Below are 288,358 nucleotides of genomic sequence, written 5' to 3'. Positions count from 1 at the left end.
GTGATTGGCCAAGCATGCGGGGTCACAGTGCATGCTTGGCCAATCATGAGCCAGCAATGCACTGCGATGGCGTAGTGCATTGTGGGCCGTTCGTAACTCACGAATTTGGTGCGAACGGTCCACAAAGTTCTGAATTCGCCAAACAGACGAACGGCCGATGTTCGAGTTAGCTCATCCCTAATGGTAAGCATTGCCAACTGCCTGAAAGAGCCCTAACTGCGCAGCCATATAAAAGCGATGTACAGCACAATAATAGCATAGTAGTAAAATACACGGCAATAGCTTAGACTATGCAATCATTTGTCAGCCAAATCTTTATTGGCCACGCCTTACACCCCAGAAAAATAGATTTAGGGCTTGTGTAGAGGGTGCAGATTTGGTGAGTTTGAATCGCATGTTAAATCCAGGCTAGCGGTAGGATTTCAATCTTTTCTTCAAGCTAAACCCAAATACTTTAGTGGCACAGGGCAATTCATTTTTCTTAGTGTACATTATAAGATTATAAAAGACCTGGGACACCTTTGGGTGCCCCAAGGAGAGCAGTAATGCAGCGCATGTAGCGTGCTGCAGCGAACAGTGGGTGTGGCCAAACTACTCTTGCTGTCATCATCGCCCCGCCACCCAGCAATGCCTGAATCTGTCCTCCAAAGCCCACTGCTCCCAGGCGGCAACAAATTTGTGTGTCTTGGTTACTTGAGGAGCCAGAGTCCGGTCTGAATAATGTGTCCAGGTTTCAGACAGACTGAAACCCAGACATATAAGGCTGCTTTCACACGTAGGCAGTTTTCAGGTGTTTCAGCGCCACTAATAGCTTATAATGCCTGAAAACCACCTCCCCATTCATTTTAGTGTGACTTTTCACACTGGGGGCGGTGCGCTTGTAGGATGTTCTGAAAAGTCCTGCCATCAGCATCCTTGGGGCGGTTTGGGAGCGGTATATACACCGCCCTCAAAACGCCCTGTCCATTGAAATGAATGGGTAGCGGGGATGAAGCGCCTGCAAAGTGCTTCAGCAGTGCTGCAACACAGACGCTTTTCACCCTTTGTTCGGCCGCAAGCAAAGGTTAAAAGCGCCCCCCGTGGCCGAAAAGCTCCCCGCTAGCGGGCGAAAAATACGGCTAAAACTAGCAGCACTTTACTGCTAACGCAGAGCAGCTACAGCGTGAAAGTAGCCTAAATCAAAACCCGGACTGAATCCTGGACAATTGGCAACCCCAGCCAGCAGATTCCCATTTACCTCAATGGCTGTGCCGATAACAGCATTTGGTCGGCTTTGCATTTCTTTTCTATAGATGTAGCAGGTGTGTTTGTATTGAAGGCAAAGCAGCGTTCTGCATTCAACAGCGTGCAAAATGATCAATCAACCAATTAGATCAGAGCTGCATTCAAAAAGCAAAAGACAGCACTTGACAGCAACGCTGGACTACACAAGTTGTTTGAGGGATAATTGTGGTCATTCATACAAGGGCCCGTTTTCATTAGAACGCACAGGGGTTGATTTACTAAAACCGGAGAGTGCAAAACCTGGTGCAGCTGTGCATAGAAACCAATCAGCTTCCAGGTTTTAGATTACATTCACACTGAGGCTGGGTTCACACTGCTGCGGGGGGGAGATCCGGATGTGATTCGCACCGCACTGCAGTGCAAATCGCATCCGATCTCCGTAGCGATGCGAGTTCAGCCATACAGATAGTATGGCTGAATTCACATCGCTCCGCACTGCGATATGCGGACGGATCTGGGGGTGTCATTAAGATTTCATTGACACTCCCAGCAGTCCGCATAGGGCAGTGTGAACTGCCGGTGGGAGTCATGCGATGCGGGAAAACGCCGCGGATTCGTGGCGTTCCCGCATCGCTATAGTGTGAGCCTAGCCTGAGTGCGGGTTTGAAATCAGCTCAACTCGCACGATTTCAAATACGCAGTTCATTGCGAGTTCAGGGGCAATGATAGACATCTATGCAGGTTCATTCACAGATGTCTATTGAAATCGCCCCCCCCCCCCCGAAGTTGCCAAAAGAAGTGCAGGAACTACTTTTAAAAATCGGTGCGGCACCCCAAAGTCGGCGTTGCACCGATTGGGACAATGCCATTTAGGCTGCGATTTGGCATGCCATATTGCGCTGATGTGAACGAGGGTTTATTGTCAAAGCTTAAGTGAACAAGCTGAAGTTTGAAGCCGATTGGCTGCCATGCACAGCTGCATCAGATTTTACACTCTCCAATTTTAGTAAATCTCTCCCCACTGTGGCACAACATTGTACATTGTGGGGGAGTTTTGTACATCGTGGGGGAGTGTTTTGGTACAATTGAAAATGAATAAAACTGCAATGCATGCATGGCGTGCTACCCCGCATGGCCAAGTTGAAAGAGCATGTTTATATGAGCCAGCTGGCTGAAAGACAAAGCCTGCAGAGGGTTAATTATTAGGTCTGTTGTCAAAGCCCAACTCCCACAAACCAACAGATCATGGGGGTAATTGGCATCATTCCTACTGTGACATCACCCCCAACAAGAACAAACCTAGCAGTGGAAGTGGATGCTAACTCTGCTTTTCATAGCCTAAGCACGCCCTGTCTAGTGTAGATGGAAACCCTAAAACAGCCCATAGATGGGTCGATTTTGTGGTGGAAGGAAAGAAAATCACTTGATTTCCCAGTCAACGCAGTCACATACACTCAACGGACACTTTATTAGGTACACCTTGCTAATAGCGGGTTGGACCCCCTTTTGCCTTCATTTTTCATGACATAGATACATCAAGGTGTTGGAAACATTCCTCAGAGATTTTGCTCTATAGTGACATGATGGCATCATTCAGTTGCTGCAGATTTGTTGGCTACACATCCATGATGTCATTCCCCCATTCCACCACATCCCAAAGGTGCTCTATTGGATGAGATGTGGTGAGTGTGGAGGCCATTGGATGAGATGTGGTGAGTGTGGAGGCCATTGGATGAGATCTGGTGAGTGTGGAGGCCATTGGATGAGATGTGGTGAGTGTGGAGGCCATTGGAGGACAGGGACCTCATTGTCCAGTGCTGAGATGATTGGAGCTTTGTGACATGGGGCATTATCCTGCTGGAAGGATCCATCAGAAGATGGGGACACTGTAGTCATAAAGGGATGGACATGGTCAGCAACAATACTCAGGTAGCCCATGGTATATAAACGATGCTCAATTGGTACTAAGGGGTCCCAAAGTGTGCCAAGAAAATCTCCCCCCACACCATTTCACCACCACCAGCCTGAACCGGTGATCCAAGGCAGGATGGATCCCATGCTTTCATGTTGTTTATGCCAAATTCTGACCTGACCATCTGAATGTTGCAGCTGAAATCGAGACTTGTCAGACCAGCCAACGTTTTTCCAATCATCTATTGTCCAAAAATGGTTATCCTCTGCCAATTGTAGCCTCAGTTTCCTGTTCTTAGCTGACAGGAGTGGCACCCAGTGTGGTCTTCTGCTGTCGTAGCCCATCTGCTTCAAGGTTCGATGTGTTGTGCGTTCAGAGATGGTATTCTGCATACCTTGGGTGTAACGAATGGGTATTTGAGTTACTGTTGCCTTTTTATCATCCTGAACCAGTCTGCCCATTCTCCTCTGACCTCAACAAGGCGTTTTCGGACCATTCTCTGTAAACCCGCGGAGGAGAACCAATGTCAGAATACAATCGCACAGTAGGGAGGATTCCCCCCACATCGAATGTGTGGATGAAACTAGTTAGTTTTAGTAAAAAAAAAAAAAAAAGATCAATGTATGGCCAGCCAAGTTGTGCTGCCTTTAAAGGAAGGACAGAAATCAATGCATTTTACAGACCTCCATTGTTGTTCATGGACTTTATAGACCTTTTCATGGAGGTGCAATTTTTACGGACTGTCCATACAATTCTGGGCAGTCAGTCAGCCAGGTGCCACCATTCTTCTCATTGTCAGTGAAGATTTACAGGGCACAATCATTTTCCTTTGTCATGATAAAGTGGTGCAAAGATGTGTAATAAAAAGGTAATACCCCTATTTAGGCCTTTTCTAAAGAGAAGTATATATGCTGTATACTGCAAGGCACAATGGGGCCTTTTTAGGCCACATGCACACAGAGCATTTGCCCATCTCTCCTAGATGCTTGCACTCCTGGCAGCAGGGTTTTAGCAGAAAAAAACGATTGTAAACAGGTAACGCGTTTAGGCGCATCAAGTGCTTGGGTGTTCATGTATTTCATTGGCCACATTAAGCCCTTGTACACACTGTTGGAGATTCCGACAACCAAATCCGTCGGAGTTACTCCGACGGATTAATTCCGGACCAAGTCCGGAAGTGATGTTGCATACACACGGTCGGACTAAGTTGTCGGAAAATCCGATTGTACATAAAGTGATGACGTTATTTTGTTACAACGGGATTACGTTCAGGCTAGTAGCCAATAGCTTTGGTCTAGGAATTTGATCTGAGCATGCGTGGCACTTTGTCCGTCGGAGTAGGCTACACATGATCGGAGTATGTCCGATCGGAGCATTTTGTCGGAAAATATTTCCGGCAAGTTGGAAAAGTTGGTCCGACGGATATTCCGCCGGAAACAGTCTGATGCAGACCACACACAGTCGGATAATCTGACAAAACACTCCGATAGGAAACATTCCGACGGAATCTCTGACCGTGTGTACAAGGGCTAATAGTTTATGCTGTACCATTGAATTGAATTAACCCAGAAATTTGTGCTAGTAGGGATGATTGGAAGGTATGTCAGGGGAATCGTTCACAGACAGTGAAACTAGGAGCCTTCACCTCTGAATCTCGCACAATCTCTTATGGAGTCCCTCAAGGATCAACCTTGTCACCTGTGCTCTTGAACATCTACATCTGTCCACTCTTCAAAATCTTCAGCAAATCGGATTTATACTTCCACTTATACGTCGACGATACTCAACTCTACTTCTGCATCACCGGACAAAACGACCAATCGCAGGAACTAGAAAAATGCCTCACATTGATAGATGACTGGATGATCACAAGCTCCCTCAAACTCAATGGATCGAAAACAGAGCTTCTTCTCCTCAACGCAAACTGAAATACAAACTAAGACCCCATGGATTCCACCCACCATCCTTGGACAGACCATCTCCCCAGGTACCAAAGTCAAAAGTCTCTGAGTCATCTTCGACTCAGAGATGTCTATGGATGCACAAATAGGATCAGTAGTAAGCGGATCCCACCATCTTCTCCGCCTGCTACGTAGACTCATCCCCTTCATTCCAGAAAAGTTGAAAGCAATAGTGGTTGGAACAATCATCAATTCGTGACTCGACTACGCAAATTCCCTCTACATAGGACTACCTAAATTCTAGATTGCATGCTTACAAGTCATCCAAAACATGGCAGCAAGACTAGTCACGGGACAAAAATCCTGGGAACCCATCTACCCATCCATGAGGACCCTACATTGGCTAACCGTAAAGGATAGATCACAGACCCTCTGCCTCACCCACAAATGCACACAAGAAAACGCTCCTCAATACCTATGTGAGAAAATAAAACACTACACACCCAATCGCAACCTCCGATCTACTAACCAAAACCGCCTCTTCATCCCCAAGTCCCGCTACAAATCAAAGGGAGAACGAAGATTCGCAGTCCAAGGACCACGGCTATGGAACGCTCTACCCACGAACATCCGCATGGAAGAAAACCATCGGGCCTTCAGAAATTAAGTCAAGGCACACCTATTCTAAGCCCTTGTACACACGGTCGGACATTTCGACAACCAAATCCGTCGGATTTTGTCCGTCGGATCTTGTCCGAAACTGTTGCATACACACGGTCAGACAAAGTTGTCGAAAAATCCGATCTTTCAGAACGTGATGACGTAATTTTGTTACGATGGGACTACGTTCAGGCTAGTAGCCAATAGCTTTGATGTAGGAATTTGATCTGAGCATGCGTGGCACTTTGTCCTGGCTGCTAAGTTTGAGAGACTTATCCAGACATCTTACTGGTTGCTAGGTCTGTGTGAGAGACCTACTCAGATATTCAAGATCTGCTGAAAGAAAGTTGTTTGTCCTTTAATTCAAGGAGTCTGTAAGTGATCTGCTAAAAAGGGTATCTGAAACCTCCCCTCAACCCCTATCAAGTTATAATTAAAGCATTGAAAAATACCTAAAGTGACTGGCGCCCACATTTGTTCTAACTTCCCATTATAGCCATGGACTCAGCCCTGGGGTGAATGTTATGCTCCATACACACAGTCGGACATTCCGACCACAAAATCCGTCTGATCCGATGGATTTTGACCGAAACTTGTCTTGCATACACACAGTCGCACAAAGTTGACGGACAAGCCGATCGTTCAGTACGAGGTGACGTACCAAATGTACGACGGGACTACGTAGAGGCCAGTAGCCAATAGCTTTCGTCTCTGAGCATGCGTGGCACTTTGGCCGTCGGAATTCTCTACACATGATCAGAAAAAGTCAGATTGGATTTTGTTGTCGGCAAATTTTAGATCCAGCTCTCAAACTTTTTCCGTCGGAAATTCCGACAGAAAAAGTCAGATGGAGCCCACACACGATCGGATTTTCCAACAACATAATCCGATCGGACTTTTTCCGCCGGAATTTCCGACCCTGTGTATGGGGCATAAGTCCACTCCCTGTATCTGGAGGTACCCACTTTGCTCCCAGTATCCCCAGGGCGGTGCTACACAGTATAATATAGAAAAGTAGTATGAAAACAATACAATATACAACAGATCTACAAGAGTACAAAGCAAAGCAATGAAATAAACACAGGAAAATTCTGTAAGGCGCCACTCTATGCATAGCGTGGACGAACATTCTGGCTCACTCCGCCCCCGCGTGTCACCCATAGGGCAGCTTATTCACTTGAATGGGCCGCTCCTTTTTGGGCGTCAAACTTCACAAGTTTTTTAAAGGCACATTTTGCCGCAACTGCCGCATTATTCTGTCGCATGAAGCAAAATAGCACAGCGTCTGGGGTGCCATGTAGAATGAATGGCACCCGAACGTGCGTCGTGTGTTTTGCAGCGATTCCAAATCGCAAAGTGTGAATGGGGCCTAACAGTACACAGAAACAGCAGGATAACAGTACAATAGAGTACAAAGCAAAGCAATGAAATAAACACAGGAAAATTCTGCAAGGCGCCGATCACTCTATGCATAGCGTGGATGAACATTCTGGCTCACTCCGCCCCCGCGTGTCGCCCATAGGGCAGCTTATTCACTTGAATGGGCCACTCCTTTTTGGGCATCAAGCTTCACGAGTTTTTTTAAAGGCACATTTTGCCGCAACTGCCGCATTATTCTGTCGCATGAAGCAAAATAGCACAGCGTCTGGGGTGCCAAGTAGAATGAATGGCACCCGAACGTGCGTCGTGTGTTTTGCAGCGATTCCAAATCGCAAAGTGTGAATGGGGCCTAACAGTACACAGACACAGCAGGATAACAGTACAATAGAGTACAAAGCAAAGCAATGAAATAAACACAGGAAAATTCTGCAAGGCGCCGATCACTCTATGCATAGCGTGGATGAACATTCTGGCTCACTCCGCCCCCGCGTGTCGCCCATAGGGCAGCTTATTCACTTGAATGGGCCACTCCTTTTTGGGCATCAAGCTTCACGAGTTTTTTTAAAGGCACATTTTGCCGCAACTGCCGCATTATTCTGTCGCATGAAGCAAAATAGCACAGCGTCTGGGGTGCCAAGTAGAATGAATGGCACCCGAACGTGCGTCGTGTGTTTTGCAGCGATTCCAAATCGCAAAGTGTGAATGGGGCCTAACAGTACACAGACACAGCAGGATAACAGTACAATAGAGTACAAAGCAAAGCAATGAAATAAACACAGGAAAATTCTGTAAGGCGCCGATCACTCTATGCATAGCGTGGACGAACATTCTGGCTCACTCCGCCCCCGCGTGTCGCCCATAGGGCAGCTTATTCACTTGAATGGGCCGCTCCTTTTTGGGCGTCAAGCTTCACAAGTTTTTTTAAAGGCACATTTTGCCGCAACTGCCACCATTATTCTGTCGCGTGACGCAAAATAGCACAGCGTCTGGGATGCCATGTAGAATGAATGGCACCCGAACGTGCGTCGTGTGTTTTGCAGCGATTCCAAATCGCTAAGTGTGAATGGGGCCTAACAGTACACGGAAACAGCAGGCTAACAGTACAATAGACAGCAATAATATAATAGCATTACAATACAGAAGAAATGCTCTACAAGAGTAGAAAACACGGGGAACGTGATACCATATAAATGTACAACAGATTTACGGCACGACAATACAGCAATACAGCAATAGCGTGATAGCAGCACAAAAAACAACAAAGGTCTACAAGCGTACAATACACAACAATGCCAGGATAACAATGTAGTATGCAACAAGGGGTTTACAATAGTACAATACACAACAGCTGCACGATGTCGGTATAATATACAGCAATGCAATAGTAGAAAGAGGAGTAAGAGATACGGTACAGAAATAGTATGAAATCCCAAAAAAAGAGCCAAATACAAAGTTGAAATACTTACATAGGAGAAGTCTTTCCATCCAGTCTCAGGATTATCACAGCACTGCCAGACAACAGAGCCAGGTCGGTGCCCTGATTTTTTTTCATCACTGCAGTTAAACAATAAACATTGGCCTGACCTCGGCCTGTGATCGGACAGGGATGAGCCGATCCCTCTGGTGACACTGTTCTAGGTTTACAGCACACCTGATTGGCTCAGAGTGGTCCTCCCTCTCCCAGTCTGAGCATAATTGCATAGCTCCCAACTGTCCCTTTTTTGGAGCAATGTCCCTCAGTCCTCCTCATTTGTTCCTCATTTTGGTCTGATCTATATACCTGTGTATAAAATGCACTTTTTATCTATCAAAAAGTGTTTTCCAGAGCTAAACTTTTCATCCAAAATCTAAATAGCTGCATTTGTAATTTTTTAAAGCCAATATAAAGGAATAGTATTAGTGGATTTAATTAACCTTTTTTTTGGGTTAATTCTTCTTTAAGTGGGTGTTGCAGGAGGCGTGTCCTATGCCTGCATATGTTTTCTAATACCCTGTTTCCCCGAAAATAAGACCTAGCATGATTGTCGGTGATGGCAGCAATATAAGGCCTACCCCCCCAATAAGCCCTAGCCTGTTTCCCCCGAAAATAAGCCCTACCCTGAAAATAAGATCTACAAGGACTTTAACTAGGGCTTATTTGGGGGGTAGAGCTTATGGCAGCCATTACCCACAATCACGCTAAGTCTTATTTTCGGGGGAAACAGCGTAGGTGTCCCTCATTTCCATCTCAAAATGTTGGGAGGTATGCAATTGCCTGAGGCCAAGTCTATCGGTCACTTACACTAGTGAGATTTCATTTAATTACAATACATTTTTTTTTTTTAATGAACACATAACTGCTTTAACCACTTCAGCTCCAGAAGATCTACCCCCCCCCCCCATGACCAGGCCATATTTTGCGATACGGCACTGCGTTATTTTAACCGCCAATTGCGCGGTCGTGCCACACTGTACTCAAATAAAATCTATGAACAAATAAATGTAAAATAAATATACAAATAACTAAAAATCATCATAAATAAGTAAAATACATGAATAATATGTAATAATGCCTGTAATAAATAACAATTAACCTCTAACCTTAAAAAATATGAAATACATTATTATGATTTTTATTATTAATAATAATCATAAAAAAATAACCAATAATCCAATAAAAAAAGGTAAAAAATAAAATTTATCCAATAAAAAAAGGTAAAAAATAAAATTTCTTCATCAGTTTAGGCCTATATGTATTCTGCTACATATTTTTTGTAAAACAAAAAAAAAAAATCCCAATAAGCGTATATTGATTGGTTTGCGCAAAAGTTATAAAGTCTACAAACTTTGGGATATATTTATGGAATTATTTATTTTTTACTAGTAATGGTGGCAATCAGCGACTTGTAGCTAGACTGCAATATTTCTCCGGACAAACCGGACCCTCACACATTTGACACTTTTTTTGGGGACCAGTGACACTAATACCGTGATCAGGGCTAAAAATATGCACTAATAACACTGGCTGGGAAGGGGTTAACATCAGGGGCTATCAAAGGGTTAAATGCGTGCCTAACCAGTGTTTTACTGTAGTGGGGGAGGGGCTTTTACTAGTGGAAAGCATAGATCCATGTCCCTGCTTTACAGGAACACAGGATCCATGCCTTCTTCACTGACAGAACAGCAATCTGCCTTGTTTACATAGGCAGATTGCCTTTCTGCTTGTGTACTGGATGATCAGCGGGTGCTGGTGAACATCGAGTCTGCGGGGCCTGCTGATCAGCCCACTGTGTAGAATCATAGTGGAAGCAAGCCGGCGGCGGCACACACTTGCGCCCAGTGGCGCCGCTAGGTGGTGGCTATTGGGGCTTTAGCCCCGAATCTGGGGCCCATAGCCCTGAGTCTTTTACCACAGGGGTCCCTGCCTAACCAGCAGGTCGTGGCCTCTCTGCAGCAGGGCTGCCAGTGCAGCGAGCGAACAGGGCTGCATAAGAGAACTGGGCTGGCGGATGAGAGAAGCGACATTATCTCTCTCCACCCGCCATCACTTAACCGCTCTTCCACCCTCAGAGCCGGGCCTCTTCAATGTCGGAGGTGCAGCTGGGAGCAGTGAGATGACATCATCTCTCCCTGCCCGCCCCGCATCACCACACTCCTGCCCTCACTCAGAACCGACAACTGCACCTGCCTCTGTGCTAAATGGATCAGTGCTGCCAGCCTGCCACCAATGCAGTGACAATGCACATTTGGTGGCACTGGCTGGCATGGCAAGTGACAATCTGCAAATAGTGGCAGGTGATGTGGCAAGCGATCATCCACATCTGGTGGCAGGTGACAATTAGGGTTGCCACCTGCCCAGGATTCACCTGGACAGTTCGGGTTTGGAATCATGTGTCCGGTTTTCAGACTGTCTGAAACCCGGACACATCATTCAGACTGATCTATGACTTCCCAGCAGGCTTGTTGGTTGCATTTCTCTAAGCTGAGATTGTCTGTTACACTCTCTTTCATGCTGCTCAAAGCCAGCACTAATGCCGCGTACACACGAGCGGACTTTTCAACATCCAAAGTCCGAAGGACTGAGTCCGTCAGACTATCCGATCGTGTGTGGGCTGCAACGGACTCTTGACTCACCAAAGTCCGAAGGACTTTAGAATATGGAACATGCTTCAAATTTTCCCGACGGAACTCCGCCGGACCCGGTCCCCTTCGAAAAATCCGCTCGTGTGTATGCTACTCCGACGGACTAAAACCGACGCTAGGGCAGCTATTGGCTACTGGCTATGAACTTCCTTATTCGAGTCGGGTCGTACGTCATCACGTTCGAATCCGTCGGAGTTTAGTGTGATCGTGTGTGGCCAAGTCCGTTCGGCCGAAAAGTCTGTCAGAACTCCGTCGGAATTCCAGCAGAACTCTGACGGAACTCCTTTGGAAGTCTGTCGGACATAAGTCCTCTCGTGTGTACGGGGCTTAACAATTCCCCCCGACACACACAGACAGATGGCAGAGGAGATAGGGCTCGATCTGCACCTCTTCGTCCTGCCCCAACACCCCACTGTGTCTGCCCACACTCCAATCCCTGGCACTGTGCCTCAGAAAAAAAAAGTGGGGGCTGGAAATTTGAAGTATAGCAGCCTCAAATACATCTGGATAAGAGGTGCTGACTGCTAAGGGATGAGTGAGCTCCCAATCCATCCCTGTCTATGACTAATGTCTCCCCCTCCCCCTTCTTTCTCCTGCCTCTGAGTGAGTATACAAAGGTAAATCTGGGTTCTCAGAGCACCCCTTAGATCAGACTTACTCTTTACACCAGAGGCCACCATGTTCTCCTTTACATCAGAGTTCTCAGTGTTCTCCCTCCTTCAATCAGGGTTCCCAGTGTTCTCCCTTACATCAGAGTCTGCATAGTCCCCCCCTTACAGTGAAAGGGAATTCTGCGAGTTCAGATGTAAAAGTGGAACTCTGTGGACTCTGATGTAAAGGGGGACTCTTGTTATTATTGTTATTTATTAGCAAAATATATGTATAGTTTATAAATATATATATATATATATATATATATATATATATATTGCTGTGCACCTCTAAAGTGTTCGGGTTTGACTTGAAGAAAAGGTGGCAACCCTAGTGACAATCCACATCTGGTGGCAAGCGGCGTGGCAGGTGACAATCCACATCCGGTGGCAGGCGGCGTGGCAGGTGACAATCCACATACGGTGGCAGGCGGCGTGGCAGGTGACAATCCACATCCGGTGGCAGGCGGCGTGGCAGGTGACAATCCACATCTGGTGGCAGGCGGCATGGCAGGTGACAATCCACATCCGGTGGCAGCCTGCGTGGCGGGTGATAATCCACATCTGGTGGCAGCGGCATGGCAGGTGACAATCCACATCCAGTGGCAGGTGACAATCCACATCTGGTGGCAGGCGACATGACAATCCGCATCTGGTGGCAGGCAATGTGGCAGGTGACAATCCGCAAATCGTGGCAGGCGACAGTGGCAAGTGACAATCCACACCTGGTGGCAGACGAAGGTGGCAAGTGACCACTTATTCAACCTTACTAACTATGCAACCAGCTGCATCTGGTGGCAGGGAATGTGGCAGCTGGCACGCCCAGGGCCCCCACTGATTCTGCATTATGGTGAGTATAACCACTTCATTATATATTACAATATAACAATAAAAATAATGCTCTTAATCACCCTGACATCATATCAACCACGGTGCCGTGATGGTTGAAGCGCCAACATCAGCCATTGCCCCGTGACAAATTGCTTGCTACCCGCATGCACCCCAAAGCTCAAACACACACACCTTTCTCTGCAGCCTCAGCTACATGGGACAGTGAATGAATGGGAAGTGGTCTGTGCTGAGCACTTCCTGTTCATCCACAAGCTGAAGCATAGTAAACAGCATTCTATGCTTCATTCATAAGTGAACCCAGTGAGTGTGTGTGTTCACTGTGATCATTTAGAAAAGAAAGGGGCTGGTAAATGACATATTGACTAGCCCTTTACACCGCTCTCCATCCTGAAACCTCCCCCACAGCTGGGGGGAGAGGAGGGAGTGAGGGGTGAAACACGGTTGGGGGGGGGGGCTGATGGAGCGCAGGCAGTAGGCAGTAGGGCTGTGGCGTTTTTTTTATTAGCCAATAGAGAAAAAGTATCTGTTGCATCATTTGTTGCTAGGCATTTCAGCTTTTTTAGCTTTTCTATTAGCTTTTATTTCCTCTTTCATTATTATTCATTTATTATAATGTTTTTTTTCCGTTAGGGTAAGGGGTTCGAGTTCAATGGAGGTTAGGATTAGGAGTTGGGGCTTAGGGTTATTTATTACCATTTTATTTATTTATTATATTTTATTATCATACAAATAAAAACAAATGAATAAATATAAAATAAATACACAAATAAAAAAAATCATAAATAAAAAAAAGTATTCAATAAATTCATAGTAAGTACCTTACCCCCACAGGCAGTAGGCAGTAGGGCTTTGGCGTTTTTTTTATTAGCCAATAGAGAAAAAGTATCTGTTTCATCATTTGTTGCTAGGCATTTCAGCTTTTTTAGCTTTTCTATTAGCTTTTTTTTTTCCTCTTTCATTATTATTCATTTATTATAATGTTTTTTTTTTTCCATTAGGGTAAGGGGTTCGAGTTCAGTGTAGGTTAGGATTAGGAGTTGGGGCTTAGGGTTATTTATTACCATTTTATTTATTTATTAAATTTTATTATCATACAAATAAAAATAAATGAATATAAAATAAATACACAAATAAAAAAAATCATAAATAAAAAAAAGTATTCAATAAATTCATAGTAAGTACCTTACCCCTTAAACAAATAAAATAATAAATAACTAAACACCCTAACGCAAAATAAATTATTATTATTAATAATGCATTTTTTCTTTTCGAGTCTGGGTGTTTGTTATTTTATTATGATTATTATTATTAATAATAATCATAACAATGTATTTTATATTTTTCAGGTTAGAGGTTAATTGTTATTTATTACATATTATTCATGTATTTTACTTATCTATCATGATTTTTAGATATTTGTGTATTTATTCTACATGTATTTGTTCATAGATTACTTTTTTATTTTTAACTTTTTTCATTTGAGCATTAAATTGCGCAGAAACGCGCAAAAAATGCGCGTTTCCATTCATGTCTATGGGAAAGCGGCAAAAAACACCAAAATCTGCTTGATCCGAGCGACAAAAAAAGCTCCAGAACTTGTTGAGCTTCAGGCGTTTGGCTTCAGGCGATATGGAGTGGAGATGTGAACCGTCTCCATAGAGGATCATTGATTTTTTTTTTTTTTTCCTCCTCCGGCGTTTTTGAGCTTCAAGCTGATAATCGCTCAGGTGTTAATGGGAAGTGTTACTAAATCTACAACAGTAGAATCAGTCTGTAGATGCAGTAAAGCAAGAGGAGAATCCCCAACGCGAGAAAAAAATACTCATAGTGTAATATTTATTTATAAATCACAATTAAAAAAATATAAAAACACAAATATGATCTACATGAACAGATTGCTTGAGCATAGGTAGGATAAGTAATAAAAACTTACACCAGATACCATAAAATGGGGAATGGCGGCTGGACCTCGGGTGTAGAACTGTTGATTCACGCAGTCCATATAACTGCAATGAAAACAGGGCTGATAAAAAACTTACATCATTTATAATTAGTATTTATAATAAATACTACACTATGAGTATTTTTTCTCTGGCGTTGGTGATTCTCCTGATTTTGGTTGGATGAGAGTGAGTATAATTTGTTAAACACACAAGTGTTTTTTTTTTTTTTTACCACTACTATTCCTTTATATTGGCTTTTGATATGTAAAAATGCAGCAATTTAGAAATTGGATGAAAAGTTTAGCACTGGGAAACACTATTTGAAAGATAAAAAGTGCATTTTATATACATCTATATAGATCAGACCAAAATGAGGGACAAATGAGGAGGAATGAGGGACAGAGGGAACTTATTCCAAATCAGGGACTGTCCCTCGAAATCCGGGACAGTTGGGAGCGATGGCGCTGCAGCCAGACTCAGTGGGGGGAGATTTCTGCAACATATTTGGCAAGTACAGAATCACAGTATATATATATATATATATATATATATATATATATATATATATATATATATATATATATATACATATATATGTAGTAGTATAATATAATATATAGTATATATATATTTTTATATATATTTTTATTTATATATAAAATAAAATTGATATATATATATATATATATATATATATATATATATATATATATATATATATATATAAAATATATATATACATACATATGTAGTAGTATAATATAATATATAGTATATATATATTTTTATATATATAAAATTTATATACAGTGGTGTGAAAAAGTGTTTGCCCCCTTCCTCATTTCCTGTTCCTTTGCATGTTTGTCACACTTAAGTGTTTTTCGGAACATCAAACCAATTTAAACAATAGTCAAGGACAACACAAGTAAACACAAAATGCAATTTGTAAATTAAGGTGTTTATTATTAAAGGTGAAAAAAAATCCAAACCATCATGGCCCTGTGTGAAAAAGTGATTGCCTCCCTTGTTAAAACATACTATAACTGTGGTTGTCCACACCTGAGTTCAATTTCTCTAGCCACACCCAGGCCTGATTATTGCCACACCTGTTCACAATCAAGGCATCACTTAAATAGGAGCTGCTTGACACAGTAAGGTCCACCAGAAGATCCTTAAAAGCTACACATCATGCCGAGACCCAAAGAAATTCAGGAACAATTGAGAAAGAAAGTAATTGAGATCTATCAGTCTGGAAAGGGTTATAAAGCCATTTCCAAAGCTTTGGGAATCCAGCGAACCACAGTGAGAGCCATTATCCACAAATGGCGAAGACATGGAACAGTGGTGAACCTTCCCAGGAGTGGCCGGCCGCCCAAAATTACCCCAAGAGCGCAGCGACGACTCATCCAAGAGGTCACAAAAGACCCCACAACAACTTTCAAGGAACTGCAGGCCTCACTTGCCTCAGTTAAGGTCAGCGTTCATGCCTCCACCATCAGGAAAAGACTGGGCAAAAATGGCCTGCATGGCAGAGTTCCAAGGAGAAAACCACTGCTGAGCAAAAAGAACATCAAAGCTCGTCTCAATTTCTCCACAACACATCTTGATGATCCCCAAGACTTTTGGGACAACATTCTGTGGACCGATGAGACAAAAGTGGAACTCTTTGGAAGGTGTGTGTCCAAGTATATCTGGCGTAGAAGGAACACTGCATTTCATAAAAAGAACATTATACCAACAGTAAAATATGGTGGTGGTAGTGTGATGGTCTGGGGCTGTTTTGCTGTTTCAGGACCTGGAAGACTTGCCGTGATAAAAGGAACTATGAATTCTGCTGTCTACCAAGAGATCCTGAAGGAGGATGTCCGACCATCTGTTCGTGTACTCAAGCTGAAACCAACTTGGGTTCTGCAGCAGGACAATGATCCTAAACACACCAGCAAGTCCACCACCGAATGGCTGAAGAAAAACAAAATGAAGACTTTGGAGTGGCCTAGCCAAAGTCCTGACCTGAATCCTATTGAGATGTTGTGGTATGACCTTAAAAAGGCAGTTCATGCTCGAAAACCATCTAATGTAACTGAATTAGGACAATTCTGCAAAGATGAGTGGGCCAAAATTCCTCCAGGACGCTGTAAAAGCCTCATTGCACGTTATCGCAAACGCTTGGTTGCAGTTGTTGCTGCTAAGGGTGGCCCAACCAGTTATTAGGTTTAGGGGGCAATCACTTTTTCACACAGGGCCATGATGGTTTGGATTTTTTTTTCACCTTTAATAATAAAGACCTTCATTTACAAATTGCATTTTGTGTTTACTTGTGTTGTCCTTGACTATTGTTTAATTTGGTTTGATGTTCCGAAACACTTAAGTGTGACAAACATGCAAAGGAACAGGAAATGAGGAAGGGGGCAAACACTTTTTCACACCACTGTATATATATATATATATATATATATATTTATATATATAATATATATACATATATATGTAGTAGTATAATATAATATATAGTATATATATATATTTTTATATATATACAATTTATATATATATATATATATATATATATATATATATATATATATATATATATATATATATATATATATATATATATATATATATATATATATATATATGTGTGCAAAGTGGTTGGAGGGAAGCTTCAGAATGGCATAGATGTTTTTATTACAAATGATGTTCCTCTATAAAATGGATTTTCTAGATTGTAAGCTCTAACGAGCAGGGCCCTCTGATCCCGCCTGTACTGATTTGTTTTGTAAGTGTACTGTCTGCCCTCATATTGTAAAGCGCTGCGCAAACTGTTGGCGCTATATAAATCCTGAATAATAATAATATTGCCTATGGATAGCCTAGGAGCAGTCATGTCATTTAATCTAGAGCGCATGTGGACTACAAAGAAAAAAAAAAAAAACTCTTTTCAGTTTACGTTGATGACCTCTAAATGCATTGGACAGACTATTGAAAAAAAAAAAAAAACTTTAATAATATGGCGAAGCTGACAAACGTCTCCCTCCTGATGTGTAATGACAGATCAAACCACAGACTATATTTATGTTGGTGTTTGGCAAGTAACAATGGTTTAGACAGAAGAGAACACATGTCCCCCCCCTCCCCCCTCCTCCTCCCCCCCTCCTCCTCCTCCTCCTCTCCCCATTGACAAATGAGGGTCATATCTGAAAAGCTGCCAGACCTGCAGATTAAACTGTGTGGATTTTCCCCCTGCCCTAATCTCAGGGTGGTGAATGCAGATAAGCTTTATTACCCCTGGGGCTTCCCAAGCCATTGTCCTGGCCTTTTATGGTCTTCTCTTGTGGGCCCAGGTGTCTTGTCCTTGATAGCTCGCTGCGTTGCGGGGCTTTTTTGTATCCAGCCATTGTCCGCCGCGCGTTGAGACGCAAGCCTGGGCGGACACTAGAAAGACAAAAAAAAAAAAAAAGCCTACGTACTTTCCCCTTTAACAGGGACCGTATATAAAACAGCCTGCGATAAAACCATATGAGTCATATGAAGCGGCACATAAATCTGGTATGAATTAGTCAACGATCCAGGCGGCGGGGTAGCGCAGCTCACCCGGGGTCACGTAGAAGATGACGTTGGTACAATTGTATACAGACGCGAGAAATTTAGAATGCCAAAATTTTGTTTTATTCGGAAAACAATATGATGCATTTAAGAGGGTTTTTTGTACCCTATAGAGGAGTGCAAGAAGATAGGTAGAATTCAGGGCTATGGTTGCTGTTTGTTTTTGAAAAAAAACATAAATTCTCTATAAACATTGCAGATTTGGTTCTGAAAAGCTAGAAAGTGCGCTGAATTTGATGAAAAAAAATGACCCATCATTCATCAATCTGTACATGCTGCACTCCCGCCAAACGACAGATTCCCAGCTGCGGTAATTTGAAATTTATCACCAGAAATCCCAGATGACATCATAGACAAAATTTGATCATTTGATCAGCAGTGGGAGTGCCGTATGTACCACCTACCCGAATTCAGTCACCGCCGACTTTATGGTGTTTCATAAAATGATCGCCCATCGATCTGTGCATGCTGCACTCCCGCCACCAAATAATAGAATCCCAGCTGCGGTAATTTAAATTTACCACCAGAAATACCAGGTGACATCACAGGCAAAATTTGATCAGTTGATTCGCAATTCACCATTGACTTCAAAGGTGTTGGATTTGGTGCTGTTGCATAAAATGACCCATCACCCATCGATCTGTACACGCTGCTCTCTCGCCATCAAACGACAGATTCCCAGCTGCAGTAATTTAAATTTTCCACCAGAAATCCCATGTGACATCATAGACAAAATTTGATCAGTTGATCAGAAATGGGGGTGCCGCATGTACCACCCACCCGAATTCAGTCACTATTGGCTTCTATGGCCACGGTGTAGGATTTGCTGTGGTTTCATAAAATGATCACCCATCAATCTGTACATGGTGCACGCCCACCACCAAATAACAGATTCCCAGGTGCGGTAATTAAAATTTACCACCAGAAATCACAGGCGACATCAGACAATATTTGATCAGCAGTGGGAGTGCCACATGTACCACCCACCCGAATTCAGTCACCATTGACTTCTTTGGTGTTGTTTCATAAAATGATCACCCATCGATCTGCACATGTGGCACTCCCGCCACCAAATAACAGATTCCCAGCTGTGGTAATTTGAAATTTACCACCAGAAAACCCAGACAACATCAGACAAAATTTAATCAATCAGTTGATCAACAGTGGGAGTGCCGCATGTACCACCCACCCGAATTCAGTCACCGCTGACTTGTATGGTGTTTCATAAAATGATCACCCATCGATCTGTACATGCTGCACTCCCGCCACCAAATAACAGATTGCCAGATGCGGTCATTAATATTTACCACTAGAAATACCAGGTGACATCAGACAAAATGTAATCAATCAGTTGATCAACAGTGGGAGTGCCGCATGTACCACCCACCCGAATTCAGTCACCATTGACTTCTATGGTGTTGTTTCATAAAATTATCACCCACTGATCTGTACATGCTACACTTCCGCCACCAAATAACAGATTCCCAGTTCCCAGTTGCTGTAATTTAAATTTATCACCAGAAATACCAGGTGACATCAGACAAAATTTGATCAATCAGTTGATCAGCAGTGGGAGTGCCACATGTACCACCCACCCAAATTCAGTCACCGTTGACTTCTATGGCTGATCAATCAGTTGATCAGCAGTTCACCATTGACAGAGGTGTTGGATTTGGTGTTGCATAAAATGACCCATGACGCTGCTTTCCCACCACCAAAATGACTGATTCCTAGCTACAGTCATTTCAGTTTTACCACTTGAAATCCTAGATGAAGTTAGACAAAATTTGATCAATACACCCAGGGTTCCAGGTTGTAAATTACTGCTGCAGCCTGGAATCTGTCATTTAGCAGTGGAAGTGTTTCATGTACCGCCAACCCAAATTCAGTCACCATTGACTTCAGTGGTGTTTGGATTTGGCGTTTCATAAAATGATCACCCATCGATCTGTACATACTGCCCTCCCGCCACCAAATGACTGATTCCCAGCTGTGGTCATTTAAATTTTACCACCAGAAATCCCAGATGATGTCAGATAACATTTGATCAATGATGTCACCCAGGATTCCCAGCAGAAAATGTAACTGCTGCAGCTTGAAATCTGTCATTTAGCAGTGGGAGTGCAGCGTGTACCACTCACCTGAATTCGGTCATCATTGACCTCAATGGTGTTTGGATTTGGTGTTGTTGCAAAGAAATGACCCATTGATCTGTACACGCTGCACTCCCGCCACCAAATGACAGCTTCTAAGCTGTGGTAGTTCACATTTACTGCCAGTTGATCAATGACTGATTTCCAGCTGTGGTCATATACATTTTACCACCAGAAATCCCTGATGTCAGATAAAGTTTGTTCAACAATGTCACCCAGGATTCCCAGAGGTAATTTTAACTGCTGCAGCCTGGAATCTGTCATTTAGCAGTGGGAGTGCCATGTGTACCACCCACCTGAAGCCAATCATCATTGACTTCTAGACATGTGCATTTGTTTTCGTCCGAATGCATTTTCGTCCGAATTTCAGGTATTTTCGTTATCGTTTTAACAAATGATACCGAACGCGCAGAATACGAAAACCGAAAAATCCGACATTAACCAATGCTTCATTTTTGTTTTCGTTGCACCAGTTTGATATAGATAGGAGATTCGACATGACGCTAACAATAGTGATCTGTGTCCATCAAACCTGTGGTCGAATGTGCCTAACCTTAGCTCTATTAGTCCAAGATTATTCTACATGGAGAGAAAAGATTCGACATAGAGAGAAAAGATTCGACATAGAGAGAAAAGATTCGACATTATAGAGACAATAGCAAAAAAAGTCGAATGTGCCTAACCTAACTCTATTAGTCCAAGATTATTCGACATAGAGAGAAAAGATTTGACATAGAGAGAAAAGATTCGACATTATAGAGACAATAGCAAAAAAAGGTTGAATGTGCCTAACCTAACTCTATTAGTCCAAGATTATCCGACATAGAGAGAAAAGATTCGACAAAGAGAAAAGATTTGATATAGAGAGAAAATATTCGACATTATAGAGACAATAGCAAAAAAAGGTTGCATGTGCCTAACCTAACTCTATTAGTCCAAGATTATCCGACATAGAGAGAAAAGATTCGACATAGAGAGAAAAGATTCGACAGAGAGAAAAGATTTGACATAGAGAGAAAAGATTCGACAGAGAGAAAAGATTTGACATAGAGAGAAAAGATTCGACATAGAGAGAAAAGATTCGACATAGAGAGAAAAGATTCGACAGAGAGAAAAGATTTGACATAGAGAGAAAAGATTCGACATAGAGAGAAAAGATTCGACAGAGAGAAAAGATTTGACATAGAGAGAAAAGATTCGACATAGAGAGAAAAGATTTGAGATAGAGAGAAAAGATTCGACATTATAGAGACAATAGCAAAAAAAGGTCGAATGTGCCTAACCTAACTCTATTAGTCCAAGATTATTCGACATAGAGAGAAAAGATTCGACACATAGAGAAAAGATTTGACATAGAGAGAAAAGATTCGACATTATAGAGACAATAGTAAAAAAAAGGTCGAATGTGCCTAACCTAACTCTATTAGTCCAAGATTATCCGACATAGAGAGAAAAGATTCGACAGACAGAAAAGATTTGACATAGAGAGAAAAGATTTGACATAGAGAGAAAAGATTTGACATAGAGAGAAAAGATTCAACATTATAGAGACAATAGCAAAAAAGGTCAAATGTGCCTAACCTAACTCTATTAGTCCAAGACTATTCGACATAGAGAAAAGATTCGAGATCGAGAGAAAAGATTTGACATAGAGAGAAAAGATTCAACATTATAGAGACAATAGCAAAAAAAGGTTGAATGTGCCTAACCTAACTCTATTAGTCCAAGATTATTCGACATAGAGAGAAAAGATTCGACATATAGAGAAAAGATTTGACATAGAGAGAAAAGATTCGACATTATAGAGACAATAGCAAAAAAAGGTTGAATGTGCCTAACCTAACTCTATTAGTCCAAGATTATCCGACATAGAGAGACAAGATTCGACAGACAGAAAAGATTTGACATAGAGAGAAAAGATTTGACATAGAGAGAAAAGATTCAACATTATAGAGACAATAGCAAAAAAGGTCAAATGTGCCTAACCTAACTCTATTAGTCCAAGACTATTCGACATAGAGAGAAAAGATTCGAGATCGAGAGAAAAGATTTGACATAGAGAGAAAAGATTCAACATTATAGAGACAATAGCAAAAAAAGGTTGAATGTGCCTAACCTAACTCTATTAGTCCAAGATTATTCGACATAGAGAGAAAAGATTCGACATATAGAGAAAAGATTTGACATAGAGAGAAAAGATTCGACATTATAGAGACAATAGCAAAAAAAGGTTGAATGTGCCTAACCTAACTCTATTAGTCCAAGATTATTCGACATAGAGAGAAAAGATTCCACTGAGAAAAAAGAGTTGACATAGAGAGAAAAGATTTGACATAGAGAGAAAAGATTCGACATTATAGAGACAATAGCAAAAAAAGGTCGAATGTGCCTAACCTAACTCTATTAGTCCAAGATTATTCGACATAGAGAGAAAAGATTCGACATGAAGATCTGACGAAGCAGTTGCCGCGAGTGGACATTTATTGTCAAATGCTCCGCCCATAGGCTATAGAAGAATTCTAATGTTGTTTGACTAGTAATAATATTTAATAAACATAATTATTACTAGTGTCATACAACATTAGAATTCTACTATAGCTTGTAGGCAGAACATTCGACCGGAAATGTACGATCGCGGCGTCGTACAGTTTCACTGCTCCGTCGAATCTTCTTTGAACATTCGACAGACACCATAAATAAGCCTTCAATGACAGATTCGACTTTAATTATTTCGGATTTTTGGACAAATGCATTTTTTAACTAAACAAAATAAATAAAAACAAATTTCGGGAGTAACGAAATAAATTTATTTTTCAGATGAAAACGAAATTTTCGAAACAAAATATTTCAGTGGTGTTTGGATTTGGTGTTGTTGGAAAGAAATGATCCATCGCCCATCGTTCTGTACACGCTGCACTCCCACCACTAAATGACAGATTCCATGCTTTGGTAGTTCAAATTTACTGCCAGGAATCAACAGGAGATGTCAGACAGAATTTGATCAATGATGTCACTCAGGATTCCCAGCAAAAAATGGAACTGCTGCAGCCTGGAATCTGTCATTTAGCAGTGGGGGTGCTGCATGTTCCGCCCACCCAAATTCTGTCACCATTGACTTCAATGGTGTTTGGATTTGGTGTTATTGCAAAAAAAAAAAAGATGGCGCTGTTCAATCAGTCCCTCCCACCACCCCAACGTATTACATCGGGGAAATACTAACTGACCCCCCCAAACTGGCAAAGGGAGTCAGGGTTCTTTCCCCAACAACTGATAAGAGCTGATACTACACTTGATCTTAGCCAAAGGGCCAAGAAGATTGAGCATAATATATTACTACAGACGAAAAAAAATCAAACATATGTTACTACATCCCAAATATCTACAGTATGTATTGATTCATATCTCTGTAAACTAAATCATAATAAAAGTATCAAAACATCATATACAAAACAAATAATCAATAATAATAAAAATAAAAATAAATAATAATCATAATAAAAATAAAATAATAATAATAATAATAATAAAATAATAATAAAAATAAAATAAAAAATAAAAATAAATAATAATAATAGTCAAGTTCTTGGGTATAAAAAAATATGTAACAATTTATCCTTGAGAGCTGTGTGACCCTTTATCCTCGCAGTCTGTCTATATAAAGTCTTTTCTACTGATCATATAATGAATTCCAAAGTAGCAACAGCCAGTATAGCACTTTCTGCCATTTTTTTCCATTATAGGCACTCTCTGGCTGTGTATTTGCATATGCTAATAAATCATTGTAACTCACGGTGGGACTTCCAAGTGGGTATCCTCTGGAGCAGACGTACTCATCCTTTTTTAACATGGAGAAACCCTTGAAAATTACTTTGAGGTCTCAGGGAACCCCGGCTAATAATTATTCTACCTACAGCTGGTGGGACACTAGTGTGAGCAGTTGTAGATCTAAGAATAAATAAAGAAGAAGAGATGTGGCGTACATAGTATATTGGACATCCAGGATTGCTCCATATGTCAAAGTTAAAATGATCAGAAAAGAAATGCAGTCCATGAAAATTGTAGTACTTAGCAGTGGTGGTCAGTGGAATACTGTCCCCTTACTGTGGTGGTCCATAAAGTACTCCATCACATAGTAGGTCAATGGGAAGAATGTCCCTTTACATTGGTGGTTAATAGGAAAAATGCTCCTTACCTTGGTGGTCAGTGGAAAGAATGTTCCTTACCTTGGTGATCAGTGAAGGTTCCTTACCTTGGTGGTCAGTGGGAAGAATGTTCCTTACCATGGTGGTCAGTGGGAAGAATGTTCCTTACCTTGGTGGTCAGTGGGAAGAATGTTCCTTACCTGGGTGGTTAGTGGAAAGAATGTTCCTTACCTTGGTGATCAGTGAAGGTTCCTTACCTTGGTGGTCAGTGGGAAGAATATTCCTTACCATGGTGGTCAGTGGGAAGAATGTTCCTTACCATGGTGGTCAGTGGGAAGAATGTTCCTTACCTTGGTGGTAAGTGGGAAGAATGTTCCTTACCTTGGTGGTCAGTGGGAAGAATGTTCCTTACCTGGGTGTTTAGTGGGAAGAATGTTCCTTACCTTGGTGATCAGTGAAGGTTCCTTACCTTGGTGGTCAGTGGGAAGAATGTTCCTTACCATGGTGGTCAGTGGGAAGAATGTTCCTTACCTTGGTGGTCAGTGGGAAGAATGTTCCTTACCTGGGTGGTTAGTGGGAAGAATGTTCCTTACCTTGGTGATCAGTGAAGGTTCCTTACCTTGGTGGTCAGTGGGAAGAATATTCCTTACCATGGTGGTCAGTGGGAAGAATGTTCCTTACCATGGTGGTCAGTGGGAAGAATGTTTCTTACCTTGGTGGTCAGTGGGAAGAATGTTCCTTACCTTGGTGGTCAGTGGGAAGAATGTTCCTTAGCTGGGTGTTTAGTGGGAAGAATGTTCCTTACCTTGGTGATCAGTGAAGGTTCCTTACCTTGGTGGTCAGTGGGAAGAATTTTCCTTACCATGGTGGTCAGTGGGAAGAATGCTCCTTACATTAGTGGTCATTGGGAAGAGTGTTCCTTACCATGGTGGTCAGTGGGAAGAATGTTCCTTACCTTGGTGGTCAGTGGGAAGAATGTTCCTTACCTGGGTGTTTAGTGGGAAGAATGTTCCTTACCTTGGTGATCAGTGAAGGTTCCTTACCTTAGTGGTCAGTGGGAAGAATGCTCCTTACCTTGGTGGTCAGTGGGAAGAATGCCCCTTACATTAGCGGTCATTGGGAAGAATGCTTCTTACATTGGTGATCAGTGGAAAGAATGCGCCTTACATTTTTCTTTTAACATGAAGTTTATTCTTTTTGAATAAAACAAAAACAAGAAAAGAGTGGTACATTTTCGACAATCCAGATAGATAACATGAACAATTAAAAACAATTAAAAACCTAAAACAGTGTCCGTAGACAGGTCAGTAAATCAAGCTTTACAGATTGAGTATACTGCACAGAAGGCACATCAGAAAAGGGGGGTTAGTCCAATATAGGTGAGTAGAGCTATGGATAGGGACCCAGACAGGATGGGACCTGATCAAATAGAGCCATTAATGGGGGCCCATGCATTTTGAAAACCAGTCAGTGTCTACATTGAAGTCAAGTCAGGAAGGGGGGGGGCGCCCCTAGAATTCGCATTTTAGCCAGTCCCATGCTAAACCCTACTATAGATCTAGCTGCCTCTCCCGAATCCACGCCACCCATAGCCTATCAAATTTTTGGGGGTAGTTGCGTCCCAGATAGGTCAGCTTATATAGTGGTACGGCCACATCGTAGGGCCACATCCACCAGGGTTCTCTATTGCTGTACTGGAGGGGAGAAGTCATTCCATGTTAGGAGGACCGCTTTCCTAGCATAGAAGGCTGTGTAAAATACAGTTTTTAGATATTGACTTCTCTAGTGTGCCAACAATACCCAGTATCAGTGGTATCGGGTCGCATGGGACACACAGTTTGCCTATAGAACTGATGTCATTAACCATGCCTTCCCAGAAGATTTGGAGTTGCTGACAGTACCATATAACATGGATGAAGAATCCCATCTCCAAGGTGCATTTAGGGCAGAACGAACTCCTGGCAGGGTACACCCTGGCTAGTTGCTCCGGGGAGTAGTATGCTCGGTGTATAAACTTAATCTGGGTGACCCTATCTCTCGCAGAGATCATGAGGGGAACGCATTGCTGGATACCCTCCTCCCAATCATCATCAGTGAGCGCAGGTATATCCGCCTGCCATTTTGGGTTTAAGGTCCTCTGCCAGACCCAACATGAGCTCAATACCATTGGCCTCCAACATAATAGAGTGGGGGAAATGGGTCCGGTAGGTAGAGCTGCACGATTCTGGCTCAAATGAGAATGATGATTTTTTTAATTAATGAGAAGATTTCTCTCACGATTCTCGTGGCGTATCATCTTTCACATTAAAACCCCAAAAATTGTGCTAACCTTACTGGTTCGTTTTTTTTTATTTTATTTATTGAAGTGTATTTTTTCCCCAAAAATTGCATTTGAAAAGACTGCTGGGCAAATGCAGTGTGGCATAAAATATTGCAGAAATTGCCATTTTATTCCCTAGGATCTCTGATTTTATATAAATATATATATATATATATATATATATATATATATATATATATATATATATATACAGTGGTGTGAAAAAGTGTTTGCCCCCTTCCTCATTTCCTGTTCCTTTGCATGTTTGTCACACTTAAGTGTTTCGGAACATCAAACCAATTTAAACAATAGTCAAGGACAACACAAGTAAACACAAAATGCAATTTGTAAATGAAGGTGTTTATTATTAAAGGTGAAAAAAAATCCAAACCATCATGGCCCTGTGTGAAAAAGTGATTGCCCCCCTTGTTAAAACATACTATAACTGTGGTTGTCCACACCTGAGTTCAATTTCTCTAGCCACACCCAGGCCTGATTATTGCCACACCTGTTCACAATCAAGGCATCACTTAAATAGGAGCTGCTTGACACAGTAAGGTCCACCAGAAGATCCTTAAAAGCTACACATCATGCCGAGACCCAAAGAAATTCAGGAACAATTGAGAAAGAAAGTAATTGAGATCTATCAGTCTGGAAAGGGTTATAAAGCCATTTCCAAAGCTTTGGGAATCTAGCGAACCACAGTGAGAGCCATTATCCACATATGGCGAAGACATGGAACAGTGGTGAACCTTCCCAGGAGTGGCCGACCGCCCAAAATTACCCCAAGAGCGCAGCGACGACTCATCCAAGAGGTCACAAAAGACCCCACAACAACGTCCAAGGAACTGCAGGCCTCACTTGCCTCAGTTAAGGTCAGCGTTCATGCCTCCACCATCAGGAAAAGACTGGGCAAAAATGGCCTGCATGGCAGAGTTCCAAGGAGAAAACCACTGCTGAGCAAAAAGAACATCAAAGCTTGTCTCAATTTCTCCACAACACATCTTGATGATCCCCAAGACTTTTGGGACAACATTCTGTGGACCGATGAGACAAAAGTGGAACTCTTTGGAAGGTGTGTGTCCAAGTATATCTGGCGTAGAAGGAACACTACATTTCATAAAAAGAACATTATACCAACAGTAAAATATGGTGGTGGTAGTGTGATGGTCTGGGGCTGTTTTGCTGCTTCAGGACCTGGAAGACTTGCCGTGATAAAAGGAACTATGAATTCTGTTGTCTACCAAGAGATCCTGAAGGAGAATGTCCGACCATCTGTTCGTGTACTCAAGCTGAAACGAACTTGGGTTCTGCAGCAGGACAATGATCCTAAACACACCAGCAAGTCCACCACCGAATGGCTGAAGAAAAACAAAATGAAGACTTTGGAGTGGCCTAGCCAAAGTCCTGACCTGAATCCTATTGAGATGTTCTGGTATGACCTTAAAAAGGCCGTTCATGCTCGAAAACCCTCTAATGTAACTGAATTAGGACAATTCTGCAAAGATGAGTGGGCCAAAATTCCTCCAGGACGCTGTAAAAGCCTCATTGCACGTTATCGCAAACGCTTGGTTGCAGTTGTTGCTGCTAAGGGTGGCCCAACCAGTTATTAGGTTTATGGAGCAATCACTTTTTCACACAGGGCCATGATGGTTTGGATTTTTTTTCACCTTTAATAATAAACACCTTCATTTACAAATTGCATTTTGTGTTTACTTGTGTTGTCCTTGACTATTGTTTAAATTGGTTTGATGTTCCGAAACACTTAAGTGTGACAAACATGCAAAGGAACAGGAAATGAGGGGGCAAACACTTTTTCACACCACTGTATATGTATATATATATATATATAAATTATATAAATTTTGGGGGTTTCAAGTCATTTTCTAGCAAAAAATATTGATTTTAACTTAAGAAAGAAGTGTCAGAAAAAGATTTAGACTTTAAGTGGTTAAACTTCCTGCATTTACACTTGAAAGTTTGGCAGACTGCCCAGATTATTTGTCTACACACAAGTTCTATCCCTTTGATCTAAGAAGTAAGTGTTGGTTACAATGTTTCAAGTTCTACACTTGGCAGATTGCCCAGGACGCTTTCTTTTGACAGTTGAGTGAGCAGATAATCTCTCCACTTGTTTATATGAAAGAATCGCCTACTCTCAGTGGAAGAGATCGTCGGGGGGGGGGGGGGGGTGAATCGAGATAGCATTTTTTTAAACGATTAATCGTGCAGCTCTACCGGTAGGCATGGCGGAGCTGAAGGTACCTAAAGAACATATGGTTAGGCACTCTGAGCTCTCTTTTTAGAGCATCAAACGTGCACATCCCATCCGAAGAGACAATATCTGCCTGCGTTTTGATACCATATCGGACTCATATCACAGGGTGTGGGATGGACCGAAAAATGTAGCAGTCTCGGGTTCCCCCATAGTGGAGTGTGTGGGGACCAGCTCTTGGGTTTCTCCACTTTGGCCCCTATCATATCCCAGACCTGAAGCGTAACACGCATTGATGGGGTAATGTTTGGGTTGGATCTGGGACCCCTTTCTATTAAGTTCCTGAGTTCCGGTTAGAATCCAAGCAATGCCGCCTCTAACGTAGCTGCGGGATTGGCCGGCTCCTTGGACAGCCACCATCTGACTGTCACAAGGAACGCTGCCCAGTAATATTTGATAAAACAGGGCAATGCCAGTCTTCCTAGAGTAACTGGCAGTTGCAGAGTAGTTCTTGCTATTCTGAGGGTGCCATCATTCCACACAAAGGAGATAAGCAGAAAAAAACGTGTGCGGGATGGGAACCGGGGTTTGTTTGAAAAGATAAACAAATTTAGGTAGCACATACATTTTAATCAGATATGGATAACCTCATTCAATCTCCTAGCTAGGATCTTAGTAAGAATCTTAGCGTCAGCATTTAGCAAGGAGATAGGGTGGTAGGAAGTACACAGCTCGGGGTCTTTACCCGGTTTCGGTATAACCACTATGACCGCTTCAGCCATAGAAGTCGGGAGGGTCCCTTCTTTTAAAGTCTTAACTATCATCTCATGCAGTTTAGGTGTCAGCTGCTCTCCATGTTGTTTGTAGAATTCCAGAGGAATGCCATCCACTCCTGGGGTCTTCCCTGCCTGCAGGTCACCTAAGACTTGTTGAACCTCTTCCACAGTTATGGTGTTGTCAAGGCATTCACGAGCTGTGGTGGTGAGAGTGGGAAAGGTGACCTGGTCGAGGAAGGAGTTCAGTTCCTCCCCAGAGTAGTCTACCTTGGAGGAGTATAGGCCGTTATAGTAGGAAGCAAATCGGGCATTGATGGCCAACCATAGAGATGCCATTGGCATCACGTATTCGGGCAATTGAGGAGATTGGTTGCTGCTCTTTAGCCAACCAGGCCAAGAGCCGTCCATTTTTTTCCTCCTGTTCAAAGATGCGCTGCGATTGTGCCATTTGTTTTTTTAGCTTTTGTCACCCAGAGAAGCATCAATGTGGCTTGCATATCAAGATAGGTGATCAGGGTTTCAGGATAAAACATACTGGGATTCCAGAGTTTGTGATTTAGCCTCAGCCTCTGCAATGGTGATAGCTGCATTCCTCCTAGCTCAGGAGATGGCGGACTGGTAGCATCCCCTGGTATAGGGCTTAAATGCATCTCAGGTACTGTCTATGGAAATAGTTCCTGCATTTGTCAACCAGAATTTGTTTATGTATGTGGAGATTTCAGCCTCTATTATGGGATCTGAGATCCAGCAGCGAGATAGTCGCCACAGTCTCTCCGATGGGGGTGTCTTGGTTTGGAAACTACACAGCATAGGAGCATGATCTGATATACCCCTCAGGAGTATATCTACCTTATGGACCTGGGAGAGCAAAGTTATTACAAACCCAATCTTTAGGCCAAGCCAGGACAGGGCTAGACCGCCAGAGAAGACCACAGCGACAAACACAGTTTAACATAAAAACAATAACCACAAAAAACCACAGCCCCCCTCCTCTTTCCCTGCACGTCCGTTGGGGAACTCGGCATGCCCAATCCCATAACCAGAGTTTAACACAACCTGAGCACTTTAGGCAATTCTCCAGTGTGGGCAAGGAGAAAAGATAGCGACCATGGGGTGCTAAGGCAAGGCTATTCAGTCAGTTCAAACCTTAGGCAGCCGTCCCTAAACCTGAATGTCAGTAACATAAACCTGAAAATTGCCGAGATTGATTCAGTCTCACTTAGCACAGGCTAAGAGCACATGCTTGGTAAGTAATATAACAACTTATAACCAGAACCAGCACCAGCGTGTCTCCCAAAAGAGAGCCTCACCGTAAAACTCCTGCCTCCCCTGATTGGATGGAGTCCTCTTGTTGCAATATCCTAAGGCAGATCTCACAGGGCCCAATGAGGCCAATGATCTGAAGCAGCAGCCCCCTTTAGTCAAAGAAAAAACTGTCAGTGTTTAGAGGAGCATTGCCATGTGATCCAGGGTGTGGGGGCAGTCCTTGATCCTGTAACATTAGGCCCGGTAAAAGAGGGGATACTTACACACCATCTCCCATAGAGGGCAGACGGGCAATCCCCGGGAATGGGGCCAGCATCCGTAGGTCCTTAAAAAGGGGGAGAGCTGCCAGGGAGCAGTGCAATGTTTCTTCCACGGGGGAGCTGCAACAGCAAGAGGAGTCGGGACCACAGCTAGCAGCAGAACAGGGGCCCATAGTCACAGGCTTGGAAGAGTCCCCTGCAAGGGAATCAGGCAGGGAGCAGCTGCCACGGGGATGGTGGGAGGCAGGGTGGTAGTCTGCAAGTCACATTAGCATTGTTGAACATCCCATGGCAGAAAACTGCCGCTATAGATGACCAGGGAAGGGGACTAGCTGGTAAACATGGGGAGAACAAAGTAGAAGCAAATAAAACACAGTTACCGGGCTCTGGGAAGGGTATCCAGCCATTGAGAAGCTTTGTCCGGAGATGTAAAGAAGCGGGTAGATTTACCATCCACCACTCTGTGGTGAGCAGGGAACAGCATGCTGTACTTCAGGCCTTTGGTGCGGAGCTGAGCCTTAATGTGATCGAAGGTTCTGCGGAGCCTTTGGGTGTTAATCGAATAATCTGGGAAAAGCATTATCTTTGCATTTTCATAGCGGAGTTCAGCCACCTTCCTAGCCTCCCAGAGCTCCAGATCCTGAAAGTTCAGTAGGCAGAAGATAAAGGTGTGTGGGGGTGCTTCCGGCTGTCCCTGTATGGGGGGCATCCTGTGGGCCCTCTCTACCGCATAATGTGGGGAGAACACTGCTCCAGGGAGGAGAGTGCAAAGCATGTGTTCTGTGAAGGCCACAAGCTCATGGTCCTCAGCTCTCTCAGGAAGCCCACCACCCTCAGGTTGTTCTGCCTGCTCCTATTTTCGATGTCCTCTGCCTCAGACTCGAGTGCCTTCACATGTACCTGTAGGGTATGTAGAGAGGCGTGGTGATCCCTAATGGAGTCCTCAATTGAAAAGATTATGTAGCCAGAATATGTGGAACTGATTATGAGTTTATAAACCCCTGGGTGGATAACTTGGCTGGGTAGACAGAAAATTTTCATAGTAGTGACCCAGTCCCTCGAGAAGGAGATAACGATGAATTTCACATGTGGAGACAAGAAGCCCTCCCATGGCATTCCAGTGATCACCAATGGGGCACGGAATACATGAGAAAAAGGGGGGAGAACTGGTTAAAATACGCCCTTTATTGATGTCAGAGAAATGGTAAGAAAAAACCCCCTCTAAAAACATAAATAGAGAGGATACTGATAGAAAACATAAGGATGAGGCATTGTAGAAAAAAGGGGGGTGAGGGGTTTTGGGAATTTACATGAGGCAATGAATGGGTAGATTCAACCACCTCCATCCCTATTGCTTTGACAACATCAATAAAAGGAAAGGGTTAGGACTTTAAATGAAGCACAGCTAAGAAATAAAAATTGTAAAATCACATTATGAAGGATTCCAAAAGAATATGCATTGATTAAAGGAATGACATGATAAAATACAGATAAAGAACACCTTAACAATTTATTATGCATGGTAATAACATAATTCACAACCAATCTAGGGATAATAGATACATTGGTATATGGTAATATAATTGTAAGGGTTCATGGTCAACATAATTCTGTTAATAATCATAATAGAAAACCGTAAAAATTCATATTTATAATGTGGAATCTCAAAATCGCATGATTGTGCGGTGTAGCATAAGGCAGGGCTCTACGCTTTTCGTGGAGTTTTATTCACTCATCAGGACACAAATTCCAAATTCAGAGATCTATAATAGAGAGGAATGCAAAATGAACAGATGCTGGACATAAGAATGAAGGTAAGCTACATTGTGCGGCGTAGGCCCCTCTCCCCTCCTATGGTGTTGGGGTGGTGGGCGGGTGCCTGTTGCACATTGGCACCGCGTCCAGTGCATCGGACGTGCGGCATCATCTGACGCAACACGCCAGTGTTTCCATCAGCGTTGTATATGTGGGAGGGTCAGGGACACTGCTTACCATATGACGTCAGAAATCCAGATGGTGGCACCGCCCCTTGCCTTCCCCCTCCTCTTTATAATGCAGTGTGGCATTGGTGGCACAGCGCTGCCAGCTGTGACCATCGGGACCACACATGGGTGGAGTCCACATCCCTCTTCACCCCCTAGATTCTCACAGATTAGCCTCAGTAGATGCTTGGAAGTTTTAAGGTAATAATTTTTGATTTATAGCATTCACACCTACTGAGTCATTTATTTCCGCCACTTAGACCCCCGCCCTGGTTGGATATGTGAGTCACCCTAATTTGTATATCACTCCACCCAGATTGGACAGTACTTGCCCAAAGCCAGCTCCATACACTAATATAGTCATATGCTTTTTTACAGCACACCCACTGGAATTGGCACACACCTCTATCAACAGGAGTTCCCTACATCACCCACAGTCCTCATATTATCTCCTTGGCCACCTACCTGGCCGCGCCTGTGTGGCCTCAGCTCCCGTGGGATGTTTGTTCCTCTATAGTGCCCCCAGCTGTTAACAACATCTTACTTACTTACTTATTATATATCCAATTTCGTGTAGGTATGAACGTTTGGTAATACCTTATCTTACCGTCGTTCTTTCTTTCCTTATGTCCAGCATCTGTTCATTTTGCATTCCTCTCTCTATTATAGATCTCTGCATTTGTAACTGCTCCTGATGAGTGGATAAAACTCTATGAAACGCGTAGAGCCCTGCCTTATGCTACACCATACAATCATGGGATTTTGAGATTCCACATTATAAATGCTATGAATTTTTACGATTTTCTATTATGATTAGTAACAGAATTATGTTCACTGTGAACCCTTAAAATTATATTACCATATACCAATGTATCTATTATCCCTAGATTGGTTGTGAATTATGTTATTACCATGCATAATAAATTGTTAAGGTGTTCTTTAGCTGTATTTTATCATGTCATTCCTTGCAATGTATATTCTTTTGGAATCCTTCATCGTGTGATTTTACAATTTTTATTTTTTAGGCGTGCTTCATTTATAGTCCCAACTCTTTCCTTTTATTAATGATGTCATAAGGATGAGGCAGATAAAAATAGACCAGATCCAACTGCCCCTCCCCTCCCATTCAGCCCTCCACCATACACAAACAATATACCCTGTCCAGAGAAAGAGCAGGGAATTGCTCTGATGGTGGAGCACTTTCTTGAACAGGGAATTTTAAAAGAGACAGTCTCACCCTTCAACACACCTATAAATACAGTTAAAAAGCCGGATGGCAGTTATAGGTTTGTGCAGAACCTAAGGGCCATAAACAACTTAGTTTTACCCATCGCACCCATAGTGCCTGATGTGCCATCACTTCTCACATCCATTCCACCCGATGCTGAATATTTCTCTGTGATTGATTTAACAAACCCATTTTTTTTCCGTCCCCGTGGATGAGGAGACACAGCCAATACTTGCATTGTATTTTGTTTTAGAAATCGCCAGATGACATGGTGTAGAATGCCTCAGGGTTATGTGGACTCCCCTGTAGTATACTCAGTGGTCCTCTAGGCAACCTTGCAGTCCTGGACTCCCCACCATGGTTCTGTCCTACTCCAATATGTTGACAATTTATTGTTGCAAGTCCAAGCCAGGTTGCATGCAAAGAGGATGGTTTAGATCTGTTACAGATAAAAGATAATGGTCACAAGGTTTCTAGGAAAAAGTTACAATGGTGTCAGGAAACTGTTGAATACCTTGGTTTTGTGCTTTCTAAAGGAGAGAGGAAAATCAGTCACAAGAGAGCTGTGGCTCTCGTGGGTCTTCCCTGCCCACTTACTAAGAAAGATATGCTATCTTTTCTTGATATGATTGATTACTGCTGCCAATGGATACCTGTTCCTACTATGATAACCTCCTGAGACAAGCCACAAATATCGACATGGCAGATTGTGTAAAATAGAATGATGAAATGTGTAATGCTTTTGTGTATCTTAAAACGGCAATGGTCACAGCTCCTGGTCTTGGATTATCTGAATATGGCAAGATGTTTCACTTATTTGCCAGGGACAACTGTAAAACCATGGTGGGAGTCCTAGCACAGGAGCATGGGGGCAAACTCCACCCTATTGCATTTTTTTCAAGGGTTGTGCCTATGCCAGTACAGGGCATGCCGGCGTGTCTCCAAGCTTTAGCATCCTATGCGATGGTTGTGGAGATGGCTACTTCATTCACCTTGGTTCATGTAACCACACTGCATACTACGCACAATGTGTCCATCCTGTTAAAAAAACATCCATACTCAACACATGTCGACTCAAAGGTTGAGCGGCTATGAGGTGATCTTGTTGTCCAACCCAAAACGTGAGATAAAATATACATCGCCCACCTCTGGCCCCACTCCTATCCTGAATGCCTTACTAGGCTTGAAGGGGGAGGAAGATGAGGTAGTGCCTCAACATAAGTGCATGGACCTCTTACACCAAGACACATCTTCCAGGTCTGACATGTGTTCAACCGCTCCTTTATGCACAAAATGTATTTGTAGACGGCTCTTGTTCAAGGCCAAATAATAACACATCATGGGGGGTTGTCTGTATTTCAACTATCTGATATAATACTAGAAGCAAACCCAGTTCCCTTTCAGTCAGCTCAAGTGGCAGAACAGATCACACTCACAACAGCCTGTCAGCTCTTTGAGGGCCAAGACATGAACATATACACTGATTCCAAATATGCATTCGGAGTCTCATACGATTTCGGAGTCATTTAGCAAAGAAGGGGTTACATAGCGGCCGATGGTAAATCTATTAGAAGCAATACAACTTCCAAAATCAATAGCCATCTTCCATTGCAAAGCACACACAGGAAAATAGGATGACATTGCTAAGGGAAACGCACTGGCAGATAGAATAGAAAAAGAAGCAGCTAACAGGCAAGAGGACAAAATATAAATGCCCTTCCTAGCTTCAGAAATGCTCCAGAAATGCACCTTCTAGACCAAACCTTATCTGACCTCCAGGTCCATTCCACCCCACACCATTCACTCACCTTCAGATTGATTTTACACACATGCCCAAACTAGGCAAGGGACAAGAATATTTACTTGTGGTAGTAGATATGTTCTCACGATGGACAGAAGTGTTCGTCATCACAAAGAAAGATGCACAAACAGTCAGAATCCTTACACAGGAAATAATCCCAAAATGGGGCTGTCCACTTCAAATTAAGTCAGGCAATGGTCCTGCCTTCATAGACAAAGTGTGTCAAGATTTAGTGAAAACATTGAAGATTGACTGGAAGTTTCACATCCCATACCACCCCCAGAGTTCAGGGATAGTAGAAAGAATGAATAGGACCAGTGGTGGCTGGTGTTTTTTTAATTTGGGGGGGTGGCATTGGCAGCATCCCCCCAACCTGGGGCAGGCGGCGGAGCGGCAATGACAGCAACCCCCCCCGCCGTGTCACTTACCTGATCATGGTTGTGATCTCCTCCTTCGCCCGGAGGTACAGGGATCATGGCCATAGGTGGGGGCAGTGGGAGGTGCAGGGAGTGGCGGCTCCGGTGTATGCTCTTCCTCACAGCTTACTGTGGGTCCGGGCTGTGATCTCCTCTCCTACTTCTCCCGGAGGTGTGGGGAGCGGTAGGCTCCATTGTCCGCTGCCCCATCTCCTACAGCGTACTGTTCCTCTTCCACCTAAGCGCAAGGCATCCAACAGGATCGCCTGACACTTGGGTCTGTCAGGAAAACAGTTCTCACGACCTGCCACCTGATTGGCGGGCAGGAACTTTAGTGTGAAAATAGCGAAAATTTATTTGCTATATTCACACAACAGGGTGGGATCAGGACGCAGTGCTCTGCTCCCTGAGCCCACCCTTTTTCAAAGCCCATTAGAGCCTCTGGCTCTAATCACATGCTTCAAAAATCCACTCCCCCCCATTGGAATCCATGCACCCGGCATCCTGATATGTATATCAGGGGCCCAGACACATGGATGGGAGGGCGGTGCGTGCGCCCTCTATGGATGGGCCGGCACTGAATAGGACACTCAAAGATAAAATCAGGAAAGCCACAGGGGGAACTTTCAATGGATGGAAAAAGGTACTTCCTGCAGTCCTTAAAGAGATAAGAATGGATCCCTCTAAAAACCACGGGATACTCTCCGTTTGAGGTCTTGATGGGCAGACCCCATGGGCCAGACAGCCACTTATGTTAGAAAGAGGGGATCTTGACCTTATACAGGAGGAATATGTTAAGAAATTGATTGAAACTTTGGATAGAGTTGAAAAACGTGTCACTCGCACCTCTGCTTTTTCTTCATAGGAACCTACTCACCCTTTTCAGGTGGGAGACATCGTAGTGGTCCAGCAACTGAATCGTGCCAAGAAGCAAGAGTACCCATTTGAGCCCCTGACTACAGTGAACGTGGTTACCCAAACAGCCATTCTGGTAGAGGGACAACAGGCTTGGATCCATGCTAGTCATGTGAAGAAGGTGAACCAAACACCTAAGAAGCAAGATAAAGCACAAAGAGGTGAAGCAGCTGATACAAATCCTCGAACAGTGAGTGAAGCAGGTGGTCAAGACTGAAAAATATGAAAAATATGACCTCGCTTATTTCCCCACAGACTTCTGGGAAGGCCTTGGGCCTCCTGTTCTTGATGACTTTGATGGTGTTCTTACCAACATGGATCATAACTCACTGTATTTGTCATCCTGATGACTTGGGGGCCCTTAGAGGCATATGTGGCCTACCCAATAACACCACTAATAATACACTTATTAGACATAGAAGGCATGTGTATTCGGATTATGAGGGAACTGAAACTGATAGTTTCACAGAAAAAATAAATTGTTACTTAAATAGAGATATAGCTATGCCCAGAAATCAGGATATGAAAAATGTTGGATATGTAGTAAACTACATCCTAGCACAGCACGTATCCCTCTTATGGCTGTACGCTTGAATATCACCCCCTTCCTGAATGGAACACCTCCCATTACACTCACTAAAGTACCAATATCATTAAGAAACAACACCATCACCTTTCCAGCCATGGGCAGAAATCACTTCCCTGATTGGTGTTTTAGGTTGGGAAATTCACTGCAGGGTGGAGAGGTATGTAGCCATACTAAAATTAACTTCTCCATGGCCCCAGACTTCACCACACCTTTTACCACCACGGACTGTAATTTAAATGATAACCTATACACCCTTATGAGCAATACTAATGCTGACACTAAGATGGGAAAGTTGCTTTCACCTAGCTTTCATCTAGTAGCTCTTGCAAGTCTCTCTATTGATACACAACAAATCCTCAGTACTCCGCTGCTAGCCTTGGCAAAACAGTACATACATCTGTTGTGGGAAAACATGTCACCTATGGATTCCCATGGACCCTCAGGGATGGTGTTACCTTGCATCACTGATTACAATAATGGGTATATTGGGGGACAATAAGGGACACCTACTGAAGGCTAGCATACACTCCAGGTACCCTCTCGAGCACCGCCTGGGCAAGGTTCCCCTCAGGGACAGGATGGGGAATTGATATGATCAAAAGGCTGAACAACTACTCTAAAATATTAGACAAGATATTAGACAAGATTTATGATGACATTTCAAAACTAAACCTAGAGACAAGGGCTATCAGAAACAGTTAGGCCGCGTACACACGGGCGGACTGTTTGCCCAACTAAGTTCGTCAAACAATCCGACAAACAGTCCGCTCAAAATTTGCATGAACGGACTTGACCACACACGATGAACGAACAGTCCGCTGAAAGCGTGCGCGATGACGTGAACGGCACGTACGACGGGACGAGAAATTCGACGTCCAATACACTGCAATGCAACCTTCGCCGTGTAAATCCTTTCTGAGCATGCGCGAAACTTAGTATGTCGAACTAGCCTACACACGAGCGGACTGTCCGCTGAAACCAAGTTTGGACGGACTGTCTTACGGAAATTCCGAAAAACTTTGTTCGTCAGACTGTCCACTGAAACAGTCCGCTGAAGCCCACACACGAGCGGACTGTCCGCTGAAACACTGTTCAGCGGACTAAGTTGGGCGAACAGTCCGCCCGTGTGTACGCGGCCTTAGAATTCCATGATCTAGCAATAGAAAGTATGAGTGCTGCACTCACTGGGCTGTGCGAAATAACTGAGTACTACGAATGTTGCACTTGGATACCAGTGTAGAGGTACCCGATTATTATGAAATCATTGCACAGCACAGAAAAGAGGTAGACAAATTACAAATCGAAGCAAGGGATCTAGCTAAGACATGGAGCCCTTTTAACAACATTGGAGGGTTTGGCCTCAGTGGGATATTTTCATGGTTGAAAGACATTGCTATGATTATTTTAATGATCTTGCTTTTTTATCTTGTTCATGTATGCTTGTTTCAAACTTGTTATGTGCTTAATTTCCTGGGCTACTCTAACCCCTGACCCAGCTGCTGCTAATAAAACTTACCACAGCTTATTTTGTTGACTCCATTTTGTAACTCTTGCCATTTTATGTGAAGTTTCTTATTGTGTAAGTTTAAGTCTGTGTAAGAATGTTTGCACAACACCCCTGAATATAACTGAACTGAATATAAGCCACATTCATGCTCAATAAAGACAGACATCTTTTGAATTCATATCTGTTTCACTTGTTTCATTGGGTGTCTCACGGTACCAGGGGTCACGGTGGTCTGCTGAAGTTAACCAGGGCAGTTGTCCAGAACCAGAATTCCTTTCAATCTCCCTTGCTCATATGTACAAATCAGGTGCTCGTAGATCAAAATTTTAATGGTGCCTCCTCTCCACATTCAACTTGCTCAAAATTCTTCCCTTATTTAAATATTGGACATCAGACTAGTTGTCCCAGAGTTATATCAACACACAAAAGGTGAGTAGGCGAACCCCTCATATAGATTGTGAGGGCCCCCCCCACCCCCCCCATCTCAAACTGAAAATCCATGTGGCCTCTGTTGTAGGGAGGATCCCTTTGGGCCCATACTTATCTGCTGGACTATCCAAGAGGTGGATGGACTCAGACTGGTGTCTTTATTCAAACTTACTATGTAACTAGTCTGATGTCCAATATTTAAATAAGTTAAGAAATTTGAGCAAGTTGAGTGTGGAGAGGAGGCACGCGTTTTGCCCCTCCCACTGGGTGTCTTCAGAAACAAGGGGGAGGGAGGGGCGAAACGGGTCAAGCAAGGACGTTCTATTACATAGATTCCGGCTGGTGGAACCAGGCCTGTAATTAATATTGGTCGGACACTCACCAAACATTTTCTTAGGCCCTCTCAAATCCGCTTATCAACTACTTGCGGGCAATGCCAGCTCAAGGGGAAGCTGCCTTATGCCCCACAACAATAAGTGGGCCCGAGGCAGCTGTCCCTTTTGCCCTGTGTTAAAGACGGCACTGAGGGTAACGCACATCAAGGCGGCAGCCATAGTCGGACACACATGCTCTGTCTTATTGCTACATTGTAAGTGTAATTTTGTATATATTTTTATTACAATAAACAGTATAACACTATGGAGATTTCCTTGTGATTGTATGGCATGGCAATAACACAATGACCCGAGCAAGGACATGAAGGAGTGATGGAGAGATATATTGTGAATCAGTCCTGTTACATCGGAATACTTGGGACTAACTGTTAAATGCCTGGCTCCAGTGATTGCTGGTGAGTAGGGACACAGGAGTGGAGCACAATACCGTGGAGCACTTTGAAGAACCTCATGCACTCTCTTTTTTCACTTTACATTTTTTTTATTTTTTTATTTCTTCAACAACAAGAGCGTATGCTCATGACAGTAAACGATACACTAGCATAGTTCCTTATTAGCATACGTTAAATACGTTCATCCAAAGGTAATTAACAAAGGTATAAAGGTAACAAGATGATATCAAGTTTAAAATATCAGGTCTCGCTTACCCCAATTGAGTTCAAACTGTAAGCGGCGATCAGTTAATAAGCTGTTACATTCAATAAGAAAGAGATAATTTACTCCTAAACTTTAATTTGTATTTTAGGGTAATTCTTATTTTACAAGTTATAGTTCTTTAGATAATTAGAAGCTCTTGGGTGGGATCTCATGCACTCTTGCACTTTAACCACTTCAATACTGTGCCTATTCTGGCACTCCTCTCCTACATGTAAAAATCATATTTTTTTTTGCTAGAAAATTACTCAGAACCCTCTAAACATTATATATGTTTTTTTTATTTAGCAGAGACCCTAGGTAATAAAATGGCGGTCATTGGAACTTTTCATGTCACACGGTACGTGCGGAACAATTTTTCAAACGCATAAAAAAAAAAAAAAATGAATGAATTAAATAACAAAACACTAAAGTCAGCCAAATGTTTTTGTATAATGTGAAAGATGATGTTACGCTGAGTAAACAGATGCATGTCACACTTTACTTTGACGCCAAACTACAGTACTTAAAAATCTCCATAGGCGACACTTTAAACATTTTTACAGGTTACCTGTTTAGAGTTACAGAGGAGGTCTTGGACTAGAATTATTGCTCTCTCTCTAGTGTTTGCAGCGATAACTCACATGTGTGGTTTGAATGCAGTTTACATAAGTGGGCGCGGCGTATGCATGCGTTCACTTCTGCGTGCAAAAATGCGGGGATGTGGCACTTTAATTAATTTTTTTATTGTTTTTTTTATTTACATTTTTTTTATTTTTACACTTTCCCTTTAAATGTTTTTTTTTTTTTGGATCACTTTAAAGCTGGGTTCACACCACAGCGATGCGGGAACGCCGCGAATCCGCGGCGTTTTCCCGCATCGCATGACTCCCGCCGGCAGTTCACACTGCCCTATGCGAACGGCTGGGAGTGTCAATGAAATGTTAATGACACCCCCAGATCCGTCCGCATATCGCAGTGCGATCTGCAGACTCGCACAGGAATCGGATCGCATGGTGTGAACACCCATGCGATCCGATTCTGTTGCGGACCAAAAAAAGGGTCCCGTGCGAGTTTGCTGCAGGAGCGATGCGAATTCAGCCATACTATCTGTATGGCTGAACTCGCATCGCTACGGAGATCGGATGTGATTTGCACTGCAGTGCGGTGCGAATCACATCCGGATCTCCCCCCGCAGCAGTGTGAACCCAGCCTTATTCTTATTACGAGAAATGTAAACATCTCCTGTAGTTTGAATAGGGCATGATTGGTCCTCTTTACAGGCAGGAAAGACTAAGATAAAAAAAAAATGATCTTGCCCTTTCCAGCCGAGTACACGGCAGTGTCATAACGTCACACCCAGGCCTCCGAATGTCATAGAGACTGCTAAGAACTATCTGGGATGTCCCCTCCTGCTGACTGTAAAAACAATCAAGCAGCTGAACGGCCACTATGATTGTTCTTACATTGCAGGGAATCACCGGCAGAAAAGCATCATATCTGAATCTGTAGCTGCACCCGTCATTCAGATATCTCCACTCCACTCCACAAGTCCAGGACGTCATATGACGGCCTTCGGCGGGAGGTGGGTAAAGAGTTTTTCTGCCCTTGCTACTTCTGCACTTTGAAGATTGCATTTTACATGGACTACTTTTGCAATTATTCTGATTGCCGACCGCTTCCTGCAGTGGCGTAACTAGAACCTCCAGGGCCCCGATGCAAGAAACCATGGAGGGCCCCCCTGACCTCCAGCCAGGGCTCTTCCCACTGATCCCAGGGGTAGCAGGACCTGGATAGCAGGGGGAACAAATCCCCTCCATTTTCCTCCTGCAGTCACTTAATGCCCATCAGAGAGACAGGAGGAGAAGCAGACTTTTAGTGGCCACAGTAGAAAAATTGAGGGGATTTGTTCCTCTAAATGCCCCCTGCCCCCATCCAGGTGTTCATGGGCAATTGTGACCCCTGTAGTTACGCCCCTGGGATGAGTGGCAGTGGTGGTAGTGGGATTATTGACAGCAGTGGTGGTTGAGGAGGGATAGGATCAGTGGCATCCGTGGTGGGGGATGGGATGAGTGGCAGAGGTGGGGAGGATGGAATCAGTGGCAGCGGTGGTGGTTTGGTGGGGATGGGATCAGTAGTAGCGGTGGTGGTGGGGGAATGGGATGAGTGTCAGTGGTGAGGGGGGGTGGGATCAGTGGCAAAGGGTTGTGGTTGGGGGGTGGGATCAGTGATAGGGGGGTTGAATGGGATGAATGGCAGATGTGGAGGTGGAAATGAGATCAGTGGAAAGGGTGATGGTTGGGGGGGTGGAGGGGGATGGAATGGGATGAGTGGCAGTGGTGGTGGGAGGATGGGATCTGTGGTGAGGGTGGTCGTTGGGGGGGTGGGATGGGATGAGTGGTGGGGAGGTGAATGGTATCAGTGGCAAGGATGGTGGTTGCAGGATGGGATCAGTGGCAGCAGCGGTCATGGTGGGGTGGATCAGTGACAGTAGTGGTCATCATGGGGTGGATCAGTGGTTGTGGTGGTTTGGGGGGTATTAGTGGTGGTGGTGGGGGGGACGGGGAATCAGTGGCAGTTGTGGTGGTGTGTGGGGGTATCATTGGCAGTTGTGGTGGTGTGTGGGGGTATCAGTGGCAGTTGTGGTGGTGTGGGGGGTATCGGTGGCAGTTGTGGTGGTGTGTGGGGGTATCAGTGGTGGTGTGGGGGGGTATCGTGGCAGTGGTGTGTGGGGGTATCAGTGGCAGTAGTGGTGTGGAGGGGGTATCGGTGGCAGTAGTGGTGTGGAGGGGTATCGGTGGCAGTAGTGGTGTGGAGGGGTATCGGTGGCAGTAGTGGTGTGGAGGGGGTATCGGTGGCAGTAGTGGTGTGGAGGGGGTATCGGTGGCAGTAGTGGTGTGGAGGGGGTATCGGTGGCAGTAGTGGTGTGGAGGGGGTATCGGTGGCAGTAGTGGTGTGGAGGGGGTATCAGTGGCAGTGTTGTTATTAAGTGATGGTGCCACTCACTTGCAGATCACTTCGTTCCTCCTCCTTGCTCGGTCTTGCTTGGGCGAGCAGAGAGGCTGGGCAGAGCCTGTGAGTGAAGGTGTGGCCGGAGAAGAGAAGATGGGTGGAGACTGTGAGTGTAGGTGTGGCCGGAGAAGAGAAGATGGGCGGGGACTGTGAGTGAAGGTGTGGCCGGAGAAGAGAAGATGGGCGGAGACTGTGAGTGAAGGTGTGGCCGGAGAAGAGAAGATGGGCGAAGCGGACGGGGACTGTCCCCGTGGTGCTGGAGCAGAGGATGGGAGGGGAGGATGGGCGGAGCAGCTGGAAAGGGTGGGCGGAGCAGCTGGAAAGGGTGGGCGGAGCTTACCGGGACTCCGTGTAAATTACTATCTCCCGGGCGGCAGCGGGCCCCCCCACAGTGGCGGAACTCAAGGGCCCAGTCGCAAATGCGACTGGTGCGACCGTGATAATTCCGCCACTGGCTTCCTGTACATATATGTCGGCATTTTAAAGATGGATATCTCGGTAGCGGCAGCAGCTGCTGCCACAACCAAGGTATCCATCTCTTCAAGAGCCAGTCGTGTTTACGATAATGGTGGTCTCTGCGGCAGATTCGCCGCAAAATCACTGTTATCGGTGGCGGGAGGGGAGCCACCCCCCCTCCCGTCACTCTCCTGCACCCTCCGCCGCTTACCGGATCAGTCGGCACCGGCGATCGGGACCTGTCCGTGGCCGGGTATGGAAATGAGTGAGGAGAAGATGGCCCCCACCTGTCTCCATATCATAGCAGGGCGGAAGCGACGTCATAACGTCACTTCCGCCCATACGTCTTAAAGGACCATTTTTTCAAATGACAACATTTTTTCGTGTTTTTTCTTTTATTGCATTTAAGTCCAAATATGAGATGTGAGGACTTTTTGACCCCAGATCTCATATTTAAGAAGTCCTGTCATGCTTTTTTCTATTACAAGGAATGTTTACTTATAATAGGAATAAAAGTGACCCAATTTTATTTTCTTTTTCTTTTTTTTTTAAAAACAGTGAAAAAATAAATAAGATCAAGTAAAATTAATAAGAATTTATTTTTTATTTTTTAAAAAGCACCCCGTCCCGACTAGCTCTCGCGCAGAAGTGAATGCATACGTGAGTAGCGCCAGCATATGAAAACGGTGGTCAAACCACACATGTGAGGTATCGCCGCAGTCATTAGAGTGAGAGAAATAATTCTAGCCCTAGACCTCCTCTGTAACTCAAAACATGTAACCTGTAGAATTTTTTAAATGTCGCCTATGGAGATTTTTAAGGGTAAAAGTTTGACGCGATTCTACGAGTGGGCGTAATTTTGAAGTGTGACATGTTGTGTATCAATTTACTCGGTGTAACATTATCTTTCACAATGAAAAAGAAATTGGGTTAACTTTACTGTTGTCTTATTTTTAATATTCAAAAAAGTGTTTTTTTTCCCTAATAAAAGTGCGCTTGTAAGACCGCTGCCCAAATACAGTGTGAAAAAAAGTATTGCAATGGCGGCCATTTTATTCTCTAGGGTGTTAGAAAAAAAAAAACTATTTATAATGTTTGGGGGTTCTAAGTAATTTTCTAGCAAAAAAAAAACTGTTTTAAACTTGTAAACACCAAAATCTCAAAACGAGGCTGGTCCTTACGTGGTTAATGCATGTATAAGAGTATTTAAAGGGACAGCATTATAAAAAAAACAAAAAACGTCTATACCTACTATAACGTTTATTTCGCCTATATTGCAGAAAGCCCCAACATTCTCACTAGGAAAGTTTCTTTGGGAGTTATTAGTGATCTTTGATTTTGGTTGGTGTTGAGTTTAATTTTTTACACAGCATATCACATTATTTAGTAAAACAAGGTGTTTCATAGAATATATTAGCGCAGATATCACACTAAGCCCCCGTACACATAATAATAATAATAATAATCCGACTGTGTGTGGTCTTCATCGGAATGTTTCCGTCGGAATATCCGTCGGACCAAATTTTCCAACTTGTTGGAAATATTTTCCGACCAACTGGTTCGATCGGACATACTCCGATCATGTGTAGAGAATTCCGATCGGACAAAGTGCCACGCATGCTCAGATCAAATTCCTACATCAAAGCTATTGGCTACTAGCCTGAACGTAGTCCCATCGTAACGAAATAACGTCATCACATTCTGAAAGATTGGATTTTCCGACAACTTTGCCCGACCGTGTGTATGCAACAGTTTCGGACACAATCCGACGGATAAAATCAGACGGATTTGGTTGGCAGAATGTCCGAACGTGTGTACGGGGGCTAAGACAAAAATCCTTGCACTGGCCCTGATGCTGATAGACATGTGTATCCGGGTAAATTACTGAACACAAATTTAAAAAAAAAAATCGTTTTGCCACACTGTGCTTAAAGAGGAGTTTCCCTAAAAAAAAATAAAAAATAAAAATAAAAGTCAGCAGCTACAAATACTGCAGCTGCTGACTTTTAATAATCAGACACTTACCTGTCCCAGGGTCCAGCGATGCGGGGGAACGAAGCCCCGCTCGTCCCCCTCTCCTGTCGGCGGCGCCGGCATTACAACTGTGAAGCCACTGCGCATGCACGAGCAGCGCCGCGCGCCGTGATTGGCCGCGCAGTCACCTGGGACCTGTCACGCGACAGGAGGGAGGGGGCGGAGCTGAGCCCTTCCTGCGCCGAGGGGAAGTCATGTCAGCAGCCCAGGAACTGAAGGAGGCAGACTACGAGGGACCCCCTAGCAACAGGCATTTAGAGGTGAGTTAAAAAAAAAAATCCAAATGTTTTTTTTTATTTTTTTTATTTTATTTTTTAGGAATTTTAAGCTTTTTTTTTTTTTTTTTGGTGTGTGGAACACCACTTTAACGCTGTAATACTGATCATTATTGTGTGCATGGTTCTATAGGCAACAATGTATCTCATTTCAGATCAGTAAAAAAAAAAAAGCATTTTTTTATTTCATTACTACAAGCATAGAACTCCTGGATTGCAGAGACCTCTAGTGGCTGAAACATAGAACTACATCGATCAAAGCACTCAAAACAAAAAACACATGAAATATTGATATTGTCCAGGAAACAAAAACTTTGGAATGAAAGCTGTCAGTGTAGCCGTAGAACCTTTAATTGTTCAGTGGATGTTATTTTGTTTCACAATGACATCTATGATTTTTCAAGTTTAGTTAAAGTGGACTAAGCAAGAGTTTTTTTTTTTTTTTTTGACAATAAGCTTACTTAAAGCGGGAGTCCGTCGGGACTCCACGTTTTTTTTTATTTTTAAAAAGCCAGCAGCTACAAATACTGCAGCTGCTGACTTTTAAAATAGTGACACTTACCTGTCCAGCGCGCCCGCGATGTCGGCACCCGAAGCCGATCGCTAGGTCATCTGACGGGTCCTGCCGCCGCCATCTTGGGTATGGGAATCAGGAAATGGAGCCTTTCGGCTTCATTTCCCGGTTCCCTACTGCGCATGCGCAAGCCGCGCTGCGCAATAAGGACGGTCCCCGCTGCCTCTGGGATCTGTGTGTTTTCCCAGCAGGCAGCGGGGCACTCGCGGAAAGGGGCGGGCACTTGCGGAAAGCGGCGTAATCTACGCCCCTTTCCGCAGAGAGCTATCCCGGAAGTGGGTGCAGTTACCTGGATTATCCAGGTAACTGCACCCCCCTCCCCCCTGAAAGATGCCAATTGTGGCTCCGGAGGGGGGGAGGGTTCCGATGAGCGGAAGGTCCATTTTAGGGTGGACCTCCGCTTTAAAGCAGAGGTTCACCATATTTTTGCACTTTGGCCCCAGACATTGCTTACCGCTATGCCATCAATGTTTGGGAATTTTTTTTTCCCAGCCAATGTTTAACCACTTAGGGACCGGAAGGATTTGCCCCCCTTAACCGCTTGCCGACCGGCTCCTGTACTTATACCATTGGCAGAATGGCACGGCTGGGCAAAGTAACGTACCTGTACGTCACTTTGAATTTCCCACCTGCCGCGAGCTCCGTGACCGTGCCCCGTGGACTCGATATCCGCCTGGTTGCCCGCGATCGTGTCACGGAGCTGAAGAACGGGGAGATGCCGATGTAAACACAGCATCTCCCCGTTCTGAAAAAATTGCAGGACACCGATCGCCTGCTCCCTGTCATCGGGAGCAGCAATCAGTGTCGTGTCACTGCTAGCCCATCCCCCAGACAGTTAGAATCACTCCCCAGGACACACTTAACGCCTCCCCCGTCCCCTAGTGGTTAACCCCTTCACTACCAGTGACATTTTTACAGTAATCAATGCAATTTTATAGCACTGATCGCTGTATTGATGCCAATGGTTCCAAAAATGTGTCAAAAGTGTCCAAACGTGTCCGCTATAATGTCGCAGTCACGATAAAAATCGTCGATCGCCGCGATTACTAGTAAAAAAGAAAATATCAATAAAAATGCCATAAATCTTTCCCCTATTTTGTAGACGCTATAACTTTTGTGCAAACCAATCAATTACCAAAAATATGTTGAAGAACACGTATCAGCCTAAACTGAGGGAAAAAACAGTTTTTATATATTTTTGGGGGATATTTATTATAGCAAAAAGTAAAAAATAATGCTTTTTTTTTTTAAAAACCGTTGCTCTTTTTTGTTTATAGCGAAAAAAATATAAACCACAGAGGTGATCAAATACCACCAAAAGAAAACTCTATTTGTGGGGAACAAAAGGACATAGATTGTATTTGGGCACAGCGCCATTGTCAGTTGAAGAGACGCAGTGCCGTATCGCAAAAAAAATAAATGGCATGGTCATTAAGGGGGAAAATCTTCCGGGGCTGAAGCGGTTAAATTAAAAAACGCAGAGGGTTTAATAATACCATGCTCCATTTGCACTTGTGCGACTTGTCATGTAACTTTGGACACATAAGGGGCAGATTTACTAAAACTGGAGCACTCAGAATCTTGTGCAGCTGTGCATGGCAGCCAATCAGCTTCTAACTTCAGCTTGTTCAATTAAGCTTTGACAATAAGCCCCCGTTCACATCGAGGGTGGGTTAGAAGTCGTGCGAGTTCAGCTGAACTGGATGGACTGGACGGACTTGTGACTTTTTTCAACATAACTATGTAACTATGATGTCAAACCTACATTTCAGTGCGAGTTTGGGAGGGGGGAGGGGGGGTTCATGCACAAATGTCTATTGAAATCGCCCCACAAAGTCGCCAAAAGTCGCTTTTGTGAATTTTGTGCCGTTGCGGGCAATAGGCTCCGATTTGGTATGCGATTTGACATGTCAAATCGGCCCAATGTGAAGGGTGGGGGGGGGGGGGGCTTAAACTTGGAAGCTGATTGGTTTCTATGCACAGCTGCACCAGATTTTGCATGCTTCCGTTTTAGTAAATAACCCTCATAAAGTCGCATGACAAGTCGCAGCCCATGTATTTTAATGGAAGCTGTTCAAATCTATGCGACTTAAAGTCACAGCCACTTTAAAAAGGCCCCTGCACTAATTTGGGGCGGCACAGTGGTGCAGTGGGTAGCACTTTCACCTACAAGTTAGGCCCCTTTCACACTGGCTCGGTGCGGGCGTCGGCGGTAAAGCGGCACTATTTTAAGCGCCGCTTTGCTGTCATTTTAGTGGCGGTATTCGCCCGCTAGCGGGGCGGTTTTAACCCCCGCTAGCGGACGGAAAAGGGTTAAAGCTGCCCGCAAAGCGCCTCTGCAGCGGTATAGCCGCGCTGCCCCATTGATTTCAATGGGTAGGAGCGGTTTAGGAGTGGTGAATACACCGCTCCTTCACCGCTCCAAAGATGCTGCTAGCAGGAGTTTTTTTTTACCGTCCTGCCAGCGCACCGCTCCAGAGTGAAAGGAGCCAATTTTTTCAGGCGCCTGAAAAACGCCTCAGTGTGAAAGGGGCCTGAAAAGGGTCGCTGGTTCAAATCCCAAACACTACCTGCCTGGAGTTTGCATGTTCTCCCTGTGCCTGCGTGGGTTTCCTCCGGGTACTCCGGTTTCCTCCCACACTCCGGCATGTTATCCTATGTGTCCATGCACACATAGGCTGCTATCAACTAACTCACACAACTACATACACATACTAGGGGCAATTTGGACAGGATCCAATTAACCTACCAGCATACAATTATCCTACCATGCTGGTAGGTTAATTGGATCCTGTCCAAATTGCCCCTACTGTGTGTATGTAGGAATGTGAGTTGGGGACTTTAGAGTGTAAGCTCTTTGAAGGCAGGGACTGATGTGAACGTACAATATATAAGTAAAGCGTTTCGTAAATTGATGGCGCTATATAAGTACCTAAAATAAATAAAATTATTTGATGTGCCATAAACTGCAATGTAAATTCTCAAAGGTCGCATCTTAACCACTTCAGCTTCGGAAGGTTTACCCCCCCCTGCGTTACTTTAATGCCCCATACTCGGACATTCCGACAACAAAATCCGTCAAATTGTTTCCGACGGATGTTGGCCCAAACTTTTCTTGCATACACACGGTCGCACAAAGTTGTCGGAAAATCCGATCGTTCAGAATCGCGGTGACATAGAACATGTACAAACAGGAATATAAAGAGGCCAGTAGCCAATAGCTTTCGTCTCTTAGCCCTTGTACACACGTTGGGACATTCCGACGGAAAATGTCCGATCGGACCGCGTTGTCGGATAATCCGACCGTGTGTGCGCTCCATCGGACTGTTTCCGTCGGAATATCCGACCAACAAAGTTTTAGGGCTGGGCTATAAAATTTTCCGACAACATGATCCGATCGGACATACTCAGATCATGTGTAGAGAATTCCGATCGGACAAAGTGCCACGCATGCTCAGATCAAATTCCTACACCAAAGCTATTGGCTACTAGCCTGAACGTAGTCCCATCCTAACGAAATAACGTCACCACGTTCTGAACGATCTGATTTTCCAACAACTTTGTCCGACCGTGTGTATGCAACAGTTTCGGACAAAATCCGTCGGACAAAATCCAACGGATTTGGTTGTCAGAATGTCCGACCGTGTGTACAAGGGCTTAGTCTATTCTGAGCATGCGTGGCACTTTGTCCGTCGGAATTGTCTACACACGATCAGAATTTGAACGATCGGATTTTGTTGTCGGAAAATTTTAGATCCTGCTCTCAAACTTTGTGCATCGGAAAGTCTCACGGAAAAAAGTCAGATGGAGCCCACACGCGATCTGATTTTCAGACAACATCATCCCATCGCACATTTTCAAACGCATGTATGGGGCATAACTGTCAATTGTGCATTTGTGCGAGGCTGTACCCAAATAAAATGTATGTCTCTCCCCCTCCCCCCCACAAATAGAGCTTTCTTTTGGTGGTATTTGATCACCTTTTTGCGCTATAAAAGAAAAAGATCGTAATTTTTGGAAAAAAAAAATATTTTTTACTTTTTGCTATAATAAATATCCAAAAAATAAAATCTAATAAAACTAATTTCTTCATCATTAAAGAGTAAAGAAATTGGGACTTTATAGGTGCAAATCAATTGAAAAAATATAAAATATAGCATATAAAAAATTATTTTATTTTGAGGAGCAAAATAAGAATTCATACATTAAAAAAGGGGGAAGGCAGGAGATACAGCGATAGCAAGTGCATCAATTACAGCTTTGGCAACACCGCAATAAATGATGGACTTCCCAACATGTTTCGTCCATATATCGGGCTTCCTCAGTTGATGCTGGTCACTTGCAAGGTACAGTGCCTTCTATATCTCCTAGGAAAGGGGGGGGCCCAAGAACTGCCGGGATGACTGGATATTTTAACTGCATCAAGGAAAGCATGCGCTAAAGGTAACCATAGACGGTAAAAAAAGACCAAAAAGGCAAGCTCAGCAGCTGGCTTGATACCAAGGGCCACACATCTCCAGATATTATAATCACTTTAGGGGTATCTGGATGAAAAAAATAATAAAAAAATATTGGTCCCCCGGTTCCCGCATCAGTTTAGGACAATATATTTGGTAAAAAAAACAAAAACGCTTAAACACTGAAAAACACTAAAAAACATTACTGTAAAAATGTTGAAAAGTGTTGAAAAACTCATTGCAAAGCCACTGGCATTTTTATAACATTAATAATAATAATAATAATAATAATACAATCCAGTGCGTATGAGGTCAGTATATTCATTGGTTTCTGCAAAAGGTATAGCACAGTGATGGCGAACCTTGGCACCCCAGATGTTTTGGAACTACATTTCCCATGATGCTCCACTACACCGCAGAGTGCCAGAGCATCATGGGAAATGTAGTTCCAAAACATCTGGGGTGCCAAGGTTCGCCATCACTGGTATAGCATCTAGAAACAATGGGGTTTTTATTTATTTATTTTTACTAGTAATGGCAGCGATCAACGACTTATAGCAGGACTGTAATATTGCAGCGGACAATCTGACACTTTGTGGGAACCAGTGACACTAATACAGAGATCAGTGCTAAAAATATGCACTGTCATGGTACCAATGACACTGGTTGGGAAGCGGTTAACATCAGGGGCGATCAAAGGGATAGGGCGTGCCTATCCTGTGTTTAATGTGCTTTGGAAGGGGCTTTTACTAGAGGAAGGCATGGATCCATGTCTCTGCTTTGCAGGAACACAGGATCTATGCCTTCCCTACTTACAGAGCGACAATCTCCATTGTTTACATAGGAAGACTGCCGCTCTGCCTCTGTGCTGGATGATCGGCGGGTGCCAGTGGACATGGAGTCCACGGAAATCACAGACTCGGAGGTGTCGGATTACATACTAGCCCCGTCCATTAAGGGCACATGGGTGCTGCCCCCCTATCCGTGCATCCAGCCCCTTTCAGGACACCAGCGAATGGTTTCCAATGCGCATACCTCCCAACTTTTTGAGATGGGAATGAGGGACACCTATCAGCAAAAGCATGCAGGCATAGGACACACTCCTTGCCACTCCCCCTTAAAGGAGAATTGTACAAAAAACAAGATTGGTTAAAGTGGTTATAAACCCTTACAATCCACTTTGACCTACAGGTAAACCTAGATTAAGGCTTACCTGTAGGTCCAAGCAATATCTCCTAAACCTACACAGTTTAGGAGATATTTACTAAAAGACAGTGACAGCTGTCTACGGTGCATGCGCAGGCACACTATTGCCATTAGCTGCATGCCACTGCTAACGGCGATATCCCGTTAGTGGCGGCTCCTGTGCGCATGCGCGGGAGTGGCATCATCGCTGCTCCGGCGCTGTGAGCAGCAATACCCAGAAGAAGATGGATGCTCTGGACTACAGGGGACAGCGGTGACATCGCTGGCTCCTATGTCAGGTGTCATGAAGCCGGCAGTTTTGACACTGGTCTCCGAGTGGCTGAAAGGACAGGTGATCCTATTGGATGCCTAGGGAGGGAGGAGCTGAAAGTCTCCATGGAGGAGAGAACACGGAGCCGCTGCACCACGTTGCCTGCCCCGATAGGGTAAGTGCCGGACTGACTGGAAAACAGCAGGGGGGTGGGTGTCGTTCAGTGGGGGGTGGGTGGTTATTTGCTGCCGCCTCCACCCCCCCCCCCCCAAAATAAAAAATAAAAAGCCGCCACTGCGTACTAGATACCTGATCCGGCACAGCAGTGCCACCTTGCCACCGTATAAGTAATGCGGGCGACAAGCAGTTAAAGTTATCATGGCTCCCAACTGTCCCTGATTTGGAGCAATGTCCCTCTGTCCCTCATTCCTCCTCATTTGTCCCTCATTTTGGTCTGGTCTATATATTATATATAAAATGCACTTTTATTTATCTTTTAAAAAGTGTTTCCCAGTGCTAATCCAAATTCTAAATCGCTGCATTTGTAAATACCAAAAGCCAACATAAAGGAATAGTAGTAGTAAAATGCACTTGTGGGTTTGACCAATCATTTTTTTTTTATACAATTCTCCTTTAAGGAGGGCGTGGCAGGGGGTGTGTCCTATGCCTGCATGCTTTTGCTAATAGGTGTCCCTCATTCCCATTTCAGAAAGTTTGGAGGTGTGATGTTATCAATGCTGCAGTTGTGCAGGAAAAAGTCGCATCCAAGTCGCAATGTAAAAATCGCATTGCTTTGGAGTCGCACACGTGTGAATGGAGCCTGAAGGTGAACTCCCTGCACTGTTGCTCCTCCCTGTCTCAGCATTGATCCTGCATAGTGTACAGACTCTGCTGACAGCTCTCCCGCTGCCTGTTCTTGATGTAGACATACCTTATATCAGGGTCATTTTCACTATTGTCCTAACTGATATTGCTAGGTGCCCTGAAGAGAAGTCGCAGGGGTGGCCCCATAAATTGTAGTGATCCCCCCCCCCTATGCAAAATCATATACTACCAACATTTTGAGATGGGAATGAGGGACACCTACTAGCAAACGTATGTAGGCATAGGACACGCCTCCTGCCACACCCCCTTAAAGGAGAATTAGCCCAAAAAAAAAAAAAGGTTAATTAATTCTACAAGTGCTTTTTTTACCACTACTATTCCTTTATATTGGTTTGGAATTTATAAATGCAGCAATTTAGAAATCGGATGAAAGGTTTAGCGCTGGGAAACACTTTTTGAAAGATAAAAAGTGCATTTTATATACAACTATATGTATCAGACCAACATGAGGGACAAATGAGGAGGAAAGAGGGACAGAGGGACATTGCTCCAAATCAAGGACATTCCCTTGAAATCAGGGACATTTGGGAGCTGTGTATACCACACTCTATCATTACAATAGAGCAGCAGTGCTGCCATGGAAGCTGTCGCTGTAAGGGAGGGAGGGACTTGGCCTGAACTTTGCTCTGCACACAGGAACTGGGGAAAGGAAAAGTAGAATCCTCTTCATTCCTCCAGAAGTGTTCAGAGCATGCAGGCTGCAATGGCATCAGATCCCGGGCCCTCCAGATCCAAGCAGCAGGTCATCAGGATCACCTACCTGCTCTCAGCCCTGGACATCTCCTGCCTGTTCATGCAATTTGCAGTCACGCCGGTAAGTATCCCAGACAATTATGAAATACATTGTAGCAAAGGTCAGTGTGCTGACCGCCTCCATCTATAGCGTGACAACCTTAGTTATTACTTTGCTGCCAAGTAAAATTCTTTCCAGGAACATTTCTGTGATGCCGCTGTAATGCAAATATTACTCACAATGCTGTCTTGGAGGACCACAAAGCACTAAGCCCATAGCTCCCAACTGTCCCTGATTTGGAGCAATGTCCCTCTGTCCCTCTTTCCTCCTCATTTGTCCCTCATGTTGGTCTTATCCATATATTTGTATATAAAATGCACTTTTTATCTATCAAAAAGTGTTTTCCGTTGCTAAACCTTTCATCTGATTTCTAAATTGCTGCATTTGTATATTCCAAACGCCAATATAAAGGAATAGTAAAAAGCACTTGTGGGTTTAACCAATCTTGTTTTTTTGTACAATTCTCCTTTAAGGGGGCATGGCAAGAGGTGTGTCCCCTCCCTGCATGCTTTTGCAAATAGGTGTCCCTCATTCCCATCTCAAAAAGTTGGGAGGGTATGTAAGCCCCACTGACCTCGGCGCGATTTGACAGGTCAAATTGCATGCCAATTTGGAGCCTATTGCCGGTGTTCTGGCAGATAGTGTCCTGCCATAATATAGCGTCTGCCCCGTACTGCGCGAATGCGCAGAAGAAGCTTCGGAAAATCTCCGAAGCTGAACGGTGCCTGCGCCGTGAGTGGAGGTGGTAGCCCCGCCATCCAAGCGGACATAGGGTTCGGAAAATTAGAGGGCCCCTCGCGGGCGAGCTTCGCTCCCCACGCTTCGGGCTCGGCCTCGCTGCGCTCGGCTCTTTTTTATTCCTGCTCTATGTCCACTTGGATGGTGGGGATAGAAACTGGACTCACGGCGCAGGCGCCGTTCATCCTCGGCAATTTTCGGAATCTGTGTCGCTGTGTACTGCGCATGCGCAGTACACAGCGGACACTATCGGATGGGGGACCTTATATGATAGGACACCGGCAATAGGAGCGTCCCAATCGGCAACTTTACTGCGCCCCCCCCCCCCCCCCGATTTTCAAAAGTAGTTCCTGCACTACTTTTGGCGACTTCAGGGAGCGATTTTAATAGACATCTGTCCGTGAACCCGCACCAATGTCTTTTCAAGTCACCCTCGAAGTCGGACCTAAGGCCGGATTCACACCTATGGCATTTTTTGTGCTTTTTTTTGCAGATTTGCACTACAGAACGTGTTCCATAGGAAACCATGTTAAATGGACTGTAGTGCAAATCTGCAAAATGCACTAAAACTGCCATAGGTGTGAATCCAGCCTTAATGCGGCTTTGTAATCTTGCGAGTTCATCTGACCAAAACTGTGTTCCATGTCAACGAGGGCTGAGGCTTGGTTCACACCTCTGGCATGTGGCTGCATGAATCGCAGCGCTACGATTCCAGCAGCCCAACCACCTGCAGTGGGCCGCGCTTTGAGAAAGGTGCTTGCACCTTTTTGCTGCTGGAAACGCGGACATGGCTGAAACGCACATATGTGGACCCGGGAGAAAATGCCCAGAAATATAACAGCTGAAGTCACATGCTTTGGTATCTGCTGCCATAACCCCGGTATTCTACGTCAAAGTACCGACGTACAGAAATGGCAGTTTGCGGTAAGTGGTTGAAAACCTCAGATATGAAATATGAACAAAGCATATTCCTCTATAGTGTGTACTTGTCTTAATCCAGAGCAATAGGTGTCATTTCTGTCTGCTGCTTCATTCCTCTGCTATCAGCATGGGTCACTTCTGACGTTTTCCTGACGAAACATGGTGACCAGGGGTGGGATCTCCAGCTGATTAACATCCCCAGCTCTGTTCCTGTTTGCTGTGTAAAGGGGTGTGTCCCTGCCCTCCAATCAGCTCTTAGAGCTCTCCTCACTGAGCGCTACAGAGTGTAACTTCAGCCCTCCGTCACCTTTTTCCTGAACCTTTATAAATTCAGCACAGCCTGCCTCTGGCCCACACCCTCTCCCAATTACAGCCTGTCTCCTGAACACACCCCTTGCCCAAGCAAAGCTTGCAACTTGCCTTAGGCTGAACAGACTTTGGAACAGGTGTCAAACTGGTTTGTTGTGGAACTAGGCATGTGCAATTCGTTTAGTTCTGAATACATTTTTTTAACAAATTTTGACAAATTTTTTAATTTCTGAATTTCTCAAATTACAAAATTTTAGATTTTCTGAAAAAAACCCCAGAATAAAACGAAAACGAAATAATTTTTTGTTAGTGCACATGTCTATGCGGAACTACAAATCCCATGAGGCAATGGAAGGCTAATGTCCTGTCAGAAAGCTGCTACCCATCAGAATAGGTAACGGAAGTGACGTTTCGGCACGGTAGGGTTGCCACCTGTCCAGGATTCACCTGGACAGTTCGGTTTTGGAATCCTGTGTCCGGGTTTCAGTCTGCCTGAAACCCGGCACATTATTTAGACTGGGCTGTGGCTCCCCAAGTAGCTTAGATAGTAACACAAAAATCTGTTGCCATTCGGGATCTGCTCTCTGAGGGTAGGTTTGGCATCACTGGGGGGGGCATGATGTTAGTAAGAGCAGTTTGGCCACACCCACTGTTTGCCGCAGCGCACTGCATTACCACTTTCCTTGGGGGGCACCCAAAGGTGTCCCAGGTCTTTTATAATCCTATAGTGTATACTACGAAAAAAATGTGCCCTGTGCCGCTAAAGTGTTCAGGTTTGGCTTGAAGAAAAGGTGGCAACCCTACGGCACGGCCATCTTGGTACACCCGCACTCGTCCGCAGTAAGCCGACAGTCAGAAGGGGGCAAGCGGACATCTTTTTACCCTCACTGAAGTCTGGCATTTCACACTTATTTTTACCAGTAAACAGCTTATATAGTCAAATACAGTATTTGGAGGTCCGTGTGACTGTTTTGATGTTGAATTTCAAAAGCATCGTCAAGCATGCTGATCTCACATATTTGCTAATCTGACAGAACACCGCTGATTTTATAATTCAACATCAAAACAGTCACATGGACTTCCAAATACTGTATTTGACTATATAAGCTCCGTTTACTGGTAAAACTTATGCCGCGTACACACGACCGGTTTTTCCGTCGTAATAAGCTCTGAAGGTTTTTCCGACGGAGTTCCGACAGAGTTCCGCCGAAACGGCCTTGCCTACACACGATCACACCAAAGTCAGATCGTCTAGAACGTGGTGACGTACAACACGTACGACGGGACTAGAAAAAGGAAGTTCAATAGCCAGTAGCCAATAGCTGCCATCTCGTATTTGATTCAGAGCATGCGTCGTTTTTTGGTCCATAGAGAACAGCATACAGAAGATCGGTTTTCCCGATAGGAATTGATTCCGTCGGAAAGATTTAAAACATGTTCTATTTCTAGGTCCCTCAGAGTTTTCGTAAAAAAAAAGAGGCCCACACACGATCGGAATATCCAATGAAAATATTCCATCTGACTTTTTCTGCCGGAAAGTCCGACCATGTGTACGCGGCATTAGTGTGAAATGCAAGACTTCAGTGGGTGTAAAAAGATGTCCGCATGTCACCTTCTGACTGTAGGCTTACTTCGGACAAGTTTGGGTGTACCAAGATGGTCGCGAGAAAATGTCACTTCTGTTGCATTTTCTGATGGGTAGCTGCTTTCTGATAGAACACTGGCTCCCACAGGCAGAGGCATGATGGGACTTGTAGTTTTGCAACAGCTGGAGGCCCGCCAGTTTGACACCCCTGGACTATGGAATACAGGCATTCTGTATGCCTGCACAGTGTCCTGTAACCCCGCCCTCACCATAAGGGAGAAGATATGTATGACATTTTTAAACCATGTAAAAAAAAAAGTAAGAAAGTTCATTTCTAATACTAAGCAAAATCAGTAATTTTGCTTGCATGGTTATAATTGTATTCGAAAGTGTCTATATCATTGTATGTTCTTAATTACTGTAATTTCTGGTGAGGGAATGCGGTGGGATTACTGACTGAAGACCAGGGACATTATTCCTACTAGGAATTTCTTAGGAATAAGGCTTTAAAACACCAAGGCCTGGAAACCGGAGACTGTTGGCAAATATGCATGTTGTTGCAGTTACTTTACTATGGCTAATTGCAGGTTGGCTGCCTGAAAAATATCACTTATATTCCCCCCAGCATGCTAAAAAAAAGTCATACAGCTTGGATATGGCCAACAGCAGTATTTAATAATGACTCACCAAATCATGTATTTAATAATGACTCACCAAATCATGTATTTAGTAATGACTCACCAAATCATGTATTTAGTAATTATAAGGGAATACTTATTAAGGTTGCCAAAAGATATACGGTACTAGGTTAAAGGTCTAAGATAATATGCTTAGGCGTGCATTTCACTAAGTTCAGAATTAAGATGCAAGATGTTGACATATTAGGATGCATCTGTCTGCGGTAAGAGGTACAAAGCTAAGATAGGACTGGTTACGCAAGAATATGGTCAGTCAGCAGATGTTGAAATGACGAAATAACTATCAGAAGACTGTATTTCACCTTTGACTTAGATAATGTCATGAGTTTAAGAAAAATGTCGATGTATGTATGAATTACCTGATTGGTTAAACCACAGGGCTGTCCTTCTGCTCAAACTAAATAAAACTGTTGTGTGTGCTTCAATAGGCACATTCATTATTCACGTACAATAGTGTGTATGTGTAATGTTTTGTCCACCGGTGAAAGGGACCTCCGCCCTTCAATCCTAGCCTAGGCTACCAGGGGTTACTTACAGAAGACGAGCAACCTAACAGTAATGACTCACCAAATCATGTATTTAGTAATGACTCACCAAATCATGTATTTAGTAATGACTCACCAAATCATGTATTTAGTAATGACTCACCAAATCATGTATTTAGTAATGACTCACCAAATCATGTACCACCACACTACAACTTCCATAATTTTATCTCCATCACCCGTGCCTTCCTTCCAACTAACCATCTCTCTTTGATGGCTCATATTTCAGTATCTGGCGAAGAACCTGGGCTTGGACACTGTAGGTTTCGGCTATCTACAGACATTTTTTGGAATCCTTCAGCTCGTGGGAGGTCCGATTTTTGGCAGGTGAGATTTTTTTAAATTCAATCTATTCGGCGTAGAAAACATGGACACCATGGATCTACTTTTAGATTTGTATGTCTATTTTCTCCAAATCGTATAGAAAGGTTACTTCTTTGGTGGGAAAATCCAGTCAATAAGTCTCTGCTTCCTGATGCCACGGCCAGACTTTTCGACAGCAAAAGTCAGACGGAACGAATCCGTTGGAAGAATCCATTGTGTTGTGGGCTCCATCGGACCTTTGCTGTCCAAAAATCTGACAGACTTTAGAAATAGAACATGTTTCAAAATTTTCCACCGGAACTCCGCTGGACCCAGTTCCTATAGAGAAATCCGCTCGTGTGTATGATAGTTCCGACGGATGAAAACCGACGCTAGGGCAGCTATTGGCTACTGGCTATGAACTTCCTTATTCTAGTCCGGTCGTACGTCATCACGTTCCAATCCGTCAGACTTTGGTGTGATTGTGTGTGGCCAAGTCCGTTCATTCGGAAAGTCAGTCGTGTGTACGCGGCATAAGTATATCTAAACGCTGTTGTTCATATTATACCCACGCATTATGGTGGAATCCAATTGAACGATCAGATGTTTGGCAAAGATTTAGCCACCAATCCAAATCGCACACAGACAGGGTCCTTAGTGCTAACGGAACCCAATACCACAGTTTTGAAAGGCAAGAGTCTTACCTATAAGCCCCCACGCTGCTGCTTTGGCAGTGTATGAATGTGCCTGTGAAGGTTCCCATTTCATTCTATAGGTAAATGTGCCCCAAACAGGGTACCGGTTGGGTTTTTCTGGGGTGCTGTGAACATGGGATGCGGTTTGCCTTAGATTGGCATCATGCGCTACCATGGTATGGGCGGCCACCAACACCAGAACAAGTAATGAAGTGCTAGGACCAGGACCAGGATGCACAGTTTCCTGTCCGCTTGATGGAAACTCCTAAGGCCTTGTACACACGATCGGAGATTCCGACAACCAAATCCGTCGGATTTTGTCCGAAACTGTTGCATACACACGGTCGGACAAAGTTGTCGGAAAATCCGATCATTCAGAACGTGATGACGTTATTTCGTTACAACGGGACTATCTTCAGGCTAGTAGCCAATAGCTTTGATGTAGGAATTTGATCTGAGCATGCGTGGCACTTTGTCCGATCGGAATTCTCTACACATGATCGGAGTATGTCCAATTGGAGCATTTTGTCGGAAAATATTTCCGGCAAGTTGGAAAATTTGGTCCGACGGATATTCCGACGGAAACAGTCCGATGGAGACCACACACAGTCGGAATATCCGACAAAACGCTTCGATCAGACACATTCCGTCGGAATCTCCGATCGTGTGTACAAGGGCTTAGACTGATCCAGGACAGGTGGAAAGCAAGGCCACCACCAGCATTTGGGAGAGGATGGAGCGCACCTCCATCCAGACCTGCTCTGCCTTCCACCATGCTGCTGGAGTAAGGTAGGGCTTTGATGGATAGGGGAACTCTGATGGGAGCAGTGGGGCATTTGACATGATACCAGGATTTTGGACCTCCTGTCCGTTTTCATCCGCTCCACCAGACGGGTGGAAAATACGGTCTCCGTCTGTCTGGATTCAGCGGATCGGATGTCACCGCTGACCTCCGTCGCTCCATAGAGGTACATGGAGAATACGTTCAGGTCCTCCTAAAAAACTGACAGGTGGATCTGGACGGTCCGCATGTGTGAAAGGGGCCTAACAAAAAAAAGTAAAACAATTTATAAATGAATAATAATAAATAAGTAAAAGCCAATGAAAAAAGCTTAAAAAAAAAAAAGATGAAACAGATGATATTTTTCTTTATTGGATAATTATAAAATGCCAAATCTCAAAAACGCTGCACACAAACGCTTAAAAAATGCGCAAACAACCACTCAAAAACATGACACTAATTCCGCGTACACACGTCCGGACATTCCGGCAGACTAGGTCCAGCGGTCTTCCCGATGGACTTTCGGCGGAGTTCCGAAGGACTTTCCGAACGAACGGACTTGGCCACGCACAATCACACCAAAGACCGACGGATTGGACCGTGGTGACGTACGACCGGACTAGAATAAGGGAGTTCATAGCCAGTAGCCAATAGCTGCCCTAGCGTCGGTTTTCATCCATTGGACTAGCATACACACAAACGGATTTCTCGATAGGCGGCGTTCCGGCGGAAAAATTTGAAACTTGTTCTATTTCTAAAGTCCGTCAGATTTTTAGACATCGAAGGTCCGATGGAGCCCACACACGATCGAAATTGTCCGACGGATTCGTTCCGTCGGACCTTTGCTGGCGAAAAGTCCGTTCGTGTGACCGCGGCATCAGGTGTGAATCCAGCCTGACTTTTCCAAACAGAAGGCAGCAAAATATCAGATTTTCATTGCTAAATACTCCGTAATGGCAGCACTAAATCTCCCCCTTCAGATGGAATCTCCCTTCAATTTTGCTTGACTGACAAGTGTTGGGATTTCCAGCACAGTCAGCATCTGCAGAGTTTATAATCTTCTATCCTTCAAGGTATTTGCTAATCATTGCTTTATCTCCAGAGTTGATACCAAGCGAGGTGAATGAACTGAAGAAGCTGGGCTGTAATATAAAGTGTCACCGGCCGCTGGAGTATTGTGGCTTCCCTGGTTCTTCTCCCCCCCCCCCCCCCCCCCCCCATCCACTTACCAACATACTGATGACATTTACATTTTTGTTTTATTAAATATTTTATTGTAGACCCTGCGATCTCATCTCTGGGTCTCCTTGCTTCTCAATGCAAAAATCATGATCTGCCTGCATTGCATAGAAAAGCACAGAGTCCAAGTGATCACATCACTGGGTCTAAAACAAGGAATGTCCTGAAAAATGATTTTTCTTTTTTTTTTTTTCTTTTTTTTTTACCTTTAGTGTGTTGATGAGGGGGGGAAGGGAGAAACCAGGTATGGCAAATTATAAGCAGCTTACATTTCAGCTTTAAAACTGGACCAACCAGAACAACCAGAAAAGCTGCTGTATTTTGGATTAATTTGCTTTTTCAGATATAAGCAATGGCGGCTGGTGGAATATATTTTTTTTTTTTTGGGGGGGGGGGGGGGGCATGTACCCACAGCCACCCCCGCGGTCGGCCGGTCAGTCGATCCACCTGCTGTGCTCTGTGCCCACCCTTTTTTAAAGCCAATTAGAGCCTCAGGCTCTAATTACGTGCTTCTAAAAAAAAAAAAAAAAAATGGAATCCATGCGTCCGGCACCCTTCATGTAGATTAGGGGCTGGGTGCATGATTTGGGGGGCGGCGCCCCTGCGTCCCATATGGACGGGCCACCACTGGATATAAGAAATATTATTATTATACAGGATTTATATAGCACCAACAGTTTACGCAGCACTTTACAATGTAGAGGGGAGGGGGGGCAGCACAATTACAATACAGTTCAATACAGAAGGGACAGGAGGGCCCGGCTCACAGAGCTTACATTCTAAAGGGAGGGGGGTGGTAAAAAAATGAAATATATATTTATGTAAATATAAATATAAAACTAGAATAAGTAAAGTGCTGCTGGGAATATGAAAAGGGAAGGTAGGCATTCCATGACTGTCCCAGGCCCGTAATTTGTAAGCTGCCTATAGTTTCACTAGCAAACAGGAACACCAAGGCACTTTACATCTAATGCCCCATACACACGGTTGGACGCACCGACAACAAAATCCGTCAGATTTTTTCCGACAGATTTTGGCCCAAACTTGTCTTGCATACACACGGTCGCAACAAAGTTGTCGGAAAATCCGATCGTTCAGAACACGGCGACGTACAACACGTACGACGGGTCTATAAAAAGGCCAGTAGCCAATAGCTTTCGTCTCTTAGTCTATTCTGAGCATGCGTGGCACTTTGTCCGTTGGAATTGTCTACACACGATCGGAATTTAAACAGATCAGATTTTGTTGTCGGAAAATTTTAGATCCTGCTTTGTGCGTCGGAAAATCCGATGGAAAAGTCAGATGGAGCCCACACACGATCGGATTTTCCGATAACACGATCCGATCGCACATTTTCCGTCGGAAAGTCCGACCGTGTGTACAGGGCATAAGACCCCATTCACACCTAAGCGATTATCAGCTTGAAGCTCAAAAACGCTGGAGGAGAAAAAAAAATCAATTATTCTCTATGGAGACGGTTCACATCTCCACTCCGAGTCGCCTGAAGCCAAACAAGTTCTGCAGCTTTGTTTGTTTCGCTCAAATCGGGCAGATTTGGGCGTTTTTTGGCACGTTTTGTATTCTCATAGAAATGAACGGAAATGTGTGTTTTGCGCATTTCTGCGTGCGTTTTTGCACGATTTTCTGCTCAAATGGAAAAAAAAGTCAAAAATAAAATAGGAATAATATATCAATAAATAAATGTAAAACAAATACACAACTACAAATCATCATAAATAAGTAAAATAAATGAATATGTAATAATACATTAATAAATAATAATTCTTATTTGTAATGGTCTGCGCTACTATTAGTGAAATAAAATTAAAATTAAAATAGTGGAAATGCAACAAAAACAGTGTTCACAACTACTCCAATAAATATCAATTAAAGTTACAGTGATCTTGCGCATAACCTAACAATCCATCATGTATAAAATCAATCAAAAATTATTAAATTATTACAATAATGTGAGATAACTTGCAATAAATGTTCATAAAAACAAATGGTGACTCAATTCAGTTGAATATGTGAAATAAAGTCCATAGGTGAAAATAATCCAGTAGTTCAAGATAGTGAAGATGAAGTATACATAAACTATCAATAAACATGAGAGCAGCAGCAAACGTGCCAAATAGACACAAACATTCGGCGTTTCACGCCACCTCGCACGTTATTTACAGTCCGGTCCTCAGGGGCCCCCCGAGGAAGTCACGTGACGTAATGCGTAGGGCGTGGCTGGAGTATACCACAGATCGGGGGTGACATGCGAGGTGGTGTGAAACGCTGAATGTTCGTCTCTGTAGACTTTATTGCACATATTCAACTGAATTGAGTCACCATTTGTTTTTAAGAACATTTATTGCAAGTTATCTCACATTATTGTGCAGCATAGTGGTGGCACAGTGGTGTAGTGGTTAGCACTTTCACCTAGCAACAATAGGGTTGCTGGTTCAAATCCCAACCATGACACTATCTGCCTGGAGTTTGCATGTTCTCCCTGTGCCTGCGTGGGTTTCCTCCGGGTACTCCGGTTTCTTCCCACACTCTAAAGACATGCTGGTAGGTTAATTAGACACTGTCCAAAAAAATTGGCCATAATATGTGTATGTGTATGTCAATGTTGTAAGTGTGTCGGGACCCTACAGGTTAAAGGACCGCATAAAAAAAAAAAGCTGCAGATGGACACCAGTGGTAAGAAAGCACCCTGAGGCGATTCAGTTCACATAGGTAGCGCTATACAATTCATTGTAATAATTTTATACATGATGGATTGTCAGGTTATGCGCAAGATCACTGTAACTTTAATAAATAATAATTAACTTTTAAAAAATATTAAATACATTATCATTATTAATAATAATTATATATATTTTTGTGTTAGGGTATTATTTTATTTTTTAAGAGGTAAGGGTTAATTATTTCTTTATTCTTATTTAGTATTCATTTATTGAATTTTTTACATTTATTTGTGTATTTATTTTACACATACTTATTCATTTATTATTATTCGTATAATAATAATAATAATAATAATAAAATAAGATAAAAAATAAATAAATAAAATAATAATAAATAACCCTGATCCAAACTCCTAATCCTAACCCTAACCTAAACTAAACTCGAATCCCTTCTGGAAAAAAACAGTATAATAAATGCATAATAATAAAAGAAGAAATAAAAGCTAATGGAAAAGCTAAAAAAGCTGAAATACCTAGCAACAAGTGATGCAACAGATAATAGTTTTCTCTATTGGCTAATAAAAAAAACACCCAAAAACGCACAAAAAACGCAGAAAAAACGTTCTATAACGCTACGCTCAGGTGTGAATGCAGCCTTAGGGTAGATTAAAGTCGGCCGTACACAGTGTGCGTATTCCTTTCCTGCAACCGCTGATCGGCTAGGAGGAAGACAGGACAGAGCTCTATCAATGTAAACAATGCAGAGCTCCGTCCTGTCCAGTGATGTAAGTGACTCAGTTAAAATAAACGGAGTTACCTAACGCAGTTACTTTAGAGGGTAACGAGTAATCTAACTGATTACTCTTCCCCTCATGGTAACGCCATTCCCATTACTTGGGCGGCGTTACCGCAATTACATCTACCGCCGGACTTTTGAAATGAACGGACTTGCCCACACACGGAGTAAAGTCCGTTCATTTTGAACGTGACTCCAGGTAGACGGGACTAGCGAAGGAAGTCAGTGTCGCCGCCTCCATCGGTGAGATTGACACCTCGCAAGCTCCGTCGCCTGGTATGGATTTAAAGGGGAACCCCTACGCCCAAAAAAACGTCTTGGGGTTCCCCCCAAAGTCCATAGCAGACCATTATCCCTTAGCCTTAGTCCTGCCCCCACCCCAAAGCACCTTGTTCCCATGTTGATGAGGACAAGGGCCTCTTCCCGACAACCCTGGCCATTGGTTGTTGGGGTCTGCGTGCGGGGGGCTTATTAGAATCCGGGAGCCCCCTTTAATAAGGGGGCCCCCAGATTCCGGCCCCCTACCCTATGCGAATGAGTATGGGGTGCTATCTTCTGCTCTTTTACTAGCGGAGGAGCCCGGCTTTCTCCTTCGTCGCCGTCCGGGGGTCTTCACGGCTGGAGAGGGTGAAGAAGAAGAAAGAAGAAGGAAAGAAGAAGAAGAACGGGGCAAGGCCCCCAAAGTCGGGCCTGGTACGGTTCGGGGGGGGGGGGGGGGGGGGCGCTCGCTCGTCCGGACCCCCTTTCCTGACCGGCCGGGATGAGTGCTCGGATAAAGGTCTGCTATGGATTTTGGGGGGACCCCCACGCCGTTTTTTTGGCATAGGGGTTCCCCTTTAAATCCATACAAGGTGACGAGGCTCGCGAGGTGTCAATCTTCCTTCGCTAGTCCTGTCTATAGAATATTAAAAAAAGTCCCAGTTACTTTGCTGAGTAACTAATTACTTTTCCAATGTAGTACCCGAGTTACTAAAGCAATTACTTTTTGGGAGAAGTCATTTGTAACTTAACTAATTACTTTTTTAAAGTAAGATGACCAACACTGGTCCTGACAGGGGGGGATGTGCTGCACATCCCTCAGGCCGGCCTTACACGGTTCGAATCTCGGCCGGTTCAGCTGATCGCCACCATTACTAGTATACAAAAAAAAATCCAGTATATATATACCAAAGTTTGTAGACGTTATAACGTTTGTGGAAACCAATCAATATATACGCTTATTGGGATTTTTTTTTTTTTTTACCAAAAATATGCAGCAGAATACATATTGGCCTACATTTCTGTTCTAATGTGATTTTTACATTTTTTTGATTGGATATGTTTTATAGCAGACAGTAACATTTTTTATTTTTTTACACAATTTTCTGTTTTTTTTTTTTCGTTTATAGGGCAAAAAATAAAAAATAAACGCAGAGGTGATCAAATACCACCAGAAGAAAGCTCTATTTGTGGGGGAAAAAATGACATAAATTTCATTTGTGTACAGCGTTGCGTGACATGAGCACGCAATCTAGATAATCAGGGGTTCAGTGTACAGGAGACAGGCGCTCTTTTCTTACTGAAGGCCGAGCTTTCGGTGTAAACAGTCGGCGGTGGATTGTCTTCTCAGGCGGTGACGTTTTATGAGGCCAGTCACCTCTGCATTACATGTCATGTGACCTGTGTCATTGATCTCATCCGCTTCCAAGATAGGACGTCTGTAAATCATTCCCACATTCCCAATCTTCTGTATTCTCTGTGTACTTGTCATAGAGGGAAGCTGAGGACGGGCGCATTATGTCATTAACAAACACCTACAGGGGATGTAGAGGAGTACAACGCGGGAAGGGCGCTTTTGTAGGGGTCTCAGCCAAACAATGATACCGGTATCTGAATGTTGCCAGGTTATCCAGGTCCGACTGTTGCCAGGTTACCAGTGTCTGTCTATTGCCAAGTTACCAGCGACTGGCTGTTGCCAGGTTACAGCGTCTGACTGTTACCAGTTTACCAACATCTGGCGGTTGCCAGGTTACCAGCGTCTGACTTTTGCCAGGTTACCAGTGTCTGACTGTTGGCAAGACTACCAGTGTCTGACTGTTGGCAGGTTACCAGGGTCTGACTGTTGGCAGGTTACCGGGGTCTGACTGTTGGCAGGTTACAAGGGTCTGACTGTTGCCAAGGTACCAGTGTCTGACTGTTGGCAGGCTACCAGGGTCTGACTGTTGGCAGGCTACCAGGGTCTGACTGTTGGCAGGCTACCAGTGTCTGACTGTTGGCAAGGTACCAGTGTCTGATTGTTGGCAAGGTGGCAGTGTCTGACAGTTGGCAAGACTACCAGTGTCTGACTGTTGGCAGATTACCATGGTCTGACTGTTGGCAAGGTACCAGTGTCTGACTGTTGGCAAGGTACCAGTGTCTGACTGTTGCCAGGCTACCAGGGCCTGACTGTTGGCAAGGTACCAGTGTTTGACTGTTGGCAAGGTACCAGTGTCTGATTGTTGGCAAGGTATCAGTGTCTGATTGTTGCCAGGCTACCAGTGTGTGACTGTTCTCAAGGTACCAGTGTGTGACTGTTGTCAAGGTACCAGTGTGTGACTGTTGGCAAGACTACCAGTGTCTGACTGTTGGCAGATTACCAGGGTCTGACTGTTGCCAAGGTACCAGTGCCTGACTGTTGGCAAGGTACCAGTGTCTGACTGTTGCCAGGCTACCAGTGTCTGACTGTTGGCAAGGTACCAGTGTCTGACTGTTGGCAAGGTACCAGTGTCTGATTGTTGGCAAGGTACCAGTGTCTGATTGTTGCCAGGCTACCAGTGTGTGACTGTTGTCAAGGTACCAGTGTGTGACTGTTGTCAAGGTACCAGTGTGTGACTGTTGTCAAGGTACCAGTGTGTGACTGTTGGCAAGACTACCAGTGTCTGACTGTTGGCAGGTTACCAGGGTCTGACTGTTGGCAGGTTACCAGTGTCTGGCTGTTGCCAGACTACCAGTGTCTGACTGTTGGCAGGTTACCAGTGTCTGACTGTTGGCAGGTTACCAGTGTCTGACTGTTGGCAGGTTACCAGTGTCTGACTGTTGCCAGACTACCAGTGTCTGACTGTTGGCAGGTTACCAGGGTCAGACTGTTGCCAAGGTACCAGGGTCTGACTGTTGCCAAAGTACCAGTGTCTGGCTGTTGGCAGGTTACCACGGTCTGTTTGTTGCCAGGTTACCAGTGTCTGATTGTTGCCAGATTACCAGTCATGACACGCCTGCATGTTTCATTTCTCTTGCAGGTTTTCGGATCAATATGGTGCCCGTGCGGCTCTCACACTCTCCTTCCTGTCTGCATCCGTCTATTACCTGATCCTGGCATTCACCACCAGCATACCCTTCCTGTTTCTGTCTCGCCTGCCCTCCGTTTTCATGCACGGCTTGCCAGGTATTGTATACAGCAGCCTTACTGATTATTCACTTCTATGGGTTGTAATAGAGTAATAATTGTCATTTATGAATTCAGACTCATTTAAAGGAAAACTCTACTCTGTAGCCATTGTATTGATACGTCTGTCTAGTACCGGGTAGAATTTACTATGTCAGGTGTTTATAGCAGATTTTAGGAACATGTAACATACAGAGTGCAGGGATCAGGAGTATGTAATGTACACAGTGTAGATGTCCGGGGTAGGTACCAAACAGAGTGCAGGAGTTAGAGGTGGGTAACTTACATAGTTCAGGCGTCAGGAGTATGTAATGTAGATAGTGCAGGGGTCAGGCATATGTAATGTATACTGTTCAAGGAATCAGGAGTATGTACTGTAGATAGTGCAGGGGTCAGGCGTATGTAATGTATATAGTTCAGGGATCAGGCATTAGCAATGTACATAGTTCAGGGGTCAGGTGTATGTAATGTACATAGTTCAGGGGTCAGGCATATGTAATGTATATAGTTCAGGGGTCAGGTGTATATAATGTACATAGTTCAGGGGTCAGGCGTATGTAATGTATATAGTTCAGGGGTCAGGTGTATATAATATACATAGTTCAGGGGTCAGGCGTATGTAATGTATATAGTTCGGGGGTCAGGTGTATATAATGTACATAGTTCAGGGGTCAGGCGTATGTAATGTACACAGTTCAAGGAATCAGCAGTATGTAATGTACATAGTTCAGGGGTCAGGCATATGTAATGTACATAGTTCAGGGGTCAGGCGTATGTAATGTATATAGTTCACGGATCAGGCATATGCAATGTACATAGTTTAGGGCTCAGGCGTATGTAATGTACATAGTTCAGGGGTCAGGAGTATGTAAAGTAGATAGTTCAAGGAATCAGGAGTATGTAATGTACATATTTCAGGGGTCAGGCGTATGTAATGTATATAGTTCACGGATCAGGCATATGCAATGTACATAGTTTAGGGCTCAGGCGTATGTAATGTACATAGTTCAGGGGTCAGGAGTATGTAAAGTAGATAGTTCAAGGAATCAGGAGTATGTAATGTACATAGTTCAGGGGTCAGGCATATGTAATGTACATAGTTCAGGGGTCAGGCGTATGTAATGTATATAGTTCACGGATCAGGCATATGCAATGTACATAGTTTAGGGCTCAGGCGTATGTAATGTACATAGTTCAGGGGTCAGGAGTATGTAAAGTAGATAGTTCAAGGAATCAGGAGTATGTAATGTACATATTTCAGGGGTCAGGGGTATGTAATGTATATAGTTCAGGGATCGGGCATATGCAATGTACATAGTTCAGGGGTCAGGCGTATGTAATGTATATAGTTCAGGGATCGGGCATATGCAATGTACATAGTTCAGGGGTCAGGTGTATATAATGTACATAGTTCAGGGGTCAGGAGTATGCAATGTACATAGTTCAGGGGTCAGGAGTATGCAATGTACATAGTTCAGGGGTCAGGAGTATGTAATGTACATAGTTCAGGGGTCAGGAGTATGTAATGTACATAGTTCAGGGGTCAGTAGTATGTAATGTACATAGTTCAGGGGTCAGGCGTATGTAATGTACACAGTTCAAGGAATCAGGAGTATGTAATGTACATAGTTCAGGGGTCAGGCGTATGTAATGTACATAGTTCAGGGGTCAGGAGTATGTAATGTACATAGTTCTGGGGTCATCCGTATGTAATGTATATAGTTCAGGGATCAGGCATATGCAATGTAGATAGATCAGGGGTCAGGAGTATGTAATGTACATAATTCAGGGGTCAGGTAGATGTAATGTACATAATTCAGGGGTCAGGAGTATGTAATGTACATAATTCAGGGGTCAGGTTTTATGTAATGTATGCTGCTGGCCGCTGGGCCATTTAGAAAGGGCAGGGTGCTTCGTGAGTGTGCAGTAGGGAACCGGCTGTGAAGCCAGAAGGCACAAATGGAAGCGGCAACACCCCAGAGCAGAACTGAAAATCAGCTGCGGTGCCGATATCGCTGGACTCCAGGACAGGTAAGTGTCCCAATATTAAAAGTCAGCAGCTGCAGCATGTGTAGCGAACGTGTATGCCAACTCCGCTTTAATTTCTGATTGATCTGCAGTTGCCATGGCATTGCACATGTGATCAGTTTTGACATACAACCATTTGATGACTTTACAGTTTGGATGGGAGTATAAAGCTGCTGAAAGCTCCTTGGACACAATTGTTTTGGGAAACCGTTAAATCGATGGGTTTAGTTCCTCTTTGAAGTGTTAGCAAACCCAGGAGCCGACATTTCCACTGTATCTGGTCTCCCACACTACACAGAAATGCAATTATATAAGTAAATATAAACTGCTAAATACCTTTTCTCATCAGCAATATATAGCAGTCCTGTGACTTCTATCAGTGTCTGGTTAAAGCTTGTGGGAGGAGTTTTCATTCTCCTCTGACTGTCCTATGAGGCTGCAAGACCCCTGACCCTCTGGACAGTGCTGATCACATGCACTCTCTCCCAAAAAAAAGAAAAAACAAATCTAGCAATACACACCCAACTGAGCATGTGCAGAGTTCCCCCAAGGCTCTGTCATATCAGGAGATGGATTGGGGACTGTGGAAGAAGGGGTGGATCAGAGAAGACAGGATCAAACAGAATTTTTACACAATATGGAGGATTAACCCCATAGGTTCTACAGTGAGTATAACAAGCGTGCTTTACTTCATATACAGACTGATTTTACTTTTTGGGTTTAGTACGAATAGCAAGAAATCAGATTTCAGTTTGCTGTCCGTTCAGCTTAAGCCCTCGTTCACATTGTAGCAACTTGTCATGCGATTTGACCGGTCAAATCGCATGACAAGCACACTATTGTTGGGAATGGCCCCAGTTCAAATCGATGTCGACGCCAACTTTGTGGTGCCGCATCGATTTTAAAAAAAGTAGCCCCTGCCCTAATTTTGGCGATTTCGGGTGCGACTTACATAGACATCTGTGCATGAAGCCGCACAGATGTCTTCAAAGTCGCACCTGCAGTTGCACTGAAATACGGCTTTGAATTTGTGCGATTTTTTAAATGAAGTCACGCAATTTCAAAGCCGCATTCAGTGTGAACAAGGGCTGACTTTTGGTTTTAGTGAACTCGTTTGGACATTTTTTAAGTTTCAGAACTTTGGAAAACATCGTGCAATATCAAAACACCCCACTAGATGGAGACATTACACCAACGTTGAGCCTGCTTGCTGATTGAGGGATTGAGCTGTGTGTTTGCAGAGCGGAATCATAATCACTTTTGTAAATAGAACACTAAACCAGCACAGCTTCCTATGTGCACTTCATAGTGGAGTACATAGAGGACAATGTATCCAGTTCGATTAAAAAAAATAAAATAAAAAATAGGGTCAGGTCTACAAAGAACTAAGTGTAGTTACAGATAACTTGCTAACTATTTTAAGAAGGGATGTGAAGGATCGTTCATCCTCCACCATGGGCCTCACTGACAAATCGGATGCGACTTTTACATTAGGCAACGTGTATTTGTAGCTGACATGCTAACTAAGAAATAAAGTGTTTTGCATGTATATTATTTGATACATAATGGTGCCAAACATGTTCATTCTCAGTACATACTGCAACATTGTATCAAATTCAATACTAGTTTAAAAACTACAGTGGAACCCTGGATTCCGAGCATAAGATGTTCCAGAAGAATGCTTGAAATCCAAAGCAGATATATAAAAAGGAGGTTCCCTATAGGAGTCAATGAAAACTCAGATCATTCTTTCCACAGTGACTGCTATTGTATGCAGTACTGCATGTGGCCAGAGGTGGGGGGGCGCCGGAAACACTCGTAGAGGCTCGGGAACGGAGTGTTTCTGAGTGTCACCGGTGCCCCCGCACCTCTGGCCAAATGCGGTACTGCACACCCCAGAGGCTTGAATCTGGCTTGTCTTCCGAGACAACGCTCGCAAACCGAGTCAGGATTTAAAAAAAATAATAGCTTGTATTGCGAAACACTCGTAAACCACGTTACTCGCAATGCGAGGTATTAATGTAATACTTTATCCCCCCCCCAGCGCCCAACCTGTGGCCCCGGGGACTGCATTTGGCATTTTTTGGGTGGCCCTCTGGGCCCCTGCAGAGACTAATCTGGGTTTTCCTATTGCCCTGTTATAGGAGTGATTTCTAGCAGTCTCATGTAATGTGTCCCAAGTCTGACTGTCTCTTGAAGAAGGTTACCAGTGTCCAGCAACTCCTCCTATATCATGTTCACAGTGTCCTGTATCATGCCCACACTCTCTGACCATCTCTTATATAATGTCTGCAGTCTCAGACCATCTCTTGTATCATGTCTGCAGTCTCTGACCATCTCCTGTATCATGTCTGCAGTCTCTGACCATCTCTTGTATGGTGCCAACAGTTTCTAACCATCTCTATTGTCATGCTCCCAGTCTTTGGCCATCTCTTGTGTCATGGCTGCAGTCTCTGACCATCTCTTGTATCATGTCTGCAGTCTCTGACCATCTCTTGTATCATGTCTGCAGTCTCTGACCATCTCTTGTGTCATGTCTGCAGTCTCTGACCATCTCCTGTATCATGTCTGCAGTCTCTGACCATCTCTTGTATGGTGCCAACAGTTTCTAACCATCTCTATTGTCATGCTCCCAGTCTTTGGCCATCTCTTGTGTCATGGCTGCAGTCTCTGACCATCTCGTGTATCATGTCTGCAGTCTCTGACCATCTCTTGTATCATGTCTGCAGTCTCTGACCATCTCCTGTATCATGTCTGCAGTCTCTGACCATCTCTTGTATGGTGCCAACAGTTTCTAACCATCTCTATTGTCATGCTCCCAGTCTTTGGCCATCTCTTGTGTCATGGCTGCAGTCTCTGACCATCTCTTGTATCATGTCTGCAGTCTCTGACCATCTCTTGTATCATGTCTGCAGTCTCTGACCATCTCTTGTATCATGTCTGCAGTCTCTGACCATCTCTTGTGTCATGTCTGCAGTCTCTGACCATCTCTTGTGTCATGGCTACAGTCTCTGACCATCTCTTTTATCATGTCTGCAGTCTCTGACCATCTTTTGTATCATGTCTGCAGTCTCTGACCATCTCCTGTATCATGAGCACAGTCTTTGTTTATATCCCTTTGATTCCTCCTGTATTGAATTGTATTATAAGTGTACTGTCTGCCCTCATGTTGTAAAGCGCTGTGCAAACTGTTGGCGTCTATATAAGTACTGAATAATAATAATAACATCCTGCTGTCTTTGACACAGAATATTTACTGAATTGTATGTGCTGCCCTAACAAAATACAATGTAAATGGAAGCACCACACCAATGCTAAGAGGTCCGGGTACAACTTTAGTCCAATAAAAGTCAGGGGGACAATACAAAAAGTGTCCAATGCATTTCGGGGATCCAATAGTGCCCCCTTCACCATGGCTTGATTGACAACAATGTGAATGAACTAGAAGTGAACTGGACCTTTAAAATGGTTGTAAACCCACTTTTTTGGACTTCTTCCTATAAGTAAGCCTTATTCTAGGCTTACCTATAGGTAGTGGAAATATCTCCTAAACGTGCACCGTTTAGGAGATATTTCACTTGTAGTCCGCCGAAAATTCCAATGGCGCATGTGCAGGGAAGAAACAAAACTAAGTGCTGTTTCTTCCCTAGCCTGTGCCGTTAATCGCGTCTCCCATGCGCATGCACGGGAGTGACGTCACACAGCTCTGGCGAATCACAAACCCGAAGTCTGCGGACCGGAAGGAAGAGGGGCCAGGAGATGGACGCTGCCTACACAGGGGCGACATCGCTGGATTATTTTTGCAGGTAAGTGCCACATAATGGGCTAGTATGCGATGCATACTAGACCATTATAATTTTCATTTGCAGGCTTTGCAGCGAGCAAAAGGGGAAGTAAAACCCATCAGGGTTTACTTCCTCTTTAATGGTATTTCTTCCAGTGTGATTACATGCACAGGCCTCGTCAGCAGCTGGTCAGCTGGTTTCTTTTCACATGGCTGTCAATCAAACCCTGATGAAGGGGGCGCTCTTGAACCCCTGAAATGCGTTTGCTACTTCTTGGATCGCCCCCCCTCACTTATTTTTTTTTTTATAAAATTGTAGCTGGTCCTTTTAGCAGCGGTCTGAAGCTTCAATTTGTACCACTCCCTTCAGCTGCCACATTAAGTTAAGCTCTTGGCACCAGCACCTCCCGGGCCTTTAAGAGGTTTCAGATGCCAGGAGGAGGGGCGGGGTTTATGATCATGTGATCACGGTGATTGGCTGTCACGGCGGTCACATGATCGGAAAGCTCCTGTTCCCTGCTTGCTGGAATTTCTGGAAACTGTCCCGGGAGCGCGCAGCGCACGTGCTGTCAGCACAGTTGTATTTGCACCTATTCACGCAAATATGTGGCCGCTTGGCGTCAAAACCCACCCGCTGAGAGGCCCCATATTTGCGTGCGGCCGGCGTCAAGGGGTTAAGGTGGACGTTAAGTGGATTTCTGCTTTTCTCTTTGTCACCTTTGCTGTGACCAGTAAATTCCCCTTTTGTGTCACTCTAGATAGGATATCACAGATAGTTCGGATTCAGTATGGTTGACTTTCTTTTTTCTGAATGTGAAAAGAAGAGTCGCAGGGATCTAATGTGGGTCCAGTAAATCTTTGGAGCACATGACTGAAGGCCACAAAAAAATAAAAATAAAAGCCGACATGTTTCAGGGACTCAATACTCCCTTTCATCAGGGCCCAGATGCTGACCCTAATTATAGAGAATACTGGACAACAATGTGAAGTGAAAGGGTTAAAGGGTGCTCATTTGGGTCACAGGTCACCATTTAATCCTTCTACGTTACAATCATTTTTTCAACTTTCCATCTATTAAATCTTCTGCCCTTGTTGTTGTTTTAACTTTGGATAGTAAAACTTTTTTTTTCTGCCAGTAAATCCCTTATACAGCCCACTTCCTGTTTCTTGTCTGGTCATTAGTCTAGGATTATGACATCATGCACAGCTCTCTCTCTCTCTCTCTCTCTCTCTCACTAACTCTTATGAGCATTTGCCGACGATCGCCATTTTATTCCCGAGGGTCTCTGCTAAAAAAATGTATATATAAAATACCAGAAAAGACCTGGTCTTCAAGTGGTTAAAGCCCACGCTCTTTGTGTTATGTGGGCGGCAAGAGAGTTTGCCAGGAAATGAGGGGGAATGAGCCATAAGGGGGCCAACGAGAGCTGCAGAGCTGGAGGTGTGTCTGTGTAAATCCAGGAAGTGAACAGGTAGCAGCTTCAGTTGCCCACAGTTAAAATGGCTGCAGCCAGACTCAGTGGAGGGAGATTTCTGCAGGGACTGTCCCTGATTTGGAGCAATGTCCCTCTGTCCCTCATTCCTCCTCATTTGTCCCTCATTTTGATCTGATCTATATAGTTGTATATAAAATGCACTTTTTATCTTTCGAAAAGTGTTTCCCCAGTGCTAAACATTTCATCCAAATTCTAAATTGCTGCATTTGTACATTTTAAAAGCCAATATAAAGGCATAGTAGTGGTTGTGGATTTAATTAACCTTTTCTTTTGGTTAATTCTCCTTTAAGGGGGTGTGGCAGGGGGCGTGTCCTATGCCTACACACACGTTTGCTAGTAGGTGTCCCTCATTCCCATCTCAAAATGTTGGGAGTATGTATTTGGCAAGTTCAGAATCGCAGTGTATATAAAATAATATGAAAAATGGTTGGAGGGAAGCTTCAGAATGGCAAAGATGTTTTTATTACAAATGATGTGAGCAGACTGCAGTTCCTCTTTAAGTAAATATAAACTGCTGAATACCTTTTCTCATCAGCAGTATATAGCGGTCTTGCGACTTCTATTGGTGTCTGGTTAAAGCTTATAGGAGGAGTTTTCATTCTCCTCTGACTGTTCTATCAGGCTGCATGACCCCTGACCCTCTGTCTGGACAGTGCTGATTGGCCCTGTGCTGATCACATGCACCCTCCGCAAAAAAAAAAGACAAAAAAACTCTAGCAATACACACCAAACTGAGCATGTGCAGAGTGCCCCCAAGGCTCTGTATTATCAGGAGATGGATTGGGGACCGTGGAAGAAGGGGAGGAACAGAGAAACAGCCTTTTTACACAATGCAGAGGATTAACCCCTTAGGTTCCACGATGAGTATAACAAGCATGCTTTACTGCATATACAGACTTTATTTTACTGTTGTGGGTTTAGTAACACTTTGCGGCGCTAATCACATTTTTAACATTGCAGTAACCCATAGCAAGAAATCCGATTTCAGTTTGCTGTCCGTTCAGTTTAAGCCCTCGTTCACATTGGAGCAACTTGTCGTGCGATTTGACTGGTCAAATCGCATGACAAGTCGCACCTTATGGTCGGCAATGCCCCCCATTCAGATCAATGTGGCGCCGACATTGTGGTGCCTTCGGGTGCGACTTACATTGACATCTGTGCATGAAGCCACACAGATGTCGTCAAAGTCGCACTGATATGCGGCTTCGAAATCATGGCGATTTTCAGATGAAGTCGCGCAATTTCAACGTTGAAACGCGATGGCGCGTTCGATAAAGATTTACTGAACTCCCATTATATCTATGGCACACCCATCGTTACACTTCTCCGTCAGACACAAACCTGCCTCTAAAAATTTGATGTCAGTTCTGATCCCTCCTGTTTTGGGTTCAGCACTCCACCGACACCTAACTCCATTCTCCGAATATAATAAAGTTGTTTTTTTTTTTTTTTTTGCTCTCTCTCTCTCAGGAGCTCAGATGATCATCACTGACCTGACGACGGCCGAGGAACGCGCTGGTGCGCTGGGAAAACTCGGGCTCTGCTTTGGAGTAGGGATTATCATTGGATCCTCGCTGGGAGGATACATAGCCACCACATTCGGGTGAGTAAACTTGTCTCATGTGCAAAAAATAAAAACCACTACTGTTTTAAACATAAATATATGATAGCTTTGTAAAGATGAAAGGTCCTCTTTATGGAGATATCAGGGGTCTATTAGACCCCTAATGTCTCCCCTGCCCTCCAAAGCTGCTAATCAAGCACAGATTGTGCTTGGTTAGCTGCTTCCCTGGCTGTAACAGCCAGGGAATTGACAGCTCTGAAATCATTGTTGCCTGTGGCTTCTTTTCCTCCCTGGCTTTCCTCCTCTTCTCTAAGTCCTAATTTCCACAGGAGTACCGATCAGTACAGCATGCGAAGATGTCCATCCACGTGGGAGGCACAGATGGTCCATGTGGCCCACTGCACAGACCTGCGTGAATGTCCAGGCACATCGGAGTGGATTAGATCATACCTCCCATTTTTTTTTAAATGGGAATGAGGGACACCGATCAGCAAAAGTATGCAGGCATAGGACACACCCCCTTGTCACGCCCCCTTAAAGGAGAATTGTCCAAAAAATAACAAGATTGGATAAACCCACAAGTGCTTTTTTTTTTACCATTACTATTCCTTTATATTGGCTTTTGGAATTTACAAATGCAGCAATTTAGAAATCAGATGAAAGGTTTAGTGCTGGAAAATACTTTTTGATAGATAAAAAAGTGCATTTTATATACATCAATACAGATCAAACAAAAATGAGGGACAAATGAGGAGGAATGATGGACAGAGGGACATTGCTCCAAATCAGGGACAGTCCCCCAAAATCAGGGACAGTCCCTCCAAATCAGGGACAGTCCCTCCAAATCAGGGACAGTTGGGATCTATGGGTTAGATGCTTTCAAGCACCTCCCTCTTTATTGCAGCACTCCGGGCCCCTCAGTTGTTTCTTCTGGAATTGTGCCTCAGCCCCAGGAAGACACACATGTACTGCACCACATCAATGGAGGGGGAGGGGGGAGTTGTCTGCAAAAAAATCATGAATGATCCTATAATGAGAGCTTCTGCTGGGATGGGAGGGGGAGGACTATAGAGATGATACAAGGCAGACACCACTGTTATGACTTCTTTCAGGAAACATTGAGAAAAACCACCATACCCAGCTGACTTCTTGTCATCTGTCCACCATTTATATTAATGGGGGAAAGCTGCAATTATATAAAATACAAAAAACTAAATTTTTCATAGATTAAAAAGTAAAAAAAAAAAAAAATCCCATAAAACTATTCAGATAAATTTTGCAGCAATACATCAGCTGCTCGATCTGATTAAAATGATTGATAAATGCATACAAAGCATTTGTGAACAGTCATAGATGACATCTAATAATTATAGTCCTCAAAGTTCTACTTATTCCTTATCCAGTATATATATATATATATATATATATATATATATATATATATATATATATCTTGTTTCCCTGAAAATAAGACCTAGCGTGATTGTCGGTGATGGCTGCAATATAAGCCCTACCCCCCAAATAAGCCCTACCCTGTTTCCCCGAAAATAAGCCCTACCCTGAAAATAAGACCTACACGGACTTTAACTAGGGTTTATTTGGGGGGTAGGGCTTATATTGCAGCCATCACCGACAATTAGGGATGAGCTCGGTGTTCGACTCGAACATCGGCCGTTCGTCTGTTTGGCGAATTCAGAACTTTGTGGACCGTTCCCACCAAATTCGTGTGGCACGAACGGCCCACAATGCACTGCGCCATCGCAGTGCATTGCTGGCTCATGGTTGGCCAAGCATGCACTGTGACCCCGCATGCTTGGCCAATCACAGCGCCGACAGCGAGGAGGGGTTTAGTACACGCCCCACACTATATAAAGCCGCCAGCGCGGCGGCCTTGTGTAGTGTGATGGCATGCAGGGAAAGAGCAAGATAGGCAGGGACAGTGTTTTCTTTTCTCAGGCATCTGCAGGAGTTAGTGGGTGTTGTGTGCCTCCAGCACAGTATACACCTGTATCTACCCTTTATTGCTGGTGTTCTCTAATACAGGCATCTGCAGGAGTTAAAGTGGGTGTTGTGTGCCTCCAGCGCAGTATACACCTGAAGTTACCCTTTATTGCTGGTGTTGTCTGTTGCATATCTTGCATATTAGCCTTTAAAATTAGCACTTTTGATTTCGAAAGTTCGAGTCTCATAGACTTAAATAGGGTTCTAAAGTTCGTACGAATTTTCGGTCCGTTCGAAGGTTCTGGTGTGAACCGAACCGGGGGGTGGGTTCGGCTCATCCCTACCGACAATCACGCTAGGTCTTATTTTCGGGGAAACAGGGTATATATATATATATACATTACAGTAAAACCTTGGTTTGAGAGTAACTTGGTTTGAGAGCGTTTTGCAAGACTAGCAACATTTTTCTATAAATTTTGACTTGATCTACAAGCGATGTCTTGATATACAAGTAGCTTCATGTCACAACTGAATATAAAAGAGAAGAGAGGCGCCTCTAATGCCCTGTACACACGGTCGGAAATTCAGACGGAAAAGGTCCGATCGGATTATGTTGTCGGAAAATCAGATCGTGTGTGGGCTCTATCTGACTTTTTCTGTCGGAAATTCCGACGGGAAAAAATTGAGAGCAGGATCTAAAATTTTCCACCAAAAAATCGGAATCAGATCGTTTGTAGAGAATTCCGACGGACAAAGTGCCACGCATGCTCAGATCAAATTACGAGACCAAAGCTATTGGCTACTGGCCTCAACGTAGTCCCATCATACTCAACGAACGTCACTACATTCCCGAACGATCGGATTTTCCGACAACTTTGTCCGACCGTGTGTATGCAAGACAGGTTTCAGACAAAATCCGACGGATTTTGTGGTCAGAATTTGGGACCGTGTGTACAGGGCTTCAGTGTAGCAATATGGTTCCATTTAATGAATGTACAACATTTAGCAACATATTGCTACACTTATGCCACGTACACAAGACCGGACTTTCCGGCAGACTAGGTCCAACAGAATTAGTCCGTCGGACAATCCGATCGTGTGTGGGCTAATCCGATCGTTTTTCATTTAAAAAAATCCGACAGACCTAGAAATAGAACATGTTTCAAATCTGTCCGACTAACTCAATTCCTATTGGGAAAACCGTTCGTCTGTGTGCCGGTCCGACGGACCAAATACAATGCAAGGGCAGCTATTGGCTACTGGCTATTGAACTTCCTTTTTTACTCCCGTCTTACGTCATCACGTTTAAAATGAGCGGACTTAGTCCGTTCGTGTGTGGCCAAGTCCGTTCGTTCAGAAAGTCCTTCGGAACTCTGCCGAAAGTCCGTCGGGAAGACCGTCGGACCTAGTCTGCCGGAAAATCCGGCCCTGTGTACGCGGCATTAGGTGTCCGTTTATGAAGCAGTGAAAAAAATATCACTGCTTCATTCTCCGGCATTCATAGAGGAGATCAAATACCAAGAAAGCTCTATTTGTGGGGAAAAAAAGGACATTGATTTTATTTGGGTACAACGTCGCACGACCGCACAATTGTCAGTAAAAGTAACGCAGTGCCGTAATGTAAAAAATGGCCTGGTCATTAAGAGGGGGGTAAACCTTCCAAAGGTCAAGTGGTTAACAGTCCCTCTAGATCAGTGATTCTCAACCCTGTCCTCAAGTACCTCCAACAGGACATGTTTTGGGAATTTCTCTTAGATAAAATAGCTGCCCAAAATACCAATCCATTGACTCTGATTTAAAACCCCTGTGCAAGATAAAGGAAAACCTGCAAACATGGCCTGTTGGGGGGACTTGAGGAATGAGGTTGAGAACCGCTGCTCTAAAGCCCCCATACACACTATTAGATCTTCTGCAGATTTTTGTCTTCAGATTTACCAAAAATATATATGAGGTCAAACCTTAATGCAAAATCGCACATTCCGACAACCAAACCGTGGATTTTTTTTTTTCGAAGGATGTTGGCTCAAACTTGTCTTGCATACACACAATCACACAAATGTTGTTGGAAATTGCGTACATCAAGAACGAGGTGACGTACAACACGTACGACGAGCCAAGAAAAATTAAGTTCAGTAGCCAGTGCGGCTCTTCTGCTTGATTCCGAGCATGCGTGGAACATGGTGCATCGGAATTGTGTACACACGCTCAGAATTTCCGGCAACGGATTTTGTTGTCGAAAATTTGAGAACCAGATCTCAAATTTTGTGTGATGTAAATTCCGACAACAAATGTTCGATGGAGCCTACTAGACATGTGCATTCTTTTTTGTCCGAATGCATTTTCGTCCGAATTTCGGGGTATTTTCGTTATCGTTTTGACAAACGATAGCGAATGTGCAGAATCCGAAAACCCAAAAGATCCGACATAAACAAATGCTTTATTTTTGTTTTCGTTGCAACAGTTCGATATAGATAGGAGATTCGACATGACGCTGACAATAGCGATCTGTATCCATCAAACCTGTGGTCGAATGTGCCTAACCTTTGCTCTATTAGTCCAAGATTCTTCTACATAGAGAGAAAAGATTTGACATTATAGAGACAATAGCAAAAAAGGTCGAATGTGCCTAACCTAACTCTATTAGTCTAAGATTATTCGACATAGAGAGAAAAGATTCAACATAGAGAGAAAAGATTCGACATTATAGAGACAATAGCAAAAAAAGGTCGAATGTGCCTAACCTAACTCTATTAGTCCAAGATTATTCGACATAGAGAGAAAAGATTCGACATTATAGAGACAATAGCAAAAAAGGTCGAATGTGCCTAACCTAACTCTATTAGTCCAAGATTATTCGACATAGAGAGAAAAGATTCAACATAGAGAGAAAAGATTCGACATTATAGAGACAATAGCAAAAAAAGGTCGAATGTGCCTAACCTAACTCTATTAGTCTAAGATTATTCGACATAGAGAGAAAAGATTCGACATTATAGAGACAATAGCAAAAAAGGTCGAATGTGCCTAACCTAACTCTATTAGTCCAAGATTATTCGACATAGAGAGAAAAGATTCAACATAGAGAGAAAAGATTCGACATTATAGAGACAATAGCAAAAAAAGGTCGAATGTGCCTAACCTAACTCTATTAGTCCAAGATTATTCGACATAGAGAGAAAAGATTCAACATAGAGAGAAAAGATTCGACATTATAGAGACAATAGCAAAAAAGGTCAAATGTGCCTAACCTAACTCTATTAGTCCAAGATTATTCGACATAGAGAGAAAAGATTCAACATAGAGAGAAAAGATTCGACATTATAGAGACAATAGCAAAAAAAGGTCGAATGTGCCTAACCTAACTCTATTAGTCTAAGATTATTCGACATAGAGAGAAAAGATTCAACATAGAGAGAAAAGATTCGACATTATAGAGACAATAGCAAAAAAAGGTAGAATGTGCCTAACCTAACTCTATTAGTCCAAGATTATTCGACATAGAGAGAAAAGATTCGACATTATAGAGACAATAGGAAAAAAAGGTTGAATGTGCCTAACCTAACTCTATTAGTCCAAGATTATTCGACATAGAGAGAAAAGATTCAACATAGAGAGAAAAGATTCGACATTATAGAGACAATAGCAAAAAAAGGTTGAATGAGCCTAACCTAACTCTATTAGTCTAAGATTATTCGACATAGAGAGAAAAGATTCGACATAGAGAGAGAAGATTCGACATAGAGAGAAAAGATTCGACATTATAGAGACAATAGGAAAAAAAGGTTGAATGTGCCTAACCTAACTCTATTAGTCCAAGATTATTCGACATAGAGAGAAAAGATTCAACATAGAGAGAAAAGATTCGACATTATAGAGACAATAGCAAAAAAAGGTTGAATGAGCCTAACCTAACTCTATTAGTCTAAGATTATTCGACATAGAGAGAAAAGATTCGACATAGAGAGAGAAGATTCGACATAGAGAGAAAAGATTCGACATTATAGAGACAATAGCAAAAAAGGTTGAATGTGCCTAACCTAACTCTATTAGTCCAAGATTATTCAACATAGAGAGAAAAGATTCAACATGAAGATCCGACGAAGCAGTCGCCGCGAGTGGACATTTATGATCAAATGCTCCACCCATAGGCTATAGAAGAATTCTAATGTTAGTTGACTAGTAATAATAATTAATATAATTATTACTAGTGTCATACAACATTAGAATTCTACTATAGCTTGTAGGCGGAACATTCGACCGGAAATGTACGATCGCGGCGTCATACAGTTTTGCTGCTCCGTCAAATCTTCTTAGAACATTTGACAGACACCATAAGCCTTCAATGACAGATTCAACCTTTATTTTTTCAGATTTTCGGATGAATGCATTTTTTAACTAAACAAAATAAATAAAAACGAATTTTGGGAGTAACCAAATTGATTTTTCTGACAAAAACTAAACTCCGAAACGAAATATTTCAGCGCACACATGTCTAGAGCCTACACACAGTCGGAATTTCAGACAACAAGCTCCCATCCAACATTTGTTGTCGATAATTCTGACCGTGTGTAGGGGGCATAAAGCCTTGTACACGCGGTCGGAGAATCTGTCGGAATGCGTCTTATCGGACCGTGTCGTCAGATAATCCGACTGTGTGTGGTATGCATCGGACTGATTCCGTCCGAATCTCCATCCGACCCAATTTTCCAACATGTTGGAAATATTTCCCGACCAACTGGGCCGGTCGGACCTAATCCGATCATGTGTATAGCAGATCAAATTCCTACATCAAAGCTATTGGCTACTAGCCTGAATGTAGTCCCATCGTAACAAAATTACGTCATCACGTTCTGAAAGATCTGATTTTTCGCCAACTTGGCCCGACCGTGTGTATGCAACAGTTTCGGACACAATCCGTCAGACTAAATCCGACGGACAAAATCCGACGGATTTGGTTGGCAAAATCTCCGACCGTGTGTACAGGGGCAAAGAGTTTCAATGTGTATGCAATCAGGCAGGCCCTTGCACTACATGGTTTTGGCAAATCTGAAGACAAAATTCTGCTGAAAATCTAATAGTGTGTATGGGGGGGTCTAAGGGACCCCTTTCCACCTCCGGGCCCCATAGTAGCTCCATGGTCTGCTGTGGTATGGCTGCTGTCACTGATACAAATGGAATGTCATTCGGTAACAAGGAGTGTGAAATGACTTCATTACTCACATAGACGGCAGATGAGAAAATCTGATAAACGTTTGTCTCTTTGGAGACAGAACACCCGAGTGACACAACGACGTCCCGCTCACCCTATCGGTGAATCAGAAGGGAAGTTTTGTCTTCACGCCTCTATCACATCTTTTCCTCCTGGAGATTTGATCTGTTTACTGCGCTCTCCTGGAGACAAACATTGCACACATTTCTGGCATATTTCAGTGTCAGGGAACTCTGCAGTCAGCTTGAAGTTTCTTCTAATTGAGAAAATCACCCAGATCTTTAACCTGACCTAGAACCAGAAATATCGGTGATGTTATGTACATGCACTGTTACACTTTCAGGTATTTACTACCTCCCACAGAGATCACAGTTCTCCCCCTGGCGATGTCTTCATCTGCTTCTCTCTCCAAAACTCCAGAGCCATCTTTATTCAGGCATCATCCAGGCTCATCATCCACTTCCGTGACTGAGATGCCGGCTCAGCGTTAACACAATCATGTAAATCCTGGTGTTTGTGTAGTTCTTGGCTATGTTCACAAATGTTTGACTTAAATCAGCCCCTGCTGCGCCCTCTCACCATATGACTTGCTACAAGTTACAATGTTGCAGTATAATAACTGGGGGATGGGACTGAGGAAATGCATCCACCCATCCAGGAGGAAGAAGGTTTACAACCACTTTAACCACTTGCCGCCCACCCACCCACCGCTGGGCCGTACGACTCTCGTTCTGGGTGGACGTCATATGACGGCCTCCCAGAACGACCGCTTTCATGTGCCTCCGGGGCGTGCAGCGCAGCGATCGCAGCCGCACCGTGTTGCTAGGACGCGGCACAACCCCCATCTGTGTAAAAAGCCATGGCTCTTTAACCATGTGATTGGCTTGTCCAATCACAGCCGGTCACATGTAAACACGGAGATGCCGGTAATCGGCGCTCCTCGCCTCACACTGACAGAGTGTGTGGAGAGGAGAGCCGATCAGTGGAATCTCCTCAAAGAGGACATCTAGGTATGTAATCAGGGCACTGATCATCAGAGCCCTGATTATAATTAAGTGCCAGCAATGCCACTGCCAGTAAACATTGCCCACAATTGGCACTAAACTGTGCCCACAAGTGCCAGCAATCAGTGCCCACAAGTGCCAGCAATCAGTGGCCATCAGTGATGCCAGTCAGTGCTGCCCATCGATGCTCATCACTGCTTCCCATCAATGCCCATCAGTGCCGTCTAGCCGTGCCACCTATCCATGCCCACCAGTGCCGCCTATCTGTTCCCAGTGCCACCTATCAGTGCTCATCAGTGCCACCTATCAGTACCCATAAGTGCTGCATATTTGTGCTTCCTCATTAGTGCCACCTCATCAGTGCCCATCAGTGCAGCCTATCAGTGCTCATCAGTGCCACCTATCAGTGCCCATAAGTGCGGCATATTCGTGCCTCCTCATTAGTGCCACCTCATCAGTGCCCATCAGTGCCACCTATTAGTGCTCATCAGTGCCGCCTATCAGTGCCCATAAGTGCGGCATATTCGTGCCTCCTCATTAGTGCCACCTTATCACTGCCGCCTATCAGTGCTCATCAGTGCCACCTATCAGTGCCCATAAGTGCGGCATATTCGTGCCTCCTCATTAGTGCCACCTCATCAGTGCCCATCAGTGCAGCCTATCAGTGCCCATCAGTGAAGGAGAAAAATTACTTATTTACATAATTTACTGACAGAAACTAAGAAAAACATTTTTTTTTTCAAATGTTGTTTTTGGAAAAAATAAAAAACCCAGCAGTGATTAAATACCACCAAAAGAAAGCTCTATTTGTGTGAATAAAGTTATCAAAAATGTCACATGGTTACAGTGTTGCACGACCGCGCAATTGTCATTCAAATTGTGACAACGCTGAAAGCTGAAAAATGGCCTGGGCAGGAAGGGGGTGTAAGTGCCCAGTACTGAAAGGGGGGTTAAAGTCCACCTAAAGGTCTCGTGTTAAGGGGGTTTACTGGACCCTTTGCTGTAATCACCTGAACGCCATAGGTTGGGGAGGTGCCCACCTTTGGCCACACCATGTATTTCAGACCCGTATTCTGCGGTTCCCTTGTATCTGTCCTATGACTTTATAAACAGTCCGGCTCTGCAGGCCGCTTCTTGTTTTGATACTTTATTTAGAGTCAACAGACCCGCATTGTCGATGGTGTTTTTAATTCACGAGTGGCCATGAGAGAAGTTATTATTCGGAGGCCCACAGGCTCACATTTTCTTGCTCCGAGGACAGAAAGCATATTGGTTGATGTCATTGAGGAAGAATGTAACACGGGCCGTCTACCCACACTGCGCCATTCTGTATTATACACTGAAATCTGGAAACTAGTGACCAAATGATCCTTGTTTATCACTTGATCACTGCCACTTAAAGAGTACCTGTCACTTTGTAGGTTGGGTTCGCAGCTACAGTGAGGGGGGGAAAAAAGTATTCGATCCCCCTGCTGATTTTGTACATTTGACCACTGACCAAGAAATGATCAGTCTATAACTTTCATGGTCAGAGACAGATAAACAACAAAAATATCCAGAAAAACGCATTTCAAAAAAGTTATATATTGATTTGCATTTTAATGAGTGAAATAAATATTTGATCCCCTATCAATCAGCAAGATTTCTGCCTCCCAGGTGTCTTCTATACAGGAGCCCTCTCTTAAAGGGAGTGCTCCTAATCTAAGCTTGTTACCTGTATAAAAGACACCTGTCCTTCAAAGCAATCAGATTTCAATCTCTCCACCATGGCCAAGACCAAAGAGCTGTCCAAGGATGTCGGGGACAAGATTGTAGACCTACACAAGGCTGGAATGGGCTACAAGACCATCGCCAAGCAGCTTGGTGAGAGGGTGACAACGTTTGGCGCGATTATTCGCAAATGGAAGAAACACAAAACAACGGTTAATCTCTCTCGGTCTGGGGCTCCATGCAAGATCTCACCTTGTGGAGTTTCAATGATCATGAGAACGGTGAGGAATCAGCCAAGGACTACATGCGAAAAATCTTGTCAATGATCTCAAGACAGCTGGGACCATAGTCACCAAGAAAACAATTGGTAACACACTACGCTGTGAAGGACTGAAATCCTGCAGCGCCCGCAAGGTCCCCCTGCTCAAGAAATCACATGTACAGCCCGTCTGAAGTTTGCTAATGAACATCTGAATGATTCAGAGGAAAACTGGGGGAAAGTGTTGTGGTCAGATGAGACCAAAATCGAGATCTTTGCCCTCAACTCAACTCGCCGTGTTTGGAGGAGGAGGAATGTTGCCTATGACCCCAAGAACACCATCCCCACCATCAAACATGGAGGTGGAAACATGTTTTCAGGGGGGTTTTTTCTGCTAAGGGGACAAGACAACTTCACTGCATCAAAGGGACAAAGGACGGGCGAGAAGCTCCTTCCCTCAGCCAGAGCATTGAAAATGAGTGGTGGATGGGTATTCCAGCATGACAATGACCCAAAACACACGGCCAAGGCAACCAAGGAGTGGCTCAAAAAGAAGCACATTAAGGTCCTGGAGTGTTTTCCTACTCTCTTCTCTCTACAGCAAGCAACTAAGTCTCAGCATCAGCAGGCAGCTGCCCCTCCGTTCGCACATAGTGTCAGAGGCGTAGCAGCGGCAGAGGACTGTGTCTGTGTCCCAACTGCCGAATGAATGGAAGCAAACAAACATTCATTGATGGGTGCTGGTAGGCTGCATTGATGAGCGCTGGTGAGGTAGGCTGCATTTGATGGGCACTGGTAGGCTGAATTTGATGGGCACTGTTGATGCTGCATTTGATGGGCGCTGGTGAGGTAGGATGCATTTGATTGGCGCTGTTGAGACTGCATTTGATGGGCGCTGGGGAGGCTGCATTTGATGGGTGCTGGGGAGGCTGCATTTAATGGGCGCTGGTGAGGCTGCATTTCATGGGCGCTGGTGAGGCTGCATTTCATGGGCGCTGGTGAAGATGCATTTGATGGGCGCTGGTGAGGTAGGATACATTTGATGGCCGCTGTTTAGGCTGCATTTGATGGTTGCTGGTGGGCTGCATTTGATGGGCGTGGGTGAGGCTGCATTTGATGGGCGCGGGTGAGGCTGCGTTGATGGGCGTGGGTGAGGCTGCATTGATGGGCGCTGGTGAGGCTGCATTTCATGGGCGCTGGTGAGGCTGCGTTTCATGGGCGCTGGTGAAGATGCATTTGATGGGCGCTGGTGAGGTAAGATGCATTTGATGGCGGTTGTTGAGGCTGCATTTGATGGGTGCTGGTGGGCTGCATTTGATGGGCGTTGGTGAGGTAAGATGCATTTGATTGGCGCTGTTGAGGTAGCATTTGATGGCTGCTGGGGAGGCTGCATTTGATGGGTGCTGGGGAGGCTGCATTTAATGGGCGCTGGTGAGGCTGCATTTGATGGGCGCTGGTGAAGATGCATTGATGGGCGCTTGTGAGGCTGCATTTTTGGGCGTTGGTGAAGCAGGCTGCATTTGATGGGCGCTGGTGAGGTAGGATGCATTTGATGGGCACTGGTGAGGCTGCATTTGATTGGCGCTGGTGAGGTAGGATGCATTTGATGGGCGCTGTAGAGGCTTCATTTGATGGGCACCGGTGAGGCTGCATTTGATGGGCGCTGGTAAGGTAGGATGCATTTGATGGGCGCTGTTGAGGCTTCATTTGATGGGCGCTGGTAAGGCTGCATTGATGAGCATTGGTGAGGCAGGCTGCATTTGATGGGCACTGTTGAGGCTGCATTTGATGGGCGCTTCATTAAAATGGTGGGGTTTACATGGGCAGGGAAAAGGGGGTGATGTCAGAGGTGGAGCCAACGGGGGGGGGGGGGGGTGGAAAAATTGGGTTTTGCCTAGGGTGTCAAAAATCCTTGCACCAGCCCTGTTTGCCAGACATTTGCAATTACAGTGAAGAGCTGCACAGGTACCATAATTTACACAATTGTGTCATTTCTGAGTCAGCATCTCAGGAAGTAGATGGCAACCATGGATGATGCCTAAATAAAGAAGGTGTTGTGCTTCTAAAAGTAAAAGCACATTAAGATACGGTCGGGGGGGGGGGGGTTACTGTTATCTCTATAAGTAATGAATATCTGGCAGTATTACACTGACACATTACTCAGCATGAACATATATGTCTGATAGATCCACTTTAATATTAAATGTTCAGATTCTTTTAGATATAAACATCCTGATCTGGCCATATGGTGGAAAGTAAGGGACAGATTGTGTATCAGAGCTGTGGGCATGCTGGGACTTGTGGATCTCTGACAGCTGGAGCTTTCTGGTTTGCCTGTGGCCAGTCTATAGTATATTGTTTGGCCCAGTAAAACAAATGTATAGTGACAGCTGTTCCATAAAGCTGTGGAATTTCCCTATACATAATGGGGGCGTTTATAGAACAGAGACGTTTTCTGTGGGGCTGATGCGGGTCTGACCCGGGAATTGCCGCATGAGGGTCTCTTTGTTCTCCGAGTGGTTTCCTTTCATGCGGCTTGTGTTTTGATGTGCAACGTAGGAGGCATACTGTATATCAAGATATATCGACGACAGGCGCAGCGATGTGATTGGCTGAGCCAGGACCCTTCCATCCTGAGCAGAATCCAGACTCCAGGCTGATATGAAAGATTCAAATTAATGCAGCTCTGTGATCATTAATGCATAATTTTATTTATATATACTATGTGTGTGTGTATATATAATCTCCCAAAAGTAAGTACACCCCTCACATTTTTGTAAATATTTTATTCTATCTTTTCATGTGACAACACTGAAGAAATGACACTTGTCTACAATGTAAAGTAGTGAGTGTACAGCTTGTATAACAGTGTAAATTTGCTGTCCCCTCAAAATAACTTAACACACAGCCATTACTGTCTAAACCGCTGGCAACAAAAGTGAGTACACCCCTAAGTGAAAATGTCCAAATTGGGTCCAAAGCGTCAATATTTTGTGTGGCCACCATTATTTTCCAGCACTGCCTTAACCCTCTTGGGCATGGAGTTCACCAGAGCTTCACAGGTTGCCACTGCAGTCCTCTTCCCCTCCTCCATGATGACATCACAGAGCTGGTGGATGTTAGAGACCTTGAGCTCCTCCACCTTCCATTTGAGGATGCCCCACAGATGGTCAATAGGGTTTAGGTCTGGAGACATGCTTGGCCAGTCCATCACTTTTACTTTTAGGAAGCAGCAACACTGGGAACCAATCAGTTCTGCTTTAGAGCAAGAAAGTATGCTGATCAGAGGAGAAAGCAGAGTGATGGAGAGTTGAGCTCATCACCATTCTGCTGTTTCTCCTCCTTCCCTGCTTTAATGGTTTAGTCCAGTGGTGGCCAACTTGAAAATTCTAGGAGGCCTCAAGTTGGGTCGACAAAAGCTAAATTTTTCAAAATTTGGTTCTGTTATATTTTTCATGCTCACTGAAGAGAATGTTGAAGTAAAATAATCCAGATTGTTGGTGACAATGACAGTAATGGTAACTCCCAGAATTTATGTCAGTGGCTGCATTAATGACACCCACTATTGGTGTCAGAAACTACAATAATTACTACCAGGATTGGTGTCAGTGGCTGCAATCATTACCCCCCAGCATTGATGTCAGTGACTGCAATAATGACCCCCAGTATTGGTATAACTGACTGAAATAATAACCCCCAGCATTGGTGTCACTGACTACAATAATAACCCCCAGCATTGATGTCAGTGACTGCAGTAATAACCCCCAGTATTGGTATCACTGACTACAATAATAACCCCAGCATTGGTGTCAGCAACCACAATAATAACCCCCAGCATTGGTGTCAGTAACAACAATAATAACCCTCAGCATTAGTGTCAGTAGGCACAATAATAACCCCCTGCATTGGTGTCAGTAACCACAATAATAACCCCCAGCATTAGTGTCAGTAGCCACAATAATAACCCCCAGCTTTGGTGTCAGTAACCACAATAATAACCCCAGCATTGGTGTCAGTAACCACAATAATAACCACCAGCATTGGTGTCAGTAACAACAATAATAACCCCCAGCATTGGTGTCAGTAGCCACAATAATAACCCCCAGCATTGGTGTCAGTAACCAAAATAACCCCCAGCTTTGATATCAGTTGCTGCAATAATACCACCCAGCATTGTTGTCAGTAACCACAATAATCCCCAGCTTTGATATCAGGTGCTGCAATAATACCACCCAGCATTGGTATCAGTCGCTGAAATAATACCACCCAGCATTGGTATCAGTGGCTGAAATAATATCACCCAACATTGGTATCAGTGGCTGCAATAATACCACCCAGCATTGTTGTCAGTGCTCAAAGGAATGACCCCCAGCATTGATGTGAGTGACTGCAATGATAACCCTCAGCACTAGTGTCAGTGGTCACAATAATGACCCCCAACATTGGTGCCAGTGGATGCAACATGAATCCCCAGCTATGGTATCACTGGCTGCAGTAATAAGCCCTAGCTTTAGGGTTGCCATCTGTCCAGGATTCACCCAGAAAGTCCAGGTATTAAATCCTGTGCCCGGGTTTCACTCTGCCTGAATCCGAGACATATTATTCAGACTGGGCTATGACTCCCCAAGTAACCGAGATATTCACACACAAATCTGTTGCCATCTGGAGCTGCGGGCAGCTGTTTTGTGACATGTTCGACATCACTGGGGGGCGGTGATATCAACAAGAGCAAGTGGTCATCAACCCTGTCCTCAGGGTCCACTAACAGGCCAGGTTTGCAAGATAACTGAAATATATCACAGGTGATATAATTTGCTGCTCAGTGATTGCAGTATTCTAGTCTGAATTTCCCCAAAGTAATACATAAATCCTGGCCTGTTAGTGGGCCCTGAGGACAGGGTTGATGACCACTGCTATAGTGTATACTATACTACAAAAAAAATTAATGGCTACTAACCTCCAGCATTGGTATCAGTGGCCACAATAATGACCCCCAGCATTAGTGCCAGTGGATGTAGTAATAACCCCCAGCATTGATGTCAATGACTGCAATAATAACCCCCAGTATTGGTATCACTGAATTAAATAATAACCCCCAGCATTGGTGTCAGAAACCACAATAATAACCCCCAGCATTGGTGTCAGTAAAACAATGATAACCCCCCCCAGCATCCACAATAATAACCCAATTGGAAACCATAACTGCAGTAATAGGTCTCAGCATTGGTATCAGCGACTGAAGTAATAACCTCCAGCATTGGTATCAGTGGCCACAATAATAACTCCCAGCATTGGTGTCAGTAATAACAATAATAACCCCCAGCATTGGTGTCAGTAGCCACAATAATAACCCCTAGCATTGGAAACCATAACTGCAGTAATAGGTCTCAGCATTGGTGTCAGTGACTACAGTAATATCCCCCAGCATTGATGTCAGTGGACACAATAATGACCCCCATCATTAGTGCCAGTGGATGTAGTAATATCCCCCAGCATTGATGTCAGTGACTGCAATAATAACCCACAAAATTAGTGCCACTGACCTCAGTAAAACCTCCACATTGGTGGTCAGTGGCCACAATAATAGTCCCCAACATTAGTGTGAATGGCCTCCGTAATCACCCCCATCATTGGTGTAATTGACTGCAGTGATAATCCCCTACACTGGAGTCAGTGTCCTCCGTAATAACTCTACGTTTGAGGTCAGTGACAATGCTGCTAAACCTCACCTCACCCCACCCCACATTCGTGGTCAATGCTTGGGTTCCAGGGGTTGAGCTTGTATTGGCTGAGCGTTGAGTCCCAGGGGTTTAACTTGTATGGGCTGAGCGTTGGGTTCCTGGGGTTGAGCTTGTATGGGCTGAGCGTTGGGTTCCAGGGGTTGAGCTTGTATGGGCTGAGTGTTGGGTTCCAGGGGTTTAGCTTGTATGGGCTGAGCGTTGGGTTCCAGGGGTTTAGCTTGTATGGCTGAGCGTTGAGTTCCAGGGGTTTAACTTGTATGGGCTGATTGTTGGGTTCCAGTGGTTTAGCTTGTATGGGCTGAGTGTTGGGTTCCAGGGGTTTAACTTGTATGGGCTGAGCGTTGGGTTCCAGGGGTTCAGCTTGAATGGGCTGAGCGTTGAGTTCCAGGGGTTTAACTTGTATGTGCTGAGTGTTGGGTTCCAGGGGTTTAGCTTGTATGGGCTGAGCGTTGGGTTCCAGGGGTTCAGCTTGAATGGGCTGAGCGTTGGGTTCCAGGGGTTCAGCTTGAATGGGCTGAGCGTTGGGTTCCAGTGGTTTAGCTTGTATGGGCTGAGCATTGGGTTCCAGGGGATTAGCTTGTATGGGCTGAGCGTTGGGTTCCAGGGGTTTAACTTGTATGGGCTGAGCGTTGGGTTCCAGGGGTTCAGCTTGAATGGGCTGAGCGTATGGTTCCAGTGGTTTAGCTTGTATGGGCTGAGCATTGGGTTCCAGGGGATTAGCTTGTATGGGCTGAGCGTTGGGTTCCAGGGGTTTAGCTTGTATGGGCTGAGTGTTGGGTTCCAGGGGTTTACCTTGTATCCACACAGTAGGGTTTCTATGGATCCTCAAATTACTTAAAGCGGGGTTCCACCCTAAAGTGGAACTTCCGCTGATCGGAACCCTTCCCCCCTCCGGTGTCACAATTGGCACCTTTCAGGGGGGAGGGGGGTGGAGATACCTGTCAAAGACAGGTATTTACACCCACTTCCGGGCATAGACTCCCGTGGGAGTCTATGCCTCTTCCTGTCCTGCCGCGCTGTCTGCTGGGACACACACGGGTCCCAGAGACAGCGCGGACAATTCCCATTGCGCTGCGCGACTCGCGCATGCGCAGTAGGGAACCGGGAAGTGAAGCCGATTCGCTTCACTTTCTGATTCCCTCACCTAGAATGGTGGTGGCAGCAGCCGAGAGCCGAGCGATCTATCGGCCTCGGCTGCCGGCATCGCTGGACCCCGGGACAGGTGAGTGTCCATTTATTAAAAGTCAGCAGCTGTAGTATTTATAGCTGCTGGCTTTTAATATTTTTTTCCCCAGTACAGTCCCGCTTTAATTTTCCATCCTGTAATGTAACTTTTTATAATTTTATAACTACGGTGTGCTTGAAATTATTTGTTCTCTTCCTTATCATGACATTGAAATTCAACCAACAACCCTGTGACTACCTACCATAGAAATGTAGTGAGTTACTTATATTGTATCATGCATTGCATAAATGATGACAGCATTTGTGCATTACATAATTATGGAAACTATTGAATTATCAATGGTGTTACACCACCTTTCCAGACTTTTCTGGGTCAAATATCCAGAGAGGGTGGCAAACGAATCCATTTTAAAAATAGTATTTTTTAATTTAGTTGTACAACCCAAATTCCCAAAAATTTGGGACGCTGTGTAAAATCTACATAAAAACAAAATCCAATGATTTTGCAAATCTCATAAACCAGGGCTTGACACATTTCCTTTGAATCTAGGAGCCAGCTAAAACATTTAGGAACCAGTTTTTTTTTGTTTTTTTAACTAGAAAGCTAGAATATGTAACATGTTCTCAAAGGTGAATTTATCCATTAAACTTTTCGCTGTCGCTGTCATTTTTGTGTTTCTTGCACACGTTTAAAAAACTTTAGGCCTGAAGATTACATAAAATCCCCAAAACATATATTTTCTGAAAGCAGACACCCTAGAGAATAAAATAGTGGTAGTTCCAATTTATTATGTCACACAATATTACCGCAAAAGTCTAAAACACAAAATTTCAGTAAAAAAACACATTAGAGTTAGCCAACATTCGGGTCCCAGATCCAGGGACACTGTTAACAGTCTGTGTTTCGTGTGCCCACTTTCAGGGTAGGCAGGCCTGTACTGGCCATCGGGACTACCGGGAGTTTCCCGGTGGGCCGATTGGCTCAGTGGGCCGGTTGTCAGTGTAACGCTGGCTGGCTTCGCTCCTGCACCCGGCGGCGGCGGCACACAAGCACCATCATCGTGAAGCTGGAACTCATTTGTAATTCCCCCTAACATTACGAACTCCTTGTCCCGGCGCCGTGACGTCACTCACGGCCAGGGAGGGGGAAGCGGCCTGGGGATATAGGAGGAGCGTAGCGAGCGGCTGCTCAAACTCAGCTGCCTGCAAGACTGCAACCAAGAGGAGCCAGCGCCGCTGAGGAGGAGGAGGAGGAGGAACCTGAAAATTCCTTGCAGCAAGTCCAGACAGCAAAACAGACAGGGACAAAGTCGACAGTGTGATTCAAGTAACCAGTAAAAACACTAAATAAGCTAATCAGATGCTATATGGGATGCAGGCTGCATGATTAATAACAAGCTGAGTCTTTTATTGTCAGTGTCTGATTTCTGTAATATGCAGCATGGGGGGGGGGGGGGGGGGTAAATGTACTGCCACTGGTCATGGTAACTGATAAATAATTTAATGCCACTGATCACAGTAACTGATTATTAAGCAGTTACTGTGACCAGTGGCATTAAATTAGTCATCAGTTACCATGACCAGTGGCATTAAATTAATAATTGACCAGCGGCATTAAATTATTAATCAGTTAGCGTGACCAGTGGCATTAATATTAATTTAATGCCACTGGTCATGGTAACTGATGAATAATTTAATGCCACTGGCCACGGTAACTGATGAATAATTGAATGCAACTGGCCACGGTAACTGATGAATAATTGAATGCCACTGGCCATGGTAACTGATGAATGATTGAATGCAACTGGCCACGGTAACTGATGAATGATTGAATGCCACTGGCCATGGTAACTAATGAATGATTGAATGCAACTGGCCACGGTAACTGGTGAATAATTGAATGCCACTGGCCACGGTAACTGATGAATAATTGAATGCCACTGGCCACGGTAACTGATGAATAATTTAATGGCACTGGCCATGGTAACAGATGAATAATTGAATGCCACTGGCCACGGTAACTGATTAATAATTTAATGCCACTGGTCACGGTAACTGATGAATAATTAAATGCCACTGGCCACGGTAACGGATTAATAATTTAATGCCACTGGTCACAGTTACTGATAAATGAATTTGCTAGTGCCACTGTTGTTCATGGTCACTGATGAATGAATTTATGGCCACTGGTAGTCATGGTCACTGATGAGTTAATGTACTCTCTCTGCTGGTCATGATCACTGATGATGAATGAATGTATTGCCACTGGTCACTGATGCATTAATGACTAACCACTGGTATAACTGTTTTCCTTATTTATGACACCTGCCATTGAACGGAGTGTAACTTACACATTTAATGCTAAAGGCGTCTGTTATGTTGTAAAGCATATTTTTCTCTAAATAATACAAAAAAAGCTGTTTATACTTACAGTGAAATGATTTTACTTATTTTATTTTATTTTTTTGCACCATTGCGTATAGTTTATATACTGTTTTGTGTGTGTTTGCAAAATGAAAGTGGGCCGGTCTGGATGAAGTCCAGGGCCAAATTTTTGTCCCAGTCCATCCCTGAGGGTAGGCATGCCCATACCACACCCACTTTATGGGTTCTCCCACCCCGACCCTGCCTCTAAATATGCAGGGGCTTCTCCCTTGTGGTCATGATACCAGCAATCAACGAATGCCCTTTTGAGTTAATGTGCATATGCATCAACTTAAATGAGGTTCATGCTGTGATCCCGGGACGTTGCCTGGGACACAACAGGATCAAGATGTGGGACTGTCCCAGAAAATTTGGGACAGTTGCCATCTATGTGTGATGATGTAATAGCAAAGTCTGTGTTTCGTGTGTTCACTTTCTGGACAGGCATGCCCATACCACTCCCACTTTATGGGTTGTTCCGCACAGACCCTGCCTCTAAATATGCAGGGACCACTTACTTGCCATGATACCTGCAATTAATGCCCTTTTGAGTTACAGTTCATGTGCAGCAACTTATATAGGGTTGATGCTGTGATCCCGGGACGCTGCCTGGGACACAACATTGGCAGGACAAAGGGCCAAGATGTGGGACTGTCCCAGAAAATTCGGGACAGTTGGCATCTATGTGTAATTATGTAATAGGAAGGTCTGTGTTTTGTGTGCCCCCTTTACAGACAGGCATGCCCATACCACACCCACTTAATGGGTTGTCTCACTCCAACCCTGCCCCTGAATATGCAGGGATCCCTCACTTGTGGCCATGATACCTGAAATGAATGCCCTTTTTGTGTTACTGTGCATGTTACTGTGCATGTACAGTAACCAAATTTAGGTTCCTGCTGTGATGCTGGGACATTGCCTGGGACACAGCATTGGCAAGACAGAGGGTCAAGATGTCAGACTGTCCAAAAATAATCGGGACATTTGGCATCTATGTGTAACGATGTAACAGGAAGGTGAAGGGGGTGAACAGGGGACTTTAGGGGTGAACACTGGCAGGACAGAGGGTCAAGATGTAGGACTGTCCCAGAAAATTCAGGACAGTTGGCAACTATATGTAATGATGTCATAGGAAGGTCTGTGCTTTGTGTGCCCACTTTCCAGGCAGGCACACCCACTTTATGGGTTGTCCCGTTCAGACCCTACCTCTGAATATGCAGGGACAGCTCACTTGTGGCCATTATTTCTGCAATTAATGCCCTTTTGAGTAACTGTGCATGTGCAATAACCTAAATTAGGTTCATGCTGTGATCCTGGGGCGTTGCCTTGGACACAACATTGACAGGAAAGAGGGTCAAGATGTGGGACTGTCCCAGAAAATTTGGGACAGTTGGCATCTATGTGTGATGATTTAATAGGAAGGTCTGTTTTTTATATGCCCACTTTCCTGGTAGGCATACCCATAGAACGCCACCCCTGCTCCTAAGTATGCAAGGACTGCTTACGCGTAGCCATGATACCTGCAATTAATGCCCAAGGACTGCTTACGCGTGGCCATTATACCTGCAATTAATGCCCAAGGACTGCTTACGCGTGGCCATGATACCTGCAATTAATGCCCAAGGACTGCTTACGCGTGGCCATGATACCTGCAATTAATGCCCAAGGACTGCTTACGCGTGGCCATGATACCTGCAATTAATGCACAAGGACTGCTTACGCGTGGCTATGATACCTGCAATTATTGCCCAAGGACTGCTTACGCGTAGCCATGATACCTGCAATTAATGCCCAAGGACTGCTTACGCGTAGCCATGATACCTGCAATTAATGCCCAAGGACTGCTTACGCGTGGCCATGATACCGGCAATTAATGCCCTTTTGAGTTACTGTGCATGTGCATCCTTTTCTCCATAATATACTGTTTTCGCTGTCTAGGATTATGAAAGGTTTGCTAGCAAATAGATAATGCTTACAATTTTAATAAAACAAAAATTCAATAAAATATTAATTAAAAATATAAAAAAAAAATGTGTCCAGCCAATACAAATTTGGACAATTTTGGCCCTAAGCCCTTGTACACACGGTCGGATATTCCAACGGAAAATGTCCGATCGGACCGTGTTGTCGGATAATCCAACCGTGTGTGGGCTCCATCGGACTGTTTCCGTCTGAATATCCGAAGGACCAAGTTTTCCAGCTTGGCTATAAAATTTTCCGACATGATCCGATCGGATCTTGTCCGATCATGTGTAGAGAATTTCGATCGGACAAAGTGCCACGCATGCTCAGATCAAATTCCTACACCAAAGCTATTGGCTTCTAGCCTGAACGTAGTCCCGTCGTAACGAAATAACGTCACTACATTCTGAACGATCGGATTTTCCGAAACAACTTTGTCCGACCGTGTGTATGCAACAGTTTCGGACAAAATCCGTCGGACAAAATCTGACGGACAAAATCCGACGGATTTGGTTGTCGGAATGTCCGACCGTGTGTACAAGGGTTTACACATTCTCTGTATCCATAGAATGAGTCAACATAGGTAATATATTCTTCAAATGTAATTATTGTTTTATTTCAATAAAATATTCCTTTAAACTTTTTTTTCTTCCAGCCAATACAATTTTGGATAGTTGTGGCCCTGACATCTTCTCTGTTCCCATAGAATAAGTCCACATTCCCTTTTAAAATGTCTACATAAATTTTGCAAAGGCAGCAGGTGCCCCCCATGAAACTCTCACTTTAGTCCTTGTCACAAATATGGATGAGTCTTCCTGCTTTTTCGGGACATTTTACACAAATATTCTTTCGAATCTGTCAGGTTTTGAGATTTTGCAGGCCCCCCGATGCCTTTTGTCTCCTTTACAGTAAATGTCTAATTTGGTCAGGAAGCCAAGCGCCGGACACACAGAGTGTCCTTTCTGACATCACTAATCACGTCTGTGCAAGATGGCGGCCACAATGGCTCCTTTGTTCCCATAGTGGGGTGAGGCTCATGTCACTGCCGCAGTATGTATGAAAGGGGAGGAGGGGGGGAGCTGCTGGTTCAGAGATGGGGGAAGTCCTCCATCGGATTCAATGCTTCTGCCCTGCGGACCGGCAATAATTACAGCTCTGAAAAGGGATAACTTCCTCCCCGAATAGAGTATGGCCTGAGGCCCTGAGGTCCACGAGGTCCAGGGGACGTGGAGGCTGTATAATAGATTTCCTGGTCTGGGGCTTTATAGGAACACAAAATGTTTTCTGATGTTCCCGAAGTTCCCGTGACCCTGCTTGGAGGGTCGCAAAAATGTATTATTATTTTTTTTTTAAGGACAAATGAACTAAAATTTAGGGACCGTCAACTGTACTAGGCTCATGTATGAATATATATACAAGGCAACACAAGGGGCTCCTACCCCCATGTAAGTAGTCAACCAAAGAAGTTGCAGTAGCACCTACTTTCTTTAACCCCCTTTACAACAGTGCGACAGCAGGGCAGGTGAGCCTTAACACCAGAGGAACCTTCAGGGCCCCGGCGTAAGAAACCATGAAGGGCCCCACTGACTGCTGGGGTCCTTTCCATCAGTCCCAGTGCCCTTTCTATCGGTCCTGGGGCCCTTCCCTCTGGTCTCAGGGCCCTTCCCTCCAAGCCCGGGGCCCTTTACCATAGCTCCCAACAGTGGTGGCCCGCCCATAGGGGGCGCCCGGGCGCCGCCCCCCCTCTCCCTAGGTGTAAAAAAAAAAAAAAGTTAAAAAAAAAAAAAAAAAAAACGGGCCCTTTAAGACATTTAAAAAAAAAAAAAAAATGTCATTTAACAATTTAACACAGTGTACTGTCGCGCCGGTCACAGTGCACTATGAGAAGCGCCACGTCCATGCAATCACAAGATTGCATCCATGGCGCTTCATTTGCGGGTTAAAAACCCGCCTTGCGGCGCACTGCAGAACGCCGACTAGCTTCCGCCGTGATTCTACGGGCGGGAGCATTGTCATTCTTAGACAGGCAGTCACTTCCGGCTTTCGGCTGCTTCACGAAACCCGGAAGTGACGTAGGCAGCTCCGTTCCTTAGCCCGAGCGGAGCTGCCAGACAGTGAGAGGTGAGTCACCGCATAAAGGCATTCTAGCTTCTACTTTGTGGAGAATGTTCATGCATTTAGCTGAATGAATGCAAAAAGCTTTCACAGCCAGAAAGGTTTCCCCAGGCCAGGCGACTTTTGCCGTGGCCAATCAGAGAATGAGCTCTGAAGGGGGAACTCCACGCCAAATTTCAGAAAAACGCCCCTTATGTAATCTGAAAAAAAAATTGACGTGGGTTCCCCCTCCAAAAGCATACCAGGCCCTTAGGTCTGGTATGGATTCCAAGGGGAACCCCCTACGCCGAAAAAACGGTGTGGGGGTCCCCCCCAGATTCACACCAGACCCTTATCCGAGCACGCTACCCGGCCGGCCAGGAAAGGGGGTGGGGACGAGCGGGCGGCCCCCCCCTCCTGAGCCGTACCAGGCCGTGTGCCCTCAACATGGGGGGGTGCCTTGGGGGAGGGGGGCGTGCGGCCCCCCCACCCCAAAGCACCTTGTCCCCATGTTGATGAGGACAAGGGCCTCTTCCTGACAACCCTGGCCATTGGTTGTCGGGGTCTGCGGGCGGGGGGCTTATCGGAATCCGGGAGCCCCTTTAATAAGGGGGCCCCGGATACCGGCCCCCCACCCTATGTGAATGAGTATGGGGTACAATGTACCCCTACCCATTCACCTGTGGAAAAAAAGTACAAAAAAAAAACACAACACAGGGTTAAAATATTTTATTGCACAGCTCCGGGGGTCTTCCATCTTCGGGGGTCTTCTCGCCAGACTGTGACATCAACCCATGTGACCAACCCATGTGACATCAACCCATGTGACACCGCCCCATTGTCCCTATATAAGTGGCAGCGCAGCGCGTCCCTGGCATTCCGGCCAGGGAGATCGTCGAGGCAACATCTCCTGGAGAAGAAGGAGAAGAAGAAGATGAAGAAGAACGGGCGGCGGCGGCGGCGGCAGAAGACTGGGCCACCGCCTGTAAAAGAGCTATAAGAAGGCGCGGTGGCCCGGCAGAAGAACCGAAGAGGGGGACAAGACCCCCGAAGTCGGAAGAAGAGGCCGGCGGCGAGGAAGAAAGCCGGGCTCCTCCGCTAGCAAAAGAGCTACAAGAAGATAGCGGAGGAGTCCGGCGAGAAGACCCCCGAAGACGGAAGACCCCCGGAGCTGTGCAATAAAATATTTTAACCCTGTGTTGTGTTTTTTTTTGTACTTTTTTTCCACAGGTGAATGGGTAGGGGTACATTGTACCCCATACTCATTCACATAGGGTGGGGGCCGGTATCTGGGGCCCCCTTATTAAAGGGGGCTCCCGGATTCCGATAAGCCCCCCGCCCGCAGACCCCGACAACCAACGGCCAGGGTTGTCGGGAAGAGGCCCTTGTTCTCATCAGCATGGGGACAAGGTGCTTTGGGGTGGGGGGGCCGCACGCCCCCCCTCCCCCAAGGCACCCCCCCATGTTGAGGGCACGCGGCCTGGTACGGCTCAGGAGGGGGGGGGCGCCCGCTCGTCCCCACCCCCTTTCCTGGCCGGCCGGGTAGCGTGCTCGGATAAGGGTCTGGTGTGGATCTGGGGGGGACCCCCACGCCGTTTTTTCGGCGTAGGGGGTTCCCCTTGGAATCCATACCAGACCTAAGGGCCTGGTATGCTCTGGAGGGGGAACCCACGTCAATTTTTTTTCAGATTACATAAGGGGCGTGTTTTATGAGAAGTGGGAGGGGCCAAAATGATGGGCGGGGTCATGATGGGCGGGGTCATGATGGGCGGGGTCTGGCCCCCCCCATCCAAAAACTTCACCAGCCGCCACTGGCTCCCAACTGTCCCTGATTTCGAGGGACTGTCCCAAATTTGGAGCAATGTCCCTCATTCCTCCTCATTTGTCCCTCATTTTGGTCTGATCCATATATTTGTATGGAAAAATTCACTTTTTATCTTTCAAAAAATGTTTCCCAGCGCTAAACCTTTCATCTGATTTTTTTTGACCACTTGCCGACTGCTGTCGGCAAATATATGTCGGCAGAATGGCACGGCTGGGCAAAGTAACCCGTACCCGTACATTACTTTGAATTTCCCGCCGTGCGCCTGCCGCAAGCTCCGTGGCAGTGCCCGCGGGACCCGCGGACTCGATCACTGCGGGGATACCCGCGATCGTGTCACGGAGCTGAAGAATGGGGAGATGCCGATGTAAACACAGCATCTCCCCGTTCTGCCTAGTGACAGGACACCGATCGTCTGCTCCCTGTCATCAGGAGCAGCGATCAGTGTCACGTCACACACAGCCCATCCCCCAGACAGTTAGAAACACTTCCCTAGGACACACTTAACCCTTCCCCACCCCCTAGTGGTTAACCCCTTCACTACCAGTGAAATTTTTACAGTAATCAATGCAATTTTATAGCATTGTTCACTGTATTAATGCCAATGGTCCCAAAAATGTGTCAAAGTTGGCCTTTGTGTCCGCCATAATGTCGCTGTCACGATAAAAATGGCTGATCACCGTCATTACTAGTAAAAAAAATTTTTTTATAAAAATGCCATAAAACTATCCCTTATTTTGTAGACGCTATAACTTTTGCGCAAACCAATCAATAAACGCTTATTGTGATTTTTTTTTTACTAAAACTATGTAGAAGAATACGTATCGGCCTAAACTGAGGAAAACATATTTTTTTTATATATTTTTGGGGGATATTTATTATAGTAAAAAATAATACGTTTTTTTTTTCAAAATTGTCGCTCTTTTTTTGTTTATAGCGCAAAAAATAAAAAAACGCAGAGGTGACCAAATAGCACCAAAAGAAAGCTCTATTTGTGGGGGAAAAAAGACATAAATTTTGTTTGGGAGCCACATTGCACGACCACGCAATTGTCAGTCAAAGCGATGCAGTGTCAAATCGCAAAAAAGTGCTTGGGTCAGGAAAGGGGTAAATCCTTCTGGGGCTGAAGTGGTTAATTGCTGCATTTGTACATTTTAAAAGCCAATATAAAGGAACAGTAGTGGGAAAAAAAAGTCTATGTGGATTTAAATAACCTTTTTTTTTTGGTTAATTCTCCTTTAAGGGGGTGTGGCAAGGGGGGCGTGTCCTAAGTCTACATACGTTTGTTAGTAGGTGTCCCTCATTCCCATCTCAAAATGTTGGGAGGTATGCTTAAAGAGGAAGTAAACCCTGATGAGTTTACTTCCTCTTTCATTCCCTGCAAAGGCAAAGCATAATGGACTACCATGCATCGCATAGTAGCCCATTATGTGTCACTTACCTGACACAGGAGCCAGCGAAGTCGCCGCTGTCCCCTGTAGTCCGCCGCATCCATCTTGCTGGTGGCGTCTCGCAGCTCCGCCGCTGTCATTCGGCGGAGCCGCGATGACATCACTCCCACGCATGCACACGGGAGCCGACACGCGCGGCAGATCCATTGTTGGAAATGCCGCGTTTAGTGCGCCTGCGCGTCGCTGTCTACGGCGCATGCCTGTCTTCAGGCAAATATCTCCTAAACCGTATAGGTTTAGGAGATATTTCTTGGACCTACAGGTAAGCCTTAATCTAGGCTTACCTGTAGGTCAAAGTGGTTTGTAAGGGTTTACAACCACTTTAACTCTTAGTTCACATTGCTGGGACTTACTATGTGACAAAGTCACATGACAAGTCAAAACGCATTCATTTCAATGGATTCCGGTTTACTTTATGCGTGTAATGTTGCAACAGCCAAAAAAAAAAAGTTTTACTGCGCTACTTTTCTGCGACTTTGGTGCGATTTAAGTGCCATAAACTGCAATGCTAAAACAAAAGTCGCAAGCAAGTCACATGGCTTTGGGGTTGAAGCCGTGCAAAGCGAACCTTAGACCCCTTTCACACTGAGGCGCTTTGCAGGCGCTATAGCATTAAAAATAGCACCTAAAAATCGCCCTGAAACAGACGCTCTATTCACTCCAGAGGGCTTTCACACTGGAGCGGTGCGCTGGCAGGGTGTAAGAAAAAAGTCCTTACAGTCTCGCAACAGGACCATTTCACATGTTCTGCAGCAGCCCCCTTTCTGCCATATTGTCCCCCCCCTCCCCCACAGTGGCAGGATGCCAGGGTCCAGTTGCAATTGCGACCTTTGTAACGCTGGTAGTTCCACGACTGCCTCCGCATTTATGTGCAGCTGTCTTTTTCTGGGGCGCACTCCATTAACGCCCCCAGAACTGTGACCAGGGCTACATTTTTACATTGAGGCCGCGTACACACGGGCGGACTGTACGTCCAACTTTGTCCGCTGAACAGTGTTTCAGCGGACAGTCCGCTCGTGTGTGGGCTTCAGCGGACAGTTTCAGCGGACAGTCTGACGAACAAAGTTTTTCGGAATTTCCGTAAGACTGTCCGCTGAAACTTGGTTTGAGCGAACAGTCCGCTCGTGTGTAGGCTTGTTCGGCAAACTAAGTCTCGCGCATACTCAGAAAGAATTTACACGGCGAAGGTTGCATTGCAGTGTATCGGACGCCGAATCTCTCGTCCCGTCGTACGTGCCGTTCACGTCATCGCGCAAGTTTTCAGTGGACTGTTCGTTCGTCGTGTGTGGTCAAGTCCGCTCATGCAAATTTTGAACGGACTGTTTGTTAAACTGTTTGACGAACCTAGTTGGGCGGACAGTCCGCCCGTGTGTACGCGGCCTAAGGCTTCATTTACACTGCTGCTGGTAAACGGATGTTTAGGAGCAGTTGAGCATTTTTTTTTAGCTGCTTCTGAACGCTGCAGTCACTGTTAGGGCTCCTTCACACTAGTGTTGGTCTTGTGTGATCAGATCGCTCTTCAGAGAGAATTTGACAGGTGGTATGGAAGCCTTGTATTGCCTCCTCACACTGCTTTGAGCCCCACACCAGTGCGCTGCAACCGCTGCGGGGCTCTTGCAGAGCAACCCCTTTTCACTTGAAGGCAGTGCCGGGACAAGGTCATCCAGCGCCCAGGGCAAAGATGCCAGACTTCGCCCCCCTTTCCCTTAGGGTTAGGGTGCCCCCTACCCCTGCAATAGACCATTGCGCCAGGGGCAGCCGTCCCTCCTGCTCACCTCTTGTCCCGGCCCTGCTTGAAGGGGTAACGTTTAGGGAAGCTATGCCCGCCAAAGGCGATGGGGTATAATTCCCGGCTTGGCATGTGTACACCCCTGCAGTTGGAGGGGGTGATTTGGGGTTGTGGTAAAAGCGGGGGGGCTCAACTGTGGGATTTTACCGCCCCCAATGGCTAGTGTGAACAAGCCCTTAGTCTACAGGCACCAAATAGTTGTCTTGCTGGATTTTTTGAGAAAAGTGGGTAATGCCGTGTACACACGACCGGACTTTCCTGCAGAACAGGTCCGACGGTCATCCCGACGGGGTTCCGACAGACTTTCGATGGAGTTACAACAGACTTCCAACCGAACGGACTTGCCCACACATGAACAAAACCAAAGACCGTGATGACGTACGATGGGACTAGAAAAGGAAGTTCAATAGCCAGCAGCCAATAGCTGCCCTAGCGTCGTATTTGGTCCGTCGGACCGGCACACAGACGAACGGTTTTCCCAAAAGGAATTGATCGGTCCAAATCTGGACCGATCAATTTCTGGTCCGTCTGACAGATTTGAAACATGTTCTATTTCTAGGTCGGTCTGTGGGACCTTTTCTGCCGGAAAGTTCGGTCGTGTGTACGTGGCATAGGGGTTGGGAGACCGGCAGAGAGAAGTACTTGGAGAGCCGTTCTATGTGGATGGTACTGGAAGAAGAAAAAAAGCACAATCCAAGTTGCTCAGTCGGGTTCATATCCTGTGCAAACAAGTGCTGTGTGTTTGCATAGAGAACTGCTGGGAATCGGATGTTGGACTGGATGCACCTTGCCAAGCAATGACTGTGTGCTACAGCGTCATAGGTCACATTTGTCACTTAGGCTTGTTTAAAGCAAAACACCATCTAAAAATACCAATATAAAAATGATTAGCCTTTGAAAAGATAACATAATAAACAAACACAGTGGCGGCCCGCCCATAGGGGGCGCCCGGGCGCCGCCCCCCCTCCCCCTAGGTGTAAAAAAAAAAATGTACCCCTACCCATTCACCTGTGAAAAAAAGTACAAAAAAAACACAACACAGGGTTAAAATATTTTATTGCACAGCTCCGGGGGTCTTCCGTCTTCTGGGGTATTCTCGCCAGACTCCTCCGCTATCTTCTTGTAGCTCTTTTGCTAGCGGAGGAGTCCGGCTTTCTTCCTCGCCGCCGGCCTCTTCTTCCGACTTCGGGGGTCTTGTCCCCCTCTTCGGTTCTTCTGCCGGGCCACCGCGCCTTCTTATAGCTCTTTTACAGGCAGTGGCCCGGTCTTCTGTCTCCGCCGCCGCCCGTTCTTCTTCTTCTTCTTCTCCAGGAGATGTTGACTCGACGATCTCTCCGGCCGCAATGCCAGGGACTCGCTGCGCTGCCACTTATATAGGGACAATGGGGCGGTGTCACATGGGTTGATGTCACATGGGTTGGTCACATGGGTTGATGTTTTTCCAGATTACATAAGGGGCGTGGTTTATGAGAAGTGGGAGGGGCCAAAATGATGGGCGGGGTCTGGCGCCCCCCCATCCAAAAACTTCACCAGCCGCCACTGAACAAACAATATCGACAGAGAAAGCAGAGTTTTCCCCCCCCCAAAAGAGCTTCTGATCCTCAAAGCCAGCATCATTCTACTCCGCTTCCTCTGAGCCCAGGCCATCCTGAACCCACCCCTAGCCTGCGACTGGACAGTGAAAAGAGAAGCAGCACCGTAATTAGCTCTCATGCTGCTTGTCAGAACATGTACTGATTGGCGGCTTGTGCTGCTTCTTCCTCCCAGACTACAGCCCTGCTGTACAGGGATAGCAATAGGCTAATACCAGCTACTTACACTGCATGCATTTAAAAAAAAAAATGCATTCAATTATACATTAATGATTACAGAGCTGCATTCATTTGTCTTTTATACCTCCTAAGAGTTCATCTTTTGAGCGTTTATTGAGAAAGGTGTCTGCAGCAATGCGCACGTAGTTGGCTCGAGGGATCCTTGCTTGGTATCGTGTTGTGCACCATTGTATTAATGGTACAGATGACGTTTGATGTATTAGCTCTCATCATAAAAATTCTTTAACCACTTCAGCCCCGGAAGGATTTACCCCCTTCCTGACCAGAGCACTTTTTTTGCGATTCGGCACTGCATCGTTTTAGCTGACAATTGCGCGGTCGTGCGACGTGCCTCCCAAACAAAATTGACGTCCTTTTTTCCCCACAAATAGAGCTTTCTTTTGGTGGTATTTGATCACCTCTGCGGTTTTTATTTTTTGCGCTATAAACAAAAAAAGAGCGACAATTTTGAAAAAAAAAACACATTATTTTTTACATTTTTCTATAATAAATATCCCCCAAAAATACATAAAAAAAACGTTTTTTTCCTCAGTTTAGGCCGATACGTATTCTTCTTACATATTTTTGGTTAAAAAAAAAAACGCAATAAGCTATTGTTGATTGGTTTGCGCAAAAGTTATAGCATTTACAAAATAGGGGATCGTTTTATGGCATCTATATTAATAATTATTACATTTTTAAAAGGTGGCGAACAGCAATTTTTATCGTAACTGCGACATTATGGCGGACACTTCAGACATTTTTGATACATTTTTGGGATCAATATACATCAATCAGTGCTATACAAATGTACTGATTCCTGTGTAAATGATACGGGCAGTGAAGGGGTTAACCACTAGGTGGCAGTGTAGGAGTTAAGTGAGCCCTGGGGAGTGTTTCTAACTGTTGGGGGGGGGGGGGGCGTGGCTGTGTGTGACACATCACTGATATCTGCTCCTGATCACAGGGAGCAGAGATCAGTGACACTGTCACTAGGCAGAACGGGGAGATGCTTGTTTACTTTAGCATCTCCCCGGTCTTCCTCCCCGTGAGGCGATCGCGGGTATCTCCGCAGCGGTCGAGTCCGCGGGACCCGTGACCTGACTTAGGGAGCTTGCAGCACACGCCCGCTGGCCAACTCTTAACGGGCAACAAACAGGTACGTGATTCTGCCTGTACGAGCCCTTCTGCCAACATATATCAGCGTGAGGTGGTCGGCAAGCAGTTAAAGCGGTTGTATACCCTTATTTGTTATTTTTACCTACATGTAAGCCTATAATAAGGCCTATAATAAGGCTTACCTGTAGGTAAAATGAATATCTCCTAAACCTGTACTTTGCATGCAGCCGCTGACATCAGCGGCACTGTGAAGGCCCGGCTGAAGGTCCGGCAGATCCTGCTGGACCATGCCGGGAAGAAGTCTCCCACGCGCATGCATAATCGCGTCGACAACAACCCCCCTCCTCCTCCTCCATGAGTATCAGGAAGTCAACAGCCAGCTCTCCTGGGTGCAGGTCCTCTCCTCCCTGGCCCCCTGCCCTGTCCACCTGCTGGTTACATCTGTGCAGGTCACAGGTGTGAGGTGTTCAGCGCTCATACCCCAAGTGCACTAGGGTTCCTCCTAACCTGGCTTACAGTATATGTGGGTACTGACTCACCCATGACATCACTGCAGGAAGGCTCTAACTAAAAGGGTCCTAGCACCTGATTACACTGTCTGATGTAACTGGACACTTTTCTGGCATAGAGCCACCTAGTGGCAAGCTAGCTAACTGCATCTGCCTACACAATGTTTTTTCCAAACATGCTGAAAAAGGGGGGGGTGTTCCCTTTAACAGATATGCAGTGGTGCTATTGTATGACTGCCAGATAGTCTTGGTACAAAATCCCTAATGGGTCTTTCAAGCTGAATTAGACAATATTTTTTCCTTCTGTCTAGTAAGATAATATGCAGTGCTGGGACAAGGTCACCCAGAGCCCAGGGCAAACATCCCAAACAGCTCCTCAAGTAGTATGAGAATTATGTGTCAGTAAAAATCCTCCCCCCCAAAAAAAAAAAGAATTACCACTAATCTGCATGATTACCTACTAAGCATGAATTCCCCCTAATTCCAACACAAATCAGCCTCCCTGCTTAAATCCCCTCTCCCAGCACAAATCTGTACCCCTTCCATCCCCCAAATCCCCCCCACCAAAAATGCCCCCCTCCTAAAAAATCACCCCTCCTAGCACAAATCCTCCACCCCATTCCCCCATTTCGTACAAATGGCCTCCAATCATCCATGCTCCACCCCCTCCCCCAAAAAAATTCTCCACCTAGCACAAGTCCTCTTCTCCCATCCCCCTCCCAACACAAATCCCCCTGAATCACCACTCTTAGAACCCCTTCCGCCCATATTTCTCCTCCTAGAACAATTATTTATCCCTTCTGCCCCCCCCCAAATTCGTCCTCCCCACACAAATCCCCTCCCCCTTAATTTCCTCGCAGTGCCCCCCCCCAGCTCACATGACATCACAGTGCCCAGGGGCACCCGTCCCTCCTGCCCACCCCTTGTCCCGGCCCTGATGATATGCATATATTGGATGATATAATTGATGGAACTGTATTGACTTTTTTCTGTAGTTTTGTATGGGAAAAACAGTTTTAAGAAGTGGCAAACAAGAGAAGTATTTTCGGAAATATATAATTTTTTGGTGAAATTGATACCTTAAAAAGTCCTGAAAAAAATCCTCTTATTTGGTTTGATCTCTTGAGAAACACAAAGAGGAGGCAAATGAAACAACTGGTGTGTGAATGACCCCCAAGCCTCATTTAGTTGTATGTTGGGTGACCTTTGAAACCATCTACTGCCGGTAATGTGTGAACGTGTGGCATATATTAGAGACCAATTACCACTAATTATGTTTTGTCTCCATACTGATGTGCGTCTCTTTGTATTTGTAGACTGTATACGCCCTCCTTCATCGCCCTGCCTGCCAGTCTCGTTTGCTGTGTAATCGTCTTAATTTACATACCGGTACAAACCAAAAAATCGCAAGGCAAGCCCCTCGCTGAACAAAGTAAGGCTTTGTCATTACACGTTAATCGCTCCAGGCCTGACTGTATCATTGCGGGAATTTACACCCTCACCAACTGCCAATTTCCCTTCCAGGTAAACCCAAGTCTACCAGTGTCTTCAGCGTCGGGGAACTGCTCAGGCTCATGAACTATCCTGGAGTCATGCCAGTGTTCATAGTGAAGGTTCTCTCTGCTTTCCCGATTGGTAATAATTAGGAACAAAAAAATTAAAAATACACCTCATTATCGTTATAGAAAAACAGCGCCAGGCTTAAAGCGTAAGGTCCCAGTCATACTTTACGTTTCCTGAACGCGAGGCAAAATGCACAGGAAAGGAATGCGTCATGCTTGCAGTGGCATTATTTACTAATGGCACCCCAAACGCAGTTAGCAGACATGTTTTGTTGCCCGGCAAAATGCGTATTGAAAAAAAGTCCTCCACACCCGAAAAGGTGCACAGGGATTTTTTTTTCTCTGAGAATAGGTGCAGGAACTCCCCTCTCTCAAGTCACCCCTTGTCTCTGCCCTCTACCCACCTCTGTGCTACCCACCTCTGAGCACCTTCCCTTCTCTCCGCCCCCTACCCACCTCCAAGCACCATCCCTTGGCTACACCCATACCCACCTCCAAGCACCGTCCCTTGACTCCGGCTCTACCCACCTCCAAGCACTGTCCCTTGTTTCCACCCCATACCCACCTCCAAGCACTGTTCCTTGACGCCACCTCTATCCAACTCCAAGCACTGTCCCTTGGTTCCACTCCATGCCCACCTCCAAGTATTGTCCCTTGACTCTACCCCATACCCACCTCCAAGCACCGTCCCTTGACTCTACCCCATACCCACCTCCAAGCACCATCCCTTGACTCCACCTCTACCCATCTCCAAGTACTGTCCTTTGGTTCCAACCCATACCCACCTCCAGGCACCATCCCTTGTCTCTGCCCCCTACCCACCTCCAAGTACCATCCCTTGTTTCCACCCCATACCCACCTCCAAGCACCGTCCATTTTCTCTGCCCCTTACCCACCTCTAAGCACCATCCCTTGTTTCCACCCCATACCCACCTCCAAGCACTGTCCCTTGGTTCCACCCTATACCCACCTCCGAGCACTGTCCCTTGACTCTGCCTCTACCCACTTCCCAGCACCGTTCCTTGTTTACACCCCATACCCACCTCCAAGCACCGTCCCTTGTCTCTGCCCCCTACCCACCTCCAAGCACCGTCCCTTGTTTCCACCACATACCCACCTCCAAGTACTGTCCCTTGACTCCGCCTCTACTCACTTTCAAGCACAGTCCCTTGTTTCCACCCCATACCCACCTCCAAGCACCGTCCCTGGACTCCGCCTCTACCCACCTCCAAGCACTGTTCCTTGGTTCCACACCATACCCACCTCCAAGCACCGTCCCCTGACTCCACCTCTACCCACCTCCAAGCACTGTCCCTTGGTTCCACACCATACCCACCTCCAAGCACCATCCCCTGACTCCATCTCTACCCACCTCCAAGAACGATCCCTTGTTTCCACCCCATACCCACCTCCAAGCACCGCCCCTTGATTCCGCCTCTACCCACCTCCAAGCACTGTCCCTTGGTTCCACCTCATACCTACCTCCCAGTACCACCTCTTTTAGAGAAAACAAAACCAATTGTTTTGTGGTGCTAAGTAATCTGTATGGAATTTGGTAATTGTAATAGGTAAAGCAGTAAAAATTGATCCCATGCAGCCAGCAACAATAGCCCCCCAAGCAAAAATGGACACTCCCAACAATAATGGACCCCCCAGCAACAATAGACCGCTTGCAACAAAGTACTGCCTCACAAACAACAGACCACCCCAGGAACAATAGACCACACCAGCAACAATAGATCTCCCAGCAGCCAGCATTAATAGACCCCTCCTCAACAGTAGATCACTCCCAGCAAAAATTGACAGCCAGCAACAATAGACCCCTCCCTCAACAATAAATCCCCCCCCCCCCAGAAGCAATAGATCCCCATAGCATCCAGCAAAAATTGATCTCCCAGCAGCCAGCATTACTAGACCCTCCAGTAGCCAGCAACAATAGACCCCTCCTCAAAAATGGACCACTCCTAGCAACAATTGACCACCAGCAACATAAGACCCCTTCCAGGTATAATAGACCTCTTCCTTAAAATTACCCCAGCAACAATAGATCCTCCAGCAGCCGGCATTAATAAACCCCTCAGCAGCCAGAAACAATAGACCCCCCCCCTCAAAATTAGATCCCTCCCAGCATGACCCACAAGCAACATAAGATGAGGGGGTCTATTGTTGCTAGTGGGTCAATTGTTGCTGGGAGGGCCGCAACAATAGACCCCTCCGCAATAATAGATCCCCTGGCAGCTGGCATCTTTAGACCCTTCAGCACACCCCACAATCCCCTGCCACCGGCAGCCCCTCAGCTTATATAAGTGATCAAATACCACCAAAAGTAAGCTCTATTTGTAGGGGAAAAAAGGACATGTACATCTTATATGGGTACAGCGTCACACGGCCGTGCAATTGTCAGTTAAAGCAACGCAGTGCCTTATCGCAAAAATGGCCTAGTCATGAAGGGGGGTAAATCTTTTGAAGGTCAAGTGGTTTAAGAGAACTGGTGCTTGGTAATTGACTTCTCGGGTACCCAGCACTGTCCTGTGGGGGAGGGGAGGCATACCTTTGTGTAAGCTCGACATCATGACTGAAGTGCTCTATTGTCTGTTTGTACTTGAAATAGAGACCTCCATTTATTGTACTTTGTGTGTCTGCAGGTGTCTTCATGCTCATGTTTCCTATCATTTCCGTTGACTTCTTTGGTCTTAATGCGGCGACGGCTGGATATTTAATGTCCTATTTTGGCATTATGCAGCTGGTAAGTAAATACACTGCGATATGTGTAAATTGCTACTTCCTACCCATACAGGATGCAGGTTTTCAGGCTGTCACTCACTATAAATGATCACCCTCTCCCCCTGGTGTATGCATTTTACTTGTGCTGGGAATACAGCATATGAGAGTTTATCAGCTAAAACTCCCTATCAATCATGACATTCTCTCCCACAGACTGAGAATGAGGCAAAGGTGGTATTTTCTATGGCTATGCCTGCCAGGAGTGTAATGGGTATCTCAGATCATTCGAGATTTCAAAAACTGTATTACGTTCGCAGGTTAGACAGACTATCCTTTTTTTTTTTTTACTGTATATACTGTGTGTAGCCAGGTGCTGGGCTTCAGTAATATGGAGAAGGAGGCCTTGACTGTTATTGTTCTCTCTCTCTACTGAAATACTGACGTTATGCTGCACCATTCTCTTCCAGACAGCAGGGGGAGAGCTAAAGCCAAGCCACCCCATAGACTTCTATCCAGAGTGCTGAGAATCCTGGGAGTTGTAGTTTGGGGTGGCAGCCATATATTGCGACAAATAGACACCTAACACTACATATCCCAATAGGCACTGTGCAGTAGGAGGTGGGGATAGATGATTTTTATTAAACTGCCTGGGAAAGTTCTTCCTCTTGGCACAGAGGGAGTTCAAGAGAGAGAGAGAGTACATCTGTCTGGATGTTCATCTGCCAGCTGGAGACCGTACAAGTGAAGATCTGAGCCTGAGACTGGGAGTAAGGACACCTAGGGGCAGCGCCGCACCCCCCACATCACAGCACCTGCCGCGCTGCCATAGGGAGACTGAAGTGTCCATTCACCCTCTGCTGATCACTGGAGGCCTTGAGGGAGAATCCCTTCTACAGCGAGAGGTCATCACACACATTTTATTTTGGACAGCGATGAGATGGGTCAGAGCCTCTGTTGGCTTTTCATTGCCATCTATCAGCAGAGGAAGCAACTATGAGAACTTTTTCTGACTTAGGCCCCTTTTACACTGGGGCATTTTTCAGGCGCTACAGCACCAAAAATAACGCCTGTATAGCGCCTAAAAAAATATGACCCCTTTCACTCCAGTGTCAAAGCCGGAGGGCTTTCACGCTTGAGCGGTGCGCTGGCAGGACGGTGAAAAAAGTCCTGCTAGCCGCATCTTTGAAGCGGTGAAGGAGCGGTGTATTCACCGCTCCTAAACCGCTCCTACCCATTGAATTCAATGGGGCAGCGCGGCTATACCGCCGGCAATGCGCCGCTGCAGCGGTGCTTTGTGGGCGGTTTTAACCCTTTTTCGGCCGCTAGCAGGGCTTAAAACCTCCCCACTAGCGGCCGGCCGCATACCGCCGCTAAAACAACGATAAAGCGGCGCTAAAAATATCGCCGCTTTACCGCTGACGCCGCTCCCGCCCCAGTGTGAAAAGGGCCTTATGTGTAGCACTTACCCCCGAAGGAGCTGCTAGTATTTGATTGGGCCTGCACTCTGCTATTACACCCCTATTAACTTGGCTCAATCCCTTTGACACAGCTGTGGTGCAGTGTTGGTGTGAAGCCAACAACAGAGGATGACCCCACAATGTACAATACAACAATAGTGTACCTTTACCTGGGTATCTGTTGCTCCACCTGTAGGAAGAAGAACAACACTGCACACCAATTGTAATTAACTAGAAAGTGTTTTTACTGAAACTGGTATAAAACAATAATTGCAATAACTACACCTTCACACAAACGTAATGTGACAGTACAGTGGGTATTCACAACAATTTTAACATGTAAAGAATTCTTAGATAACCCCTGCACACGCGTCTCCAAGTGGGACCAATGCTCCGAGTGACAATGCCTTAACTCCGGGCACCTTTCCCCTTCCAGCACGCTGTAATACACACAGAAATGCAAAGCTATCAGCACCGTACAATACAATTGCTAGGGAGCTCCCCCTGCTTTATGATGCAGTCCATTCCTATAGTAACTAAATGCAAGGCCTTGCAATAAAAGATGAAGTCTTTGCTCTTTTGTCTTCTGCTAGCTATTGTGTTGAAGTAATTGTAATCCACAGGGTTTAACCAACAAGAGTAATGTAGAATGAATATTGAAACTGTTCTTGTGATGTAGCACACTTATAACTACCTCCGGTGTAGTTGTCTCCAAATCACATAGTGTCAATTCTCAGTGAAGTGTAGGCTTGAGGCCTGCTTTAACTCAGTCTAAGGCCTGATTCACACCTATGGCATTTTTAGGGCTTTTTTGCATTTTGCAGATTTGACTACAGAACATGTTCCATAGGAAACCATGTTAAATAGACTGTAGTGCAAATCTGCAAAATGCCAAAAGCACAAAAAATGCATAGGTGTGAATCGGGCCTAATAGTGTGAAACCTCCTCTGGGGGACTACAGGTCCCAGCAAGGCTGCGGTGTGAGTCTAAGTGTGCAAAAGTGCGTTAAGAGTTATGGGCGGCAGCCCTCTCACCCAACCAGGCCTTGAAGAATATGAGACCTCCACTCTGATTGTCTCAGCCTGTTTGCTGCGGCTGCGCCGTCACGCTGTTCCGTTTTGCAAGGTCACCAGGAGCTCTCAGTTACCTCCATCAGGGTGCCTCTGGATCCTTCCCGATCCGACCACACTGCTGCTCTAGTACACTGTGGTGTGAAGTCCTCCTCTGGCTTCAAAATGTTGCTCTGCACCGAGCAGGCCGCAGGGCGGTGGGACACACACACACACACAAACACACACACCCACAGCTCCTTGCAGGCAGGCCATGCGTCCAGAAGAGAAAGAAAATGGCCGCGCGGGGTCTTTTATATCCTACCCAGCATGCAATTCAGTACTGAGTGTTCATGGGTAGGTCACTTGGCATTGTGGGTAGGTAGGTCACTTGTATAATGTAAACAAACAGTCACTTCCTTTCTCCATGTTCTTGAAAAGGAAAATAAATGAAGTCTATTCCACATTTAGGCCACTAGATGCTGCCAAATACTAATTTATAACACTGCCATAGATTAACATTAAATAATATTAACAGGCAAGAATACCAGCGCTACATATGGAATGAAAGAGGCAATGGTGGTCTCTCATCAACTGCCATCTATACTATTAGGTGATCAGTCTGCCTTGACAAGCCTTAGGCTACTGCCTAGGTTGCCTTGTGAATGATTTGACTCTGCTAGGTCATATGATCACAAGGCCACTGCCACATCAGAAATTAGGCTTTTGCCTTGGTTTCTTTGTGGATGATCTGGCTTTTATAGGTCATGTGACCATTCAACCACCACCACGCCAGCTTTTAGGCTCCTGCCTATATTGCCTTGTAAATGGTTTCTGCTTGGTTATGTGATCACTCAGTCATTGCCACACTTGGCCTTAGGCTCCTGCCTTGGTTTCTTTGTGGATGATCTAGCACTTTTTAGGTTATGTGATCACTCAGCCCCTGCCACACCAGGCCCTAGGCTCCTGGTTAGGTTGCCTTGTGGATGATCCTGCTCTGCTAAATCAAGAGATTATTCAACCACTGCAAATCCAGGCCCTAAAGGCAAGGTTCATCTATAAATTATTAGTCTTCACTTCTGTAAAGCTGGGAGTATGCCATGCCATCATCTCTTTCCTAGGTTGCCTTGTGAATAATGGAGCTCTGCTAGGTCACTTATTCACTTAACCTCTGTCACGCCAGGTCATAGGCTACTGCCTAGGTTGCCTTGTGAATAATCCAACTCTGCTAGGTCATGTGATGACTCAGCTATGACAAAGGTTGAAAAAAATGTGAGCTTACTTATAGATGCAGGCAATGGTGAACTTAGATTTTAGGCTCCTACTAGAGCAAGAGAATCAAGATTTTTTTGCTTAGAATAAAGAGATCACGATTCCCGTGGCGTAAAATCTTTCACATCATACAAAAAAAATGAGCTAATTTTACTGGTTATTTTTTTTTAAATTATTAATTAAAGTAATTTTTTCAAAAACAATTGCATATGAAAGACCGCTGAGCAAATACAGTGTGACATAAAATATTGCAACATCCACCATTTTATTCTCTAGGGTGTCTACTAAAAATATATATATATATATATAATATTTGGGGATTCTAAGTAATTTTCTAGCAAAAAGGAAAAAAAATGATTTTAACTTGAAACCAACAAATGCCAGAAAAAGGTTTAATGTTTAAGTGGTTAAACTTTTTTCACTTACATACAAAGTCTATTCCATTGACAAATTGTTACAATGTTTATACTTAAAGAGGAGCTGCACCTTTAAAAAAAATATTAAAAGCCAGCAGCTACAAATATTGCAGCTGCTGACTTTTAATAAATTGACACTTACCTGTCCCAGGGTCCAGAGATGTCGGCAGCAGATGACGAGCAATCGCTTGTCTCTCTGCTGCCACTGCCGCCATCCTCTGTCAGGGAATCGGCAAGTGAAGCATTGCGGCTTCACTGCCCGGTTCCCTACTGCGCATGCGCGAGTCGCGCCGCGCGTCTCTACTGGTCCCCGCTGTGTCCTGGGAACTGTGTGTTTCCCAGAACACAATGGGGGGCGGGGCATCTGCGGCGGGCTGCGGCGAGCTTGTCCCGGAAGTGGGTGCAGATACCTGGATTATCCAGGTATCTGCACCCCCCTCCCCCCTGAAAGGTGCCGATTGTGGCACCGGAGGGGGGGAGGGATCAGATGAGCGGAACTTCCAATTCAGGGTGGAGGTCCGCTTTAAGTTCAACTGGCAGACTACCCAGTTTTTCTCTTCCTTTCTTTTGAAGGCTGTGGCTTCAGAAGAGCAGAGAGAATTCTTTGCATAGAAAGAATTGTGAAAACAAGATCGCGAAAACGATTCTTAACGATTCTTCTGCAGCTCTAGTTCCTACCTAGGCTTCTTGTAGATATTCTGGCTTTGTTTGATCATGGGATCAACCATTGCCATGCCATTGGCTCCTACCTACAGTAGGTTGCCTTGTGAATGATTGGGCTCGATCATGTGTTCGCTCAGCTAATGCTAGGCCAACGTGTGATCACTCAACCACTGCCATGCCATCAGTAATATCCTAGATTGCCTTGTGAATGATCGGGCCCGGCTAGGTCATGTGATCACTCAACTATGACATGCGTTGAACAAAATGGGAGCATCCCTATAAATGGAGGACATGGTGAACATAGCCTTTAAGCTCCTGCCTGGGCTTGTGGATGATCTGGCTTTGCTAGGTCATGCGATTAGTCAACCACTGCAATGCCATGCCCTAAACTTTTTCCTAGGCTTCCTTGTGGATGAACTGGCTTTGCTAGGTCATGGAACTATTCAACCACTGCCATGTCATGCCCTAAGCTCTTGCCTAGGCTTCTTGGGGATGATCCGGCTTTGCTAGGTCATGGGATTAGTCAACCACTGCCATGCCATGCCCTAAACTCTCGCCTAGGCTTCCTTGTGGATGAATTGGCTTTCTTGCCATTGGCTCCTGCCTAGGTTGCCTTTTGAATGATGGGGCTCTGCTAGGTAATGCAACCACTCAACTATGACATGGATTGAAAAAAATTTGTGTGCCTGTAAATGCAGGAAAAGCTACACTAAGCCCTTGTACACACGGTCGGAGATTCCGACGGAATGTGTCCTATCGGACCGTTTTGTCAGATAATGCGACTGTGTGTGGTCTCTATCGGACTGTTTCCGTCGGAGTATCCGACGGACCAAGTTTTCCAACTTGTCCGTAAAATTTTCTGACAAAATGCTCCGATCGGACATACTACGATCATGTGTAGCCTACTCTGACGGACAAAGTGCCACACATGCTCAGATCAAATTCCTAGACCAAAGCTATTGGCTAGCCTGAACGTAGTCCCGTTGTAACAAAATAACGTCTTTACGTTATGTACAATCGGATTTTCCGACAACTTTGTCCGACCGTGTGTATGCAACAGTTTCGGACAAAATCCGTCGGACAAAATCCAACGGATTTGGTTGTCAGAATGTCCGACCGTGTCTACAAGGGCTTAACCTTTTAAAGGGATTGTAAAGTCAAATTTTTTATTTTTTTAAAATAACAAACATGTTATATTTACCTCCACTGTGCCACTCATTTTGCACAGAGTGGCCCCGAACCTGCTCTTCTGGGGTCCCTCGGCGGCTGTCTCAGCTTCTTCCCACAGGTGCTTCTCACGTTCATGCGAGCTCCCTCGCATTGGTGAGAAGCACCTGCGGGCGCGCTCCCGTGATACAGCCGGCGGCTATAGCCGCTCGCTGCATCACAAGGCCCCGCCCCCGGCGCGCTGCGTCATTGGATGTGATTGACAGCAGCGCGAGCCAATGGCTGCGCTGCTTTCAATCCATCCACTCCAGCCAATCAGCGGCCAGGCTGAGCGGCGAAGAGGACGGCGGGGGCGAGCGCGGGATTTTCGAGGGGTCAGGTAAGTAAAACGGGGGGACTGGGAGCGCCGGCAGTGTCAGATGTTTTTTCACCTTAATGCATAGAATGCATTAAGGTGAAAAAACATTTACCTTTACAACCCCTTTAAGCTTCCGCTTAGGCTTCTGGCTTTGCTAGGTCATGGGATCACTCAACCACTGCCATGCCCTAAGCTCTTGCCTAGGCTTCCTTGTGGATGATCTGGCTTTGCTAGGTCATGGGATCACTCAACCACTGTCATGCCCTAAGCTCTTTCCTTGGCTTCCTTGTGGATGATTTGGCTTTTCTAGGTCATGGGATCACTCAACCACTGTCATGCCCTAAGCTCTTTCCTTGGCTTCCTTGTGGATGATTTGGCTTTTCTAGGTCATGGGATCACTCAACCACTGTCATGCCCTAAGCTCTTGCCTAGGCTTCCTTGTGGATGATCTGGCTTTGCTAGGTCATGGGATCACTCAACCACTGCCATGCCCTAAGCTCTTGCCTTGGCTTCCTTGTGGATGATCTGGCTTTTCTAGGTCATGGGATCACTCAACCACTGCCATGCCCTAAGCTCTTGCCTTGGCTTCCTTGTGGATGATCTGGCTTTTCTAGGTCATGGTATCACTCAACCACTGCCATGCCCTAAGCTCTTGCCTTGGCTTCCTTGTGGATGATCTGGCTTTTCTAGGTCATGGGATCACTCAACCACTGCCATGCCCTACGCTCTTGCCTAGGCTTCCTTGTGGATGATCTGGCTTTGCTAAGTCATGGGATCACTCAACCACTGCCATGCCCTACGCTCTTGCCTTGGCTTCCTTGTGGATGATTTGGCTTTGCTAAGTCATGGGATCACTCAACCACTGCCATGCCCTACGCTCTTGCCTAGGCTTCCTTGTGGATGATCTGGCTTTGCTAAGTCATGGGATCACTCAACCACTGCCATGCCCTACGCTCTTGCCTTGGCTTCCTTGTGGATGATCTGGCTTTGCTAGGTCATGGGATCACTCATTCACTGCCATGCCATCAGCTATTTCCTAGGTTGTCTTGTGAATGATCAGGCTCTGCTAGGTCATGTGATCACTCAACTACAACATGAAATTAATAAAATGTGAGGGTCCTTGTAAATGCAGGAAATTTCTTTAACTTTGCTTCTGGAAACCAGCAAACTGTCCCTGTATAGCCTAACATTTGCTTTAGGCCTGAGTCACGGCACGCCGGTCTATTTTTATCTGTTTGATCTTTCCCTTTCTGTTTGTGTCATTACCGCAAAAATATTAAATAGGACATTTTTTGAAAAGGCCGTGTTTACTTTAAACCGTCCCGTGTTTGGACATACAACACTGGAGCCTGTAAATAGCGGAAGTGTACACACGCCATGTTTTCTCACACAACGCAAACAGATGGACCGCCGATAACATTTCAGATGGAGTTTTAATGGTAAATAAAAGATCAGAGAAGGTTCTAATCTTCATAACACGCTGGGACCATAAACATCCTGGCTGCCGGAACTCCATGATGTCTCCGGGGCGCAGCGACATAGAAAACAGAGAGCACATTCTCTGATTCCGATACCAACAAAAATTGCAAAATTGTTTGAAAGGTTAAAGCTAAAGTTGACTCTGCTTAAATGTTTCCTTCCTTGATTTATTTTAGCTTCTCGTCAACATGCTAATGACATTTTTAAATTCCAAACCTTAATTTAGACCAATCAAGTCAATTGGTATAACAGAGTAGGAGCTTCAGTGTGGTCTACCAGGGTATCATCCCATAAATATAGTAGAACAGAAAGTGGTAAAAGGCGTGGGGACGTTAGATTCACTTGAGACAATAAATACAAATTTTATTTCAATTTTACATGTTAAAATAGCAAACCGTCAATCAAAATACACATAGAGTATGTACAAAGGCGATTACAGTCAGTGTCACGTTCCTGTTATAAATCTTTGATGTACGTCTACGTGTTTCGTGGGTACTCCCGCTTCTTTAGGACCAACAGGACCTATTTAAAGCCGAACTTTACCCATAACAACTTAATAAAATAATCATGTTCTTGAGCAAGGAACATACATTACATACAATAATAATAATTATGCCCCTGATGACGTCAGATGCGATGAAACGCGTAGGGAGGAGCCGATCATTGGCCATTTTGGTGATCCCATGCCTGTCTACATGCTTGTTTTGAACGTCGGATATGTGAGTGCAACTGTGAAAATGTATTAAAGCACTTCAATTTATATAGAAAACCTTTTAGGGAAGCCAATAAGGGGCACCATGCATTATTTTAGACCCAGTTATGTCATCCCTGGGTGTTTGTGCTTCTCTCTGAAATTCAGGCATGATCTGTATTGACAGTAGGCAGAAATAGATTCCTTCCTGGTGTGTCCCCCTTCCAGTCAGCTTTGCAGGACATCAGGGTTGCAGCTCTACTCGGATTCAGGCCCTCAGGTCGACCACCTTAGGCCACATTGGCAGCCGCCCCCTCCCTCCGGGACCCCACTCTCCAGCTGAAGACCCCGAGCTAGGGTTACCACCTGCCCAGGATTCACCCAGACAGTTCCGGTTTGGAATCATGGTGCCGCATACCTCCTAACTTTTTGAGATGGGAATGAGGGACACCTATCAGCGAAAGTATGTAGGCAGAGGACCAGGGCAGGACTTACCATTGGGCTTGACTGGGCTCAAGCCCATGGGCCCCACCAAATAAGGGGCCCCGCAGAGATACATAGCCGAGTGTACTCGGCTCGGCTCCGCTCACAGTCACGCCCAGTCCCGCCCTATGATACACATAACACAGGGACTGGGCGTGAACGTGAGCCAAGCCGAGTACACTCGGATACTCTCTGCTCCACTCGGGGACTGCGACAGGGCCCCAGAGCCGCCAAGAGGACCCTAGAGCCGCCAAGAGGACCCGAGAGCCACCGATATGTGCCATTTTTAAACTTCAAGACTGCAATGACAAGGCTACAAATGACACTGGGGCAAGGCTGCAAATGACAAGGCTACACTGACAAGGCTGCAATGGCACTGGACAAGGCTGCAGATGGATGGGCAAGGCTGCTGATGGACACTGACAAGGCTGCATTGATGGGCATTTAAATGTAAGTTTTTTTCCTTAAACTTCCCTCCTAAAAGTTTTTTTCCTTAAAATCCCATCCTAAACTTCGGGTACGTGTTATACGCCGATAAATCCGATAATGTATAGAAGGTAGGGCCCGAAAGTGACTCAAGCCCAGGGGCCTCCACCACCCTAAGTCCTGCCCTGAAGAGGACACACCCCCTGCCACGCCCTCATAAAGGAGAATTGTACACAAAAAACAAGAATGGTTAAACCCACAAGTGCTTTTTTTTACCACTACTGTTCCTTTATATTGAATTTTGGAATTTATAAATGCAGCAATTTAGAAATCAGATGAAAGTTTTAGCACTAGGAAACACTTTTTGATGGATAAAAAGTGCATTTTATATACATCTATATAGATCAGACCAAAATGAGGGACAAATGAGGAGGAAAGAGGGACAGAGGGACATTGCACCAAATCAGGGTCAGTCCCTCGAAATGCGGGACAGTTGGGAGCTATACGTCCGGGTTTCAGACTGTCTGAAACTCAGACACATTATTCACCCTGGACTATGACTTCCCAGCAATGTTGCTGGGAGAGAGGGATCAATCTGCACCTCTTCCTCCCGCCCCTACCCCTCTGTGTCTGCCCACATGCCAATCCCTGGCGCTATGCCTCATAAAAGGAAAGTGGGGGCCGGAAACTTGAAGACCAGCAGCCACAGATACATGGATTCAGATGTAAAGTGGGACTCTGTAGACTCTGATTTAAAGGGGAACTCTTGTGATTAACTTCATATGATTAGAAATGTTATTTAATCACAAAGTATATCTATAGTTTATACTATAAAAAAAAAGAAGAAAAGGTGGCAACCCTACCCCAAGCACATGTGCCCTTTGCATATATGAGGTCACCCAGCATGCGTTAAGGCACTTTCCTCTGCCAATGGCCAGGGCTATAACTACGTCTATGCTCTCACTTGTCGGGTTTCCTCCCACCGTCCAATATGGTAGGCAGAGAGTATCTAAATTTAGCTGGCAGCCTTCCTGGTAAGCAGAAAGACCCAAAAACTATACTGTTTTCTAGCACCTACCTACATCATTTTGGGATTTTAGGTGCTTAGTGATGTCTTTGTTCTTTTTTTTTTAACCCCGGATTGACATTTGACTGATGTGTAGACTCCCTTCTGGTTTATTATTTTTTCCCCTGTATCCATGTAGGTATAGCGGACATTTGTCTATATTACACAGGGGGTCCTTGTTAGTGGCCCCTGATCTTCTCAGGATGGAATATTTTATGGCAGCTGTGAAAGGAGAGTCTTTGTTTTGGGTGAATGGGCCCCCGGCATGTACACAGAGATCTGGGTGTTTTTTATTTCACGCAAAGCTCATTTCCTTCCTCTTTTGTTTGCAATTGACAAAACGCATTCCTGACAAGCTGATATTTTTCTTTGTTCGTGCTTCAAAGACTACAAAGTTCAAATGAATAAAGCAAACAATGACCTTCTCTTATTTGCTGCTTTTTCATCTATTAAATATACCATTGACACATACCATTACAAATACCTGTTGATCCTGCCAGAAATCATGTTGTCCTGTGCACGCTGATGGTCTCAGGCATTGTTGTCAGCAGCGGCGGCTGCCCCCTCTCACCTAGCCATCCCCTATATGCAATGGATAGATTCATGCATAGCATGAATCTATCTATGGCCGCCGCGGTCACCCCCTATTCACGCGTCCGGCCCCTTTGAGGGTGAATGTATCATTGTGTCTTCCCACATGTAGTGTGTTGTCTTCCATTGTATGAAATATATTAGAGGGGTCTCTATATACATCACATATGTGAGCTGTGTAGGCCTGTATCTGTCTCTGATTGTCTCTTCTACACACAAGTATGACATGAGCTGCCGGGGAGCCGATACTCTCCAGGTCTGTGCTGTGAAGAAAACAGCTGAATTTCCTTCTCTTCACTGAGAAATGCAACATTCATTGCTAACAGCTATCTATCTATCTATCTATGTATCTATCTATCTATGTATCTATCTATCTATCTGTCGTTCTGTATTTTTCCATTCTTCCTTTCGTACCTCCATTCCTTCCCCCTTCTCTCTTCTTTTCTTTCTTCTATCCATCCTTTCTTTCTTCCTTTCTTGTTTCCCTCCTTTCCTCTTTCCCTCCTTCCTTTCACTAATTTCTTCCTTTTTTACCTCCTTTCCTCTCCCTTCCCCCTTCCATTTTTCCTGTTATCCTTCCTTCTGTCCGTCCCTCCTTTCCTCTATTTTTCTTCTGTCCTTCCTTCCCTCTTTCCTTTCATCCTTCTAGCCTTCCTTCTTTCCGTACTATCTTCTATCCTCCCTTCATTCCTATCCTCCTTTCCTCTATTCTTCCTTCTTTTCTGTCTTGCTTTCCTTATCCTTCTGCCCAACATTCCATTCTGCTTCCTTTTCTCCCTCTATCTATCCTCCTTGATTTCTTCTAGCCATCCTTACTTTCTTGCTTCCCTCCTTTCCTCTTTCCTCCTTACCTACCTTCCTTCTCCCCCTTTTACCTTCCTACCTCTCATTCATTTCCTTTTTACCTCCTTTCCTATTTCCTTCCTATCCCTCTTTTGGTCTGTCCTTTTTTACTGTCCTTTGTTCCTTCTTTCCCTTCTTCCTGTAGATAGATCGGTGTATATGAGGGAGGTGGTTGGTGTAGATAGATCAGTGTATATGATGGAGGTAGGTGGTGTAGATAGATCGGAGTATATGATGGAGGTAGGTGGTGTAGATAGATCAGTGTATATGATGGAGGTAGGTGGTGTAGATAGATCGGTGTATATGAGGGAGGTAGGTGGTGTAGATAGATCAGTGTATATGATGGAGGTAGGTGGTGTAGATAGATCGGTGTATATGAGGGAGGTAGGTGGTGTAGATAGATCGGTGTATATGAGGGAGGTAGGTGGTGTAGATAGATCAGTGTATATGATGGAGGTAGGTGGTGCAGATAGATCAGTGTATATTATGGAGGTAGGTGGTGCAGATAGATCCGTGTATATGATGGAGGTAGGTGGTGCAGATAGATCGGTGTATATGAGGGAGGTAGGTGGTGTAGATAGATCAGTGTATATGAGGGAGGTAGCTGGTGCAGATAGATCAGTGTATATGATGGAGGTAAGTGGTGCAGATAGATGTGTGACTTGTAGTTCTACAACAGCTGGAAGGCTTCAGGTTGAGCCCCCATGCTCAGTGACGCTCAGTGATGCTCGGCACTCACACCTACAATCCCCTTAGAACTAAATGGACTCCTCCAGAGTGGGATGACCGGTGACCGGGGGGGGGGGGGTCTGTCAGGTGAACTGCGGGGCGTGTGACCTGGTGAAGGAATTTAGGAAGCAGAAATGCGGTCAGGAATGCGGTCCTGCATTGTGTGCTCTTTGCTCACCACGCTGGCTTTGTACGGCCACGGGGCTTCCTCCCGGGCCCATGTGACACAGGAGTGGCCTATTGTTGGTTCACATGGGTGGCATTACACACAGCGGCTCCTGGTATAGCGCACTTTTATTGTGCGTCTGTACATGTCACCCAGGCGGGGTTCCCTCGCTCCCATTGTCTGACGATTCTTCTCTCTGCAGTGAATGGCTCGGCCTTGTTCTCACACTTCAGACTGTGAGAAAAGTCTAACATTTCACGGCATGGAAGACGGGCAACCCGATATCTCGCTCCGGGTCCCATGTGTGGTGGGGAAGCAGATATCGCAAATCCGGATTTACTTACACCTGGAATCTGCTAAAGACCGCGATCGGTTTTCACTCGCTCTTTTATGTGGCAATTTCATTTAATAATCCCCTCAACTGGGTTTAGATTGAAGTTCAGAATTTTTAGACTCTAATGCCGCGTACAGACGGCCGGACTTTTCAACAGCAAAGGTCCGACGGATTTGTTCAGTCGGACCTTTGCTGTTGAAAAGTCCGGCCGTCTGTACGCGGCATTAGAGTCTAAAAATTCTGAACTTCAATCTAAACCCAGTTGAGGGGATTATTAAATGAAATTCGATCCTGCGTGGGCTTCATCGGACCTTTGCTTCCCGAAAAATCAGATGGACTTTAGAATTAGAACATGTTTCAAATCTTTCTGACAGACTCAACTCCAGTTGAAAAATCCGTTTGTCTGTATGCTAGTCCAACGGACGAAAACCACTTCCTTCTTCTAGTCCAGACTGAACCCAGACACACAATCGCTCGCCCCTATCTATCATCTGTCTGTATATTGTGCCTGACAATCTTTTTTTTCTATTTTTTGAGCCAGCCTTTCTTCTTTTACCTTTTTTATGTTTTTCCTCCTTTTCTTCTTTCCTTCTCTCCCATACGCTACCCTTTTCCTTTCCTTTCTTTCCTTCTTTCCCTTCTCCTTCCTTTCTTTCCTTATTTTTCTTATCCATCCTTTCTTCCTCCCCCTTATCCTTCTATCTTTCCTCCCTTCTTTTTTTCTTTAACTTTTCTTTCCCTCAATCCTCTTTTCCTACCACCTTTCCCTCCCTCCTTCCTTTACTTCTTTCCTTTCTTTCTTCTTTATTTCTGTCCTTCCTGCTCTGCCTCCTCCTTTATTTTCTTCCTGCTTTCCCTCCTTCCTTCTCACCTATACTCTACCCTTCCTTCCTCTCCAACTATACTTCCTTCCTTCTTTTCTTCTTTTTTTTTTACTTCCTTTCTTCCTTCCATCCTTTCCTTATCCTTCTATCCTTCCTTCCTCCCTTTTGTCCAACTTCCCTTAATCCTTATTTCTTTTCACCCCTCCCTTCCTCCTTCCTCCACACTAACCTTCCTCTTTCTCTCTTTCTTTCTTTCTTCCTTCCTTCTTTACTTCCTTCCTTCCTTCCCTGCCTCCTTTCCCCTACCCTTTTAATTATTTTCCAATAAATTCCCTTCCCTCAACCCTTCCTTCCTTCTTTCCCTTCTTCCTTCATTTTTTCCTTTGTTCCTTTGTTCCTTCTTCCTTCCTTCCTTCCTTCCTTCCTTGCCTCTTTTACCCTATCATCTTATCCTTCCTTCCTTCTTTTCCTCTAAATTTCCTTCCCTCAGTCTATCCTTCTGCCCTCATTTCCCTTCTTCCTTGCTAACCTACATTCCTTCCTTCTTCCTTTCTCTCCCTCTTTTTTTCCTTCATTCTTTACTTCCTTCTTTCCTTCCTTGTCTCGTTTCCCCCAGCCTTCCTTCATTCCTTACTACTTTACCTCTAGCTTTCGTTCCCTCCTTTAATTCCTCTTTTCTTTTTCTTTGTTTTTCTTTTCTTCCTTCTTTCCTCCCTTTGTTTCTTCCTTTCGTTCTTCCTTTCCTCAACCCTTCCTTCTTTCTTCTTTTCCCTTCTTTCTTCCTTTTTTTCTTCCTTCTTTTGTTTCTTCCTTCCATTCTTCCTTTCCTCAGCCCTTCCTTCCTTCCTTCTTCTCTTCCCTTATTTCTTTCCTTCCTTCCTTTCCCCCAGCCTTCCTTCATTCCTTACTACTTTACCTCTAACTTTTGTTCCCTCCGTTTAATTCGTCCCTCCTTTTCTTTGTTTTTCTTTTCTTCCTTCATTTCTTCCTTCCATTCTTCCTTTCCTCAGCCCTTCCTTCCTTCTTCCTTTCCCTTCTTTGTTCCTTCTTTTCTTCCTTCTTTTATTTTCTTCCTTTCCTTTCTTTTCTTTTTTTTTCTTTCCTTCCTTCTTTTCTTCCTTCTTTTCTTTTCTTCCTTCTTTCCTTCCTTTTGTTTCTTCCTTCCATTCTTCCTTTGCTCATTCCTTCCTTCTTCTTCTTTTCACCCACCAGCCATTACCAGTCTTGTAGTGATCCTAGGGCCATGGATGGAGCTGACCATAGAGTGAAGCAGGGAAGCAGATGTGTCAGATGGCTGTTCCCCCTGCGAAGAGATATTATACCTCATACCTCATTATACCTTTTTTCAGGGGGCGTTATATGGATTTTTCTTTTTTTTTTTTTTTTTTTTTTTCTTTTCTTACTTTTGCAGTGACAGAGTATCTTTAAGTTTTCACACCTGTGAAAAAAAAACATTTTACAATGTGGTGAATATCAAAGGTCATGATATTTTAGGGTTTGTTGTAAGATCATCAGTCTTAAAGTGTTACAGTTTGTTGTACATGAGATGAGGTTTATAGACTATGTGTTAAATACTATATTTTATCACAAGATGTCTGGCAGAATAAACAGGTATTCGTTTGCATTTATTGAACAGATCTATCAAAACACTTTTGCAGCTGAATCCCGAGAACAAAAACGAAACTTCAATCTGGGATATAAATCCACCTTGTGTGCTACATATGTTTACAAACCCAGATATTAACTTGTAAAATTAGCATTGACATCATCACTGTGCTGTACACAGCCTGTGCAGAGAGCAGAGCTGTGGGAGGGGCCCAACAGGCTCCACCCACTTCAGGCTTCCTGCAGAAAATGACAGGAGGGGGGCGGAGACCAGACCAGTCATCCTGCACAAGGAGAGAGAGCAGCAGTGAGCGGTCTTTATTATAGAGGGAAAGTCTCACACTGGATTACTGCACAGATCTGGAAGAAATACACAAAGCTCACCGAGATTCAAGAAGAATACACGTGAAGAATGGATTGAGACCATATTTGCGAACATACCAGAAAACACACAGGACTCCTGTGCATTTCACAGCGGAGCTGCTCCGGAGATGTGTGAACCGACTCCATAGAGAGCCGCTCACAATCCCCTGACATGAGAATTGGATGCGGGGAAATCCACCTCCAATTCGCAATAGTGTGAACCCGGCCTCACTGTTTTTAGCTGATTTAATCTGAAAGTTAAGTTGGGCATTAAAAAAAATCGCTCTGGTTTACGAATAATTTACTGTTCAGAAAATAAGAAATGATCTTTTATGTGTTCCCGTTCATCCATAATGTAAAATGACTTTATTTTGTAGGTTGTCCAGGGATTTATGGTTGGACGGTTAACAAGCTGGTTTTCCGATGAGACTCTACTGATCCTAAGCATGGCGGTTTCTATGGGGGTCGGACTGGGTCTGGTAAGAATGTGTTACTTTGCCTTTTACACATCTATAGCCTAAAAGATTTGAAAAGGAAGCTTAAAAGTATTCACTTCTACAAAAAGAAAAAGGTGTACTGACACCATACACCCTCCCAACCCACCGGGCCCTTCTGTACTTACTTCCGGGGATCAGTGACCCCCAGAGGTCTCAGAATTGATTGCAAGGTCTCCAATAAAGACCAGGATCACTATTGCTGCTGGTGGGGTAGTTATTATAATATTGCACAAGCCATAAAATAATAATACGATAACCTAAAGATAAAAAACACAGAAGGCTTGTGTGGAATTCAGCGCTAAAAACGTGATAGTTTCAACAGTGCTGTACAAACACTCTTATATCTTATTGTTAATATAAAAGAGGGACATCAATGGATGCAAATAAACGTTATAAAAAAAACAGAGAATGTATCACAAAAAAAGTCTCTGGTGTGAATGCTGCAGTGGGTAGTGCGGCTGTTTCAATCACGGGCTGGAGACCCAGAAACTGTGAGAGATAAAGGCATAAAAAACATAAAAGATCTAGCACTAGAATTATTGCTCTCGCTCTAAGGTTAGTAGATAAACCTCACACCTTAGAGGGAGAGCAATAATTCTAGTGCTAGACTTATGTAACTCTACACTAGTGACCTGTAAAAAATGTAAAGCATCGCCAATGGAGATTTGTTGTTTGTTGCCATTCCACGTGCATGTGCAATTTTAACCACTTCAGCCCCGGAAGAATTTACCCCCTTCCTGACCAGAGCACTTTTTGCGATTCGTTACTGCGTCACTTTAACTGACAATTACGCGGTCATGCGATGTGGCTCCCAAACAAAATTGACGTCCTTTTTTTCCCACAAATTCCCACGTCCTTTTGGCGGTATTTGATCACCTCTGTGGTTTTAATTTTTTTCGCTATAAACAAAAAAATAGCGACAATTTTGAAAAAAAAAAAAAAGCGCTTTTTTTTTTTACTTTTTGCTATAATAAATATCCCCAAAAATATATATAAAAAAAACATTTAGCGTTTATTGATTGGTTTGCGCAAAAGTTATAGCGTCCAAAAAATAGGGGATAGTTTTATGGCATTTTTATTGATAGTTTTTTTTTACTACTAATGTCGGTGATCAGCGAATTTTTATTGTGACTGCGACATTATGGCGGACACATCGGACAATTTTGACACATTTTTGGGAGCATTTGCATTAATACAGCGATCAATGCTAAAAAATTGCATTGATTACTGTAAAAATGTGTCTGGCAGTGAATGGGGTTAATCACTAGGTGGCACTGTAGGGGTTAAGTGTGTCCTAGGGAGTGAGTCTAACTGTGGGGGAGGGGGAGGGGCTGTGTGTGACACATCACTGATCACCACTCCCAATTACAGGGAGCGGTGATCAGAGACAGTGTCATTAGGCAGAATGGGGAGATGCTTGTTTACATTAGCATCTCCCCGTTCTTCCTCATCGTGAGACGATCGCGGGTATGCCCAGGGACATCGAGTCCGCAGAACCCGCGGTCGTGGTCATGGAGTTCCCAGCAGGCGCGCGCCCCCCGCAAGCCGCCTCTTAAAGGGCAATGTACAGGTACGTTAATCTGCGTGTACGTGCCCTTTTGCCACAGTATATCTGCGTGAGGCGGTCGGGAAGTGGTTAAAGTGTGGCATGTTAGGTATTTATGTGTGACCCCGTATTTAATTTTTTAAGCAAAAATTGGGTTATATTTAGTATTTTATTTTTTATTTTTTTGCATTTAAACTCATTAAAATTTATTTTTTCCAAAAAAACTGCTGCGCAAATACTGTGTGACTGTCAGAAACCATGAAATCAGGCCGATACAGAATTACAGCTAAATTATTATTATTATTGATTTATATAGCGCCAACAGTTTACGCAGCGCTTTACAATAAAATAGGGGAGACAACACAATTACAGTACAATACAAAAGGTACAGGAGGGCCCGGCTCGTAGAGCTTACATTCTAAAGGGAGGGGGTGGTGGTACAAAAGGTAATAGCTGCAGAGAATGATTTGATGGGGGCGCACTTCACACTTGTTTAATAATAAATTACAAATTTTAATTTTAATTTTATTTTATTAATTTTATTTTATTAATTTTATTTTTTAATAATAAATAACAAATCACACTTGTTTAATAATAAAAGTAAAAAGAACAAACATAAATAATCACAAGTGTCCGCGCTTAGGAGAGTGAACTGCAGCCTCCCTATATAACTACACCAAAGTGAAGCAAAAAAAAAAAATGTGTATATGAATCAACAAAGGGATGATGGCACTGTTCTTAAAAAATAATAAGTGCACTATACACTAAAAAAAATATATGTATCCTATCCACACCTCTAAATAGAAATGCGTATATGAAAAATATCACTGTAAATAAAGTGCAAATTGCATAAAAATAATAATAATAATATTATAAGATAATATATCTGATGCACTTTATTATTTTTATGCAATTTGCACTTTTATAGTGATATTTTCCATATACGCATTTCTATTTATTAATTTTTTTTTTAATTCTTTTTATTGAGGTTTACATTTTAGACAAAAACAAAAACAGAAAAAAAAAATAAAAAAATAAAAAAGAAACCACAAAAGAAGGACCGCGCAGGGTCCAGTCATTCCTGACTAACATTGATAACTCCTAACTACCACCCAGAAGACCCCTCCCCCCACCCCACCCTCCCCAAACCCCCTCCCATATTGTCACAGCTCACAGTGGATCACAGAGACCCAAGTCAATAACAGAATGTCCCCATTAAGTACCTTCTTATATTGCCATTCGCAGATATGTCTTCAGCCGTTATAGGGCTTACCCCTCACATAATTACAACCCAAATTCTCCCCCTTCCATACACCATACCATGTCCAGTTGTATCATAGGGGTCATTGTACATACCATAAATCAGTATCATCATCCCCAGGAGATCAACACCCCACAGTGTCGTCAGCTTCATACCATACCCTCCATACTCTATTACACATTTCTATTTAGAGGTGTGGATAGGATACATATTTTTTTTAGTGTATAGTGCACTTATTATTTTTTAAGAACAGCGCCATCATCCCTTTGTTGATTCATATACACATAGTCAAAACATAGCCAAAGTTCAGTAACCGGAACGGATAGTCAGCCAAGCCAGAAGTCAGGGATCAATGTAGTGGAACAGCAAGCAGGATCTGGAGCCAAAAGGGATGTCAGCAAAGCAAGTCTTGAACAGGATCGCAGGATGTTGACAAAGGCGAAGGCAGAGATCCTCTGGACTGGACGGCTTAAGTAGGCAGGACTGACGAGCAGGATATCATCAACAGCTAAGTAACTGTGGAGAGATAGGAGCTGATAATTAGCCGACAGCTGAGCGGCCAGCTCAGAGAAGGAAGGGCTGGGCCCAGCACTGACAGTGACATATAAAATTGCAATGACCACCATTTAATTCTCTAGGGCAGTGGTCTCCAAATTGCATCCCTTTGCATGCCTTTATCTGGCCCTTGAGGCATTATTCGTGCCATTGGCATTAACAATTGTGCATAATTGACACTAGCAATGGGGCACTATTCCTCCCACTGACCCCAACTATTTCTCCCTTTAATGCCCTGTACACAAGATAGGATTTTCCGATGGAAAATGTGTGATAGGACCTTGTTGTTGGAAATTCCAACCGTGTGTTGGCTCCATCACACATTTTCCATAGGGATTTCCGTCACACAAAATTGGAGATCTGGTTCTCAAATTTTCCGACAACAAAATTCGTTGTCGGAAATTCCGATCGTGTGTACACAATTCCAACGCACAAAGTGCCACACATGCTAAGAATCAAGCAGAAGAGCAGCACTGGCTATTGAAATTAATTTTTCTCGGCTCGTCGTACTGTGTTGTACGTCACCGCGTTCTTGCCGTTCGGAATTTCCGACCAACTTTGTGTGACCGTGTGTATGCAAGTCAAGTTTGAGCCAACATGTGTTCGAAAAAAAAATCCAGCGGATTTCGTTGTCAGAAAATCCTATTGTGTGTACAGGACATTATACTGAAGATCGGGCATTGTTAACCCTGATAAAAGGGGAGTGCTGAGCCCCCGAAACTTGTTGGCTGTTAAAAAAATTTTTTTTATATAAGGTCTATACAAGCTGTTGTAGCGCTAACCACCCTTTAAAAACTATTATATTATTACAGCTTAAAGAGGAAGTAAAGGCTAAAAAAAAAAAAAACACACCCTGCAAGGCAAAGGCATAATGAGCTAGTATGCATAGCATACTAGCTCATTATGAATAACTTACCTGAGAACAAAGTCCCCGAAGCGGTCCATGCGCCGTAGACAGCGGTGGCTGTCTTCGGGTAAATATCTCCTAAACCATGTAGGTTTAGGAGATATTTCTTGGACCTACAGGTAAGCCTTAATCTAGGCCAGTGTTTCTCAATTCCAGTCCTCATGGCCCACTAACAGGTCATGTTTTCAGGATTTCCCTCAGATGAAACAGCTGTGGTAATTACTAAGGCAGTGAAACTGATCAAATCACCTGTGCAAAATAATGGAAAGCCTGAAAACATGACCTGTTAGTGGGCCATGAGGACTGGAATTGAGAAACACTGATCTAGGCTTACCTGTAGGTCAAAGTCGATTGTAAGGGTTTACAACCACTTTAAGGCCATTGACCATGTAGCCGGCATGGGGCTTCAAGGTTTCCAATGGCAGCCTTGAGTCTAAGCCCTTGTACACACGGTTGGACATTCCGACGGAAAATGTCCGATCGGACCGTGTTGCCGGATAATCCGACTGTGTGTGGGCTCCATCGGACTGTTTCCATCGGAATATATAACCGACAAAGTTTTAGAGCTGGGCTATAAAATTTTTCGACAACATGATCTGATCGGACTTTGTCCGATCGTTTGTAGAGAATTCCGATCGGACAAAGTGCCACGCATGCTCAGATCAAATTCCTAGACCAAAGCTATTGGCTACTAGCCTGAACGTCGTAACGAAAAAACTTCATCACGTTCAGAACGATCGGATTTTCCAACAACTTTGTCCAACCGTGTGTATGCAGCACCAGTAACGGACAAAATCCGTCGGAAAAAATCCGACGGATTTTGTCGTCGGAATGTCCGACCGTGTGTACAAGGGCTAACAGCCAGAAAAGGAATTGCCAACTTCCGTCTGTGGCATGGGTGCTCAATCTGCGGCCCTCTAGTTGTTGCAGAACTACAAGTCCCATCATGCCTCTGTCTTTGGGATTCATGCTTGTAACTGTCAGTGGCTTGCAATGCCTCATGGGACCTGTAGTTCTGCAAAAGCTGGAGGGCCACAGGTTGACCACCGATGTCTATGGGTACCCAAATGCAACTTTGGCACGCTAATGTTTTTTTTTTTTCTAGCTCTGCGCCGATTAACTCATCGCCGTCTGTCGTGAAGACAGGGCTTGTTTATTTGTACAGGTTGTAAAGGTTACTAATAATACCACAATACCCGTCGCAATAAATAGCACTCTCCTGCAGCAAGTCTACAAAGGCGCTCCGAAACAACATCCTGTATTGTTGCTGTAAGGCCAGAAGGAGGAATCCCATTGATGTCAAAAGCTTTGGCGTTCAAATAGCGGAACTGCCATAACAAGCCGCCTGTCCTAAAGAGATCCGTAGTTTGTGCTGCAGACTGAACAAATAAAGTTTTTCTTTTTTCCATTCTCCCATGCTTTTATCTCAGTAAGTGTCTTGTACCAATAAGGCTGTGTACACAGCGTATTATAAACCTGCAACAACTACAACGTGTAGTAACAAATTCGTTATTTCTGGCCAAGAATAATTGTACTTACAAATATTGGGTAAGGAGAAGCAATCCCTGTGTAAACAGAAGACGGAGCTGCCATGTTGTTTTAGTGAGCAAACGTTGTTATTTTAGGAGCATCCTTTTAAGTGCCTTTTGTTGATTAGAATAAGTGAAAAATGAAAAGCTGAACTTTAATCTGATTGTATTTTTCCTTCCTTGGTTCCTCCCTCCCCGCCGGTGGTATAGCGTGGGCAGGGCCACGGGGGCGGTTTCCCCAGGCACAACATTCTTAGGGGTGCAAAAAAAAAGCTGACGCTGACTCGGGGGAGCCAGTGTCGGGCATCTAGAGCCCAGGGCGAACATGCCAAACTGACCCCTCCCCCCCTCAACGATGTATGAGCATGATGTGTCAGCAAAAATCTCCCCACAAACACACTGAGCATTAATCTGCCTGCTTACCCCCTAAGCATAAAATGCCCCCTATGCCCAGTACCAATTTGATCCCCTGCTGAAATCTCCCCTCTCAGCACAAATCTTGAACAAGTTGAACCTCCACTTTCCGATGGACTAGGACCGGCGGTCTTCCCGACGGACTTTCGGCATAGTTACATAGTAGGTGAGGTTGAAAAAAGACACAAATCCATCAAGTCCAACCTACGTGTGTGATTATATGTCAGTGCTACATTTTATATCCCTGTATGTTGCGGTCATTCAGGTGCTTATCTAATAGTTTCTTGAAACTATCGTTTCCCTCCGCTGAGACCACCGCCTGTTGAAGGGAATTCCACATCTTTGCCTCTGTTAAGCCGCGTACACACGAGAGGATTGTCTGGCCAACTAAGTCCGTCAGACAATCCGACAGACAGTCCGTCCTACTTTTGAATGAACGGACTTGACCACACACGATGAACAGACAGTCCGTTGAAAGCTTACGTGATGACGTGTACATCACGTACGACGGGACTAGAAATACGACGTCCAATACACTGCAATGCAACCTTCGGCCGTGTAAATCCTTTCTGAGCATGTGCCATACTTAGTCCGTTCAACTAGCCTACTCACGAGCGGACTGTCTGCTGAAACCAAAGTTGGACGGACAATATTACGGAAATTCCGAAAGACTTAGTCCGCCAGACTGTCCGCTGAAAAAGTCCGCTGAAGCCCACACACGAGCGGACTGTCCGCTGAAACACGTTTCAGCGGACTAAGTTGGACGGACAATCCTCTCGTGTGTACGCGGCCTTACAGTAAAGAACCCTCTACATAGTTTAAGGTTAAACCTCTTTCCGACAGACTTTACTAATGAACGGACTTGGCCACACACAATCACACCAAAGTCTGACGGATTTGAACGTGATGACGTACGACTGGACCAGAATAAGGAAGTTCATAGCCAGTAGCCAATAGCTGCCCTAGCATCGGTTTTTGTCCGTCGGACTAGCATACAAACGAGCGGAATTCTAGGAACTGGGTCCGGGGAAAAAATTTGAAACATGTTCTATTTCTAAAGTCCGTCAGATTTTTGGACAGCAAAGGTCCGATCGAGCCCACACGATCGAATTGTCCGACAGATTAGTTCTGTTGGACCTTTGCTGTCAAAAAGTCCGGTCGTGTGTACGCGGCATGACAGGTTTTCTTCTAAGATTGCCCTGTATTTGGCTCCATCCATCTTCCCATCAACTCTGACCAGCTTCCCTGTCCCTGCTGAAGAAAAACATCCCCACATCATGATGCTGCCACCACCATGTTTCACGGTGGGGATGGTGTGTTCAGGGTGATGAGCTGTGTTAGTTTTCCTCCACACATAGAGTTTTGCTTTTAGGCCAAGAAGTTCAATTTTGGTCTCATCTGATCAGAACACCTTCTTCCACGTGTTTGTTGTGTCCCCCTCATGGCTTCTCGCAAACGGGACTTCTTATGACTTTCTTTCATCAATGTCTTTCTTCTTGCCACTCTCCCATAAAGGTCAGATTTGTGGAGAGACGACTAAGGCCGCGTACACACGCGCGGACTGTTCGCCCAACCTTGTCCGCTGAACAGTGTTTGGGCGGACAGTCCGCTCGTGTGTGGGGCTTCAGCGGACAGTTTCAGCGGACAGTTGGACGAACAAGGTCTTACGGAAATTCCGAAAAACTGTCCGCTGAAACAAGGTTTCAGTGGACTGTTCGCTCGTGTGTAGGCTTGTTCGGCCAACTAAGTCTCGCGCATGCTCAGAAAGGATTTTCACGCCGAAAGCTATAATGCAGTGTATAGGACGTCGTATTTTTCGTCCCGTCGTACGTGCCGTTCACGTCATCGCGCACGGTTTCAGCAAACTGTTCGTCCGTCGTGTGTGGCCATGTCCGTCCATGCTAAGTTTGAGCGGACTGTTTGCCGAAACTGTTGGACGGACAAAGTTGGGTGAACAGTCCGCGCGTGTGTACGCGGCCTTATAGTTGTCCTGTGGACAGATTCTCCCACCTGAGCTGTAGACTCTGCAGCTCCTCCAGAGTTACCATGGACCTCTTGGCTGCTTCTCTGATGAATGCTCTCCTTGCCCGGCCGGTCAGTTTAGGTGGACGGTCATGTCTTGGTAGGTTTGCAGTTGTGCCATACTCTTTCCATTTTCGGATGATGGATTGAACAGAGCTCCGTGAGATGCTCAAAGCTTGGGATATTTTTATGTACCTAATGCCATGTACACATGACCGGACTTTGACAGCAAAGGTCTGACGGAACAAATCTGTCGGACAATTTGATCGTGTGTGGGCTTCATTGGACCTTTTCTGTCGAAAAATCTGACTTTAGAAATAGAACATGTTTCAAATCTTTCCGCCGGAATCAGTTTCTATCGATAAAACTGCTCGTCTATATGCAGGTCCGATGGACCAACAGCGATGCGAGGGCAGCTAATGGCTACTGGCTATTGAACTTCCTTTTTCCAATCCAGTCTAACGTCATTGCGTTAAACGATCGGACTTTGGTGTGATTGTGTGTAGGCAAGTCGGTTTCAGCGGAAACTCCGTCGGAACTCCATCAAAAAGTCAGTTGAAAAGTCCATCAGCGTTCATTCCAATGGAAAGTCCGGTCGTGTGTATGCGGCATAACCCTACTATACAATATACATATTACTTTATGTAATTTTTGTATATAAAGCCTTCCCATTTTCATTAAATGACACATCTTAGACCCAGTGATATCATCGCTGTGTCTCTGTGCTTCTCTAAACAATGCAGGCAGATCGTGGCTGGTGGGCAGGGCTGGTAGGGTGCTGTATATAGCTTCCTGATGACATCACAGTACTCAGCTCTCAGTCCTGATGCAAGCAGTGGGCTGGCTCTTGGGAGGAGTTATGCAAATATTAAAACACCTTGATGGGTGGATTTCAGTCTGGAGGAATGGGCCTTCCTAGACAAGACAGTATTTGCATTCATACCACCCCTAGGTTACACCCAATTATGATACTGAGCCGCCCCCGATTGAAAGAACTGAATTCTAATGAATGAAGGAGACAATCCAGGGACAGTTAGGCTGGGGAGGTATGAGCTAGATGATGCTGGATGTCCTCCGGCCAGGGAATGAGTTGAGCTCCGTCTGATTTTCTGCAACTTCTAATGCATATTGTGAGACGCTCACAGTGTGCAGTGATATCAGAGTGAGCAGTTTGTAATTTTCTGCCACTAGATGTGCTGAGTCTGATATTCAACATCGTTCAACTTCACACTCCAACCCCGCTGTACAGGGACTGCGAGAGGCAGATAGCGGGTCACATTCAAGTACTTGCATTTAAAAAATATGTTTAATCACATTTAACACCTTCCCACCCTATAGGCCTATAGGACAATGACAGCCGGGGGGGGGGGGTTTATTGTTCCCACTGGAGGTCATATTGCGTCCTTCAGAACAAGCCACTCGTGAGCCCCCCCCCCCCCCCCCCGGGGCACACAGCATGCCGATTGGTGGTGCAGCGTGTCACTCAGACACACCGCATCTCTGATCACGGAAAGGAGCCTATGAGCCTGATCACATTGGATGTGCCGGTTATCGGCATTCCTCACCTCACACTGAAAGAGCATGAGTAGAGGAAAGCTGATAAGCAGCTTTCCTGACGGGAATAATCAAAGCATTGATTATCAGTGCAGTCTATTAGTAATGCCCACCTGTGCCGACAATCAGTGCCCATCTATGCTGCCTTTCAGTGCACATCAGTGATGGCTGTCAGTGCTGTCTATTGTTGCCCATCAGTGCTGCATATCAGTGCTACATATTAGTGCAGCCTCATCAGTGGCGCTTATCAGTGCCCATCGGTGCGAGTCCGTGCGACATATTAGTGCAGCCTCATTGGTTCCCATCAGTGCTACATATTAGTGCAGCCTCATCAGTGCCGCTTATCAGTGCCCATCAGTGCGACATATTAGTGCAGCCTCATTGGTTCCCATCAGTGCTACATATTAGTGCAGCCTCATCAGTGCCCATCAGTGCGACATATTAGTGCAGCCTCATTGGTTCCCATCAGTGCTCATCAAAGCTACATATTAGTGCAGCCTCAACAGTGCCACCTATCAATGCTACATATCAGTGCCCATCAGTGCTACATACCATATTAGTGCTGCCTCATCAGTGCCCATCAGTACTGCATATTAGTGCCGCCTCATCAGTGCCCATCAGTGCTACATATTAGTGCAGCCTCACCAGTGCCCGTCAGTGCTACATATTAGTGTCGCCTCATCAGTGCCCATTAGTGCTACCCTGTTTCCCCTAAAATAAGACCTAGCCTGATTGTCGGTGTTGGCTGCAATATAAGCCCTACCCCCCAAATAAGCCCTACCCTGTTTCCTCAAAAATAAGCCCTACCCTGAAAAGAAGACCTACAATGACTTTAACTAGGGCTTATTTGGGGGGTAGGGCTTTTATTGCAGCTATCACCGACAATCACACTAGGTCTTATTTTAGGGGAAACAGGGTACATATTAGTTCCGCCTCACCAGTGCCCATCAGTGCTACATATTAGTGCTGCCTCATCACTGCCTATCAGTGCTACATATTAGGCCGCGTACACACGCGGGGACTGTTCGCCCAACTTTGTCCGTCAAACAGTTTCGGCAAACAGTCCGCTCAAAATTAGCATTGACGGACATGGCCACACACGACGAACGAACAGTTTGCTGAAACCGTGCGCGATGACGTGAACGGCACGTACGACGGGACGAAAAATACGACGTCCTATACACTGCATTATAACTTTCGGCGTGAAAATCCTTTCTGAGCATGCGCGCAACTTTGTTTGACGAACAAGCCTACACACGAGGGGACTGTTCGCTGAAACAAGGTTTCAGCGGACAGTTTTTCGGAATTTCCGAAAAACCTTGTTCAGCGGACTGAAACTGTCCGCTGAAAGCCCACACACGAGCGGACTGTCCGCTGAAACTTGGTTTCAGCGGACAGTTTCAGCGAACAGTCCCCGCGTGTGTACGCGGCCTTAGTGTCGCCTCATCAGTGCCCATCAGTGCTACATATTAGTTCCGCCTCACCAGTGCCCATCAGTGCTACATATTAGTGCTGCCTCATCACTGCCCATCAGTGCTACATATTAGTGCCACCTCATCACTGCCCATCATTGCTACATATTAGTGCCCATCAGTGCTACATATTACTGTCGTCTCATCAGTGCCCATCAGTGCTACATATTAGTGTCACTCCATTAGTGCTACATATTAGTTCCGCCTCATCAGTGCTACATGTTAGTGCCGCCTCATCACTGCCCATCAGTGCTACATATTAGTGTTGCCTCATCAGTGCCCAACAGTGCTACATATTAGTGCTTCCTTATCACTGCCCATCAGTGTCCATCAGTACTACATATTACTGTCGCCTCATCAGTGCCCATCAGTGCTACATATTAGAGTTGACTCATCAGTGCTACATGTTAGTGCCTCCTCATCACTGCCCATCAGTGCTACATATTAGTGCCCATCAGTGCTACATTTTAGTGCCTCCTCATCAGTGCCGCCTATCAGTGCCCATCAGTGAAGCCTCATCAGCTCACATCAGTGAAGGATAGAAATTACTGATTTACAAAATATTGTAACGGAAACCAAGAAAAACTTTTTTCCCCCAGAATTTACGCTCTTCTTTCATTTGTTTAGCAAAATACATTAAAAAAACCCAGTAGTGATTAAATACCACCAAACGAAAGCTCTCTATCCGTCTTAAAAAATAAATAAAAATAAAAATTCATATAGGTACAGTATTGCATGACTGCACAATTGTCATTCAAAGTGAGACAGCGCTGAAAGCTGAAAATTGGCCTGGGCAGGAAGGGGGTAAATGTGCCCGGTATTGAAGTCATTAAAGATGAAATAATGATTATAGAGCTGCAATAATTTGTCCTTTTTTTATATATCTGTCTTTTTTTTTTCTGCAGGTGGTGATGACGAGCGTCCTCCATTTCTGCATTATCGCCCTTCCAATGATTTTCTTCCTCTGTGTCTCGGGAGTCATCACTGACAGCATCCTAACCAAAGCTGTCCCCCCTTCTGAGACCGGTATGTACCCCCCCCCCCCCACCACCTGAAATATTGTCCCCGATGCAAAATGATTGGTTGCTCTCTGTGGCGCCCACATAGATAGGCTGGTTTTATCTTCACAGCAACGGCTGGCCAACATTTACCAATTAAAGGGGAACTCTAGCTTTATCACCCAAAAATGGACTTCATCCTATCAGATGCAGTTGCATTTGGCAGCACCGCTGTAGTCAGACAGCCACAGGTTACAAGGCTGTCTGAATATCACAGTACAAACAAATGGCCCCTGCCCCCACCTATAACGGGCCTTTGCAGCAAGAAGCCCATGGAAGGGCAACGCAGGCAAAACAACACCAAGAAAATTCCCAGCTCAACTTACCGACCAGCCTGCAACCAACTGAATTGTCCTGTCTAACAGTATGTGTAAAAACAGGGGCTTAGTCTGCACACATCGGCAGATACATGCATAAGCTACAGAGCCCCGTAAAGGCACCCCGGTATTTTCTGGAGACTTTGAGAGCCTCCACAGTGGAAGCACATCTATTATAATGGATAGGAAGAGGGCAGGTGAGCCTGGAGGGAGCCCATCCCCCCTAAAAGACACAGGGGCGCACTGAACACCCAGCACATACAGTATATACAGTATCTCACAAAAGTGAGTACACCCCTCACATATTTGTAAATCTTTTCTTATATCTTTTCATGTGACAACACTGAAGAAATGACACTTGTCTACAATGTAAAGTAGTGAGTGTACAGCTTGTATAACAGTGTACATTTGCTGTCCCCTCAAAATAACTCAACACACAGCCATTAATGTCTAAACCGCTGGCAACAAAAGTGAGTACACCCCTAAGTGAAAATGTCCAAACTGGGCCCAATTTGGTTTTTCCCCTCTCCGGTGTCATGTGTCTCGTTAGTGTTACAAGGTCTCAGGTGTGAATGTGGAGCAGGTGTGTAAATTTGGTGTTATCGCTCTCACTCTTCCATACTGGTCACTGGAAGTTCAACAACATGGCACCTCATAGCAAAGAACTCTCTGAGGATCTGAAAAAAAGAATTGTTGCTCTACATAAAGATGGCTTAGGCTATAAAAAGATTGCCAAGACCTTGAAACTGAGCTGCAGTACGGTGGCCAAGACCATACAGCAGTTTAACAGGACAGGTTCCACTCAGAACAGGCCTCGCCATGGTCTACCAAAGAAGTTGAGGTCACGTGCTCAGCGTCATATCCAGAGGTTGTCTTTGGGAAACAGACGTATGAGTGCTGCCAGCATTGCTGCAGAGGTTGAAGGGGTGGGAGGTCAGCCTGTCAGTGCTCAGACCATACACCTCACACTGCATCAAATTGGTCTGCATGGCTGGCATCCCAGAAGGAAGCCTCTTCTAAAGATGATGCACAAGAAAGCCCACAAACAGTTTTCTGAAGACAAGCAGACTAAGGACATGGATTGCTGGAACCATGTCCTGTGGTCTGATGAGACCAAGATAAACTTATTTGGTTCAGATGGTGACAAGCGTGTGTGGCGGCAACCAGGTGAGGAGTACAAAGACAAGTGTGTCTTGCCTATAGTCAGGCATGGTGGTGGGAGTGTCATGGTCTGGGGCTGTACTGTATGAGTGCTGCCGGCACTGGGGAGCTACAGTTCATTGAGGGGACCATGAATGCCAACATGCACTGTGACATACTGAAGCAGACCATGATCCCCTCCCTTCAGAGACTGGGCCGCAGGGCAGTATTCCAACATGATAATGACCCCAAACACACCTCTAAGATGACCACTGCCTTGCTAAAGAAGCTGAGGGTAAAGGTGATGGACTGGCCAAGCATGTCTCCAGACCTAAACCCTATTGAGCATCTGTGGGGCATCCTCAAATGGAAGGTGGAGGAGCGCAAGGGCTCTAACATCCACCAGCTCTGAGATGTCATCATGGAGGAGGGGAAGAGGACTCCAGTGGTGAGCTGTGAAGCTCTGGTGACCTCCATGCCCAAGAGGGTTAAGGCAGTGCTGGAAAATAATGGTGGCCACACAAAATATTGACACTTTGGGCCCAATTTGGACATTTTCACTTAGGGGACCTTTCTCCCAGCCTGCAAAATACTGATGGCTTTGTTACCCCCAGGAGACCTCTGCACCTCTCCCCCTGCCTGCATCTGCACCCCCAGTACACTTGTGTACCCTCGTCGTACACCTATGCACCCCCACATGCCTCTGTATCCTTCAGTAAGTCTCCATAAGTGTCAGCACCCCTCTGCACAACACACACAAACCTGCACTGCTGCAGTAACGATTAGCAGCTCTCTGTTGCCTGTTATATTGGCCAAGCAACTCACTGTACACAAGCCAGTGCCTATCCCGGTCAGATGCCCCTCTCCCTCCGCTGTAAAATGTGAACTGCTGCCCAGAGGTGTAAAGGGAGATGCCGGGCACCATAGAGCTTCTCCCCACAGCACTTTGTAGCATGCTCGAGTCCCCTCCCGGCTGTCTGCCCCTCCCTGCACATCGCTGGGCTGCACCGAGAGGAGCGGAGCTGCCAGCCCGCTCCATAGAGACTTCTAATGACAAGGAAAAAAAAGATTTTACTGCATCCCCTCAATGTGTGGCACTGGGGCGGACATCCCCCCACCCCACTCCCCCCCCCCCTTTGGTACGCCACTGCACCTATTTAATTTTTTTTTTTACTTTCTTTTGTTAATTGCCAAATGACAATTTTACATTGCGGGACTGTGCTGCAACTCGCGTTGGGCTCGCAGTTGCAGTGTGGCCCTATTGATCTCAATGGGTGAGTTTGAAAGGTAGAGCTGTAGCAGTACCCACCAGTATAGTGATTGTCAGCTTCTCCAGCGGCCCATTGGATATGAGATATGTGTACTTGCACTGTGCCAAGCTGGACTAATGTAACTATACAATTAGGATCATACCTAATAAGCTTAGTTTTCTGTGCTGTTGCTCTCTGATTGCTTTCACCTGCCGCTTGATATAAAAGGATCTAATTACTCTGTGGGCTTAATTACCTGACAGCAGGCCAAGCAAAGCTTAAAACATCCATTGAGCCATTCCACTTACGTTTTAAATTACTCCAGGTAGGTGGTTCACATTCTTCGTCTTCCCATACTGCTGGCTGGGAAATCAGATCCAATGACCTGAGCACCTCGAAGTAATGAAAAGAACATTTTATAGAAGTATTGTATAGGAGCATTGAATTCTGTATAGAGGACAATGCTGTGGCTTATAATGACTATATAATGAAAAGGTAACTTAAAGCCATCCTGTGCTTTGCCTGTTTATTGAAAAACTGCAGCATACCTTACCTTCCCTTCACCCCTTTGTCTATCTGCTCACTGCTGGTAGCCAAAAGAAAAAAACTGTGGTGGAGAGAAGGAAAATCTGCACACCTGCACTCCAATATACACCTTTATTAAAAAAAAATCATCAAAGTTCATGTAACAGCAGAAATAAGGGGAAAATAACTGACGCGTTTCACAACATAGTTACATACATGCTTAGCCATAGCTAAATGACCATACATTATGTTGGCAAATATATACTGGTGTAAAATAGATCACATGATAAACTTAAAGCGGAGGGCCACCCTAAAAACAAAATTACATCAAAATGTTCCAAAAAATCTGCAAAAAAAATAATATATATTTTTTGAACGTACCAGAAATGGCTGTTGCTAGGCAGAGCATCCTAATCTGCCACTTCCTACTCCGCGGTGATCTTCAGTCTTCTCCTCCTCGCTTTGTCTTCTGGGGAATGGGGCGCGCTGTGTTCTGGGAGCTGTGTGTGTGTCCCAGAACAAAGCGCCCCATTCACAAAGCGCTGCGCGACTCGCGCATGCGCAGTATGAAACGGGCGGTGAAGCCGCAAGGCTCCACTGCATGTTGCCTTAGATAGAATGGCGGCGCCGGGGACCCGAGAGCCGAGGTACGGGTCGGCCTCGGGCAGCTCCCTGGGATCAGAGTCTGTAAATTATGTCCTGTCATTGATTTCATTGGTGTCGGGGAGATAGTGCCTCATCGATGGTGTCAGTGAAAAAAATGATGCCCCATCACTGGTGTTAGTTGCAGGAATAGAGCCTCATCAATGGTGTTAATGGGAGGAATGGTCCCCCATTCATTGGTTCAGTTGAAATAGAGCCTCAATAGTGGTGTCATTTGGAGGAATAGTGCCCCATCATTGGTATTAGTGGGTGGTATGGTGCCCCATTCATGGTGTCAGTGGGAAGCATGGTCTCCCATATTTGGTACCAGTGGAAAAAATAGTGCCCCATCATTGGTACCAGTGGAAGGAATGGTGCTCCATCATTGGTACCAGCGGGAGAAATGGTGCCCCAGCATTGGTACCAGTGGGAGTAATGGTGCCCCATCATTGGTACTAGTGGGAGAAATGGTGCCTCATCATTGGTACTAGTGGGAGAAATGGTGCCTCATTATTGGTACCAGTGAGAGAAATGGTGCCCCATCATTGGTACAAGTGGGAGGAATGGTATCCCATCATTGGTACCAGTGGGAGGAATGGTACCCCATCATTGGTACCAACGGGAGCAATGGAGCCCCCTCATTGGTACAAGCAGGAGCAATGGAGCCCCCTCATTGGTACAAGAGGGAGAAATGGTGCCCCATCATTGGTACAAGCGGGAGGAATGGAGCCCCCTCATTGGTACCAGCCGGAGGAATGGTGCCCTATCATTGGTACAAGTGGGAGGAATGGTACCCCATCATTGGTACAAGCGGGAGGAATGGTACCCCATCATTGGTACCAGTGGGAGCAATGGAGCCCCCTCATTGGTACAAGTGGGAGAAATGGTGCCCTATCATTACTGTCCATTGGAGGAATAGATCACCAAGGGTCAGATAAAGGCAGGCAAAGGGCCACATCTGGCCCCTGAGCCACAGTTTGTAAACCACTGAATCAAAGCCAAAGAATACATTTGGACTTAGGACCCATTTACGCCAGCAGCAACATATCCATGTACTCTATTTGTAATAAAAAAAGCACCAAGTATTCCATGATACTGACTGTATTTCTGTATTCTAGGTGCCATGCTGGGGATCTGCGCCTCCATCCAGCCTCTCACACGCACCATCGGCCCCACCATTGGAGGATATCTGTACAAGCATTATGGAGTCCCGGCGTTTGGCCTCTTTAACATTATAGTCAGTCTGTTATTATTAATGTACCTTGTCAACAACCGAAACAGTCGTAAAGTGGAAAAAACAACATAATATAGGAAACATCTGTGAACATTTGGGGACTTTGTTTTTTTTTAGGGTCGGCTCCACTCAAAACTGGCATTTCTGTTCTGCACAAATGCGGGCGTGCCGTATCACACGCTGGCTTCTCAAGTCTCTCTGGACTCCATCAATGGGATATCCTTACTAGACTTTTGCACCCCCTAATGGATTCTCCATAATGTAAAATTTAAAATGAATCGATGGGAAAAGCTGCTAAAAGGTGCCACCATTGTTATGGCATTGGCGGGTGGAGCAGTGACACAACTGTGATTAAAGCCCAATTGTGGGCGCCTCAATTTCACTTAATTTAGATATATTATAATGTTTTTTTTTAATTCTGCTGTAAAATAATTACCAGGTGAGTTTCATGAAAGTGCTTTAAAGTATTTATTTTAGTAGGCTGGAAGAGAACAGATCCCGCTGTACATCCGGCCGTCATTAGCGCTGCAGGTCTCAAACACACCCCTGCTGTTTTCGTGTCTCCGCCCCCTTTTCCAGTTCGCTATTCACAAAACGCTGACTAAGGAAAATCATCATGTCTGGCTTTTACAGCGCTGTCAGTCTATCAGCGCCTGTTCAAAATTGAAGTAGTTGGCTTGAATAGTTTAGCTAGAGATGGCTTTAAGACGATTTATCCACCATACACGTTGATTTATATGTACAGTACATATTCAATGAGCGGAAAACAAATCATCTGAGAGTCCAAATTTTTTTTTACTATTGATATTTGTACATGGAAAGATAACATAGAACAACCAAAGTGTTTTGGGGGTTCAAAGGTCTCCGCGTTGGAGATCCATCATCTATTGTACAGTTCTGTCCCCTATGGGGCAACGTATATGTAGTAATTCATCCCATGATTCTATTTGCTTTCCAAACCCTAGTTACATGGTCTGACTTACCCAGCTCCCCTCCTGCTGCAGCTGATCTGACAACAGCTAGGAAGGAGACGGCTGATTCAAAGCTGAAGCTTGTCTGGACTCTGAGCACTTTCCCATGACAAACAATACAAAAGGAATGCAGAAGCTGAGAAACCCCTCCCCCCACCTCCCTGCATTCGTCTTGACATTGCTGGTCTCGGGAAAGTGCTCAGAGTCAAGACCAACTGCAGCTATGAATCTGCCCTCTCCTTTATAGCTGTTGTTGGATCTGCCATGACAGGAGGGGAGGGGAGCGGGTTGGAAATGCTTATGCCGCGTACACACGACCGGACTTTTCGATGGACTAGGTCTAGGACTAGGAACGAATCTGAGGGACAATTCGATTTCAATCGTGCGTGAGTTTCATCTGACCTTTGCTGTCTAAAAATCAGATGGACTTTAGATTTAAAACATGTTTCAAATCTTTCCGACGGACTCGAGTCCAATGGAAAAATCTGTTCGTCTGTATGCTAGTCTGACGGACGAAAACCGACGCGAGGGCAGCTATTGGCTACTGGCTATGAACTTCCTTATTCTAGTCCGGTCGTACGTCATCACGTTCGAATCCGTCGGACTTTGGTGTGATTGTGTGTGGCCAAGTCCGTTCATTCGGAAAGTCCATTGGAACTCCGCCAAAAGTCCATCGGGAAGACCGTCGGACCTAGTCTGTCAAAAAGTCCGGTCGTGTGTACGCGGCATTAGAAACATTGGACAACTATGTGTACTTCATCCCATAGGGGACAGAGCTGTAAAATAAAAATTATAATGATAGCTCTTCTTTAAGAATGATGGATAGATACAGTATGAGGATTCAAGAATTGCACAATCACCAGGATCCACTGATCTTGGTTATAGGGTATTGCTGATTCATTGGTTCACTGATCCTGGGCCTAGGGCAGTGATGGCGGACCTTGGTGTGCCAGATGTTTTGAAACTACATTTCCCATGATGCTCAACTACACTTTAGAGAGCAAGAGCATCATGGGAAATGTAGTTCCAAAACATCTGGGGTGCCAAGGTTCGCCATCACTGGTTTAGGGTATGGATGATTCTTTGAACCACTAATCTTAGTTACAGGGTATTCTTGATTCGTTGATTTGCTGATCCTGGGCATAGGGTATTGATGATTCTTTGATCCACTGATCCTGCTCAATTTTGAAAATGTGACTGATACACCATGGTCTTACCATCAGTAACAAATTACCTACCCAAGCTTCCCTGGGGTATGTCAAGATTTTCTCAGAGTTCAACGTTCTAAGTATAATGCCGCGTACACGTGACTGTTTTCCCATCGGAATAAACTCTGAAGGTTTTTCTGACGGAGTTCCGCTAAAACTGTCGTGCGTACACATGATCACACCAAAGTCTGATCGTCAAGAATGCGGTGACGTACAACACGTACGACGGGACTAGAAAAAGTAAGGTCAATAGTCAGTAGCCAATAGATTCCGTCTTATACTTGCTTCAGAGCATGTGTAGTTTTTGGTCTGTCGGAACAGCATACAGACGAGAGGTTTTCCCGATAGGAATTGGTTCCGTTGGAAATCTTTAAAACATGTTCTATTGCTAGGTCCGTCAGAATTTTTGAGAAAAAAATTCTGATGAGGCATACACACGATCGGAATATACAATGAAAGGTTTCCGTCCGACTTTTTCTGTCGGACATTCCGCTCATGTGTACGCGGCATAAGGCTCCATGCACACTGGAGCTCAAAAAACTCCACTGCTGATAAAAGCTAAACAACATCCATGTGTGCATGGACACATTGGATAAGTGGAGTTTATGGGCTGTTAAAAAAAAAAAACAATGCCCAAACTCCAAAAAAATGGCCGTTTATGAGCTCCAGTCTGCATGGAGCCTAACTTTGCGTTGTATTCATTTTGTGTAATTTGTAAGTCATTTTTGTATATCAGTGATCAGATACCTCAATTGATAAGGGATATGTGAACGTTTACTTGACCTGATGCCAGTGTCCTCCCCTACCGATAACTTAAATTGGCCCTGGATGTCAACTATGAAAAGAGCCTTCCTGTACTCCTTACGCACTATTGGCTAGGCTCTCAATTTAAATTGTGACAATAATGCTGCACTCAAGTCTACTTCACTTTCTGGTCCTTGGCTTTTGGGTGCCAGCTCATCCATGCCTGTGCTTTAAATACATTTTCCTAAATTGGCAAGCCTCTGGTCATTTACCTGAAACAGATTTCAACTTCTGCTCTACAGGCTCCTCCTGCTCAGGGTTGGGCCAATGGGTAGGCTGAAAAAGTGGCCTCCTTGGGTGCCTCAGCAGAAGGGAAGGTGCAAAAGGGACAGGACCCGTAACCTATTCTGCTGAGGTAGTCCAGAACTTACCGGGGAACAGTTTGGCCCTTTTGCCTTGAGGGCTAAAGAATATTGTTTTAGTATTTCCCTTGCTTGCATTAAGGTGACACATAAGTGGGCAGTTAGACATGCAGGTAAGTTACATCTGCTCCAAGAATGTCTCATAAAAATGAATGCATGGCGTAGAAGTAGGAGGTGTGGTGTGGACAATTGGCTCCCTCATCTCAGGAGGAACAATAGGAATTGGACTCCCCTCCCTTTACCCAAAACCAGTCAACTACAGGGACAGATTTCAAGACTGTCATCGTCTACCCATAGACCTGAAAAGACAGTTGGCTGTTCCAGTGCCAGTCTGTGGATGGTGGGGCAAGCAATTGGACAGGCTAGAAAATAATCTCTGATAGTCCATCCTCTTTCTCCCTGTTCCCTTCAGCTCTTCCATACACTTCAGAAGGTGCAGTCAACTAAAGAAGGCCCTCAAGGCAGTCAGATTATGACTGCAGGAGCGACCACCCTTTGAAATCTGGTAGCAGCTTCAGAGTTTACATACATTGGCTTTTATTATCTTCAGAACTGCCTTTCTGTCCATATAACTCAATAGGATTGGAAAAGCAGCTTGATACAGCTTAGAAGATGATCAAAGGAGGTGTCTTCATTGCTTCTCCATCCAGAGTGGAGACACCTTATTAAGAATGAATATCTCCTATGTCTACTGTTTAGGAGATATTCTAGCAAGCAGCATACCCGTGCCTTTAGAGCTGGGTGCCGTGGCTGAGACTCCCTAACGCATACGCATGCGACCATTCAAGCTGCCATAGCCCGTGAACCCAGAAGGAAGAATAGGTGAAGACAGAAGTCTCAGCAGCTGTCACAGTTCGTCAACGGAGGGCTTTGTTTCAAGGTAAGTCTTTAATAATGTGCTAGTATATTCCTGACCGCCTATAGCCAAATGACCGCTACAGCATGGTGGCACATTTCCGGGAGGGTGTTGATGTACTGCAAGAACCCTGCGTTCCCACGCGCCCCTGGGAAACGCATCAGGAGCGCTCTGTGATCGCTGTGTTCTTTGGACATGGCAGATCACAGATCGGGGGAAAGGGCCAAGCACAGTGGCCATTTACCATGTGATCAGCTGTGTCGGATCGCAGTATAAACAGGATTTGCCGGTTATCAGCAGTCCTCTCCTCATACACTGTCGAAGCCAGTAAGCGGCAATATACACAGGGGACATCTACACTGATGATCAAGGCACTGATAAGCAGTACCCTAATCATCAGTGCAGCCTGTCAGAGCTCATCAGTGATGTCTGTCAGTGCCACCTAATCAGTGCAGCCTGTCAGTGCCCATCAGTGCTGACTGTCAGTGCTGCCTCATCAGTGCCCATCAGTGCAGCCTGTCAGTGCCACCTCATCAGTGCACATCAGTGATGGAAAAAAATTACTTATTTACAAACTTAACAGAAACTAAGAAAAACTATTTTTTTCAAAATTTTCTGGCTTTTTTCATTTGTTTAGCAAAAAATTAAAAACCCAGTCGTAATTAAATACCACCAAAAGACAGCTCTATCTGTCTCAAAAAAATGATAAAAGTTTATTTTAGGTACAATGGATAATGACCACTCAATTGTCATTCAAAGTGCGACAGCGCTGAGAGCTGAAAATTGGCCTGGACAGGAAGGGGGTAAAAGTGCCCCAGTAGGCAAGTGGTTAAGATAGGAAGCGTAGTACTGGCCGGATCACCAGGTATAAAAAAAAAAGCTTAAGGCCCCTTTCACACGGGACGGATCAGTAATGATCCGCCCCGTGATGATCCGCTCGCTCAGCGGGGATCGCTCCTTTGTCCCCGCTGAGCCGGCGGCGGACAGGGCGGTCCCGGCACACTGTGCAGGGACCACCCTGTCAGATCTCCGTTCTCCTCTATGGGGGATCGGATGAGCACGGACCGCCTGTCCGTGTTCATCCGATCCGCTATGCAGACGGGTAGAAAAATAGGATTTTCCTCCGTCTGCAGAATAGGACAATTGCGGAGGCGGACGATATCGGGTGTCTGCGGATGTTCATCCGCAGACACCCGCTGTCCCATAGGGATGCATGTATGTCCGTATTTCATCCGCAAACGGATGGATGAAATACGGACATACTGTCCGCATGTGTGAAAGGGGCCTAAGAAATTAAAACTAATGCAGCCACCACATTCAAGGATTGGTAAGCTGTAATATATTTGTTTTTGGGTTTAGATACACCTAAATGCAATCTAATGCACCAAAAAGCACACCGTATTTGCCAATCATCAGCCCATTCCCTGGCAGGATCCACAGTTGGTACAGCAGTACACACAACTTTACCCCAATCTGCTGGCAGTGCACTCCGCGTTCCATGTGCAATGTCAGCCATGGTTGGTTTAATCATTTACTACCAGTTAGTTTACTGGCAAATGTTATCGTAGCCAGAACACCCACTCATTGGTTTTACAAGCAGCCATTCAGGGCAAGAAAAGAAAGATCATATAGTAAAATCCAATACAACTGTTTGTATAATGGGGCAGCATTGGGCAATGGCAGGAAAGTTCATTGTTTCACTATTCTGTCATCGGGCAATAAAGTGTCAGCTCATAATGAAGTCGATTGTAACTGCACGGTGTGTAAAGGGTGCTGTAGACACTCGATGTTCTATTATTATCTATTATTCTATTATTTATATGTAGTGTTTTCAGAGATTATTTTAATAACCAAACTTGCTTTGATTAGGCTTCTCACAAAAAAAAAACCTAAAAACCCAAAGGGAGAGGGGGTGGTCTTAAGAAAAGTCCAACTATACAAAAAGCAAAAGAAGCACCAACCCAATGGTCAATTAAGTCCAATGCAATATTTTGTTACACAATCAATAAACGTGTTCCGGTCTTCAGACACTCCCCCTTCATCAGTAATTAAGGGTAAGTTCACTTCCTTGCTTGGGCCTTGGATGGCCTCAAAGGATTTGTATTTCCTGCCCATCTGCTCCTGGGATTTACCAATCTCACAGGTCTTGTCCCTCCCCCAAACCTGTGACTGCACAGTAAAGGGAGAAGCAGCATGCTGATGGGATTCTCTCTCTCACTCTGCTCTATACTTCTGTCAACAGCTTCTTGTTAGCACACTGTTGCCTATACTCACCTTCTCTTTGCTCCCTGCCAATCAGTTTTTAACTGGAATGAAGCGAAGAACCCAGTACTTACTAGTATGGGGAAGCATGTGACTTCCCATAGATCAATATGGTACTTACACAGGGCTTTGTTCCTTCACTCTTGTAGATGAATGGATGGTGGGGTAAGTTCAAACCCTGAGGGCGCTGGCTTATCTGAACGTGTTTTTTTTTTCCTAGTGTGGACAAATCACAGTTTTACGTTAAGATCCCTGACCTGCAGTAAAATATAATCAGTTTACAATTTTTTTTCTCTCCTGTTATCTGGGAACATTCTATCCTTTTTCCCCAGAGGAACCCTAAAATTCTTTTTTATGTCTCAGGAAACCTCGGCTAAAATTAATTCATATGGACCCGGAGGGAAGAATGACCCTTACATTGGTGGTCAGTGGAAAAATTACCCTTACATTGGTAGTTAGTGGAAAAAATGCCCCTTTCATTGATAGTTGGTCGGAAGAATGTCTTTACATTGGTGATCAGTTGTAAGAATGTTTCTTACATTGGTGATCAGTGGGAAGACTGTCCCTTTCATTAGTGGTTAGTGGGAAGAATATCCCTTTCATTGGTGGTCATTGGGAAGAATGCTCCATAGATTGATGGTCAGTTTAAAAAATGCCCCTTATATTGGTGGTTAGCAGGAAGAATGCTCCTTATATTGGTGGTCAGTGGGAAGAATGTCCGTTTCATTGGTGGTCAGTGGGAAGATTGCTCCATAGATTGAGGGTCAGTTTAAAAAAATGCCCCCTATATTGGTGATTAGCAGGAAGAATGCTCCTTATATTGGTGGTCAGTGGGAAGAATATCCCTTTCATTAGTGGTCATTGGGAAGAATATCCCTTTCATTGGTGGTCAGGGGGAAGAATGCTCCATAGATTGATGGTGAGTTTAAAAAAATGCTCCTTATATTGGTGGTCAGTGGGAAGAATGCCCCTTATACTGGTGGTTAGTGGGAAGGATATTCCTTACATTGGTGGTCAGTGGGAAGAATGCTCTATAGGTTGCTGGTCAGTGGAAAGATTGTCCCTTACATTGTTGGTCGTGAGAAGAATGTCCCCTACAGCAGTAGGCAGAATTCCACCATTGCAGACAGCTAAAAAGATCATTGGTGTCATTCTGCTGGCTCTGCTAAGTATTATTAGTCCTGTAACTATCTAATTAGCATCTGATGGGAAGTCAATCAGCCAGAGATGAAGGAACCCTTAGCAACCTCTAGATCAGCCTTTCTTAACCTTTTCAACACAGAGGAACCCTTGAAATACCTTTCTATTCTCAGGGAACACCTGATAAAAAAAAATACTGTATCTATATTTCACGATACATCCATGTGATGGTCAGTGGGAAGAATGGTCCTTACACTTGTGGTCATTGGGAAGAATTACCTCCTTACAAATAGCTAAAAAGATCAATAGTGTCAGTGGGAACTTATCTGAGAGGCAGAAATTGCTTATTGCTCAAGGAACCCCTAGCAACCTTCTCGAGGAACCCCGGTTAAGAAACCCAGCACTAGAGGAACCCTGGTTGAGAATGGTTGTCCTATCTGCTTCAGAGGTGCTTGTTTAGTAATTTGATTGGAGTTCTCTTTTATTGTCAAAAATATAAGTGCGGGGGAAGTTCTTGGAGTTTTCACCAAAAGTTTTCAATCTACCTCGTCAACCCTCTTTAGAGTATATTGTTTTTTCCAAAAGTACAACCTTTATTTAATGTCTCAGAATGTGATGGGAGTAGGGCCAGGCACTGATGTATATGGTACAATGTCTTGTGTAACGCATTGCAGATAAATTGTCAATGGTGTATTTTTAAATAAGTAAATAAAACATATGAATGATGTACAATTTTTGTTTCATTGTGTAGTTGGTAATCAAAGCTAGACTTCAGTAAGCCCTTGTACACACGGTCGGATATTCTGATGGACAATGTCCGATAGGACAGCGTTGTCAGATAATCCGACAGTGTGTGGGCTCCATCGGACTGTTTCCATCGGAATATCCGACGGACCAAGTTCTCCAGCTGGGCTATAAAATTTTCTGACAACATGATCTGATTGGACTTTGTCCGATCATGTGTAGAGAATTCCAATCGGACAAAGTGCCACGCATGCTTAAATTCCTAGACCAAAGCTATTGGCTACTAGCCTGAACGTAGTCCCGTCCTAACGAAATAACGTCATCACGTTAAGTACGATCAGAGTTTCTGACAACTTTGTCCGACTGTGTGTATGCAACAGTTTCGGACAAAATCCGTCGGACAAAATCCGACGGATTTGGTTGTCGGAATGTCCGACCGTGTGTACAAGGGCTAAGGAATACTTGTTGCTTGAATACGTTATGGCAAATGTGGTTACTGTCCTTTTTATCTCAATACAGGTCTGTAGGTTAGCACATAAGGACTCATTAAAGATGATAAAATCTCTAGGTGGTTTATACCACACTGTGTCTCAGTGGTTATTTAGCTAGGATACTGATTGCATTGGGATACATAGGATAAGGAATGGCATGTGGGGAGTCTACTATACTATAAGAAATGACTGCCATTGCTGACCTCTTGGTTATCTCTGGTTTTGAAACGTTCTGATTTACTGACCCGACCCTTAAAGTCACAGCTCCCAATAGTGACTATGAACTTATTCCGATCAGCATGACAGGCCGGCAGTTAACATGTCATATGACATGAGGTTTATTTTAAGGAATTTTTATGAGGTAATAAGACTTTTACATGTTTGTTAATCTTGCTAGCAGTTTGTCTGCTATAAAACTGGAAACAAAGATCAAGGATTCCTCTAGGTACCCCTTATAGACATAATAGTGAACTGCAAAAGGTATAACTCTCTAATGCCGCGTACACACGATCGGAATTCTCGTTGGAAAAAGCTCTGATGGTTTTCCCGACGGAATTCCGGCAAGCTGTCTTGCCTACACACGGTCACATCAAATTCTGATCATTTATAATGTGGTGACGTACAACACGTACGACATGACTAGAAAAAGGAAGTTCAATAGCCAGTAGCCAATAGCTTCTGTCTCGTAGTTGAATCTGTGTCGGAATTGCATACACGCGATCGGAATTACCGATAGAAAGTTTTTCCGTCGGGAAAATTGAGAACATGCTATAAATTTTTGGCTGGTGGAAATTCGGACAGCTAAATTCCGATGGAGCATACACACGGTCGCATTTTTCGATGAAAAGCTCTCATCTGCCTTTTTCTGGCCGGAATTCCAATCGTGTGTACCCGGCATTAGCCCTTGTGCACAAAAAAAGTATTCATACCCCTTGACATTTTCCACATTTTGTCATGTTGCAACCAAAAAACGTAAATGTATTTTAGTGGGAATTTATGATAGACCAACACAAGGTGGCACATAATTGTGAAGTGGAAGGAAAATGCTAAATGTTTTCCAAATTTTTTTTACAAATAATTATGTGGTGTACATTTTTATCCAGCCCAAGTCAATACTTTGTAGAACCCCTTTTCACTGCAATTACAGCTGCAAGTCTTTTTGGGGATGTCTCTACCAGCTTTGCACATCTAGAGAGGGACATTTTACAAAATAGCTCAAGCTCTGTCAGATTGGATGGAGAGCGTCTATGAACAGCACTTTTCAGGTCTTACCACAGATTCTCAATTGGATTTAGGTTTGGACTGTGACTGGGCCATTCTTAGCCCTTGTACACACGGTCGGAGAATCCGTCGGAATGTGTCCTATCGGACCGTGTTGTCGGATAATCCGACTGTGTGTGGTATGCATCGGACTGTTTCCGCCGGAATATCCATCGGACCAAATTTTCCAACATGTTGGAAATATTTTCCGACCAACTGGTCCGATAGGACATACTCCGATCATGTGTAGAGAATTTCGATCGGACAAAGTGCCACGCATGCTCAGATCAAATTCCTACATCAAAGCTATTGGCTACTAGCCTGAACGTAACAAAATTACGTCATCACGTTCTGAAAGATCGGATTTTTCGACAACTTTGTCCGACCGTGTGTATGCAACAGTTTCGGACAAAATCCGACGGATTTGGTTGTCGAAATGTCCGACCGTGTGTACAGGGGCTAAGAGTGGAAAAAAAATGAAGAAAAAGGAGAGAATGAATGTGATGGGAGCTCTCGGTAAGCACACAATGTATAACTCAAAAGAAAAGACCTGTATGAGCTCTACCAACCCAATGTATACCTAAAAAACACGCAGGTCAGACAAGTTCCTCCACCCCAAACTGGCTCATCCATGTCTTTATGGACCTTGCTTTGTGCATTGGTCCAAGTCATTTGTTGGAGGGGGGATTATGGCGGGAGGTTCTTTTCATGGCTTGGGCTTGGCCCCTTAGTTCCAGTGAAAGGGACTCTTAAGGCTTCAGCATACTAAGTCAAAAAAGAAAAAAAAACAGACCTGCACTTTTTTAAGGAAGATGTAAAGTATATTCCTCCCGCACACCACACGGGAATCGACCATGTGATTAACAGGTGCAATGATTCCTGACAGGTTACGGTGTATACCATGGATACATTTGGTCATTTCGGAACCAGGCAGGGACCCTTCATCAAGCATCAATGCCTGATAAAGAGGCTCTCCATGGCCTTGAATTGCTGCATATCTGCAGTGCCTTGAAAAAGTATTCATACCCCTTGATATTTTCCACATTTTGTCATGTTGCAACCAAAAAACTTAAATGTATTTTAGTGGGAATTTATGATAGACCAACACAAGGTGGCACATAATTGTGAAGTGGAAGGAAAATGCTAAATGTTTTCCAAATTTTTTTTACAAATAATTATGTGGTGTACATTTTTATCCAGCCCAAGTCAATACTTTGTAGAACCCCTTTTCACTGCAATTACAGCTGCAAGTCTTTTTGGGGATGTCTCTACCAGCTTTGCACATCTAGAGAGGGACATTTTACAAAATAGCTCAAGCTCTGTCAGATTGGATGGAGAGCGTCTATGAACAGCACTTTTCAGGTCTTACCACAGATTCTCAATTGGATTTAGGTTTGGACTGTGACTGGGCCATTCTTAGCCCTTGTACACACGGTCGGAGAATCCGTCGGAATGTGTCCTATCGGACCGTGTTGTCGGATAATCCGACTGTGTGTGGTATGCATCGGACTGTTTCCGCCGGAATATCCATCGGACCAAATTTTCCAACATGTTGGAAATATTTTCCGACCAACTGGTCCGATAGGACATACTCCGATCATGTGTAGAGAATTTCGATCGGACAAAGTGCCACGCATGCTCAGATCAAATTCCTACATCAAAGCTATTGGCTACTAGCCTGAACGTAACAAAATTACGTCATCACGTTCTGAAAGATCGGATTTTTCGACAACTTTGTCCGACCGTGTGTATGCAACAGTTTCGGACAAAATCCGACGGATTTGGTTGTCGAAATGTCCGACCGTGTGTACAGGGGCTAAGAGTGGAAAAAAAATGAAGAAAAAGGAGAGAATGAATGTGATGGGAGCTCTCGGTAAGCACACAATGTATAACTCAAAAGAAAAGACCTGTATGAGCTCTACCAACCCAATGTATACCTAAAAAACACGCAGGTCAGACAAGTTCCTCCACCCCAAACTGGCTCATCCATGTCTTTATGGACCTTGCTTTGTGCATTGGTCCAAGTCATTTGTTGGAGGGGGGATTATGGCGGGAGGTTCTTTTCATGGCTTGGGCTTGGCCCCTTAGTTCCAGTGAAAGGGACTCTTAAGGCTTCAGCATACTAAGTCAAAAAAGAAAAAAAAACAGACCTGCACTTTTTTAAGGAAGATGTAAAGTATATTCCTCCCGCACACCACACGGGAATCGACCATGTGATTAACAGGTGCAATGATTCCTGACAGGTTACGGTGTATACCATGGATACATTTGGTCATTTCGGAACCAGGCAGGGACCCTTCATCAAGCATCAATGCCTGATAAAGAGGCTCTCCATGGCCTTGAATTGCTGCATATCTGCAGTGCCTTGAAAAAGTATTCATACCCCTTGATATTTTCCACATTTTGTCATGTTGCAACCAAAAAACTTAAATGTATTTTAGTGGGAATTTATGATAGACCAACACAAGGTGGCACATAATTGTGAAGTGGAAGGAAAATGATAAATGTTTTCCAAATTTTTTTTACAAATAATTATGTGGTGTACATTTTTATCCAGCCCAAGTCAATACTTTGTAGAACCCCTTTTCACTGCAATTACAGCTGCAAGTCTTTTTGGGGATGTCTCTACCAGCTTTGCACATCTAGAGAGGGACATTTTACAAAATAGCTCAAGCTCTGTCAGATTGGATGGAGAGCGTCTATGAACAGCACTTTTCAGGTCTTACCACAGATTCTCAATTGGATTTAGGTTTGGACTGTGACTGGGCCATTCTTAGCCCTTGTACACACGGTCGGAGAATCCGTCGGAATGTGTCCTATCGGACCGTGTTGTCGGATAATCCGACTGTGTGTGGTATGCATCGGACTGTTTCCGCCGGAATATCCATCGGACCAAATTTTCCAACATGTTGGAAATATTTTCCGACCAACTGGTCCGATAGGACATACTCCGATCATGTGTAGAGAATTTCGATCGGACAAAGTGCCACGCATGCTCAGATCAAATTCCTACATCAAAGCTATTGGCTACTAGCCTGAACGTAACAAAATTACGTCATCACGTTCTGAAAGATCGGATTTTTCGACAACTTTGTCCGACCGTGTGTATGCAACAGTTTCGGACAAAATCCGACGGATTTGGTTGTCGAAATGTCCGACCGTGTGTACAGGGGCTAAGAGTGGAAAAAAAATGAAGAAAAAGGAGAGAATGAATGTGATGGGAGCTCTCGGTAAGCACACAATGTATAACTCAAAAGAAAAGACCTGTATGAGCTCTACCAACCCAATGTATACCTAAAAAACACGCAGGTCAGACAAGTTCCTCCACCCCAAACTGGCTCATCCATGTCTTTATGGACCTTGCTTTGTGCATTGGTCCAAGTCATTTGTTGGAGGGGGGATTATGGCGGGAGGTTCTTTTCATGGCTTGGGCTTGGCCCCTTAGTTCCAGTGAAAGGGACTCTTAAGGCTTCAGCATACTAAGTCAAAAAAGAAAAAAAAACAGACCTGCACTTTTTTAAGGAAGATGTAAAGTATATTCCTCCCGCACACCACACGGGAATCGACCATGTGATTAACAGGTGCAATGATTCCTGACAGGTTACGGTGTATACCATGGATACATTTGGTCATTTCGGAACCAGGCAGGGACCCTTCATCAAGCATCAATGCCTGATAAAGAGGCTCTCCATGGCCTTGAATTGCTGCATATCTGCAGTGCCTTGAAAAAGTATTCATACCCCTTGACATTTTCCACATTTTGTCATGTTGCAACCAAAAAACTTAAATGTATTTTAGTGGGAATTTATGATAGACCAACACAAGGTGGCACATAATTGTGAAGTGGAAGGAAAATGATAAATGTTTTCCAAATTTTTTTTACAAATAATTATGTGGTGTACATTTTTATTCAGCCCCCTGAGTCAATACTTTGTAGAACCCCTTTTCACTGCAATTACAGCTGCAAGTCTTTTTGGGGATGTCTCTACCAGCTTTGCACATCTAGAAAGGGACATTTTACAAAATAGCTCAAGCTCTGTCAGATTGGATGGAGAGCGTCTATGAACAGCACTTTTCAGGTCTTACCACAGATTCTCAATTGGATTTAGGTCTGGACTGTGACTGGGCCATTCTTAGCCCTTGTACACACGGTCGGAGAATCTGTCGGAATGAGTCTTATCGGACCACGTCGTCAGATAATCCGACTGTGTGTGGTATGCATCGGACTGATTCTGTCCGAATCTCCGTCTGATCCAAATTTCCAACATGTTGGAAATATTTCCCGACCAACTGGGCCGGACGGACCTAATCCGATCATGTGTAGCGAATTTTGATCGGACCAAGTGCCACGCATGCTCAGATCAAATTCCTACATCAAAGCTATTGGCTACTAGCCTGAATGTAGTCCCATCGTAACGAAATTACGTCATCACGTTCTGAAAGATCGGATTTTTCGCCAACTTGGCCCGACCGTGTGTATGCAACAGTTTCGGACACAATCCATCGGACTAAATCCGATGGGCAAAATCCGACGGATTTGGTTGGCAAAATCTCTGACCGTGTGTACAAGGGCTAACACATGAATATGCTTTGATCTAAACCATTCCATTGTAGCTCTGGCTGTATGTTTAGGGGTCGTTGTCCTGCTGGAAGGTGAACCTACGCTCTCAACTCTTTTGCAGACCCTGACAGGTCTTCTTCTAAGATTATTATTATTATTATTATACAGGATTTATATAGCGCCAACAGTTTACGCAGAGATTTACAATATAAAAGGGAGACAATACAGTTATAATACAATAGAGCTTACAATCTAATAGGGTGAGGGGCAGGTGGTACAAAAGGTTGTAACTGTGGGGAATGAGCTGATGGAAGTGGTAAAAGATTAGTTGGAGATGTGACAGGCTTCCCTGAAGAGATGAGTTTTCAGGGATCGCCTGAAGGTAGCAAGAGTAGGGGATAGCCGGACAGGTTGAGGTAACGAGTTAGATTGTCCTGTATTTGGCTCCATCCATCCTCCCATCAACTCTGACCAGCTTCTCTGTCCCTGCTGAAGAAAAGCATCCCCACAACATGATACTGCCACCACCATGTTTCACGGTGGGGATGGTGTGTTCAGGTTGATGGGCAGTGTTCGTTTTCTGCCACACATAACATTTTTCTTTTAGGTGAAAAAGTTCACTTTTGTTCTCATCTGACCAGAGCACCTTCTTCCACATGTTTGCTGTGTCCCCCACATGGCTTCTCACAAACTGCAAACGGGGCTTCTTATGACTTTCTTTCAACAATGTCTTTCTTCTTGCCACTCTTCCATAAAGGTCAGATTTGTGGAGAGCACGACTAATAGTTGTCCTGTGGACAGATTCTCCCACCTGAGCTGTGGATCTCTGCAGCTCCTCCAGACTTACCATAGACCTCTTGGCTGCTTCTCTGATGAATGCTCTCCTTGCCCGGCTGGTCAGTTTAGGTGGACGGCCATGTCTTGGTAGGTTTGCAGTTGCATCTCCCACAGCTGCTCTACCAGTCCAGGGATTTGAAATCCCCGCTCTTCTCCATGCAGCGCTTCCAGAACAGACCAATGAGAATCTGACCAATCAGAATCAATCTGGTCTGTCCCTAAAGCACTGCACAGAGAAGAGGAAGAAGAGCAGGGCACTTTTTTTTTTTTTTTATTAATGAAACTGTATCTCTTCCAAAAAAAAATAGCATTTGAAAGACCGCTGCGCAAATACAGTGTGACATAAAATATTGCAACGATCACCATTTTATCCTGTAGGGCAGGGGTAGGCAACTTCGGCCCTCCAGCTGTTTTGAAACTACAAGTCCCATGAGACATTGCAAGATCCTAATAATCACAGGCATGACTCCTAGAGGCAGAGGCATGATGGGATTTGTAGTTTCACCACAGCTGGAGGGCCGAGGTTACCTACCCCTGCCCTAGGGTCTCTGCTAAAAAAAATATATTTATAATGTTTGGGGGTTCTAAGCAATTTTCTTAGCAAAAAAAATGAATTTTAACTTGTAAGCAACAAGTGCCAGAAAAAAGGCTTAGACCCCTTTCACACTGGGGCGTTTTTCAGGCGATTTAGCGTTAAAAAAAGCGCCTGAAAGAAGCCGCAACTGCAATCCCAATGTAAAAGCCTGAATGCTTTCACACTGAGATCCCTTTCACACTGGGGCGTTTTTCAGGCGCTTAAGGATGCTTTCACACTGCAGCGGGAGCGGCGTCGGCGGTAAAGTGCCGCTATTTTTAGCGGCGCTTTACCGTTGTTTTAGCAGCGGTGTGCGGGCGCTAGCGGGGTGGTTTTAACCCCCGCTAGCGGCCGAAAAGGGGTTAAACCCGCCCGCAAAGCGCCGCTGCAGCAGCCGCGGTGTCCCATTGATTTCAATGGGTAGGAGCGGTTTAGGAGCGGTGAATACACCGCTCCTTCACCGCTGCAAAGATGCGGCTACCAGGACTTTTTTCACCGTCCTGCCAGCGCATCGCTCCAGTGTGAAAGCCCTCCGGCTTTCACACTGGAGTTAAAGGGGCCGGTTTTTTTCAGGCGTTACACAGGCGCTATTTTTAGCGCTGTAACGCCTGAATACCGCCCCAGTGTGAAAGCAGCCTTAGTGTTAAAAAAAAGCGCCTGAAAGAAGCTGCAACTGCAATCCCAATGTAAAAGCCCGAGTGCTTTCACACTGAGGTGCTGCGCTGGCAGGGCGTCAAAAAAAGTCCTGCAAGCAGCTTCTTTGCAACGCTTTTGGAGCAGTGAATACACCACTCCTAAAGTGCCCCTTCCCATTGAAATCAATGGGAAGCACCTGAAAAACGCTTGAAAAGCCCCTGAAAAACGCTTTTGGCAGCAGCGTTTTGTGGGCGCTTTTAACCCTTTATTTGGCCACTAGCAGGGTTTAAAAGCACCCCAATAACGCTCGAAAAACGCTGGTAAAGCGCTGCTAGTTTATGCGGCGCTTCATGAGCGTTTTTCGGGAGATGACATTGTGAAAGGGTTCCTAAAGCACTCGGGCTTTCACATTGGGATTGCAGATGAGGCTTCTTTCAAGCGCTTCACAGTCGCTTTTTTTAACGCTAAAGTGCCTGAAAAACACCCCAGTGTGAAAGGGGTCGTAGGCTTGAAGGGGTTAATAACGCTTTAAGGCTCCAATCACACTTTAGCGATTTAACACGCATGTTGCAATATGGGTCCATGTATTTACTCAGCTTTTCCATTATGTTGAATTGTGCTACTTTACACCTGTGCAATGCATTGCTGTTGGGTGGCCAACATAGTGCAGGTGAGTCATAAAGAATTTTTGGTCCAAATAATTTCAATAGCAGTTTTAGTGGGTTTCCAACTCATAATAACCAGCTCGTCTTCTAGCGACTTTACTCCACATTTCATTGGCTGACAGAACCCAACAAAGAGCATAAAACATATCAATGCGTGTTAAAGAGGTTCATAAAAAATCATAACAATGCACAGAGAAAAGGCACGAACCCAGCCTAGAATTCACTGTATGTAATTCAAAGCAAGCATGGAATTCCCCTCGCCATTCAACCTTTGTAGCAGGCTTATCGCTCTGACATCATTGCAGAGATTTTATCTTCAACTTTTGCATACTCATCAGCCTTCCACTTTCTTAACACGCTACATTGTGCGGTATATTACACCTTCGCCATGCAACATACAACATACATCGGTCGCAGGTCTTCAGAAGATGTGACAAATATTCTATCATCGAATCGAAAATTCCAGGTAGAAAGAGGGTCGCTGATGGCCAAGGGGAACGGGAGATGCTATTGGAAAGAATTTCCAACTTGTAAAATCATTTTTCTGTGAACAGGATTCAACGCACTGTCATTATTAATAACTGTCACTCAGAATAGTTTCAGTGCACCTGGAAAGTATTCACAGCTCTTCACTTTTTCCACATTTTGTTGTGTTGCAGCCTTATTCCAAAATGGATTAAATTCGTAATTTTCCTCAAAATGCTACAAACGATACCCCGTAATGACATTGTGAAAGAAGTTTGTTTGAAATCTTTGCAAATTTATTAAAAATAAAAAAATGTAATAAATCACACGTTACATAGTTACATAGTTAGTCAGGTTGAAAAAAGACACAAGTCCATCCAGTTCAACCTTAACCACTTGCTTACTGGGCACTTAAACCCCCCTCAGTCCCAGACCAATTTTCAGCTTTCAGCGCTGATGCACTTTGAATGACAATTGCGCGGTCATACAACACTGTACCCAAATGAAATTTTTATCATTTTTTTCCCACAAATAGAGCTTTCTTTTGGTGGTATTTAGTTACAGCTCGGAGTTTTATTTTTTGCTAAACAAACAAAAAAAGATGCAAAAAAAAAAAATCATGTTTTAATAGTTTGTTATAAAATTTTGCAAACGGGTCATTTTTCTCCTTCATTGAAGTGCGCTGATTAGGCGGCACTGATAGGCTGCATTGGTGGGCACTGATGGGCTGCATTGGTGGGCACTGATAGGCTGCACTGGTGGGCACTGATAGGCTGCACTGGTGGGCACTGATAGGCATAGTTAAGGCGGCACTAATAGGCACAGATAAGACGGCACCGATGGGCACAGATAAGGCGGCACTGATGGGCAAAGATGGGCACAGATAAGATGGCACGGATGGGTGGCACGGATGGGTGGCACGGATGGGCACTGATACGTACCACTGATAGATGGGACTGATGGGCACTGATAGGTGGCACTGATAGGTGGCTCTGATAGGTGGCACTGCTGGGCACTGATGGGCGGCACTGCTGGGCACTGATGGGCGGCACTGCTGGGCACTGATGGGCGACACTGGGGTGCAGCACCTTTGAGGCAGATTGTGGGCACTGTGGGTGACACTGTGGGTGGCACTGCTGGGTGGCACTGTGGGCACTGCTGGGTGGCACTATGGGCACTGCTGGGTGGCACTGACGGGGGGCACTTACTTTTTATTAGGGTGGCACTGCAGGGGGAAGGTGGGCACTGGCAGGGGGCAGGTGGGCGCTTGCATTGCTGGCCGTGATCGGGACTGATGTCCCGATCACGGCCGCCGGTGATCGGCTTTTTTTTTTTCTCCTCGCGCTGTCAGTGTGAGGAGGAATACTAGCCGATTACCGGCTCCGTTATATCACCTGATCAGCTGTCATTGGCTGACAGCTGATCACGTGATAAGGGGTCGGGATCGACCCCTTGCACGGATCGGTGATCAGGTGAGTCTCATGGACTCGCCGATCACAGAGCGCAGGCCGCTCGTACACGGGACTACGTCAATAGACGTAGTCCCAGAAAAGGAGATCCGCGCTGTAGCCGTCATTTGGCTATGGCGCGGATCTCAAGTGGTTAAAAACAAATACACGTACATGAGTATTCACAGCCTTTGCTGAATACTTTGGTGAAGCTCCTTTGGCACCAATTACAGCCTCCAGTCTTGTTGAGTATGATGCTACAAGCTCGGCACTCCTATTTTTGGACAGTTTCTCCCATTCTTCTTAGCAGGACCTCTCAAGCTCCATCAGGTTGGATGGAGAGCGTCGGTGCACAGCCATTTTTGGAGATGTTCAATTGGGTTCAAGTCTGGGTTCTGGCTGGGCCACTCAAGGACATTCGCAGAGTTGTCCCGTAGCCACTCCTTTGTTATCTTAGGATCATTGTCCTGTTGGAAAATGAACCTTTGCCCCAGTCTGAGGTCCAGAGTGCTCTGAAGCAGGTTTTCATCAAGGATTTCTCTGTACATTGCTGCATTCATCTTTCCCTCGATCCTGACTAGTCTCCCAGTTCCTGTTGCTGAAAAACATCCCCACAGCATGATGCTGCCACCACCATGCTTCATTGTAGGGATGATAATGGCCAGGTGATGAGTGGTGCCTGGTTTCCTCCAGACATTCAGGCCAAAGAGTTCGATCTTTGTTTCATCAGACCAGAGAAATTTGTTTCTTATGGTCTGAGATGTCTTTTGGCAAACTCCAGGTGGGCTGTCATATGCCTTTTACTGAGGAGTGACTTCCATCTGGCCACTCCACCATACAGGCCTGATTGGTGAAGTGCTGCAGAGATGGTTGTTCTTCTGGAAGGTTCTCCTCTCTCCACAGAGAAACACTGGAGCTCTGTCAGAGTGACCATCGGATTCTTGGTCACCTCCCTGACTAAGGCCCTTCTCCCCGATCGCTCAGTTTGGCCGGGCGGAACGCTCTAGAAAGAGTGCCGGTGGTTCCAAACTTCTTCCATCTACCAATGATGGAGGCCACTGTGCTCACTGGGACCTTCAATGCTGCAGAACAGTTTCTGTACCCTTCCCCAGATCTGTGCCTCCATACAATCCTGTCTCGGAGGTCTACAGACAATTCCTTGGACTTCATGGCTTGGTTTGTGCTCTGACATGCACTGTTACCTGTGGGACCTTCTATAGACAGGTGTTTCCAAATCATGTCCAATCAGCTGAATTTACCACAGGAGGACTCAAGTTGTAGAAACATCTCAAGGATGATCAGTGGAAACAGGAGGCACCTGAGATAAATTTTGAGTGTCAGCTGTGAATACCTATGTACATGGGATTTTATCATTTTTTATTTTTAACAAATTTGCAAAAAGATTTTAAACAAACTTCTTTCACGTTGTCATTATGGGGAATTGTTTGTAGAATTTTGCGGAAAATAATGAATTTAATCCATTTTGGAATAAGGCTGTAACATAACAAAATGTGGAAAAAGTGAAGCATTGTGAATACTTTTCGGATGCACTGTAGAATTTCAGAAAACAGTTACAGTCCTGACACATGCTCTCAACCAAACTGTGGGTGGAAACGAATGTCGATTTGACCCCGCTAACAAAAAGAAAATTAAACGAGCGTTCTTAAAATGAAAAATGTCAAACAAAATTCTACTATTTAATAGCCAATTTAAAAATACTGATCGGACAGACGCGCCCTTCCCGCCATTATTGTCTTTGTTGAGTTTAGATGATGAAACTGAGTAGCAAGATCAAACCGGACTTCAATGACGGGAAAGGTCATGGAGCTGAATTGGGTAAAGATCACAGGAAGTCGGGGAAAGCACTGATTAACAGAGCCGAGGACTCCTGGAATGACCCCCAGAACGGGGTGAAGACAGACATTTATTAAACCTGTCTAACCAGAAACGTCTAAATATTGACCGGGTGCAAAATTCCAATCTTGATTGTCATTTATCTGGAAAGCGGCGGCATAACAATAACCAGAGAGGCCAAACTGACTCCTGTAAGGCCCGGGGGGGGGGGGGGGGGGGGACCCGATGGGGGGTTGTAGGGGCCCAAAGATAATATGTCAAGGATTGTAAATGTTGTTGACATGGACTCTGTCCCCCCCCCCCCCCCCTTGACATTTCCAATCATGTGATTCTGCCCCCCCGTGACATTTCCAATCATGTAATCCTGACCCCCCCCCCCCGTGACATTACCCATCATGTGATCCTGACCCCCTGTGACATTTCCCATCATGTGATCCTGACCCCCCGTGACATTTCCCATCATGTGATCCTACCCCCCGTGACATTTCCCATCATGTGATCCTACCCCCCGTGACATTTCCCATCATGTGATCCTACCCCCCGTGACATTTCCCATCATGTGATCCTACCCCCCGTGACATTTCCCATCATGTGATCCTGACCCCCCGTGACATTTCCCATCATGTGATCCTGACCCCCCGTGACATTTCCCATCATGTGATCCTGACCCCCCGTGACATTTCCCATCATGTGATCCTGACCCCCCGTGATATATCCAATCATGTGATCCCCCCCCTCCGTGACATTTCTAATCATGTGATCCTGACCCCCTTGTGACCTTTCCAATTATGTGATCCTGCCCCCCTCCTTGTGACATTTCTAATCATGTGATCCTGACCCCCCAGTGACATTTCCAATCATGTGATCCTGACCCCCCTCCCCCGTGATATTTCCTATCTTGTGATCCTGACCCCCCGTGACATTTCCAATCATGTGATCCTCCCCCTCCGTGACATTTCCAATCATGCGATTCCTGTTCAAAATCGCGTGTGGTTCCTGCACCACCATCAGTGTGAATCGCCACTAATGGCCCGTGCACACGATATGAAAACCGAACGCTAAAATACCACAATCGCGTGATCATCGGATCATTAGTTCAGAGCTTTTGATAGCCGATCACGACAGTTCATTCGATGTTTTCCCATCAAACAAATGCTAAAAATTTTCTCGTACGATACCAGATTGAGCGATTTTCGTTTATTCGGAAAATCCGAAAATACAATAGAAATACACCACAACATGTGACATCATTTCCAATTTTTTATTCTGCAGTACGAGAATTTTCGTAACTTTAGTAACCTCTGCATTTTTGATATGCAACTAGCCTGCAAAAAAACAGACAATCTGTCGTTCGATTTTTGGATCGTGTGGACGGGCCATTATACTTTTGTTTTACTAAAACCGGAGCACACAGAATCTGGTGCAGCTGTGCATAGTAACCAATCAGCTTCTAACGTCTCCGCTCAGCAATGCATTGTAACTGTGGGCGCCCGGCTGTGGCTTGACAGCCAGGCACCCAATGCGCATGCCGTGACTGGCCAGCGCCAAGGGTGCGCCAGAAGGAAATAGGAGCTGAAACCCTCTGAAAAGAGGGTTTCTGCCACCCCCCCCTCCCCAAATAAAAATGACATGCCAAATGTGGCATGTCAGGGGGTCACCTTCCCTTAGGTCCTTTCACACTGGGGCGGGGGGCGGCGTTGGCGGTATAACGGCGATATTTTTAGCACCGATTTACCGTATTTTTAACGGCGGTATTCGGCCGCTTGTGGGGCCATTTCACCCCCCCCCCCTTGCTAGCAGCCAAGAAAGGGTTAAAACCATCGCAAAGCGCTGCTGCAGGCGGTATAGCCGCGCTGCCCCATTGATTTCAATGGGCAGGAGCAGCGAAGGAGTGGTGTACACACCGCTCCTTCACTGCTCCAAAGATGCTGCTAGCAGGACTTTTTTTACCGTCCCGCCAGCGCACCGCTCCAGTGTGAAAGCCCTCGGGACTTTCACACTGGAGACACAGCAGCGGCTGTTCCAGGGAACTTTGTAGGCGCTATTTCAATAGCGCCTGCAAAACGACCCAGTGTGAAAGGGGTCTTAAACTGGAAGTTCCGTTTTTGGGTGGAACTCCGCTTTAAGCTTTGGCAGTAAAACCCGGAAGCTGATTGGTTTCTATGCAGAGCCGCACTACATTCTGGGTGCTCCAGTTTTAGTAGATCCCCCCCTTTTATGTCAATGACAAGTCGGGAGGTTGCTGGTGGGGTCACCATCACAATGTCACTATGGGGGGGGGGGGGCACATGATTTGTAGTTATGCCCCTGCCATTGATTATTAAACTCTCCATGATGGCCTCATCAATATAAAACAATTCCCAGACAAAGTCCCTCTTTAGGTATTGGGGGGGGGGCACCCCACCATCAGAACACAATATCACAGGGGGGGGGAAGTCCCCCATCCAAAAAAATGATGATTGTATGACCCGCTTTACTTTTGCATGATTGGACGCTAAGAAAGAATATGGCTCCAATGGCCATTTGTATGATTACTGGCCAAAACTGATTGCAAGAGGAGACCTGGATGGTTGTGTATCTCCGGCCCAAACTTTTTTTTTTTTTTTAATAAGCCCGGGTTCACGCTGAGCTGCGGGAATGCCGCATGTCAGTCCCGATTTCAGCAGCGATTTCAGAGACATCTGTTGCGGGTTTCTGCACAGATGTCAATGGAAATCGCAGCCAGAAATCATAGAAAGTAGTACAGAAACTACTTTTAGAAATCGGTGCAGCGCTGCAGATGTGGCGTCTCGACGATTAGGGTGGTGCAATGGTCGCCGATTTGACATGCGACTTGACATATCAAATTGCATGTCAAAACACTGCAGAGTCAGGAAGGGTAAAACTTCTGTCAGTTTTCTACCACTGTCTATGGGCCCATCACTGGAAGTGAGAGGAAAAGAGAAACAGCATTAAAAACATTGTCTAATAAAAGTGGGGGGAGGCTATAGCACCTGGCAGCCTTTTTTTTGCTCTGTGTGTCCCCTTTAAAGATTTTCCCTCACTTCCTGCTTGGGTGACACAAGTGTAGTGAAAATAAGGGAAAATCTTTCAACAAGATAACAGTCAGTGATAAAAAAAACTTGACAGAGCTTCTTACCTTTCCTTATTCTGATACCAACAATGAGGCATAATTCCCCCCTACTGACACCAGTGAAGGGACACAAATCCTCCCACTGACGCCAATGATGGGGCACAATTCCTTCGGCTGACACCAATGATGGGGCACTATTCCTTCCAGTGACACCAATGATGGGGCACTATTCCTTCCACTAACACCAATGATGGGGCACAATTCCTTCCCCTAACACCAATGATGGGGCACAATTCCTTCCACTAACACCAATGATGAGGCACAATTCCTCCCACTGACACCAACAATGGGGCACAATTCCTCCCAGTGACACCAATGATGGGGCACAATTCCTTCCACTAATGCCAATGATGGGGCACAATTCCTTCCACTAATGCCAATGATGAGGTACAATTCCTCCCACTGACACCAACAATGGGACACTATTCCTCCCACTGACACCAACAATGGGGCACAATTCCACCCAGTGACACCAATGATGGGCCACAATTCCTTCCACTAACACCAATGATGAGGCACAATTCCTCCCACTGACACCAACAATGGGACACTATTCCTCTCACTGACACCAATGATGGGCCACAATTCCTTCCACTAACACCAACGATGGGGCACAATTCCTCCCAGTGACACCAATGATGGGGCACAATTCCTCCCAGTGACACCAATGATGGGGCACAATTCCTCCCAGTGACACCAATGACGGGGCACAATTCCTCCCACTGACACCAATGATGGGGCACAATTCCTCCCAGTGACACCAATGATGGGGCACAATTCCTCCCAGTGACACGAACAATGGGGCACAATTCCTCCCACTAACACCAATGATGGGGCACAATTCCTTTCACTGACACCAATGATGGGGCACAATTATTCCCACTCAAACAAACAACAGGGCATTTCTTTTCCCCACTGATGTTGGGACCTATTCTACTCCCAATGGCAACAATCCGCCCCCCCCCCCCCTCCCCAGAGTCTGAAGGACAGTAAACTGGCCCTTTGTTTAGAAAGTTTGGAGACCCCTGCCCTAGACCAAAATCAAAAATACTCTTTTACCTTTTAATTCCAGAAGACAAAATAGTGGTCTTGGTTCTTTAAAATCATTGGTGCAAAGTAAAATGTGTTGCCCATAGTCGCCAGATTGCTTCATAATTGTTTCCCCCGACAATCTGGTTGCTATGGGTAACATACATTTCCTAACACAACACCCCCCCCACCCCCAGTTATTATACATTTCAGCATTTAATGACCTATTACAAAAACTCTACAGATCTAACAAATGAACAAAAAAAAATGTTTTTTATAATAAAGATTTAATAAAATAAGTTAACATTTCAAATTACATTTATTCCGAAATTACTGGTCTCGACAACAAAAATATATATATATATTAAGAAGGAAAGCGCGTTGTAATAAATACAAATATATAAAGAACTTTGGAATAAATTATCCCGGTTCAGTCCGGTTCGTATTGCGTATTGCTCTTTTTCCGCGGATAAATAAATAACACTAATCGCGTGGATAATCCATCTTCTCTGTTCATCAAGCGTCAGCTCCTTGGACAAAACTCCAGTGTGTGGAGCTCAAACAATTGTCATTCAACTTGCTTTGTCCTTGTAAGGCAATTACTTCCTGTCTCATGAGCCTCTCCCGGCAACCGCGTGCATTTGGTCCATTAATCATGGCCCTATGAGGGTAACAAAAAAAAAAAATGTATAATAATTAAATTAAAATGTAAAATTAAAAAAAAAAATCTGTAATACAGATATTTCATATTTCATTTTCAAAATTCTACACAGATGTATGACAATTTTCTCTTATTATTTAAAAGCCAGTAGACAACCTTTTCTTTAATTAGCACCCTTTAGAAATTAAATTCAAATTTTCTTCTTGACATTATCAAACTGTATTAGGCAAATGTTGTAGTTATGACATGTTTCTATTTTCGTTAACTAAGAGAAAATAATTTTTCCTGCTTTTAAAACCGAAGCAAAATTTACTATTATTATTATTTTATATTAATATTTATTATTATTTAAAATAGACGTTATAACTCGTTAAAAATCTAAATAAAAATATAAAAAATACTTTATGGAAGACACTTATTTTTTATTTATTTTTTGTTTACAATTCAAATAAATAAATAAAATGGAATAAAAAATTGTTCAATGTTGCTAAAACCTAAAAATATGTATATAATTCTCTAATTTAGTACATAATTCCGTAACATATTAAAATATGCGTAGCATTCTCTAATTTAGGACTGAAAATCACGTACAATATGCATAGAATTCTCTAATTTAGGACTGAAAATCACGTACAACATGCATAGAATTCTCTATGACCCTTCCTGAGTCCATGGTGAACTAGACATGCTGCCAGCTTTTGTTCCTGTAGCATGTGCGTGCTGCTAGATCCTTTTTTGTCACCGGTACTTCCTCAAGTGACTGACGCGGCATAAAATCACATGGCATGCAAAGCAGAATTTAAGCCTCTCTTACTAAAAATCGATTTCTAAAAATCGAATTCTAAAAATCGATTTTTGTAGCAAAAATACTTCTTATGAATTATTATTAATTACAATTATTAAATTACTTTTGAGTTATAAAAAAAGGTATTAGCACCCTGATATTTTGAAATTAATAAAAAATCAATTATGTAAGAATTTGCTAATTTTTGCAAATTATGTAAAAAAAATTGCTAATTTTTGGTTTACTTAAATTTGGGCAGGACTCGGCAGGTAACTGAAATTAGTAATGGCTGCTCAAATTGACATATAAGAATGTTAAAGTTTGAAGGGTTGAGCAACCAGAAGCTTGGGCTTGGCTGTAAAGACTTTCTGCTAATTTATTGGATTCCCCCGATTAATATATGGGATATCAAAATACAGGGAAATTGTAGGGGCAACTGAAACAGCTTTTAGTATTTTTAATTATAGAGCTCGATTCGACCATTGACTTTCCATCGAATGTGCTACTTTAAGTCCCAGCGAGGCATGCCTGGACATGTAGTTCCACAAGTGACTCAGGGACACGGGTTGCTACCATGCTATTAGGTGAAATGTGACTTGGTAGAATGTATTGTAAAGTGGATGTTTTGGGGAAAACTAAGGTTGTCCCCTTCTTAATAGGACATGTGACTGGTAGCAGATGGAGAGCTATAGGTTGCATTGTGGTTTGGACCTTAAAAGTATTTAGAAAGTCAAAAGTTGCCTATCCGTAGAAGGCCAGATGGACGTTGATAGGCAATAGAAGGGACAATATGAGTTTCTTTGTCCAATTTGGCGGGGCGAGGTTTGCCCATACGTGGTGGGCAATACGTGCCATGATAGGCAGATGGAAAGATAAAGGAGGAATTCGCTCATGGTAAGGACTGACGGTAAAACGGTTCTCACCTGTTCCATAGGGTTGAAGCTTGAGGATCATTGGATCACTTGCATGGAGCCACCCTCCTCTCGCTGTTCTGTCGCTCCCTGAAACTTTGGAGGGCTTTTTTGTTCTGGAAGTCGATCAGAGCCATGGTGATGGCCGCGTTCCAGCTGCTTTCATCGGGGCAGCGGAAATCTATCTCCTTGTTGTCCATGGTGACAATGGTGAAGTAGATGTATTTGCCCGTCCTCTCCACACAATCCAGCTTCTTTATGCTCTGGAACTTGAGCTCCTTGCACTTGCTCCTCTTTTGGCTATCGGCGAACATGTTAAGGCTGTCTTTGGTCAAGACGCAGAGCTTTTTCCTCCAGAATTGGAGGAGGTTGTCGCTCCTTTTCTCCAGCTCGCCTTCCATGATCACATCGGAGACCTGCATTTTCATTCTCTGTTGGGCTACTGGTTGAGGGCAATCGCTTGGGCGCTGGTCCACTGTTGGTATTGGGAGCTTGGTGGCTTGGAGCAGTCCTGGGAACAGAAAGCAAGCCTTAGGAGCTTGAGGGGCTGTGCCTGCCTCTGCAGCTAGGTGTGTGAATGAGAGGAATGAGGAGATAGCTTAGAATTTATGTTACTTCTCACGCCACTCCTTCCCAACCCTCCAGTGACGGAGTAGAGGAATGCAGTTCCTCCCAGTGCTTAGTCACTGGTCTCCTTCAGTGTCTGGGATTGCGCTCACGCACTGTCACACCCACAGGGCTGCTAAACATTAGCTTGAGCTTCATTCATAAATGAAGCCAGGGAAAGGAAAGGAGATCCTCTCTCTAATTCCTGATCCCAAAAGCTTTCTGACAAATGGCTCACCACAAGCATCCGACCCAGCCGAGGTGAACGCCTTTACGAAAACTGCAACCTTCTGCTGCAGGATTAGGGTACCCATATAATGAGGAATGATTGCTTGTGGAATGCTGGTCAATGGAAGCCCATACAATGGATCTGATATAAAAAAAAAAAAAATATATATATATATTAGGGGTCGTTTACACCACGTACGGTCTAATTGCAGTACAAACGCATAAACAATCAAATTTTAATGTATTTCAAAGAGCCTATCAAACATTATGATACCTTTATGTGCGTTTAAAAAACAGCGTGCTGCATTTTTCTTGTGAATGCATTCATGTTACCAGAGCCTACTAAAGAGAAATATAAACAATTTTGGAAAAGTACACATTGAACAAGGGGACTGCGGTGTAACTGACGCCTGTTAACCACTTCAATACCAGCCACTTTTACCACCTTCCTGCCCAAGCCAATTTTCAGCTGTCAGCGCTGTCGCACTTTTTTTTTTTTTTTAAATCAGACGGTTTTTAGTGCAAAGTAAGAAGCGTATCCATGAAAGTATGATATTACACTTCAGTTCGTAAATATAAAAAACAAGTACGTGGGAAAAGGTAACCTGTACATTTAGAAACCTCGTATAAGTGCGTAAATATAACACGGTTTAAAGCGGGAGTCCGCCGTGTTTTTTTTTTTTTTTTTTAAAGCCAGCAGCTACAAATACTGCAGCTGCTGACTTTTAAAATAACGACACTTACCCGCCCAGCGCGCCCGCGATGTCGGCACCCGAAGCCGATCTCTCAATCGTCTCTCGGGTGCTGCCGCCGCCATCTTGGGTATGGGAATCAGGAAGTGGAGCCTTGCGGCTTCAGTTCCCTACTGCGCATGCACGAGTCGCGCTGCGCAATAAGGATGGTCCCCGCTGTCTCTGGGATCCGTGTGTTTCCCAGGAGACAGCGGGGGACCTTCGGAAAGGGGAGCGTAATCTACGCCCCTTTCCACAGATAGCTACTGTACAGGTATCTGCACCCCCCTCCCCCCTGAAAGGTGCCAATTGTGGCGCCGGAGGCGGGGAGGGTTCCAATGAGCGGAAGTTCCACTTTAGGGTGGACCTCCGCTTTAAGTCGTCTTCATTTGTGAATGGCTGTACTCTACAGCCTCTATGCAGCGCCCCATTCATCCAAGTTTTGCTAGCATTTCCCCTCGTATTAAGCGCTGTCGCACTTTGAATGACAATTGTGCGGTCATGCAACATTGTACTAGTATGAAACTTTTACCGTTTTTTGAGCTTTCTTTTGGTGGTATTTAATCACCATTGGGTTTTTCTTTTTTTTGCTAAAGAAATAAAAAAGACCAAACATTTAAAAACACTCCAAAGACATGCTGGTAGGTTAATTAGACCCTGTCTAAAAATTGGCCAAAATATGTGTATGTGTTTGTAAACGCGTGGGGACCCTATGGGGTAAAGGACCGCGTTATACCGCAGATGGACAGCGGCGGCAAAGTGCCCTGAGGCGATTCAGCTCGCATAGGTAGCGCTATACAAGTCATTCATTCATTCATTAAAAAAAAAAAGTTTTCTTTGTTTCTGTTATAAAATCTTACCAATAAGTAAGAAATCACTGATTTGTGCTGATGAGGCTGCACTGATGGGCACTGGTGTGGAGGCACTAATGAGGCTGCACTGATGGGCACTGATATGCAGCACAGATGGACACACATTGACACTGATGGGTCTCCACTGATAATCAGGGCACTTATGGGGCTCCACTGATGATCAGTGCCCTGAGTATCAATGTAAATGTCCCCTGTCACAGGAGAGCTGATTATCAGCTTTCCTTTCCTCGCACATTGACAGCGCTGAGGAAAGAAAGTGCTGATACCTGACATTTGTTTACAGGGGATCAGCTGTGATTGGACACAGCTACTAATTGTACCTTTACCTTGATCACAGAGAGCGCCTGATTGCATCCGGGGGGGATTGGACACAGCTGATCACATGGTAAAGGGCTACTGTAATTGGCCCTTTATCTTGATCACAGAGAGCGCCCGATTGCATGCAGGGGGGATTGGACACAGCCGATCACATGGTAAAGGGTTGCTGTAATTGGCCCTATACCTTGAGCACAAAGAGCACCCGATTGCATGCGGGGGGGGGGGGGGGATTGGACACAGCTGATGACATGGTAAAGGGCTGCTGTAATTGGACCTTTACCTTGATCACAGAGAGCGCCTGATTGCATGCGGGCAGGATTGGACACAGCTGATCACATGGTAAAGGGCTACTGTAATTGGCCCTTTATCTTGATCACAGAGAGCGCCCGATTGCATGCAGGGGGGATTGGACACAGCCGATCACATGGTAAAGGGTTGCTGTAATTGGCCCTTTACCTTGAGCACAAAGAGCATCCGATTGCATGCGGGGGGGGGGGGGATTGGACACAGCTGATGACATGGTAAAGGGCTGCTGTAATTGGACCTTTACCTTGATTACAGAGAGCGCCCAGTGATTGGACACAGCTGATCACATGGTAAAGGGCTGCTGTAATTGGCCCTTTACCTTGATCACAGAGAGCGCCTGATTGCATGCGGGTGGGATTGGACACAGCTGATCACATGGTAAAGGGCTACTGTAATTGGCCCTTTATCTTGATCACAGAGAGCGCCCGATTGCATGCAGGGGGGATTGGACACAGCCGATCACATGGTAAAGGGTTGCTGTAATTGGCCCTTTACCTTGAGCACAAAGAGCACCCGATTGCATGCGGGGGGGGGGGGGATTGGACACAGCTGATGACATGGTAAAGGGCTGCTGTAATTGGACCTTTACCTTGATCACAGAGAGCGCCCAGTGATTGGACACAGCTGATCACATAGTAAAGGGCTGCTGTAATTGTACCTTTACCTTGATCACAGAGAGCGCCTGATTGCATGCGGGGGGGGGATTGGACACAGCTGATCACATGGTAAAAGGCTACTGTAATTGGCCCTTTATCTTGATCACAGAGAGCGCCCGATTGCATGCGGGGGGGGGATTGGACACAGCTGATCACATGGTAAAGGGTTGCTGTAATTGGCCCTTTACCTTGAGCACAAAGAGCACCCGATTGCATGCGGGGGGGGGGGGGATTGGACACAGCTGATGACATGGTAAAGGGCTGCTGTAAGTGGACCTTTACCTTGATCACAGAGAGCGCCCAGTGATTGGACACAGCTGATCACATAGTAAAGGGCTGCTGTAATTGTACCTTTACCTTGATCACAGAGAGCGCCTGATTGCATGCAGGGGGGGGGGATTGGACACAGCTGATGACATGGTAAAGGGCTGCTGTAATTGGACCTTTACCTTGATCACAGAGAACGCCCAGTGATTGGACACAGCTGATCACATGGTAAAGGGCTGCTGTAATTGGCCCTTTACCTTGATCACAGAGAGCGCCTGATTGCATGCGGGCGGGATTGGACACAGCTGATCACATGGTAAAGGGCTACTGTAATTGGCCCTTTATCTTGATCACAGAGAGTGCCCGATTGCATGCAGGGGGGATTGGACACAGCCGATCACATGGTAAAGGGTTGCTGTAATTGGCCCTTTACCTTGAGCACAAAGAGCACCCGATTGCATGCGGGGGGGGGGGATTGGACACAGCTGATGACATGGTAAAGGGCTGCTGTAATTGGACCTTTACCTTGATCACAGAGAGTGCCCAGTGATTGGACACAGCTGATCACATGGTAAAGGGCTGCTGTAATTGGCCCTTTACCTTGATCACAGAGAGCGCCTGATTGCATGCGGGCGGGATTGGACACAGCTGATCACATGGTAAAGGGCTACTGTAATTGGCCCTTTATCTTGATCACAGAGAGCGCCCGATTGCATGCAGGGGGGATTGGACACAGCCGATCACATGGTAAAGGGTTGCTGTAATTGGCCCTTTACCTTGAGCACAAAGAGCACCCGATTGCATGCGGGGGGGGATTGGACAGACACAGCTGATGACATGGTAAAGGGCTGCTGTAATTGGACCTTTACCCTTATCACAGAGAGCGCCCAGTGATTGGACAGAGCTGATCACATAGTAAAGGGCTGTTGTAATTGTACCTTTACCTTGATCACAGAGAGCGCCTGATTGCATGCGGGGGGGGGGGGGGGATTGGACACAGCTGATCACATGGTAAAAGGCTACTGTAATTGGCCCTTTATCTTGATCACAGAGAGCGCCCGATTGCATGCGGGGGGGGGGGGGGATTGGACACAGCTGATCACATGGTAAAGGGTTGCTGTAATTGGCCCTTTACCTTGAGCACAAAGAGCACCCGATTGCATGCGGGGGCGGGGGGATTGGACACAGCTGATGACATGGTAAAGGGCTGCTGTAATTGGACCTTTACCTTGATCACAGAAAGCGCCCAGTGATTGGACACAGCTGATCACATGGTAAGGGGCTGCTGTAATTGGCCCTTTACCTTGATCACCAAGAGCACCTGATTGCACGTGGGGGTTTTTGGAGGATGTCAATAGATGCCCTCCCAGGACTGGGCGGCTGCGCTGTAGTTGGGTCAGCAAGTGGTTAAACTTTATACGTGCAAATAGAAGGAGCAACCTCCTGCGCTCGGAGTAGATGTACTGGAAACGGGGAACCTTATATCTTGAACCTCAACAAGACTTTGCAGCCCCCTTAGGACTGGGGAAACCCAAAAGGAACACTAGAAAAACAAGAGCAGAGGGCGCACCAACCTTGAGGATTGCCTGTATAGATCCTTTGATTTAAAAAATGAAACAGATGTGTTTACTACTCACAAAGAGCATATGATATCAAAGCTCATCAATCTCCGCAGAGTTTCCCGCATCATCTTGTCCACCTTACTGATCCCAACCTGGGAAGTACACTTCAAATGGCTGATGCGTTTCAAGAGTAGGTGCCCTCTGAGGAAGCTCTATTGAAGACTGAACCTACTCTCGAAATGCGTCATCCATTTGAAGTGTCACCATGTTAGGATTGGTAAAGTGGACCAGGCGATATGGAACACTATGGAGATTGATGAGCTTAGTATCATATGCTGTTTGTGAGTACACATTTGTTTTATTTCTTCAATAAATGCCTTCTGATAAGAGGCATGGAGGAGCTCAGCTATGAGAAAAGATTAGAGGAACTGAATTTATTCACCCTTGAGAAGAGGAGATTAAGGCCCCTTTCACACTAACGTCCCGTTCAGGCCCGCCTGTCAGTTTTTCAGGCGGACCTGAACGGGTGCTCCATAGAGGTCTATGGAGCGTCGGATGTCAGCGGTGACATGTCCGCTGACATCCGACCCGCTCCGATCCGAAAAAGTGTGACGGAGGAAAAAGCTATTTTTCCATCCGTCTGCGGATCGGATCGGATGACGACGGGCACTGCGGTCCGTCGTCATCCGATCTCCCATAGGGGAGAGCGGCGCTGTGACAGGTCCGTCCCTGCACAGTGTGCGGAGACAGACCTGTCATCTCCCTGCTCAGCGGGGATCGGCGGAGTGATCCCCGCTGAGCAAACGGACATCCACGGGGCGGATCAGAACTGATCCGCCCCGTGTGAAAGGACCCTAAGGGGGAATATGATCAGCATGTATAAATATATAAGTGGTCCATATAGTGAACTTGGTGTTGAGTTATTCACTTTACGGTCAACACTGCTGAGGATGAGGGAGGGGGGCACACTTTACGTCTAGAGGAAAAGAGATTTCATCTCCAAATACGGAAAGGTTTCTTCACAGTAAGAGCTGTGAAAATAAGGAATAGACTCCCTGCACAGGTGGTTCTGGCCAACTCAATAGATTGCTTTAAGAAAGGCCTGGATTCTTTCCTAAATGTACATAATATAACGGGGTACTAACATTTATAGGTATAGTTGATCCGGGGAAAATCTGATTGCCTCTCTGGGATCAGGAAGGATTTTTTCCCCTGCTGTAGCAAATTGGATCATGCTTTTCTGGGGGGTTTTTCAACCTTCCTCTGGATCAACTGTGGGTATAGGATTGGGTATACGGGATTGTATGATATTTTTTATTTTTTTTATTTTTTTTTATGGTTAAACTAGATGAACTTGTGTCTTTTTTCAACCCGACTAACTATGTAAAAGGATTTATAAAGGTAATGCATAAGGCTGGTGCCCCTTCTGTTTTTCAGAACCTCAAACATACCTGTAAAGTGTCTTTCTCGTGGTGTTTGACCCCCTTCTATTTTACACCAACCAGAAGAATGTGGGGACAATTTCCATATTTTGTATCTTATCTTTAAAGTGTGAATAAGGTTGTAGATTTTGATGATTTTGTTAATAAATAAAGTCATAGCTTTAAATTAATTAGAAATAATGAAGTAGAAAAATGATGAGCATCATCGGTCACATACGATCATTTGATGCGAGACTGCAACTCTATTTCCTTGACGGTATCAACATTTTTTGCTATACTTATCTTCTAAACAACTGCTTGATGCTGTCCTTCGGTCAAAGTACACCATTCCACCTGAGGTTATTAGAAGATTTGATTGTTTTATTGATTGTAAGATCATATAATCTCATTTCTACATGTATGGTCTGTATACCAGTCGTAACATTGAGGAGGTTGTCCGGACATGCTTGGACATGCACTCTTTAAACACAAGCTGCATATTGATCAGTCTGATAGTGGCATGCTGGCCTAGCTCCACTAGTACTGGAGGGTGATAGTAGGCAAAAGCTTGTCAGTAGTACATACTATCATTTCTAACGTGCCGGGCTCATTGTGCACAATAGTGTCTCATGACAGGACCTTGAAAGATTATACCCCCAATATAACAGATGTATAAAGATGTGTAGCACTCTTCCAAATAGGCTGCCACGTTTGGTTAGGCAAATTTAGTTATGTGGCTCTCCTGTAATCCAAAGAGCAGCATGTGATTACTTTGGGCTGCTCTGGGCTCTGCAGGCTGTGAGTTTGATTGCTTCCCCTGTCTTCTGGAGGCTTCCAGAATGTTGTGGGTTGGAGAATCAAATGAGTAGCCTGAATATTTACTCAGCCCCAGCCAATCCCTGAGGAAGTGTGCCCAGATTGTGGTGGGGGAGTTCATAAATAGTTTAAAGCCTCAGAGAGCAGGGTTCTTCCCCAGGAGTAGAGGTCTCCAGCCAAAAGGGTTGATGTCCTTCCTGGGAGTCCAGCTGAAGATCCTGCTGTCCTGGGTCCCCGTTATGGATAGTTGGGGGGGGGGCAATCCTGTTGCTAATTCTTTGATGGCTGGAAGATGGGTTTCATCCCAGGGACACTGTAAGCACTACAACTGGAATATCATTTGTTTTCTTATTTTTATGAGTTACTCTTTAATAATAATAGTATACTTTATTAGGCTGATTAATTGACCGTTTTTTGGTACTTATGGTAAGGAAAGCTAACTGAAAAAATAACATGTACTTGTGAATATTTGGTGTTGTGTTTCAAATGCTACATGATGTGGCAACAAGTGTACTACCCCATGCCTGACATGACATTTTGCAGGACACAGGAGAAGGGATGAGTTCATCTGCCTGGGTTTGGCCCATGAACAATTTTGCCAATCTTACTCAAAGTTTGAAATTTTCTAATGTTTTGATCAAGCCTGTCAAAGTCTGTGAATCCAGCACAGGGGTGGTGGAAGCTCCTAATAATGGGCACAACAGGTGTACAGACCTGGGAATTCAGCACATGGTTTGTGGGAAATCCTCTTGATGGACGCAGGTGTGCAGACCTATGTATTCAGCACAGGGATGGTGGAAGCCACTCATATTGGACAGAGCACTTCTGCAGAACCATAACTACACAGGGCCGTCTTTAAGGCAGGGCAAAAGGGGCAGCTTCCCTGGGCCCTGTCATTGTTGTGGGGCCCAAAGCAGCTGCCTCATACTTGCCAACTATCCCAGTTTAAATTTCCTTGTCCCTTGAAATTTTAGCCATGTTGTTGTGTACAGATGACTCACCTGCAGACCCTGTGTTTACATGTAAATAACTGGCATTCATATATAAATAGCAGTGGCATTACTAAGCAAAGAGCTGTGGCCATCTGCATTGATATGTAAATAAAGGTGACATTCATATGTATATCATGCTTCCCTGCAGTGAGAAGATGATGTGCTGTAACCTCTAGCAATCAGTGAGCAGTATTACTGTACAGTAATCTCTAGCAACTAATTAACAAGCAAAAATCATTTTCTGTAACCTCTAGCAACTAATCAGTGAGCCTTAATGTGTGCTGTAACTTCTAGCAACCAGTCAGTAAGCAGTAATGATATGCTGTAACTTCTGGCAACCAATCACAATTGCTTCCTGATCTGATACAGTAAACTGATTTTAAGTCCAGCTTCTATTTATTGTATGTCTCAGAGCAGGTGGAGAGTGAAATTGCATGGGAGGGGGGCCCCCAAAAAATTTTTTGCCCGGGGTCCAATCAATATTAAAGACGGCCCTGTAACCACAAGCAGTGTAGGGATGGCGGGAACCCCTCATAATGGGCACAGCATGTGTGCAGACCCAGAAACTCAGACAAGGGATGGTGGGAGCCCCTCATAATGAGCAAAGCTGGTGCGTTTAGACCCAGGAACTCAGTGCAGGCCAGGGATAGTGAGAGACCATCAAAATTGGGACAGTGGGTATGGGAACACCTCATAATGGGCACGGCAGGCATACAGACCCAGGAACTCAACCTAGGAACTCAGAGCCGAGATCTCACCAACAGAGTCCCCAAGAGACTGTCAGGGGCTTTAGCTCTCCAGAATCTACCAAACAATTCGTTTGGGGTGGCCTGACCCTTTAACTGTTTGACTTTTAGGAATGGGTTGCTTTGTTGTTAGAGGAAGCCCGGAGGATAGCACGATGTTTGGCCTCTTCCTGTATCCTGACACCACCATGTGTCCCTCTGGTACAGGACTGGTTTTGTACGGTTCCAGCAGGTTCTCCATGTTGCTATAACCCGGCAGGGAAAGGTGGCTTTCCCTACTGCACATTGTTTTACAAGGTATTTTAGTGACAAGCTTTTGTGGGGACAAAGATAACAATAATATTGTACATGTGTTCGCGTTACAATGTAAAAAATGTCTGCAAAACGAAAAATGCAATAGAATGAAACTCGTCTCGATACAAAACAAACCAAATGACTACTTTATGAAAATGATATGCCGGCTCCATTGTATGTAAAAGCAGGACTGTACCAGTCTTGGAGGACCATGGTACTCTGCAATTTCATCTTGGTGTACAGTGCTTTAAAAAGTATTCATACCCCTTGAAATGTTACACACCAAAAACAGAATTGTATTTTATTGGGATTTGATGTGATAGACCAACACAAAGGGGCACATAATTGTGAAGTGGAAGGAAAATGATAAATGGTTTTCAATTTTTTTTTACAAATAAATATCTGAAAAGTGTGGGGGGGTACATTTGTATTCAGCCTCCCTCAGTCAAACATTTACGTTTTTGGTTGTAACATGACAAAATGTGGAAAATGTCATGGGGTATGAATACTTTTTCAAGGCACTGTATTTAAAAGTAATGACAATAATTTAAAAAAGTTTGGAAAAGGTTACAATTATGAGATTAGTTTAGATGAAGTGTTCCTTTAAAAAAGTTTAATTCCCCTCCTCTAAGGTGCCAGAGCCTCCCATAGTCCTCATTTAGAGACTCCCCATTGTATGGCCATTATGGCAGGCTGCACAGGCAGATGGATCCTACCTGTTGGGTGGAGTGTCTTATTGGTGTGTATAGAATTGGCGTGTATTCAGAATTCTGCAGCTCCTGGCATGTATGTTTTAATTTGAAACAAATGTACACAGTCCAATTATCAGACACACCTAAATGGTGATATACACAGGTACTGTGGCCCTACTGTTAATCCTAATACTCACTAAGCCCCTTTAAACACCAACTATGACCCTATCCACAGTGCATATCCTCAAGATAACCCTAACACTCCTGGGAACTCTAACACTAACCCTTACTAAGCCTAAAACTATGCCCCACTCTACTGCTAGGACTCATCCAAACACTATCCCTTACCTCAGCACCATCCCCCACCCTAACTATCCCTAACATCATCCCTCACCCTAACTATCCCTAACATCAACCCTCACCCTAATACTATCCCTAACACTATCGCTCACCATAATTCTAACACAAATGCTAGCACTAACTCCAAAAAAAACTATACCTCATCCCAAGACTAACCCTCACCTTGGCCCTAACATTATCTCTGACCCTAATCCTCACTCTGCCCCTAACACCAATGTTCATCACAACGCTCACTACCCTCTCGATAAACCTAACATTCCTCGCCCTAACATTCTTGCAAACTCTAATGAAAATTCTCACCCCAAATCTAAGCCCTTGTACACACGGTCAGACATTCCGGCGGAAAATGTCCGATCGGATCATCTTGTCGGATAATCCGACCGTGTGTGGGCTCCATCGGACTGTTTCCGTCGGAATATCCAACCAACAAAGTTTTAGAGCTGGCCTATAAAATTTTCCGACAACATGATCCGATCGGACTTTTTCCGATCGTTTGTAGAGAATTTCCGATCGGACAAAGTGCCACGCATGCTCAGATCAAATTCCTAGACCAAAGCTATTGGCTACTAGCGTGAACGTAGTCCCGTCATAACGAAATAATGTCATCACGTTACGAACAATCGGATTTTCCGACAACATTGTCAGACTGTGTGTATGCAGCACAAGTTTCGGACAAAATCCGTCAGACAAAATCCAACAGATTTTGTTGTCGGAATGTCCGACCGTGTGTACAAGGGCTAACACTTATCCTCACGATAACCCTAAAAAATGATCACACTAACACCTATCCTCGCCCTAACTGTAGCCCTTAATCTAACCTTTCTTCTAACCTTCACCCAACCACTATGTCTCACCCTAACCCTATTTCGTAAACAATAACACTAGCCTTCACACCAATCATTCTGTAAACCTAAACACTAATCCTCACCCTAACACTAACCCTCATCCTCCACTAGCCCCCGTTGTAACCCTTCTACCAACCCTAATACAGACCCTACCCTTCCTTACCCTAACCTTAATCCTCACTGTAACACTAACTCTCACCCTAACAATGCCGCCCACTCTAACTCATCTGTTAATCCTAACATGAACCCTCACCTTAACAGTAGCGCTCACTCTAAGGCCGCGTACACACGGGCGGATTGTCTGCCCAACTTAGTCCGCTGAACCGTGTTTCAGCGGACAATCCGCTCGTGTGTGGGCTTCAGCGGACTTTTTCAGCGGACAGTCTGACGGACTAAGTCTTTCGGAATTTCCGTAATTTTGTCCGTCCAAACTTGGTTTTGTCCGTCCAAACTTGGTTTCAGCGGACAGTCCGCTCGTGTGTAGGCAAGTTGGACGGACTAAGTATGGCGCATGCTCAGAAAGGATTTACACGGCCGAAGGTTGCATTGCAGTGTATAGGACGTCGTTTTTCTAGTCCCGTCGTACGTGCTGTACACGTCATCGCGCAAGCTTTCAGCGGACTGTCTGTTCATCGTGTGTGGTCAAGTCCGTTCATTCAAATGTTGGACGGACTGTCTGTCGGATTGTCTGACGAACTTAGTTGGGCAGACAATCCGCCCGTGTGTACGCGGCCTTACACTCTTGTTAACAGTAAAACAAAGCCTCACCCCAACATTAGCCTTCGCTCTAACAATAGCCTGAACACTAATTCCTCTGCTGACTCTAAATCTAACCCTCACCTTGCCAGAAATCTTATCCTAACCCAGGGATGTACTGGCCATTGGGACAACCGGGAGTTTCCCGGTGGGCCGATGGCTCACTGGGCCGCTCTGATGTAAGGGGGCTGGTTATGGGACACTCTGATGTAAGGGGGCTGCTGATGGGAAACTCTGATGTAAAGGGGCTGCTGATGGGACACTCTGATGTAAGGGGGCTGCTTATGGGACTCTCTGATGTAAGGGGGCTGGTAATGGGACACTCTGATGTAAGGGGGCTGGTGATGGGACATTCTGATGTAAGGGAGTGCTAATGGGACACTCAAAATGTAAGTGGGCTGGTCTGGATGAAGTCCAGGGCCAAATTTCTGTCCCAGTCCAGCCCTGTCCTAACCATACTCCTTACTCTAAAACTAACCCTTATCCTAACAAAAGCCCTCACCCTCAACCTCTTGCCAACCCTGACACTAATGCCGTGTACACACAGCCAGACTTTTCGTCAGCAAAGTTCAGACGGAACGAATCCGTCGGACAATTCGAAGTGTGTGGGCTCCATCGGACCTTTTCCGTCCAATAATCCGACGGACTTTAGATTTAGAACATGTTTCAAATCTTTCCGACGGGCTCGAGTCCGGTGGAAAAATCAGTTTGTCTGTATGCAATTCCGAAGGATGAAAACCGACGCTAGGGCAGCTATTGACTACTGGCTATGAACTTCCTTATTCTAGTCCGGTCGTACGTCATCACGTTCGAATCCGTCGGACTTTGGTGTGATTGTGTGTGGCCAAGTCCATTCGATTGGAAAGTCAGTCGGAACTCCGCTGAAAAGTCTGTAAGGGAAGACCGTCCGACCTAGTCTGCCAGAAAGTCCGGGTGTGTATACATGGCATAACCTTCACCTTATCACTAATACTTACCCTAACACTAGCCTTCATTTTAACAATACCTCTGACCCTAAAGCCCCGTACACACGAGAGGACTTATGTCCGACAGACTTCCGTAGGAGTTCTGCCGGAGTTCCGACAGAGTTCTGACGGACTTTTCGACTGAGCGGACTTGGCCACACACAATCACACTAAACTCCGACGGATTCGAACGTGATGACGTACGACTGGACTCGAATAAGGAAGTTCATAGCCAGTAGCCAATAGCTGCCCTAGCGTCGGTTTTAGTCCATCGGAATAGCACACACACGAGCGATTTTTTCGGAGGGACCGGGTACGGCGGAGTTCCGTCGGAAAAATTTGAAGCATGTTCCATTTCTAAAGTCCGTCAGACTTTTGCGAATCAAAAGTCCGTTGCAGCCCACACACGATCGAATAGTCTGACGGAATCAGTCCGTCGGACTTTGGATGTTGAAAAGTCCGCTCGTGTGTACGCGGCATAACTCTACCGTTGACCTTAACACTATACACGGCCTTACTAGTAATCTTTACCCTACCCCTACTGTTTATCCCAAAACTAATCCTCACCATAAAAAAAGCCCACCACACACGATGAACAGACAGTCCGTTGAAAGCTTGCGCGATGACGTGTACAGCACGTATGAGGGGACTAGAAATAGGACGTCCAATACACTGCAATGCAACCTTCCGCCGTGTAAATCCTTTCTGAGCATGCGCCATACTTAGTCCGTCCAACTAGCCTACTCACGAGCGGACTGTCCGCTGAAACCAAAGTTGGACGGACAATATTACGGAAATTCCGAAAGACTTAGTCCGCCAGACTGTCCGCTGAAAAAGTCCGCTGAAGCCCACACACGAGCGGACTGTCCGCTGAAATGTGTTTCGGCGGACTAAGTTGGACGGACAGTCCACTCGTGTGTACGCGGCTTAAATCCTTACCCTAACAATAGCCCTCACTCTAATCCAGCTTTTCTCAATATTTTTACTCCAGAGGAACCCTTGAAATCATTTTTTAAAGCGGGAGTCCGCCGGGAATCCGCCGTTTTTTTTTTTTTAAAAGCCAGCAGCTACAAATACTGCAGCTGCTGACTTTTAAAATAATGACACTTACCCGCCCAGCGCGCCCGCGATGTCGGCACCCGAAGCCGATCTCTCGATCGTCTCTCGGGTGCTGCCGCCGCCATCTTGGGTATGGGAATCAGGAAGTGGAGCCTTTCGGCTTCATTTCCCGGTTCCCTACTGCGCATGCGCGAGTCGCGCTGCGCAATAAGGATGGTCCCCGCTGTCTCTGGGATCCGTGTGTTTCCCAGCAGACAGCGGGGGACCTTCGGAAAGGGGCGTAGATTCTGCGGAAAGGGGCGTACCTTCTGCAGAATCTACGCTGGAAGTGGGTGCAGATACCTGTACTGTACAGGTACCTGCACCCCCCTCCCCCCTGAAAGGTGCCAATTGTGGCGCCGGAGGGGGGGGGGGTTCCAATAAGCGGAAGGTCCACTTTAGGGTGGACCTCCGCTTTAAGTCTCAGGTAACCCCTGGGAAGGTTAGTTCGGCAGAGGTCATTGAGAAAATGCCCCTTGCCTTGGTGGTGATAAATGGGAAGAATGCCCCCCTTACAGAGATAGCCAGAATGACACACCTGCAGCCATACCACTAGCTCTGCCAAGTGGTGTTGGACCTGGAGCTATACAGGGATCATCAGATGGGCGGTCAGTTAGCCCCAGATGAAGGAACCCCTAGCCACCCCTGGAGTAACCATAGGGTTCCTCAGAACCTTGGTTAAGAATGGCTGCTCTAATCTTTCTGTTTTGCTAACACCAGCCTTCACCCTAATAGCCATCACCTAAATCCAGCCTTTCTTAATGTTTTTACTCCAGAGGAACCCCCAAATAAATTTTCAGGTCTCAGGGAATACCTGGTAAGGTTAGTCAATCAGGGGTCAAAAATGCCCTTTACATCGCTGATGGTAGATGAGAAGAATGGCACCCTTACCGGGGTAGCCAGAATGCTACCCTAGCAGTCATGCTGTTGGCTCTGCTAAGTGGCGTTGGATCTGGACCTATGCGGGCACTATCAGATGGAAGGTCAGTTAGCCACAGCTCAAGGAACCCCTAGCCAACCCTGGATATCTCTGGGACACTTAACTTCATTTTGATCAAATACCGATCACTGCTAGATAACCTTTGCGTTTCTTGGGTAGAAGTTTGTCTACTTAAAGTAAACCTGGCATAGGGGTCACCATTGCAGATCTCCTTTCGAATGATGCTAGCTGCCTGGCATTATTGCTGACTCTCTGACTTCCATACTCTGTGACCTGTAGCATATGTGCAAATTAGGAAAGTGAAAAAAAGATCCTTATCTATATACTTGTACCTGGTGAGGATTCCGGGACCATCGGGGCTTTTCTACATAAAAGTTTCTGCGTTTAGGAATACATGTACAAATATTTGTTCTTGTTTTTAAAGAGACCCTGTAGGCATAGGTGTTGCATTAGGTTGTGCACCTGAAAGCTGAAACACACATGCCGTGTGTGTGTGTGTGTGTATATATTACCAAAAGTACAAAGTGTTATGACCATGAGCATTCCAACTTGTTTTAAGCACCAGATCCCAAAAATAAGGTAGAAAAGCATGGAAACGGGACATTATAGGTGCGGAATCAATTCGAAAAAATATCAAAAATATTCCTTTGTTTGAGAGATAGAGTAAAAATACATTTATTCTAAAGAACAAATGAAGAAAACGTAAGGTACAGAATATGACTAACGCTAATTATTTTACAGCTCGAACAACACAGCAATGAATGATGGACTTCCCAACATGTTTCGCCCCTTAAACGGGCTTCCTCAGGGGATGCTGGTCGTTCGCGGCATACACAGCCTTCCGTGTTTCTAAAAGCAAAGGGACCAGAGACTGCCGGTATACCTAGATGTACCGCTACACTAGACAACCGTGTGCTAGAGGTGGCCATAGATGGTTAAAAAAAGACCAGAAACACAGGTTCTGCAGCAGATTAACACCAGGGGTAAGAAACCAATCGGGGTCTAATTACTTGGGATATCTGAGTGATAGCAAGCAATGTTTGTGTGTGTCCTGGCTCCCACAGCCAATATATTACCAAAAGTATTGGGACACCTGCCTTTACAAGCACATGAACTTTAGTGGCATCCCAGTCTTAGTCCGTAGGGTTCAATATTGAGCTCGCCCACCCTTTGCAGCTATAACAGCTTCAACTCTTCTTGAAGCTGCCAGAATGACACCCTAGCAGTCATGCTGTTGGCCTCTGCCAAGTGGCGTTGGATCTGGACCTATGTGGGCACTATCAGATGGGAGGTCAATTAGCCACAGCTCAAGGAACCCCTAGCCAACCCTGGAGGAACCATAGGCTTCCATGGAACTCTGGTTGAGAATGGCTGCTGTATTCCTTTTGTTAACTCTAACACTAGCCTTTACCCTAACAATAGCCCTCATTCTCCCTTCTGTTATATCTTACCCTAACACCAATCCTCACCCTAACGCCAACCAAAGTTCATCTTTCAACTGAAGTCCACATTTGCATACAACCTCAACTGCCTATTTTTCAGGATCTGCTCATTCTTTTGACCTCTGATGTTGCCCCTGTTCATTATATGGTCTGTCTGAATTGTCTGGATTTTTTTTTCTAAAAGGGAATTTCCATCTTTAGAAGACTTGGCAGGTACAAGCTCACCTGCAACGTTTTCTTTCTTTGCAGCTTCCATGTGAGCCTTTAGGCCATGCCTGCGTATCGTGCAGCCCAGGTCTTGTTACTATTGCTCTGGGGTAGGACACACAGCAGAAATAAAATCAGAGATCAAGGAACCCAAAAAAAAAAAAAAAAAAAACAGCCCGCCGTGCCTGAACAAGGGGAAGGTGTAGACTGTGCGTGTTTTCATGCTAAATTTACCCGTTTGGCTGATGCTTGCTTCTAATAATGATCTGTTCAAGATCAGACATGCAGCCACAGTTGTTTTGTGTCTAGGTGTATTTATCGGGAGCAGCAGGCAGCGGCAGATCAGGTACACGAGGAATGTCCTGCATGCTATTGTTCCCGGGACACTCCCAGAGACACATGCCAACACAAGCAGACCCAAACCGGAGCAAAGTGGCTACATGATAGTTACTGATACATTGCAGCAATATCTCTGGGACAGTTTCCTTCATTCTGATCAAATGCCGATCAATGCTAGATAAGCCTTGTGTTTCTTGGGTAGAAGGTTGTCTACTCAAAGTGAGAGAGAACCTGGCATAGGGGGGCACCATTGCGGATCTCCTTTGGAATGATGCTAACTGCCTGGTGTGCACCTGAACACACACACACACACACACACACACACACACACACACACACACACACACACACACACACACACACACACACACACACTATAGAGGGATATGCTTTGTTTCATATTTCATGTCAACCTCTTGGCTCCATTCACGTTTTGCAATTTGGAATCGCAGGCAGAATGGGTATATATATATATAAAAAAATATATATGTATAAATATAAAAAATGTATAAATATAATTTTTGGGATGCCATTAACGTTCATGTGTGTGAACTCCTGGGACTCGCTAGAGCAGTGATGGAGAACCCCCCCCTCCTCCCAGTACAAATCTGCCCCCATGCTGAAATCCCCCCTGTCCAGCAATCCCACGATGTCGGCCCCCCGAAGCCATTCCATCCACCGGATCGGGTGCCGGCACCACCATCCTAACGAAGGGAAACAGGCAGCGGAGCCTTGCGGCTTCACTGCCCGTTTCCTACTGCGCATGCGCAAGTCGCGCTACGTTTTGTGAATGGACGCCTGTCTATTGGGACACACACACGTCCCAGAAGTCACCGCGCCCCACCTCCCAGGAGACAACGCGAGGGAGGACAAGAACCGCGGAGTAAGAAGTGGCAGATCAGGGCGATCTGCCTAGCAACAGCCATTTCCGGTAAGCAAAAAAAAAATGTTTTTGTCAAATGTTTTTTAAAATATTTTAACCACTTCAGCCCCGGAGGATTTGGCTGGCCAAAGCACTTTTTGCGATTCGGCACTGCGTCGCTTTAACTGACAATTGCACGGTCGTGCGACGTGGCTCCCAAACAAAATTGACGTCCTTCTTTTCCTCACAAACAGAGCGTTCTTTTGGTATTTGATCTCCTCTGCGCTTTTTGGGTTTTTTTTGCACTATAAACAAAAAAAGAGCAACAATTTTGAAAAAAACGCATTATTTTTTACTTTTTGCTATAATAAATATCCCCAAAAAATATATTAAAAAAACATCTTTGCGTATTCTTCTACATATTTTTGGTAAAAAAAATCACAATAAGCGTTTATTGATTGGTTTGCACAAAAGTTATAGCGTCTACAAAATAGAGGATAGTTTTATAGCATTTTTATTAATAATTTTTATTTTTTACAAGTAATGGCGGCGATCAGTGATTTTTATCGTGACTGCGACATTATGGCGGACACATCGGACAATTTTGACACATTTTTGGGACTATCTTTTTTTTTTTTTAAGGTGGACCTCTGCTTTAAAACAACAAGGGCAGAAAATTTAATATATGGAAAGATGAAAAAATTACTGAAGTTCCGCTTTAATGACTTATTACATAAAATATATGCAGTATTATATAAGATAATCATATTATACTGTATATACTATGTTATAATATATACAATAATTATAGTGTACACACACACTGCTTTATTTCATTTGGGGAATATACAAAGTGCAACAACCCACAGCAACCAGTAAGAAGCCATTTTTATGGTTCTCATTGCTATAATCAGATCTAATTGCTACAGGCATAAATGTATAGTCACTTATACCTGCAATTAGATTTGATTATAGTATATCATATACACAGGTATAAATGGCTATATAATTATCATCAATATATTTAAAATAATGAAAGTAACGGACAGATTTAAATCAAAAGTGTTGGTCGGAGTTGGGCTTTAAACACAGCGCAGGTCTAGTTGTAAAAAGCCAGAGACAGCCAGGCAGCTAGCATTTTCCCCCGGTAATGATTCCAAATCGCAAAGTGTGACTGTGACCTGAGGAAAATTCTGTCCGCTTTGTCCTTTTTTGTACATTTTTGTAAAAACTCACATTATGTTATAGTCAATAGAGAATGCATTAAATTATATTCCGTTATACCGATTTTATATTCAATATTGATTATTGTATATATTTATAGTCATTTTTTGTTCAATATTTTTTATTTTGTTTTATATTTCTATATTTATATTAGTCATAATATATTCATTTTTTTTATATATTTTTAGATTTATACTCATTAAATTCAGCATTTTTATTTTACTTTTTGTATTTTTATATTTATAGTCATATTATATCCAATATTTTTTTTTATATATTTTTATATTTATACTCATTATATTCAGTATTTTTAATTGTACTTTTTGTATTTATAGTCCTATTATATTCAAAAATGTTTTATATATTTTTAATTTTATACCCATTATATATATATATATATTTTTTTTTAACTTTTTGTATGTTGTATTTGTGGTCACATTGTATTCAATTTTTTTAAAATATATTTTTAAATTTATACTCATTATTTTCAGCATTTTTTTTTTACTTTTTATATTATATGCAATTTTTTTATATATATTTTATACTTACTGTATACTTACTGTATATTATATTCAGCATTTTTATTTAACTTTTTGTATTTATAGTCCTATTATATTCAATTTTTTTTTACATGTTTTGATTTATGCTCATTATATTCAGCATCTTTATTTAACTTTTTTTATTTATGGTCATATTATATTCAATATATTTTTTTCCATATTTTTGATTTATACTTTTTTTTTTTACTTTTTGTATTTATATTTATGATATAATAATTATATATATATATATATATATATATATATATATATATATATATATATATATATATATATTAAAACTCATTATATTAATATATTTTTGTACATATTTTTTATATTTATACACATATACACATACACACATATATATATATATATATATATATATATATATATATATATATATATGTATATATATATATATATATATATATATATATATATATATATATATATATATATATATATATATATATACTCATTCTGCCTGCGATTCCAAATTGCAAAATGTGAATGGAGCCAAGCATATTTTATGATTTATACTCATTATATTCAGCATTTTTACTTAACTTTTTGTATTTATAGTCATATTATATTCAATATATTTTTTTACATATTTTTGATTTATACTTTTTTTTTTACTTTTTGTATTTATATTTATGATATATTACATTTTTTGTATATATATTTTTATATTTATACTCATTATATTAATTTTTTTTTTGTACATATTTTTTATATTTATACTCATATATATATATATATATATATATATACCCATTCTGCCTGCGATTCCAAATTGCAAAACGTGAATGGAGCCAAGCAGTTGTAAACCTCAGACATAAAATATGAAACAAAGCATATCCCTCTATAGTGTGTCTTTGTCTCAATGTTTTTTTTTTACATATTTTATGATTTATACTCATTATATTCAGCATTTTTATTTTACTTTTTTGTATTTATTTTTATAATATATTAAATATTTACTATATACTCATTATATTCAGCATTTTTATTTAACTTTTTGTATTAATAGTCATATTATATTCAATATAATTTTTTTTACATATTTTTGATTTATACATTTTTTTTTTTTTACTTTTTGTATTTATATTTATAATATATTAAATATTTTTATATTTATACTCATTATATTAATATATTTTTTTACATATTTTTTATATTTATAAATTTTTTATATTTATACATATATATATATATATATATATATATATATAGATATATATATATATATCTATATATATATATATATATATATATCTATATATACCCATTCTGCCTGCGATTCCAAATTGCAAAACGTGAATGGAGCCAAACGGTTGACATTAAAGCCAGAGACAGCCAGGCAGCTAGCATTCCCCCCCGGTAATGATCAATGGCATATGGATATTTTTTAATGCATCGTTTATTGGTGTGTCATGCAGTCGAGCCATATATACAAGAAGCGCAATGACGCCATCCTTCCGTTGCGATGCCCGTGTAACGTTGACGCCGTTTTTCGCAAACGTCTCCCCCCCCTCCCCCCCCCCCTCCCCCCCCCCCCCCCCCCCGATGCGTCTGCAGAAGCAGCGGGCAAAACAATGGGGCCCTTTGAGGCTGCCTGTACGGGGGACACAGGGCCCTGCACATGTAAGGACATGTCCCAGCTCTGGAATTTGTTTCCCTTCTGTAAATAAAAGTTCCTCCCACGCTTCGCCGGGCTCCCGGATGAAATCCGATCTGCGCTGGAAACTTCAAAAATACGCCCAGAAAATTTCATTCTCAATATTCTGGGCGTTCACCAGAAAAAAAAAAAAAAAAGTCGTTGGCTCGAAGCCAAGAGATCCTCCACACCCTTTGAGTTCCCTTTCCCAGCAGAGAAACGACGATGAGTGTGCGAGAAAGAAAAGCGCAACTACAGGCGTTCTAGGGGCCCCAACTCACCGCCGCATTTTTACGTGCGCTACAGTGGCACCACTACACTTCACATCAGTGCTCTGCGTTAGGGGGGTAGTGCGCCATTTCATATTATCGTACAGCAGGAACGAGGCTTCCCGCCAATCACTTTTGACGACACTGGGTCGCATCGAGCAGCCCTATGTGTGTTTGTTGCCCCCAAAAGAAGCTCCTTTTCTGTCGACACGCTTTAATGCGTTTTTTTAAAAGGTGCGGGTCTGCCGTGCAATTTTGTCGGGTACGACGGCACGGCAGAATTGTGTCGCATTTGGGGTGCCACTGAAAGATAATGGCTCACAGACGCACATTGTGCTGCGAATGCCACGCAATTTGGAATTGTGGGCGCAATGGCGATGATTCTGCCCGCAAATTCCAAATCGCGAAGTGTGAACATGAGCTTAGGAGAATCCTGTCCACTGTGTCCTTTGTGCGTTTTTGTAAAAACTTGCATTACATTGTACATTACATAAAATGCATTAATTATATTCCATTATAGCGATTTTATATTCAATATTGTTTATTCAATATACATATAGTCATGTTATGTTATGTTTATGTATATATTTGTATGTAATTTTTTAATTTTTTTAATATTTCTACATTTATATTCAGTATTTTTATTTTACTTTTTGTGTTTTTTATTTATATATTATATAGTCATATTATATATATATATATATATATATATATATATATATATATTTTATATATTTTTTTATATTTATACTCACTGAATATAATCAGTATAAATATAAAAAAAATATATAAAATATAAATATATATATAGTTATAAAAATATATATATATAAATATATTGAATATAATATGACTATAAATATAAAAATACAAAAAGTAAAACAAAATTACTGAATATAATATTTTTGTTTTACTTTTTGTATTTTTATATTTATATATATTATAATATATTTTTATATATATTTTATTTTTATAACTATATATATTTATATTTGATATATTTTTTTATACTCATTATATTAAGTATTTTTATAGTCATTATAGTCATATCATATTCAATATATTTTGACGCAGACAAAACCTCTGAATTTTTTCCGAAGGCAAGTGCCTGGATTTTGCCTTGCATAGAAACGGCATGAAAATTTCGGCCAACAAACAAGAACGTGGTGACGTACTACGTGGTTTTTCAGTTCTTTCGCGACACCCTTTGGGCTCTTTCTGCTAATTTTTCGTGTTAGTAGAAGTTTTAATTTGGCGCTTTTCAGTTTGTTTCTGAACAGCTGTTCCTCAACCAGCCATGTTGCGGAATCGGAGGAGATAACATGATATTTATTATTGGCCTTGGAGTTATTGCTTTGACCCAAGTCCAGTCCAGGAACAGGAGGAGGAGGATTTCTTGGATCAAAAATTGGTTGGCTTTATTAATCGTGACCAATGATGTCATATGCCTTTGCTGCGGGAGCTCCAGGAGATTAATCCGGATGATTTTCGGAATTATCTCCGGATGACGGACCCCTGCTTTCACCAACTCCTGGCATCGTTGACCCCCCTATATTAAGAAGCAAAGGACACATGCATGAGGCTTTTATTTTATTTTTTGGTTGAATAATAATGATTTGATTTGTTATATTTTCTATATTTTTGGATGCATAGAATGCACTTTTTGGTTAAGTTCTATTGGCAGATAGCATGTCTAATTTTTTTTTGTTTTCTTTTTTTAATGCACAATAAAAAATATTGTGTAGAATAATAATATGTTACTTCAAATGACAGTTTGGTAGTTGGCAGTTACATTTAAAAAAAATACAATGTAAATTAACAAGGGACACCAACATAATTGTATCTTTGATCTTAAAAACTACAGGATAATGGTGTTGCGGTAACTTACACCAAAAAAAAAAAGCATAATAATATTATTCTTGATATCACTAGAAAAAAAAAGCCTTTGAAAATGTGTTTGTAATAACTCCATCAGTATCACCAGCAAAGCAGCTTCATTATTATCCCATTAAAGAAGAAGAGAATTATGCGCAGCATTTCGAGATTTCATAATTTGCCGCGTCACGTGTTAATTCTCCATTACGAACCGACCGCTCCCGGCTCGTCCTTGCTTCCGAGCACACGTGTTTGCAACTTTGGACTTTTGTCCGACGGACTTGTGTACACACACTCAGAAAATCCGACAACAGACATTTGTCTGCGGAAAATTTTCAAACCTGCCATCCAACATTTGGAAAATCCGACAACAATTGTCCGATGGAGCGTACACACAGTCGGATTTTCCGCTAACAGCCTGTCATCATACATTTCCCGTTGAAAAATCCGATCGTGTGTACGAGGCTTAAGTGGATGCCGACAAGTTTAAGCACCTTCCCCTGTTTTCCAGATAATCCAACGACAAGATCTCAGTGCCTGCCCCCACATCATAGGCACTCAGAACGCGCCTACCGCTACTGCTGAATTTTTCACAGATTTTTTATCAATTCTATTTTTTTTCAATAACCACTTGCCCTCCGGAAGTTTTACCCCCCCCCCCCTTCATGACCAGACAATTTTTTGCCATACGCACTGCTTTACTTTAACTATCAATTGCGCGGTCATGCGACGCTGTACACAAATAACATTTAAATATTTTTTTCCCCACCAACAGAGCTTTCTTTTGGTGTTTGATCACCTCTGCGTTTTTTATTTTTTGCGCTATAAAAGAAAAAAGGCTAAACATTTAAAAAAAAAAACAATATTTTTTACTTTCTGCTATAAAACATATCCAATAAAAAAGTGTCGCCTATCAGTGTCCATCAGTGCCACCTATGAGAGCCCCTCAGTGCCGCCTATCAATGCCGATCAGTGCTGCATATCAGTGCCAGTGTTTCGTCACATATGACGACCCATCACATTTGGCTACCCACTGGACTGCGCATGCGCGACGCCGCCATATGCATTCCAACACTGTGGCGATCTGCACTTGCTCAGAATTTTGTGGCCACAGCCCTGAGTCCAGGGTCAAGCCCCACCATCCAAGTGGACATAGAGCCAGATTATAATTATGCAGAGCGAAGCGAGGCCGTGCCCGAAGCGTGGAGAGCGAAGCGAGCCCGCGAGGGGCACCTGTGGCAAAGTGGTCTTACAACAGTGTTGGAACGCATATGGCGGTGGCGCGCATGCGCACTCCAGCGGCTAGCAAAATGTGATGGGTAGCCGAATGTGATGTAACACCACCTATTAGTGCTGCCTATCAGTGCCCATCAGTGCCGCCTATCAGTGCCCATCGTCAGTGCCCATGAGTGCCACCTCATCTGTGCCATCCCATTGGTGCCACCTCATCGGTGCCGCCTTATCGGTGCTCATCAGTGCTGCCTATCAGTACCCATCGTCAGTGTCCATGAGTGCCACCTCATCTGTGCCATCCCATTGGTGCCACCTCATCGGTGCCGCCTTATCGGTGCTCATCAGTGCTGCCTATCAGTACCCATCGTCAGTGCCCATGAGTGCCGCCTAATCTGTGCCATCCTATTGGTGCCACCCCATTGGTGCCGCCTTATCGATGCTTAGTAAAGGAGAAAACGTATTTACAAAATTTTTTCTTCTTCAAAATTTTCGGTCTTTTTTTATTCATTTAGCAAAAAATAAAAAACGCTGAGGTGATTTGGTGGTATTTCCACCAAAAGAAAATTCTATTTGTGGGAACAAAATGATAAAAATTAAATCTGGGTACAGTGTAGCATGACTGCGCAATTGTCATTTAAAAAGTGAGAGTGCTGAAAACTGGCCTGGGCAGGAAGGGGGTAAAAGTGCCCGGGATTGAAGTGGTTAAAGTGTGTCTGCACAATCACATGGATTGTAATTGGCTCATAGAGGATAAATCCAAAAGGAAAGGTTGCCGTGTCTCTGTGCCGGGTATGTCATAGTGTGCTGTGCTCTATACCTGTGGAGCCCCTCCCATATACGGCACACATCGGTGAGCGTCCTTCTCTCCGGCAGGTGACTCACGGCTGAACTGGCAACAGATAAGGACAGGAATGTTCAAACAATGGCTGACCTTGGCTGATTAATGACTTTGAAACAGACTGCCACTTCCACATTCATTCGTTCGATGGGAAGGGCCATCAAGGGTGCAGTAGGATGCCATTTGTAATCACTTTAAGTGACCCTTGTCACCAGACCATTCATTTCAATACATACACTATATTACCAAAAGTATTGGGACACCTTCCTTTACACACACATGAACTTTAATGGCACCCCAGTCTTAAAGCGGAGGTCCACCCTAAAGTGGACCTCCGCTCATCGGAACCCTCCCCCCCTCCGGCGCCACAATTGGCACCTTTCAGGGGGGAGGGGGGTGCAGATACCTGTACAGTACAGGTATTCTGCACCCACTTCTGGGATAGCTCTCTGCGGAAAGGGGCGTAGATTACGCCCCTTTCCGCAAGTGCCCGCCCCTTTCCGCAAGTGCCCCGCTGCCTGCTGGGAAACACACAGATCCCAGAGGCAGCGGGGACTGTCCTTATTGCGCAGCGCGATTCGCGCATGCGCAGTAGGGAACCGGGAAATGAAGCCGAAAGGCTCCACTTCCTGATTCCCATACCCAAGATGGTGGCAGCAGCACCTTACAGACGATCTAGAGATCGGCTTCGGGTGCCGACATCGCGGGCGCACTGGACAGGTAAGTGTCACTATTTTAAAAGTCAGCAGCTGCAGTATTTGTAGCTGCTGGCTTTTAAAAAAAAAAAAAAAAACGCGGACTCCCGGCGGACTCCCGGCGGACTCCCGGCGGACTCCCGCTTTAAGCCCCGTAGACACAATGGGATTTTCAGCAGGGAATTGTGTGATGACAAACTGTTGGCCTAAAATCCGACCGTTAGTACGCTCCATCAGACAACTGCTGTCCAACTTTCCACCAACAAATGTTGGATGGCAGGCTAGTAAATTTTCGGCTGGAAACGGCCTGTTGTCAGATTTTCCTATCGTCTGTACACAAGTCCTTCAGACGAAAGTCCAAAGTACAAACACGCATGCTCAGAATCATTGCTCACCAAGCATGACATTAGCAGAAGGCGCCCAAAGGGTGGCGCTCAAGAGCTTAAATTCCAAGAAGTTCTTCACTACGTTCGTGTTTGTTGGCCGACCAAATCGTGTACCGTTTGTATGCAAGAAAAGTTCGTGGCACGCGCCCTTCGGAGAAAAGTCTGGCGCTTTGTCTGATCCGATCGTGTGTACGAGGCTTTAAGCTGGATGCACACTATATCATTTTCTGTAGATTTTCTTCCTTCAGAGTTACCAAAACCATATGATATGAGGTCAAATCTTAATGCCGCGTACACACGAGCGTCGGAAAAAACTTGGATGGTTTTTCAGACGGAATTCCGCTCAAGCTTGGCTTGCATACACACGGGTCACACAAAAGTTCTCTGAACTTTCAACCGCCAAGAACGCGGTGACGTACAACACTATGACGAGCCGAGAAAATTAAGTTCAATGTTTCCGAGCATGCGTCGGATTGTTCCCGAGCATGCGTAGGAATTTTGCGCGTATTGCTACAGATGATCTGAACTTTTTCCGACCAAAAAATAGAGAACCTGCTCTCAATCTTTTGCTGGCTGGAATTCCGCCAGCAAAAGTCAGATGGAGCGTACACGCGGTCCGAATTTCTGACTTTTGCTGGCAGAATTTCCGATTGCATGTACGGGGCTTTAGAGTTTCAATTAGTATGCAGGCAGGCCCTTGCACTACATGGTTTTGGTAAATCTGAAGAAAAAAATCAGCAGAAAATCTAATAGTGTGTACAGGGCCTTAATCCGTAGGGTTCAATATTGGGTTGGCCCACCCTTTTCTTCTATAACAGCTTCAACTCTTCTGGGAAGACCGTCCACAAGGTTTAGGAGGGTGTCTATGGGAATGTTTGACCATTCTTCCAGAAGAGCTTTTGTGAGGTCAGGCGCTGATGTTGGACGAGAAGGCCTGGCTCGCAGTCTCCTCTCTAATTCATCCCAAAGGTGTTCTATCAGGTTTAGGCCAGGACTCTGTGCAGGACAGTCAAGTTCCTCCACCCCAGGTGTTAGTGGCAGTAATAGTGCACCATTATTGGTGTCATTGGAAGGAATTATGGCCCATCATAGGTGTCAGTGAAAGGATAGTGCCTGTCATTGGTGTCAGTGAGAGAAATAGTACCCCATCATTGGTGCCAGTAAAAAGAATAGTGCCCCATTATTGGTGTCAGTAAAAAGAATAGTGCCCCATTATTGGTGTCAGTGAAAGGAATAGTGCCCAATCATTGGTGTCAGTGAAAGGATAGTCCCCCACCATTGGTGCCAATGAAAACAATAGTGCCCCATCATTGGTGTCAGTGAAATGAATAGTGCCCCATCATGAGAGAAATATAGAGAGAAATAGTAACCCATCATTGGTGGCAGTAAAAAGAATAGTGCCCGATCATTGGTGTCAGTGAAAGGAATAGTGCCCCATCATAGGTGTCAGTGAAAGGATAGTGTCCCGTCATTGGTGTCAGTGAGAGAAATAGTACCCCATCATTGGTGCCAGTAAAAAGAATAGTGCCCCATTATTGGTGTCAGTGAAAAGGATAGTGCCCCATCATTGGTGTCAGTGAAAGGATAGTGCCTTGTCATTGGTGTCAGTGAGAGAAATAGTGCTCCACCATTGGTGCCAATGAAAAGAATAGTGCCCCTTCATTGGTGTCAGTGAAATGAATAGTGCCCCATTATGAGAGAAATAGAGAGAGAAATAGTACCCCATCATTGGTGTCAGTGAAAGGAATTGTCCCCCATTATTGGTGTCAGTGGTAGAAATAGTGCTCCATTATTGGTATCCGTCATTGGTAATAGTGCCATGTCATTGGTGTCAGTGAAAGGATAGTGCCCCGTCATTGGTGCCAATGAAAAGAATAGTGCCCCATTATTAGTGTCAGTGAAACGAATAGTGCCCCCTGATTGGTGTCAATGGGAAGGGATAGTGCCCCATCATTGGTGTCAGTGGGAGTAATAGTGCCCCCTGATTGGTGCCAGTGGGAGGGATAGGATCCCACTGTTGGTGTTAATAATGTTATTTGTAGGAATAGTGCCCGAAGGGCCAGATAAAGGCAAGCAAAGGGCCACATCCAGCCCAGGGGCCACAGTTTGGAGACCACTGGTCTACCTATGCAAAACTAAAAAAAAAAAAAAAAAAAAAATCAGTTTTTAGTGCCCATTTAGTTCTTTGCGGTGCATTAACACACATTCAGGGATACAAATTACGTTGCAAGTCAGTTGTATTCCATTAGTCAGCCTATTAAACGGAATGGGTGGCCAATGCCAATTGAACGTGACCCTTTTATTGCACTGTGCGCTGTGGTGTGCCACAATCCAGGCACATTGCCTTATGCCCCGTACACACAGTCGGACATTCTGACCACAAAATCCGTCGATTTTTTTTCCGACTGATTTTGGCCCAAACTTGTCTTGCCTACACAAGGTCGCACAAAGTTGTCGGAAAATCCGATCGTTCAGAACGCGGTGACGTAGAACACGTACGACGGGACTATAAACGGGCCAGTAGCTAATAGCTTTCGTCTCGTAATTTATTCTGAACATATGCGTGGCACTTTGTCCGTCGGAATTGTCTCTACACGAGTGGAATTTAAACGATCGGATTTTGCTGTCGGAAAATTTTTAGATCCAGCTCTCAAACTTTGTGTGTCGGAAATTCCAACGGAGAAAGTCAGATGGAGCCCACACACGATCGGATTTTTCGACAACAAGATCCGATCGCACATTTTCCATAGGAAAGTACGACCGTGTGTACAGGGCATTAGTGCGTTGCAGGATGCCATTTAAAATGAATAGCACAGCATTGCGGTAATGCGTGTCAGCACACAATAACGCACAATAATCACACGCCCTTACAGCAAAAAAGCCCCCATAGCGCGCCCGGACATTTATTAAATCGCTTCGTTGGGTTTCCCGGGAGGGCTTCTCACCCCCCCAAAGTGAAAAAAATAATCACTTAAACTTCTCAGCCGGTTAATCTTTACATCTGACCTGTTAGTAAATCAGCAACAGCTTTCTGCAGGTAAGTGATTATTAAGACCGTCAATTAACTTTAACGCCGGCCGTGATTCGGCTTCATAAGGACAATTTAAAAAAAAAAAAAAGGTCAGATGTTTTATGTGGCTGATTCCCAGGAGCAACCTCAGCAATCTCATCCACAGCCATCGCCTTCGGGTTCCCACACCGTTCCAGGGCGGAGGATCCGCGCACCCTCCCTCCATTAATGGTGTCATTAAACTAGAAAGACTTCAACGGGTTGTGCTCTGCATTGTTGTCTGTAATCAAGATTAATTAAACTGTGAATTGTCCAATGATTCTCACTTCTCTGCCCCGGATTAATCTTATAAGGTAAAGTTCTATTCATTCCAACAGGACCATTGTAGGAAGCTAATATGAATAGAGATCACAGGCAGTAAATTAGCTATTTTAACATTGGCCATATTTTTTTTTTTCTTTGATAGATCGGCTAGTGTACAACCAGCCTGCCCATGCATGGATCAAAATTCGAACGGTCTCTCCTGAAAAGTATAGAGAAAGTAAGAATTTACAGTGCATCTGTTTTCCACATTTTGTTGTGTTACAGCCTTATTCCAAAATGGATTAAATTCATTATTTTGCACAAAATTCTACAAACAATACGCCATAATGATAACGTGAAAGAAGTGAGATCTTTGCAAATATATAAAAAAAAAAAGAAAAAAATTTAATAAATCCCACCTACATAAGTATCCGCAGCCTTTGCTCGATACTTTGTTGCAGCTCCTTTGGCACCAATTACAGCCTCCAGTCTTGTTGAGTATGATGCTACAAGCTCGGCACTCCTATTTTTGGGCAGTTTCTCCCATTCTTCTTTGCAGGACCACTCAAGCTCCATCAGGTTGGATGAGGAGTGTCGGTGCACAGCTATTTTCAGATCTCTCCGGAGATGTTCAATCGGGTTCAAGTCTGGGCTCTGGCTGGGCCTCACAGAGTTGTCCTGTAGCCACTCCTTTGTTATCTTGGCTGTGTGTTTAGCGTTGTCCTGTTGGAAGATGAACCCTTTCCCCAGTCTGAGGTCCAGAGTGCTCTGGAGCAGATTTTCATCAAGGATGCCTCTGTACATTGCTGCATTTGTCTTTCCTTCCATCCTGACTAGTCTCCTAGTTCTTGCTGCTGAAAAAGATCCCCACAGCATGATGCTGCCACCACCGTGCCTCACTGTAGGGATGGTATTGGCCAGATGATGAGCGGTGCCTGGTTTCCTCCAGACATGACATTTGCCATTTAGGCCAAAGAGTTCAATCTTTGTTTCATCAGACCAGAGAATTTTGTTTCTCACAATCCGAGAGTCCTTCAGGTGTCTTTTGGCAAACTCCAGGTGGGCTGTCATGTGGGAGTGGCTTCCGTCTGGCCACTCTACCGTACAGGCCTGATTGGTGGCCACTCTACCGTGCAGCCTGATTGCTGCAGACAGGGCCGTCTTTAAGGCAGGGGAAAAGGGGCAGCTGCCCTGAGCCCTGTCATTGTTGTGGGGCCCAAAACAGCTGCCTCATACTTGCCAACTATCCGGGTTTAAATTCCCTTGTTCCTTGAAGTTTTATTCCTGTGCTGTGTCCCAATATCTCAGTGCGAAGTGCTGGTACTAATGCTGCCCAGCTCTGCCTTATTGTTGTGTGCAGATGACTCACCTGCAGATCCTGTGTTTACATGTAAATAACCAGAATTTGTATGTAACTAGCAGCGACAATACTAAGTAAATAGCTGCGGCCGGCGGCATTGATATGCAAAAAAAGGCGGCATTCCTATGTATATCATGCTCCCCTGCTGCAAGGGGGTGATGTGCTGTAACCTCTAGCAACTAGTCAGTAAGCAGTAATGATATGCTGTAACTGCTGGAAACCAATCTCAATTGCTGCCTGATCTGATACAGAAAACTCATTTTAAGTCTAGCTGCTATTTATTGTATGTCTCAGAGTAGGTGGAGAGTGAAATTGCATGGGGGGGCCCCAAGAAAATTTATGCCCAGGGTCCAATCTATATTAAAGACCGCCCTGGCTGCAGAGATGGTTGTTCTTCTAGACACAGAGAAATGCTGGAGCTCTGTCAGAGTGACCATCGGGTTCTTGGTCACCTCCCTGGCTAAGGCCCTTCTCCCCGATTGCTCAGTTTGACCGGGGCGACCCGCTCTAGGAAGAGTCCTGGTGGTTCCAAACTTCTTCTGTTTACAGATGATGGAGGCCACTGTGCTCATTGGGACCTTCAGTGCTGCAGATATTTTTCTGCACCCTTCCCCAGATCTGTGCCTCCATACAATCCTGGTCTCGGAGGTCTACAGACAATTCCTTGGACTTCATGGCTTGGTTTGTGCTCTGACATGCACTGTTACCTGTGGGACCTTCTATAGACAGGGGTGTGCCTTTCCAAATCATGTCCAATCAACTGAAATGACCACAGGTGACTCCAATCAAGTTGTAGAAACATCTCAAGGAAGATCAGTGGAAACAGGAGGCACCTGAGCTCAATTCTGAGTGTCATGGCAAAGGCTGTGAATATTTATTATGTACATGGGATTTTTTAATTTTCTTATTTTTGAATAAATTTTCAAAGATTTCAAACAAACATCTATCATGTTGTCATTATGGGGAATTGTTTGTAGAATTTTGGGGAAAAAAATGAGTTTAATCCATTTTGGAATAAGGCAGTAACAACAAAATGTGGAAAAAGTGAAGGTACGCAAAAAACAAAAAAAAAAAAAACACAGCTCTGGCAGTGAAAGGGTTAAGCGCCTTTTTGTATCTACTGATGATGTGGAACTACAAGTCCAAGCATGGCCCCGCAGTTCTCCTGTAGATCCTGTCAGGTTTATGGAGCAGCTGGCAAATGGTTGGGCAGACTTGCGGTGGCGGATGGTCAGTTGCGTTAGCCATTACATCATTGGGGGTTTTAGACTATGTCACAGCGGTAAAATCCAAACAGCCATAAATATTGACTGATTACCTTTTTGGGGATTTTTACTTTGCATCCTGACGGGGGGGGGGGGGTGACTCATTCTTCCCACACAGAAGTTTTTTTTTCGCATGTTGACATTCTTCATCCACGCACGGCGTCTGTATTTCACATCTGGAGATCAGACCAAAATATGGACTTATATGGGCTCGGCGGGAAATGTCTGCATATAGAATGACGGGGGATGGACCGCGGGACTGCGGCAAAAATCGAATTTGCAGGAAATTACTGATTGAGTTGATTAGGCATAATTTAATACAAATCAATCTTTTGTTACATTTATTTGTGGTGTGTGTTTTTAGTTTATTCGATCCAGGGCTCATTTACACTTTGGTGATGCATTAAAGAGGAAGTAAACCCTGATGAGTTTACTTCCTCTTTTCATTCCCTGCAAAGGTAAAGCATAATGGACTACTATGCATCGCATCGCATCGCATAGTAGTCCATTATGTGTCACTTACCTGACACAGGAGCCAGCAAAGCCTGTAGTCCAGCGCATCCATCTTCTCGGTGGGGTCTCGCAGCTCCGCCGCTGTCATTCAGCGAAGCCGCGATGATGTCACTCCCGCGTATGCGCACGGGAGCCGACACGTTAGGCCATCTTCGTTGTTGAAGTGCGCCTGCGCGCCGCTGTCTACGGCGCATGCGCTGTAGACAGCGGTGCCTGTCTTCGGGCAAATATCTCCTAAACCGTGTAGGTTTAGGAGATATTTCTTGGACCTACAGGTAAGCCTTAATCTAGGCTTACATGTAGGTCAAAGTGTGTTGTAAGGGTTTACAACCACTTTAACACACATGCATATCAACGGACTTCATGTCACGCGTTGCGTCAAAGCAGCTTGTTGAAAATAATGGGATATTAACTAATACTTTGAAGATCATGTCACTTCCCATTCCGCCTCACTGTGTACCTGGCCATTAGCAGCCGGGAAAGCAGCCGATCAGACTGATCTGTGTCTGATCAACTGCATTGGAGGCCAGAGGAGAGATTTGGGGTCCCAAATCGCTCCATAAAGAGGACCTGTCACGGCCCATACTGTCACAAGGGTTGTTGTTCATCCCTTGTGATAGCAATAAAATTGCCGTATTTATCGGTGTATAACACGCGCCAGCGTATAACACGCACCCCAAGTTTAGGAGGGAATTTTAAGGAAAAATACTTTTAGGAGGGAAGTTTAAGGAAAAAAACTTACATTTAAATGCCCATCAATGCAGCCTTATCAGTGTCCATCTGCAGCATTGTCAGTGTCATTGCAGCCTTGTCAGTGTAACCTTGTCATTGCATCCTTATCAGTGTCATTGCAGCCCTGTCAGTGTCATTGCAGCCTTGTCAGTGTCATTGCAGCCTTGTCATTGCAGCCTCGTCAGTGTCATTGCAGCCTTGTGCCATTGCAGCCTTGTCAGTGTAACCTTGTCATTGCAGCTTCGTCAGTGCCATTGCAGCCTTGTCAGTGTCATTGCAGCCTTGTCAGTGTCATTGCAGCCTTGTCAGTGTCATTGCAGCCTTGTCAGTGCCATTGCAGCCTTGTCAGTGTAACTTTGTCATTGCAGCCTCGTCAGTGCCATTGCAGCCTTGTCAGTGTAGCCTTGTCATTGCAGCCTCGTCAGTGTAATTTCAGCCTTGTCAGTGTCATTGCAGCCTTGTCAGTGTAGCCTTGTCATGGTGGCCTGACATTGCAGCCTTGTCACTGTAGGCTTGTCATTGCAGCCTCGCTCCAGTGTCATTTGCAGCCTTGTCAGTGTAGCCTTGCAGTTTAAAAAAGGGCGCCGGTGGCTCTTGGCTCCTCTCAGCGGCTCTCGGCTCCTCTCGCAGTCCCGCCCAGTCCCGCCCTATGATGGACATAACACAGATCCAATGGCAGGAGTGGGCTTGACTGTGAGCGGAACCGAGAGATGCCAAGACTAGCCGAGTACACTCAGCTATGTATGTATATAAGCACCGCTCGCTCCTCCGCTCACAATCAGCGGGGGATCGGTGAGGATCGGCGTATAACTCGCACCCGCGATTTTCCCCTGATTTTAAGGGGGAAAAAAGTGCGTGTTATACGCCGATAAATACGGTAATACAAAAAACAAATAGAGAGAGTGTAAAAACAATAATTTTTAAATAAATAAAAAACTGTCAGCGCGAGGAGAAAAAATAGCCGATTACCGGCTCTGTTTACATCACGTGATCAGCTGTCATTGGCTGACAGCTGATCACATGGTAAAGGGGTCGGGATCGACCCCTTACTTCGATCTGTGATCCAGCGAGTCTCATAGGCGCGCAGGCCGATCGGGCACGGAAGGACGTCAATAGACGTACTCCTAGGGTTGCCACCTTTTCTTCAAGTCAAACACGAACACTTTAGCGACGCACGACAATTTTTTTTATAGTATAAACTATACATATATTTTGCTGTTAAAGAGGGATTCCACCAAAAAAATAAATATTAAAAGCCAGCAGCTATAAATACTACAGCTGCTGACTTTTAATAAATGGACACTCACCTGTCCCGGGGTCCAGCGATGCCGGCAGCCGAGGTCGATCGATCGCTCGGCTCTCGGCTGCTGCAGTCACCATTCTAGGTGAGGGAATCAGGAAGTGAAGCTAATCAGCTTCACTTTCCGGTTCCCTACTGCGCATGCGCGAGCCGCGCCGCGCAATAGGAAATCTCTGCGCTGTCACTGGGACCCGTGTGTGTCCCAGCAGACAGCGCGGCAGGGCAGGAAATGGCGTAGACTCCCACGGGAGTCTATGCCTGGAAGTGGGTAAAAATACCTGTCTTTGACAGGTATCTCCACCCCCCTCCCCCCTGAAAGGTGTCAATTGTGACACCGGAGAGGGGGAGGGATCCGATCAGCGGAGGTTCCACTTTAGGGTGGAATCCCGCTTTAAATAACATTTCTAATCGTATAAATTTAAGAACAAGTGTCCTCCTTTACATCAGAGTCCACAGAGATCCCCTTTTACATCTGAATTCCAGAGTTCCCGTTCACTGTAAGAAGGGACTCTGCAGACTCTGATGTAAGGGAGAACTCTGGGGACTCTAACATAAGGGATCCTCTGGGAACCCTGATTTAAGGGGGGAACACTGAGAGCTCTGATGTACGGAGAAGACTCTGATGTAAGGGGAAACACTGTGGCCTCTGGTGTAAAGGGGGAATCTGATGTAAGGGGTGCGCTGAGAACCCTGATTTACCTTAGTATACTTACTCAGAGGCAGGAGAGAGAAGGGGGGGAGATTTCAGTCACAGACAGGGGTGGATGGGGAGCTCATTCACCCCTTGGCAGTCAGCATCTCTCATCCAGATGTATCTGGGGCTGGACTTCAAATTTCCAGCCCCAACTTACTTTCCTATTCTGAGGCACAGCACTGGGGATTGCAGTGTGGGCAGACACAGAGGGGTAGGGGTGGGGAGGAAGAGGTGTAGATCGATCCCTCTCTCCTCTCCTGTCTGTGTGTGTGTTTGGGGGGGGGGGGGGTTGTTAGTGCTGGCTTTGGGCTGTGTTAATATAAAGAGTGTAACAGACACTCTCAGCTTAGAGAACTGCAGCCAGTAACCCTGCTGGGGAAGCAATAGTCCATTCTAAATAATGTGTTCCGGGGTTTCAGGCAGTCTGAAACCCGAACGCATGATTCCAAACCCGAGCTGTCCGGGTGAATCCTGGACAGGTGGCAACCCTACGTACTCCCGGCAAAGCAGGTCCGCGCTGTATCGGTCATTCGGCTATAGCGTGGATCTGAAGAAGTTAATCCCTGTACAGCGGGGGCCGGAGTGTGAGAGAAAGAAGTAGCAAGAGGAGCTGATCAGTTCATGTGCTGACAGCAAGCGTGCTGATAGGAGTGTTCTGCTTCTCCTTTCACTGTCCTGTCACAGGTTGGGGACACGTCCGGGATGGGTTGAATGATACTGGCCACCAAACTGAGGACATCTCAGAGCAAACATACTGCAGGAGAAAGCATCAGATATTGTCATAAAAGCTGGTTTTGTTCCGTTGTCTTTTAATGGGCTATTCATGGTGATTTTGTTATTTTTGGCTGGAGTTCTGCATTAATGTGTATTTTGTATTGTCAGGGTAACATTTGGACAAGATAAAATAATAAAATAAAAAATGTAAAGGACAAAATGGTCTTGTGTGCGCCAGGCGCCACCCCTTTGACTTTATGAATGTAATCTTTCCCCTGTTCTTGCAGACCTGATTATAAATTAGATAAACTGCATTACAGCGGAAATAACATTGCCAAGATTGTAATAAATGTTAAGATAACATTATGTGGCCGTGTAAATTAAATTACATTTCCCATTATCTCAAGGTGCTTTCCTCGAGGTGTTTATACAGAGATGTAAAGCGTGTTCGGTTACCGGTCTGTTTTTCGGGGCTTATCTGCCGCTCCATTCATCCACTTCTGTTTGCTCTGCCATTTGGGAGATTTGGGGAGGTAATACATTTATGTGGAGGGAACAATTAAAACATATCAGGACTGTGGAAAGTATGCATTCAGTCACCGGCAGATAAGTCACAGAAAAAAAACGAAGTCTTAACCACTTCAATACCGGGCCTATTCTGGCACTCCTCTCCTACACGTAAAAATCATAATTGCTAGAAAATTACTCAGAACCCCCAAACATTTTATATATATATTTTTTTTAGCAGACACCCTAGGGAATAAAATGGCGGTCATTGCAACTTTTTATCTCGCACAGTATTTGTGCAACAATTTTTTTAACGCATTTTTTTGGGGGGAAAAAAACGTTTCATGATTTAAAAAATAACAAAACAGTAAAGTTAGCACAATTTTTTTTATATAATGTGATAGATGATGTTACGCCGAGTAAATAGATACCTAACATGTCATGCTTTAAAATTGCGCACACTCATGGAATGATGCCAAACTTCAGTACTTAAAAATCTCCATAGGCGACGCTTTAAAATTTTTTACAGGTTACATATTGAGCGTTACAGAGGAGGTCTAGAGCTAGAATTGTTGCTTGCTCTGTAACACACGTGGCGATACCTCACATGTGTAGTTTGGATGGCGTTTACATATGTTGGCGGGACTAACGTGTGCATTCGTATTTAAGCGCGAGCTACTGGGGACAGGGGCATTTAAAAAAAATTATTTTTGTATTTTATTTTTTATTTTACTTTATTTTTTTATTTTTACAACTTTTTTTTTTGATCACTTTTATTCCTATTACAAGGAATGTAAACATCCCTTGTAATAGGAATCATTCATGACAGGTCCTCTTTATGGAGAGATGTGGGATCAATGAGACCCCACATCTCTCCTCCAGGCTGGAAAGCATGAGATCGTGAAAAAAATGTCACTGATCCGATGCTGACAGCCGCGATCGCGGCTTTGTTTACGTCCGGGAACCCGGGCGTGACGTCATAACATCGCGCCCGGGCCTCCGATGGTCATAGAGATGACTGGGGACCATCTGGTCACCAGAAATCTCTATCGTCATCATCCGGCGCCGGACGATTCTTTCTCCGGGTCCCTGATGGCACAGGAGAGCCCGGGGAAGCACCAGATGGCAGCAGGAGGGGGGGACGTCCCCTCCCGTCGCCTGTAAGAACGATCAAGTGGCGGAACCGCCGCTATGATCATTCTTATGGTGCACAGAATCGCCGGCTGAAAACAAGGATATCTGAATGATGCCGGTGGCTGCTGGCATCATTCATATATTCCCACTGAAAGTCCAGGACGTCATATGACGGCCTTGGGCGGGAAGTGGTAACATACAGGTTTTCCCATTAAAGTGGAACTTGCTACCAAAACTGTTTTGGCGCAGAGTGCTTGGAGCATTTTAGAACCTTTGCAGTGAACCTGTGCCCATGTACTAAAAGATAACAACCCCAAGAACAAAAATGTAATATATTGCAGCTTACCGGTCACCAGATGTGGTGGCTGCATTCATTTCCTTATTTTCAGACTAATGCCCCGTACACACGGTCGGATTTCTCAGACGGAAAATGTTCAATGGGAGCTTTTTTGTTGGAAAAAAGAGGGTAGTGTTAGATACATTCGTAGATTTAGATAGAATTTCATATAAATAAGTCTAATGCCCCGTACACAAGGTCGGACTTTCCGACATAAAATATGTGATCGGAGCTTGTTGTCGGAAATTCCGAGCGTGTGTAGGCTCCATCGGACATTTTTCCATCAGAATTCCCATCACACAAAATTTGAGATCTGGATCTCAAATTTTCCGACAACAAAAAAAAAACAATCCGGAAATTCCAATAGTGTGTACACAATTCCGACGCACAAAGTTCCACGCATGCTCGGAATCAAGCAGAAGAGCCGCACTGGCTATTGAACTTCATTTCTCGTGTTGTACGTCACCGCGTTCTTGACGTTCGGAATTTCCGACAACATTTGTGTGACCGTGTGTATGCAAGACAAGTTTGAGCCAACATCCGTCGGAAAAAATCCATGGATTTTGTTGTCGGAATGTCCGATCAATGTCCGATCAATGTCCAAGTGTTCGTGTATACGGGGCATAAGAATAGATTCAGCAAGTACAGGCTTCTACTAATCTCCCCATTCCTTATGTAATGGGTATAAGGAGAAGACATGTTTGAAGTCCAGCCTGGGTGGCAGCCATGGCTCCCTCCATAGATAATGTGAAGTAAGTGTTAACCACCCAGGGACAAGAAGTGTGTTTTTCAGATGGTTACCAGGTAAAAATAAAGGATAAATAGCCTGAAGAACCATGAGAAGAACCAGCAACTTAAGACCCTGAATGGGGCCCTACTCTCATTTACCACCAATGTAAGTGGACCTTCCCTCATTGACCACTGGTGTAAGGAGGCCCTTCTCTCACTGACCATCAATTTAAGGAGGACCTTCTCTTGCTAACCAACAATGTACAGGAGATCTCTCCATTTACCACCAACGTTGGGAAACACTTCACCAAAGACCAGCAATGTAATTGGGCATCATACTGACCACCAGGTGTACAGGGCACTGCACTGACCATCATTGTAAGTGAGCCCTTCACCACTGATGACTCTTTTCCACTGAAAATGTATTTGGTCCCTTCTCTCACTGACCACCAATGCAACGGGGTGCTTCACCACTGAATAGCCAATGTATTGGGTGCTTCACCACTCAATAGCCAATGTATTGGGCACTACACCATGGATCACCAATGTAAGGGAGTCTTTTTCAATGACGACCAATGTAAGTGGGTATTTCTCTACTGATCACAAGGCACTTCACCACTGACCACCAATGTAAAAGAGCTTTTCTGACCACCTGCTTTCCTCTACTGACCCACCAATGTAAGGAGGTCCCTCTCCACTGACCACCAATGTAATTCTAAATTTAGGATATTATTACAAATGAATAAACATATTACTGTACTGTGAGCTATATAATATTTTCAGGGGTTCCATGAGTTTGTTCAGGATAATGGTTGAGAGAGGCTAATCTAGACAGGGATTGTGACCAGGGTTGCCAACCGTCCATATTTTTACAGACGGTCTGTATAAAAACCCCGCCGTCCGTAAAAGCCCATGGATGAGTGAAACTGTCCGTGAAAGTACCTTGGCTTTCTGGCAGTGAGTGGCAAATCCTATGTTTCCATTTGTAGCCTCCAAAACAGGTTCCATTGACCTCTGCTGCCCACCACTGTCATCATCTCCATTGGTTAGTTGCTAGGACCATTTGGGGTCTCCGTGCCACAAAGGTGGGGAGGGTAAGAGAAATACATCAGCAGCTACAGCTTGCTAGAGGAAGGAGCAGGGTCTTCCAGCTGCACAGGGGCTTGCTATTGCTTTTGTATAAATGGTACCAGAAACCTTGGACCCATCGATACATGAAATTAGACGGTCGATTTGCATGGTATGATTTTCCCCGTTGTGCAAGATGAACGCAAGGATAACGCTCAGCTGGCTGGTTGACTGGAGAGTACCTTTACCTTTGCCCAAGACTTCTGTCTTTGATCTCACAGCTCTGTGCTGAATAAATTGTTCGGTATGTGAAGATGCGGCAGCTCTGAATGAAAAATTGTTCAGAGTCGGCCAAGCCTGACCACAGAGGGAGGTTCATTGATCAACCTAATACTGTCCTCCAGGTGATCCCAACCCCCATACTGTCCTCCAGGTAATCCCAACCCCCATACTGTCCTCCAGGTGATACTAACCCCCATACTGTCCTCCAGGTGATCCCAACCCCCATACTGTCCTCCAGGTGATACCAACCCCCATACTGTCCTCCAGGTGATCCCAGCCCCCATACTGTCCTCCAGGTGATACTAACCCCCATACTGTCCTCCAGGTGATCCCAACCCCCATACTGTCCTCCAGGTGATACCAACCCCCATACTGTCCTCCAGGTGATACCAACCCCCATACTGTCCTCCAGGTGATACCAACCCCCATACTGTCCTCCAGGTGATCCCAGCCCCCATACTGTCCTCCAGGTGATACTAACCCCCATACTGTCCTCCAGGTGATCCCAACCCCCATACTGTCCTCCAGGTGATACCAACCCCCATACTGTCCTCCAGGTGATACCAACCCCCATACTGTCCTCCAGGTGATCCCAGCCCCCATACTGTCCTCCAGGTGATCCCAACCCCCATACTGTCCTCCAGGTGATACTAACCCCCATACTGTCCTCCAGGTAATCCCAACCCCCATACTGTCCTCCAGGTGATACTAACCCCCATACTGTCCTCCAGGTAATCCCAACCCCCATACTGTCCTCCAGGTGATCCCAACCCCCATACTGTCCTCCAGGTGATACCAACCCCCATACTGTCCTCCAGGTAATCCCAACCCCCATACTGTCCTCCAGGTGATACTAACCCCCATACTGTCCTCCAGGTGATCCCAACCCCCATACTGTCCTCCAGGTGATCCCAACCCCCATACTGTCCTCCAGGTGATACCAACCCCCATACTGTCCTCCAGGTGATACCAACCCCCATACTGTCCTCCAGGTGATACCAACCCCCATGATCCAAACTATTACTGTTAAAATATATCATAGTAAAGCCTTCTGAAAACAGAAGATATTCACAGGTCTCATTCCATTACATGTCCCCAAAATAAGAGGATTATTCCTTATTTCAGGACGGTAGGTGAAGCAATGCACATCATTCCTTTATGCCAGGGATATGCAATTAGCGGACCTCCAGCTGTTGCAGAACTACAAATCCCATGAGGCATAGCAAGACTCTGACAGCCACAAGCATAACACCCAAAGGCAGAGGCATGATGGGACTTGTAGTTTTGCAACAGCTGAAGGTCCGCTAATTGCAGATCCCTTCTTTATGCCATATCAGCCAGATGTAGATCCAGAACAGATGGTGTATAGTACAAATATAGCCTAATCTTATAGATCCATTTATGCCAAACTGTATACAGCTGTTTCAGGTCTTTTGGACATCATCAGTGCAGTGTATGAAAATCACGGTTTCTATGGAATAGGGCTTGGGACCCAATAAGCAGGGCTGCTGACAGTTGAGTAAAGCCTTCCCTCCTGTAGCCGGCCAAGGTCCCATCAGTTCAACAGGGGGCCGGGTAACAGAAAAGGGACTCTTTAAATATCTTTGGGCGCATGCGCAGTAGTCCCACAGCCTGCAGCTCCCATAGATTAAGAAGTTATAGTCAGGGCTGGTACAAGGATTTTTTACGCCCTAGGCGAAACTTCATTTTGGTGAAACCATCAATGCAGCTTAACCAGCACCCATCAATGCAGCCTTACCAGCACCCATCAATGCAGCCTTACCAGCACCCATCAGTGCAGCCTTGCCAGCACCGATCAATGCAGCCTTACTAGCACCCATCAATGCAGCCTTACTGGCGCCCATCATTGCAGCCTTACCAGCTCCCATCATTGCAGCCTTACCAGCTCCCATCAATACAGCCTTACCAGCGCCCATCAATGCAGCCTTACCAGCACCCATCATTGCAGCCTTACCAGTGCCCACCAATGCAGCCTTACCAGCGCCCATCAATGCAGCCTTACCAGCACCCATCATTGCAGCCTTACCAGCGCCCATCAATGCAGCCTTACCAGCGCCCTTCAATGCAGCCTTACCAGCACCCATCATTGCAGCCTTACCAGCGGCCATGAATGCAGCCTTAACAGCGCCCATCAATGCAGCCTTACCAGCACCTATCAGATGCAACCTCCCCAGCGCCCATCAAATGCAACCTCCCCATCGCTCATCAATGCAGCCTCACCAGCACCCATCAATGTAGCCTACTAGTGCCCATCAATGAATGTTTGGTTGCTTCCATTTATTCTGGAGTCGGGACACAGACACAGTCCTCTGCCACCACTACGCCTCTGACACTATGTGCGAACGGAGCTGCGGCTGCCTGCTGATGCCAAGACTTAGTTGCTTGTTGCAGAGAGAAGAGAGTAGGAACACCAGTGGCCGGGCACCCCTAGGCAGCTGCCTAGTTTGCCTAGTGGTAGCCCCGGACCTGGTTATAGTTAGGGGACTATCTTCTAATTTGTAGGCCCCCTTTACTCTGATACCCCTAATTAAAATCACTTGCCTTCAGAGGTCACCTAATTAGTAAATAGAGTCCACCTGTGTGGAATTTAATCTCAGTATAAATACAGCTGTTCTGTGAAGCCCTCAGAGGTTTGTTAGAGAACCTTAGGGAACAAACAGCATCATGAAGACCAAGGAACACACCAGACAGGTCAGGGATAAAGTTGTGGAGAAGTTTAAAGCAGGGTTAGGTTACAAAAATATCCCAAGCTTTGAACATCTCATGGAGCTCTGTTTAATCCATCACCAGGAAAGGAGAGTATTCATCAGAGAAGCAGCCAAGAGGCCCATGGTAACTCTGGAGGAGCTGCAGAGATCCACAGCTCAGGTGGGAGAATCTGTCCACAGGACAACTATTAGTCGTGCTCTCCACAAATCTGCCCTTTATGGAAGAGTGACAATAAGAAAGACACTGATGAAAGAAAGCCATAAGAAGTCCTGTTTGCAGTTTCAGAGAAGCCATGTGGGGACACAGCAAACATGTGGAAGAAGGTGTTCTGGTCAGAGGAGACCAAAATTGAACTTTTTGGCCTAAAAACAAAATGCTATGTGTGGTGTAAACTAATACTGCACATCACCCACAACACACCATCCCCACTGTGAAACATGGTGGTGGTGGCAGCATCATGTTGTGGGGATGCTTTTCTTCAGCAGGGACAGGGAAGCTGGTCAGAGTTAATGGGAAGATGGATGGAGCCAAATACAGGGCAATCTTAGAAAAAAACCTGTTATGCCCCATACACATGATCAGAAATTCTGCCAGCAAAAGTCATATGAGAGCTTTTGGTCAGAAATTCCAACCGTGTGTACGCTCTATCAGACTTTTGCTGGCAGAATTCCAGCCAGCAAAAGATCGAGAGCAGGTTCTCTATTTTTCGGTCGGAAAAAGTTCCTATCTGAAAATGCGTTCCTCTGTATGGGTGTATAATTCGGACATGCAAAAAAATTTCTGATGGAATTTCTGATCATGTGTACGGGGCATTAGAGTCTGCCAAAGACTTGAGACTGGGGCGGAGGTTGGCCTTCCATCAGTACAACAACCCTAAACATACAGCCAGAGCTACAATGGAATGGTTTAGATCAGCCTTTCTCAACCTTTTAGCCCTAGAGGAACCCCAAAAATAATTTTCAGGTCTCGAGGAACCCTTACTAAAAAACAATTTATCAAGGGTCAATGGGAAGAATGCCCCTTATACTGGTGGCCAAAAGGACTACTGTCTCACATAAAGATAGCTGAAAAGATATTTGGTGTCATGCTGCTGGCTTTGCTAAGTGGTGCTGAACCTTGAACTCTGTAGGCGTCATCAAAAAGGTGTTTCATCAGCCACAGCTCAAGGAACCCCTAGCAACCTCTGGAGGAACCCCAGAGTTCCACAGAATCCTGGTTGAGAATAGCTGGTTTTGATCAAAGCATATTCATGTGTTAGCCCTTGTACACACGGTCGGACATTCCGACGGAAAATGTCCGATCAGACCGTGTTGCCGGATAATCCGACCGTGTGTGGGCTCCATCTGACTTTTTCCGTCGGAATGTCCGACCAACAAAGTTTGAGAGCTGGATATAAAAATCTTCCCACAACATGATCCCATCGGACTTTGTCCGATCGTTTGTAGAGAATTCCGATCGGACAAAGTGCCACGCATGCTCAGATGAAATTCCTAGACCAAAGCTATTGGCTACTAGCCTGAACGTAGTCCCGTCGTAACTAAATAACGTCATCACGTTATGAACAATCGGATTTTCCGACAACTTTGTCCGACCGCGTGTATGCAACACCAGTTTCGGATAAAATCTGTCGGACAAAATCCGACAGATTTTGTTGTCGGAGTGTCCGACCGTGTGTACAAGGGCTTAGAATGGCCCAGTCAAAGTCCAGACCTAAATCCAACTGAGAATCTGTGACAAGACTTGGAAATTGCTGTTCACAGACTCTCTCCATCCAATCTGACAGAGCTTGAGCTATTTTACAAAGAAGAATGGGCAAAAATGCCCCTCTCTAGATGTGCAAAGCTGGTAGAGACATCCCCAAAAAGACTTGCAGCTGTAATCGCAGCGAAAGGCGGTTCTACAAAGTATTGACTCCGGGGGGCGCCATACAAATGTACCCCACACTTTTCATATATTTATTTATAAAAAATGTTGAAAACCATTTATCATTGTCCTTCCACTTCACAATTATGTGTCACTTTGTGTTGGTCTATCACATAAAATCCCAATAAAATACATTTACGTTTTTGGTTGTAACATGACAAAATGTGGAAAATTTCAAAGGGTATGAATACTTTCTCAAGGCACTGTATATGTTAATGCATGATATATGCTTCATCACATTGCAGTGCAATTCATTTTACAAGGCAATGCAGCTCTGATGCACATGCATTGCAGCCCACTCACAACACAGGGCAATAGACTGCCATGCATTGTTGTGCATTGAATGAAGATACCCCAGGCCTGTTTCTTTATCAGTTGTGCTGCATTGACAGCTCACTCAAAATAAATTGGCTACCTTAAAACGATGCACAAGAATGGCTAAGTGGAAATGGGATAGCGACTGTTAATTCTGCACCCCCCATTTTTTTTTCTAAATGTGTCACACAGCAGATTCCTAAATGAGAAGCATCAGAAACAAGCTGCCATTCATTGGTATACCTCTACTGCATATTTGTTTAAGGCTAGTGAAGCTAAACCCATTCATTCAGCAAATCACATCACTGTCATGGACTGCAGCCAGCATTGTGGGTGGGTATAGGTCTGCAATGCCTTGCCAAAATCCATTAACCACTCTACTACACTACATACCTACAGCACATCCTATTATTATCATTCCATCAGTAGGGTACCCACTAATTAAAGCAAAAATGCCACCCAAGTAGTCAATGCCAATGACTGTAGACAATGCCAATGTGCATGGCTCAGCATGTGGCAGAGTATGTACAAATGGGTAAAGCATTGTCATAAGGCAGGGGTCTCTAATCGTTGCCAATAAAGGGCCAGTTCCCTGTCTTTCAGGCTTTAGGGGGTCCAGTCTATGGCCAGTCTTGGTATAAAATGCCCCAACGTCAGTGGGGGTAACTAATACCTCATCACTGCTATCGGTGGGAGGAATAGTGGCCTGTTCTTGTTGTCAGTGGGAGGAATAGTACCCCTTTGTTGGTGTCAGTGAAAGGAATAGTGCCCCTTGTTGGTGTGAGTGGAAGGAATAGTGCCCTATAATTGGTATCAGTGGAAGGAATAGTGCCCCTTGTTGGTGTCAGTGGAAGGAATAGTGCCCTATAATTGGAATCAGTGGAAGGAATAGTGCCCCTTGTTGGTGTCAGTGGAAGGAATAGTGCCCTATAATTGGTATCAGTGGAAGGAATAGTGCCCCTTGTTGGTCTCAGTGGAAGGAATAGTGCCCTATAATTGGTATCAGTGGGAGAAATAGTGCCCCATTGTTGGTGTCAGTGGGAGGAATAGTGCCCTATAATTGGTATCAGTGGAAGGAATAGTGCCCCATTGTTGGTGACAGTGGAAGGAATAGTGCCCTATAATTGGTATCAGTGGGAGGAATAGTGCCCCATTGCTGGTGTCAGTGGGAAGTGGTGCCTCATCATTGGTATCAGTGGGAGGAATGGTGCCCCCTTGTTGGTGTCAGTGGGAGGAATAGTGCTCTATAATTGGCAACAGTGGGAGGAAAAGTGCCCTATCATTGGTGTCATTGGGATGTATGATGCCCCATCATTGGTATTAGTGGGAGGAATAGTGCTCCATCATTGGTGTCAGTGGGAAGAATGGAACTCATCAGTAGTGTCAGTGGGAGGAATAGGGCCCCATCATTGGTGTCAGTATGAAGTATAGTGCCTTGTATCTTTTGGAAGAATAATGCCCCAAGGGCCAGATAAAGGCAAGCTACAGGGCTGTATCCAGCCCATGGGCCACAGTTTGGAGACCACTATAATGGATTGGCATACTTGCCTTGCAGCACTGGAGCCTTCCTGGTAAATCCCACTAAAGTCTTTTTTTTTGCATTAAGTGTTAATTTTTCCAACATTTGTACAGGTTTCCTGCCGTGTTCCAAAACCCTAAATACTGTCTGGCACCTTTTCAAAATCACATTGCACCGTGTAGCATTGATGTAAATGGGCACGATGGAGAAAAAAGTGATTTCCATTGTTGTGCATTGCAGCATAACAGCAGATGCAGGAGAAATCACACTGGTGTGAATGAGGACTAATGGGGGGGTCAATTGCTTCAACCCACTTGATATTAGATTGTTAGCTCCTTAGACAAGGGCTATCGGGGCTATGGTGTACTGTACAGTTTCACTTTCTTGGTAAGACACTGCAATATATGACAGTAAAATATGTGTGTTTAGTTTAATCAGCTGAGACAGGGATTTTTTAAAGGTTCAGTTCACCCCACACCCTGACAAAGTTTTTACCTGACTTTCCCTTCTGGTATTGTATCTGGTTTTCTAAACAAATTCCATTCCGCCTAGAAGGAAAAAGGTGACACACACAAGACTTAAGAGGTGACTGGAGAGCCCCTGAGAATCACAGCCAGGGGGCATTCTCCACTGACTACCAATGTAAGGGGGGCATTCTCCACTGACTACCAATAAGAGGGGCATTCTCCACTGACCAACAATAAGGGGGGCATTCTCCACTGACTACCAATGAAAAGAGGGCCTTCTAAACTGACCGCCAATGTAGGAAGGCCTTCTCCATTGACCACCAATGTAAGAGGGCCCATTTCCACCGATCACCAATGTAAGAGGACCCTTCTCCACCGATCACCAATGTAAGAGGACCCTTCTCCACTGATCACCAATGTAAGAGGACTCTTCTCCACTGATCAGCAATGTAAGAGGACCCTTCTCCACTGATCACCAATGTAAGAGGACCCTTCTCCACTGATCACCAATGTAAGAGGACCCTTCTACACTGATCCCCGGGGCGCTCTTACTTGGAAGATTTGTCAGAAGAAGGAGAGGGACTATACATGCAGAGATGTAGTGTTGCACTGAAGTGAGTCACTCCTTGTCTGGGCCCATAATGAATGAGTGAACCACGGAAAGATGGAAATTATTACAATATACACATATGATACACTACAGCGGGCATCTCCAAACTTTCTGAACAAAGGGCCAGTTTACTGTCCTTCAGACTTAGAAAGGGCTGGACTGTGGCCAATGGGAATAGAAATTGCCCTAGCGTCAATAGAAGTAAAGAATGTGCTATCATTGCTATTAGTGGGAGAAATATTGCCCCATTGTTGGTATTTGGGGAAGAAATAGTGCCTCATTATTGGTGTCATTAGGAGGAATAGCACCCCATCATTGGCGTGAGTGGGAAGAATAGGGCCCTGCAGTTGATGACAGAGGAAGGGATAGTGCCCTATTGTTGGTTTCAGGGGAAGGAATGGTGCCCCATCATTGGTGTAATTGGGAGGAATAGTGACCCCTTGTTGGTTTCAGGGGAAGGAATGGTGCGCCATCATTAGTGTAATTGGGAGGAATAGTGACCCATTGTTGGTACCAGGGGACAGAATGGTTCCCCAATCACTGGTGTCATTGGAAGGAATAGGGCCCCATCATTGATGTCATTGTTAGGAATAGTGCCCCTTTGTTGGTATCAGGGGAGGGAATGGTGCCCCATCATTGGTGTAATTGGGAGGAGGAATAGTGTCCCATTGTTGGTTTCAGGGGAAGGAATGGTGCGCCATCATTGGTGTCATTGGGAGGAATAGTGCCCCATTGTTGGAATCATGGGAAGAAATTGTGCGCCATAATTGTTGTCAGTGGGAAGCATAGGGCCCTGCAGTTGGTGTCAGTGGGAGAAATAGTGTCCCATCATTGGTATCAGTAGGAAGAATAGTGCCCTATTTTTGGGGTCAGTGGTAGGAATGCTGCCCTATTGTTGGTATCAGTGACTGGAATTATGCTCCATTGTTGGTGTAGAAGGAACGGTGCCTTGTATCAGAAGGCGGAATAGTGTCCCAAGGCCCTGATAAAGGCAAGCAAAGGGCCACATCCGGGACCAGGGCTGCAGTTTGGAGACAACTACACTACAGCATAGTAGCCCAAATTCTGCCTAATTTAAAGAAGAAAGCTGACCCTATGAAAGATTGTTAGTTGCCATATAAATGCTGAAACTAAACTGTCTGAAGATGTTGTACGTTTTGCCAACATTATTCAGTAAACGGCGCTGCTGATTAAGTGAATTGTCTGGTCTGATTTACTTGAAATACTAAGTGAAATCCTACAGTGTATGTGAACAGGGAGCGGTGGGGTGTGTGCACCTTGATGTTAACTTCCTAAATAATGGAGAGAGAAATGTATAAAAGAAGGAGAAACAGACAGTTTGGGAGAGAGAAGACAGGGGCGGCCAGTGATGTAATTTATGAATACTTTTTCAAGGCACTGTAGGTAGTGAGATCTATGCAAATCCCTATGAGATAGAATGGGGTAGTCCCAAGCTACCTACTTCTGCCGGCTTTGTTGGGGCCTTTATGGTGGTGCACAGGTGGTAATGTTTGGTTGCTTACCTCTTCTTTCAGTTCAGAAGGACAACTATTGAGGAGGTTCCATATTTGGTGCCGTTAGTGTGTGGTAGAACTTAAACAGTAGCAAAGATGAAATAGGTTAAAAGAAGGGCGTAAAGGAAATTCTGTGTCAACCGGGCAATCCTGGACGGGTAATATGGTAGTTCTCTATGGTAGATAATACAGGCAGAGTAATGCCTAGGAAGCAGGAGGATGAAGCTGTGTTGTAAAGTATGTGCAATGGGTTGATATAGCCCTCTTGCTAATCCTGCGCTTCAGCTGTGAGTGCCGAAGGCGGAGGAGTCCCTCATGGATTCATCTCTTGAGCTCTGGCAAACCCACCCTGGAATTCTGGTGATGCAGGAAGAAGACCAGTGAACTTGCACTGGAATGCTGGGAATTGTAGAAAATGGCTGGTGACCCCGCACTGCAACACTGAGATGTTGCTGATTAGGTTGTGCTGGAAGGCAAGTGCCTGGAGGGCTTAGCACTCTAGCCTGGGTGTCTTCTACCTTTCTCATTCTGGCGCCAAGTGCCCCAAACCTCCCTGAGCAGTCCACTGAGAATATCGTCATTCCTCCTTCCAGATTGCAAAGCTCCCTGGGAACTGTAGTTTCCCCCCAGCTGTGGAGCGGTGCCACCTGTACAAAGTAAAACTATACCTCCCACAATCCTTTTAACATCTCCTCCACATAGTCTAATGCCGCGTCCACAAGACCGGATTTTCCAGCAGAATAGGTCCGATGGAATCATTCCGTCAGATAGTCCGATTGTGTGTGGGCTAGTCCGATCGTTTTTCTTTAAAAAATTCAGACGGACCTAGAAATAGAACATGTTTAAAATCTGTCCGACTGACTCAATTCCTATCGGGAAAACCGTTCGTCTGTATGCTGGTCCGACGGACCAAATATGATGCAAGGGCAGCTATTGGCTACTGGCTATTGAACTTCCTTTTCTAGTTCCGTACGTCAGTTTTCGTATGTCATCGCGTTCAAAATGAACGGACTTTAGTGTGTGGGCAAGTCCGTTTCTTTGGAAGTCCGACATAACTCTGTCGAAAGTCCGTCAGGAAGACCGTCTGATCTTTTCTGCCGGAAAGTCCAGTCGTGTGTATGTGGCATTATGTTTACCAATCTGTGGCAGACATAAAGAATCGATAGGTACCTAGCAAGCAAATATACAGAGATTTGTCATCCCAAAAATAATCATTTTGCCAAGTTTATCTTTGCTTTCTTTTTCTTAAAGGGGTCTTTATGCCAATGGTCGTGGCATGCCAGTTCGCCCGATGCTACCAGTCGGACCCAACATGCCTTTTTGATGCACTGAAAGCTCAAGCAGCAATATCAGCCCTGCCCGGTTCTCTATGTGAACTACAGAACACTTTCTTTCTAAGTTATGGAGATGGGGGGGGGGGTGTTCTGTAAGTATAATAATAAGTACAATAATGGTCCAGACGAAGCTACGCAATAGCACTGTGAAACGCGTTGACGTCATTTCCTTCAACGGCAGTCATTGGCGAACCCTTCGGAATATAGATAGGTAACTGTCCCATTTGAGGGGCAGAGAGAAGGCAGTGAGGGATCGATTTCCACGGACCTATATCTACCTCTATATGGGGAGAAGTGGTAGCTAGATGGCTTATAAGCACTGCTCTTTCAGATGACAGCCGACCGGAAGGAAATTCTTTGAGACAAGGAACCCCGCTCGTCTCCCCCTCTGCTCTGCAGCGCCGGCATTTTAACTGTGGGCGCCCGGCTGTGGCTTCACAGCCGGGCAACCACTGCGTATGTGCAAGCCGCGCCGCACACCATGACTGGCCGCGCAATTATCTGGGGCCTATCACGTGTCCCAGATGATTGTCTGGGGGGTGATCTCCCTTTCTGCGCCGAGGGAAGTGACGCCAGGAGCACAGGCGCTGAAGGAGGCAGATTTCGAGGGACCACATAGCAACAGGCATAAAAAGGTAAGTAGGTAATTTCTTAATGTTTTTTTTTTTTTCAAAAAAGTGGGAAACACTTTTTGATAGATAAAAAGTGCGTTTTATATAATATATCTATATAGATCAGACCAAAAAGAGAGACAAACGAGGAGGGATGAGGGACAGAGGGACATTGCTCCAAATCAGGGACAGTCCCTCGAAATCAGTGGCAGTTGGGAGCTATGTATAGGGTTGCCTCGTTTTCTTTAAGTCAAACCCGAACACTTTAGCGCCACACAGCAATTTTATTTTATAGTATAAACTATACATATATTTTGCTATTAAATAACATTTCTAATCATATGAAGTTAATCACAAGAATTCCCCTTTACATCAGAGTCCACAGAGTTCCCCTTTTACATCTGAACTCACAGAGTTCCCTTTCACTGTAAGGGGGGATTCTGCACTTCTATGTAAGGGAGAACTCTGGGTACTCTGTCATAAGGGGTGCTCTGGGGACCCTGATCTAAGGTGGAACATTGAGAACTCTGATGTATGGAGAGGACTCTGATGTAAGGGGGAACACTGTGGCCTCTGGTGTAAAGGGGAACTCTGATGTAAGGGGTGCTCTGAGAACCCTGACTTGCCTTAGTGTATTCACTCACTCACCCCTTGACAGTCAGCACCTCTCATCCAGATGTATCTGAGGCTGTATATGGGTTGGTGGCCTGATCCCCAACCAGGCCGCCAGAAATGGAGGCAGTTTGGACTATTGCGGTACAATAGAAACAGTACAATAAACAATATAATAAAGTAATAATAATAGAAAATACAGATGATTTTATTGATGCCACAAAACAAATCATCATTTACATATTAAAAAACATAAACGCAGTACACATGTATATTTATATCATTAATGAGTAGTCACAATACAGGTGTTGATCACAGATATCAATTTCCTCAACTAGTTTCGCGGACTTTTACCGCTTCATCGGGAGGTTATCTGTGATTAGATCAAGAAAGCAAATAAATAGTCAAAAAAATAAGAAGATATAAAAATAATAATGTTGATAGACTTTTATAGAGCATCCTAATTAAGAAAACTTTTGCGACAAGGTTGGAAACGGGGAAAGAGCGACACAGCTTACCCATGCTCCAAACGGGCGTCACGCTCACAGTGCTACCACCTGATAAATAGTCCCCTGCGGCAGCTCGGGGAAGCTATATAGTGTGATGATTGGGGTCTAGGTAGTAGAATAAAATGAATAAAATAAAACAGAGTAAATCAGTATACTGTCAGTTTTATCGGGGTAAAACAGGTGAGATAAATGGATAGTTAAATGGTAGGTGAAAAATAATTGTGAAACCATATTGGTGAGACAAGGAGCGATTGCGCTTATGTGTTGGAATGTGTGAAGAAAGAAACCCAACAAAATCAGGGGTGATGGTGAAATAGTGAAAATTGGTGAAGTTGGTGAAGGGTTGGTGAGAGAGAAAGAAAGACAGTGAGGACGTGAGTGAGGATAAAAATTTGCGCAGAAAAGGTAAATAAAGCAAGGTGGATTGGTGTGAAATAAGATGAATAAGAGAAAAAAAAAAAACAGGGTATACCTGAAATGGTTGTAAATGAAGGTAGAAAGATCCCGGGAGGGGCACACCCCATAGAGGAGATTGTGCCAGTATGTGACCCCAGTATGCAGCTATAAGGGCCACAGGCTACAGGGTGGAGGCATAATAAGGTCTATCCACCCATGCCTAAATCTCCTATAAATGAAATAAGTGATAACACTGTTGACTTCGGTTCACAACGCAGGTAATAGGACCTGAAAATACAGGGTGCTATCTAGGGATTTGGAAAAAAAAAAATATATATATATAAGGTTTTTAGAGGGACACTTACTAGGGGTTAGTTGGAGCATAAAATCCCGGGAACTGGAGTCTAGATCCGCACATCACAGGCAAACACCTGTTCTATATAGCTCCCAACCCTGCGACGCTTCAATCAGCGCCATAAGGCACCGGTGCATGACGTCACAGAGCCCAAATAGCGCACAGTGCGCACGCAAGGTAATGGCGCGCACGCATGCGCATTGGCCCCGCGACGACACGCACATGACGCCGCAGGGTCAGAGCTCCCACATGGCACATGCGCGAGATAATCGCGCATACGCATGCGCATCGGTCACTAAAGGTAAAGGGACATAGTCCCTGCCAGTGCAAATGCAGGGGGTGGAGGCCGCCCCGCACAGCGGGATCGGTTCCACCACCCGGGAGCTCACCGGGCTGCCGCAAGGGGATACAGATGGAGCAATCCGAGCAGGCGCCCGTCAAGGAGGGGGGAAAGGGGAAGGGAAAGTGGGAGGCTCATTTATAATTGTAAATAAAAGAAAATGTTAACGATAAAAGTAGTAAAAATGTGTTTAGAAAGGTAAGGAATATATATCAAAAGGGTACATATGAATAATATGCATAGTGGGATGAAACATCCCATGAAGCCACTGCAAACTACACATTCGAAAGAGGTCCAAAGTACCAAAAGGGCAAACAGTTAAAGGCCATGGTGGGGTACATCATGGTCAAGGGGGGGGCGGGTAGCCTATGGTTAAATCATAAAATGTATCTGGCCCGACCATGGACGTCTAGAATAAATAGTTGCATAGAGGCTAACAATAATAATGAATTAAATGATGAAATAAAAATAATATTAGTAAAAAGAGGTCTTTGTGATGCTAGAGAAGGGGTTAAATGGTGACGTCAGGGTGGGGGGCAAAGGGACAGGCCATCCCACCCAGATCATTCACCAAAAAGTCCAAGCCTAGCAACGTAACAGGTGTGTTATCCACCCAATAAATATGAAAGAAGAAGTGTGACCTCTCATTGTAGAAAAATAGGGATAAGATTGTAGATTTTTGTACCATCATCCAGAAATCGGGTAGTATATGGGTTGGTGGCCTGATCCCCAACCAGGCCGCCAGAAATGGAGGCAGTTTGGACTATTGCGGTACAATAGAAACAGTACAATAAACAATATAATAAAGTAATAATAATAGAAAATACAGATGATTTTATTGATGCCACAAAACAAATCATCATTTACATATTAAAAAACATAAACGCAATACACATGTATATTTATATCATTAATGAGTAGTCACAATACAGGTGTTGATCACAGATATCAATTTCCTCAACTAGTTTCGCGGACTTTTACCGCTTCATCGGGAGGTTATCTGTGATTAGATCAAGAAAGCAAATAAATAGTCAAAAAAATAAGAAGATATAAAAATAATAATGTTGATAGACTTTTATAGAGCATCCTAATTAAGAAAACTTTTGCGACAAGGTTGGAAATGGGGAAAGAGCGACACAGCTTACCCATGCTCCAAACGGGCGTCACGCTCACAGTGCTACCACCTGATAAATAGTCCCCTGCGGCAGCTCGGGGAAGCTATATAGTGTGATGATTGGGGTCTAGGTAGTAGAATAAAATGAATAAAATAAAACAGAGTAAATCAGTATACTGTCAGTTTTATCGGGGTAAAACAGGTGAGATAAATGGATAGTTAAATGGTAGGTGAAAAATAATTGTGAAACCATATTGGTGAGACAAGGAGCGATTGCGCTTATGTGTTGGAATGTGTGAAGAAAGAAACCCAACAAAATCAGGGGTGATGGTGAAATAGTGAAAATTGGTGAAGTTGGTGAAGGGTTGGTGAGAGAGAAAGAAAGACAGTGAGGACGTGAGTGAGGATAAAAATTTGCGCAGAACTTCAAATTTCCAGCCCCAACTTTCCATTTCTGAGGCACAGCGCCGGGGATTGGAGTGTGGGCAGACACAGAGGTGTAGGAGTGTTTGGGGGGGTGGGGTGGGGGTGGAAGCTGCAGGGAAGCCATAGTCAATCTAAATAATATGTCCGGGTTTCAGGCAGTCTGAAACCTGGACGCATGATTCCAAACCCGAACTGTCCGGGTGAATCCTGGACAGGTGGCAACCCTAGCTATGTATGATATATTAAACTCATATTAAAGGTGTATACTTTGATGCTTTGTAATGTTTCTTGGACTGAAAACTTAATTGGCAGGGACTGGCTGAATGTGTCATTTCAGTTATGCCCCTCGGGGGGTTAATACATTGAAGATGATAGCCGTTGCCTGCAGGCCCTTGCAGTGATTCGCAAATCATTTGAAAAAACGATTGTTCTGGAAAAGGAATTTTAATTGCCGCCGCACTTTTCTCTATAAAAGGAAGGTTTCACTTTGTTGCTGCAACTGGTTAGTGACAGACTATTATTCACATCCTGAGCGGATTCCTTCTCATCTCGTGTGTCAAAGTCATAAAACCAAAGTCCAAAGTCTGTGACATCGTGAGATGAACAAAAAAAAAAAAAACACAATATAAGACCTGATATTCATAGTCCTGGGGGGGCGACACTACATGATATTCACATTCCAGAGAGGCTACATTATATGGTAATTGCATTTCCAAGGGGCTATACTATATGGTATTCATAGTGCCAAGGGGCTACATTATATGATATTCTCAGTCCTAAGGGGCTACATTATATGGGTAGGGTGACCAGACATCCCCAGTTTCCGGGGACAGTCCCCGGATTGAGGACACTGTCCCCGGACCAAGTCTGTCCCCAGTTTTGTCCCCGAATTGTATTTGAACAGGGCAGGGCCATCTTTAATATTGATTGGACCCTGGGCAAGAATTTTCTTGGGCCCCCCCTCATGCAATTTCACTCTCCACCTGCTCTGCGACATACATTAAATAACAGCTAGACTTAAAATAAGTTTACTGTATCAGATCAGGCAGCGATTGCGATTGGTTGTCATTGGTTACAGCATATCATTACTGCTTAATGCCTGGTTGCTAGAGGTTACAGTACATACACTCCAAAGACATGCGGGTAGGCTAATTGGCTTCTGTCCAAAATTGGCCCTAGGATATGAATGGGGACCTTGGATTGTGGGCTCCTTGAGGGTAGGGACTGATGTGAGTGTGCAATGTACAGGGATAGGGGCAATTGCAGACACTCATTCAGGTTGAACTGGATGGACTGGTGTCTTTATTCAACCTTACTAACTATGTAACTATGTAACTATATTACGGTTCACTGAAGAGTTGCTAGAGGTTACAGCAAATGATTTCTGCTTGTTAATTGGTTTCTAGAGATTAATGTGCAGTAATACTGCTCACTGATTGGTTGCTAGAGGTTACAGCACATCATCTCCTCACTGCAGGGGGGCATGATATACATATGAATGCCACCTTTATTTACATATCAATGCCGCCAACCGCAGCTATTTACTTAGTAATGCCACCGCTATTTACATATGAATGCTGGTTATTTACATGTAAACACAGGGTCTGCAGGTGAGTCATCTGTACACAACAATAGGGCAGAGCTGTGCAGCATTAGTACCAGCACTTTACACTGAGATATCGGGACACAGCACAGGACTAAAAACTTCAAGGGACAAGGGAATTTAAACTGGGATAGTTGGCAAGTATGAGGCAGCTGCTTTGGACCCCACAGCAATGGCAGGGCCCAGGGCAGCTGCCCCTTTTGCCCTGCCTTAAAGACGGCCCTGGAACAGGGGCTGGGGCAATTTCAAAGACAATCAGTGCAGAATTAAAAAATCTGAATTACACACCCCAGCTCCGTCGCTCCTACTAGCTTAGGCGGGTGTATTTTTTCCATTATCCGTGCCCCTTTCTGATGATCATGTGGTGGTCGGAGCGGAGGGGATAGTTCTTCAGTTTCGGCACATGCCCATTCAGCTTCGTTCGCATGTTTTTCTGCCTTGGCACAAGTCCTGGCCAGCCGCCTGCCTGCTTAACGCCTTGCCTTCCCTGGTGGAGTGATCTTCCTCCGCTCCCCACCCAGTAGTACCCGGGGCCCAAAGAGTAAGACTTGACAGGCTTTGAGGCGGGCGGCGAGTGGCGATGGACAGAGTCACTGATTGCCGCCATTGCTAGTAAAAAAAAAAATATGTCCCCGCATTTCATTTTAAAAATCTGGTCACCTTAGTATAGACTGATCACTTCAAAATTTCAAAAATACAGTCATCAATAGTTGAGGAAGGGCAAGCAGGGCCATTTGGAAGCACCATAGAGAAGGGCACTAAACTGGGAAAAATAGAAAATCCATCTCAATTAATTTTTGAGCTAGTCAAGATCTTGATAGCAACAGCAGGTTATATTTGCTTAATTTACAAACAAGGGAAAGAAAAATTGACTTTTTGACTCAAAAAGATTCTTAAAGTATTCCAAAATTCCCTGGTAATTTCTGAAGCCCTAGGCAGCATAACTCCTTCCATGGACCGAACCTGGTCTACGTATATTTTGCTATTAAATAACAATTCTAATCATATGAAGTTGATAACAAGAGTCCCCCTTTACATCAGAGTCCACAGAGTTCCCCTTTTACAGCTGAATTTGCAGAGTTTGCTTACACTGTAAGGGGGGGGGGGGGGGGGGGCTCTGCAGATTCTGATGTAAGGGAGAACTCTGGGAACTCTAAGGCAGTGTTTCTCAACTCCAGTCCTCAAGGCGCCCCAACAGGCCATGTTTTCAGGATTTCCCTTAGATGAAACAGCTGTGGTAATTACTAAGGCAGTGAAGCTGATCAAATCACCTGTGCAAAATAATGGAAATTCTGAAAAAATGACCTGTTGGGGCGCCTTGAGGACTGGAGTTGAGAAACACTGCTCTAAGGGATGCTCTGAAAACCCTGATTTAAGATGGAAAACTGAGAACTCTGATGTATGGAGCAGAGTCTGATGTAAGTGGGAACACTGTGGCCTCTGGGGTAAAGGGGAACTCTGATGTAAGGGGTGCTCTGAGAACCCTGAATTACCTTAGCGTACTCACTCAGAGGTAGGAAAGAGAAGGAAGGAGACTTCAGTCACAGACAGGGATGGATGGTGAGTTCACTCACCCCTTCGCGGTCAGCACCTCTCATCTAGATACATCTGGATGCTATAGTCCAGTCTGGATAATGTGTCTGGGTTTCAGGCAGTCTGAAACCTGGACGCATGATTTCAAACCCGAACTGTACGGGTGAATCCCGGACAGGTGGCAACTCTATCTACACTATATTATATTTGTAGTACCAAGGGACTACACTATATGAAATTCACATCCACAGGGGCTAATCTATATGATATTCATAGTGCCAAGGAGCTACACTACACAATATTGACAGGCATGAGGGGCCACACTATATGATACTCACAGTCCAAAGGGGCTATATTACAGGATATTGTCAGTCTCAAGAGGCTACACTAGACATGTTATTTGCAGTCCCATGGGACTATCCTACTCCATAATGGCTACAAAGTTACAATGCTACCCTCTAACCCAGTCTTTCCCAACCTTTTTACCACAGGGGAACCCATAAAATAATTTTCAGGTGTCTGGGAACCCCTGAAAAAACCCATTCATTGGGGGTCAGTGGGAACAATGCCCCTTACTTTGGTGGTCGGTGAGAAGAATGGCCTTTTTTACAGGGGTGGTGAGAATGGCCCCCTTACAGAGAGCTATAAAGATCATTGGTGTCATACCACTGGCTCCCGCAAGTGACATTGGCTCAGAGGTATGTAGGCACCATCAAACAGGAGGCAAATCAGCCACAGCTCAAGGAACCCCTAGCCATCTCTGGAGGAACCCTGGTGGAGAAAGGCTGCTCTAACCACTGGGAGAGAGGAGACTGGGAAATGTCCCCATCTGCCTGCAGCAGACTCATGGCACTGTCCCAGGCTAAGCAAAGTATAGGCTTTGTAGGAATGGATAAAAGGTAAAACTTTTGTGAAAAATGATTGTATTCTATGACATGCAAAGAATGTAGTCTTGTAGACTTTCAAAGTTACTGACAGGTTCTAAGCCAAGTCCGCAGATGAAATGAGTGAGTATGGCTGCCCCTGGGCACAGTATATACAGAATGACCAACTATGCATAGCGACAAGATTGCTTTTAAACATGAACATGATGAAGTGATTACTTAATCAGATTTATTGAAAAGAAAACCTTAGAGACCCCCGAGGCTATGGATTCCCTTTAAAGGTAACATCAAGGCATCTTTTTGAGAAGTCACTGCTGAAAACTACCAGCATTCGCTGACTCCCAAACTCAGTGACCTCCCTAAATAAATATGAAGTTATTCAGGTTTACTGTAAGAAGTTTTAGCTGCTTTACTAATTGAGGCTTCTAAAACGTATACCTTGTTTTGCTGCAGGTTGCATTAAGGTGTCTTTGTTCCTTAATTTTTATTTTTAAAAGTCCTTTTCAATCAGAAGCATTGGACCTGCCCTTCTCCAAATTGTTACCCCAGAGGGTAATATTCAGGTCTTGGGGAACCCTTGCTAAACCAATTCATTGGTGGTCAGTGGAAAAAAGCCTCTTATATTGGTGGTCAGTGGGAAGAATGCCTCTTACTTTGGTGGTTCATGGGAACAATGCTCCTTACATTGTTAGTCAATGGGAAGAATGCCTCCTACGTTGGTTGTCAGTGGGAAGAATGTTCCTTATATTGGTGGTCAGTGGGAAGAATGCCCCTTACATTGGTGGTCAGTGGGAAGAATGCTCCTTACATTGGTAGTCAATGGGAAGAATGCCCCTTACATTGGTGGTCAGTTGGAAGAATGTTACTTATATTGGTGGTCAGTGGGAAGAATGCCCCTTACATTGGTGGTTAGTAGGAAGAATGTTCCTTACATTGGTGATCCATGGGAAGAGTGCTCCTTACATTGGTGGTCAGTGGGAAGAATCCCCCTTACATTGGTGGCCAGTGAGAAAAATGTCCCTTGCATTGGTGGTCAGTGGGAAGAATGCCCCTTATATTGGTGGTTAGTGGGAAGAATGCTGCTTACCTTGGTGGGTGGCCCATGAGAACAATGCTCCTTACATTAGTGATCAGTGGGAAGAATGCTCTTTACTTTGGCGGTCCATGTCAAGAATACTCCTTACATTGGTGGTCAGTTGGAAGAATGCTCCTTACATTGATGGTTAGTGGGAAGAATGCCCCCCAGCCCCCCCTTTAGAGTGTTGGTCAGAATGCCACCCTTACAGAGAGCTAAAAGGACCATTGGTGTTATGCCGCTGCCAAGTGGCATTCACCCTGAAAATATGAAGGCAACATCAGATGGAAGGTCAATCAGCCACCGGTCTGGAGGAACCCTAATTAAGAATGGCTGCTCTGGACAATTAGATATATAGTTATTCCTGCACTACCATATACAAGAGGAGGATAGTGGAACTGCTGCAAACACCGAATAAGGGTCAAATCATACCCATGAATAAATAGAATAGAAAGGGGGTGGTGCTGCGCTGTTCCCAACAGAATGGAAAAATGTGCTGCTACAGGTAGCAGCACATAGATAATTTCAATAGAAATAAATAAATAATGCAAATAATGATTACAAAATAAAAATAACTGATATCAAAAGGTGCAAAGTGCATAAATAAATTACTAATAACACTGTGAAGAAACTGTTCAGTATACAGTATGTGCAAAAAAAATTTGCAAAATCACAAATGTGCAGTAATCAGCAGCAAAAAACTTCCTGTGCAATGTGCAAATAGCTTGTGCAAAAAAAAAAAATAAAAAAAAAAAACACAAAATAAAATCTTCAATTGTCCCAGCTGCAGTTATATATAAAGTCCAATCTAGTCCCAAATGTGCAAAAGTTGCAATCTAATAATAAAATAAATTATTTTCTTCCTTGTGCAAATAATAAAACCTGCTTTGCTCTTCGTGCAAAGATACACACCAATAGAAGTGGCCTCTTACCTTGCGGCAATCAGGTAACTGCATATATATATAGTTTTGTATAGTTTTATATAGTTTGTATAGTTTTGTACGTACAAAGCGGCTGTGCAGTTAGTCTGTTTGCCAGCCTAGATGCTATGATTTTAATTACATTTTTGAAATAAAGTTGAATAATTTGGAGTGCGGCTATCCAGCTACATCTTTTCTACTATAGTTTTGTACGTGTCGTTATCTCTCGTAGATGCAAAAGAGAGTGATAAAAATAAGGGGGATTCCGGGTAGTGTAGTCATTTTTTAAACCATTAATAGTTTTTATTTAGACAACAATAGGGTACTCACAAAGCATATAATAAAAATGAACTTATCTCCACGAGTGGCGTGCTCATTAGCCTACGTCAGTCTGTGTGCCTTTCCATTCCCTACATGTGGCGTCACGATCACGTGACGTGACGACACATGTAGGGAACGGCACACAGACTGACGTAGGCTAACGAGCTCACCGCTCGTGGAGATAAGTTCATTTTTATTATATGCTTTGTGAGTACCCTATTGTTGTCTAAATAAAAACTATTAATGGTTTAAAAAATGACTACACTACCCGGAATCCCCCTTCTTTTTATCACTCTCTTTTGCATCTAAGAGAGATAAACACTAAACTAAAGACACTAAACTAAAGACAAAACTATATTGGTCCAGGAAGCAGCCATCCCATATATATATATATCTGGGATGGCTACTTCCTGGACCAATCTATGAGAGATAAAGACATATTTTATTATTAGATTGCAACTTTTGCACATTTGGGACTAGATTTGACTTTATATATAACTGCAGCTGGCACAATTGAAGATTTTATTTTGTGTTTTTTTTTTTGCCTTTTTTGCACAAGCTATTTGCACATTGCACAGGAAGTTTTTTGCTGCTGATTACTGCACATTTGTGATTTTGCACATTTTTTTGCACATGCTGTATACTGAACAGTTTCTTCACAGTGTTTTTAGTAATTTATTTATGGACTTTGCACCTTTTGATATCAGTCATTTGTATTTTGTGATCATTATTTGCATTATTGATTTATTTCTATTGAAATTATCTATGTGCTGCTACTTGTAGCAGCACAATTTTCCATTCTGTTGGGAACAGCGCAGCACCACCCCCTTTCTATGCTCTGGACCAGTGGTCTCCAAACTGCGGCCCTGGGGCCAGATGTGGCCCTTTGCTTGCATTTATCCAGCCCTTGATGCACTACTCCTTCAACTGACTCCAATGATGGGACACCATTAATCTCAATGACAGCATCAATGGGGCACTATGCCTCCCACTGATACCAAAAGGGGTACCTATTTCTCCAATTACAATCAATGATGGGGCATTGCTTTCTTCTACCGCCCACAGGCTGGCCCACCCAAAGCCTCAAGTACAGAAAACTGGCCTTTTGATTAAAAAGTTTGGAGATCCCTGCTCTGGACAATTACCTCTATTGGGGGGTAACAAGTTTGAACTCCACTATTTTCAAGTGAAACCACCCCCTGCAAAACCTTCCCATCCATGACTTTTGGGAGTGTCTGTCAATCCCTGGAAGTTCCAACTGCTAAAGAATTAGCTGGAGGCTGTAGGGCTTGAAGTTCGGCAACTGTTGAGGATCGTTTGGCTGCCAACATTTTTTGCTACTTTTTTTTAAGTGACAGAATCACTTTAAAGTAAACTTAACTTAAAAAGAAATATGAGCACTGCCTTTACTAACCTCCTTCTAAAGGCCTGTACACACTATCAGACTTTTTGACAACAAACATGCAAATTAGCTGTTGTGGAGCAACATCCGACCGTGTGTACGCTCCATCGGACAAACTTTTTCGGTTTTCATCGGACTTTTGTTGGCTGTGCAAACGGACAAACTTTTTGACAACATAAGTCCGATGGAGCAAAGTCCGACCGTGTGTACACAAAACCATCGGACTTTTGTACATACATGTGTATGAGGCTTAAAAGTGCTCATTGTCCAGGTCATCTCTGGCTTTAATGCTTTCTCACCCACTGAGCAAGAACAAGCATTGAGCTGGTAAAGTCCAAGTTCTTAGGGCTTATTCACACACAATACAATATACAACGTGTTTTCATGCATTGAGGCACGTTGTTTCATTGCTACTTTATGCCGCGTACACACGACCGGACTTTTCGACGGACCGGGTTCGACGGTCTTCCCGACAGACTTTCAGCGGAGGTCCAACAGACTTTCCGAGTGAACGGACTTGGCCACACACGAATGGACTAAGTCCGTTCGAAAGTACGTTCGGCTTTCCTCGTGATGACGTAAGACGCGACTAAACAAGGAAGTTCAATAGGCAGTAGCCAATAACTGTCCTAGCATTGTATTTGGTCCATCGGACTAGCATGCAGACAAACTGATTTTTCGACCGGACTCGAGTCCCTCGGAAAGATTTGAAACATGTTTTATTTCTAGGTCCGTCTGATTTTTTTCCCGAAAAACTATCGGACTAGCCCACACATGATTGGATTGTCCGGACTGATCCTGTCGGACCTAGTCTGCCGGAAAGTCCGGTCGCGTGTACGCGGCATTAGGCAGCCTATTTAAAACGAATGAACATGCTCAAAAAAGTTGATTCTGCTGTGTTTTTTGACAGTACAATGCATTGCAAGTACGATTTGCCCATATGTAGGAGCAGGCATGTACTGGCCATTTCCCGGTGGGCTGATGGCTCAGTGGGCCGGTTTCAGTGACAAAGTAATGGCTGCGTGGCTCGCCCTCAACTTCACGCAGTGATGTGAGAAAGATACAGAGGAGAATAAGTGAAATAATAAAAGAGGTTAGTGAGGACTCCTTATGTTATACTACTTATGTTTTTTTGCACAATTGCGTATAGTTCTATAAACTGTTTTTGTGCTTGTTTGCAAAATTAAAGTGGGCTGGTCTGGATGAAGTCCAGGGCCAAATTTTTGTCCCAGTCCAGCCCTGTGTAGGAGTGCCACTGAAAATATAATACCCCAACTGGAAAACATGTTATTTAAGGTTGTTATGATACCACTTTTTTTAAGACCAAGTACAAGTATCAATACTTACCGATTACCGATTACCAATACTTTTCTTTAATGTCATGTGACAATGGGCATTGATAGGTGGCATTAATGAGGTGTGTACTGTGTTGCCGCGTACACACGACCGGACTTTCCGGCAGACTTGGTCCGGCGGACCGGAACCCGTCGGACAATTCGACCGTGTGTGGGCTCCAGCAGACTTTTTTTTCCCAAAAGTCAGACGGACCTAGAAATAAAACACGTTTCAAATCTATCCGATGGACTCAAGTCTGACGGACTAAAAATCTGGAAAACCGTTTGTCTGTGTGCTAGTCTGATGGACCAAATATGACGCAAGGGCAGCTATTGGCTACTGGCTATTGAACTTCCTTGTTTAGTCCCATTTACGTCATCACATTCAAAACAAAAGGAGTTTAGAAAGGACTTAGTCCGGTCGTGTGTGGCCGAGTCCGTTTAGTTCAGAAAGTCCGTCGGACCTCCGCAGAAAGTCTGTCGGGAAGACCGTCGGACCAATTCCGTCGAAAAGTCGGGTCGTGTGCACGCGGTATTTCAGTAGCTTTTCATTTTATTTTACTTATTTTGCTAATTGTGCGCTACCACATGTTGCAGGTAGATAAATGGCCCCTAATCTGCATACTTGCTCCAGGTCGGTGACTCAGAAAGTGTTGAATTCCAAGAATCATTACAGAAGCCAGACCAACTAGCATTTTCAGAAGGTAGGTTGAAGCCCAACTCTGGGAAAAGTAAAAATCCTCCCTTGCAGTGGGGTTGCCCCTGTACTGCAAGGGCTAAATGCTCATTTGGATCCAGGGGATGGGAAAAGCTTCCCTGGCAGATAGCGTTCCCTTATGCTCTGGCAGTGGACTGTTCCTTGGCATCCTCATGTCCATTGCAGGGCTACCAGTCCTCCATTGGTCTTGATGAGATCAAGGGCATCAGATCTCTGGAGCATACAGCAGAGGAGGCTGTGGGGATCTGTCTTGCAAAGTGGAAAAGTCTGCAGGTGTGGAGGATCAGGTAAGTAAAACTGTTTTGACTCTTATGCCCCATACACACGATCGGACTTTCCGACAACAAAACCGTGGATTTTGTTCGAAGTTTGTTGGCTCCAACTTGTTTTGCATATACACGGTCACACAAATGTTGGCCAACAATTACGAACGTGAGAACGTGGTGACGTACAAGGCGTACAACAAGCCGAGAAAAAGAAAGTTCAATAGCCAATGCGGCTCCTTCTGCTTGATTCCGAGCATGCGTGAACATTTGTGCGTCGGACTTGTGTACACACGATTGGAAATTCTGACAACAAAGTTTTGTTGGCGGAAAATTTGAGAACCTGCTAGCCAACGTTTGTTGGCGGAAAGTCCGACAACAAGTGTTCGATGGAGCCTACACATGGCTGGACTTTCAGCCAACAAGCTCACATCCAACATTTGTGGTTGGAAAATCCAATTGTGTGTACGGGGCATTTGAGGTAAATGATCATTTGAACCTTGCAGTATGGGGGCAGCCCTACTGCAATGGAGGATTTTTACTTTCCTTTAAGCCATAGCAGAACCCACGTGACTCTCAGTATAGGTTTTGCTGGTAATAAAGAGTTATTAAAGGAACCTATAGGTCGGATATGCCATTCCCCCTGTCTAGGTCTTTAAGACAATGGATGTAAAGTGAATGGGTGAGTTACAAAGCCTTGTCAGAACTTCTGTCCAGCACTTGGCGTGTCTACCACCGCATGCGCAGTGGGCCTCCCTACCACGCAGCCTACACAGGCATGGTCATGTGAGCCAGGGGCATGTTTTTGCCTGAAGATGGGCCAAACTGTGGTAATTCCTTGCCCAGCCAACCATTCTCTAACATTTTTGGCCTTCTTGGACAGCTGTGGAGGAGAGGGGGTTGCAGGGATTCATGTATAAAATGTGGACTATTGGAAGCATTCTTCAAAGCACAAACCCTCAGCATATTAGCTGGCAGGTGGAATGTGAAGGATTGAGATCAAAGAGGCCTTCAGCTTACGAGTTACCTCATGTGTGAACTTTCCCCTCCTTGATAAGATCACATCCGGCATTTTTCTGCCAAATATATACTTTACGATGATTGGTGAATGATTGACCGCACAGGGTCGGCTGTCCTGTGATGGAGTTATAACTAACTAGCACTGACCGATAAGAACCTGACTCACCACAGCCAGATCACAACTGGCCTGAGTACTAAATGATAGGAGCAGGATGGCCTTTGATCAGATACAAGGTAGGTGTGGTCATATCTGATGACCTCATGGTGTAGACCTGCACAGCATGCGTATAAGTGATAGTCATCGCTGTTTGTATCCGTTACCAAGGATGCGTTGTCGCTGTGTGGGTCACCACCTATATGTGTCACTCAGTGGGTTAACAAATAATTCCCATTGCCTGAGATAGTGACAAGGATAGCCAAAGACAAGAGGTGGCTGCTACTTGATTCAGTTGTTTTTGGCTGAGAGGTCTAATCCTTACATACAGTATATGATACTTACAGTCCTAAGGGGCTACATCACACAATATCCACAGGCCCAAGGGGCTACACTACACCATATTTAACCTAATGCCATCTAATCAGGGCCGCTGATAAGGTATAACAGCTGGCCCTCCTGTACCGGGCCCAGCCCCCATCAGTTCAAATGGGGGGCCTGGGTACCTGCTGAGTAGAAGAGCTGGCAGTAATGCCTTATTGCTGACTCCAATCATCTTGTGGCTCCCCCTACAGTGCTGCTGGCTTCTCCACCCCCACCTTCCCTCCAGCTGCACTGCAGGGGGATCAGTTTCAAGTGTCTGCGCCCCCACCCCCCTTCCACTGCTCCGACCACCCCCAAACCCCCTTGCTGTTTGGGTTGCCCTGTGAGCCCCCCTTTCACCTGCTGTCCATGCCCCCTTGTGTACCCTTTTCCTTGCTGCACTGATGGCTTCCCTCCTTTCTTCTCCATCCTGCTGGCAGCTGCAGAGGGCACACAGGGGGATAATTTCAGGATGGAGGACTTCATATTTACCAGCCCCTTCCCTTCCTGAAAGAACACAGTGAGTGAACGGTACCGATCGTGCCATCGGGGGCCCGGAGAAAGAATCGCCCACCGCCAGAGGACGAGCATAGAGATTTCCGGTGACCAGAAGGTTACCAGTCATCTCTATGACCATCAGAAGCCCGGGCGCGACATTATGACGTAACGTTCGGACCTCGCATTGTAAACAAAGCTGTGATTGCATCTGTCAGCGTGAGATCACAGAATTTTTTTTTTCCGATCTTATGCTTTCCAGCCTGGAGGAGAGATGTCGGGTCCTATTGACCCCGCATCTCTCCATAAAGAGGACCTGTCACTATAGATTCAAATTAAAAGGGATGTTTACATTCCCTGTAATAAGAATAAAAGTGATCAAAAAAAATTGAATGTTAAAAAAAAGTGTTAAAAAAAAAAAAGTAAAATAAAAAACGAATTCCATTTTTTTTTTAAAACGCCTCTGTCCCCGGTAGCTCGCGCTTAGAAGCGAACACACACGTAAGCCCCACCCACATAGATAAACGCAGTTCAAACCACACATGTGAGGTATCGCCGCATGCGCATGCAAGAGCACTAATTCTAGCCCTAGACCACAGTGTCCGTCGTCACCCCATCCGATGATGGATGGAAAAATAGCTTTTTCCTCCGTCAAATTTTTTCGGATCGGAGCGGCTCGGATGTCAGCGAACATGTCACCGCTGACATCCGACGCTCCATAGAGCTCTATAGAGCATCCGTTCAGGTCCACCTGAAAAACTGACAGGCGGGCCTGAATGGATCGTCCATGTGAAAGGGGCCTAAATGTCTTTTTACACCTGATGCTTAGTTTGTGGACACCTGGGCACCACTCCCATATGAGCTTGATGGACATCATATCCAAAAACCATGGACGTTATATTCAAAAACCATGGACATTAAAGTAGAACTAAAGGCAAAACTTTTTTTCATTTTGGATAGAGTAAGGGAGGGTTATAATTCCTGTCAGATATTTTTTTTTTCACCATCTGTTTCCCATTGGGGAGATTTGCCTTCTCTTCCTGTCCCATAGCCAAACAGGAAGCAAGAGAAAATCCCTCAAAATTAAAGGAAATTCCTTGGGGACCCCCAGGTCACCAGAACTAGCGTCCCCATTGGAAGATTTCCCCTCTATTACTTTAATGAGGAAAGCTCAAAATGTTATTTTACTTTCAATGATAATGGTAAACAGGACAAATATAGAGGGGGAATCTCCCTAATGGAGGCACAGACAGTAAAAAAAACGGAAAGGGGTTCTAATCCACTCTATAAGAAACGAAAACAAAGTTTTGCCCTTAGTCGTACTGTTATGTGGAGTTGGCCTCCCTTTGCAGCCATAACATCATTCACTCTTCTGTAAAGGCATTCCACTTTATTTTGGAGCACTTTGTGCCCATTCAGCCACAAGAACATGTGTGAGGTCAGGTGCCGATGTGGGATGAGAAGACCTGGCTCGCCATCATTGTTCCAATTCCCAAAGGTAGTAGGGTTGAAGTCAAGGCTCTGTGCAGGCCAGTTCCTCTTCACCAGGGGTCTCCAAACTTTCTAAACAAAGGGCCAGTTTATTATCCTTCAGACTCTAGAGGAGTCGGACTGAGGCCAGTAGGAGGAGAAAATGTCCTGGTGTAGGTAACGATGCCCTGTCATTGGTGTCAGTGAGAGGAATATGCCACCATCATTGGTGTCACTGAAAGGAATAGTACCCCATCAATGGTGTTCCGAAGAGGAATAATGCCTCATCATTGGTGAATGAATGAATGAATGAAATACTTGTATAGCGCACAATGCGAACTGAATCGCCTGTATATGAGAAGAATAGTCCTCCTTCATTGGTGTCAGTGAGAGGAATAGTGCCCTGTCATTGGTGTCCAAGAGAGGAATAATGCCTCATAATTGGTGTATATGAGAAGAATCGACCTCCTTCATTGGTGTCAGAGAGAGGAATAGTGCCCTGTCATTAGTGTCCATGAGAGGAATAATACCTCATCATTGGTGTATGTAAGAGGAATAATGCCTCATCATTGGTGTATGTAAGAGGAATAATGCCTCATCATTGGTGTATGAGAGATGAATAGTCCTCCTTCATTGGTGTCAGTGGGAAGAATAGTGCCCCATCATTGGTGTCCATGAGAGGAATAGTGCCTCATCATTGGTGTACGTAAGAGAAATAGTGCCCCATCGTTGGTGTCAGTGATTGGAATAGTGCCCTATCATTGATGTCAGTGGGATGACCAGTGCACCATCATTAGTGTCCGTGGGATGACTAGTGCCCCATCACTGGTGTCAGTGGGAGGACTAGTGCCTCACTGTTGGTGTCAATGGTTAGGGAGGTAGGGATTATGCCCCATTGTGAATGTCAAGGAAAGAAAAAGTGCCCCAAGGGCCAGATAAAGACAAGGAATGGGGCACATCCAGCCCCTGGGCTGCAGTTTGGAGACTACTGCTCCACACCAAACTCATCAAGCCATGTCTATATAGAGTTGGCTTTGTGGAGGTGAACTCACTCATTTGGAGGGGTGTCTCCATATTTTTAGCCATACAGTGAATTGAACATTACTTCCAATCTTGAAATAATTTCTTTGGTTATTTTTATACACTACTATAAAGGAAAAGTAGTTGTGAAAAATAGCACCAGTAGGTTTGACTGACCATTTTTGAGCTTTAACTACATGGCCCAAGTAACTGGGGGAGTGTTTTTTATTTTGTTCTAAAATATGCCCCTCTTTGAAATCTCCTGAAGGAAGGAGGTATGCTCAGTACCCAGATATGGTCCTTTAACATCCGAGTGGATAAGGCCGAAGTGTGCTTCCATCCACCACCACAACCACCATGAACTACTTTAGCAGTCAAGGCTTCAGGTCCTGTTGACTCCAGCAGAAGAACCCAAGGCAGATGCGTCTTCTGTCTACACCTTGTCTAAAACCCTGGACATGCCTAACCATCAATGTGGGCCAAAAGTCATTATCACCTATGGTCAGCCTCAGTATATCATTTTAGAGGGGGCAGGAACACAGAAGGACACAAAACAAAGCCCTAACCCATGGAAGAATCATAATGGAGCACTTGGATCTGTCTGAATCTCCGGCTTTGTGATGTTGAGGATGAATTTGATAAGGAAGGAGATAGGATACCATATTTTTCTTTTTTTTACAAGCGTACATACCTTTGGGCTGTAATATTATTAAAGGTCAATATCCGATGTGATTTATCTGTTTGTCACACCTGTAAACCTTTGTTCTGCGCAGACACCCATCCGTGTTTGAACTCCAGATAACATCCTGGCAATGATTTGCACATATTATAATTGTAGCTGTGAATATGAATTTATGGTTTTGAAATGACAGTGAAATGAGAGGTTAAAATAGAAACCCGTTTATAGCATTATTGCATTCACACCTATGGGAATGCACATTAAAATCTATCTTAAAGTGGTTCTGCACCTTAAAAAAAAATATTAAAAGCCAGCAGCTACAAATATTGCAGCTGCTGACTTTTAATAAATGGACACTTACCTGTTCCAGGGTCTAGCGATGTCGGCGGCAGATGACGAGAGATCGCTCGTCTCTCTGCTGCCCCCGCCGCCATCCTCTGTCAGGGAATCGGGAAGTGAAGCGTTGCGGCTTCACTGCCCGGTTCCCTACTGCGCATGCGCGAGTCGCGCTGCGCGTCTCTGCTGGTCCCCGCTGTGTCCCGGGAACTGTGTGTTTCCCAGAACACAACGGGGGGGCGGGGCATCTGCGGCGGTCTGTCCCGGAAGTGGGTGCAGATACCTGGATTATCCAGGTAACTGCACCCCCCTCCCCCCTGAAAGGTGCCGATAGTGGCACCGGAGGGGGGAGGGATCAGATGAGCGGAACTTCCACTTTAGGGTGGAGAACCGCTTTAAAACTTTATTTTGTACTTTTGAATGGAGTCAGGGATTGAGATTTGTATTGTTGTCCCCACTAAGGAGATTCACCCTCTCTATGTGACTTGGTGACCACCGGGGACCGAAAGTGATGGGGAATCCAAAGGTTACAGTTGTTATTGGAACAGGAATTAAGGGAAAATAGTTAATTTGGGGACACCTGTTCTGGTTGCAACTGTCTAAGAGGGAAGAAGAACACTGTAATCCCGTGAGGACATCACATGGGACCACATGTATTTCCAGCATCCATGGAAGAGGAATTAGGAGGTGTGAATGGGCTTTAATTGTTACTAAAATGCAGCTGAGAAAAATCAGGTCTCTTCCACAGTGAGACAGGGCTGAGGTGTGTGGCAGATCTGTGTAAATCTCAGGGATGGATGGACAGAAATCAGTGGTGGCTGGTGCTTCATTGGTTGAGCGGGGGGGGGGATGGGCGCTTGGCGGCAGACAGACCTGACCACAGACCCCCCCCTCAGCCCGCCTCCCCACACTAACCCCCCCCCATCGCTCATGCCCATCACTGCACACAGTTGACAACACCAAATACCCCCCCGGTCACTGGCTCGCCCTCTCACCCACCAGGCCCCCGTCAGCCCCAAACTTACCCCATGGCGGCTTTCCCCTTCCATCTCCTAAATGTCCCAGCTGTTGCTTCTTCTCCCGGCGAATTGGGTCTTCGGACTCCCAATCAATGGGGTCCTAGGACTCCCGGCCAATCTCAGGACCCGATTCCTGATTGATTGGTCAGGAGGAGAAACAGGAAGACATTAATAAATATTAATTTGCTAATGTCACACAACACAACAGGGTGGTCTCAGGGCGCAGTGCTCTGCACCCTGAGCCCACCCTTTTTTAAGCCATCATGCTCTAATCATGTGCTTCCAAAAAAAATAAAAATCCAGCGCCCTGCATGTAGATTAGGGGGCCAGGCGCATGGATTGGGGGGGGGGGGCGGCGCCGGTGCGTCCCTGATGGATGGACCGCCACTGACAGAAATACTAATCCTATGGCAGGTAAAAACAACTCCCTTATATGTATTCCATCTGTGTATTTAGCCATTTGCCTGGAGTTCACCTTTAACTTGACATTTTATACCTCTTTCTTATAGGTTTACAATGGTTGTTAATTAATAAAAGATTAAACATGACAAAAGGATTCCCAGAGGAGAAGGGCTTATCTAAAAAGACAGCAATGCAGTAGCTGCCCTCTCTCGCATTGACTATTGCAACTCCCTCCTCATAGGCCTACCTCTCCATAGGCTATCCCCTCTTCAGTCTATCATGAATGCTGCTGTCAGACTCATTTACCTTACCAACCACTCAGTGTCTGCCACCCCTCTCCGCCAATCCCTCCACTGGCTTCCGATCGCCCAGCGAATTAAATTCAAAATACTAAAAAACAACATACAAAGCCATTCACAAATCTGCCCCGAGCTATATCACCAATATTGTCTCCAAATATCACCAAAACTGTCCTCTCTGCTCCTAGTGCTCCTCTCAAGGACTTTTCCAGAGCCGCTCCCATCCTCTGGAATGCTCTACCTCAATATGTCCGGTTATCTCCTACTTTGGCTATATTTAGGCGATCCTTGAAAACTAATCTATTGAGGGAAGCCTATCACACTGCCAACTAATCTTTTATCACTTCCATCAGCTCATTTCTCAAAGTTACAACCTTTTGTACCACTTGCCAAACCCTCTTAGATTGTAAACTCTTATGAGCAGGGCCCTCTTAACCCTCTTGTATTGCATTGTATTGTAACAGTGGTGTAGTGGTTAGCACTCTCACCTAGCAGTAAAAAGGGTCACTGGTTTGAATCCCAACCGTGACACTACCTGCCTGGAGTTTGCATGTTTTCCCCGTGCCTGAGTGGGGTTCCTCCGGGTACTCTGGTTTCCTCCCACACTCCAAAGACATGCAGGTAGGTTTATTGGCTTCTGTCCAAAATTGGCCCTAGTATATGAATGGGGACCTTGGATTGTGGGCTCCTTGACTGTAGGGACCAATGTGAATGTGCAATGTACAGGGATAGGGACAATTGTAGACACTCAGGTTGAACTGGGTGGACTGGTGTCTTTATTCAACCTTACTAACTATGTAACTATACTGTCTCCCTTTTACACACAGTAGGTATATAGGTATGTGTGTAACCATTACACATTTCCTTTTAATGTAAGCTTTCACCATTTATAATGTACAATAATGCTAACAGAAACTGAAACCCGGAATGCCGGTTTTCATTCCACCTATGTACCAAAAAAGTGGAAGTGACGTCCCTGGAAGTCCTTTCCTACGCGTTTCATCATCAAAGTACAACGTCATCAGGTGCTGATGTCCTGAAGGACTTTTATTAATATCAATCGACATTAAAGAGGAAGTAAACCCTGATGGGTTTTACTTCCTCTTTGTTTCCCTCCAAAGGTAAAGCATAATGGCCTACTGTGCATCGCATAGTAGGCCATTATGTGTCACTTACCTGACACAGGAGCCAGCGATGTCACCGATGTCCCCTCTTCCACGAAGTGTCCATCTTCCTTCCGGGTATCGTGGCTTCGGCGCTGTGATTGGCCGGAGCCACGATGACGTCTCTCCCTTGCCTGCACACGGGAGCCGCCACTAAAGGCATGATCGCCGTTAGCAGTGGCACGCTCAGTGTGCCTGCCCGCCGCTGTCTACGGCACATGTGCCGTAGAAAGCTGTGCCTGTCTTTTGCAAATATAAGACTTAATCTAGGCTTACCTGTAGGTAAAAGTGGTCTGTAAGGGTTTACAACCACTATAAGGCCGCGTACACACGGGCGGACTGTTCGCTCAACTTTGTCCGCTGAATAGTGTTTCAGCGGACAGTCCGCTCGTGTGTGGGGCTTCAGCGGACAGTTTCAGCGGACAGTTTGATGAACTTAGTTTCGGCAGACAGTCCCCGCGTGTGTACGCGGCCTAAGGCTCGGTTCTCACTGCCATGACTTGGGATATGACCTCTGAGACCCCAAGTCTCATGACATGTGAAATCCCATGTTAGTCAACAAGAGCTGTCTTAATTAGCACTACTGAGGTTGTTCCGACTTTAGAAAAGGTTCCTGTACTACATCAAGGCGACTTCTATCCAACTTGTGCTCATAGACTTTAATGGAAGTCACCTACAAGTAGGATTCTCTTCTATATTGATGTGATTTGGATCCAACAGTACAGGAAGATTACACAGGCATTTCCTGCGATGTAGCCCCTCCCTAGCTTCAAAGTTGCATCAAGTCACATCAAAGTAGTACTTAAAGTTGTGTTGCCACCAAAAAAAAAAATAGTTTAAAATTCTTTAAAAAAATAATAATAATAATTGGAAAAAAAAAAAAATGTACCCACCTCTAAATGCCTGTTGCTAGGGGGTCCCTCATAGTCTGCCTTCTTCATTGCCCGGGCTGGTGACATCACTTCCGCACAGTCACCTGGGACCTGTCACGTGTCCCAGATGACTGTGCGGCGTATCACGGCGCCCTGCGCCGCTCGCGCATGCACAGTGGGTGCCTGGCTGTGAAGCCACAGCCGGGTGCCCACAGTAAGAATGACTGTGCCACGAGCGTAGCGGGGAACGAGGGGGGGCTTCGTTCCCCCGCATCGCTGGACCCTGGGACAGGTAAGTGTACGATTATTAAAAGTCAGCAGCTGCAGTATTTGTAGCTGCTGACTTTAAATTTTTTTTTTTTTAGGGGGCATCCTACTTTAAGTCACATCAAGTCGCCAGCAAATTATCAGGAATCATCCGGCAAAGTCGCACCGTCAGTCACGTGACTTTCAGGTCGCAGTAGTGTGAACCGAGCCTTAGATGTCTTACAGAGAACAGCTCCTTATCTTTGTTATTTTGATATACTATATACTGTATATATCTTTTCTGTTGCCAGAATTCAGTACAGAGCACAGGTGTTTCAAATATACACACACATATATATATATATATATATATATATATATATAAATATAAATATAATATATATATATATATATATATATATATATATATATATATATATATATATATATATATATATATATATCTCAAGTTTTTGAAGAATGTGAGTTTTTTGTTAAAATGACTAAAGTTTAAAATTTTTCCTCCAGACATACAAGTCATCGCCATAAAAATATTTTTTCTTTTTTTTTTAAATGAAACCACATGCATCCCTCTTTAACCCATTATTAGGTGTCTGATGACCCCCCGGCCGGCCCTGGGAATGGTGAGATGACACACAGGAAGGCCGCTGACATTGTGTTGTCCTGACACGCAACAGCTTTGTGATTCAGAAGGTGAACACCTCCGTATAGAATTATTTCCACCATAATGATGGCCTTCTGAGATCCTTCCTCAGCCCAGACAGCCCTTGTCGGAGACGCTCTCATGTGGCGGTTTAGGGCCTGTTTTGGCTTTGATCTTCACTCAACCATCCTTCCGCTGTGTCTTCGCTCAGGTGTAATAGAACAGCTGCCTCTTACCTGTCTGGCTGAGGTCGGGGGGGGATTACAGTGTGGGGTTTGGCGTGTCACCGGACGTCCCCCCTCCGGCTATAAGTAAAATCTTTATCAAAGAAGACAAAGACCCGGCGGAGTCTAGACAGATGTGAACATGCTGGATGTGAATGCTTCTTGTAGGTCAATTATCAATTAGTCTGCCACTTCAAAGGAGATATTATGAGACTTAGGTGGGACAGACAGGCTACATATATATATGGAACTCCTACGCAGTCCCTGTATCTATTTTGCAAATCGCTCACTAATTTTAAATGTGAGCGCAGCAATCCTAGCTCGCCATGAGAGTCAAACATCCCCAAAAATGCAGATTTTGTATCCCCTGATATAAATTCACATAGACATAAGACATTATACATACCGTCTGCGGTCGCTCATATACACTCTTTTTCCGGGGCTGCTATCCCCCCTTGTCTTTATGTAAGACATAAGATTGTCTAAACTTTGCGTGAATATGAATATTGACAGGTTATTGCCCATGTTTTCTCTCGGTTGCCCATCTATTGCCTGCATGTTCTTATGATTGCCTGTTTGCCGCCAACGTATTCTCAGAATTGCCCACTTGTTGCCTTCATATTCTCGCAGCGGCCCATTTTTTGCCCGCATGCTTTCACAATTACCTGTTTGTTGCCTGCATTATTCTTGCAATTGCCCAGCTGTTGCCCGCATACTTTAAAGCAGGAGTGTCAAACTTAATTTCATCGCAGCCACATCAGTATTATGGTTGCCCTTAACGGCTGTATCTGTAAGCCCTTGTACACAGGTTGGACATTTCAACGGAAAATGTCCGATCGGACCGTGTTGTCAGATAATCAGACTGTGTGTGGGCTCCATCGGACTGTTTCCGTCGGAATTTCCAATGGACAAAGTTTTAGAGCTGGGCTGTAAAACTTTCCGACAACATGATCCGATCGGACTTTGTCCGATTGTGTGTAGAGAATTCCAATCAGACAAAGTGCCACGCATGCTCAGATCCAATTCCTAGACCAAAGCTATTGGCTACTAGCCTGAACGTAGTCCCGTCCTAACTAAATAACGTCATCACGTTACGTACGATCGGATTTTCCAACAACTTTGTCCGACTGTGTGTATGCAACACAAGTTTTGGACAAAATCCGACGGATTTTGTTGTCGGAATGTCTGACCGTGTGTACAAGGGCTAAGACTAAAGCACCCCACCCCCTTCTTACATCAGATGTCAAGAGCTCCCCACCATCAGAAGTAAAGAGTCCCCCAATTCCGCTTACATTACAGTGAACCCCCCCCCTTACCTTGTGCTACTCCCGGGAAGTAGCTGTGGGTGGAGCTGGGAAGCAGAAAATGCAGGGTCTGGAGGAGGACCAGAGGAGGGCTGGACTAAGCTGCCAGAGTCTGCTGAATGCTGAGACTAGGGATGAGGGGGTGCTGTGTCCATACAGAGAGGTGCAGGTGGAGGAGTTCTATCCTCCTCTCTGCTGTTTACTGCTGAGACAAGGTGGGGCGGAGACAAGGGGTGGGGGGTGCCACCCTGACAGGTGGCACAAGCTCCCCTGAAGCAAGAAGTCTACGAGGCACCTTGCCTTCCTCAAAACACCCCGCAAGAGGGTCAAAAAATAGGCTAAGTATGAGTCAAAGCATGTAGAAAGAAAGATTAGTCAAAGTCAAGGCTGGAGTCTGGGCAGGTGGCAGGAAAGAGCAGTCAAAGTTCAGAAAGGGGTTGAGATAGGCAGTGGGAAGGAATATTTAAAATCTGAGTAGGGGTTGAGGTAGGCAGCAAGAAGGAATAATAAAAGTCCAGGTAAGGGTTGAAGCAGGCGGAAAAAAACATTAGTCAAAGTCCCGGCTGTGGTTGAGGCAGGGGGAATGAAATAGTAGCCAGAGTCCAGGCAGGGGTTGAGGCAGACGGAAGGAAAAAACAGTCAAAATCCAGGCAGGCGTAGAAGCAGGTGGCAGGCAAAAATAGTCAAACTCCAGGCAGGGGTCAAGGCAGGTGGCAGGCAAGATTAATTAGAATCCAGGCAGGGGTCAAGGCAGGTGACAAGCAAGACTAATCAGAATCCAGGCAGGGGTCAAGGCAGGTGGCAGGCAAGACTAATCAGAATCCAGGCAGGGGTCAAGGCAGGTGGCAGGCAAGGCTAATCAGAATCCAGGTAGGGGTCAAGGCAGGTGGCAGGCAAGATTAATCAGAATCCAGGCAGGGGTCAAGGCAGGTGGCAGGCAAGACTAATCCGAATCCAGGCAGGGGTCAAGGCAGGTGGCAGGCAAGACTAATCAGAATCCAGGCAGGGGTCAAGGCAGATGGCAGGCAAGACTAATCAGAATCCAGGCAGGGGTCAAGGCAGGTGGCAGAAAAGACTAATCAGAATCCAGGCAAGGGTCAAGGCAGGTGGCAGGCAAGACTAATCAGAATCCAAGCAGGGGTCAAGGCAGGTGGCAGGCAAGACTAATCAGAATACAGACAGGGGTCAAGGCAGGTGGCAGGCAAGACTAATCAGAATCCAGGCAGGGGTCAAGGTGGGTGGCAGGCAAAACTAATCAGAATCCAGGCAGGGGTCAAGGCAGGTGGCAGGCAAGACTAATCAAAATCCAGACAGGGGTCAAGGCAGGTGTCAGGCAGTAATCAGAATCCAGGCAGGGGTCAACTCAAGGCGGGTGGCAGGCAAGACTAATCAGAATCCAGGCAGGGGTCAAGGCAGGTGGCAGGCAAGACTAATCCAAATCCAGACAGGGGTCAAGGCAGGTGTCAGGCAGTAATCAGAATCCAGGCAGGGGTCAACTCAAGGCGGGTGGCAGGCAAGACTAATCAGAATCCAGGCAGGGGTCAAGGCAGGTGTCAGGCAGTAATCAGAATCCAGGCAGGGGTCAACTCAAGGCGGGTGGCAGGCAAGACTAATCAGAATCCAGGCAGGGGTCAAGGCAGGTGGCAGGCAAGACTAATCCAAATCCAGACAGGGGTCAAGGCAGGTGTCAGGCAGTAATCAGAATCCAGGCAGGGGTCAACTCAAGGCGGGTGGCAGGCAAGACTAATCAGAATCCAGGCAGGGGTCAAGGCAGGTGGCAGGCAAGACTAATCAGATTCCAGGCAGGGGTCAAGGCAGGTGGCAGGCAAGACTAATCAGAATACAGACAGGGGTCAAGGCAGGTGGCAGGCAGTAATCAGAATCCAGGCAGGGGTCAACTCAAGGCGGGTGGCAGGCAAGACTAATCAGAATCCAGGCAGGGGTCAAGGCAGGTGGCAGGCAAGACTAATCAGAATACAGACAGGGGGTCAAGGCAGGTGGCAGGCAAGACTAATCAGAATCCAGACAGGGGTCAAGGCAGGTGGCAGGCAGTAATCAGAATCCAGATAGGGGTCAAGGCAGATGGCATGCAAGACTAATTAGAATCCAGGAAGTGGTCAAGGCAGGTGGTAGGCAAGGCTAATCAGAATCCAGGCAGGGGCCAAGGCAGGTGGCAGGAAAGAATAGTCAAAGTCAGGGAAGTGCTCAAGGTAGGCGATAAAGAAAATCAAGCCAGGAATAAGTCAGCAACGAGGACAGGAGATATTGTCAGAGTCGGGCAATTTGGGTCAATAATGAGCAAGGCAGAAATTAGCAGCCTAAAGTACAAGGTAGGTGGTGAGAAGTCACAGCATCAGCCACCATAAGAGGAGTTTACAAACTCTCCTTGACCTTGCAGTCACTGTGCAGCATTAAAGAAAAGCTGTGATTAGTGAACCGGTAGAAATGTCTGAGCTCTGCTGTAATGATAGAGAGATTGCAAGGAAAATCCAGGCACTGCTTGAGTAAAAATAATGCCTTTAATGATATAGTAATGATTACAGAGCTGCATTTATTTGTGTCTTTTATATTTGCCTGAAGTTCAGCTTTAAGCTGATCCCAAAGTACATATAAAAACTTGAAAAACACCTAAAAATCCTTATTTACGTTCAGCCATCAGGTGATCTGCGCCCTGCAAAAAAAATATAAAAAATGCGCAGACCGCATGTTGTCAGCTGGATTGTCGTGACTGGGAAGAATGCGGTCAGTCACAGCTGGGTACCCTGCCGGATCATTCCTCCTCCTCAGCTCGCCCGCACAGCGTGATGAAATCTGAGATTTTAATTGTTTTCTGTAGGTGTGCTGGCTAATGCTGACAAATGTTTATCCAGGATGTGGGTTTTCTCTCTTCCTGGAGACTCGCGATTGTTCACTTTACCAGCAAAAGGCTGATAGCACAAAGCCCCATGTGTCTGCCTGCTATGCGCGCAGCCGCGACCGATCGCCCCGAAAAACCACAAGTGGCATATTTGTGGCAATGGAACATTCCGCCGTCCTTGATTATTGCAAAGCACAAATACGCTTTGGGTGGAGGAATCGCCAAGAATGCAAAAAGCGCAAACAGCCGACGCCTAAAGCCACAGAGAAAATAATCCTTTATATGTTAGGCTTAAATATTTTATTAAAAGATAAGCTCCAATCCCCCCCCCCCCCCCCCCCACCACCAAAAAAAAATTATAAGGCAGCAGCTACAAATACTGTAGCTGCTGACTTTTAACATAAGGACACTTACCTGTCCAGAGATCCAGCAATGTCCTCACCCGAGATGATTCTTCAATGTGCTTTGGTTCCAGGCACGGCACCGGCATCCTAAAGCGGAGCTCAGGCTCCTTCAGAAAAAAATGAAAAGACTTTTAAAATTAGGACACTTACCTGTCCACGAATCCCGTGGTGTCTTAACCCCAGCCATTTTTTTTTTTCTTTTAAGGGTAATCGGCAGTAAAGCCATGTGGCCGACTCCTTACTGCTCATGCGCCAGGGAAGAAGGAGGAGGGGGCGCTGAACTTCCGGGTGTCTTGCCTGTTGGTCTGTGACTGTGATTTGCACCTTTCTTAAAGGGGAAGTAAACCCTGATGAGTTTACTTCCTCTTTTTTTCCCTGCAAAGGTAAAGCATAATGGACTACTATGCATTGCATAGTAGTCCATTATGTGTCACTTACCTGACACAGGAGCCAGCGAAGTCGCCGCTGTCCCCTGTAGTCCGCCGCATCCATCTTGCTGGTGGCGTCTCGCAGCTCCGCCGCTGTCATTCAGTGAAGCCGCGATGACGTCACTCCCGCGCATGCGCACGGGATTCGACAAATGCAGCAGCTCCATTTTTGGAACTGCCGCGCTCAGTGCGCCTGCACGCCGCTGTCTACGGCGCATGCGCCGTAGACAGCAGTGCCCGTTTTCGGGCAAATATCTCCTAAACCATATAGGTTTAGGAGATATTGCTTGGACCTACAGGTAAGCCTTAATCTAGGCTTACCTGTAGGTCAAAGTGGTTTGTAAGGGTTTACAACCACTTTAAAGAGGAGCTACAGGCTCCTTCAGAAAAAAATTAAGTCTGCAGCTACAAATACTGTAGCTGCTGACTTTTATTATAAGGACACTTACCTGTCCAGGGATCCCGCAATGTTCTCATCCAAACTGATTCTTCAGTTGTCTTCAGGTGCAGGCGACGGCATCTGTAGTAAGGGAAAAGGATGTAAAAGCCTTGGTAATTGTTGGTTATCCTCGCGCTACAATGGTTAAACAAAAGAGCTAATATGGTTGCAGCAAAACACCGACAGAGGTGCAAACCCTCCCCTCAAATTATAATAATGATAAAGAATGGTGTTGCGCTCCAAACAAAAACTAAATTACATCCAATAATAGTGAATAAATAATCGCATACAAAATCTAAAAGCACACCTATGCGATTATCACAAAACAATTGATTTAAACTGTACCAATACCCTATATACATAAAATCATTATAAAGTGACCAGTAAAAATATTCAGGTAGTACACATATTCCTAGTATCATTTATAAAGTGACCAGTATAGAAATTCAAGTAGTACACGTATTCCTAGTAAGGTGCAAGTGAAACAATAGGTAGCGGAATCGCAGATAATAATAATAATAATCCAAAAGAGTGTGCAATCCAAAATGTGTCTCAATCCATAAAAAGTGCATCCAAGTGAAAAAAATATATACGTTTAAAAATTGTACAAAAGTAAGATCCAATAAATAAATAAACAAAAAAAGTAAAAATAGATATAAAACACAATCCAAAAAAGATTCTTAAAGTGTCTCTATTTGTAGAAAAAATATAGCAATCCGTATCAGGTCATGCAAATAAGTGAGTCCACACTGTGCTTTGTAATAGACTAATTCTGTGAACAAACACGGGATAGTTCCACCGGTGATCTTACAACTCCTCAAGACAGGTGCTCGCACACTGAGTGCAGTGGGTACCTTACCTCACTGCTGTCAGTTAAACAGCAATACGATCCAATGGTTAAGGTGTATGTCCTCAGCTGATATAGACACCCCAGGCAATTCACTCCAGGTACTCATCCATGGACCACAGATCAAACCCGGAAAAAAGAAGAGGGGCTCCAATAGTGAAGTAATGTCAAACAGGTTTTATTGTAAAAAGGACATAGTCCTGGGTACTCACATTTAGAAGCACAATTAAGAGCGAAAGTTACAGCTAAAAAACGAACGGACTCCTCGTTCGTACCCCGGATGTCGCTTCCGGTATCCTCCTAGGCCAATCCTACGCGTATCGTCATTGATCACGTGACTTCATCAGGGACTTCATCAGCCTGTTTCCTACCGTGCATGCGTAAGTTGCACTGCGCCTTGTGAATGGTCCCGTAGTCTTTGAGACCTGTGATGTGTCCCAAAAGACTTCAGGGGAAGAAGGTGGTGGTGGTGGGGGTAGGGGTCGAACTTATGACTTGGTTCGCCACAGCGAGAGGGTTGCCACCTTTTCTTCAAGCCAAACAGGTGGATGTGGACATTGGCTCAGTGTGGCCCTCCTAAATGTAGACTACAGAAGTGTATATAGTCATGAGAACCGAGAGCTAACTGGAGAACGGTTGTGGTGCCAGTGTACATGGTGGACGTTGATTTCAAAGAGCTGAACCTCAGGTAAGTATTAGGGGTGCTGAGGGGGGCTGCTACACACAGAAGGCTGTTTATTCTAATCATACCTCCCAAATTTTTGAGATGGGAATGAGGGACACCTATCAGCAAAAGAATGCATGCATAGGACACACAGGGCTGGCGCTACCACTAGGCAACCTAGACAGCCACCTAGGGCGGACTGCCACCTAGGGAACCCGGCCTCTGGTTTCCCTACTCTCTCCATCTTCTGCCAGTCTCCACACTATGTAGGTTTTCGATGTGGTGGTGACTGTATGCAGGGGATGCCTCTGTCTGCTCTCTACAGCATGTAACTAACTCAAGCGGCAGCCACCCCATCTGTACGTAAGTAATGTCAGAGGTGCAGCGCAGCACTGGAGGACTATGTCCCGACAGAATGGGAGCACACATCCCCTGCGCACCACAGCCTCTATGATCAGTGGCCTATCTGTCTCTCCCTCTCTGAGTTTTTGCCTCTGCCCATACATGATTCTTATACCGAGTTATGTGAACCATCATTCGTAGAGGCCGCTTTCCCTCCCGGCATGTCCTGTACAGCGGCAGCGTGTGCTATAGCCTAATCGGATCGGGGTAGTGGGCGCTCCGGGGCTGGTGACAGCTGGAGCCTGGAGGCACCAAGGCAGGGTTTACCCCCAGCACTGGCAGGGTCGTCGGATGCAGGTAGGGCCCCAGTGAGTGAAGAACATTGACATTGTATTAGGAATCAGGTAGGTCAGTGAAATAGTCAGGTAGGTCAGTGTAGGGGGGGTCAGGTAGGTCTTTCAGTCTAAAGGTCGGGTAGGTCAGTGTAAGGGAGAACGGTTCCCCCAGAGTGGGGTTTTTAGGCAGCAAAGTGAAAAAATTAGTAAAAAAAAAAAAAAAGAGTTGTTTATTAGTAGTACCAAAGGGAATAACATGATGGTTGCCCTTTGGTACTACTAATAAACAACTCTCTTTTCATACAATATTGATGAATTTTTTCACTTTGCTGCCTAAAAACCCCACTCTGGGGGAACCTTTTTACCTTGCGTTGTATTTTCGGGGTAAGCAGCATTCTTCCATCTCCCGTTGTGTCATTTCTTTGCTAGGTAGGTCAGTGTAGGGGTCAGGTAGGTCAGTGTAGGCGTCAGGTAGGTTAGTGTAGGGGTCAGGTAGGTCAGTGTCGGTGTCAGTAAAAAGGTCAGGTAGGTTAGTGTGGGATTCAGGTAGGTTAGTGTAGGGGTCAGGTAGGTCAGTATAAAGGTCAGGTAGGTCAGTGTAGTGGTCAGGTAGGTTAGTGTGGGTGTCTGGTAGGTTAATGTAGGGGTCAGGTAGGTCAATGTAGGGGTAAGGTGGTCAGTGTAGGAAGGCCAGTGTAGGGGTCAGGTAGGTCAGTGTAGGTAGGCCAGTGTAGGGGTCAGGTAGGTCAGTGTAATGGTCAGATAGGTCACATGGATTACATGGGCAGGTCAAAGGGGGTGGAGTCAGAGACGGAGCCAAGGGGGAGGCAAAATTAGGTTTTGCCTAGGGCAGAGATGACGAACCTTGGCACCCCAGATATTTTGCAACTACATTTCCCATGATGCTCACCTACACTGCAGAGTGCATGAGCATCCTGGGAAATGTAGTTCCAAAACATCTGGGGTGCCAAGGTCCGCCATTACACACCTCTTGCCATGCCCCCTTAAAGGAGAATTGTACAAAAAAAACAAGATTGGTTAAACCGACAAATTATTTTTTTTACCACTACTATTCCTTTATATTGGCTTTTGGAATTTACAAATGCAGCAATTTAGAAATCAGATGAAAGGTTTAGGGCTGGGAAAGACTTTTTGATAGATAAAAAGTGCATTTTATATACAACTATATAGATCAGACCAAAATGAGGGACAAATGAGGAGGAAAGAGGGACATTGCTCCAAATCAGGGACAGTTGAGAGGTATGTTCTAATGTATAGAATGCATTAAGATATTAAAAAAAAAAAAAAATTCCTGCCTTTACAACCACTTTAACTTGTTCCTGTGGAGACCAGAAGTTCAGGGAAGCAGCACCGAGAGAGCAGGAGCCAGCAGAAATAAGTTGTAAACTGCAAGTGCATGGGGTAAGAATTTTACCAAATAGTTTACTGGGAAATGTTTATTTTATTGTGCTCAATGTGTAAAGCTAAGAAGCGTGAGAGTTTATTACTACGTTGCATCAGAGGTCTTCAGGTGGAAAAGTTCACGGCTAATTAGCATCAAAGAAAGGAGCCGTTAAACCCCCTATAATGATCTGATTTCATGGGCAGCCGATCGTCATACACAAGTCCTTTGATTTTGCTGAAAATAATGACGCTGGGCGGACGGCGGCGGCCTGTATGGTGAGTCACCGCTCCCAAAACACTGGAAAATACATCTCCAGCCATGGAGACGCAGCTGAATCATTCCTCCAAACAGATCCCCTGTATACTCACATAGGACGCCTCGGGGAAGAGACTCGGCCGACTTCAACTGAAACTTGGGATGAGTTCCTATTTGTCTATAAGGAACTTCATAAGAGTGTTGGCAGGGAGGGGGGTAAATATTGTGTGTGATTCATCCAACGAGACGTACCTGGAGGGGTACCGGCAAATCTGCAGCACGGTTATTAGTGGCCTTATTATAAAGATGTACAGAAGACCAAAAAAAATAACAGCCACACCCATACCGAAGGAAAACTCGAATGACTTTTATGGTAGCATTTTTAACCACTTGCCTACTGGGCACTTAAACCCCCCCTCCCGCCCAGAACAATTTTCAGCTTTCGGTGCTCTCTAGACATGTGCATTTCATTTCGTTCCGATTTGGAATTCGAAATTCGGACTAATTTTCATTATTCGGACATTCAGATGCATCCGAATTACCAAATTACAATGCTAACGAATTCAACCGAATTCGGCCGAAATTCGACTCAATACCGGATTCGAAATGATTTCAACATGATTCGACATTATTTCAACCGCATTCGAAAATATTTTGTGACCCGAATTTAGGGCCATGTATCTCAGGGTCGCTTGGTGCTAGAAACTCCAAATTTAGATATGTTGTAGTGCTAGTACTATTGTGTTTGCATACCAAATTTGGGGTTTCTAGCTATAAGTGACCCCGAGATATGTTGCCCCAAAATCGGGTCGCAAAATGTCATTCTCTGCTGCAGAAAAGTGCTTGACATTTTTGGGGCCACGTATCTCGGGATCACTTGGTGCTAGAAACTCCAAATTGGTATGCAAACACAATCGTACTAGCACTACAACATATCCAAATTCGGAGTTTCTAGCACCAAGCGACCCCGAGATACATGGCCCTAAAGTCGGGTCACAAAATCATTTCGAATGCGGTTGAAATAATGTCGAATCATGTTGAAATCATTTCGAATCCGGTAGAAATATTTTCGAATTTGGTTGAAATATTTTCGAATGTGGCCGATTTTTCAAATTCGGTAGAAAACTAAACGAAATCCAAAAACAAATTTAAGGAAGTTAACGAATATAACTAAAAACGAAATTAATGAATTAACGAATTAAAACGAAATGAAACTAAACAAATTTTTTCCTTTTGCACATGTCTAGTGCTCTCACACTTTGAATGACAATTACTCAGTCATGTAACACTGTACCCAAATAAAAAATTTTTTTCACACAAATAGAGTTTTCTTTTGGTGGTATTTGATCACCTCTGGGTTTTTTATTTTTTGCGCTATAAATGAAAAAATAACGAAAATTTTTTAAAAAATAACGAAAATTTTGAAAAAATAACAAAATTTTCTTTGTTTCTGTGATAAAATTTTGCAAATTATTAATTTTTCTTCATACATTTTGGCCACAATTTATTTTTTGAATTTTTTTAAAGGGTTTACAACCATTTTAAACTGGATGTATCCTATGTTTTTCAGCCTAAGGCCGCGTACACACGAGAGGATTGTCCGCCCAACTAAGTCCGTCAGACAATCCGACAGACAGTCCGTCCTACTTTCGAATGAACGGACTTGACCACACACGATGAACAGACAGTCCGCCAAAAGCTTGCGCGATGACGTGTACAGCACGTATGACGGGACTAGAAATACGACGTCCAATACACTGCAATGCAACCTTTCGCCGTGTAAATCCTTTCTGAGCATGCGCCATACTTAGTCCGTCGAACTAGCCTACTGACGAGCGGACTGTCCGCTGAAACCAAGTTTGGACGGACAATATTACGGAAATTCCGAAAGACTTAGTCCGCCAGACTGTCCGCCGAAAAAGTCCGCTGAAGCCCACACACGAGCGGATTGTCCGCTGAAACACGTTTCAGCGGATCAAGTCCGTCAGACAGTCCGCCCGTGTGTACGCGGCCTAACTATTGTTCATATGCTTTAAAAAAAATGTGATTGTATCATCTTTATGCATGTACTTTGAAAACCTTTAAAGTGGTTGTAAACCGTTACAAACCACTTTGACCTACAGGTAAGCCTAGATTAAGGCTTACCTGTAGGTCCAAGAAATATCTCCTAAACCTACACGGTTTAGGAGATATTTGCCTGAAGACAGCCACCGCTGTCTACGGCGCATGCGCCGTAGACAGCGACGCGCAGGCGCACTGAGCGCGGCATTTCCAACAATGGATCTGCCGCGCGTGTCGGCTCCCGTGCGCATGCGCGGGAGTGACGTCATCGCGGCTCCGCCGAATGACAGCGGCGGAGCTGCGAGACGCCACCAGCAAGATGGATGCGCCGGACTACAGGGGACAGCGGCGACATCGCTGGCTCCTGTGTCAGGTAAGTGACACATAATGGGGTAGCATGCGATGCATAGTAGTCCATTATGCTTTACCTTTGCAGGGAATGAAAGAGGAAGTAAACCCATCGGGGTTTACTTCCTCTTTAATACATTGCTTTGAAACATGAAAAAAAAAATGCATTCGATATGTTTTATAGGAGAAATTAAAAAATATATATATTTTTTTTTTTCAACATCTTTGGTCTCTTTTCATTTATATAATAAAAAATAAAAACCCCAGAGGTCATCAAATACCACCAAAAGAAAGCTCTATTTGGAGGAAATAATGATATAAATTTTGTTTGTTTACAGTGCTGCATGATCGTGCAATTACCAGTTAAAGTTCTGCAGTGCGTGGGAGTCTATGCCTGGAAGTGGGTGCAGATACCTGTCTTAGCCCTTGTACACACGGTCGGACATTCCGACAACAAAATCCGTCGGATTTTGTCCGACGGATTTTGCCCGAAACTTGTGTTGCATACACACGGTCGGACAAAGTTGTCGGAAATCCGATTGTACGTAACATGACGACGTTATTTCGTTACAACGGGACTACATTCAGGCTAGTAGCCAATAGCTTTGGTCTAGGAATTTGATCTGAGCATGCGTGGCACTTTGTCCAATCGGAATTCTCTACACATGATCGGACAAAGTCCGATCGGATCATGTTGTCGGAAAGTTTTATAGCTCAGCTCTAAAACTTTGTCCGTCGGATATTCCGACAGAAACAGTCCGATGGAGCCCACACACAGTCGGATTATCCGACAACGCGGTCCGATCGGACATTTTCCGTCGGAATGTCCGACCGTGTGTACAAGGGCTTAGACAGGTATCTGCACCCCCCTCCCCCCTGAAAGGTGCCAACTGTAACACCAGAGGGGGGGAGGGTTCCAATGAGTGGAAGTTCCCCTTTAGACCCCTTTAACACCAGGGCGTTTTTCAGGCGCCATAGCGTTAGAAATAGCGCCTGCAATCCACCCTAAAAAAGCTGCACCATTGTCTGTAGTGTGAAAGCTCGATGGCTTTCACACTACAGCGGTGAGCTGGCAGGAAGTCAGGGAAAAGTCCTGCCAGCAGCTTCTTTGGAGCGATGAAGGAGCGGTGTGTTTACCGCTCCTCCACCGCTGCTCCCCATTGAAATCAATGGGGCAGCGCTGTAATCCCGCCGGCAAAACGCCGCTGTTGCGGCGTATTGCCGGAAGTTTTAACCATTTCTCGGCCACTAGCGGGGGTAAAAGCGCCCCGCTAGCGGCCGAAATGCTCCGCAAATCTGGCGCTAAAAATAGCGGCGTTTTACCGCCCACGCTATGGGCGGTGTGGTGTGAAAGGGCTCTTAGGGTGGAACCCCCGCTTTGAGGACCGAAAGGATTAATGACCAGACCATTTGTTTTGCGAATTCGGCACTGCGTCATTTTAACCGACAATTGCGCGGTCGTGCGATGCTGTACCCAAACAAAATTGATGTCCTTTTTTTCCCACAAATAGAGCTTTCTTTTGGTGGTAGTTGATCACCTCTGGGGTTTTTATGTTTTGCGCTATAAATAAAAAAAGACTGACGGTTCTGAGAAAAAAAAACTATATTTTTTACTTTTTGCTATAATAAATATCCAAAAAAAACAAATTTTTTCCTCAGTTTAGGCCAATATGTATTCTTCTACATATTTTTAGTAAAAAAAAAAAAAATCGCAATAAGCGCATATTGATTGGTTTGCGCAAAAGTTATACCGTCTACAAAATAGGGAACAGGTTTTCTGCATATTTATTCTAAAAAACTTTTTTTTTTCTAGTAATGACTGCGACATTGCGGCGGACAGATTGGACACTTTTAAAGCCTTGTACACACGATCGAAGAATCTGTCGGAATGTGTCCTATCGGACCGTGTTGTCGGATAATCCGACTGTGTGTGGTCTGCATCGGACTGACTCCGTCGGAATATCCGTCGGACCCAATTTTCCAACTTGTTGGAAATATTTCCCGACCAACTGGGCCGGTCGGACATACTCCAATCATGTGTAGAGCATTTTGATCGGACAAAGTGCCACGCATGCTCAGATCAAATTCCTACATCAAAGCTATTGGCTACTAGCCTGAATGTAGTCCCATTGTAACGAAATTACGTCATCACGTTCTAAAAGATCGGATTTTTCGACAACTTAGTCCGACCGTGTGTATGCAACAGTTTCGGACAAGATCCGACGGACAAAATCCGACGGATTTGGTTGTCGAAATCTCCGACTGTGTGTACAGGGGCTTACACTTTTTTGGGACCAGCGACATTTATACAGCGATCAATGCTATAAATAGCCACTGATCACTGTATAAATGTCACTGGTAGGGAAGGGGTTAACACTAGGGGGCGATCAAGGGGTTAAGTGTTACCTAGGGAGGTGTTTCTAACTGTGGTTGGGAGTGGACTGACTGGAGGAGGAGAGAGATCGCTGTTCCTGATCTCTGGGAACAGCAGATCTCTCTCTACATTCCTATCAGAACGGGGATCTGTCTGCTTACATTGACAGATCCCCATTCCGGCTCTCTGAATGAATGAATGAATGAAATACTTATATAGCGCACAATGCGAACTGAATCGCCTCTGAGGAGCGATTGCGGGTCGCCGACGGACATCGCGGCCACCGGGCCACGCACATCGGCTCCGGCGTGTTGCGCCGCCTAGAGCTCTTAAAGCGGCCGCCGCTCACCTTCCTACAGCGATTCGCGCAGCCTTGCCAACCTGCAGCAGTATAATGATGGCGGCTGGTCGGCAAACGGTTAAGCAATTATCCTGATCCCTTTTTCTGGCTGTCTGATGAAATTTAAACTCTTTCTGTATCGCGGTGACTTGATGGGTTCCGCAGGATGTTGCATCACCATGACTCGATTCCCGCACACAAACTCTTATTCTTGGATCATGAAATATCCGGACCAGTCGCTGTACTGGGAACTGTGTGACGGAATACTGGGATATGACTGTGCAGCCTCGCTCTCCCCATCCGACATCCCCGGTGACGTCAGCCGCGTCCCGATACAAACACGCCGGCGGATGTTTGCCTGTGTTTACTCTTCAGCCGTACGCTGACTGCACTGGTGGTCCTTCAATTGGTGGCCGGATTTACAAACAATCTGTTTCTTCCGCTCAGATCTCTGAAACCAAACACAGGATTAGGTAATGGCCCAGCAAAATGATTCAGCGCGTTGCGTATTTTCTGTACGCGCCTCGTACATCTCTTTTCTGAAGGGTGTAAATTTCAATGTAAAGTACATTTCCAAAAGCCCTAACAAACCATAATCAGTAAACAGAAGAAATTAAAAAATTAAAAATAAAAGGCGTGACACTTGGGCCTATTCACACCTCGAAAATTGAAGCTCCAAAACGCTGGAGGAGGAAAAAAAAACAAAAAACACTAATGCCGCGTACACACGGTCGGACTTTTCCGACGGAAAATGTGCGATCGGATCGTGTTGTCGGAAAATCCGAGTGTCCGTGTGTGGGCTCCATCTGACTTTTTCATTCGGAATTTCCGACACACAAAGTTTGAGATCTGGAATCCGACAACAAAATCCGATTGTGTGTAGACAATTCCGACGGACAAGTGCCACGCATGCTCAGAATAAATTACTAGACGAAAGCTATTGGCTACTGGCCTCTTTATAGTCCCGTTGTAGGTGGTTTACATCACCTCGTTCTGAACGATCGGATTTTCCGGCAACTTTGTGCGACCGTGTGTTTGCAAGACAAGTTTGTGCCAAAATCCGTCGGAAAAAATCAGACGGATTTTGTTGTCGGAGTGTCTGACCGTGTGTGCAGGGCATAAGACGGCTTTCACACCGAGCCACGGTGGGGTGTCGGTGGTAAAACTGCGCTATTTTAGCGCCAATTTACCAATTTATCGCCGTTTTAGCGGCACTATTTTGGCGCTAGCGGGGGGGGCCGTTTTAACCACCCCCGCTAGTGGCCAAAAAGGGGTTAAATCCGCCTGCAAAATGCATTGCAGCGCTGCCTCATTGATGGAGGAGCGTTGGAGGAGCGGTGAGTTCAACGCCCCTTCACCGCTCCAAAGAAGCTGCTGGCAGGACTTTTTCTGACGCCCTGCCAACGCACCGCTCCAGTGTGAAAGCCCTCGGACTTTCACACTGAAGTGAATAGAGACGGTTTTTCAGGCGCTATTTTTAGCGCTGTATCTTCTGAAAAACGCTGGCAGTGTGAAAGGGGCCTTATTCTCTATGGAGACGGTTCACATCTCCACTCCAAGTCACCTGAATCCAAACGCCTGAATCTCGAAAAAGTTCTGGAGCATTTTTTGCAGCTCAAATTGGGCAGGTTTCGCGTGTTTTTGACGCAATTTTATCCCCATAGAAATAAATGAAAACACACCATTTGCGCATTTATGTGGGCATTCGTGCGTTTTTGCTCGCTTTTATCCTCAAATGGAAAAAAAAAATAGTAATGATACATGAATAAATAAATGTAAAATAAATACACAAATAACCAAACATCATCATAAATAAAAAAATAAAAATAAATTTACAATTTGTAATAATACATAACTAAATAAATAATTCTTAACCCCTAACTTTAAAGGTTAGATATTCGGCACTGCGTCGCTTTAACTGACAATTGCGCGGTCGTGCGACGTGGCTCCCAAACAAAATTGACGTCCTTTTTTCCCCACAAATAGAGCTTTCTTTTGGTGGTATTTGATCACCTCTGCATTTTTTTTTTTTGCGCTATGAACAAAAAAAGAGCAACAATTTTGAAAAAAAACGCATTATTTTTTACTTTTTGCTATAATAAATATCCCCCAAAAATATATATAAAAAAAATTTTTTCCTCAGTTTAGGCCGATACGTATTTTACATATTTTTGGTAAAAAAAATTGCAATAAGCGATTATTGATTAGTTTGCATAAAAGTTCTAGCATTTATAAAATAGGGGATAGTTTTATGGCATTTTTATTAATAATTGTTTTTTTTTTTAACCACTTGCCGCCCGCCCTATAACTAAATGACGGTGGCAAAGTGGTTTCATAATCCTGACCGGATGTCATATGACGTGATCAGGATTTTGAGCCGCTGCGCGCCCCCGCGGCAATTGTTGTTGCGGGGTGTCAGTCTGACACCCTGCAACTACGATCTCGGGAGACTCTTTACCACGTGATCAGCCGTGTCCAATCACGGCTGATCACAATGTAAATAGGAAGAGCCGGTCATCGGCTTTTCCTCACTCGCGTCTGTCAGACGCGAATAGAGGAGAGCCGACCGGCTGCTCCTCTGACAGGGGGGGTCTGTGGTGATCGATTATCAGCACAGCCCCCCCGAGGATGCCCACACTGGACCACCAGGGATGCCACCAGACCACCAGGGATGCCCAGGACAAGGTATGCCACCCTAGACCACCAGGGATTCCAGTCAGTGCCACAATGGATGCCAATCAGTGCCCATAATGGATGCCAATCAGTGCCCACAATGGGCATCACTGATTGGCATGCATTATTGTTTGGCACTGATTGGCATCCATTAGTACAGTATATTATAATACAATGCCGCCTATCAGTTCCCATCTGTGCCGCCTATCAGTGCCCATCTGTGCCACCTATCAGTGCCCATCCATGCCCATCTGTGCCGCCTACCCATGCCCACCTGTGCCGCCCATCCATGCCAATCCATGCCAGCTATCAGTGCCAATTTGTGCCACCTATCAGTGCCCATCCGTGTCGCCCATCAGTGCCACCCATCAGTGCCGCTATCAGTGCCATATATCAGTGTCCATCAATGCCACCTCATCAGTGCCACTTCATTGGTGCCACCTCATCGGTGACCATCAGTGCCGCCTTATCATTGCCCATCAGTGTAGCCCCATCAGTGCCCATCAGTGAAGGAGAAAACTTACTTATTTACAAAGTTTTGAAACTGAAACAAAAAAAACATATTTTTTTTCAAAATTTTCGGTATTTTTTTATTTGTTTAGCAAAAAATAAAAACCGTAGAGGTGATCAAATACCACAAAAAGAAAGCTCTATTTGTGGGGAAAAAATTATAAAAATTTCATTTGGGTACAGTGTTGTATGACCGCGCAATTGTCACTCAAAGTGCGACAGCGCTGAAAGCTGAAAATTGGTCTGGGCAGGAAGGTGTTTAAGTGCCCGGTATTGAAGTGGTTAAATAGCGGCGATAGGGTAGACTTGCGCACAATGGAAAATTTTGTTTCGCTTCGGTTCGTTGTCATTCGTAAATTACATAATTTTGTTCTGTTATATTCGTTATGTTACGTTAATACGTTTTCGGATAATTCGTTATTATTCGTAGAGTGTCAATATACCTTATACTGAATCTCGAATCATGTCGAATTCATTAGATATATGCGCTATAATTTCATTCATATTCGTTGAAATTCGCTATTTATGTATGTATAGACATTCATGATAATGATTGGTAGTTTGGAAAGTCGTTCGTTTATTGAATCTTTTAACACACACAATGACAACGTCTCTTCTCCTCGGCTCAAATACAATACAACACCCTCCTCACTCAGTTCTCAGGAATGCACTTTGCCGGTAATCCAACCTCCGGCACAAAATGAATCAGCTGATTGGACTATAAGATTTACTTTGAGCTGACCTTTTGTTTCATTAGATCTTTAAAGAATTACCGAATCATGTCAAATTCATTCGTTATATCCGCTATAATTTCTTCCGTATTCGCTGTAATTCGTTATTTTTTTATTCGGACATTCGGATGCATCCGAATGTCCAAAAGATGCAAAATTCGGCCGAATTTCGATTTGTTACGAAACTAATTGCACAAGCCTAGCGATCAGCGATTTTTATCGTGACTGCGACATTATGGCGGACACGTCGGACATTTTTGGGACCATTGGCATTTATACAGCAATCAGTGCTATACAAATGCATTGATTCCTGTGTAAAAGACACTGGCAGTGAAGGGGTTAACCACTAGGTGGCAGTGTAGGGGTTAAGTGTGTCCTAGCGGTGTGTTTCTAACTGTGGGGGAAGTGCTGTGTGTGACACGTCACTGATCTCTGCTCCCAATCACAGGGAGCAGAGATCAGTGACACTGTCACTAGGCAGAACGGGGAGATGCTTGTTTACTTTAGCATCTCCCCGTTCTTCCTCCCCGTCAGATGATCGCTGGCTGCCTCTTAAAGGGCAACGTACAGGGACGTGATTCTGCCTGTACGTTGCCCTTCTGCCGACGTATATTGGCATGAGGCGGTCGGCAAGCGGTTAATACATGCTTCATATGAATGGTAAAAACGGAATTATACTAAGTGGCTCGGTTGAAGTTGTTGTCTCTGCTTCAGTGACAGCCCGTCCAATAGGGGCATCCGAGCGTCGCCCCCTCCACGGCCGCCACCTCCATGCTCTATCCATGGCCGCTATTTTGACAGAACACCACCACCCCCTATTCATGCGTCCAACCCCTTTTAGGGTGTCGGGCGCATGAATTACAGCGGCAGTTGCTTTTTTGAAGCACCTGATTAGAGCCAGAGGCTTTAATGGGGTTCAAAATAGGGTGGGATTGTGGCGCAGAGCATTGCGCCAGGAGCCCACCCAGGTGTTACAACAGCGAATGAATATTCACGATTGAAACACAGAACCTCAATTGTATAAAGGGAGAGAGGAAAACCGGGATTTTGACGGTGCTGACAAATAGTAATGAAAACCAATGAGATAAAATTGTAATAATTTTAATATGGTTAAAAATATATAGACACGACCACTTGGGTCATAAATGATCAACAATTGATGATACAGATGGTCGCAGGCAAACATTCAGCTTTAACCAGAGATTTATTTTTCGTATATTAACCCGACATGTTTCGCATTCGGCTTCATCAGGGGATCTACGAATCAAAGAAGCGTAAAAAGCTGTACAGGAATACGAACAAAAAAATACAATTAGATACAGAATAGCAAAACATACATTATCTTGAATGCAAACATTTATGTATACAAGGTACATGTGTCCCCTGCCAATAACCGCCCCCAAAGGAGGTAAACCTACCGCGCCAGACCTCATAAAGGACAACCACCACCACCATGGGGAACCAATCGACCCAAATTGATCCTCAATCCGGTCAATCAGAAGCAGGTCTGAGACCTGTTTTCCGATTGGCCCGAAAAGAGAGAAGCCGCTGGCGAAGCCTGGGAAAAGCTCTGCCCACCATTGAGGGGGTAAGTGCACTAGACCCACCCAACTGACCGACCAGGTCAGGGGGGTGTTACTGTTTGTTTCCCCCCCCCAAAAAAAAATACCACTGGCCGCCACTGCTCCCTATGTAAATAGAGATGAAGGGAGGAGGAGATATTTGTTGTCCAAATCAGAAGAGTAGCCAAGGGTGACAACATGGCCCCTCCATAGATACAGTAGACTGAGTCAGTGTTGTTACTGGCGGGATCACCAGGTTAAAATAAAGGTAAAGAGCTTGAAAGTAAATGAAGCAACCCCATCTAGGGACTGATACCCTGCAGTATGTTCGGTTCTTGTCTTCTCCTGTCCACCCGTTGCGTGGTTACAGACGGGAAGGTGTGGTGGAGACACGGGGAAGGCGTGGGAATTGTGAACTAGGTGTGATTGCTTCCTCTTCATGTCATTGACATTCTCTGCCATTTCCAGTAAGTGAAACCGCATTCAGCTGATGCCAGCAACCTGCATTCTATTGTGTTCTGGAATGTGCTTTCACTGCTGGCGTTAAAGGAGACTAGACCTCAGTGGCCTCCAGCACATGGAAATCACATGGTGTGTGACATAAGAGCTAATATCAATAATAAATATCAATGTGCACATTCTGATACATTGTTTATACACAGAGGAAGCGTCTGACACCAAAACCTATTTTTCAGTATGTTTGGTGTCAAATCTCACGTTATACACTTTCCTTAAGGGCCAGTTCACACCAGATGCAGTTCCGTGCAGTTCCGTGCAGTTCTGTGCAGTTCTGTGCAGTTCCATGCAGTTCCGTGCAGTTCAGTGCAGTTCCGTTCAGTTCAGTGCAGTTCTGTGCAGTTCCATGCAGTTCCGTGCAGTTCAGTGCAGTTCCGTTCAGTTCAGTGCAGTTCTGTGCAGTTCCATGCAGTTCCGTGCAGTTCAGTGCAGTTCCGTTCAGTTCAGTGCAGTTCTGTGCAGTTCCATGCAGTTCCGTGCAGTTCAGTGCAGTTCAGTGCAGTTCCGTGCAGTTCAGTGCAGTTCCATGCAGTTCCATGCAGTTCTGTGCAGTTCCATTTTTTCTGCACCAATACAGTCAGTTCCGGTCAGTTTCTGCACCGGAAACTGACCAGAAACTGACTGCATGGTGTGAACTAGAGCCATTGGAATACATGGAAAACACTGTGCATGCATTTTTAGTGCAGAAAAAAAAGCACACGGAACTGAGCGGAACTGCGTCTGGTGTGAACTAGCACTTAAGCTGAACTCCAGACAGAGATAACAAATAAATGCAGTTCTATATATTTTAAATACAAGCAGTGTAAGTACCTAAATAAACGTGACCCAGTATCAGCATTTTGCAGCCCCTGTACAGCAGGGCCAGAGTATGGGAGGAAGAAGCAGCAGAAGGAGCCAATCAGTTTCATGTGCTGACAAGAAGCATGCTGATAGGAGGAGAGAGCAGAGAGATGGAACGATGAGCTTATCACTGGTCTGCTCTCAGTGCTGTTTCTCATTTCCCTGTCCAGTCACAGGCTTGGGGGCACGTCTGGGATAAAGACATCTTAGAACAAACATACTACAGTAGAAAGTACTGAATATTGCTGTAAAAACTGGCTTTGTTATTTGAGCTCATTTCTGTGCTGCTTCTCCTTTCACTGTCCAGTCACAGGCTTGGGGGCATGTCCGGGATGAAGACATCTCAGAACATACATAATGCAGGAGAAACCATTGAATATTGCTATAAAAACTGGAGTTGATATTTGAACTCATCTCTGTGCTGCTTCTCCTTTCACTGTCCAGTTACAGGAGACAGTTCCTGCAGCGATAAAAAATAAAATTGCACTTACCTACATAATTCCCTTTGGCCACCTTACTTTATGTTGAGCTTTGGTGGCTACTATTATTTTACAACACTGCTTTAACTCTCTTGGGCATGGAGTTCACCAGAGCTTCACAGGTTGCCACTGGAGTCCTCTTCCACTCCTCCATGATGACATCACAGAGCTGGTGGATGTTGGAGACCTTGCACTCCTCCACCTTCCATTTGAGGATGCCCCACAATTGCTCAATAGGGTTTAGGTCTGGAGACATGTTTGGCCAGTCCATCACCTTTACTCTCAGCTTCTTTAGCAAGGCAGTGGCCGTCTTGGAGGGGCTGTTTGGGGTCGTTATCATGTTGGAATACTGCCCTGCGGTCCAGTCTCTGAAGGGAGGGGATCATGCTCTGCTTCAGTATGTCACAGTACATGTTGGCATTCATGGTTCCCTCAATGATCTGTAGCTCCCCAGTGCCGGCAGCATTCATGCAGCTCCAGACCATGACACTCCCATCACCATGCTTGACTGTAAGCAAGACACAGTTGTCTTTGTACTCCCCACCTGGTTGCCGTCACACACGCTTGTCACCATCTGAACCAAATAAGTTTATCTTGGTCTCATCAGACCACAGGACGTGGTTCCAGTAATCCATGTCCTTAGTCTGCTTGTCTTCAGCAAACTTTTTGCAGGCTTTCTTCTTTAGAAGAGGCTTCTAATTTGATGCAGTGTGCGACGTATAGTCTGAGCACTGACATGCTGACCCCCCCACCCCTTCAACCTCTGCAGCAATGCTGGCAGCACTCATATGTCTATTTCCCAAAGACAACCTCTGGATATGACGCTGAGAACGTGCACTCGGCTTCTTTGGTTGACCATGGCGAGGCCTGCTCTTAGTGGAACCTGTCCTGTTAAACAGTTAGGCTAATTGGGCCCAATTTGGATATTTTCACTTAGGGGTGTACTCACTTTTGTTGCCAGCGGTTTAGACATTAATGGTTGTGTGTTGAGTTATTTTGAGGGGACAGCAAATTTACACTGTTATACAAGCTGCACACTCACTACTTTACATTGTCATTTCTTCAGTGTTGTCACATGAAAAGATAGAAGAAAATATTTACAGAAATGTGAGGGATGTACTCACTTTTGTGACATACTGTATAGTTGGATCCATTAAATTAAAGGGCCCCACAAAAAGTAGACTTTGTAGTAAGTTTACCACTAGGCATTGGTTAGCTAGGATTTAATAAATTAGAGGTAGAACTTTTAAATGAAAGAGCCCCAACTGCCGGCAGACTTTGTGGCAGGTTTACCACCGGTCATTGGTTAGCTAGGGTCTAGTAAATTCTAGTTGGATCCATTAAATTTAAAGGATCCCACTACGGTAAGACTTTGTGGCAGGTGTACCACTGCCCATTGGTTAGCTAGGGTCTAGTAAATTGTAGCTAGGCCATGGTCTAGTAAATTATAGTTAGGATCCATTCATTTAAAAGGCCCCACTACCGGCAGACTTTGTAGCAAGTTTACCACTGGCCATTGGTTACATAGGGTCTTGTAAATTAGGGTCTAGTAAATTATAGTGGGATCCTTTTATTTAAAGTGGAAGTAAACCCTCCTATCGTTTTCAGCCAAGGAAGCTGCCATCTTGGCCTCCCTTTAATCTTTAACTGCCATGAAGCTGCACATGTGATCAGTTATGACACCAGCTATTGGATGGTTTGACAGTTTGGTTGAGAGCACAACTAATGTGACAGTTAACATTTCCGGCACGCCATGTTTTTTCAAACTGTTAGATTGATGGGTTTACTTCCGCTTTAAAGAGCCCCACTACCAGTAGACGTTGAGGCAGATTTACCACTGGCCATTGGTTAGCCAGGATCTAATAAATTATAGTAAGGCCTCATTAATTTAAAGAGCCCCAAAACCGGCAAACTTTTTGGCAAGTTTAGCACCGGCCATTGAGTAGTTAGGATCTAGTAAATTGTAGCTAGACCTGTAACTGGTTTATCCAACACTTTTTGATGGGGCTTATTTTAACCGTAATAAAGCCCAAATTAACTTGCGTATTTTTGGGTTCAGCCATAGGGCGGGTCACAACTGGAGAAGGTAGGAGAACCCATCACATACCAGCAGCTCCTATGGGGGTAATGTTTAACACAAAGTGAAGAGCCTATCACAGGTAAAAGCAGATCCCACCAGGGGCCCTGGTCACATTTTACACACTCTGTGAACACAGTTTTATTCTTATTCTGTTAATAAAAGGTGATTTATCCAGTGAGCTCCGTCTGCTTTCATTTACCTCCACACATTGCTGGTTTACAGGTAACCGGCAGCTAGGGAACTACAGGCGAGCCGACAGTTAGATGAGCGAAGTGCGTTATCAGTCAAGAATGAGGAAGCTGCACAGGAATGTGAATGAAGTAATAGAGTGCAATGCTTTTTACAATGGCAATGGGTGTGGGCCACCCATAAAGTCTGTGTGAGGGTAGGAGCGGGCCCTGGCACGAGGAGACCAGCTGGAAGTGTGATATAATGCCCACTCATCCACAGTGAAAGTGATTCCCCATCAGACACGATGGAACATGAGGGGGGGGGGGGGGGGGGAAGACATCATTTTTGGAAAATTTGACTTCCCTCCATTGTAAGTAAATGGGTGACTCAGAGAATTTACTTCCCTCCATTGTAGGTAAATGGGTGACGCACAGAAGGGTGATTAATGGTTAAATCTGATGACAGTTGAGTCTCGGAATATAAAGAGAACCTGATCAGGGGGAACCGGGTGACCATCCAGATTTGCTGTAGCACACAAGACCATTCCACTCCCCTTTGTTGGTCATCTGAGAACCCTTTTTGGTGACCTGTTTGTAATCCAGCAGAGTTGTTTCACAAACACATCCATGGCAGGACCAACACTGTATCCTGGCCTAGGCAGACAAGGCCCAGGCCTAGGGCAGCACTTTGCAGGGGGGCAGCGCGGAAAGAGTCCACTCTGGCTTGCGCTACACTGTTAGTGTAGCGCCAGTCTTATGGGGCGGACTGGGCTGAGAGCCAAATTTGTCTAGCGCCCCCATAAAGCGCTGCTTCTAATATTGACTGTCCTATCAATCTGGACCACAGACCTTCCTCACTGTGCTATATGTTTTCTGCTGCACCATTGGCATGGTTATATCTTCTTAGCCCTTGTACACACGGTCGGAGATTCCGATGGAATGTGTCCGATCGGACCGTTTTGTCGGATATTCCGACTGTGTGTGGTCTCCATCGGACTGTTGGTAAAATTTTCCGACAAAATGCTCCGATCGGACATACTCAGATCATGTGTAGAGAATTCCAATCGGACAAAATGCCACGCATGCTCAGATCAAATTCCTACATCAAAGCTATCGGCTACTAGCCTGAACGTAGTCCCGTCGTAACGAAATAACGTCATCACGTTCTGAACGATCGGATTTTCCGACAACTTCGTCCGACCGTGTGTATGCAACAGTTTCGGACAAAATCCGTCGGACAAAATCCGACGGATTTTGTTGTCGAAATGTCCGACTGTGTGTACAAGGGCTAAGTCCTTTCCATAAAATTATCAGAAATTTGTGCTTAAAGTAGAACTATAGGCAAGGGTTATAGCCCCTGTCAGTTTATTTATTTTTTTACCATCCCTGTCCCATTGCAGAGATTTCCCTTCACTGCCTGCCCCATAGCCAAACTAGCAAATAAAGGGAATCCATTGTCCCCCCCCCCCCCCCCCCCGACCCTCAGAATTAATGTCCCCACTCGAAAATTTCAGGGCTGGTCTTAAACAGCAAGGGATGTGGCCTTGACAGGAAGGGGTGGGTCATATTTAAATTAGGGGGTGCACGAATTTAGTCAGGCCCAGGGCAGCACAAACACTACTGGGCAGGACCCTTGGTAACATACACTATATAGCCAAATAAATTGTGATCACCTAACCATCACACCCATATGTTGGACATCCCATTCTGAAACCATGGCCATTAATATTGATTTGGCCTCCTTTTGAATCCCATGTGGAAGGAAACATTTTGATCGACTTCAGTGCTTCTGCTGTAAACTCTGAGGAAGAATATATATATATATATATATATATATATATATATATATATGGGGTGTATCGGCTATGGGGGTACCTCATCCATATAAAGATTTAGAGAGAATTGGACAGATTGAGCAGACTTTACCGGTACCAGAAAAGGACCAACGCTACATATTAATATTAAATCTCTTTATTACAAAAATTACAAAAGAATATTTTAAATGAAAGCATGTGTTTAGTACACTATAAAAGCAAAAAGAGTGGAGCTCTCATTAGTATGACCACTTATTTCATATCACAATAGATCTCTATTAATGGATAGGTCAGCGTTTCGCTTTATGCTTCCTCAGGACCTTATTCCCCCGACTATAGGCAGAGATCTGATGGAAATGAGCACTCATAAAAGTGGCGTGCCCCTAGTGTCATCCGGAGGCGGCTCACAGAAAATGTCTTCTAAAAATGGATCGACCAACAAACAGGATTGACCAAATGGTCTGGGTATCGGATCCAAAATAGGGAGATCAGGAGAGGTCAATCAGCCAGCAATTCTCTTGCTGCCATATTCCTACTACCCAATGTCTCAGCATGAGCGCTAGAAAATTTCAATAATATTGAGGTGACAATTAATAAAGATATTCAGCTTGAGGACTTGATATCTCTTTACCAGAATATTCTATTGAATAGAGTCAACAGACCAATAACCAGGAATCCAAATAAAACATACTTATCTATCGGCGTATAACGCGCACTCTTTTTCCCTGAAAATACGGGGAAAATCGCGGGTGCGTGTTATACCCCGACAGCGTACCTCGGAGGGGGGGGCGAGTGCCACCGGAAATCACCGAGCCGTCATCTCCTCTCCACTCGGCTCTCTCGGCTCTAACATCACGCACACAAAGTCCCGCCTCAGCCACCGGCATTGGACCAGTGTTCTGTCTATCACAGGAGCTGGTCCAGGGGCGGACTGACAATTCATGGGGCCCCCCGGGCAATAGGAGATTATGGGGCCCCCAGACAATCAGAGATTATGGGGCCACACAGTATACACAAACACACACACACACACAGTATACAATCACACAGTATACACAGACATGTTTCTATTGGCTGAGAAGGTACTGGAGAGGTGGGGCAGCTATAATCTCAGGATTTTTAGACCAAAAGGATGTCGGTAAGGGACATTTCAGAGACACATTTTTACATACTGTCCCTGGTTTTACTGAGGATGGCAAACCTAATGGGGCCCCCTAGTGGCATGGGGCCCTCGGGCAGTGCCCGAGTGGCAAAATGGTCAGTCCGCCCCTGAGCTGGTCCAATGCTGATGGCGGAGGTGGGACTGTGTATGTGACTGCCGAGGAAACAGATGAGCGGTTCTTAAATGTAGGGATGGTTTTCTTAGGGTCATAGTCAGCATTTTTCTTCCTCCAAACACGGAGAGTCGAGTTAATGCCAAAGAGCTCAATTTGTGTCTCATTTGACCACAGCACTTTCTCCCAATCCTTCTCTGAATCAATTAGATGTTCATTGGCAAACTTCAGATGGGCCTCTACATGTGCTTTCTTGAAAAGGGGGACCTATCAGGTGCTGTAGGATTTAGATCCATGGCGGCATATTGTGTTACCGATGGTTTGATTGGTGACTGTGGTCCCAACTGCCTTGAGATCATTCACAAGCTCGTCCTTTGTAGTCTTGGGCTGATCCCTCACTTTTCTCATGATCATCCTCACCCCATGAGGCAAACTCCTGCATGGAGCTCCAGCCCGAGGGCGACTGATGGTTATTTTGTTTTGCTTCCATTTGTGAGAAATCACTCCAATGGCTGTCTCCTCACCAAGCTTTTTGCTGATGGCCTTGTAGCCTATTCCAGCCTTGTGCAGGTCTACAATCTTGTCCCTTCCATCCTTTGACAGCTCTTTGGTCTTGTCCATGATGTTGAGGTTTGAATGAAAGAAAGAGAGATTCTGTGGACAGGTGTCTTTTATACACATAACGAGTTGTCGTTAGGGGCGCCTTCTTACCTTGACAGGACTGATCTGTGTATCACATGAGCACCTACTGTAGCCAGTCTGTGGGATCCAGAAGTATTGTTGGGTTGTAGGGGATCAAATACTTATTTTACTCACTGAACTGCAACTCAATTTATAACATTTGTATCGTGTTTTTTTTTTCTTTCTGGATTTTTGGTTGGTATTCTGTCTCTATCATTTAAAATACACCTATGATAAAAATGATAGACCCTTCATGTGTTTGTAAATGGGCAAACTTCCAAAATCTGCAGGGGATCAAATAATTATTTTCCCCGCTGCAACTTCCACTTTAAATATGTAAATACTCAAATGTTCATAGCCTGTCCACTGGCTCAGTTTAAAGCAGTAGTCAGTGGATCTCACCACCTGCTCCGCCTGCTACGTAGACTCATCCCATTCATCCCAAAGAAGGACAAAGCAGTGGTAGTTGGAACAGTCATTAAAGAGGAAGTAAACCCTAATGGGTTTACTTCCTCTTTCATTCCCTGCAAAGGCAAAGTATAATGGACTACTATGCATCGCATAGTAGTCCATTATGTGTCACTTACCTGACACAGGAGCCAGCGAAGTCGCCGCTGTCCCCTGTAGTCCTCCGCATCCATCTTGCTGGTGGCGTCTCGCAGCTCCGCCGCTGTCATTCGGCGAAGCCGCGATGACGTCACTCCCTCGCATGCGCACGGGAGTCGACACGCGCGGCAGCTCCATTCTTGGAAATGCCGCGCTCAGTGCGCCTGCGCGCCGCTGTCTACGGCGCATGCGCCGTAGACAGCGGTGCCCGTTTTCGGGCAAATATCTCCTAAACCATATAGGTTTAGGAGATATTGCTTGGACCTACAGGTAAGCCTTAATCTAGGCTTACCTGTAGGTCAAAGTGGTTTGTAAGGGTTTACAACCACTTTAACTCAGGACTTGACTACGCAAACAAACTCCCTACACTACCTAACTACATAGGATTACCCCAATATCAACTTGCGCGCTTACAACTTATCCAAAACATGGCGGCAAGGCTGATAACCGCAAAAAAAACCTGGGAATCCATCTCCCCTTCCCCGAGGAGACTACATTGGCTAACCGTAAAGAATCGGATCACATTCAAGACCCTTTGCCTCACCCACAAATGCGTGCATGGAGACGCTCCTCAATACCTACTCGAGAAAATAAATCACTACACAGCAAACCGCAGTCTTCGATTATCTAACCAAAACCTCCTCCCCGTTCTCAAATCCCGGTACAAATCAAAAGGGGAACGGAGATTCGCTGTCCAAGGACCACGGCTATGGAACGCTCTACCGACCAACATCCGCTTGGAAGAAAACCACCAGGCCTTCAGGAAAAAACTCAAGACCTTCCTTCTTCTAGAAGCTGGGCGACAAAGCTCATCACAGCGCCTTGATGCGATTCAGTTCACGTTGTGCGCTATACAAGTTATTCATTCATTCATTCGGTGTACCTAGACTGCCAAAAAACATACAGGCAATGCTGGGCTTTCTTGTTAGAAAGCCCAGCATTCTTTGCAAACAGAATGGTGCACCCTGTGCATTACATGAGTACTTGTATAAAAAAAAACTTTGTTATGCCAATAAAAAAATAAAAAATAAAAATAAATAAAATAATGCACAGTTTATAAAGCCTATAAATGTAATATACCCCAAAAAACATTAGAATGAGATAATTATGTGATTTAAAGGGACAGCATTTATGCAATATAGAGAGCTCTCAGCGAAAACCAACGATCATGCAAATATGGAGCAACGAACATGCAAAAAATGTGAAAGTCGCATTTAAAATGGCTTTCGGGCAAATGTTACAATAATGGCACAGACTATACACTGATGTATAACAGACGGTCATTATAATGTAGTTCTGCACCCCTCCCCCTCCTCCACCACCGGCTGGGCTGTAACAGGTGAATCTGTGGAATTTGCAGAGTTCATGCAAAGTATGAGGTTGTCTTTTTGCTGACGCAGGAGAAGCCATATGTAATATCTAAGCTTCGTTCCTTTGTATCAGTGTGAAATGCAGTGACTCACTAGGGCACGGAACGAACCGCGTTGGCGCTAGGGTTGCCACTTGTTCTTCATGCCAAACCCAAACACTTTTGCGATGCAAAGATTTTCAAATGTTCCTTCTTCTTTTCAATTTTCATTTATTTTCGAATTTCCGAATTTTTTTATTTTTTTATTTTTTATTTCAGAATTTTTGTATTTTCGAATTTCCAAATTTACACATTTTCAAATTTATGAATTTTCGAATATTTGGAAAAATTTGTTAAACAGGTTTTCGGATATTGACGAATTAACGAAGATGTCAAAATTTGTTAAAAAACTAATTCGGAACGAAACTAATTGCACATGTCTATCAGCCACAGTCAACCTTGTTTGAATGAGCTTTACCCCTGTAGGGGTGCATCCTTTTGGTGAGTCTGGGGAGCATGTGTGGAACTCACCCAACTCTTGACCAGAAAATACAGTTCGTCCAGGCACCAGGGCCAGGACAAGGGGTGAGCAGAAGGGACGGCTGCCCTGGGCGCAGTGTGTATTGTAAGGATGGGGGTGCTGCAAGTTCCTTCCACTATAAGACTGACAGGAGTAGTGACAGCAGCACCACTACTTCTGTCAGCCCAGTGCTGGAAGCAGCAAAGAGAGGAGGAGAGAGTCGGGAGGAGGTGCGGGCTGTGCTCTCTCTTGGACCAAAAATTGGTTGCTTTATTAATCATGACCAATTATGTCATATGCCTTTGCTGCGGGAGCTCCAGGACAAAAATCCGGATGTTTTTCAGAATTATCTCTGGATGATAGACCCCTGCTTTCACCAACTCTTGGCATGGTTGACCCCCTATATTAAGAAGCAGGACACATGCATGAGGCTTTTATTTAATTTTCTGGTTGAATAATAATTCGATTTTTTTATATTTTATATATTTTTGGATGCATAGAATGCACTTTATGCTTAAGTTCTTTTGGCAGATAGCATGTCTAATTTTATTTTATTTCTTTTTTTTAATGTACAATAAAAATATTGTGGAGAATAAATACTTGGCTATGTGTTTTACTTCAAATGACAGTTTGGGAGTAGGCAGTTACATTTTAAAAAATACAATGCAAAATTAACAAGGGACACCAACATAGTTGTATCTTTGATCTTAAAAACTACGGAGGTAATGGCGTTGTGGTAACTTACATAAAAAATTTAAAATAAATAAATAAAAAGCATAATAATATTATTCCTGATATCACTAGAAAAAAAAGCCTTTGAAAATTAGTTTGCAATAACTCCATCAGTATCACCAGCAAAGCAGCTTCATTATTATCCCATTAAAGAAGAAGAGAATTGTACGCTGCATTTCCAGATTTCATAATTTGCCGCGTCACCAATGTTAATTCTCCATTACGAACGCTAGTTTACAAGACTGACCGCTTCCGGCTCGTCCTTGCTTCCGAGCATGCGTGTTTGTACTTTTGACTTTTGTCCGACGGCCTCGTGTACATAAGCTCGGAAAATCCGACAACAGACATTTGTTTGCGGAAAATGTATAAACCTGCCATCCAACATTTGTCCGCGGAAAATCTGACAATTGTCCGATGGAGGGCACACACGGTCGGATTTACCGCCAACAGCCTGTCATCACACATTTTCCGTTGGAAAATCCGATCGTGTGTACGAGGCTTTAAGTGACAATTTTTGGGGACCAGTGACACTAATACAGTGATGAATGCTAAAAAAAAAATGCACTGTCACTGTATAAATAACACTGGCTGGGAAGGGGTTAACACCGGGGGCCGATCAAAGGGTTAAATGTGCTCTTAGGGAAGGTTTTCTAACTGTGTGTGTGTGTGGGGGGGGGGGGGGGGTGCTGACACTGGAGGAAAACAGAGATTCGTGTTTCTGAAGAAACATAAGACCTCCATTTTCCTCCCTCACAGAATGGTGGTCTGCCTTGTGTACATAGGCAGACTGCCGTTCTACCTTTCTTCTTAACGATCGCCGGTGGACCCACTGATTGGCTCCAGCTGTGTCCAATAACCAGGTGGCCACGCCCCAGACCCACTGCACCAAATCACGTACAGGCACGCGAGTTCACCCAGCTGCAGTATATATGCAGTGGGCGGTCTGGAAGTGGTTAAAATATAAAAATGACAATTGTTTAGGATACTCAGGGCTTTAGCAAACTAAATGTCATCCAGTTAAGGTTTACATCTATTTTAAAGCAGAACTTCAGCCAAAAATACCACATTAAAAATAAACAGCCCATTAACCACTTCCCACCCGGCCTATAACAGATTGATGGCCGGGAAGTGGTTCTGTTATCCTGATTGGGCGTCATATGACGTCCAGCAGGATAAAATGCCGGCACACGCCAATCTCGAGAGCGGGGTGTCAGTCTGACATGCCGCATCTCCGATCGTGATAAGAAGCCTCTGACAGAGGCTTCTTACCACGGGATCAGCTGTGACCAATCACAGCTGATCATCGCGTGAACCAGGAAGTGCCGGTAAACAACATTCGCAGTCGCAGTCCCGCTAAAATTCACTGATCGCCATTACTAGTAAAATAAATAAATAAATAAAAATTCCATAGAGATAGGATATTCCATAGTTTGTAGACGCGATAACTTTTGCGCAAACCAATCAATATACGCTTATTGAGATTTTTTTTTTTTACCAAAAATATATAACAGAATACATAGTGGCCTAAATTGATGGAGAAATTCGATTTTTTACATTTTTTTTTTTTATTGGATATGGTTTATAGCAGAAAGTAAAAAATATTGTGTTTTTTTTGCCATTACTAGTAAAAAATAAAAATTCCATAAATATAGCCCATAGTTTGTAGACACTATAAATTTTGCGCAAATCAATCAATATACACTTATTGGGATTTTTTTTACCAAAAACATGTAGCAGAATACATACTGGCCTAAATTGAAAAAAAATATATTAATATTAATATAAAAATATATATTTTTTTTTTTGGATGTGTTTTATAGCAAAAAGTAAAAAATATATTATATATATTATATTTATTATATTTGTTTATAGCGCAAAAAATAAAAAATCGCAAAGGTGATCAAATACCACCAAAAGAAATTTCTATTTGTGGGTACAGTGTCGCACAACCGCGCAATTGTCAGTAAAAGTAACGCTGTTACTGCAGACCTGTAGGGGTCTTTCTATGAGGTGAACTGTCACTTGGAGATTTTTTTTACTGGACTATATTATTGCACTATTATCACTTTGGGGCATTTTTTTGCATTTTATTTTTGCACTTTGAAAGTTATTATTGCAATGTGATCATATATATTGTTGCGCATTTTGAAGATTATTTTGCACTTTATTATTCATCATCCAGTCTTAGCACGGCCACGGAAGTGCTATCGTTATAGTTTTTATATTGTACGTATAGATTATTTTATCATACATTAATCATTTATTTAATTTATTATTTATTCAGTTGAGTTAGCGCCACATACTTCTTTTTTTCTTTTTTTTCCTTTTTTTTTCTTTTTTTTCTTTTTTTTTCCACGTATCCCAAAAAATTGCCTGGTCATAAAGGGGTGTAAACCTCCCGGAGCTTAAAGCAGAACTTCCGTCATTTTTTTCAACTTTCCATCTATTAAATCTTCTGCCCTTGTTGTCGTTTTAACTTTGGATAGTAAAACATTTTTTTTTCTGCCAGTAAATCCCTTATACAGCCCACTTCTTGTTTCCTGTCTGGTCATTAGCCTAGGCTTATGACATCATGCACAGCTCTCTCTCTTCTCTCACTCTTGTGATAGTTTGCTAGGAAGGGAGGAGAGATGAGTCATACGGGGGCCAATGAGAGCTGCAGAGCTGGAGGTGTGCCTCTGTGTGTCTGTGTAAATCCAGGAAGTGAACAGGCAGCAGCTTCAAGTGAAGGTTCACACAAAAAAGGAATCTCCGCTTTTCGGAAGCCTCCCCCCCTCCGGTGTTACATTTGGCACCTTTCAGGGGGGAGGGGGGTGCAGATACCTGTATAATACAGGTATTTGCACCCACTTCCGGGCATAGATATTTGCAGAATCTGCGGGTATCTACGCCACTTCCTGTCCACCCACCTCCCCCCCCTCTGTCTGCTGGGAAACACACGGATCCCAGAGACAGCAGGGACTATCTGTATTGCACAGTGAGTCTCGCGCATGCGCAGTAGGGAAGAGGGAAGTGAAGCTGCAAAGGCTTCACTTCCTGATTTCCTTAGCGAAGATGGCGGCGGCAGCAGCACCCGAGAGCCAAGCGACAGATCGGCTTTGGGTGCCGACATCATGGGTTCCATGGACAGGTAAGTGTCCTTATTTTAAAAATCAGCAGCTGCAGTATTTGTAGCTGCTGAATTAAAAAAAAAATAATAATTGGCGGAACTCCCGCTTTCAGCTGCCCACAGTTAAAATGGCTGCAGCCAGACTCAGTGGAGGGAGATTTCTGCAGCATATTTGGCAAGCACAGAATCACACTATATATAAAATAATATGCAAAGTGCTTGGAGGGAAGCTTCAGAATGGCAAAAATGTTTTTATTACACATTAGGTGAGCAGAGCGCAGTTCCTCTTTAAGTGGTTAAACATAAAACTGCGCTGAGAGCGTGCGTCCTGCGTGCTCCCGCCACAGTCGCAGAGGGCCACTGGAAAGCTCCCAATGCAAACTTGCGATCGGGAGCTTTCCGATCATGTGACTTCTGCGGCAACCAATCAGGCAGCAATCACATGACCCGAGTGCCCGCCTCCACCTCTTGGCATTTAGAACTTGTAGAGGGTTAAAGAGGGAGTCCACTGGAAAAAAAATTATTAAAAGCCAGCAGCTATAAATACTGATGACTTTTAATAAATGGACACTTACCTGTCCCGGGGTCCAGCGATGTCGGCATCCGAGGTCGATCGATCGCTTGGCTCTCGGCTGCTGCCGCCGCCATTTTCGGTGAGGGAATCAGGAAGTTAAGCGTTGCGGCTTCACTTCCCCGTTCCCTACTGCGCATGCGCGAGTCGCGCGGCGCTATGGGAATGGTCCGCGCTGTCTCTGGGACCCGTGTGTGTTCCAGCAGACAGGGCCCCCGGGACTGAAAGAAGCATAGACTCCCATGGGAGTCTATGCCCGGAAGTGGGTGCAAATACCTGTCTTGGACAGGTATCTGCACCCCCCTCCCCCCTGAAAGGTGCCAACTGTGACACCGGAGGGGGGGGGTGTCCGATGAGTGGAAGTTCCACTTTAGGGTGGAATCCCACTTTAAGTAACCCCAAAGCTGGAGGGAAGGAAGTCGAGCGGAGGAGCGGGTAGGTAGGCGCTGTTCCTTTAAAACAACAAGCATTCTTTGCCCGATGCGGGAGATTTGCTGCTTTCGTGCTCAGAATAAAACCTGGAATTTTCTGAGTTTATTTAGAAGATGAAATATGCTGAGCGATGACGCAGGTGCAATTATAAAGCTCGGTGTTATCTCTGGAGATGTCAGGGCAAGGATAACACGGGAGCATAAAACACGGCACAGCCATACATACACAGAGGGGTCATTAAAGGATTGTATCTTTTCTCAGGAATGATGGAGGATAATTGTTTTTTAGCATGAAATTTCATCTCATACAATCTGCTACACTAAACATTTCACTGGAAGGAGCAGCAAACCCGCCTACTGTATATCTAATGCCAACACTTTTCTTTCATTTAGAATGGAAG

At 44.7% G+C, this 288,358-nt stretch overlaps 2 protein-coding genes across 2 annotated transcripts; one reads left to right on the top strand and one right to left on the bottom strand.

Moving 5' to 3' along the window:
* The first annotated feature begins 55,068 nt into the window (after positions 1 to 55,068).
* On the top strand, positions 55,069 to 149,390 carry SLC67A1 (solute carrier family 67 member 1). Its single transcript, XM_077453507.1, has 10 exons — positions 55,069 to 55,240; positions 60,245 to 60,342; positions 69,765 to 69,910; positions 78,689 to 78,821; positions 112,129 to 112,244; positions 112,337 to 112,447; positions 115,020 to 115,120; positions 131,458 to 131,559; positions 143,743 to 143,863; positions 148,888 to 149,390. The coding sequence occupies exons 1-10, from the start codon at positions 55,118 to 55,120 to the stop codon at positions 149,073 to 149,075; spliced, it is 1,239 nt and encodes a 412-aa protein (XP_077309633.1). The 5' UTR covers positions 55,069 to 55,117; the 3' UTR covers positions 149,076 to 149,390.
* Positions 149,391 to 174,571: 25,181 nt separating this feature from the next.
* Positions 174,572 to 177,254, bottom strand: PHLDA2 (pleckstrin homology like domain family A member 2). The gene is made up of 2 exons (XM_077453506.1): positions 176,672 to 177,254; positions 174,572 to 174,964 (listed from the first exon to the last, which is right to left on the bottom strand). Exon 1 carries the CDS (start codon positions 177,085 to 177,087, stop codon positions 176,707 to 176,709), a length of 381 nt encoding a protein of 126 aa, XP_077309632.1. The 5' UTR covers positions 177,088 to 177,254; the 3' UTR covers positions 174,572 to 174,964; positions 176,672 to 176,706.
* Between the last annotated feature and the right edge of the window lie 111,104 nt (positions 177,255 to 288,358).

Source organism: Lithobates pipiens, unplaced genomic scaffold (assembly GCF_037356315.1).
Source record: "Lithobates pipiens isolate NorthernLeopardFrog02 unplaced genomic scaffold, aLitPip1_a1.2 Scaffold_24, whole genome shotgun sequence".
Taxonomy (NCBI): Eukaryota; Metazoa; Chordata; class Amphibia; order Anura; family Ranidae; genus Lithobates; species Lithobates pipiens.
This window is presented reverse-complemented; position numbering and strand designations above follow the sequence as displayed.

What these genes read in the sequence shown, in the direction of transcription:
- SLC67A1 (XM_077453507.1), top strand. Translation starts at nt 55,118, where the DNA reads ATGCAGGCTGCAATGGCATCAGATCCCGGGCCCTCCAGATCCAAGCAG. An exon ending in TGCAATTTGCAGTCACGCCG is followed by an intron (nt 55,241 to 60,244) that starts GTAAGTATCCCA and finishes CTCATATTTCAG; the next exon opens with TATCTGGCGAAGAACCTGGG. An exon ending in TCTCTCTGCTTTCCCGATTG is followed by an intron (nt 112,448 to 115,019) that starts GTAATAATTAGG and finishes GTGTGTCTGCAG; the next exon opens with GTGTCTTCATGCTCATGTTT.
- PHLDA2 (XM_077453506.1), bottom strand. Translation starts at nt 177,087, where the DNA reads ATGAAAATGCAGGTCTCCGATGTGATCATGGAAGGCGAGCTGGAGAAA.